This window comes from Aphidius gifuensis, linkage group LG6, assembly GCF_014905175.1.
Source record: "Aphidius gifuensis isolate YNYX2018 linkage group LG6, ASM1490517v1, whole genome shotgun sequence".
In the NCBI taxonomy this organism is placed as follows: domain Eukaryota; kingdom Metazoa; phylum Arthropoda; class Insecta; order Hymenoptera; family Braconidae; genus Aphidius; species Aphidius gifuensis.
Genome location: NC_057793.1, coordinates 1,410,209 through 1,648,963, shown reverse-complemented (window position 1 = coordinate 1,648,963; position 238,755 = coordinate 1,410,209). Strand labels below are relative to the sequence as shown.

Genomic DNA, 238,755 nt, shown 5'->3' with positions numbered 1-238,755 from the left:
AAATACAATATAGATAATAAATTGAGGGTAAAAAATTCCACTTGAAATGAATAATTGATAGTAATAATAAATCGATTTCACACCATCATGCTGAGTATAAATTAATAGACATATTGTCAAAAGAATAATATGTGTGCGGTGAATGTGGGATTCTGATGTGGACCCCAATAATATTGCATTGCGTGCATTTAGGGGGCTGAAAAATAAAAAGGGAATATGTATTTAATTATACACACACACAAATATAATATATAATATATAAAACTGTGTTTTTCTTTGATATAATATACTTGCAGTCTTGCACGAACGATAGACCAATAATACAAAAAAAAATATTAAAAAAAAAAAACTAAAAATATATAAAATACCAGGTGTTGAACATGCAATCCAACATAGATATACACCGGAAGGGGATGAACCGTGAAAATTGCATATTGGCCTTTTTGATATCACCTAAAATTCATACTAAATTATCATCAATTTTATTTTTTTTTTTATTTATAAATTTCTCACGAAATAATAAAATTTAAAAAAAAGTATTTTTAATCTTTTTTAAAATACATAACCCGAAATAATAATATCATTGTTTACATTGTTTTAATTATTTAATGCATATTTAAATATGCATATGAATAATTGTTAATTTAATTTTTTTTTAGATTGTTTTAACTTTTAAATAAACAATGTTATAAACTTGAGTAATTATTTTCACTTTGGATTAACTACTTTGCATTTTTTAATTTTTTTTTTTTTGTTTGTTTGAATGTATTTATTACAAAGAGATAAATATCAAGAGAAACTATGAAATTACCCATTCGTGAAATAATATCATTACGTGATTATCATCTTTGTTTTTTGGTTGAATTTATTTTTTTTTTTTTTTGTTTGAATTTAATATGGTGAATCGTTTGAACAATGGAAATAAATTCATGTGAAATTTAAAAATAATATATTGTAGAGGGGTTGAGATAAATGTTTATTGTAGATAGAAGTATATTAATCATTAATCATCATTTATCATCAAAGACAACAGGAACATTTATTTTTCGAGTAAAAAAAAATGTTCCCCTTGATTAACATCAGCAGATATTTCGAGGATGCTTTTGATGATTTTTTTTTTTTATTACTTTTTTGAATTAGGGGTTGTTTATTGGTGTGATAATGATTAAGTTTATATATATATTGGAGATTTTTATTTTTCAAAGCATCTGCTTTAATGTAGAAACAAAATGATGCTTTTAGAATTTTTATAAAAGCAAAAATGAATTTACTAGAATTTTTTCTAAATAAAATCGAAAACAAGTGTTTTAATTTTTTTTGTTTCTCGAGCTTTTTTTTTGCTTTAAAAATAAATTTTTGGCGTAAAATCTAAACACATAGAAATTAAGTGTATATTTATTTTGAAAAATATATAAATTAATTTATAAAAAAAACCTATTTTAATAATTTTAATAATAAAATTACGATTACAGGAATTTTATCAATGAAAAATCCTAAATGAACAAGTAGTTTAATTATTTTTTGTTTTGATACTTTTATCAGTGTACTGGTGGATTGCACGTGCATGACACGTGCATGTGTATATCGCGTAAAAACGTTGGCACTTATATTTCTTTTGGTATCGAATAAAAAAAAAAAAAATAGAAAACACCAGGTTTGTAGGTATATAAAATAACATAAAGGGTCGCCGACGGGGTTAACCGCACTGGTGACATTTGGCCGGTGAACTCAAACCTGTTATTATATTTTCATGTTTATAAATATTATTCCTAAAAATATGATTTTTAACATGTAATTATATCAATTATAATAAAATATTAAATCAAAAGATAGCTAAAATAAAAATTGGATAGTTCAAAAAACAAAAAAAAATTAAAACAAAAAACCAACTGTCAAATTTTAAAATTAAACTGTTTTTTTTTTAAATAAATTTATATAGAAATTAAATTTATACAGTTGTTTTTACATAAAAAAAAAAAATTATTGTTGCTCTTTGGAGTGTTGATTGTTGAAATATTTATTACATAAAAATTTCGATTGAAAAAATGAAATATTTATGTTTTTAAATGGTTTTTTTTCATCAGCTATAAAAAATTTTCTAGATGAAAAATAATGAAAAAAAAAAATGAAGGAAAATCGTGAATCAGTTTATATGGTTTTTCATGCCCAGGGTTAGCTTGTCTCTTATCAGATCGATGAATAGGCGTCGACATTTGAGAGTACATTTGTGCAGACCGCCTCTGTTTGAGTTTAGCAACCCCCGATTGGACGAATCAGCATTACTATACCACCACCGGTTACGACCCCGGGCATAGCTAGAATTTTCAAATAAATACAATTTTTTTTTTTATAATATATTTATTTTTCATCCCCTGAAATAATTTTTCATTCTCAACAAAACTATCCTCAATCAAACACATCAGCAATGCACCAAAATTGCCAAAATAAATTTATAAAATACTATTAAATTTTTTTATTATTTAAAATTAAAATATTTATTTAATTATTTATTATTACGTAAAAATTATTATTAATTAAAATTGTGATTAAAAAATGAATATAAAATTTATATAAAAATCTAAATTGTGAATATTGTAAAAAAAAAAATAGAAAAGATTAATTTATCAAGTGAATTTTAGTTTTTTTTTTTAAATAAAAAGATTTTTTAAATTTATTCATCAATCAATTGTGATATTTGTAAGTTAAATATTTGTCTGAGCTTTTAAATAAGCTTGTAAATAACAAGTGTAAGTGTTTTGTTAAATAAAAAAAAAATATTTAAGCACGTGTCGTTAACACACGACACGTGTGTATATTTTACAAATAAAATCATTGGAAACGCGTGTCGGTCTTATCACACTAATTTAATCGCAAATAAGAATAAATTCTTGATATGTGTTTAAGTGGTAAATTGAATGGATTAATAGTGTAACAAAAAAAAAGGATAATATTAATTAAAAATAACAATAAAAAAAAGAAGAATTGTTAAGAATTATTTTGTGAAAAATTCCAATTGGATTTTGATTATTTTCATTTTGTTTTTGTGTGTGTTTAATTAATTGATAATCAATATGATGTATTCAATGGATAATTTGGAGTTGGATATGATGAATCGTCATTATATTTATGATGCTCATAGTTTTTTGGGCAATCAAGTTATTCCAACACTTCAATCACATTGTGTTACACCGACGGCAACGTCTCTTCCACCTTTGATGACTGTGTCACAAATAACATCATCACATCCACCTGGTAGCACTGGTAGTTCAAATTGCAGTGAACATTATCCTTTTGATGATAATAGTAGTGATGATGAAAGTGTTTATAGTAGTGATAGAGATATTAGAACAAATCGAGATTCACATTCACAAAGAAAGTAAGAATTATTTTATTTTTTATTTTTTAATTATTTATCATTGTTATTATATTATTTATTTATTTATTTTATTTAACGTTTAAGAAAATATAATTATTTTTTAAGTATATGTTTATCTTGATTTAAATTATAATTACAAATTATATAATTTAAATTTAATTTTCATTTTTCATTTTGTCGAATTTTTTTATTTTTTTATTTTGATATTATATTATTTATTTATTAAATATTTATATTGATAATAAATATTTTGTTAATTTAAAAAGCTATTTTTCTAATGGCCATTGTATTTATAATTAAATTTTATTTTTTTTCATTGAATTAGTCATTTTTTTCAAAGGTTATTTAATTTAATTTAAAAAATTTTTATTCAAATTTTATTAAAATTTTTCTCGATATTAAAAAATATAATTTTAATGAAAATTTAATTAAGATTTTAACAGCTTATTATTTATTTATTATTTTGTATTTTTAAAATTAATTTTTTTAAAAAAAATATAAATAATTCATAGAAGAAGTCATGACTGTATGGTTGAAGATGAGGATGGTACATCAATGAAAAGACCACGTCAAGCAGTTCAACAACGTCAAGCAGCAAATTTACGTGAAAGACGTAGAATGCAAAATATAAATGATGCATTTGAAGGTTTACGTGCTCATTTACCAACATTACCATATGAAAAACGTTTATCAAAAGTTGACACTCTAAGATTAGCAATTGGCTATATAACATTTTTAACTGAACTTGTTAGAGCTGATAAAGGAAATGATACATTAAATTCAAATGGTACTGTATCAAGATGTTCTGGTCGTGAAAATGCTGAAAAAATTATTGTACATAGTAAGTATAATCATCATTATCCCTAACACTATTATAAATATACATTTATCATAATCAAAAATATTATTCAACTAGTGTCAAATTTGTATTATTTTTTTTTTTTCTTTGTCCATTATAATATCCTAATTTTATTTTTTTATCATTAGGTACTTATATTTTTTTTTTTTTTGTTAAATTTCCGGTTCTTTATATAAATAAAAAATTATTGTTTAATTTGACAACAAAAAAACCAGTGAGAATGGATAATTTCCAACGTCTTTGACTCGTTTATTTTATTTATAAAAAAAAATATTAATAAAATATTAATATCAATATGAAAAATTAATATTAAAAAAAAATAATAATTGCCAAAAAATCATGATCTAAATTCTTCATATCATGGCTTTGTTAATTTTAAATATTTTTAATTTCTTAATTATAAAAAGGCTTAAGTAAGAAAGTAAGTCTCATCTCAATTTGAGCTTTTTTTTCTAATTTTTTAATTTCATTTTTACGAGTTATTTAATAAATAAAAAAAAAAAAAATAATAACAAATTTGCATGTATGTAAAGATAAGCCCTTTTTCTATTGATAAACCATATTAATTTTCAAACAAAAAAATTAATTTATAATGAAAAAATATATTAATTTCAGGCTACGGTGGAAATCCATTTATATCACACTCATTATCATGGTCAAGAAAAAGTGATATATCATCAAACGGAATGATGTTTGCAAAGGTATGGACACCAGAAGATCCAAGAGTAACAAAGCTATTAACAAATAATATTGATAAACACATTGATACAATTGAATCAAATAGTAAAATACAAAATAATACATGGACATCAACAACAACATCAACAAATCAAATAAATGATACATTAAAAAGCAATGATAATAATTGTAATGATAAATATGATAATAATGATTTATCAATAAAATCATGGTCGTCAAATGATACCATTGAGAATGACAGTATTGATATTAGCAAAGTATGGTCACATGATAATAATAATGTTAAAATTGCTTTGACTAAATATGACATAGAAAAACATATGACAATTGATTGTGTTGCTGTACAATCATAAAAAATATTTATCAAAAATTGATTTGGATCATTTAAAATAAGGCAGAAATATTAATATTCCATGTGTTATTTAGTTTTTAAGTTTTTCTGCCTAAATTAATTTGAAAAACGCTCGTTTTTTTTAATACCAAAGAAATATAGGAATTAAATTTATTTATATTTTACATTTGATTAAATAAAAAATAAATTGTATAAATTAATCAATTGTTAGATGAATAATAAATTAAACAAGAAAATATTATAAATAATTAAATCCTATAAAATAACATGTAAATAAAAAAAAATCATGAGATTAAAACTAGTCATTTATTATAATCGTAATAATTAAAAAGTATTAAAATATTGCCATAAATTGATGCAATAAAAAAAATTGAAAATAAATAATAAATAATTTATTAATAATGTATTTTTTATTTTTCACAAATTTTTTTTTTTAAAAACAATAAAATAATAAATGAATTTACAAATTATTTTTTGACAGTATTTTTATTTTTTATTGTAAATTATAAATAAATTCAAAAATTAAATTGAAATAAATAATAGCATGTTTTTTCAATAATGTATTTTTAATTTTCCCCAAAAAAATTATTTTGTTATTTTTAAAACAACTTGACAATTATTTCTTCCTTCTAAATTATATAATAGAAAAAAAAAAAAAAATATTAGTCAATTTATTAGTAATGTATTTTTAATTTCCCCAAAACAATAATTATTAATATTTTTTTTAAAATCAATTTAAAATACATAAACAAATTGTTAAAAAATATTTTCATAATTTTTTTTTTGTATTTAAATTACATATATACCTATATAATATATAGACTATTTTTTTTAGGGGTAGTAAAATCAACTTGTTCGTCTCTGAAACACATATTGAGATTGCGCAATTCAAATAGTATATACATCTAAAAAATGGGCGTATACGTTCGATATAATTTTATCCACATACAATAAATTTGTGTGTTAGTATTTATGTATTAAATTAAAGTATATATGTAATAATATACAAAGAGTATATACATATGCATTTTGTGCTCATGAACACAGTGGATGATACAGAGGTATAGTCAGACATGTATATAATATTTTTAGCTAGAGGGCAAAATAAAAGAGCGTAATGGCGTCATAACGGCTGTCTTGTTTCCCACGAAAACAAATGTACAGACAGTACATATATACATGCTAAACCTTATATACACCCTCAGCTATAAATCCCACCCACAACCCATCAACTCAGGTCAAAGCCAAATGGATCTCTTCCTTGTATTATTTACTTTTTTTTTTTTTTTTCTTCATCATTTTTTATTTATAAAAAAATAAAAAAAAAAAAAAGTCGTTCATAAGTTCATTATGTTTGAAAATCTAGGTCTGTTTTTTCTTTTTTTTTTTTTCTTTCATATCAATATTATCACACCAAACATTATTTAAATTTTTTTATTAATATTTTAGTCTTGTCTGTATTAGTACTTTAAAATTTATTTTTATTAATTTTTAATAATTTATATTTTATTTAAATTTTCTTTGATTGGAAAATTTTAAAAAATGTTTTTTTATTTTTATTGTAAGGTTGTTATTAGAGAGTATGAAATTTTTTAAATTCTTTATATGATCATCCCCTTTTGTATTTATGTGTATCGAAATAAAAATTATGCCTAATTGTCCACAAATCGACGGTTCCACTCAAGGGAACCCTTGACAGTGGGACTGGTTCTACATGAAATTTTTTTTTTATTTTTTTTTCAATTTTTGGGGGTTGATATTCACTTTGTACATGTTGAAGTTGGAGTTGGATATATAGTTTTAGTAACACCCGGAATAGATAGAGACAGATACATCAAAAATGAAACAACAAAAAGTGCCAAAGTATTATAGAAATACAAATTTTTCCCCTCTCTCATGTGACGTATATGGATTCAATTACACTTCATTGTATGAGGATGTATATAAACAAGGGTGTTTTTACAGCTGATAATGGCCCACGCTTGATTCAATGTGTATTTACAATCCTATACAGTCTATTGGTTCTTGTACATTAAAAAAAGATGAAGAAATAATGACGGTTGGATATCAAAATAATAGGATAAATAAATAAATTATTTATTAATTTTATGATTTTTATTAAGAACAAATCGAGATCCACATCCACAAAGAAAGTAAGATTTATTTAATTTTATTTTTTATTCAAACTTTGTTTAAATTTTTCTCGATATTAAAAAATATAATTTTAATGAAAATATAATGAATAATTAATCACGATTTTATTAGCTTATCAATTATTAATTTTTTTATTTAATGATGAAAAAATTAAATTACAATTTGGAGTAAAAATTTAATGAAAAATTATTTTTTTTTCATTTAATTTATTATAATGAAAATACTTATAAAGTTGATAAATTTATAAAATTAAATTTTTAATTCTATGCAGTTAATGACATTTTGAAATGGAAAAATAAAAATTATATTAATTATATTTATATATATTATTGACAACTCACCTTTGTTGGGTTTGATGATGTTTTCAAAATGATGAGTTGAATATTTAGTAGATAATTAAATAAAGGAAGAGCCCAAACAATTTAATTATGTCGTGACATGCATTTATTTACTTGAAAAAATAAAAAGAACAATTATATATATACAAATGTACGTGTAATAATTTTTGTAAAATTAGGGAGGATGTTTATCGTGACAATCAGTCGTTAAAAACTGCAGGTGTTTATTTATTATATAATATATTTTTTTATTTTTTCAACGATGTATTTTATTTATATTATATTCAAACAACGCGTTTATAAAGTTTTAATAATAAATAGGTATAATTCAAAATTATTCTAATAAAAATTAAAATTCATTTTTTCGATAAAAAAAAATTGGTCATTGCCATTCCTCTTAGCCACTGAGAAAAATGCTAGAAAAAATTATTTTATAAAAAAATTTCAGTCGATTAAATATCATTAAAGACAGACAAAATAAAAAATTAAAAAAAAAAATAATGATACAATTTTTTTGCACTAAAATTTCAAGGGGAAGGTGTGAAGATTCGATTTGACGTATAGTGGGATTGAAAATAATCGGCTCGGACATTGCGGCTCGTATTGTATGGAAAAAAAAAAAATGAAAAAAAAATAATAGCGTGAAAATTAGTGAGTCGTATTGGAGAGCAATAAAGCATAAGTTGTATGTATCTACATAGGGGGAAATGAAATAAATAAAAAAAAAAATCCGTGAGATGTGGGTATGATCTGTTGTGAATAAAATCCATCGTCACTGTGGGGCCCATGTACAAACAGATACAAATTCAAAGGGATCATTTGAAGGGGCCAATCTAAAAAAAAAAAAACATTAGAAAAGAACTATAGAGACACTTGCATCGATCCTTCGCAGCTGGAGTTACACAAATAAAGTATTAATTCGAGTTTGATTATCAAAAAGAGTTGACAATTTATTTGTAACAGTTTTAAATCATATATATCATTTAAAAAATTTAAAAAATAAACAAAAAAACAACACTATCTTTTAAATCATATAACAATTTATCCAAAAAAAATTATTATTATTATTTAAAAAAATTATTATTATTGTTTAAAATAATTAAAAATGCATTAAATAAGATTTTTTTAATGTTGCCGCGATAGACGATAATCCAAATTTTTATCGTGACGATATGGCGAGACGATACGAGAATTTCCTCACGATAATTACGATAATGCGATAATAGCGTCAAAAATTTGAAATGAGCTATCCTCGTAATTTTTTTTTTATTAAATTGTGTAGAACCCCAGCAAGTCTAGAAAAAAAAATGGGAATTTTTGAAACCGTCAAAAGAGGGTAGGGAGTGGATTTTAAGGGTTTTTAATTTTTTTGTCAATGATTTTAAGTGTTTTTAATTTTTTTGTCTATGGCAGAGTTGAGCTATCCTCGTTATTTTTTTTTTATTAAATTGTGTAGGACCTAGACAAACTTAGAAAAAAAAATGAGAATTTTTGAAACCGTCAAATAAGGGTAGGGAGTGGATTTTAGCTGTTTTTCATTTTTCCGACTATGATGGAAATGAGCTATCCTCGTAATTTTTTTTTTATTAAATTGTGTAGGACCCCAGCAAGTCTAGAAAAAAAAATGGGAATTTTTGAAACCGTCAAAAGAGGGTAGGGAGTGGATTTTAAGGGTTTTTAATTTTTTTGTCAATGATTTTAAGTGTTTTTAATTTTTTTGTCTATGGCAGAGTTGAGCTATCCTCGTTATTTTTTTTTTATTAAATTGTGTAGGACCCCAGCAAGTCTAGAAAAAAAAATGGGAATTTTTGAAACCGTCAAAAGAGGGTAGGGAGTGGATTTTAAGGGTTTTTAATTTTTTTGTCGATAATGCATTCGACGATACGATAATTTCGTGAAAATTTCACGATACGATACGATAATGACTGGATTATCGTATCGTATCGTATCGCGGCAACACTAGATTTTTTAAATTATTGGAAAAATGTTTTTTTTTAATTTTATTTTTTGTAATATTTAAATAATAGCTATTATTAATAACTAAAATTTAAATGATAATTTTTTTTTTATGTTTATTTATAGCTTTATAAACTGGTACTAACACTGGGCCATATAAATAAATAAACAATTAAATAAATAAACAAAATGATTTTTAAATTGTGAAAAAAAAAAAATAGATAAAAACATAAATTATTCGTATTTAAAATAATTATGAATATTAAAATTTATACATAAAATAATATTTTAAAATTTATAAAACAATACTCTATTTATAAATTATTTAATAATTAATAAACAATAAAAATAATTATTTAAATAAATGTAATTTTCATTGAAAATATCAAAATTTGAAAATTAAATAATTTCGTCAATTTAACTCGATTGTTTTTTGATAACGTTGATAACAACGATGACCGCAATGATGATGATGATGATGAGTTTGAAAAAAAAAAAAAAATATATATAATAATAACAACATGTACGTTATAGGGGTGATACCAAAAGAGAGCATCGAACATTTCCCCCTCGAAAACAATAATACTACTTCAACAATTTCTTTCTCTCTCTCGCTCTCTTGAAGGCCCCCCATTAACCCAACGACTAAAAATTAGAGCAAATACCTAGACAGCTGCACCACAGGGATCCACATTCAATAAAAAAAAAAATTTTACAATATAAAATACGTAAAATAATAATAGTAAATACATAAGCCATCATTGAAATTTTATTATTTTTTCTTGGTTATTTAAAAACCACCCTCCACCCATTGAATAAATAAAAAAAAAAAAAAAATTAAATCTCAATGTATTATCCAATGTGCTATAATCACCATTATGCAACAATTATTATCTATCCAATCATAATTTTTTTTGTATTGAAAAACACATCAGTAAAGTCAAAATAAATAAATACAATTACAAAAAATTTTTTATGAATTATTATTAATATTTTTGAATAATAATATATAAATAATAATAGAAATTTTTATATTGTTATTATATAATGATAAATAAATGAATTATTTGATATTTTTTTTGATAAAAATCAAACGAGGGTGATTTCTTGAATTGTCAGTCATAATGCGAGATAAGATCGAGTTAAATCCAGCGTTAAAACTCTCGAGCGTTTTTCAAATCCTATTAACGTTTTATACGTATAGTGTATATCAAAATTTTATTTAAAGGGTATTATTATTATTTTGTAAAAGATTTAAATAAAATGATAATAATATTTTTATAATTGTTATTTAAAAATTAAGAATTGTTGAATGATATAATGCACGCGATAAATTGTTAACTATTATTTGTTAAATTGAGGTTTTATTGATTTAGGAGATAAGTAAAATTGCAGGTGATGAATTCTCACGTTTTATGTGTTAATGGATATATAAAAATACACACAAATGCAAAATCATTTGTTGCAAATGACTGTCAATATAGTTTCGAGGAAAAAAAAAAATCTAATTATTTTGTTAATGTATCATTCAAGCAGCGATAGAAATTAATTAAAAAGATCGAAAAAAATTATCGAAATAATTGATTGAAATTAAAGCTCATTTATCATTTACAAACTTATTTATTACAAATTAATTTATCCATATTTACATAATTAAATTGAATCACATTATGATTTTTTATAAATTCAATTTCAATTTTTTTTTGTTTACGTATCAAATTTTATATAAACTAGAAATTTATATTGATGACAATTTAATTTTTAAATATAATACATTTATCTTTTTCAAATTAAATTCTAAATGAAACATTTGTTTAATTTTTAGAAAAAAATAATAATGTAATTTTAAAGTGTATATAAATGCAGAATAATGACAAATTAGAATTTTTGTAAAAAAAAAACATTTTTTTTAAATTCAAACGACCTCAGTTATTTAAGTCTCTACATGACAGCGAAAAATTTGGCACAAGTTTCGAGTGAAAAAATATTTTTATTATATTTTATTTATTATTTTTTATATTGTATCTAAAATACAAAAATTTTATATCCAAATTTATTAAAAAATTGTAATATAAATGTTTATATTAATGTAAATTTATTACATTTAATTTTAATTAATTTTTATTAAACCTGAGTAATAATAAATTGTCGATTTATTAATCATCAACTTGGTGCTTTTTTTTCGCATGTTGTAAGCTCAATTATGAGGTCAACAATTATATTATCTAGGCCTTATCATTAACGACGAATTATTAATTTACACATGTTACTATTAAACCACAATTTTTCACTTGTTTTTCAGTTTTTTTTTTCTTCAAAAAAAATTATCTTTTATCCTCTTAAAACAAAAAACAAATTGACCAATTGTTTATATTATTATCATTATTTATTTTTGATTTTATCTCATTGATTAATTGTCTTGTCGAATTATCAACTTTTAAAAATATACATCAGCCAATTTGTTATTATGAATTTCGATATGTCGTCAATTATTTATTAACTTTATTTAAAAAAAAAACAATAGAAATTCTTTTTCTTTATCTTTGGTTAATTGTTAATTATTATTTTTGAAAGATGAACAATTGCGGGAAGAGTTAAGCACATTTTGCTCTTATTGTTATTATTTTTCTTTTTAAATATATATATTTTGTTTATATAAAATTATTGCTGCTTCAAGATATACACTAGTCTTATGATTAATTTTACAATTAATATTTCCATTGGATTTAATAATTAAAATGAAAATTATAATTATGATTGATGATGAATTTAATTCACAGCTCTTATTTGTGGAAGGCAGTGCTTGTCTTTTTAATGATTTTTTGTTGTCAATTAATTAAAAAAGAAATTAATAAAAATTGTGGTTGTGTAAAATATTTTTAAATTTACATTTAGATAATTATTGCTATTCGTCGTTGATAATAATTTACCATTAATTTATTTTATTTTCATAAATTTGTACACAATTAATCTGGCCTTTTTTTAATTATCAAAATTCAATGTCAATATTTAAAAAATAAAAAATAAACAACATTTTATTTTTCAATTTATTCTTAACGTTTAGTATTTATTTAATAATAATTTTATCTGATTGTAATTTATTTTTTTAATTTTTAATTTTTAAAATTGACATGAGTTTCAGGTTCCCAGGCTGATAATGATTGTTTTTTTTATAGAAAAAAATAATAATAAATAAACAAATTATGAAATAAGTAATTTATGCACCAAAAAATTATTTTCTAAAGACAAAAAAAATAATAAACATATTTTATATCAACAGGAAAAAAAAAAAAAAATAAACCAATAAACAATAACCAAATAATAAAAAAAAAAAAAGAACCCAATTGCATGTACAGCAATTTAACAAAAAATAATTGTTAAAAACAAAAATTATAAAATATATTTAAAAAAGAAAAATTAATAAATTTTAAATTGTTTTTTTTACTCTATTTTTACGTGCAGTTTTTAACGCGTGTGGTTTTTTATGTTATTAATTTTATGAATAAAAAATTATAATAATTAATAATATATATTTTTTAAAAATTCACCTTCAGCTTGGTTTACCACTTTGGCCATGATGGCTCGTCGTTGATGGACCATGTGGATTGTGTAGATTGTGTATTTGATTACTGGAAAGATTTGATGACATCACTTGTTGTTGTTGTTGCTGTTGTTGTTGTTGTTGTTGTTGTTGTGGATGATACATTGATGACATATAACTGCCTGACGACTGTGGCACCGACCTATCAATAAATCATTTTCGAATATTCGTTGTGACATTTTTTTTCTCATTTTTTCATAGCTCATTTACAATTAATTAAAATAGAAATTTAAACAATAAAATAAATTAGATGAAGAGTTGAAGAATAGATGATCGATGATGCTGTAGTTAAATTTATGAAGAAGATAATTTGCTGATGTGTTATCACCACCTTACCTAGGTACACCACGTAGTGGATCTGGTGTTGCTGATGAATTTCTATTTGCTGGTGATACAATATTACTTGATTGTCCTTGATGATAATTACTTGCTGCTGGACTATGCCTAATTGTCGTTGGACTTGGTTGTGGTGGTACAAGTGAACCTCTGTGTGAATATTGTGGAACAGATGAAGCAGCAGGTGGTGATGGATTTGGTGGTAAACCATTTTCCATTGGTGTTGTATGACCACCTGAGCTTGAATGTGGCATGTAGGTATTATTAACACGTGAATCACGATTAATACGTGATGAACCACCAGATTGACTGTCCGAATGACCACTGACATTTTGTGGTGGATGAAGATTACTCGGTACACCAGCATGTATATTATTTGCTATAAATTTAATTTACATAATTAATTTATAATTCAAATTTGTTATTATTTTTATTTTTGTCTTACGTGGATGACTGCTTGGCTGTGTTGTCAATGGTATTGCTAAACGCGCATTAACTGCCAATAAATGATCTCTTCTTTGTAAAAGACTATTAACATGTTCTTCAAGACGTAAATTTTCAGCTCGTAATTGATGTAAACAAGAAAGTAATGATGCAACTAAAATTATAAATAAATAATTTAGAAAAATAATACATATAATTTTTTAATAATAATCTTATGTATATTAAAATACTAACTATCAAAATGTTGAGCTTGTTCCATAAGAAATTGACTTCCTTGTTCCCATTGTCTTTCTAATAGTTGATCTAATGTTTGTGGTATTGCACCACCACCAAGTGCACCAGCTGCATTTGAATTTGTATTATTACTATTTGTTGAAAATACAGATGAAAATGACGTAGCTGGTGGTGCTGCTGGTTGACTTGATCTTATCTAAATAATATAAATAAAACAATTTAATAATTGAAAAAAAAAAAAATAAAACAAAAAAATAATCTTACCGATGCAATAACACGACTATGTAATTGTGGACCAATTAAATTTGATGAATTACTTGTTTCAGTAAATATTGAATGTGCTTCTAATTCTTGATTAAGTGTATCAGACATTTTTTGTGCCATTGTTGATGATGGATTTAATTGATTACCAAGCATATGTGGTGCACCAATACCATTTTGAAATAATTTAACATCTTTTTCATCTTTAGTATTATTTAATAATAATTGATTTGGTGTTGTTGATGCTGATGGTATTGGTGTTGTTGTACTCCCACCACCACCACCACCGCCACCACCTACTCCACCAACTCCACCACCAGTACTTTTACGCTTTCTTCTACCAGGACCAGTACTACTCATACTTTCAGAACCAGGTGAACTTGGTGGTGAATCTTTAACAACTGGACCCATTGTATTACCAGAACCAGTTCCCACGCTGCTAAAATGACCAGTACCCAGCGTGGGTCCTTGTATTATTGACGCAACAGGAGCCACTGTGCTTGTTGTTGTTGATGACGTTGTTGATGTTGTTATTGCTACTGCTGCTGTTGTTGTTGTTGTTGTTGTTGATGATGTTGTTAATGGTGGAGGAGGAAGAGGAGGAGGAAGTGGTGGAGGTGGTAATGATGGTGAAGATGGATTATTATTATTGTTGATATTATTATTATTATTACTATTATTATTGCTACTACTTCTTCCACTACGTTTTGTTGTTGTTACAACTACTCCAGAATTTGTTGTTGATGTTGTTATTGTTGATGGAGCTGTTGTTGATTGTGGAGATTGGGATATTGACAATGATGATTGACTATTTGATGATGAACCTCTTTTTGTTTTTCTTGGTTTATCTGATTTTTCAGATGATTGAGATCTATAATTTAAATAACAACAATCTATTATTGATTTGTAATTTTTTTTTTTTTTTTTTTCAAAGACTAAAATAATATCAACTATTTACTTGTTGTTTTGTTTTGTTTATAATTATAATTACTTAGTAAATCATCAAATAAACATAACCTTAAATTTTTTTACTCTTTTTTACTCCAAATTAAAAAATTTGTATTAATCAAAAAAATTATCAATAGTTTGATGAAAATATAAAATAATATGTACCGTTTGATAATATCAGTATGATAATATGTGAATTGGGTATAATCATAATAGATAGGAAATGACCTGGGTTGAACCAATGTACATTATAAATTTTTTTTATATACAGATCAAGCCAACTACTGTTATAAACACACACTCCATTTTTTTTTTTTTTTTCTAATTATTTTAGTTAAAAACACTTTTAAAACTTTTGAATAAAACACTTATACGATATATTAACAATTAACAATTGTTATATTATAACATTAAAATTATTTAAAACAATAGGCACTTTGTAAAATTAATAAAAACAATAATAATTTAGTTAAAATGTTGATTAAAAAAAAATGATATCGCGCGCAAAAGAGGTTAGACTTGCTTGTGTTTACCCCCCACGTCAGCCATTTTAAAGCAGCGAACAGTGCACTCTCGAATCGATGCGTTTTCTCTCTAATACAATTTTTTTTTTTTTTTTTTAAATATTTATTTAAATCGATGTATCGATATACTGCAAATGTCGATATATTTAGCGGGAAATAAAAATCGATTGTATCAATTAAATAACAATAAATGAATAAATAAATTAAAATAAAAAAAAATGATTACCTTGATCTTTTAGCTGGTACATTATCATTGTTAAATTGATTATCAGAATGAGCTGTTGTTGTAAATCTTGTATCATTATTAGCAGCTGTTGTAATCATACTTTGTTGTAATTGTTGATAAAGTGTTGGTGCACTTGTTACAGTACTTTGCATTGAACTTGTTAATGTTGTTGCAGCAAGTGGTACAGACACGACAATACTATTAGCTGGTGTTGTTGGTATTGCTGTTGTTGTTGTCGATGATGATGATGTTGTTGTTGTTGTTGTTGTATTAACTGGTGTTGATGTAACATCATTTGTTGTTGAAGTTGTTGTTGGTGGTGTTGATACTGTTGTTCCAACAACACTTGAATTACTTGTACTATCATTTTTTAATTTTTTATTTTTATCATTATCAGTTGTTGTTGTTGTTGTTGTTAAACTAGTTGCTTCATTAATTATTGAAGATATTGTATTTATTGGTAATTGTTGATTTGATGATGTACCAATAATATTTGTACCACTTGTTTCTGAACTTATTGAATTATTTGAATTGTCATTAATATGTACTGTTGGTGTACGTGCACCTGTTTTACGTTTTTTACTAGTATGATGATGATGATGATGTCCAGATGATGATTTTGAACTTGATGATGATGAACTTGATTTTTGTTGATTATTTGTATTTTTTTGTTGATTTGTAACTGATGTTTTTGATGATGATGATGATGATGATGTTGTTGTTGTTGTTATTTGTTGTTGTGTGGTACCAGTTGGTGTTTCATTACCAAATACACTCTCCGAATGTGTTACAGTTGTTTCAACAAAATTTGAACTTGTAAATTTGTTACTGCTACCTGTATTAATATCTTTATTATTTTCATTAGCATCATTGTTATTATTAGCACCACCACCACCACCACCACTACTACTTATTTTATCATCAATAATAACACCATTTATTTCATTATTAGGAGAAGGATTTAATTTATTTTTTGAACTTGTTGATTTTGAACTTGATCCCTTACGTTTTGTTGTATTTGTTGATGTTTTTAATGGTACATCTGCCTCTTTTTCTGGTGATGAATCAGATGATCCATTGTCAGCCTGTATTGGCTTGTATGGTGGTATTGTTTTAACATTACCTCCTTTTTTCTATTTATAATTAAAATATATAATTATTATTTATTAATTTTAATTAAATATTTATATTATTACTTACAAGTTTTGAATAATGATGCTGACAATATCCACAATATTTTACATTATCAAGATAATTACCAGCTTCTTCACAAAGTAAACCAAGTGCTTGTGCACATGTTACATGAAATTGTTGTTTACAACCAGTTTTATTACATTGCATACATGCACCAACTGTTGCTCTACTTCCTCGATTTTTTTCCTCACAAATATAACACGTCTAGAAAATGATTTATGATAAAAAAAAAAAAATAAGAAACATATTTCTTTTTCTTCTTTTTAAAAGAAATAATAATTATAATAAAATACCTTGTTGAAACGCTCTCCAGGTATTAATTGAAGTATAATTGGCTCCATTGTTGTGACATTACCAAAACGTACTTCTGGTATATACAAAGCACAAACAACATGGGCCCATCCCAGTTGATCTGTCTTTTTAAGTGCCCCATCTTTACTTGGACACAATTCACATCGCTAATAAAATTAAAAATCAATTAATTATCATCAAATATAAAAATCATTATTATTATCAAATTAAATTCAACTTACAACTCTTGCACTACGTTCTTGTGATTCACATTTTCGGCAAAACCATGGTCCAGTTGGTACTGTTACAATACCATAACACGCTTTAAAAAAAAATCAAATTAAAATTGTTAAAAAAATTATCATACATAATTAATACATGAAAATACACTACAAAACATAACCTATAAAAAAAGTAATTAAATAAAAAATTTATAAACAAAATTAATAATAAATAATCAATGAATAAAATAATAACAAAAATAAACATTAGAAATTAATTTGATAGAAAAAGTTGAATAACAAAAAAAAAGTTAAATCAAGTTATCATTGTAATTTTTGTGTGTAAAAAAAAAACAGCTTGATTCAGGTAATAAATTAAATTATATAAATTAATAAATAAAAATAAAATAAACCTTGATGTACAGCAACAGTGCAACCCTGTCCATCACAATAAACTAATGGGTTTTCAGTCCAACCCCTCTCATCAGAACACACACAGCACCCTCCAAGCATCTCCTTCATGCTGTGTTGTCCAGGCTATTCGGAAGACAAAACTAGCGTTTTTTATAAAAAAAAAAGCTAGATGACGATTATTGATAATTTTATGATGGCTAAACTAGACAAGCTAGACAACCATCCTGACCACCCGATTAAAGCATGGAGACGACACGCATCCCGCGCTACCCTTTCACACATTCTTACGTCAATTTTATCATTATATTTATGTAATTGTTTTTCAAATTTTATTATTATTAATTTTTTTTTTTTTAAAACTTTAAATCATCACAAAATAAATTATTTTATTATTTAATTATTAATCTAATCATTCATTAATTAATTTTATATTAAATAATTAAATTTTATTTTTATTTTTTTTTTTTTCTTTATTGTTTGTGCGTTGGTGTGTGCGATACATCCATGTAGATATTTAGAAAAAAAACAATGTTTGTTTTTGTCTATTTTTTTTTAAACAATCTATAAACAAATTTAAAAAAAAAACACACGCTCTCTTGAGAGAGAAAGAGAGATGACGAATATTAACCACCCCTTTTCTTCATACACTGATCCTTTTCAATAAAAAAAAAAATTTTATATCTCGCTACACACACTCGAAATTTTTTTTTTGATATAAATTATTGTTATTATTATTTTTCTAATTTGTTTATTTTTCTTTTTTTTTATTTTCTTTTCTTTTTCACAGTTTTTTGATGCGCGGTTTAATTTTTTTGTGTTTTTTTTTTTTAGTTTTTATTTATCGGTTTGATTTTGTCTTTGAATTTGTTTATAATATTTTGTTTTTTTGTTGTATATACAAAATATATGTAATTGTATGTAATGTACAATTTGGTAATTTACTATGACATCAGTCATCAGCCATTTTTATTGATACGCATGCGTAGTTGCGCTCGCGGGGGTCGCCATTGTTGTATGTTTGTATTTGAATATCGGTGTTACAAATAAATAGCGTTCGAATTATAATAATTGTTTATATTATTAAATTTTTTTAAGTAAAATTAAGAAATGTTATTTTTCTATTTGCAAAAAAAAAAATAATACAATCAAGTCAATAAAGCTTGGGATAAGCTCTCCTTGTCTCCAAAAATTTCTTGTCTTAAAAATAGTTTAAAAAATAAAAAAAAAAAACATGTCTATTGTTTTTTATTTAATAAACATTATAAATAATTTTAAAATATTATTTTTTATAGGCATATTTATTATTTTAATTAAATAATATTATTAATATTTAAATTGATATATGGAAATTTAAGTGTGTTACACAAATTTTCATCCTGTTTATTTTTATCAGTTAAATTTAACAATAATAATAACAAATTCATAATTAAACATCATTATTTGTTTAAATAATATTCCTAGTTTTTTTTTAATAGCTGTTGTGCAATTAACTAGCTACATATTTGTGTAGTAATTAGTATTCAATGGTATTTAAAATTGGTGGACTGGTTGAGACTGGTGGTGCACACCGACACACACATACACGCAAATTGTTACTCCAATAAAAACATTGTTGTTAATTTATTAATCCAAATTATTCATATAAAAAATAGTGTTTTGTTTTGATATCTAAATAGATAAAAGTTTTTTGATAATTGTTATAATTAATGTTACTGAATGATTGGTCTAAATTATGTCAACATGACTGTTGTGACTGTTTTTTATTTATTTTATATTTTTGTTCATCAACAAAAAAATTGAGCAGAGCAGAGCAGAGTGTTTTTCATTTTTGTACACGTGTAATTTTGTGATGACATTATATTTGTTTTGAAAAAATATTGTGTTTAATTACTCTTTGTAAATATGTTTAAATTAAAAATATTTACAAGCTTTGGAAAAATATTAATTTATTTTGTAAAAAGAAAAAAGAGGTTAGGGTGGATAATTATTAAAGAGACAAAAATTAAATGACATATTTTTGAGGTGTTTACTTATGATGCATATGATGTATTGAAAAATAATTATTAAATAATTATTATCAAATGGCTGTTATTTAATTAACAAAAAACAAAAAAAAAACAAAAATTAATTCAAGGAATTATAATCAGGTATTTTTTATTAAATTTAATTGTTAATAAATATATTAATTTTATTTTGGAGTATTTACAATATATTTTTTTAAATAAAATAAATTATTTTGCAATTAAAAAAAGAATACCTATATTAATTAATTTTTGAAAAAAAAAATTGACAGTATAGTGGTAAAACAAGTTTCCACAAAACCAACTACCGATAATCATAATTAATTACAATAAAAAAAAACAAAAAAAAACAATTAATTTTCACAGCCAATTTCCAAAATAAACTTCCCCACCCAAAAATTCAAGCTATTTGTGTTGACAATGAGATAAAATAAAAAAAAACAAACAAACAACATCACGATTAACAAAAATATTATTTGGATTTGACAGTTTCCCAAAGTAAGTCATTAAATTACTTTTTTTAAAAACAATTATTAAACTAATTTCTAATAAACATAAACAAAAAAAACTATTAATAATTATTTTTAAATAAATCTAGCTAAAAAATTACATAAAAAAAAATTTAAAATACTAAAAACTAGATATTTTTATTTAGCTCGTGACATATTTTTATTTTTTCGTTGAGAATATAAATATATTTTTTACTAATGACCTTGGGCATTGTCAGTTGGTTACCACTTACTGTCATAATAACAACATGCTTAAAAATAATAATAAAATAATAATCAAATAATTCCTCTTTATAATTTGATATTTTACAATACAAATATTCTCCCAGACTATATGATTGATGATAATTATTATTATTTATTAAACTTGTTAATCAAATTTTATCAGTATATTAATATTGTGATTTGTGTTGAACATTTTATTGTTATACTTGTATAAAAAATTACACACATACTTTCTCAAATGGCCCCTATATATTTTAAAAAATTAAAAACATCATTTAAATTGTTATCATTACTCCAACTGAAAGCATTCATTGAATACACATTCTTTTCTTTTTATTTTTATTAAAAATATTCAACAATTTTCTTTACAAAATGAGGTAGTTAATTTTTTTTCAACATGTAAATGACAAATAAAATTTATAAAACAATTAGTACATTTTCAAAATATATTATTTATTAAATAAATTGTTTTTTGACATTGAAATAATTGAATATTTATAATTGTTTTAGTAATCAAGAAAAAATGCCGTCATACAGACCATGGGGATCAACAGAAGATGGACAAATTGAATTTGAATCATTAACAAGTGATACTCTTGAAGGTGCACTGGATCTACTTCGTGATTCATTCTATCCAGATGAAAATATAGCTCGAGGTTCTGAAGTTGCACTGGATAATGATGCAGTTGAAGAATTAAATAAATTAGCAATTGATGCAGCACGTGATGGTGTTAGTGTTGTTGCTATTGATATATCAAGTGGTCAAGTTGTTGGAGTTGCCTTCAACAAAATTCAAGTATGTATTTATTAAAACACTGTGAATTAAAATTTAAAATACAATTTATTAATTTGTTTTTAATTTATTTATCAAGGTACAATCAAAACCAAATGAAAAATCAGCATTTGAAATATTTAGTGAAAATTGTAAATACAAATCATCAAAAGCTCTTGTTGATTTTATGTCTGAGGTTGATTCGAAAATTGATCTTTTCAAGCATTACAATGCAAATTGTTTACTTGAAATAATGTTTCTTGGTGTATTACGTTCACATCGTAGACGAAGAATTGCTGAACTTCTTGTCTCAGCATCAATTGAAATTGGAAAACAGTTGAAAAATGGACAATCAGTTAAAACACCAGTTGTTATTAATAATGATAGCTCAATTAGTAATTTTAATTCAATTCCAAATATTGTATCAGCTATAATGACCTCAAATTATTCACAAAAAATTGCTGAAAAACTTGGATTTGATTCGTTAGTTGAAGTTAAATATATTGATTATATTTATCATGATAAAACATATCAAGAACGTATTGGTGATACTCATCATACATCACGTCTTTTTGCCAAAAGATTATAACTTTTTATTTTTATCAAGAATAGAAAAATAAATATATTATTTTTTTTTTTTATATATCAGTTTAAAGATTGATTATATTTGAGATATTAATTTATCAAAATGTTGATGATATATTATATTTAATACCAGATAACATTTAAATATTGTTTTAAAATTAAATTATATATTTTCTTTTTAAATAAAAAATACTTTAATAATGTTTTTAATTTTTATTTTTATTTTTATCATTTTCGAGGATTTGTTTTTTTCGCAGATTTTTGTCTTGGAATTTATTATTAAGCCTGATAAAATTTATAAATATAAAAAATAACATTTTAATCATTTTAAAATTAAATTATAGAATTATTTTTAATTAAAAAAATTAATACAATTATTAAATTAATATTAGGAAAATTATTTTTCTACTAAAAAAAAAAAAACAAACAAATCTTAAATTAATTCTAAAATATCCAAGTGAATATTAAAATTTAAAATTAAATCTACAAAATAATATCAAAATTCAACTACCCCATGAAATTTTAAATTAAAAAAAAAATTTTTATCTATTTGTTTTTTTTTAAATCCAATACTTTTATGATTTCTTTTGTAATTACATTTATTTCGGGGTCAAAAGTTATCCAGCTGTTGTCTCACTAAACTCATTTATAAAAAAAAGAGATATGATTAGAAAAAAATAAAAATAAACTTTACCTTGAGACTAATAAATTAAATGGAAAAAAACTTGATTAAATTGTGTAGATTTTTCTCTTTTATCTTTTATTTGATTTAAAATATTCACCCCAAGTTGATTTAATATTTCTTTCGTATAAATTTATTTCAAGATAAGTGAATATATTCGAGAGAAAAAGAGAGAGAGAGAATATTTAATACGAATGAGTGTGAACAATATATACAATCAGTTGCTAGCTTAAACTTACAAACTCGTGTTCTTTTATGGATAAAGCCAATAAGAAAACTCGTTTAACAAAGTGTCTTGTTGCTTTCTGGCGCAGCCACCTCATATTCTAGAGCTTGCAAAGCATCCAAAGCATTTCAAAACGACAGATGAATATCGTCATTCATTCGAGACACTCCTAGTCTTACTAAATATTTTTTTAAAATGTTTAAAAGTGACACCAAAGATGCTCCATTTGGATCAATTGAATACTGTTTATTAACTGATGATAAAATACAACAAGCACTGGATATTCAACAACGCTCTATGGAAACAGAAAATGTTGCAATTGGTGTTGGATTATATGAAGAAAATGGTGCACCAGAAACAATGAAAATTATATTTGAACAAGTTATCAAGGATAAATGTACAATTGTTGCTGTTGATACGAAAATTGATAAAGTTGTTGCTGTTGCATTTAATAAAATTCATGTAAATTTTATTTTATTTTACTATTATTAATATTTTTATATAATTTAATATTGTATTTATTATTTTTTATTTATAGACAAATTTAATTGACAACAATGTGGATCCATTGAGTGATATTGTTAAAAATTATATCAAGCAAAGATCATGTCTGGCACTTATTGAGTTTCTCGATGAGGTAAGTCATTTAATTGACAATTTTTTTCATTGGCTCATTCATCATTTTAAATTTATATTTATGCTTCTATGCATATGTTAATTTTACTAAATAATAATTGGTTTTTTTTATTTTTCTTTTTTTATGTTTATTCAAGGTTGAGTCACATGTTGATTTGTTTAAAAAATACAATACACAAACGATAATGGAAATTTTTTATGTTGGTACTGATCCAAATTATCGAGGATTTCGAATTGGACAAGGTGTTGTTGAAGCATCATTGGAATTTGCTAAAAATATGGCTGTTAATGATAATGATAAATTTTATAAGTATATACCAGATGTTGCGTTTGGTGTTTTTACATCAAATTATAGTCAGAAGATTGCTAAAAATTTAAATTTCGATTTTATTTATGATGTTAATTATGGGGATTTTGAATATTGGGGTAAAACAATGGCTGATAGAATTGGTAATGAGCATAAAACAGCTAAACTTGCTGCAATTAATTTGAAAATATAATATGTTTTTTTCTTTAATTTAAATTAAATATTACAAAGTAATTAAATAATTTTTAGATAAAAATTATAAATTAAAATTAACAATAATATGAAAAAAAAATAATTAAATGTTTCTTAATTTACATGAAAATAAAATGTATTTATAAAAAGAGAATTTATTGAAATTAAAATAAAGTGATTTTCAATAATAACAAGATGAATTTCTACGAAAATAATTAACGTGAAGAAATATTTCTCCACGTGAGTATTTTTTCGAGAAAAAATTCGGAGATATTTTTTCGACAAGGGAAAAATATTTCTCCGCTCATTTCTCCACATGGGTTAAATCGTGGAGAAATATTTCCACCGTGGTTTTTTATTTTTTCTAAAAAGATATTTTAAAATTTTAATTGTATTTTTATTTTATTTTGTCAAAATTTTAAGTAACAAGTCAAGTGACACGCTGTATTATTTTATATTTTAATAATATTAGGTCTCGGGTAAATATTTTATAGATGACACTGTATCATCAATAATGGATCTACACAAGACGTATAGAAATAAATTGTGAAGATGTTTTATGGGAAAAATATAAATTTAGGTTCTACTTGGAATTTTTTTTTTGGTAGAATTTTTAATTAAGAATAATTGAATGACTATTTGTTTGTACTTTGAAACTAATTAAAAAAATAAAAAACTATTTAATTATGTTTTTGAATTCATTGCTAAACTTGCAGCAATTAATTCAAAAATATAGTTAAATAGTTTTTCATTTTTTCTATAATGTACCTTTATTTCAAAATATATTTAAAAGAAAAAACAATATAAAAAATCGAAATAAAGTTTGTTATTTCCAATTTAAAATACAATGAAATAATTTTTCATAATAAAATAAATAATAACATAAAAAAGTTATTTAAAAATTATTTCAAAAACATAAAATTAAACATTTTTTAATTTACATAAAAAACAAAATACATAATATAAAAATAAAATTAGCAATTTGCAATTTACAATAATAATAAAAATATAAATAAATTTAAGTATTGATTATAAGTGAAAGTTTAACCCCATTCAACCCTCAACCCCAGCGAACATTACCTCGCCAGGTGTTTAAACCCAACATAACATTTAAATTTTTATTATTTTGTAACTAAAATTCATAACATTTTATGAAAAAAAATTCAAATAATTTATAAAAAAAAATAACTCTTTTATTTTTCAATTAAATTAACTTGAACATCATGCAAACCCAATAAATATAAATTAAAAAAAATTAGTATAGAAAAAAGAAGTCATAGAAAAAAAAAAACAAGAATTTAGAACAATAAAAAGCCAGGTCAAAACATACATAAAAATAAATGTATTAAAAAAAAATGTATAACACGTTTTTAGTGGATATTATATATTTTTTCCCGCTGAGACGCAACAGCCTGAAAACCGAGGAGAGAATATCAGTCTCGCATGAGATTTAACGAAACTAAACGAACGAAACAGTTGTTCGACAGCAGTCGCGCAGTAAACATATAAAAAAATTAAAAATATTTATTTAAATTAATTATCTAATTAATTAATAATAATATGAATGTCATTTGTCAATATTTAAATTATTGTTTATTGTAAAATGTGACTTGAGTGTGCTCTAATAAAAATAATCAGGATATTTATAAAAAGGTTCGTATAAATATTTCGATTCATTTTTTTTTGTCATTGAAGGTGATAAATTGCCTGGAGGATTTATCAGGCATACCAGTGTCTCATCCCTTTAATATCCGGCCTGGCCAGCTGCTCCATAATTGCGAAATCATCAAAAAAAAAATACACTACATTTATGATGTATCAATTTTATTAAAAATTTTATTTGATAATTTCTACTGTCAATCGAAATAATTACTACAAGGTTAACAAGTTTCTAAGAGAAAAATTTCGATTAATTTTTTTTTTATTAAATATGTAATTAAGCTTTTTTTATTATTTTTTTTTTTTTAATTTTTCATTCATCTTTTTTTGATTTTTATTTTTAAAATTCATTGTTTTTTTAGATATTTTTTATAATTTAATTAGATACTTTTTAGAAATAAAATTATGAATATTATTTTATTTAATGATTTTAATTGATTTATAATTTTTTTGTTTATAATAAACCTTGGGGAATCATCAATCAATACTTGAAGAAGTTTTGGTATATACCTGATACACGAAATATAATTATTTTTCTTATTTTATATTCTTCAAAATTATAATGATACATCAAAAAAAAAAAGCCTAGAGCATTTCTAAATATACATCCTCTTTTTGTTATAGAAGATGTTCCTTTCTTTTTTTTTTTATTTTTGTCCGTTGCTATCATCTCAAGTTGGGAAGTATAAATTTCCAGGTGTCTTTCTCAATGCGATCACAATGTATTCAACATTTCTAATGTAATTTAAACATCTGCTGATTTGCAGTTATTTTTATTTGATCCAACTATTCATCTCTTTTAACAACAACATAAACAAGATATTATAATTTTTCATATTCATCATTGAAATATAAATTTTATAAATATCATTAACAACAAAAATAAACTCTAAATTTCTAAACAAAACTAAATTTGAATCATTTAAAAAAATTTAAAAATGAAATTAAAAAATAATTTTAGATATTTCTTGATAATGTAATTAATTGATTATTAGTTAAATATTTTTTTAGATAAATTAGTGTATATTTAATTAAATAATAGTAATGCTTATTTTATTTTTAAACCATTTATTTTATCAACATAGATTTATTTATTTTTTTTCAACGTCTTATTTTTTTTACGATCCCTATAATGTGTTCCGTTATACTTACATGGATAATCCTCTGTTATATACATATTTAAAAAAAAATTAAAAAAAAAAATATGTATAATAATACTGCTAAACTTATCCATGTCGTCATGTATTTTTTTTTGTACTCCTACTTGTTTGCGAACAAGTTTTGTCGTGCTTTTGAGCTCAAATAAAAAATTAACAAACTAGTGTATTTACATATTTTTTTTTTCTTATTTTTCTACTTTCTTTGTAATTGACTTGAATATGACACAATGAGTGTATTTTTTTTTTCATTCAATTAAATTTGATACATCTGTTTGTTGATGAATTAAAAAAAAAAATTCTATGACACATAAAAAAAAATCATAATAATGCTTTATTATTATTAATAGTCTAAAATAATTTTTGTCCCACATTATATGAGTGAATTAAAAATATAAAATTTCATCTTGAATATAAATTATATTTTTATTATGTTGATAATTTTTTTTTTCTAAGTAAATTGCAAATAATAAAATTCAAAAAATTACTTGGAATTTTTTATTTTTTTTAATTTTATTATTTAATAATATTTAAGGATTGTAAATATTATAAAATTTATTTGTATTTTTATTTCAATTATAAAAAGTAATTTTTTTAACTAGCATATTTTATTTTTAATTTTAAAAATGAATAGTCAAAAAAGTTAGCAAATAAATAAATGTGTAATTTTAATTTTCACACTATTTATTTATATTTATTATGTTTTTTTTTTTTGAATTTTAATTATTGTCTGTACATTACGATCATCAATGTACTCATTACCATATCGAGTATTAAAAATAATCAATTTTGGAGTGTTGAAACAAAAATGAAGCCAGGAGTATAGAAAAATTTGTTTTAAATGATCAGTAAAAATGAACAGGTTGTAAACCATATCGAAAATTATGTCAATGTATTAATTCATAGGACAATTGATTTTTAATTATATGAGTTTAGTGTTCGACATAAAAATCAGTGGTTAATTAATATTATAGATATTTCAGTTAATTAATTATCATAGAAACGAGAAAAAAACATCAAATACATATCAAATGATCATAGATTTATCATTGATATTATTGTTTTATGAGCATTTTATGTGCATTTGATAGTTTTTTTTCGTTTCTATGATAATTTTTGAGCTATTGAGCTACAAATAAAGTCAATCAGCTCACAGCAAAGAAATAAAAAAAAAGCCTTCATTGGTTATCTCAACGGGGGGATTTATATTTCCCGAGTTGCTGGTAGAATGAATGGAAATTAATAATACAACAATAATTGCATGCACGGCCAAGTGAAATTATTAAAAAAATTCGGCCATTATTTTTACAACAAATGTGAAAAAAAAATATGACCAAGCATATATGAATAAGACTAAATAAATATCTCACTAAAGTATTAATGAAAATTCAATTTAAATATTAAAAATTTTTTTTAGAAAAAATAAAAACCTCGCAATCATTTTTCTCCGTGATACTCCGTATTTCCTCAAAATTAACCATGTGGAGAATTTTCTCCGGCAAAGATTCACATCGAAAAATATTTTACCGGACATTTCTTCGCGTTAAATTTTTTCGAAGCAATTTTTCCACAATTTCTCCACGAATAAAAAAAAAACGACAATTTCATTAACCCAATTTGATTTGTTTATCGAACTGTATACAATGGAAATTAAATTACACACATATTTATACTCGACTTATTTAAAAGCCCCGAATGATTGGGAAAAAATAAAATAAATAAAAGACAAATTAATTAATTAAATTAGGTATATTCTTTCACACAAATACTTTGAGATAAAAAATAAATAAATAAATAAAACTCATGAATAATTTATTGAGCTATTTTTAAAATTGACATATAAAAAAAGGAAAAAAATACAAATTATTTCAAGTCAACAAGCAAAGGACAAATGTAAATATATTGTATCATCATCAAGTGATGGCATCAGTATAAAAATTCAATGACGTAATAAATAATAAAAAATTATTATAAATGTTCATAAAATATATTTACTTATTTATCAATAGTAAATTCATCGTGCATTTAATTTTTATTACAAATAAAATATTATTAATATCATTGTAAAACTGATTGAATAAAATTCTGAGAATATATATTATTTATTCACATGAATTTGACCCAGTTGAACTCTATATTTAGGAGAAAAAATACAAATATAAAATTTATAAATTATTTTGCGAAATATATATTTTAAAAATGTCTTTATTTTATTTTTTTTATTTATTTATTTTATTTATAACTTTATAATAAATAGATAAATAAATTTTAAAATAAAACCAGTTTTTTGTTCTTTGTTGTTTTTTTAGTTTTAAAAATTATTATTATTATTAACTTTTAAATTATTTATTTAAAAAATATATTTTTTTTTAATATAAAATTCTTGTCCAGTAAATTAATTCATTACTATTTTCTTTCTAAATTAACATAGTTATCTAAAAAAAAAAAAAATTAAAAATGAGTCATAAAATTAAAATATTTTTTTGTATTTTTATTGTTATTTTTTTTTATTTTCGTTTGAATGTTTGGCACACTCGTTGCCATGGTATAAGAAATAAAACTGAATTTTAATTTACGAGCAAGATGTTAATGCCCAACACACGAGGGGATTAAATGTCACGCAAAATACGAAAAAAAAAAAAAAGAATGAATAATTAAAATAAAAAAAAAATATATATGCCAACTCATTATCATTATGACCAAAATAAAAATGAACTAAAATATTTGTTATTAATTTAATTACATCCTGTCACTAAGCATAAAAAAAAAATTGTCAATTGAAAAAGTAAATATAACAAATTGTTCTCGATATCATCTCACGTTGAAAATAATTACCCACCAGTGAACATCATCAGTTTCATGAAGCGGATCGACAACTCCATAGAGGAAGCGATAAGTTCACTCATACGTTGTGAAAATAATAAAAAAAAAAAATTAAATAAATAATAAATAAATAGTAAAACAAGGGGTTAACGAACGCACACCTGATATTTTCAACCTGATCGTTTCATTGGTGTATGGAATTCATCATCCAGCATTCTCTCTACATTATAAATATATTTTTATTTTTTTTTTTTACTATTGAAAACTTACAGGTGTCTTAGATGCAACTAGCAAACGGGATATCAATTCAATAAAATTCATACCGGAAGTAACAATCATCGGAGAATAAAAATAAATCGATATAAATTATTTATAAAAAAAAAAACAAAAATTTATTTTATTTTACACTTGTAAATTAATGATTTTTCATGATAAAATATATTTCGAAATATTTCGAAATATTTCGATTTACAAAATGCATTAATTTTCTAAAAAAAAAAAACCGCTAGAAATTTGCTCTAAATAATTAAATAAACAATTCAAAAATATAAAATAAAAATTAATCAGTTTCGATTATTCTTTGTCCCAAAAATAAATATACAATTTTTTTTTTCAAAAAGATCATTGTGATACAGGACGCAATGATTATCAAACACAGCTATACATATTGTCTGATTAAATGAAATAAAAAGTAACGACATCCGTTGAAAGACCTTAATTTATCCTTTCCTTTTCACACACACACTCACTAGATTTTAAATTAAATAATTATTTTTATATTTTACAGAAAGATGTTGTCATTTCAAGAATAATAAAAAATTCACCATCATAATAATTAATTAAAACTCATCAACAATATACAAATAAATAAACAAACAAAAATGTCAATGGCATCAATCGAAACAATGGGTTCCATCAAGGATGAACCAGAAGAAAAATTCATCAACAGAAATTTAATATCATTAAAATTTCTTTTGTTTTTATTTTTTGGTGGTAAGTTATATGATTCATCAACAACATCATCATGTACATCATGTGTTAATAAATAATATTAAACAATTTTTAAAGGTATTGGTTGTATTTATCCATTTTTACCACTTCACATGACATCAGTTGGTCTTTCACTTGATGAAATACGCACAATATCAATAATCTCACCACTTGTCTCAATCATTGGACCTCTTCTAGCATCAACAATTGCTGATAAATTAGCAAGCTACAAATATAACAAATCAAAATCATCAACTGGACGTTATTTACGTATTATGATTGGCATAACTTGTCTATTATCTGGTCTATCTTATTTTCTATTAACACTTGTACCAGTTGTTGAAAGAATTGAACTACCAAAAGAATATAAACCAACATTAAAATTTTCATGTGATAATAATGGTGCAATGATTTATCAACAACGTATAAATATATTTTCAACATGTTACAATTGGACAAGTGACAGTAAAATATGCTCAGTATTATTAAATAATTGTCAATATAAATGTCATTCAATTAGTAACAATAATAATAATAAATTTTCATCATTAACATCGTCAAAGTTTGATATTGATGATGATGAATTTGGTGTTGTACCAATTGAAAATGAAATAAAACAAGAAGACATTGAGTGGCGAACAAAATCAACAGTAAATAATAAATCAAAAAGAAGTAATTTAAATGATAATTATGAACCACCACATTTGTGTTTTACAAATAATGATAATACACATTGTCAAGTATACACAATTGATTCTGGTAATATTAATATTAATGCAACATTTAAACAAGCAATTAATACAAAATATAAAAATGAAATGTGTAAATATCCAATTGATGAAAATATACATTGTCGTATACCAGAATTATTAAAAAATAGTAAAAAAAAATTAAATCAAACATGTAAAATTGAATGTGATATGTTTGATCCATTTATTGAGCCAAATAATTATTGGCTTAAGGAAAATCAATGTCATCAAATTGCTGGTGATCCAATAATGACATTTTGGATGTATGCAATAATACGTACAATATCTGATATATTTCCAATGACAATAATAACATTACTTGATTCAGCTGTTGTCATTGCAACACGTGAAACATCATGTGGTCGTGGTGACATTGGTAGACAATTTGTATTTGGTACAATTGGTTTTTCACTGTTTGGAAGTTTATCTGGTTACTTGAATCTCATATTGCCAACATCATATGATACAAATTATTTAATACCAATAATAATGCATAGTTTATTGATGATTATAGCATCAATTGTTGCATTAACATCAAATAACATGCCACTAAGTCCACCAGAATGGTGGTGGCATACAACATCTGGTATGCTTGCTGTACCAATGAGTGCTGTTAAACGTTATGGTACTGAAACATTTGCTCTATTTATTATCCTCATAATACTTGGTACATTTTGGAGTACAATGGACACATATTTACCAATTTATTTATCCTATATTGATGATAGCTCATTGACTATTGGTGTTGTATTGACAATTGGTACTTTACCATGTTTATTATTTCTATGGAAATCTGAAAATTTTGTTGATTATATTGGACACAGTAATTTATTTATCATTGCATTTACAATGTATATTATACGTTTTACTGGTTTGAGTATATTAAATGATCCTTGGTTGATTATTATTACTGAATTATTTGAACTTTTTACACTTGGTATCATGTGGATAACATCAATATTGTATTTACGACATCTTATACCAAGACAATTTACTGTAACAGCACAAGCAATACCAGTTGTTGCACATTTTTGTATTGGAAGATCAATTGGTGCATTTATTGGAGGATACTTGAAAAATTCAAACTATGATGATGTTGATAATGCTAAATTTGTTTATCAAATTATGGCTATTGCTGCTGCTATTATTGCTTGTATTTATTTTGTTATTTATCATTGTTTTCTTAAGCCAAAATGTCATGCACAAAATATTACACATTCAAGAACAACACCGTCAATTATACAAGGTATTTTTTTACTAATTAATTTTACTTTTTTTTCTTTTTTTTTTTTGTTAATTATAAATTTTTTATTTATTAAAGGTACAAATGGAAATGGCAGCTATACACCATTGAGAGTATATCACAATGGAATGGGAAAAAAAGGACAATTTAGATATTAAAAATAAAAAATTAAACTATTTTTTTGTTGTGGAAAAAAAATTTCTAATTTTTTCGTTGATTAGAAATAATTAATTTAACATTAAATAATATTTTTTTTTTATACATCAATTACTACAAAATGTCAATATAAGAAAAAAGAAAAAAAAAAAAAAAAAACAAATCCATTATATATTTTTTATTTATTTATTAATTACGATATTTATGTTTTTTTTTTGTGTTTTTTTTTTAAATAAAAATTTCTAAAAAACTATTTATTTAATTCTATGTTTTATTTTTTCTTAAATTTTAATTTATTCAACTCACAATTTAATTTAATTAATTGAAATTATTTATAATAACAAAATCAAGTTTTTATGAAAAATTATGACAACGATATTTATTAGCTTTGTTATCGATACTTTTTTTTTTTTTTTATTTTTAATCATTAGTACTCTACTTTATTAGAAAAAAAAAAAAAAAACAAAAAAAAAAAGATAATAATTCAAAGAGTTTTATAAAAAAATAGGCAAATATTTACAAAAGTATTTTTATCATTTGAAAAATAATAAAAGATGATTATTATCATATAAAAGTGAACAAAAAAAAGCAAAAAAAAGTGAGGTATTTTGTCTGATATGACACTGTTGTTAAAAATATGAAAACAAAAAATAAATGTAATACCGAAAAAATAAAAAACAAATAGTTGTAATATTGATGAGAAAAAAAAAGAAGAAAGAGCTAGATGTAATTTGTTTTTAATCAATAATGGTGCACTCATCGTCATCCTCGTTTGTTGATTTATTTGGTGGTGTATTATTATCCAGTGAATGATCATCAATAAGTGCTCGAACAGCTTTAGCAGCTTCTTCAGGTTCAATTGGACTTGAATTTTCATTGTTAGCTAAACCATTTTCAACAGTATTACTATGAACAATTGACGTAACACTTGATTTTCTTGGACTATCAAGTAATTCTGTTTCCAATTTTGAAAATTCAGATATTTCTTTTTCAATTGACGTCAATGCTTCTGAAATTTCATCAACGTTTTTGCCATTTTCAATCTCATCATCATCATCATCATCATCATCCTCGTCATTGTCATCAATTTGAATCTCAATATTATTATCGCTTTTTTTATTCTCAATATCTTTACCATAATTATGATCTACTATACTAATTGGCTCTTGTGTTTTATTATTACACAATATGCTTTCATTTTCTTCATCAATATCGTCATTTAAATCTTTACTATCTTGATTAATTTGTTGTTTTTTATTTTTAATATTAATTAATGATTCTTGCTCGTTTTCTATTTCCATTTTATCATTATCATCATTTGTATTATCTTGATCATCATCATTATTTGAATTTAAATTTTTATCAGTATTATTAGCTTCATCTGGTGTTAAATTATTATCATCAATAACATCAGTATTTTTATGACTATCAATGCTTTCTTCATCATGACAATTTGATATCTCATCAATAATTTGTATGTCATTTTGTTTTTTTAATATTGTAATATCATTATCAATAATATCAATTAGCGTTTTATCATTACAATTATAAGGACTAGTATTTTCTTTTTCATTATCATCATCACATGTATCACCAATACGATCCTCATAAGCTTGAAGATAAAATATAAACTGTTCTTCATATTTACCAAAATACTTATCATGTATAACAACTGGTTTGTATATTTCTTTTTTCTTTTTTTCATCATAATCAGCTCTCATTAATAATGAATAACCAATTGTCATATCATAATCTTTATTTATTGTTTCATAAACTTGTATACCTTTGTCTTGGGTTTTTATACAATCAGTATTACAACCTTGGCTAATTGTTTCTTTCTCATTGAATGTTGTTAATTTTCTTGTAAAATCAACAATACAATCAATATTTGTATCAACATCAGTACCAACATCACCATTATCTCTTTCTTCTACTACTTCTTCTACTTCTTCTATTTCTTCTTCTGAATCATCAACACATTCCATATCAAGTGGTAATATACATCCCTGATTTTTTTTATATAATATTATTTCAGTTGTACTATTATCTTGTAAATTTTTACCACTTATCACTGTTTGTTTCCATGGTTTATATCTTCTAATCATTTTATTATTAAATTCTGCCAATTCATTAACAACTTTATCAATATTTTTATTAATTAATTTTAATTTTTTTCTTGCATCATTAACATCATTACCACTTGGTGAATTTTCAAAATTATTCATATCAATTTTTAATCTACTACGTAATTTTTTAAGTATTATATCAATTGATTTTATTGGATTATTTATTTCACATTCAAATGTTTTAACAGTTAAACGTGGATAATTTTGTTTAGCATTATTATTATTTTGATTTGTATCATCAATTTCAATTATTTGATTATTATTTATTGTTGTATTTGTTGTATTTTCATTGTCATTGTCATTATCATCACTATCAAGGTCAATGACACTTGGTGTTGTTGTATTTTTATTATTAACATTTAAATTAATAGCTGCTTCTGTACCAGTTGATTGTTTTTTGGTGAATTTCGAATGATATTTATTTGGTGAATTTTTATTGAATTGTGATGTATTACCAGATGTTGATAAATCAATTGTACGTACTGTACGTAATGGTATCAAATGTGTTTGACCATTTCTAACAACTGGACGATATTGCATTGGTGATACACTGTAACTATTATTATTATTATTTATTATTGAATCTGTTAATTTTAAGTTTGATGAATCATATGGTGAATATGGTAAAATTGAATCAATGTCATCTTCAACAATCATTGATTGTTCACACTGTAATAGTGGTGCAATATCATCATGTTCATAATTAATATCATTATCATTGTATGTTGATGAATTTAATCTTTTCTTTTTAGTTTTTTTTTTCGATGAATGTGTGGTATTTACTGGTAAATATGTACCATCATCAGAATTATTTATATCATCATGTTTTATTTTTCGTTTTGCTGGTTTTGGTCGTTTATTAATACAACAAAGTGAATCATCTTGTTCCAATTTTGATTGTATTTCTTGTTGTGTCATTGAATTATCAGCTTGAAGTATTCTAATAGCATAATAAATATATTAATTAGTTAATTAATTATCATTTTATATAGATGAAATTTTTTTTATTTAATAATTATACCTTGAAAGAGTTTTAACATGTTGTAGCAATGCCCAACAAATTGCTCTAAGTGTATATAAATCTTCTGGATTACAAACAAAACATTTCCATTTTTCATCAGCTTCAATTCTGTTTCTAACGTGATCTTCAAAGTTACGTTTTATGCATTTCAAACAAAATGTATTACTGCAGTATGAACAACAATAAAGATTTCCACCATTGGCACACCAACGACAAAACATATCAGTAGCATCATCACCTGTTATTATATTGTAAAATTATTTATAAATAAATCAAGAATATTATTATTGTCATTGTCATTGTACCTTGTTCAAATAAACCGTCCCCATAAAAGTCTCTGCATGATGTACATAACAGAGTTTTTAATATTGGATGTGAATGCATGTTATGTGATTCTGATGGTGCTGAACCAATATGTACATCACAAGCTGTACAATGAATTTTTCTAAAACGTACTTTAGCCAAATCTAAAATTAAATAATTAACAATAAATTAATCATTATTATTATTTATTATTTATAATTAATTATTAGGCTTACCACAGCCAAACATGGCATCACAAAATGTCCTTTCTTGAGGAGTTATTATTTGAGATGGTCTCAGTGTTGTGATTGTGCCTAATGAATTTGTTGCTATTAGAAAAAAATATAATATAAAATTATTGTCAATGAAATTTAAATGATTAAGTTAGGTTAGAAATATAATTGATAAATAATAATTTATATTTTAATAAATATGTTAATATTCTAACCTATTGGTGAGTCGTCAAGCATTTCACCTTGTGTAACTTGAACTTCTAATATTTTTGACATATCAATTGTGTCAATTTTTGCCATTGTTAATGATTATTTATGAATTTTATTAAACAAGTTACAGACAGACGCCTTTATGTAGTCAATTTATCACACACTTTGTCCAACATTAGTCTCCATTTTATATCAATTTCATTTTTGATTTCCTAGATTTATTGGTTGACTTTGAGTTTCTTTATTTTACACCACAGTTTACTTGCTTTTTTATTAATTTATTTATTATTATTTAAACAAAGAAAAAAAAACGGTAATTTAAAACAAAAAATCAAAACCATTTAAACACTGTCCAATTAAACAGTCACATTCGAGAATTGATAAAAAAAAAAAGCCGGTTTTTTATTCAAATAAAAAATTGGATTTTTTTTTTCCACTGGGGAATATTATTGCATGACGAGTTCCTGAGCCATGTTCCTGGGAGCTTGGCAAACACTGGATATCAGGCCGCTTCCGTTTCAATGTATACTTTCTGCAATGTATTTTTTTTTTTTTTTTTTTTATCTCTCTTTCTTCGAGGTATCGAATTTACTTTTTTTTTTTTTTTTTTTGAATTATTTGGCGCGAAAACGAGGGCCCAAGATGGCTGACAATCTTTATCTTGATCAATTCACATAATTAATTTTATTTAAACAAAAAAAATAATGTTATTGTTGATATTATTGTTTATCTTTACCGTTTGTGATTTATAAATTTTGTTAGACAAGATTTGCCGGCTATTTCGACGACCTATCGAATTGACAATTTGTCGAGAAAATGGCGGCTAAATTTATTTAATAATTTTTTATAAACGCATGCGCGGATGTAATTACATAAACTATACACAATTTAGATTGAAAAGTGGGGATTGCTAATTTTTTATTTGCGTATCACGTGAATATATAATTTTTTTTTTGTTTCGCGGTTTCCCAGGTAAACCGGGAAACAATATTTGTTTATACAAATGGCGATCGCTCCAGTTGCTTTCCTCGATTGATAATATTTTTAAAAATAATAAAAAAATAAATTTGAGTAAAATGAATAATGAAGATAACAAATGGGATACGGAAAAATCAGCTAATAAATTAACCGAAGAAATTCAATGTATGACTAATTATAAAAATCTCTACAACGAAGTTCAGGTATTTTTAGTTTTAAAATACATCAAAAATTATATTTTAAAATTAAATAAAATATGTAATTTATTTTCAAGCATCTTGTTGCTTCATCGGCTGTTAAAAAAGACAATTTCAAGACAACACTTATTGATGCATTAAAAAATAATGGTCTTGAAACTGAAATAAGAAATACTGTTTTTCATTGGGCACGATCACAAGTAGATATATTTTTATTTTAATCTCCACACAATATCAGCTATGTTAGATCAATAAAAACATGCTTAATTTCACAGCCAAAAGATGAATTAAAATCACCAGATGCAGCTGATTTAAATTATCTTCGAAAAGCACAAATACAATGGGAAAGAAGAATTCAAAAATCATTAAATTCCATGTGTAATGAATTAAATGTTCCACTTGCCAGAATACGACCAAGCTCAGATAAAGATGAACTTGCTGAAAAATGGAATGAATTGAGTACCTATGATGTTGGTAAAAAATAAAAAAAATTTTTTTCTAAAACAATATGATCACCCTTTCAGTAAAATCATCAATTGTAATTTATTTTTAATTTTAAGATTTATCTCAGTACCGTCCTCTCTATGCACCAAAAGATTTTCTCGAAGTTTTATTCTCTATCAGAGATCCATTATTTAAAAAACAACAAAATCAGCCAAATTGGGAATTTAGTCATATTCAAATTCGTGTCAAGACACTTGAACAATTGGTAAAAAATTATATCTACATGTTACAGCCAATTAAAACTGGGTGAATATATAATTTTGTTTTAATTTTGCTTAATAACAGAGAATGACGTACAGTGAGTTGGCACAAGGTGCACCATTACTTGGGGTTGATAATGAAATGCCAGCTGTTGGAAATTATAAAAGCCTAGAAATAGAACGTACAGAACTTGGTGAAAAAGTATTAAATTCAAATCATTCACCAATTGCACAAGAATTTTTAAAACGTGGATCACCACGAGCACTCAGAGGTCAACTTTGGTCGCTTGTTCTTGGATCAGTTGTCAAGGAAATTGTAATTATTTTTGCCCATCAAAATAATTCATCATAAAATTTCTATTCTATTTTTTTTTATCAACAGGATGCTGATTACTATGAAGAGCTAAAATCTATGGTACTTCAGTATGACATAATGGTAGACAAGCTAATAATAAAAGACGTTCAATTAACAGCAAGTAATGATGATCAATATTTTGTATTTGAAGATGTATTATACAAAACAATGATTTGTTTTTCACGTGATTCAGAAATTTTAAGACCAGTTACAAGTGATAAAAGTGCTGGTGGACAAGTTATACATGCTGTATTACAAGGTAAACCAGCAGCACTTGAAAATACACTTGTATTTCCACCAAGTGGTGTTATTCCATTTCATGGTTTTACAATGTATGCAACACCATTTTGTTATTTATATGATGATCCTTGTGCAATGTATTATTCATTTAGAGCATTTTATTTACGTTATTGGTTTCGTCTTCATACTGTATCAAGTCATGAACAAGGTATTGTTGCTCTATGTTTATTATTTGAAAGATTACTACAGTGTCATGAACCACAACTTTGGACTCATTTTCGTAATTTACAAATACAACCGTATGTATATTTATATTTTTTTAATTAATTTATAATAATTGTTAGGAACAATAATAAATAAATAATATAATTTTTTTAGAGTTAGAGTTGTTTTTAAATGGCTCATGAGAGGTTTCAGTGGTCATTTACCACCAGAACAACTTTTATATCTTTGGGATTTAATTCTTGGCTATGATTCTCTTGAAATTGTTTCACTTCTTGCTGTGACAATACTAAGTTTTCGTAAAGATAATCTTTTGCAAGTTAATAATCTCCAAAATATCGAAGTAAATTAATTAACTCATTAACAGAATTATCATTTAAATTTAAAATATTAATTTTTGTGCATTTTTTTTAGGCTGTACTTGCTGATTTATCATCATTAAAAATTATGCCATTACTTCAGCTTGTACTTTTAAAAGAATAATAAAATAAAAATATATAATTAATGCAAAAAAAAAAAAAATATATAAATTTTTTTTAAATCTATTGATGCATGTATGCGAGTGTTTGATAATTCTGTCAGTATAAGTGACCGTGGTATGTGTCTGTCCTTGAGGGTGAGGCCCTTGACTGAGAGAGGTGATAGACAACCGAGAATGCTTTCTAGGTGATACCTGGATTAACTTCACTCAAAGTCTTATGAATTGAATTTTTAAGCCGGAGAAATTTCCCCGAACATTTCTTTACCCAAGTCTTTCGGAGGAAATTCGGAGAAATTTTTTCACACATATTTCTCCACTCATTTCTCCGCATGCATCAAGATTAATTGGAAAAAGAAAAATTTTGATAAATCATGACATTTTTCTCAAATTAAGACATTTTTTATGAAAAGGATCAGGATTGATCAGGACATTCGTTCCCGAATCAGGAACACCAAATTCTCGTCTCATTTCGTTTTTCTCATGTCTCGCGGCATCATTAGTGTCCTGATAGTATTTCGCATATGGTAACCCATGTTTTTGATTTTAATGTTTAAAGTTATTTTTTATGCTTATATTATATTATGAACTGAGTGGAGATTTTTTTATACAGCCTGATAAGTTTAACTTTTTTAGCAGATCTTTTAAAATCGAGACGAGACGAGGCAAGAGTCAAGCTCTCTCTTGTCTCGTCACGACTTTAAAAAATCTGTCTCTCACTTTGATTTTAGCGTCTTGACATCTCTCATCTATCGCAGATCACTATTTTAAATGTAAAATAAAAAATTACCCAGATTATAAACCCGCTAATCAATCACCCTGGTGTAAATGATTTCGCCAATTTTCTCAAAATAGTTTCACGTATTAACAAGTTAATAAATCTCTAAAATATCGAATTAAATTTTAATTAATTCATTAACAATATTTAAATTAAAAATACTCATTTTTAAAAAAAAATTTTTTTCAAGCTGTACTTGCTGATTTATCATCATTAAAAAATCATACCATAATTAATACAAAAAAAAAAAAAAAAATGAAAAATTGTATAAAATAATTTTTAAATTTCCTAATCGATTGATGCACGCATGCGTGTGTTTGATATCTCGGTCGGTAAGTGATCTGTACTTGAGGGTGGGGCCCTTGACTGAGAGAGGTGATAAAAAACAAAGACATATATACACATGTTCAATGCCACACAATGCCAGCAGGGACTCACACAAGCATACTTTTTAAACAATAACAAAAAATAACTAAAAAACAACAAGAGCAAGAGAGAAAGAGCGATATAAATACAACGAGAAGGGGAGCAAAGGGGAGCAAAGGGGAGGTTTCCCATTTCCGGCTGTCATCCTGACGCCCGTGCCCACCACAACCACCAACCAACATTGTGACATTGTGTATGTCTAGTCTCTTTTTTACTTGTTTTTACTACTTGTGTTTTTATTATCAATTAACGTGTGTATAATTAAACAACTTTTAATTATTATAAATAAATTAAAAATATCATATTATCAACAACGAATGACAAATTTCATTTTAAAATTTTAATCACGTAAGTTTTTATCAATCAATCATTAATTAATTTATTTTTGTTATTGTTATTGTTATTTAAAAATAATAATAATATTATTTATCTATGTAAATATTATTATTTATCAAAAAAAAAAAATTGTTTTTATTTATATTTTTTTGCTCCTTTTTTGTCTTCTATTCTTTCGGCGTAAATCAGGTTTTTTTTTGTTCCTTTTTTATTGTTACAACCCTTGTGTATTGGTGGTGGTTTATACTCAAGGGTGGGGATATTTCACCCCCTGGAATATTAGTCATACATACACAACAAAAAAAAAATTTACTCTTGACTGTTAAGCTGATTATTTTATTAAATAATAAAAATAAAAATACAATTTATAAAAATTTACTCACGTACTTTTTCTATTTATCACCAAGGTTAATTGAATTATTTAAATTTATAACTGTAAAATATATTTTAAATTTTGTTTATTTAAATAGCAAGTATTAAATTGTTGTTTTTTATTTTTTAGATTACATGATTAAAAATGGCTTGGCGTTTTAAAGCATCAAAATATAAAAATGCAACACCAATTGTACCAAAACCAGAAGCATGTATTCGTGATATTTGCGTTGGTTCATATCAAACTTATGGAAATAATATTGCAGCATCAGCAGCATTTATGGCATTCAATGTTGATCACAATGGTAAGTAAATAATAAAAAAATAATAACAGCTAAATAAATAAAATTAAATAAATAAATATTTTAGGATCAAGTTTGGCAGTGCTACCACTTGAAGATTGTGGAAGAAAAAGTAAAACAATGCCATTATTACATGCCCATACTGATACTGTAACAGACATGAGTTTTTCACCATTTCATGATGGTTTATTAGCAACTGGTTCACAAGATTGTCTTGTTAAATTATGGCATATACCAGATACAGGACTTGAAGAATCAATATGTAATCCAGAATGTACATTTTCACATCGTCAAAGAAGAGTTGAAGTTGTACAATGGCATCCAACTGCTGATAATTTATTAACAACAGTATCATATACAAATTTATCATTATGGGATGTTGTATCACAAAATGAATTATTTTCAAATAATGAACATAATGATGTTATACAATCTTTAAGTTGGAAATATGATGGTACACTAATAGCAACATCATCAAAAGATAAACAATTACGTATTATTGATCCACGTATTAATAAACCAATTGTTAATCATTGTTCAAGTCATCAAAGTATCAAAGATTCAAGAGTTGTATGGCTTGGTAATAGTGGAAGAATATTAACAACTGGTTTTGATGCAAGTAGATTACGTCAAGTTTATATACGTGATTTAAGAAATTTAACAATACCAGAAAAAACATTAGAACTTGATTGTAGTACTGGTATACTTATGCCAATATTTGATTCAGATACAAATATGTTATTTCTTGCTGGTAAAGGTGATACAACAATAATGTATATGGAAGTTACTGATAAAGATCCATATCTTGTTGAGGGTATACGTCACAGTGGTGAACAAACAAAAGGCATTTGTTCAGTACCCAAAAGAGCACTACATGTTATGCAAGCTGAAGTTAATAGAATTTTACAATTAACATCTTCAACTGTTATTCCAATCATGTATCAAGTACCAAGAAAGGTTATTTATTTATTTTTATTTTTTGCATTTACATTTGTTGTTTTTGAGTTGTACTAATTTTTTTTCTTCATTGTTTAGTCATACAGAGATTTTCACAGTGATCTTTATCCAGATACTGCTGGCTGTGTTGCACAAAATAATGCTGAGGCATGGATCAAAGGCCATGATGCACCAGTACCAAAAATATCACTTGATCCAGCTAAACGTGAAAAAGGCGAAGAATCAATAACAGTAAGTTTTATTTTTTTATATATCATTTTCAGCTGAGCTTTGTGTAGAATATTATTTAATTTTTATTATTATTTTTTATTTTTATTTTACAGCACGATTGTTATTATTATTATTATTATTATTATTTGAAAATTTTTATTATTTTTTTAGTTTTGATTTATGTATTATTTTGCTGTGTGTACGTAAATTTCAGAATGACACCGATGATTTTAGCTAATTTTTCTTTGAATGTGAAAAATAAAAATAAAAAAAAAAATGTGTGCGTAGCTTTGACTGTTTAATAAAAAAAAAAAAATAAAAATAAGTGTCATAATGAAGAAAAAAAAACAACTTGACCTTTAGATACACAAAGGAAACTTGGCAGCACTCAAGGAAAATCAGCAGATAATTAAAACTGAAAATGCAAAAGCAGCTAAAAGTCTACATGCAACACCAAAAGGTTTTGTACAAATTGCTAAAGTACAATCAATTGTACAAGAACATGAAGATAGAAATAATGATAAACAAAAAGATTTTAATAAAAATAATGACAAAGAAAATTATGATAATGAAGCTGATAAAATTGATGAAACAATGAAAATATTTGATAATAATAATGATGGTGGTGGTGATGATAAAAAAATACAAAATGGAGGAGGTGGAGTTGGAGGTGGTGGTGGTGGTGGTGGAGTAGGAGGACAAACAACAATACCACCAAAACCATTACCAAGATCATCACGTGCTAATAGTATATCTGATGAAGAACCAAAACCAGTTGCACGTCCAAGAACATCACCAAATTCAGCATCAGTTGTCACATCAGTCAGTCCAAATATTGTTGGTGGCTACAAGGTTGGAGGAGGATTAATAATATCATTACTTTTTTTATCTCATTTTTATTTTTTTTCTATAGATATTTTTAATAGTTTTCAAGTTGTTAATAATAATAATAATAATGATAATAATAATAATTTTAAAAAGATAATTTAACTGATAATAAAAATTGTATTTTTTGTTGTTTTGTTTGTTTTTCTACAGCCAAGACTTGGACCAAAACCATTTCAGGCAAAATCTGGAAATCAAGAATTTTCATTTGACAAAGTATTCTCGGTTCCAGTTGCGCCACCAAATAATGACAACAATAATAATAGTAATGGTTATCATTTACAAGATACAAATAATTCAACAATGACTGATGAACTTGTTGATGCTGATAAATCATCACCAATTGATGATAATGAACAAATAATAATAAATAAAGAAAATGATAATGGTAAAAGTGATACATCATCAATTGAAGAAGATGCAAATTCAAGTGATTCTGGTTACAAGCCAAAAACACCAAGTACTGCTGAAAGACGTAAATTATTTGAATCAAGTATTAAAATAAAAGATGATTCACCAGATAATGATGAACCAGGTAATTTAGAACGTGGTGGTTTAAATAGAAATTCAATTGCTGAAAGAAGAAGATTATATGAGAGTCGTTCAGTATCAGTAACTGATGGTAATTTAGCTGAAAAAGCTATGGGTGTTATTGGTTCACCAACATCATTAAGACGACGTGATTCATTTAAATCAAAAAATGATAATAAAGATGATGATAAAATAATAAAATTACCAGTAACAATGTTACGTCAACAAAGTATGGATCCACGTCTTGAAAAACAAGATATAATAACAGCAACAATAACAACACCAACACCAAAACGTACATCAACAGTATTTGGTAGAGTATCAAAATTTCGTCATTTAAAAGGTACACCTGGTCATAAATCAACTCATATTGAAAATATAAGAAATATTAGTAGACAAATATCTGGTGAATGTGATGGTTTTCATGCAAATTATGAACGTGTTGCTGTACCATTAAGTGGTCCTGGTGGTAAAATTGCTGTATTAGAATTAAATAAAACTGGTAGACTTGCTGATGGTGTTATACCAGCATTAGTACATGGTGCAAGTATTATGGATTTTCAATGGGATCCATTTAATAATCAAAGATTAGCTGTTGCATGTGATGATGGTATGATACGTTTATGGGAAATACCAAATGGTGGTCTTATTGAACCAACAAATGAACCAAAACATACTGTTGAAGCACATACTGATAAAATTTATATTATTAAATTTCATCCACTTGCTATTGATGTACTTGCATCAGCATCATATGATACAACAATTAAAATATGGGATTTAGAAGGTTTAAATAATAATAACAGCAATAATAAAGTAGCAATTGCTAAAATAATATTAACTGGACATAATGATCAAATATTTAGTATTGCATGGTCACCATGTGGACAATATTTAGCAACATCATGTAAAGATTGTAAATTACGTGTTTATAAACCAAGAACAAGCAATGTACCAATAAATGAAGGTAAAGGACCAATTGGTACACGTGGTGCTAGAGTTATATGGGCATTAGATGGAAGATATATTGTTGTTATGGGTTTTGATAAAGTATCTGAACGACAAATAATGGTATTTAAAGCTGATCAATTAAATACACCATTAAATACTGTTGGATTGGATGTATCACCAGCAATATTAATGCCATTTTATGATGAAGATAGCTCAACATTATTATTAACTGGACGTGGTGATTCAACAATATATGCATTTGAAGTTACTGAAGAAGCACCATATATATGTCCATTGAGTCATCATCGTGCTGCTAATTTACATCAAGGTTTATCATTTTTACCTAAAAATAAATGTGATGTTGCTAGTGTTGAATTTGCATCTGCATTAAGATTAACAAATAATAATATTGAACCATTAAGTTTTACTGTACCAAGAATTAAAAGTGATTTATTTCAAGATGATTTATTTCCACCAACAAGAGTTACATGGAAACCAACATTATCATCTGGTGAATGGTTCAGTGGAATTAATAAACATGCATCTAGAATTAATCTTCAACCACCTGGAATGGATTGTCGTAAGTTTAAAATTTAATTTATATAAACTCTAAAAGTTTTAAAATGTAGCTTCAATTATTTTATATTTTTTTTTTCATTTATTAGTTTCAGAAAATCAAGGACAAGGTATTGTTACAGCACCAGTATCAGCTAAACAATCTGGACAATATTCATCACAGTCATTTGGCAGTGGTGGTGGAGGTAGAATGGGATGGAATGCAGACACCATGAAAGCCAAGCAAGATGAGGTATAATTTTTAAGCTAATTAATAACAACAACAGTATTATTGAAAGCACGAATTTATTTTATTTTTACACATCAAAATGTTCTCATTTCCTTGAGATACTTATTATTTGTTTAATTTTTTATTTTATATTATTATTATTTTTTTTGTATTGGAGTGTGATTTATGTGTGTCTATGTTGTGTGTGGTAGATCCAAAAAAATATGAGCAACATTGTTGGCGATGTGATAGAGTGTTCTTTGGAACAAGACCATATGGAAGGCGTGGACGAACATGAATGGGTAATATTTTTAATTGTGCTTTGTTGTTTTATGATTATTAAATTGATAAATATTTTTTTATTCACATAAATATGATTTTATAAGCTTGAAATTGATTTTTTCAGGATGAATAAAAATGCTGAATTGAAACAACAAATAATACACAAGAAACAATAATCTCCAAGAACTTGCTGGTGCATTTTTTTAAATATTAAATGCATATATTTGCATAAGCCATATTTAAATTAATTATTCCATTAAAATTTGTGCTTCACATTTACATCATTAAATATTAATTTAATGCTTTTTATTGAGTATCACTATTAACTAAAATTAATGATACTTTTTTGAAGAAAATTATTTATCAAAAGAATAAGAAAAAAGTTTGTTTTTATTTTAAAATTTATATTTATTATAGATCCATGTAATGGGAGTTTTTTTTTTAAATATTGTCGTGTGATGATATAGCTCTAGTCTCGATTGGTTTTAACATAAATATCTAATTTGTTTTTTTTTTTTTTTATTGTCATTTTAAATACAAATATATAATTAAATAAAAAAAAATTAATCATAATTATTTATAGATTATTGATTGTAAAACTATATTAGAATAAATGGCAATTATTTAAATTATAATTCAATTTGCCTATTATAAAAGAAAAAAAAATCGTAAAACAGTAATAATAAGATTTTTTTTTTTAATTTTTCATAATCAATTAGTAATAAATAAAATCTTGAGATTTCTGGTTTTTTTTCTCTGAATAATGACAATTTGTAAGTCAAATAAAAGCATGTTAAAACAAAAAATTAATTACGTTTTAATACTCAAATAATAATGATAAATTATGGAAAGAAAAAATAATATAAAAATATATTTATTAGCCAATGAGATTAAGAATGGACCGAGGTTTAAACTTGAAGCATTAGTAGCCATCATAAAATTAATTTAAAAAATATTATTTGACTTTTTAAAAATGAAAGAATGTTTCTTTTTTTTTTTTTCTATGCGCACATAAATAAATTATTTGAATATCGATTTATATATTATAAAAAAAAAATAAATAAATAATCATATCAATCATAAAATTAATGATTGTTTAAAATAATTAATCAACAAATTGTTAATCGTAAATTAAAAAGTAAATTCTTCATTATAATACTCAAGTAAATGTCACTAAATCCATGACAAATAATAATTAAATTTCATAATATTTTCAATTTATATATAAAAAAATGAGAAAAAAATAAAAAAAACTTTTTACATTTATATACAATTTTTTAAATAACAAACCAACAATTTTTGCTACATATATATTTTTTAGTAACGAAAATGACTTTTTTAATTATTAATTTTTTTATATAAAAATATTGTTTATTTAAATTTTTTAAATGTCGTAAAATTTAGTGATTTTATTTATTAATATTAATGTTATTTCAATGTGGCGCTAATGATGTATAATCATCAATGATTAATGACCAACGAGGTGCCAAAAAATGAAAATTCTTTTTAAATTATTTATCTAGAAAAATAAATATAACTTGATCATTCCTTTTGAGCATTCCATACAAAAAAAATAACAAAATGTATTAAAAATAATGAAAATACTAATTAGAAAATTATTATCAAGCCAATTGAATAACTAAAAATAATTGCTGATTTTTTTTTCGTTTTAAATCACTGATATTATTTGTAAAAAAAATATGAACAAGGCATACAAAAGCCAATTAAGTACCTCGGAAAAATTATCCGCCAAGATGTAGTTTTGTCGTAGTAGTGACGTCTCTTTGTATCAACTTTATATCTACTATGTATTTCATCAATAAGATATTTCTACCAAATAAAAAAATTGTCTATTTATTTAAAACAATAATAATACAAAAAAACAAAAAACCCAGCAACTACAGCAAGTTGGTGAAAAGTCGGAATGAATTTTAAGTGGAGGAATTTGTCCACCATTTCTCCACCCATGGGTCAATGTTGGAAAAAAGTGGAGAAAAGACGGAGAAAAGTAGACGAAAGGCGGAGAAAAATTTCCTCCAGATCACCTAACATAATTGCTTCTATACCTTTATTAATTATTTTTTTACTAATAATACGATTTTTTTGGCATGTATTGAAAAATTTATTAATAATTTATCAGCTGTGCCTGTTGCAATGTTGAAACTAAATTTATCCATGGTTTTTATTTTCCCGATGCCATCTAAATTAACATATGCTCATATATAAACGTTATGATAATATTCTCAAATAAACTTTCTATCATGTTTCTTGAGAGTACTTCCACATAGGTGAATGAAAGATTTTTCGATATATTTTCGTAAATAATTTAAGTCTGTAAAATCGGAATCAATATACTATTTTGTGTAACAAGGGCACAATGTGAGAGCACTCGCATTGGGCCTTTTTTACACAATATAATATTTTTTTTCAATTTAATTTTCTACTAAATAGCCATTATTGATTTATAAATAATTTGATAATAATAATTTTTTTAAATATACCCACAAACAACAAAAAACGAAAAAAAGCAAAATAATTTTTTTATTTTTTAAAAAATTATCTAAAACTATAATTTACTATAGAAAAATTTAATTTAAAAAGTTAATGAATTTAAAATAACTTAAATTATCAAAAAATTATGTAAATTATTGTTTAATAATTTTTTAAATATTTGAAAATATTAAAAAACTATTTTTTTTTGTTTGTTTCTTTAATCCAAATATTCCACGAGAATTTATTTAAAAACTTCTTTCCCATTGTATTTGTGCTTTATGAGGATAATTTAAATCAGCTGCATCTGATACTTTTAATTCATCTGTTGGCTGTGAAAATAAGAATGTTTTTATTGATCTAACATATAGTTGATATTGTGTGGAGTATTTTTAATGCATCAATTAGTGTTGTCTTTGAAATGTTCCTTTATCCATTACATATTTTATTTAATTTTAAAATATAATTTTTGATGTTTAATATTTAAAAACAAAAAATACATGAACTTCGTTGGGTAGAGATTTTTATAATTAGTCATACATTGAATTTCTTCGGTTAATTTATTAGCTGATTTTTCAATTATTTCAGTAGCTCGCCAATATATACCCACTGTAACGAAACTAACGATTGACGAATCACAAGTCACAACCAGTCATAACGATTAAGAGATTAAGATTATCGAATCATCGAACTCTAATGTCATCACTTCATGCACGTTTACAGGGTAAAAGAATATTTATTGGTATTAAAAAATTATTGGGATTAATTAATATGGCAAGACAAGTTGAGGGTGGTTATCGTATTCCAAAATTCTTATCAAAACTTGAGGAAGAAGGTGGTCTTGAGTAACTGGTGTATTATATTATCAAAGACATCTGTACAATTTAAATGTCCAAGTTAAATATTTAATTGAAATAAAACAAAAAAATTTATAGTCAATTCTAAATTATGGAGTTATGTGGAGGATCCGACAGTACACAGGTGCTACAGAAAATAAAATTAATAATAATAATTATTGTAATTAATATTTATTAGTTGCAGATAAAAAAATTGCAATTTAATGAAAATAAATGAAAAACGCAAATGAAATAGAAATAATAATTTTATTAATTTTATCTGAGAAAAAATATAAAAATATATTTAAAGACATTAAAGATATATTATCAATGGGAGTGAAGTAATTAAATTGTGTTTAAATTGTGTCTAGTGTTATTGTCTCTATGAATAAATAAAAATTTATCTGGTTGGATTAAATTGTTTCATTTCGAAAGCATAATAATTAAAAAAGTCGAAATTATTTTCACATATTTTTTCATATATTTTTTCAAATTTTGTATCATCATCCACTACAGACTAATAATAAATATGTTTATGCTAAATTCATAAATCATATATTCACACAGGCTCCCACAAAATTTCAGGCCATTGTTTTTTTTTTTAATTTATTACGCTTTAGCTTCGTTTTCTCTTTTTTTTTATTTTCTACATTATTTTTTTTCTTATTAGTTTTTTCATTTTTTTATTTTTTAAAAATAATATTAATAATAAAATAAAAAATAATAGAGAGACAGGAATAGAGACAATGTAATTTCATTAATTATTGACTTCCATATAACTTATTATATATTTTCTTCACTAAAATCGTCATTTAAATTATTTATTAATTTAATCTAAAGGGGTATTTCTTTGCGGGTCTCAGCTTTCCAACTCTAGCTCCACTATTTCCTAATATAATTCTCATATGTGTATCTCTTGTAAAATGTGTATCAGCTAAATTTTTTTTATCATCACATGTACTTTTTTTTTTATCATTAATTTTTAAACCAAGCATTTCATTTGTTAATTCAAATGTTTTACCATTATTATTATTATCATTTCTATCAATTAATTCAGTTCTAATATCGCAATTGGTTCATAAATTGCTGTTGTATGATTAAAACTTCCAGTACTTATTATGCTGCTAATATTTTTATTTACTATACATATTTATATATTTTTTTTCATTTATAAAATTTTATATGAAAAAAGAAAATGCGAATATTTGAACTAAATCAATAGTAACATTCAACTATTGTAAAAATTAAAATATGAAAATTTAATTTTCATACAGTTTTAAATATTAAAGAACCTTATTTTTATAAAATTTAAAATTGAAAAAAAATAAATAAAAATAGCTATAACGCGGAAATTTTGTTTGTCATTTTAAATTTAACAAAAATAAAAATATTTAAACAAACAATTTAAATTAGAACCCTTGAAAATATATATTTAAAAAAGGTGTAATAGAATTTGTGTAAAGTCTTGAGATCAATGTTGTGGTAAAGGGAGGCAAAGATATATACAGGTAAAGATTGGACCAAAATAATGAAGGGAGAAACATGAGAGGAATGAGGTTTATAAGCGTTAGGAATATTATTTTCCGCACCCCAAAATAAGCGTCATCGCGTGAATATTAATTACTAAAATTATGTAATATAACCCAAGAACCCTTAAGCAAAATCGTATAGAAACTTTTTCAACTACAGAAGAAAATATGTGTTCAGTCCCTATACCTACGCGTTAAAGTTGTCAACTTTGACATTAATTATCTAAAAAAAACCACGGTACAAAATTCTGAAAAAAAATTAACAAAATAGATAATTATTCTGGCTTTTATATGGGACCAAAAATTCGAAAATCGTATAGTTGGAAATTCTATTTACTTTCAACCTTAATATCAGTCACTGATGAAAAAAAAAAAATAGAAAAAATATTAAATTGTACATCTGGGCCCTTTGGTAGTTGGTACGCTTGGTGATTTACGCATTTACACTTTAGTAGTGAATGATAGTGAACGACAACGTTGGACGACGTTACAACGTGCTTATTGTATCTATACGAGTTATATGTATAAAAAATATTGATAAATTATATGTTAAATATACGTTTATAGTTTATACAAGCTCCATTAAAATTCAGTTGTCAGTTCATGAAAATTAAATATAGCCAAAGGTTCAGTTAAATAGCAAAAGGCGACTCTTATTGAACCATTACACAATATAGTTTTTTCTATTTGAAAAGTTTGTGCAGAGGTTATAGACACTATTTTATCACGTGCATTGGGAAAAAGGTAAATACATAAAGTGCAATCAATTTATTAAATTTTCAGAATTTAAGATTTAAAGTTAGATAATTCATAGATTATTACTTTTTTTTTTTTTTAGATTAACCGCAAATAAAATATGCAAACCATGGAAGAAGATGAACTATTGCTTTTAATTAAAAATATAAAAGTAAGTTTCAAATTTATATTTTGCCATAATGTGCTCTAAATAAACATGTGTGTGTGTGTGTGTGTGTGTCAATGAGCGTATAATGCATCAGTGTTTTTTTTTATTTTAAACTATCTTATTGTCAAGTACGAGAGTCTCGAAGCCCTACATTAATTTTTAAATATGATAAAAACTTACTTTTTGTTTTCTCTTCTTTTATTAATCCTTTATTATTTGTTGATTGTTTATTGTTAATAAAATTGAATATAATATAATATTAATTTTTTTATAGCGTGAACCACTCAACGATAAATATCTACAAGATTGGGTACTGAGAACAGTGAAAAAAAATGACGATAATGAAGATTATGAAATAAATTTTCGATATACCTTCAGGCATGGTAAAAATAAAAAAGAAATAAAGAATCAGCATGCTGCGGAAATGAAGCGGTTGCGTATACTATTTTCTCAGCAAAGACATTTTAGACAAAGTAAGGAAATATAACATTATAATAATTGTTTAACTTTTTTGTATAATTACAAATATACTATAATGATAATATTTAATTATGTTTTTAGTATGTGAAGATATCTATAACAAATTTGTTATTTCAAGCTTTACAACATATATTGCTAATAACTGCGAACACATGGAGAATTATAATGATTCAGTCAATAAATGGCATGACAAACCGAATGATTTAAAATATATAATTGATCTATTTGGATCCAAATTAACTTGCCTATCTTTAGAAAGATACCAGTATTCTCATATAATGCCATTTATTAACAATAATTGTCCAAATCTTGAACAACTTCTGTTAAGATTCCAGGAAATAAAAAGTGAAGATTTTGAAAATGTTTTTTCTAATATGTCTAATCTCAAAAGGCTGGGAATTACATGGGCATGTGATAATTCAACTTTACCAGATACTTTAGTTAATTCATTAAAACAAGTTGGTGGAACCTTGAAATATTTAGATTTTCAATCTCACTTAGGTAAAAATAAGATTTTTTTACCAGATTCATTGGCTTTGGTAAGTTTAATTTTTTAATAAATGTTATTTAAAAAATATTTAAAACGCAATAAAAAATGATATTTAATTTTTAATAAAATTATTTATTTTTCAGGTATTTCCTCAATTAATTGCTTTGAAAGAATTACGTATTGCTGAATTTGGACTTAGACAACCATTACTCCACTCAATAGGTGAAATGAAGAATTTGGTTAAATTTGATTTAAATCTAGGCTCCCTAGATACTCATCCAGTGTTTGATGAAAATATAAATATGCATCCAATTGGCAATTTAAAAACTCTGAAGTCGTTAAATATTGAGTCAGAGTGTGGTGTTACAGATGAATTTTTAATTAATCTCTGTAATAATGCTAAGAAATTACGAAAAATATATGTGATTAGTACAAAGTTAACAGATAATGGTATGATGGCACTTAATAATTTGAAAAAATTAAAAACCTTCTATCTTCGTCCACCTATTTTTTTGGAAAATGATAAAATTTCACATTTTCAATTTATCACTGATGCATCAATCCAATATTTATATAATAAGAAATTGAAAACTTTGATGTTAACAAACTGCATTAATATCACTAACAAATCAGTCATTGAACTTGCTAAAAATTTACCAAATTTACAAGTATTGTGTGTTAAAAATACAAGTGTAACTTTTAACGTTGTTGAAGAAATATCTGGATCAACAAAATATCGTGTAAAACCATTAAATATATTTGCTTCCTTTAAAGATCATACAGGTGCAGTCGATCGATTGTTTGAATCGTTTAATATTCAATTTATTTGATTTAAAGATCAATCAATTATAATTAATATTATTATAATTGTATTACTTTATGGACATGTATTCTAGATACTTGTATGATTATATAAAATATTAATTATAAAACTACTTTAATTTTAATTGTTAAAAAAATAATTTATAATAATGATAAAAAAAAAATAAAAAATTTTTCAGTTTACATGTGAACAATTTATTTATATCCAGTTGTTATTTCTCGCTTTGAAAAATAATTTAAAATAAAGATAATATATATTTCATTTATTTATTATCCAATTAATATAATAAATAATTTTGAAATATTTTTATTTTTAATTTTGCACTTTTAATCAAATAAAATTATTAATATTTAAAATAATATTATTTTTAAATATATATTCCAAAGCACAATTTATCACTGTTAATTTTATTCATTAATATTCATTTGATTTTTTTTTTTTTTTGTTTTGTTTAACATTTTTCTTTAAAAAATATATGAAAGAAAAAAAAAAAAAAATTTATATTATAATTAAATTACATCATTGAGTTTTTTTTTTTGACTTGCATAAATTTATGATACACAATTATCTTCAATTTTATGCTTGAAAAAAAATTACATATTCTATTATTTAATTTTAATACTTTTACTTTTTGATATAGTTACAAACAAAAAATACCCGAACATAGTTTTAGAGATTTTTATGATTAGTCATACATTGAATTTCGTTGGTTAATTTATTAGCTATAATTTTTCAGTAGCTCGCCTGTATATACATATACCCACTCTAACGAAACTAACGAACCACAATAACTATTAAAATTATCAAACTCTAACGCTCTGGGCCCTTTGATAGTTGGTACGCTTGGTGATTTACGCATTTACACTTTAGTAGTAAATGATAGTGAACGACGTTACAACGTGCCAATTGTATCTATACGAGTTATATGTGTAAAAAATATTAATAAATTATACAATTAAAATATCAATAAATTATTATATTTATAGTTTATACACGCTCTGTTAAAACTCAGTTATCAGTTCATGAAAATTAAATAGCAATAAGCGATTCTTATTAAACCACTACACAATAGCTTTTTCTATTTGAAAAGTTTGTGCAGAGGTTAGACACTATTTTATTGATTATTTATACGTGCATTGGAAAAAAGGTAAATTCATAAAGTGCAATCAATTTATCAAATTTTTAGAATTTAATGTTTGAAGTTAGATAATTCATAGATTAATTTTTTTTTTTTTTTTAGATTAACCGAAAATAAAATATGCAGACCAGTGAAAAGGATATTTCAAACCCGAGTGATAGTGAACTCCTTTTAACTCAAAATATAAGAGTAAGTTTTAAATTTATATTTTTTGCCATGTGCTCTAAATATACAAGTGTGTGTGTGCCAAAACTAACTGATGAGCGTATGCATCAGTGTTTTTTTTTATTTTAATCTATCTTATTGTCAATTACGAAAGTCTCGGAGCTCTATTAATTTTTCAATCAAAAATTTCCTTTTTTTTTTTTCTTCTTTTATTAATCTTTTATTATTTGTTGATTGTTTATTGTTGATCAAATTGAATAATAAATTTATTTTTTTTATAGCTCGAACCACTCAACGAAAAATATCTACAAGATTGGGTAATGGGAAGAGTAAAAAAAAATAACGATGATAAAGATGAAATAAATTTTCGATATTCATTCAAAAGTTGTAAAAATAAGAAAAAAATGAAGAAGCATGCTATGCATATGGCCTGGTTAATGGACAATGAAGACTATGATGAAATAAAATTTCAAAATTCCTTCAAAAATTGTAAAAATAAAGAAAAATAAAGTTTATGCATATATTATTTATAGATTATTATTGTCAAAAACATTTTAAAAAAAGTAAGAAAATATAACATTATAATTATTGAAATTTTTTGCGTATAATTACAAATATACAAATGATAATATTTAATTATGTTTTCAGTATGCAAACGTATCGATAACAAATTTGTTACTTCAAGCTTCACAACATATATTGCTAATAATTGCGAATACTCGAAGAATTATAATGATTCAGCCAATGAATGGCATGACGAACCAGATGATTTAAAATATATAATTGATCTATGTGGACCTAAATTAACTTGCCTATGTGTAGAAGATTACCAGTTTTCTCATATAATGCCATTTATTAACAATAATTGTCCAAATCTTAGACAACTTCGGTTAAGATTCCAGGAAATAAAAAGTGAAGATTTTGAAAATGTTTTTTCTAATATGTCTAATCTCAAAGGGCTGAGAATTACATGGGCATGCGATAATTCAACTCTACCAGATACTTTGGTTAATTCATTAGAACAAGTTGGTGGAACCTTGAAATATTTATATTTTAATTCTTATTTTAGTACAAATATTTTTTTACCAGATTCATTGGCTTTGGTAAGTTTAATTTTTAAATAAATATTCAAAACGCAATAAAAATTTTATTTAGTTTTTAATAAAATTATTTATTTTTCAGGTATTTCCTCAATTAATTGCTTTGAAAGAATTATGTGTTGCTAAATTCGGACTTAGACAACCATTACTCCAGTCAATAGGTGAAATGAAGAATTTGGTTAAATTTTATTTTAATCCAGGCTCGCGAGTATCTAACGCGCTAGATACTCATCCAGTGTTTGCAGATAAAAATATAAATATGTATCCAATTGGCAATTTAAAAACTCTGAAGTTCTTACATATTGAGTCGGATTGTGGTGTGACAGATGAATTTTTAATCAATCTCTGTAATAATTCTGAGAAATTACGAGAAATTCATATAATTGGTACAAATTTAACAGATGACGGTATGATTGCACTTAATAATTTGAAACAATTAAAATACTTCTATCTTCGTTCAATTGACACTTTGGTAGATAATAAATTATCAACAAAAAATGAATTTATCACTGATGCATCAATCCAATATTTATATAATAAGAAATTAAAAACTTTGATGTTATTAGACTGCATTAATGTCACTAACAGATCAGTCATTAAACTTGTTGAAAATTTACCAAATTTAAAACATTTGTTTATTTCAAATACAAGTGTAACTTGTGAAGTTGTTGAAGAAATATCTGGATCGACAAAATATCGTGAAAAACCATTATATATATATGTTTCCTTTAAAGATTCTGCTGGTGCGTTCAAACGATTGTCTCAATCAGCTAACATCCGTTTTTTTGGATCGAGAGATTGATCAATTATAATTAATATTATTATAATTGTATTTTTTTCATGGACATGTGTTCTAGATACTTGTATGATTATATAAAATATTAATTATAAAACTACCTTAATTTTAATTGTTAAAAAAAAAATTTATAAAAATGATTAAAAAAAATAAAAAATTTTTCAGTTTACATGCGATCAATTTATTTTTATCCAGTTGTTATTTCTTGCTTTAAATAATAATTCAAAATAAAAATATTATATATTTCAATTACTTTTAATCTAATTAATATCATAAACAATTTTGAAATATTTTTATTTATACTTTTGCATTTTTAAAAAAACAAAATTATTAATATTTAAAATAATGTTATTTGTAACTATATATAATTCCAGGTGTGTCACACAAATTAAATTATATTTGCCTATTATAAAAAAATTAAAAAAATTCGTGAAACAGTAAGTAATAAGATTTTTTTTTTTTTTAATTTTTCATAATAAATAAAATCTTGAGATTTCTGGTTTTTTTTTTCTCTAAATAATGACAATTTGTAAGGTCAAATAAAAGCATGATAAAACAAAAAATTAATTACGTTTTAATACTCAAATAATAATAATAAATTATGGAAAGAAAAAAAAATATAAAAATATATTTATTAGCCAATGAGATTAAAATTTAAAAAATTTAAAAGATTTGTTTATTTCAAATACAAATGTTACTTTTGAAATTGTTGATGAAATATCTGGATCAACAAAATATCGTGTAAATCCATTAAATATATTTGTTTCTTTTAAAGATAGTACTGATGCTTTCAAACGATTGTCTCAATCAGCTAACATTCATTTTTTTTGATTCAAAGATTTCTCAATTATAATTAATAAGAATATAATTTTATTTTTTTCATGGACATGTTTTTGAGATATGTAAAATATCAATCATAAAATTAATTTAATTTTAATTGTTAAAAATTGTTAATTGGAATGTTTATTTTAACATAAAAATTTCTTTATTTTTTTTTTTACAATATAAATCAATATTTTTTCTTCATTTAATTTAGATAAAAAATATATTTTTAATTAATTTTTTCCACCAACACGATCTCTTGGAATGAGTCTAAGTTGTGATCCATGTTTTAAAAAAACTGTACCTAAAAATTTAACATTATAAATTAATTAAAAGAAATTAAAAAGAAAAACTTTTAGTTTTTTAGTTTAGGAATTTAGAAGGATATATTTACCAGCTGTTTGAGATGGATTAATACCAACACCATCATCAGTAATAATTGCTGATGTTTCAGCATTAACTCTAAATTCTTCAGCAGCAAATTTTAATACAGCAGTAAGTGGTGTTGTCTCTGGTACTTTAAGTCTAAATTAAAAAACAACATATATTTTTTTTGTTTGTTTCAACATTTTTATTTAACAAATAGATGAAAAAAAAAGAAAGAAATTTATTAAATTACATCATTGAGTTTTTTTGACTTGTATAAATTTATGATACACAATTATCTTCAATTTTATTCCATATAATATCATTTGTATGTACTTTAGCTAAATCTAATCTTCGCTTAACCAATTCAACAACAATATCATCAGATAAATTAAATAACTTTTTAAATATTTTAATAAGATAATCATAAGAAAAACCATGATCACATGTATAAATTTCACCATCCCAATTCATATTTCTTCCAAAATAAAATATAGCATCAATAAAACTAATTCTAAAGTCAAAATTATCAAGTATTATTGATAATAATTTATTTGATGAATCAGTTATTGCAATGCAAATATTTGAATTATTATCATCAGTTAAATTTTTTAAATATTTTATAATTGAATTTTTTAATTGTTTACTAATATTATTTAATTGTATGTAATTTATTATTTCATTTGTATAACCATCATTAAGCATTTCATCAAGACAATCATTAAATTCATCATGTTTACCAAGTGATATTAAATTTTCCCACTCAGCTAGTCTAATATCATCATCAAATTTATTTCTATCAATACCACAATTAATTAATGATTCAATTAGGCTGTTATTTAATAATGAATTTGTTAATATATTTATTAGAAAATTATTTAAACGTTGACTACTTAAATTATCAATGTATAAAGTTAAATATTTATCAATAGCACTTGTTGGTGTATTTGAATTTTTCATAAATACTTGTAATATATTATCACAGGCTAATTCAAGTTCATCACATGAATATAATTTTGTTCTATTTTTGCTTTTCCAATATTCATGTAAATGACTTATTAAGTTAATAATATTTCCTTGTTTTTTAGCAACTGATATTATATTTTCAACAAAATATGAACATTCAAATGCATTATTGATATTATTTATATTTATTTTTTCAAGTGCCAATGGACACTCTAGAATTATTAAATATTTATCAAATTTTTTAAAAATATGCTCCAATGTTTCTTCAGTCATTTTTATTTATTTATTAATTTATTGTTGTGTTAATATGATGATGAAAACCTTTCATCTTCTGGCAACCAGAATTTCACTGACTCATCTGTTTTGAAAAATAATATAATATGAGTATTTATTGGAAGCCAGAAGAGTCAAGGAAATAATATTATAAAAATTAATATTTAATTTTTACTTACACTTTGAATGGCAATTTTGGATCAGACGTCAGAGTTATTTTGAAAGTAACTTTTGATCTGAAATATTAAACATATGGTATTATTAATAATAAATTTATAAATGTCAATAATCTTCAATCATCAAAAGTAAAAAAAAAAAAAAAAGAGTAAGATTCATAAAATTAATTTAGAGAAAACAAGTAAATCTTTGAATAAAATAAAAAAAAATATAAAAATACTTGAATTGGAAACTCACGTCATGATTTATTCTTGTTTATTTACTTTTTTTTTATTAATAGAAATAACAACAAAAAAATGTTATTCTGTCTTGAGTTTCTTTTTGGCTTGAGAAAGTTAACCTCAATTTTGAGAGAAAAAAAAAAAGAGAGAAACACGTCAACAAAAATATATCGGCAAGGTAGATCTCATGCAGTTAAAAAATTATTAAAAGTATATTATTATTATTATTGTTATTTTTATTGTTAATAATATTATTTGTATTATTATAATATTATAATTGTTATATAGCATAGTATAATCCACCGATACAATACCTATTACTACATATTGTCTATTATTTCGAAAAAAAAAAATTATAATTCGGATGAATCTCGTCATTTATCATCTAAAAAATTTACCTGTTTTTTTTTTCATATTTATAATTAATTATAATTAATTATTTAAAAAATGATCTTGTGTGTAAAAACATCTATAAAAAAAAAACTATTTAATAAACTAATTATTTTTAATTTCAATTTGTATTGTTACGGTGAACTTTTTATTTTATTTTTATCTTTTTTCGACTGACGACCAGCGTCTTGTGCTAATTATCATTTTTTTTTTTCATTTTTTTTTAATAGTAATTATCCAATTAATTTATTTAAACCTCAATTAATTTTTATTGTAAAATTATTAGCAATTTTATGAAAACGTCAGCTATTTTAAGCTTAATTTTTATTACAATTATTATTGCAATTTATTTTAGTAATCAATGATGATTATTGATGATAATTATGACGAGATAATTTTTTTTTTTTTTTAAATCTTTAATACTCCAAATATATTTATATTTTTATTGTTTTTTAAACTCCAAAATTTAATGAAAAACTTGATAAATAAATTGCAAATTATAGTTTAATTTAATTTTGATGAATTGTATGTATTTTTTTTTCTTTTTTTAAATTTTATTTATAAAAACAAAAATCAAGAAAAATAATAATTAAATGAATATATTCATTTTTAATTTACATTGATGATTGTGGACGGGGATGAACCATACTCACTATATAAAGTGCTTTGTATTTTTTCAGTATACAATTTGTCATTTTTGTTATTTTTTTTTTTTTTCATTATAAATTAATAAAAGGTTGAGAGATGATGATAACATCGAATTATCCAACCTTGCTTGAATCGAAATTATAGACAATGATATAATGGTGCTTAGTAATTAATGATGAATTTTTTTTTAAAAACATTTTTTCTTATTTTGTTTATACGATTTAACGGTTAGATGATTTTAAATTGATTTACAATTTTTTTTTTTTTAAAATGATTATTATATCCTGCAGTGGGAGACAGTATTTGTTTGTTTGTTTTTTCTGAAATGAAATAAATAATAAAATAAAGATTGTAAATAATGATAATACAATTTGGGTAATTTTTTTTTTCATATAAAATAATCATTCATTATGAGAAGACGAGGCCGAAGAATTTTAAGCAGAAAAAATTGTCTCAATTATTTGCATCAATTTTTTCTGAAAAATTGTCTTAATTATTTGCATCAATTTTTTCTGATGACGATTATTGTTGTTGCTTTTTTTGTTTTTTTTTTTTTTTTCATATACAAAATATTTGGCATGAATAATTTATCAAAAACATTAATGTCAATTGCCAAAATTTATTAATTTTTAATGACTTTATCATTTGTTGTTTTTGAGATAATTTAATTTGTTAATCATTATCTTTGTTTAATATTTTTATAAATACCAAAATTGTTATAAATGAAAAAAAAAATCAAGCTTAAAATCATTGTTTTTATTTTTAACAAGATTTTATTTTCAAATGCGTAGGTGAGTTTATTTACCGAGGTCGAAATCACGCAACAATGACGCAATCGAAACTCGTTCCCATTTAGTAACGTCACGCAAATCACAAACGTCGCAAAATCGAAATAAATTTTGAGTAAAATTTATTTCCTCATTTTCAAGTAAACAAAAAATAAAAAAAAAAAAAAAGTTTGTACTTTTTAAATTAAAAACCTCAAATTACTTTTTATTACGATTTTTTTAGTAAATTAATTTCTAATTAATATTTGGATTCTAGATGTCAAAAATTAACGATAAATACAATTTTGTTTTTTTTTTTTTTTTCATTATTTATATCATTAAATTTTGACGATTTAAAATTGATGTTTATACAATCGTCTTTATACACACAAATTAATTACATGATTTTCATATTTCCTCTTTCAATTCTACAAATTATTTATTTTTTTTTTCTTAGTCCACTTAAAAATACATTTGAATAAATTTAATTTTAAAAAATTTTTCATTTTCAATTACGGGCTTTATTAACTGTTTTTTAAATATAATTTTTGTCAATTATTATTCAATCCTATTATTTTTGAAACATTATCAACAAAAAAAAAAGCGCCTCTAATTTCATCATTTTAAAAATCCAACAAATTTACTCTTAATAATAATAATATAAAAAAAAAAAAAACTAATAATAATAATAAACAAGATGTGCATTTATTTATCTTCGGATGTTTCATCTCGTCTTCGTCGTATGAATGTGCAAGTAACATATAAGAATCAAAAGAAGGAAATGAAAAACATGAACAAAAAAAAAAAAAAAAAAAAATTAAAATAAAAAATGTCCTCAGAGGTGAGATAATTATCTCACGTAATCCTCACCGAGAAGAGGGGAGTATAATGAATAAAAGTTGGATTTAAAACGTCATTTTAGTGTTTCATTTTTTTTTTTTTTTTTTTATCATTAATCTTTTACTATTTTTTTTTTTTTTTTTTTCATTTTCGTTTTTTATTTCTAGTCATTTCGATATTCAGAAAGGAAACAAAAGTGTGTATGTGTATGTATTGTTTGTTTGTTCATTATTAATTATTAATAAAAAGAAGTCCTAATATTTATATCGTCGAACCTCAAATAATTTTCAGTTGTTTGTTCACTTTTTTTTATTTTTGTTGTTGGGTCCACGTGGCGGCGTAACCGGCCTGCCGGAATTAAGTCCACCATATGTGAACTTTCGTTTATCAGCTGGTTTTAATATTTGAAAACTACACATAAGTGTATCATCAACAGACATCATGGCACCTGCATTGTCAAATTCACCACAATAATTTGGTGCTGAAAATAATGTTACCAATTGTCGTTTTGCAAAAAATTCATAGCCGTCCTCCACGACCTAATTAAATAACATAATAAAAAATATAATCAATAAAACAGCCAAATAAATCATGAAAAAAAAATACAATAAAAACAATTTAATTACCTGATGAGCACGACATATAAGATCAAAATCATGCTTATGTAAAAATTTAGCAACAACTTCAGCACCAAATGTAAATGATACACCACGATCATTTTCACCCCAGCCCATTGTATCTTTATCAGGATCAGACCATAAAAGATCACAAAGTAAACCTTGATCAGGCACATCTGTTGGTCTCATAATACGTCTTATTTGTTCCATACTTTGTAAATCTGGACTTAAACCACCATGACAACAGAAAATTTTTTCATCAACAATTGCAGCAACTGGTAGACAATTGAAACAATCAGTAAATGTTTTCCAAAGCTTGATGTTATAACGACGTTTACCTATATTTTAAAATAACAAAATAAAGATGAATAATAAATTATATTTTATTGTGGAAATAATTTAATTTAGCTATTACTTACATTCATCATAAAAACCATATATCCTGTTAATTGAGGCACACTCATGATTACCTCTTAGAAGAAAAAAATTTTCCGGATATTTAATTTTATATGCAAGCAATAAACATATTGTCTCTAATGATTGTTTTCCTCTGTCAACATAATCACCTAAAAAGAGGTAGTTACTCTCTGGTGGAAAACCACCATACTCAAAAAGTCGTAGAAGATCATAATATTGTCCATGAATATCACCTAAATTAAATTTGAAAAATAATATTATAATCTTTATGATAATGAGGAATCATTGTCATGCTAATTGCACTAGTTATTCCAGTTTATAATAATTATTCATAACGACAACAACAACGCAAAACAACATTATTATTATTATCATTTACTAACCGCATATTTTCAATGGAGCTTCCAACTCAAGAAGAATTGGTTGAGACAAAAATATTTCACGTGACTTTAAACAAAGTCCACGTATTTCAATTTCCGTAAGTTGTACATTTTTTCCAGGTCTTGATCCACGTACTGTAAATAAAAATAATATATTCAATAATTATTCAAAGGGCATTTAATGAGCCATCAAAATCAAGGACAATCGATTGACAAATCATACAACAAAATGCCAACAAAATAATATACATAACAAATGACAAATTGCCAAGGTCAACGAACTATTAATTTTACAATTAATAATAGCAATGAATAATCATTGTAATAAAAATATAAAAATATATTTTTGAACAATTCTAATCAATAAAATATATGTATATTATTTTTATTTTTTGTATAAATATGCCCCACCACGTGATAAAAATAAAAAATTCAATGACGAATTTTTGTATTAAATTAAAATATATATATGAATAATGGACCTCGCCCCAAAACATCTTGAACTTCCGTTATAAAAATTGTCAATAATGAAAATAATAAAAAAAATATACAAACAATTTGAATCATCAACAAAAATATCAATAAATAATAATAAAAAAATTAAATAAATAATAAAATCATAAATTGCATAATAATTTTAAAATAAAAACAAAAAAAAATTAAAAAAATTGTTAATAATAATGATGATGATGATGATGATGATGAAAATAAAAAATGGAAAATTAAAAAAATTAAATAAATTTGGAAATTGAACGTCACACCTATAAGATTGCAAGTAGTCTGGCGACGAGGGGAAAGAGGAAGAGCGGAGAGAGAAAGAGAGAGAGAGAAGAGAGAAAGAGGAGTATGAAAATTAAAAGAGGGGATAAAAGATGATGAACAAGGTGGAGTGTTAGCAAAACGCGTTTCTTTGGAGGACGAAGGGGAAAAAGTTAACTGTAGAGGGGAAAAATCGAGTTAAAATAAAAAATGAAAAAAAAAAAAAAAAAGAAATCATGTTAATATCCTAGATAAGACGATGATAATGTTTATTGTTATATTATTTTTTCACAGAGTTATTCAAGTGTTTAAATAAAATTTATAAAAAAAAAAAAAAAAAAAAAACGTGGTGAATTTTTACCTTCAAGAAGACGAGCAATGATGCTGTCAATGTTCAATTTGTCTGTTTCAGCCATCAGGCCGTTTTAATGTTCGCGTCCCGGGCTAAACACGTTCTAGCTTTGAAAAAATAATAACCTTTTTTTTTTTTTTTTTTATTTATTGTTTTCTTACTCCACTTTATTCAACAATAATAATTTATATTATCAAACTGTTGATATATTAAATTTAATTTTTTTTTTATTAAAAAAAAAAATATGTCACTAATTATTATTTATATTTTATTATAAATAATTATTTGGGTGTTGAGGAATGGAGTAACGCTAACACGAGTTTTTCTCTTTTTTTTTTTTTTAATAATTTTTTGTTGGGGGAATATGAACACGAAGTAACACGCAATGGCCGCCCAACACAAACCGTGCACTCCACACTCTTCCACACACTGACTTTGATCAAGTTGGCTGTGTTGAATACTCAATACACCACTACTACTCCAATGATGCCGACTTTACACACACACACACCTTTGTACTTGTCTGTACTTGTCCTTCTTGGATTATATTTTTTTCTCTCTCTCTCTCTCTTTCTCTTTATCACGTGTAATTTTATCTCGCTTTTTGTAATGTTTAATTTAATTTAATTTGTTTATTTCTTTTATTATTTTTGTAGCTTAAATATTGTAATTTTTTTTACTATATTATTTTTTTTGATTATTTTATTTTTTCTAGTCTGCGCAGTAATTACTTGTTCTTTTGTATTTTTTATCTCTCTCTTGGTTATAAATTACTCTTATCGTTTTGATATGTCTAACCTTGTCGTTTTTTTTTTCTTTTTTTTGCATTAAATGCATTTACAAAATGGCCAATACCAACCGTTGATTATTGAATGTTTATCAGTATAGCCAACTTGATAATTTTTTTTGCATTAAAATTGCATTAAATTATTATTTTGATTATTTTTTAATTTAAAATTCATACTTTTTTGTTATTTTATAATTATAATAAACTTTTAATTTTGTCTTTAAATAATTTTAGATTTTTAGAATTTATTTTTTGTCGTAAAATAAAATAATATTATTGGCGGATTTTTTTATTTTTTTTTTTTATTTTGATAAACGTTTTTTTATTGGCTAGTTTTGTTTTTTTGGTTATCCACTAAAAAGTTCTTTTTTATCGGTAATTTTATAATAATCATAATTTATTTATATTTTTTTTATGTTTTCATGATGGCGAGTATTGTTAGACCGGTTGTAAATATAAAAAATAATATGTCAATGTTTACACGCAATTCACAATTAATATTACGTCGTTTGACATTTAATCCATTGACTAGACAATGTAAATATAATTCTCAAAGCAGTGAAGCTGGTAAGTTGTATCAGTTATTTAAAAATATAAAATAACAAATTTTCTCTTCCAAAAAAATCAAGATTTTTAGGTTACTTTTTAAAGAGATAAAAAATTAATTTTATATTTATTTTAGCACAGAGTATTCAAGAACAAAATGACCCAGCTCCATATTTTTTCAACAATGAAATACAAAATATACTTAGGACAATAACAAGACCAGATCCAAAAAAAGTATTTAGAACTCGTAAAGATGGTACTAAAATATATGATCCAGAGTATAAATTTATGACTGACGAACAACTTGAAAAAGCAAGAAAAAAGTCAGCAGAAAAATGTTATGAAAAGTTACAAATGCCACCAGTTTTAAAGCAACGTCCTGATATTGATCGTGTATTTTCAAAAGATCCAGAATTACAGGGTCATGATGAGTGTCGTTATGTATTTACTGATATAACATTTGGTATTAATGATTCAGACAGACTCATTGTCGTTCGTGATACTGATGGTAAATTAAGAGAAGCTGATTGGAATGAAAGATTTCGAATGAATCAAATTTATTTTCCAACTGAAGGAAGAGAAATTGCAACACCAAAAATGTTCCAACAAGAAAACTTGGATGTATGTAAATTTTATAAATTATTTATTGTTGATTTATAATTAAAGGCTACAATTATTTATAATAAAATTAATTTTTCTAGGTAATAATTAAAAAAGAAGAATACGAATATATACTTGATCGTGCTTGTATTCAATTTGAGCCAAATGATCCGGAATATTTACGTGTTACAGGCTCAGTTTATGATGCTATTAATAATGAAAAACACTTTGATAAATTATTGTCAACAAGACACTATGGTCCACTTGTATTTAATTTAGTATGGAAAAAAAATATTGACTCGTTGTTGTATGATTATATACAAAAGGGTAACATTGATGATGCCAACTTACTTGTTAAATTGTATCATAGAGTTCATCCATCATCGAAATCAGCTGAAGTTGTTGGTAATAATGATGATCCACTTGGTGTTATACAATCATTTATTGAATTGGATTCATCAATGAGAGGAAAATTACAAGCTATACTTGAATCATACAAAGAAATTGTCATTTCTCAGAAGAAATTACAAGAAGGTATTGATAAAGCACATGGTAGAGAATGAATATCTTTTTTTTTTATAAATATTAATTAATAAATAATAATTAAAAATTAATTACAATTTATTTGGTTATTTATTAATCCTATTATTTTAATTTATCAAATGATTTTTCTTGTTGATTGATTAATTGATTAGGAAATAAAACGAGTTTTGGTTTTTTAAATTTTTTTTATTATTTATATATCACTTAATAAATTAATACTCGATTATTTTATCATGGTAATTATTACTTACAAACATTTACAAATTCAACAATTTATATTTAATAAATCGTAAATAATTTAACGACAAAAAAAAAAAAAATTAAATTATTGAAATTTATTTAAATTATATAATTCGAGTTTTATTCATTTTTTTTTTTTTCGTTTTTTTTTAAATAAAAAATATACTTCCATTCTTTTTTTTACAAAAAAAAAATTACATAATTTAATTATTATATGAATTTATAATTAGTGGTTAATTATTAGTGATGAAGCGACTTTTTTATTTATTTTAAACAGATTTTATCATCGTTTATAAAGATGATTTTTTTTCTGTTATTTTTTCTTTCTTTCTCGTTGATAGGATATTTTCTGTTTTGAGAAAAAAATTTATTTGATAAAATTATTTAGGCCATTTAAATAATAAAAATGAATTTATGAATGATTTATTTGATTGGGTAGAAAAACTGTCTAAAATTTGTATTTTTTAATTATTTTTTTTGTTCAAAGTGCCTTAATGTTTACTTTTATCTACAGTCATTTAAATTTTTCTTTTTTATTTCGTAAAATTCTACGATTGAAAAATGCTGTAAAACGATTAGACTATAAAATTTGAAAAATTTTCATTTTTTTAATATTGCGTGACAATTTCTTTTTTTACTTTTATTATTGAGCAATTATTTATTCATTGAAATTCTACTGAAAATTATTTTTGTTTGTTAAATTTTTTTAGAATAAAACGCTTTTTAAATTTTTTTTCATTTAAATAATCAATTGTTTAAATACATTTAAATTTTTCAGTATGTTATTTACCCCTTTTTATTGTTTTAAAAAATTTGGAAAATTTAGTCAAAGATATGCACGCAATTGGCGGTTTAATAAAAAAAAATTATTGTTCCCAATCCATAAATAAATAATAATAAAAATAATTGCTGTTTATCAATTGATTGGTCTTTAACAGCATAAATTAATAAATAAAAAATATATATACATTATTTAAATTAATTAAAAAATATAAATGAAAAATAAGTTAATAATATTGGCACATAATAATTATTCAGAATTTTCATTTACTTATCATTAGGAAAAAATTGATTGATTAAAATGTCGCATATAATATTAATGATGTTCTAAAATTTAGAACTTTTTTTATATTCATAATAAAATTATCAATTTATTTCTAATTGGATATAGCACTCAGTCGTGATTGTGATACGTAGTCACTTTTTTCTTTTTATATTTTGACATTATTTAATTGCATACATATTCATCCATAATATTTATTCATTTAATTACCATCTATTAAGATTTTAGACATTATATCTATTACATTAATTTTCATTTTTATTTATTATTATTTTTTTTTTTGTTAATGAAATTTTTTTGAATAAAATTATACTGCTTCATGAAAATTTAACTAAAAATTATAAATAATTAATTATTGGCACTGATTACTAATTAATTAAGTGTTTTTTTAAATTAAAATTAATTTTACAATGTTGTTTTTTAAATACGAAAAATTGTTAATAGTTTAGAAATTTTTTAATAATTATTTTCTCGATACAATTGGAATATTTTTTTATTTTTTTTTTTTTCTATTTTTATTATTATTTAAATAATTAATACTGCTGCAATAATTATTAAAGCATTCATCACAAAAAAAAGAAAGAATAGTTGAATTTATTTAATTATTTTTTTTTTTGTTAAACGAGATGAGAGAATTTTAGTTTAATGATGTTACTATTTATTCATTAATCTCTCATTAATTTTCTTTTTATATTTTATTTCTTTTCTTTCATTTCTAATAAGTGTAAATATTTTTCGAAATATTATTTAATTCCACCCAGCCTCGTTACAACTACAAATTACCATAGAGACTATTTCTGTGTTTAAAAAATTTCTGTGATTTCACATTTATATTATAATTCAAATTGTGATTAATATTCATTTTTTTTTTTTAAATATGAGTTAATTTATTATGGGTAAACAGTTAACTGCTTGCCTCGAGATGACATAAATATCTATATGATTTAACAGCCAAAACCGAGCAATCTTAAATATCTTATTAAAATTTATCAATTTTCTTTTAAATCCTTCATCAATTTTAAAATTCAACTAATAATAATTATCTATTAACGAAATTAATTAATCGTTAATCAAACATCATCAACCGACAATGTCAATTTTATTTAGAAAAAAAATCTAAATATTTTAATGTCTCTACTTTTAAATATACAATGGTAAAACAAATTATTACTATTTCTTTTTTCTAATGTCATAGATCTATCAACGAACATTATAATTTGTTATTAAAATTTTCATTAATTATCATTAATTAATAAATGACTGCACAATAATAATTGTGCATATTTTCTTTCAAAAAAAAAAAATCCAACACAATTTCTTTTTTTTCAAAATTATTGTAACGGAGATTAGTAACGGAAAAGAGTATTCAATTTATTTGAAAATAATAATATAATAATTCCAATAACATCACAATGAGACGTTAACTGACATTAATAAAATTACGATTATGAAATATGTCGATTATCGGTCACAGAATATCAGTTTCATAAACTTTACTTGTTGTTGTTTGTATTGCTGATGGTGTTGCTGGTGTTATAATAATTTCACTAACACCAATTGGCTGTTGTTCATTATTACTTTTAATACCATTATTAATTGTTAAACTTGTTAATGAGCCAGAACTTGCTGCAGACATACCAAGTCCCATTTTAGCTAATATATTACTTTCTGATCCAGTTTTTTTAAGTAAATCTGGTGGTGTTGGTGGTACTGTTGCTAAACCAGATGCATTTCTTTGTAATTGTTGTAATCTAGCATATTGTTCTTGTAATGCTTTTTGTTTTTTTAATAATTCTTGATGACGTTGTTCTAATTGTTCTTGTCTACCTTTTTTATTTTGCATACCTTCTTGTGAATTGATACTTTCACATGAGCTTGAATTTGATGTTGATAATATATTTGGTGTTTGTGGTGATTGTGATTGTTGTTGTTGATCATCAATACCAGATGGTAGAGCCATTGGTGGTTTACATATGTCTTTTGGTCTTCCACTACGTCTTAATGTATTACAATTATTTATATTTGGATTTCTTGGTGGTAATTGTGGACTTGTTGGACTTGCTAATGGTGATCTTGAACTTGTTCTTGGTGGTGGAGGTGGTGGTACACGTCTTGATGTTGCTAATTGTAATAATTCAGCATTTCTTTCTGGTACTGGTGGTTTTTGTTGTTGTATTATATTTGTATCATTTGTTATTTGTATTCTAGCAATTGGTGGTGATGTATCTGTATCTGAACTTGATGGATATGAATGTAATCTTCTTAATGTATTGTTATTACTATTTGTTGTTGTTATTATTGCCAAACTACTTGATGAATCAATACTTCCTTTTCTACCAATTTCAGATATATTTGGTGCTCTTCCACTTGGTAATATTTGACTTGCTGATCTACCAAGTTCAAGCATTGTTGGCATGTGATTTGATGTTGCTGTTGTTGTTGATGATGATGATAGTATTGTTGTTGTTTGATTGATACCAGATACTTGACTCAATTGTGATGATGGACGTGAAAATGTTTGTAATTCATCTAGCAAAGCGTCGAGTGCGTTCTCCGGACGCTGCTGATAGGCGGTGGATGAGTCACCAGGGTAGGACCCTCCCCCGATGAGGCCCGTTGACCCCATGATAGTGCGTTCCGCTGGCACAGGGGCAGTTGTCTGTTTACAAAATTATTTTACAATTTTAATATTATATTTTTTAAATTATCATTTTTTTTTTTTATTATTTCATTTTAATTATTTATTTATTTATTTATTTTTCATTTGTTAATTATATACATTAAAATCTTGAAGCTTTTTTTCTTTTCTTTTTTTATTCAAAACTACAAAACACAAATTATTTATATTTTTTTTTTTTTTTTATCATGCTGATAGTGTGTGCAATTATAATTTTTTCATGCAGAAAAAAAAAACTATATACTAATGTTAAAAAAAAATTAAAAAATAAATAATTTATTATAAATAAATAAATAAATATGGGATTTAAATTATAAAATTAAAATTTGTTAGATAGTTACCTGTGCTTGGGTTACTTAATCATTTTTTTTTTATAAATTTTAATTTAATATATATTTTTTTGAAATTTTTGTAGTGTGCGTTTTACAAGTCAGTACTCATTTTGGGCTCTTTAACAATTGGCACAGTTTGTTGTCCGGTATTAGTCAACTTAAAAGCAAAAGAAAACAAAAAAATCAAAATTATAAAAATGTGTCTTGTTGTTTTATTAATTTATCAATAATAATTATTAGTCAATTTAATTTCTTTTTTAATTTTTACTGGAACAGTTAGTCGGGATAATAAATAAAAATTAAAAATAATTATTAAAATAAACATTCATTCATTAATTAAATTAATTTTTTTAAATTATCAAACATGCATCTAAATTCATGCACAATATTCTAATTATTTATAATAAAATAACAATGTTAATATAATAAAAATTAAAAGTTGAAAATAAAAATTTCTATGAAAAAAAAAATTTTTTTTTTTCTCGAAATAATAATGATTGAAAAAATTAAATATAAAATTAAAAAAAAAATACACAGACAAAACCTTCAGTCCAATCCTTATAGTAAGGCAATATTAATGGAATTATATAGATAAAATATTTTTTTTTTTTTCGATGAATAAATAAATAAAATAGAAAAAAAAAATAGTTCAAAAAAATAATAAAAGAAATTTATGTGTACTCAGCACATGGGAATAAAAATTGAATTAAAAAAAAAAATATATAAAATACATTAAATAATAAATACATAAAAATTACTTGTGATATAATAATGTGATTAAAATACGTAATTACAAAATAAATAGTGACTTAAATAATTAATCAAAAGCTAAAATATAAAAAGAAGAAGAAAAAAAAAAATCAAAAGATTTTAAATATAAAAAGACAAATTTTTAAATTGAAAAACAAATAAAAAAAATTTTTAATTATCAATTGATAATTAATTTACAATAAATTTCACACAAATATACTACAAATATAATTGTTTTTTTTAAATAAATTAAATATAAATAATATAATGAGAATTTAACAAAAAGAAATATCACTGTTTTAATAAGTAAATCAAATTTAACAATTTATTAATTTATTAATTACAATTAATAAATTAACAGGTTTAAAATTTCAAACAATAAAATTTCTTTCAGTCACTCATTTACATGTTTTCCCAATTTTTTTTGTAATAATTAGACACAAAAATCGAAGGAGAAGAGAAGGAGAGTACATAGTTTTGGTTTGACAGATATTAACGCCACTGAGAATGAAATTTAATTAACAAATTTAATTACTTAATTATCATAATTCTTTTTTTTTTTTATTTTCATATTATCATCTATTTTTTTTTTATCAGAAAATCCAATGTAAACCTTAATCAACATCGGGACACCTTACTATAAGAAATGGATTGGATCGTGTTTCGATTTATAAAAAAAAAAAAAATTATTTAACCCGTTAATTGCTCATTAAAAATCACACGATATTATTTCTAAAAAATTTAAAGAAAAAATACAATTAGCGAATTATAATTTAGACAAGAAATTTTTTGCATTTCGCCGATAATTTTTTTAGAGTTAAAGCAGCGATAGAATTGACAATAATTTATAAAACAAATAAATATAAACATAGCAAAATAAAGTATAATTTTTAACATGAATTTTTTAATTTAAAAAAAGATATTTATAAAATAGATGGTGTGTTATTGGTTGCTATGCATTATTTAAAATGAATAAATATTTAACAACACCAAAGTAAAAAAATATATGAAAAAAATTAAATATCCGTGTTATAATTTTATGTAACACAATATAAATAATTATTATAATCAATAGCAGTGCGTAGAATATAAATAAATAATACTCGCAATAATAAATAACCGAAGAATAATTAAAAAATTGAAATAATTATCAACAAGCACGAATTAATAATAATGAAAAATATTTAAACGACTCGTAATATAAAATATAAATCGATGAATTTATCCCAAAATATTCTGCTGATAAATATTTCATTAAATAATTATAATCCTCTAATTAATAAATTAATTTTTCTAATTTTATTTTTTTATTTATTGCAGAATAGTTTGAGTCCTATGAAAGATGATTATAAAATGAAATGAAAAATATTTAAAAATAACGACGATATAAATAATAAAATATATTTAAAAAAAAAAAAAAAAAAATTTAGAAAATTAGAATAATTATTAATAATGAATTAATATATATGAGATTTAAAAATTACTCGTGACTGGTCTGTATGGCCTCCTTGAAGTTTGTACTCCACTTCCAGCCATACTATAAAAAGTTTCATATTTTTTTATATTTAATTTAATTAAAAATATCTATATATTTTTAATCGTCAAAATTATTTATTATATTTTAAATAAACCTTTAATAATTATTATCATCGATGTTGTGCTTGTGTAAATATCAAAAGTGTTTTTTAAAAAAAAATTCATGGGAATAATAATTGCTCAAGGCAACACTTATTTATTTAATTGTTTTTTTTTTTTTAAATGTTTTTTTTTTTTTAATTGTTGATAATAATAATAGCAATTATTATATAATATTGTGCTTATTTACAGCTAAGACACATAATGATTAATGATTTGACAAAACATTGTGCACGAGGGTCAATAATAAGGGTTAAATTAAAAAACTTAGGATCAATATTTATTAAAAAAAAAAAAAAAAGATTAGTATTTGAATGTTTTGTCACATCTTGGTTATTTTAATCTATTCTATATGAAAAAAAATACAGCAAACATTGAAGGGGTATGAGGGATCCATTGAGACAATGATAATGCAGGAAATAAAAAAATTTACCCTCGTTATTATTTGATGATTATGCTTTGATTAATTTGATGTGCTAAGAAGGGGTTTATAAATACTTTTTTAATTTTTATTTTAATTATTATTAGAATGTATTTTTAATGATTTATTTTTGTTGATAAATGTCATGATAATAAAGTGTTTTAAAGTTAAAAAAATCGCGAATGTTATTGTGAACAATATACGAGCAAAAGCATTTAACTAAAAAAATTTTTTAGCTATAATATTCCTAGATTATTGTTTGTGTTTATTAAAATAGATTAATAATTATATTTTTTAATTGAAATAAAAAGATAAATAAATAATTTTGTAGTAAAATTAAGTTGTTATTAATTTTATAAAAATAATCGCTTTAATTTTTACAAGGTTTACATTAGATTTCATTTTTTTGTATTTTTTTTTTCTAAAATTTTTCTAGTGATAATTAAATTGGAACTATAAGTACTATATTTTATAGATATTTAATTTTTTATATCAATAATTCATTTCACTCGGGATATGTATTATTTTTGTTCACATTTTTTTTTTTTTTTAAATATTTAAAACTGGCGCAAAACTGCGCGCCAGAACTATGACAATTTATTGTTTGTTTTTTTTAATTATAAAAAATTATTAAACCATCTTCTCTGCTCGTAATTGTTATTGTTACATGAATTGTGAAAACTTTATATTGTTACAAAAAATATTTTTATATTATTGGGAATTGTGCTGGTGACTGATATTAAAATATGGTCAATTTTAAATCGAAAAATTAACCAAGTTTTAATACTGTTATTGTGATAATGACAAAAAAAAATTAAAAAAATATATACAATCGTCTCTGCACATGCTGATTTTGTTTATTAATTAAATTATTCAAAATTATTAAGCATTTTTAATTTAAAAATACAAAAAATAAAAAAAATAAAATTTGTTATAGAAATTTTTAATTTTCTTTTTTTATTTTTTGAGTTTAAAAATTGATTTAAAAAAAAAAAAAAAAAAAAGTTTATAATTTCGATTGATTTAGAATGAAATATGTCTGTGAAATGCTGATGATGATGAATAATATAAATAACACAGGATATAGGAAAACTGATTTGCGTATTTAAATAAATTTCATTTTTTTTCTTTTTCTTAATCAAATAAAATAAAATATAAATAATAATTAAAGTGCACACACAATTTTCTCTTTTCACTCTTATTAATATAAAAAAAAAGAAAAAAAAAATTCTAAATTACCAACTCACACATACATAATTTTCAAGTGTTTCAATCAAGCAAATTAAATTTTTTTTAAAAATAAAATTTTCTTTAGTATTTTTATGTTGATATAATCATGCATGGAATTTTGATAGCTCAAATGGATAAATTGGTTAAAATAATAATCGATAATTAATAAAGCTATAAAATATTAAAATTTACCTTTGAATGTTGTGCTGAAGTTGGTGTTGGTGGTGTCTCTTCATTATCAATATTAACTGCATTTGGTAATCGCTGCTCTTGCACCGACGCCAAGCTATTTAATAATTAAATTTTTTTTTTGTTTTTTTATAATTTATATATTTTAAAATGATACTTGTTATAATTAAGTATGTAAATAAAAATTTTTTATATTAATTTAATGTCGTTACCGTTTTAAAGTGACGAGTGTTCCAGTTAATTTTTTACAACGTCGTAAAGCTGATTCAAGTCTTTCTGGTTCTTCCTTTAAAAATTTTTCTTCACGTACAACTTTTTCCATTTCAGAACTTAAAAGGCCTTTCATACCTTCTTGTAAATTTGGAAAACGTACTTTTAAATCAGCCACTGTTTTGCTATTGAAAATTAACAAAATTCAATTAAATTGGCTCAATTTTTATTTTAAAAATTTCAGCTAATAATTAATTTATTATTTAAATATTATCATTAACTTTACAATGAAGATAATTATTATAATAAATTTAGAAATGTAAAAAAATTTATTTACCTAGATTTACTTAATATCAAAGCCATATTTTCAACATCAGACATATTGACACGAGTTTTTCGATTGATAACATTTCCTCGTAATTCCTCCACTGTACTCTCTAGCTCGCTGTCAATAATAATTAATATTTTTCATTAATTCAATGATAAATTTCGAGCTATTTATTTGATTATTTAAAAAACTTACGTTAGATCATTTTCCAGCCTTATCATTTCCTGTTTGTAGAGGTCTTCTTCACGACTCAAACGTATTTTTTCAGTGTCACCAGCTGCCCATGCGGCGTCACCTCCAGTTAAAAGCATTGATCTAAACAAAAAAAAAAAGATTACAAATATTATTTAGATTATCAAAATGTTGTTACAATAATTATTATAAATTTAAAATTTAAAATTACCTAATTGTAATAAATGTATCTCTGATTGTTTCTCTAACAGTATGTGCTTGTGCTTGTGACATTCGTCGCAAATTTCTAACTTCTTGACGTAGATCTTTGGCTTTTTTTTGTAAACCACGTAATTGATTATACATTTCTGGTGTTAATGATAAATCACGATAAACATATGGACCAGTTGTTAGTGCAACTGGTTTTGGTGGTGGTGTTGGTTTATGTCTATCTCTTTCTGTAATTAAAATTAAATAAAATAGAATTAATAATTTATATTTTAAATTAAATTAACAATAGTAGATTTTTTTAATTAATATACAAGTTATCAAGGGTTACCTTGGGATGACATCCGAGGCAAAGTTGATGATTTTATTGCTGGTTTAGTTGGTTTTGTATCCGCTTTTATTTTTTAAATATTTTTAAGTTTGTTAGTTGAAAAATTAACAAGAAATTTGTTAGTTTAGTTGGTAAATTTATTTGTTTGTTAGTTGGAAATATCAAGTTATTATTTTAGAAATTTATATTGTTTTATTTTTACAAACCTGCATGTTGTGGTGAGTGTTGTTTTGGTGAATTCATGTCAGGTGGCTCATCACTGAATGATACTGATTTTTCAAAAGACACCGACTTGTCTGAAATATATATTGAACTATATTAATATTCGAAATGAAAATTTCGAAATGATTTAACTATTTGAATAATAAAAATTATAAAATATTAAAAATTATTTAAGAAATGTAGACTGGTAAAAGGATCTGTTGAATTTATAAAAAAAAAAAAAAATGTTAAACACCAAATGAATTAATTCTGTATGACCTTGATTGATAGAAAAAAAAAAAAATTATTTAAAAATAATCATGCTGATTTAAAAGTAAATTAATAAACTCAAAAAAATTTAATAATAAATGAAAAATATATATTTTTTTTTGATAAATAAATTATTAAATTTTTATGGAAAAAATAATTGACGTGCTTAGGACATTTTATTGTCGCACCTTTGCCTAGTTTTGGTGGTTTAACATCAGTCCTTAAATACGAGTCATCTGTAATGTTACATTTATTTTATTTTTTCATATATAATCAGTATATTTTTTTTTTTTTTTTGAATCAATTTTATATTTTTTCTTTCAAGAGTTAAAAAAAAAAATTATCTTAATGCTAATTAGAAATAATTAATAGTTAAAATTATTACAAAGTACTGAGAAAAATTTATTTGATAAAATAATGAAAAAACTTTTGACGGAGATAAAAATAATTACAGCGGAGAAAAAAATTTATAAATTATTTTTAATAAATAGAAATTGATTAAATTTAATATTAAATTATAAATTTATAATTGAAATAATTTTTTGAATTTTTAAAAATGAATTTTGATGAATTTAAAAATATCCAGTTTTTTTATAAAATAAAAAATATATTTTTCTCATTACTTTTAAATAATTTGTTTGAAAAAAAATAAGGAAAACACACCTGGCATTGAGACTGAGCTGGAACTAGAGTTTTTGTCAAACTCATTTCCTGCGCCTGTATGAATTTCAAGTATTTAACCAAGCAGTTGTACAGCAGGGCCCAGGATTAAACCCGACCAGGAGGTGAAGCATCGTTAAATAATTCATCAATTTTAATTATATATGCATTATAAATTATAACCAATATTATTAAATTCTACTTTGCCAATAATTGTTTTTTTTTTTTCTTATAAACTTTTAATAATTTTTATTTTCAATTTGACTTTTTTTTTTTCAGTGCTTATACCTCCTGGCCTTCATGATAATTAATTCAATTCTAATATACGCAACGAGCATTTTTTTTTCTCATTTATTATCAGCATAAAAAAAAATCTAATATTATATTATTATTATTTTTTTTAAAAGCTACATTAAATAGTTGATATATATACTAAAAAAAAAGTAAAAAAAAAAATTCTCTTTTTCATATATTTCATGGCAGTTTTACGTGCACTACATTTTTTTTTTTTTTGTTAATTTAGTTTTAATAATAATTAAAAGCAAAATGAGTTAATTTTTTTTGTATAAAATTAGCAACTAATTGTTAATATTATTATGTCAACATTAAATGCCAATCTAGCAGTTAAAAAAAAAATTAATCTAGAACATGTATTATTTATAAAATAGAAAAATAAAAAAATAAACAAATTATACCTGCACTTCTGGCGTATGGATCACGTCCAGCTGGAACTTGTAAATAGTCTCTTGGTGATGGACTCGGATGTGGAGCATGTGTCAATGCTTTTTGCACAAGACCAGTTAAATTTGCAAGTTGTCTCTCCATGTGTTCCACTCTAATCCTAATTAAATAAACAATAATATTAATATTTTTTAAAACAAGCAAACAATTTATTATAATTCTCAAAAAAAAAACAACATTTATTATTTATTTTTATTATTTACTATCACTACTGTACTATCACGTATAAAGCATGTGTTAATATTATTTATCATCATTAAAATTTTATTGATAAATTATTAATTCATTAATCATTCATTAGGATTTAATGCTCATTGTTTAAATTATTGGAGCATGCTGCATTCTCATTTCTGTATAACTCTTATTTTTTTTTTTTTCAATTATTTTTAGATCTTGTGGATTATCAGCATGCTTTTACAATAAAAAAAAAAAAATGTAAATATATTGTTGCCTTAGTAATAAATAAGCCCAATTGTGAATTTAAAATTTTTCTAAATTATTAATAAACAATTTTATTTAAACAAATTTAGAATATGAAAAAATTAGATATTAAAATTAAAAAAAGATAAATAATATTAGAAATTTTTATAACAAAGTCAACAATATTTTTAATAATTATTTTTTCTTAATAATAATCATTTTTGATATGTGTATGATAATTCAGGCAGGATCATTTTGACATTCAGTAACACCATCAACACTATTTTATTTTATTTTTAAAAATAATTATTTTTGATTTTTTGATGATTTGTTGGTACCGAGTAACATCGTAGGTTGGACCCGGAGGTAGAGCTGGTGCACCTGGAGGAAATGGGGATCTTGGGGGACCAGATGGTGGACGACCTGATGGTTTAACACCATACAAGCTGTATGATTCCTCCAACAGCTCAGTGTCACTGCATCATCCCCAACAAACACACATTTGTTTTTTTTTTCGTTTTTTTTTTTCATTGTTTATGTTATCATGACACAGTGTTATTGATAATTAATTAAATAAATATAATAAAAATAAAATTAATATTATTTTTTAAAAATTTAAATTACCTTGCTTCTTCGTCAATAACTGGTGTAACTGTTCCGGAATATTGTGAATAGTATGGCTCTTCATAACTGCTACCAGCACTGTACGGACCAATTGGATATCTTCCAATGCTGCTACCAACACCACCAGTTCTTTCTGGACTACTCATGTATCCACTCTCACCATGAATTCGATCTACGATTAAAATATCATATTACATTAATTAAGAATTTATATATTAAATACAAAAAATAACAAAAGCACCGTATTAAATAATGTAATTGTTGTTAAAAAAGTAATAAATCCTAAAAGCATAACTCCTTACATCATAAATTACATTAGCTGTTGGCAATTTTATTAGTCACTGTTAATTTTTTTTTTTTTTTTTACAAATAAAATTGAGAAAATTAAACAAAATAAAAAAACTTGTTTACATGTAATGACAATATTTTAGCCCTCAAGTGTTTACAGTCAACTTTCTACAAAATAAATTATAATAGAAAAAAAAAAAACTAATAGTTACACTTTTTAGTATAAATTATATTTTATTTTCTATTTTTTTTGAATTGGAAAAAAGAAAAAAATGAATAATTTATTGAAAAAGGTATTGCCTAAAGGTGATACTCGGAAGACATGTGTGTGTTTACGTATGCAAAGGGTAAATGTTAAAGATAGCTATAATAGTTTAGCATGCCTTTGGCAAATTTTTTTTTTTTAAGGATTCTACTGACCTGGTATACTATAGAGGGATACAGAGCTGTCTCTAGAGAAGCGTGCTGAGGCCCCCAGGCTTCCTAGGGGTGTCTTACCACATTGATATCCACGCAGGGGTTTTGCTGGTGCAACACCACCACTACTAACACCACCACCACCACCTACCATCAATCATTCAAACATAGTAACAAAAAAAAAAAAAAAAATAATAAGAAAAACAATTGCCAATTCACTCTTCAAGGGGTTTATTCTATTTTTAAATTTCAAGCAATTTCAATGACTCTAATTAATTTTTTTAAAATAATTTTATCAATTTTTTTTGTAAATTTTAAAGTCATTTTTGTACTGAAAAACCCCTCGATCCAGTCGAATAACATTCTCACTATTTTACATGAATTATTTGATTAAAAAAAATTTCTTTTTACTGGGTTTTTAAATTTTTTTTTAGTTGGATTTTAGTATTATTCAACAGGGGTCTATTTTTAAAAGTTAATTTTGTTATCATGCATTTTAAATATTTCTACAAATAATCCATCAACCAGGTAAAAATATAATTATACAAATAAGTTTGTTTTTTGAATTTTTAAATGTTTTTTTTTAGTTTCACTGGATTGTTTGATATTACCTGGTGTACCAAGTGTCTTTGGCTGTGTTGGAGTTGCATTTGGTCCAGCTAAAATTGACGATGCTGGACTGTAAGCTCTCATGATGGATCCACCTCTTGGCAGTGTGCTACTACCACCCATATAATAACCGCCTGAATTTGAATTTTTAGCTGTCTGTAAATATAATTACAAAAAAAAATTTTTTATTTATTTAAATTGTTTGATATTTATTATATAATCTTCAGTGTCCTTGAGACATGAATTGGCTTTTAATAAAAGAATGATTGATGATAAATAAATTTTATATTGAATTTTTTTTCATAATGAAAACGATTACCTAATTTTATTGATATTCAATAAATCAATTATCCAAAAATATCTACAGTATTATAAATGATTTTTCAATTAAAACATTCCTTGTTATAATTAAATTTTAAATATTAAAAAATTATAAATTACTTGGTAAATGAGATCAAGGTTGTGTTTTGAAATTAAAATAATTAAAAAAAAATATTATAACAGTCAATTGTGAATTGAAATAGTAGAGTGCAACATAATTTTATTAAATAAATATTGACCAAAGTTCATGCAAATAATTGATAAAATATTCAAAGTAAATTATTCAATTAATTGTTGATTTTTAAATAGCCATAATATTTTTTTTCCATCACAATAATAGATATTAAAAATAAAAACAATGTTTTTTCATGTAAATTTTGAATAACCATTTATAAAAATGTAGAACAAACGTGAAACTGAATAATCCAATATTAAAAATTCAGTAACAATGTAAACATGTTGTTAAAATCTCATTGAAATAAAAAAAAAAAACATGAACCAGTATCAAGTTAAATTTCCCATATTTAAATAATAAAAAAATAAAACAATAAATAATTTCAAAACACTCTCGTTATTATCCAAATAAAAATGTAAATTATTTCGAATGACATAATGTAACTTATGGTGTTGGAAAAAAAATTACTCGAAACAAAACTTTCATATGATGCACAAATTTGAAAAAAAAAAAAAAACCAACCACGCGTATCTCCCACCGGATAATTTGAGTTATTTAATTTGAATGCAAGTTGTAGCGTCACTGGCAAGTCACGTAAAGATAAAGAAAAAAAAAAAAAATTTTCTTATTTTTCTTGGAGAGTTTTTCAGAGTGACTGGTGTCGTTGGTAAAAAGTTGTTGTATCAAGTGGACGTTTGTTTTGTATGATGAAGAGGCGTGTGCTAAGTGAAATGTGCCATGCGTGTTGTATAAGTAGGCGGCAGTATTTGTTGGATCGATGATATACAAGAGATGCTCTCGTTTTTATAAATAAATAAAAAAAAATTCCCCATAAAAGTGAACAAAAAAAAAAAATACAAGAGTTTATTCATAGCGATGAAGGCCAGTGATTAGGGAAACTACAAAGTGATCGATAATAAAAAGGGCGTGAAATTATTTTTTTAAATTTTTTAACATTATTTATAATGGTAAACTATAAAAAATAACAATCACTTGTTGATTTATTATATTGAAAATCAATTGAGAAAAAAAAAAAAAAAAGTAGTGAAAGTAAAATTTTATAAATAATTAAATACAGTGTCAATGTTTAAATATAAAAATTTGTTATATTGTATAAATGACATTTAATCCCTGAAGGATAAATAATTATTAATTTGTTAATAAAATTGCCGTGGGATTAAACCTCCCACCCTTAATTTAAAACTACTTCCCCGATATGAAAAAAATCATGTATTTTGTTGGTTCTATATGAGTTTAATTCAATTTTAAAATTTATTTACATTTCACACGTGAGGAACAAAACAACCAGTCTTATTTTATAGAAATAAAATAAACATAAAGTTACAACAATAACAAAAATATTTAAATAATAGTAAAATAATAATAAATCATTATGAAAATAATTTTAATAAATATTGGTATATTAATATTTTTGTTAATTGGTATTTTTGCTGATAAAAAATATGATGGTAATCTTCAAAATTTTATTAACAATACACCATTGCATAAAGTATTGTTGACACAACGTGGATACATTCAAGTAAATATATTTTTTTAATTATAAATTAATTTGTAATTTAATTTTTTAAATTAACTAATTGAATTTTGAATTTAAATTTCTTTTATATTTTTAGTTGAATTGTTTATTAATTTTTAATTTTATTAATTATTTATTTTAGTTTCTCAGATGGCAATTACCAGTTCCTGACATTAATGAATTTACTTTTTGTGTCTGGGTCAAGTCCTCGAACTTGACATTTGCACATTCAATATTTTCATATTCAAGTAAGTCATATTTCATTTTTTTTATAATATATTATTTAAAATTTAATGATATATTATTATAAATAAATACTAGACTAACAAGTATTGCATATTTTTTTTATTTGCCGGATTACTTTTTTGTCGGATTATAAATTCGCTTATGATAAGTGGAAAGTGAGTAATTGTAAAAAAAAATTACGCCATGAATTTTTATTTCTTTTTTCTATTTTACAAAGAATTTAACGTTCATGTAAAAATAAATAATTACTTAAAAGCAAATACAATTTAACTCAATTAAATTAATTAATTGGCTTGTTTTTTTTTTTTACACTTTTATATTAGAGAAATAAAATTAAATATTAAAATAAATTATAAATTAAAAGACAATTTTAACTAATTGATTGTGTGATTTTATTTTTTTTTACTGAGTGAAATTTAATGCAACAATTTTACTGGAAATAAACTTGAATTATTATTATTATTTTTTTATGCAACACTATGAAAGTTGACCTAGTTATCATATCAGGCATCTTGTTGATCTCAATCTAAAAACTTGATATATTTTCATGTCATAAAAGTATGTTTTTAATAAAATTTAATTTTTTTTATTTAGAAAATGATACACAACGTATTGTCAGAGCTTGGATATCGCCATTTGGTCGTAGTATAAATTTGGAAATAAATAATACAATTTTATTTAACGAGCCAATATCAATACTTGAAAATCAATGGTATCATATTTGTCAAAGTTGGGATAATAGTAATGGTAGATATGGTCTTTGGATCGATGGGCAAAATAAACTTGATGCTTATTCATCAAAAGTAAGTTTTACTTGATCAAAAATTCTAATAAATTTATCACAAATTATCAAAATTAATTGTTAAAAAATTCAGCTAATCATCAACTAATTTAGGCATCATTTAAATTTAAATTTAAATTATTTTTATAATTTTTAATTTTCATTTAAAAGCCTGGTAAATTTTATAATTTAAATGGTCTTATTTTTTTTAAATTTAAATTTACAGATGGCAGGTTTTGTAATACCAAAAAATGGTGACATCGTCCTTGGTCAAGAATACACTGATTTTGATAAAGGACTTGAAGATGGTATTGAAGGTGCTGTATTGGGTTTTAATTTACTACTAAAATCATCATTTAAAAAATTAAATACCCTCAATAATAATAATTATCTGAATAATGATAGAAAAAAACCATTTGATTATTCAGAATTTGAAAGATTTAATATTGATAAACAAGAAAATTTATATTTATCATCATTAAATTCAAGATTACAAGAAGAATATAAAACAGGATCAATAATTTTTCCTGACATGCAATTTGGTTCAGTGATAGGAGCTAGAAAAACAACACAGTTATCTAAAAAACCAAGTGTAACACTTGATAAATTATTGGATGATATGCCAATGGGTTTAAAGCTCATAAAAATTTCATATAATGATTGCAATTGTGGAAGAGCAAGTCCCTTTTTTGATGCTAAATATTTATTGATATCTTGGAGTAGAACACCTGTTAGAATTTTTGGTGGAGCAATTATTAAAAATGTCAATAATCAGTGTGGTGTTTTCGATGCTTTGTTGTAATTACTTTGAATCTACATATTTTTTTTTTCATGTTTTTATCAGTTTAATAATTTTTTTTACTCTTTAAAATTGCCATATATGGGAACTAATTGATTGACGATATCAAGCCCAAAGCCATGTGTAATAAAATTATTAGAAAAAAATAAATAAAGTATATGTTATTATTGTAATGATAGGTTGCTGTCGTCATTGACTTCCTTGATATTTATTTTCTCTGTATGCTAAGCTGATTTTGTTGCATTTATTTGATGCATAATGAGCTCATTCAAGACCAGGGTGACAAGCATTATTTCACTCTTAAATATCATATCATAAGAGAAATTATTATAGACATTTTGATATTTTAAATAAATAATTTGAAATTGTTTTTTATTTTTAATACAATTTTTTATCTTTAAAATTAATATTTGTCGTGGTTTTTTTGTTTATTTTCTTTTCAAGGTCAATGCTACTTTCGAAACACACTCAAAAGAAATAGGTATATAATTTTACTCTTTTTTTTTCAGCATAAAAATTTAAAAAACAGCAAAAGTTTTTGAGTATAGAGTAAGGTGTTGTAGACGATACTTAAATTGTTGAATAAAAAATTGATAATACATAATTAAGGATCAATAATGGTATAGTTAAATTAAGAAAAAAACAAAAATGGATTTTTAATGGGGTTTTTTTTTATATCACTTTCGCCAAGTACTTTCAAGTTTAAATTACAATAAATGAATTTAAAAAATTTTTTTTATACAATTTTTATGATGAACATAATAAACATTCAATAAAAATTATTAATTATTGAATTTCAATTTGTAATTTATCTATTTGTTTAAAAAAAATTTTGTTTTTTATTTTCAAAAATATTTTACAGTTATTATAATCAATTTTTTAAATACCAATTGATTAATAAATTTGAAATAAAATTTATCAAGAATGATGTAACGAAAAAAATACAATAAAAAAAAAAAAAATGAATAATTTCACTTGAATTTTGACCGGTAACTTTCACCAAAAAAAAAAGATTATTTATTGAATTGCCAGTTACATATACGTGATTTTAATAACCAAAAAAAAAAAATTTCTTATATCTTTTGAAAGTAATATTTACCTGTATCCTATTGTTATTTATAAAATTTTTTATTTCATTCTTGATATAGATTACAGATAATGATACATATTGCAAAAGGAATTTGTTCTATTTATGAACAATTAGAACTAAATAAAAACAATAGTTGCTTGATAAACCAAGTCACTTATGTTTGAATAAATATACAGGTAAATAGGTAATTATTGATCAATCTTTGTTGTTAAATATTGAGGTCAATTTACCAGGAACTTGCATTCCACCAGCATCAATATTATCAACCATATTTTTTATCATTTAAAATTAATATTTCATCCCCAAAAAAATAACTAAAATATACTTTTTTCATTTTATTATTCATAAAGAATACATTTTAAAATTTAATTATAATTATTATTTATTAATTTTTTGCTGAATTTAAATCTTCATTATTTCATCTTGAATATATTTTTTTAATTAAACACTTGTAATTTATATAAAAAATTTTTTTACACAATGAAACATATGTCTTTCAACTTTTGAAATACAAAATTCAAATTTCGGCCAATTAACAGACTTTTCTTTTAAATTTTTACTAACGCATTTGTGTAATGCCTTTGTCGGTTTCTTTGGCAAGTCAATCCAGTCAAATAACAAACGTAATTTATTAACAATAAATTCATGTTTCATATCAGTTGATTTAATAGTTTTAACAATTACTATCCAATTCAAAGATTTTTTAAAATTTACTTTCTCAAATTTATTACCTTTGTATTTCCAATCAATGAGTCGATCAATTTTATTATATTTATCACCATTTATAATAAAATAAGTACAAATTTCTTCAAGTGAAATTTCATCTAAAAATAAATATCTTTGCTGTTGATTTTTCATAATTTTATCAGCCACTTCGTACAATAAATTATACTGTTGATTTCTATAAAAAATATAAGCAAAAGTTATAAATTTATTAAGAATTTTAATTCTAATTGTTGTTGGTTTAATCAATTTAACATTCCAATTTGATACGATAGCAGAGACAACTTGAAGTTTAGGTTTTATCTCAAAATATGATGACCAACATTCTTCGATAAGATCCCTCTTAAAATGTTCTTTATAATCAGACCAAAATTTTCCAAGCATCCATAAACTTGTTTGTTGATAACCACCAAATTCATTGTACTCAATATCAATCATTTCGATAATTTGCAATAATGGCTTTTCATAATCACGTGGTGTCATGGAACTTTCGTTGATTGCACTTGCTTTAAATGCTTCGAAGTACAAATATCTCCATGGCCATGAATCAATCAAATGATTCAACGAAAAATCACGATTATTTCGAAGATAAATTTGTCTCTCCTCTTCACTCAATTGTTGCATTAAAAATACAAAATTATCATTTGTTATTTTTATCATATTATTATGACGTAATAATAAATCATCAATGATAAATCTATCAATTGCTGATTGATCCATATTTAATTGGAGAAAAAAATATTGGAATTTTTCAGTGTTTGTTACTAGAAATTGTCTCTTGTAATTTTGAAACATTTCTTGGATTTCGACAAGAGGATTATTTGAATATCTATGTGGAATGTTTGGTTCCACAAGTGTGTGGATCCAGTATGATACAGTTGCTGTGCATAAACCATTTGAAAAAATGTAATTATTACATTGACGTGAATTGGTTGATGATGATTTAATATCATCTTTTTCTGCAGCTGATAAATTCTCCCATAATTCTTGGATGATTTCTATCGCACAATATTTACTGGCTTCCAAAAACATAAATTTATAATCAATTATTAAAAGAGATGTTGTTTTATTGTTGACATGATTAAAGACAGATTTTAAAGTATTTATTTTGTCAATTTTTCCATACTCTGTCCATTGGATATTGTCAACGTAGTCGGTAAATAGAGGACGTCGATTTTCTATGGGTTGCAATAGATAGCTTATTTCAAATAAAAAATTGAATAATTCTTTTCCAATTGGATGACTGACGTATAATAGATCATCTTTAGCTTTGGTTGGTAATTCTAAAGATTCAATATTTTGATATATAACATCCAGAAAGGTTTTTGATACAACTATTTCTGAATGGAAACCTCGAAAAAATTCTGATGATGATGATGTTTCTTTAATTTTTGATTTCATCGCTTGACTGTTCCACAAATTAATTGCTGTTGTGTATAGAGATCTTTGTTCAAGTGTTAGACAAAAATTAAAGCTTGATCTAAAATATATTTAAGGGGAAATTTGTAAATATATATATGATTTTTTTATTAAGAAATAAGGGGTTCATATTTAAACGGATATTGTACTTACATATCTTCGGGGGGATTACGTCTCTCTCGATTTTTAATAGCCATTGATATTTCAGATGGATTAAATTGACTTTGTGCATTATCAAAAATTATACTTGAAAAAGCAGTAATAATTGTTATTATATGCATTTTTATTTTTAAACTTGATTTTTAATGTGTTGTTTCGAAAAAAAACGTTGTGATACTGAAGTAAAATATTTTTTCTATCGGAAAAATATAAAAAACTTATCGAAGATATTAAAAATTTATTTTTTTGTTTTTCAACAATATTGAAATATTTGAAGGCTAAATAAATAACATGTAAATTTATGTTAGTTTTTATTGTTTCATTTGCGGTAAATAATATTAGTTTTATGACTTGTCAGTCGTACTTTTTATATTTTCATTTATTTATTAATTTTTTATATATTTTATTATTTTAACTAAAATGTTTTTCTCACTAAAATTATAAAGTTATATTTTATTTTTAATAATCATTTCTTGCATTGAATGGTCTTGATTATAAAATTATGTGTGAAAAATAATTAATTAAAACGCCATAAAATGTTGCGTAATAAGGGTTTTTTTTCGAGAGATTTTTGTTTTAATTATCAAATAAAAACGACTCGTACGAATTAAAAAAGAAAAATAGTCCAAAAAAATTAATTTAAAGAAAGAAAAAAATGTTTATAAATATTATTATTACAATGAGGATATATTCAATTTATTTTTCCGCATTCTTTTCTATATCGATAAGCATTATTTTTTAGTGAACAAAAAATAAATAATAAATTTTTATTTGTTTTTTTATTACCGTGTAGCCTTCAGGCAGTGACAAATATTTTTTATCATAAAAAAAATTCACAATATATATTATATTTATTTAAATAACAAAAAAATAATATTATAATATTTGTTTTATAATAAAAAAAAAAAATAATATTCTAAAGAATGTTATTTTGAAAAATTTAATTGCATCGATGTCCAACAGCAAACAAATAACTCGAGCTATTTTCAATAGAATAAAATGTGATTATTAATTTTGCCACTGTTTGAAGTCCAGAATGATAAAAAACAAATAAAAATTCCAACTATATGATTTTTTTTTATTATTATTTTCGTTTAAATTTACATATCATCATTAACACATGCAGTACAGCATTATTATTATTATATTATTTTATCATTTTCAAAATTCATATTTTTCGAAAGAAATTTCATTTATGACTGAATTTTATTGATTTATTTTTTTTTTTAATTTAAAGTTTTATTATTTCATCTCGAATGTCTTACATATGTTATTCATTTAAATTTTATTATGGACATTTATAATTTGGTTTTACTTTTTCAATACAAATATAAAATTTATCCCAATTGACAGGTTTATTATTTTTATTTTCTAAATATTTATTAATGCATTTATGTAATGCATTAACTGTTTTTGTTGAAAAAGGAATCCAATCAATTAGTAATAATATCTCGTCAACAATAAGACTATGGATAACATCAGTTGATTGAATAGCTTCAACAATTGAAATCCACTTGATTGATTTTTGAAATTTTATTATCTCATCACTTTTACCATTATATTTCCAGTTAACAAGACGATTTAATTTCTCATATCTTCCACCGTTAATTATAAAATAATTGCAAATATTTTCCAGTTGAATATCAGCCAAAAATAATCTTCTTTGCTCTTGATTTTTCATAATTTTTTTAGCTATATTGTACAGTAGATTGTAATGTTGTGGTACATTAAATTCCTGAGCTAAGTCTATGTAACTTTTTACAAGTTCTATTCGAAGTGCTGACGGTCCAGTTGATATTATATTCCACTTTGATATAATATTTGCAACAATTCCAAGTTTAAATTTTATATCAAAAGAAAATGACCAAAATGTTTCGATGATTTTTTTATCAAAATGACCCTTGTAATGATACCAAAATTCCTCAAAAATCCATGTACTTATTTGTTGATAATTACCAAATTCATCATACTCATCATGAAATCTTTCAAATATGGTCCTCAATATATTTTCATAATCAACAGGAGGGATTATTTTTCGAACAGTGTTACTTGTTTCCAATGCTTCGAAATATAAATATCGCCATGGCCATGATTTAATTACATGCTCCAATAACAAAATACGATTATTTTGGAAATATTCAATTCTTTTTTCTTTTGTTAATTGTTGCATTAAAAATACAAAATTATCATCTGATATTTCTACATTATTTTGATTATTAATTAATAAAAAAGTTGTAATGTAATCATCTTTTTGAGTCTCATTAAAATTTAATTGTAAAAAAAAATATTTTAACCTTTCAATATTTTTTTGTAAAATTAAAGATTTATGTGTTTGAAAAATTTGTTCTATTCTCTCGATACGACTGGTTGGAACTTCATCAGCTGGTCTGTTGAATCCAAAATGTGTATCTATCCAGTACAATACAGTTGCCACGTTAGATAGATCATAAAAATTATTATAATTTTGAAAAAGTGAATTGACAGCAAAATGTTGAACGTATAGTTTTTCATTATCTGAAAATATTTGCCATATTCTTTCAATAGTTTCTACATGACAATAGTTACAAGCTTCAAAAAACATAAATATATAATTAATTATTTCAGGTGATGTATTTTCATTTTCAAAATTATTTAAAATTGATACCAAGGTCTTTATTTTATCAATTGTTCCATACACTGTCCATTGAATATTGTTAACGTAATCATCCAAAAATGGGCGTAGATTTCGTGATAGTCTTAATGGAATAAGTATGCTTCGTATGAAATCAAATAATTCTTTTCCGATACATCCATTAATATATAATAGATTTTCCTTAAAATAAGACGGTATCTCTAAACGTTGAATACTTTGCGATATAGTTGCAATAAAATCTATCATCATTGTTGGCTCAACATCGAGAGATACAGGAATTTTTTCAATTATTTTTGATTTTACTGCTTGATTATTCCAAAAATCAATGACTATTTTGTATGCAGATTGTTGAAAAAGTTTTGGGAAAAATTCAAAGCCTGGTCTAGAATATAGTTGATTACAATTGGTAAATTGTTTTTTCTTTTAAATATTTAATTAAATATTGTACTTACGAAACATCGAGGATATTACGTTGCTCTCGACTTTTAACAGGATTTGATATTTCAGATTGACTTTGTGCATTATCAAAAAATATACTTGAAAAAGCAATAATAATAATTATTATTATATGCATTTTCATTTTTAAACTTGATATTTTTAATGTGTTGTTTCGAAAAAAACTTTGCGATACTGAAGGAAAAATATTTTTTCCACTGAAAAAGTACAAAAACTTATCGATGATATTAAAAATTTATTTTTTTATTTTTCAATGATATTGAAATATTTGAAGGCTAAACAAATAACATGTAAATTTATGTTGGTTTTTATTGTTTCATTTGCGGTATATAATATTAATGTTTTATGACTTGTGAGTCGTACTTTTTATATTTTCATTTATTTATTAATTTTTTATATATTTTATTATTTTAACTAAAATGTTTTTCTCACTAAAATTATAAAGTTATATTTTATTTTTAATAATCATTCCTTGCATTGAATGGTCTTGATTATAAAATCATGTGTCAAATATAATTGATTAAAACGCCATAAAATGTTGCGTAATAAGGGTTTTTTTGAGAGATTTTTTTCTTAATTCTCAAATAAAAACAGCTTGTACGGATTAAAAAAGAAAAATAGTCCAGAAAAATTAATATTTTTTAGATAATTTTAAAGAAAAAAATGTTTATAAATATTATTATTACAATGAGAATATACATTCAATTTATTTTTCCTCATTCTTTCCTATTATTTTTCAGTGAACAAAGGATAAAAAATAAATTTTTATTTTTTTTTTATCACCGTAGCCTTCAGACAGTGACAAATATTTTTTATCATAAAAAATTCACAATATATAATATATTTATTTAAATAACAAAAAATAATATTTGAGCCACATATTATTATATTCATTTTACAATAAAAAAAAAATATTTTAAAGAATGTTATTTTTGAAAAGAATTAATTGCATCGATGTCCAACAGCAAACAAATCACTCGAGCTATTTTCAATAGAAAAAAATAATATTGTTAATTTTGCCACTGCTTGAAGGCCAGAGTAATAAAAAACAAATAAAAATTTCAACTATATTTTTTATTATTATTTTCGTTTAAATATACATATCATCATTAACACACGCAGTACAGCATTATTATTATTATATTATTTTATATTTTTTAAAATTCATATTTTTCAAAAGAAATTTCATTTATGATTGAAATTTATTTATTTATTTATTTTTTTAATTTAAAGTTTTATTATTTTATCTCGAATGTCTTATATATGTTATTCATTTAAATTTTATTATGGACATTTATAATTTGGTTTTACTTTTTTAATACAAATATAAAATTTATCCCATTTGACAGGTTTATTATTTTTATTTTTTAAATATTTATTAATGCATTTATGTAATGCATTAATTGTTTTTGTTGAAAAAGGAATCCAATCAATTAGTAATAATATCTCGTCAACAATAAGACTATGGATAACATCAGTTGATTGAATAGCTTCAACAATTGTAATCCACTTGATTGATTTTTGAAATTTTATTATCTCATCACTTTTACCATTATATTTCCAGTTAACAAGACGATTTATTTCCTCATATTTTTCACCGTTAATTATAAAATAATTGCAAATATTTTCCAGTTGAATATCAGCCAAAAATAATCTTCTTTGCTCTCGATTTTTCATAATTTTTTTAGCTATATTGTACAGTAGATTGTAATGTTGTGGTACATTAAATTCCCGAGCTAAGTCAGTGAAATTTTTTATAATTTCTATTCGAAGTGTTGAAGGTTCAATTGTATTTATATTCCATTTTGATATAATATTTGCAACAATTCCAAGTTTAAATTTTATATGAAAAGAAAATGACCAAAATGTTTCGATGATTTCTTTATCAAAATAACGGTTGTAATCAATCCAAAATTTCTCAAACATCCATAAACTTGTTTGTTGATAATCACCAAATTCAACATATTCATCCCTTATTCTTTTAAGTATCTTATTCAATAAACTTGTATACCCAATAGAAGTTATTTTATCTGGAACTTCTTTACTTGTTTCGAATACTTCAAAATATAAAATACGTGATGGCCATGCTTTGATAAAATGATCCAATGAAAAAACACGATTATTTTGAAAATATTCAATTCTTTTTTTTTCTGTCAATTGTTGCATTAAAAATACAAAATTATCATCTGATATTTCCAAAACACGGGGAATATTATTTAATAAAAAACTTGTAATATAATCATCTTTTTGAGTTTCATTAAAATTCAATTGTAAAAAAAAATATTTTAATCTTTCATTATTATTTTTTAAAATTAAAGATTTATGTGTTTGAAAAATTCGTTCTATTCTTTCGATACGACTGGTTGGAACTTCATCAGCTGGTCTGTTGAATTCAAAATGTGTATTTATCCAGTACAAGATAGTTGCCACATTAGATGGATCATAAAAAGTATTATGATTTTGCAAAAATGAGTTGACAACTGTATGTTGAACGTATTGTTTTTCATTATCTGAAAATATTTGCCATATTCTTTCGATAGTTTCTACATGACAATAGTTACAAGCCTCAAAAAACATATATTTATAATTAATTTTTTCAGGTGATAAATTTTTACTTTCAAAATTATTTAAAATTGATACCAAGGTATTTATTTTATCAATTGTTCCATACACTGTCCATTGGATATTGTCAATATAATCAGAAAATGATGGGCGTAGATTTTGTGATGGTCTTAATGAAATAAGTATGCTTCGTAGGAAATTGAATAATTCTTTTCCAATTGATCCAGCAATATATGATAGATCGTTCTTAATAATAGGAGGTAACTCTAAACGTTCAATACTTTGGGATATAGTTGCAATAAGATCTATCATTATTGTTAGGTTAATATTTCGAGGAGCAGACATTTTTTCAATTATTTTTGATTTTATTGCTTGATTATTCCAAAAATCAATGACTATCTTGTATGAAGATTGTCGAGAAAGTTTTGGATGAATTTGAAAGCTAGAATATAATAATTAGTAAATTTTTTTTTAGTGAAAAATAATATTTAATATTTAATAAAATATTGTACTTACATATCTTCGGGGGAATTGCGTCTTTCTCGACTTTTAACAACAATTGATTTTTCAGATTGATCAAATTGACTTTGTGCATTATCAAAAAATATATTTGAAAAAGCAATAATAATTATTATTATTGTATTCATTTTTATTTTTAAACTTGATATTTTTAATGTGTTGTTTCAAAACAAACTTTGCGATACTAAATGAAAAATATTTTTTCTATCGAAAAAATACAAAAACTTATCGATGATATTAAAAATTTATTTATTAAATATTTTTTTATTTTTCAATGATATTGAAATATTTGAAGGCTAAACAAATAACATATAAATTTATGTTAGTTTCCATTGGTGCATTTGCGGTATATAAAATTTTATGACTTGTCAGTCATCCTTTAAATATTTTTTCAAATCGTTAAACATTGCATTGACTTTTTCACCTATGTATTAAATTACAATGACCAATGTCAATTCAAATATAAAAAACAAATAATTTTTTTTTTATCTTCAACAATTGAATGAATTGTCGAAGATAATAGAAATATTTATATTTTATTTTTCACTATGATACCGAAATATTTATAAAAAATAAATTTTTACATTTTTTTTGTTTTGTTATTATTGCACGAGTTTGAAATTAATATTTTATGACTTGATTTATTTTATAAAATGTATAAAATTTTATAAAAAACAAGGATACATCAGAGAAAAATAAAATTCATATAATATAATTTTTAATAACTCCCTGACAAAATAATCCAATAATTTCAATAAAATTTTTGTTGGATTTACCAACTGTATTTTTTACGCAGTACAGTATTAAATTGAAAATATTATTTCCATAATATATTTAAAACATATAATATAATTAAGTAAATTTTAATATATTATATTTCAATTCAATGTATAATTTTGTTTATAAAAAAAAACAATTCCTATTCCCAGTCATTCATAGTTGAAACAACAATTGATCAAAGAGATTTGACTCTTGGGGACATGAAGTACATGTGAAACGCATAGACAAACCTCAAGAGAGAAAGACAGACAAACAGAGAGAGAAAGTGATTAAATCTGAGTTGGTTGTATTGAACAACCAATTGATTGAACAATGTGACAAGTAGTCCCATTGCGTACAAAGCCCACCCAATAACTCCTTCAGCCAATATTACATAATTCAAAATAAATTACTTTCTGGTATATAAATATAATACCTCACATATCAAAAATAAATAAATAAATAAATAAATAAATTTTAACCACAGGCAAAATCATTTAATTTCGACAATTAAAGACCAATTATTTTGTCTGCCAAAAGGTCAATATAAATTTTATCAAATAATTATTAAAAAAAAACCTTGAGGCAATTTATTTATAAATTTATTAATTTTATCATTTTAAATTGATATTACTCAATGGAAAAAAATTATTAAAAATATATTCGTTTTTTTTTTTGTCAAAATACTCAGCTGTGATTGACATGATTGAATTTTTGCAAATTAATATCCGGGTTTTTTTTTGTCATTAGTCATTAGGCCCTGTTGGCTTTTCTCATTTCAACATTGCCAACAGCAGTTAATTTCTTATGTAAGTTTAGTTTGCCTGGGGGTACAATTCGCCCTCGTTAGCTATAAACTAATTGATTAGCTAAAAGATATTGTCTCTCTCTCTTTCACACTAAAATATCATTGATGGACCTTCTGGCTTAATTACATTTCATGTTATTAAACTTTGAACATTTTGATTTTTAAATTTACTCTTTTTTTCATTCATCAGGTAAAATTATTTTTGTAAAATGTTTTTTTTTTTTAATTTTTTAAACTTTCAATCAATCATGAGTTATCATCTCTGTTGGATATTTAAAAATTTTTAATTTGAAAAAAAAAAGCGGGTATATAAAAAAAAAAAAAAATAGTAAATTGGCGAATTTTGATAACAATATTTTGAATGATTATAAATTGTTAAATTTTTTTCCAGTGAAATAATTAATTATTATAGTTTTAAGAAATATAAATTGAATTTAATTAATTAATTATTTTTATATTTTTCTAGTTACGAGAAAGTGCATTGATATTTTTGTTTTACATTTTAAATTTATCGGAAAAAAAAAAATCACGTAATTTGGTGGCTAATTGGATGTTAATTTCATTGCTGATTATTTAATTGAGAAAATATGAAAATAATATAAGAAAAGTTATAATTTTAATTAGATAATTTTAATAAATACGCTTACCATTAATTAAGATGATTTTTTTTAGAATAAAATAACTCAATAATTGGTTGATTATCTTACCTGAAACAAAGTAATAAAAAAAAAATTATTAGATTATTAAACAGGTCATTTTTATATATTTTTATTTATTAATTTTGCAATTTTGTATAAAATATGTATTTCAGAAAATTAATTTTTTTATTTCTCAAACTATTACATTATCTTTTCCGCTATAATTTACTCAATAATAATTTTCCGGAAAAATAATATGCATATTCTATTGTCTTATGCATAAAAATTCACAAATAATTTTCATTTCTCCGTAAATTTTAAAAATGCGTATTGTCATTTTATGAGTGTAATAATTTTACACAATTTACTGTGTAACAAAAAAAAAATAATACATTATATGCCGCATTGCAAAAAAAAAAAAAAAAATATAAATAACAATAAAGAAAACATAAAAAAGAAAAAAATATGATGATAAATTTTTTTCAATTTAAATAAAATTAAGAAATACATTTAAATTAATTGTATAATTATTTAAACATTTTATATATTTTTTTAATGATAATTTGCATGATATATTTAACAAGCGTTTAAAATTATAACATAAAAAAAAAAACGTCACATTTTGATGCACAAGAAAATAAGATGAGTTTATTTATATTTAATTTTTTTTATTTTCATTCTGTAATGTTAGAGAGTAAGTTAAAATTGGAGCATGCGTGTGAGAGATTGTTGTTGATATATTTTATGCAATGGAAGGTCGGGTTTTTTTTTTTTTTTTTCATATATACATATGTATCCGGATGATTGTTAAAAGCGAAAGGAAGCAACATCAGAATCTTCATCAAGGACTTCCACTTGTCTTGACTTAAAAAAAAGTTATAAAAATAAAAAAAAAAATACTAAAAGCATAAAAAAAATTATTTAAATTTTTTGATTTATTAATTTTTGTAATGTTGTTAATTGTTATAAATATTTTATAAATAATCAATTGAAAAATTGAATTTAAACAAACGAAAAAACAAAATTAAAAAAATCTAGTTAAATTTTTTAGTCAATTTTTTTTGTTTTTAAAATAAAAACAATCATTTTTCTGTATAATAAATTATCTAAATTTTTTTAACAATAAATATTAATAAATAAATAATAATTATAACAAAAAATTGATTATAAAAATAATTGATTTACCTATTGTTGATTTTTAGATTTATTTTTTAAATTAATCAATTATTATTGATATTTCATAAATCATATTAAATACTCCAAGAAGATAAAAAAAAAAAAATTAATAAATAAACAAGATGAAGAAATGTTTAAGGCGTGACGACGAAGGAGTAAAATAATTCACAATATTATATTTCAAGGCGAGTGCAAGTATATCAAAACAATTAAATTCACTGAGATATTATTGGGTCAATTATTTAAAGGGACCATGAAGTATAGAAAGAATATTTTCAAAATAACCTTCACCAATACATCCAAAAAAAAACATGTAAAATTATTATTAAAATTTTATTAATTATCATCATAAAAATCTCCAATCAATTAGTTACACCTGAACTATATTTTCTTTTTATTATTTTTAAATTTATTTATTCGTTTTTAATTTATTTTCATAAAAAAAAAAATATTTAACACTTTCATTCTCATTCATTGTGACTAATTGACGTCTTCCTTGTCAACTTGAATTTTTTATTTATTTTTTTAATGATTAAATAGTATTCTTTAATGTCTATCAAATTGAATCTCAAATATTTATTTTCATTGTACTCAAGCCAATTTTATTTTTCACTTTTTGGCTTATGGAAGGTTCTACGCTCCAGTTAATATTCATCCTCACATATAGATCCTCTCTTTATACATAAACATTTCATTTTTTTTTTTTTTTTTTATTTATATCTTCAGCAACATTGAGAGTTTGGTGAAAGTTTTTTTTTTTTTTTTTTTTTTTAATATATGCATATGTAGACTTTGAAGCATTACTACTTGATTTTATTGTTCAATATTTTTTTTTTAAATTCAAGTAAGTATTTAACTGTATTTTTAAAAATAAATTGTATTTTTTTTTTTTTTATTTTAATGAATATTATTAGCTTGAATCTTGAAATAAATAATAATAAAAATTTACAGGCCGTGGCATTGTGGAATACATGAATTTTTACATAATAAATTGGGAAAATTTTAAAAAATCATTGGCGCAGGATATATAGAAATATATCGGTGAAAAGTATGTTTAAGTGAGTAACAAGAGGCAATAGTAAGTGGCATAGTAAATGACGACATATGTTTTTTCACACGTAATACTACCACCCTGTTTTTATTCCAATTCTCACGAGATTAAAAAATTAAAAATATTATTTTACTATAATTTTATTCAGTGATCCGATTAATGTTTAAAAAAATTTTTTATTTTTATAAATTTAAATCAACTTAAAGCTCCAAAAAAACAACTATTTTAATTATTATTTATTACTATTATTTTTTCATGTTGCTTTAATTTTTATACAACGATTTTGTATTTTAATTTTTGATTTTTTTTATATTTTGTTTCGATTATTTATTGATACTTTACTATCAATCTTTTAATGATTATTATTAATTTAGATTAAGTGTATGATTGATATGTTCAAGTTTTGCATATCCTCCTTCCATAAATACATATATTTACAGGTATTTGTTCATTAAGATGAGAGGGAGAGAGGCAAAAGCTTACGATTTTAACAAGAGAATATGTTAACCGACAGTTACCTTTCTGTTTCAAGACAGCAAGGATCAAAATAAACTCTCTGCAAAAATTAAGTTTTATTATAAACAATCAATAGTTTATTTTTTATTTATTATAATTTGGTTATTATTATTTTTTTTTTTTGGAAATTGTAAAACAAGTAACAATTAAACATTGGTAAGTTTTTTTTCAAGCAAATTAATTTGTGATTTTTTATTTTACATTTAAATCAATTGTTGTTATTTTATTTATTATTAATTTTTTTTTTTTTTAATTTATATCAATGGAGGATTGATTTAATTAATTAGATAAATTTTCAATTAGCCAGAAATAAATAATTGATGAAACAATTGATAAATATAATTGAAAACTCTTTCAATTGATTTTTTTTTTTTTTTGTTTTTTTTGTTTTTGGATTATTTCTTCGTCAATTGAAAAAGTTTTATTATCGTGTTGGATATTGTAAGGGGTGTCTCAGTGAGAGTATAAAATCTTATCATTGTTTTGTCAAAGGTTAAAACGGAAGTTGAATTAGAAGTGAGTCAGCTAAATAATGAGATTTAACAAAACTTTCAAATTGATCGATTGGAGTTCCAAACTCACTTCCTACTTGAATATAAATTTTTTAAATAATTTTTTAAATCAATGCAAAATTTAATATTGATTATGTAAAATAAAAAATTTTATTTATACAAATATCCATGTGAATTTGAAACAACAAAATAAAAGAAAAATAAATTTTTAAAAAATTTAAAAGTAAATAGTAGTGAAATTAAAACAATAAATGCTGAATTTAAATAATTGCAATTTTCATCATCAACATGTCTTCATATTGATATAAATTTACAATAAAATTTATATGCTTTGATGTTAACACCGGTTTTATGCTCCAATTATTAGCCACTTGAATTTGCAACAACAACAAGGATTGACTAATGTTTTCTTCATGTAAAATACCTTGAATTGTATTAAATTTAAACTATTTACCCACAAAAAACACACATTCTCTTACATTTATTGTAATTTTTCTCTTCATTCTTTCAATAAAAATAGCAAAAAATAAAAATGAGCAAAAAAAAACCCGATGAAAGTATAAATAAATTTGTTTACAACAAAGTTAAATTACTAATAAAATTTTCAAATAAAAAAAAAGAAAAATATACAAAAACAAAGTATATCAATCAACAAATTGATGGAAAAAAATTTCCCATCAATCGAAGTAATCCAAGTTATTTAATAATAATGATAAAAAAAAAAAATTATGCAATGAAAATAAGTTGTAGATTTTATACGAACTAGTTAACTAATCATTTATTTGCCAACATTGCAATAATCAAATTCAAGGACATTGTATTGAATAAATTCAGAAATCTCGATTATTATATAAAAAAAAAAAAAATTATTATTGAGAAAGAAAATTTTTTGAATATAAAAAATAATTAATTACATGATCTAGAAAAAAAAATAAAGATCTTTTATTTATTTTTCAATTTTCATCTTAAAAATATTGAGAAATTGAAGCTGATTTATTTATTTAAAAAACAGGAGTAAATAATATTGATATAATTAAATAAAATTAAATAAAAAAATTGAAGAATAATTATGTTGCAATAGATTAAAATGATTGATATAGAAAAAAAGAAAAAGAAAATATTAATTGGTTAAATTTGATAATAATAAAATTGTCCAATTAATTTATGAGTTAGAAAATTTAAAAAAATTGAAAACTTATTAAAGAATATATAAGTTAAAATGATACTAGTCACTCAGCCTTAATTGGACAGTGTAACAAGTTATACGACAAAATCAGTTGGACAACTTGGTTGCACACACAAATCAATTACATCCTCAGGCAATCGTCTCACACAAAAAAAAAAAAAAAACCGACAAATAAAAATATATATAAATAAATAAAATAAGTATTACATAGAGAGTTTAAAAAAGTATTAAACTTACTAAGTATTTCAATATTTACCAACAACTGAAAAGCACGTGTCATTACGTGATTGAAGAAAAAATAAATAAGTAAATTGAACTCTCAAATTACTTTCAGTATATAGACTGATAATTATACTAAGGCGAGAGTTAATTTCATGATTCGTTAATTGTATTAAATAAAATTCCTTTCATTATTACAATATTTAAAAATTATTATTCATTGTTTTACTTTTTTTTTAATTATAATTAACTTTCATTGTGCTTTGAATATTTGTTATTTAATTTAGATTTTTTTTTATAGAAGAGTTATGATGGATTATAGAATGATGTTTCGAATATTAATATTTGTGATAATGGGGAAAATGAGTGTGGCTGTATCAACAGCATGGAGACCAATTCCAAGTGGACAACTTGATTCAAGTATACTTCATCAAGAAGCAGCTGTTTTTGGCGGTCAATCAAATTTTGGTAATTATGATGAGTCGGCATTGTCACAACAGATACTTCAAGAACAAGATCAGTGTGCATTGTATAAAGTTGGAATGGTTCAACAATTATATTTTGAGGTGAGATAAATTTTTTTTTTAATTATGTAAATAATAGTTTCACTAGCAAGTGAAAAATAAATAAATTACGAATTTATCAATGATTTATAATGATAAATTTGTAAAAAAAAAATTAATAAAAAATATAAAGATTTTGGAGAATATTTGAAATTTAAATATTAAAAAAATTAAATTAAAAATAATAATAACATCAAGTCATTACAATACAATGACTGATAAATTAATTTTAAATGTATCCAAGATATATGACAAAAGTAAATTTAAAAAAAATAAATAAATTATTAAATGCAATATTTATTTATTTATCATAATTTTTTCAACATTTTAAATCGTCATTATCATGATTTTGTTTATATTTTACTATGCTTGGATTATTTTTATAATGATTAATTTTCATTTCAAAATATCTCGTGGTTTTTTTTTTCATACTGACACACAAGCTACACGATGTTTATTTATTTATTTCAAAAATTATTAACTAGGATATTTTATTTTTGGAATAATTTAACCGGGAAATATCTAATATTTTTTATTCTAATTTACATTACAAGATGTTCGTTTTGTTCATGATATTTGTTATGTTTATATATTAAATATATTAAGATTTAAATTATTTCTAAATTATCTTAATATTATTTTATTGTTATTTATTTAAAAAACTATCAACCAGGATATTGTATTTTTTGGGATAAATAGAAATTGTTTATTCAGAATATTTTCACCATGATAATTTAAGATCAATTCATATAGATAATAATTTTTATCGGTGAAATTAATTATTTATTCATTCATGTATTTTATATATAATGCGGAACTAATATTAAATTTCCAAGGCACGTATTTTAACTTGGCACAAATTCAATATTGACTCAAAAATAAATAACAATACAAAAAAAAAAAAAATTTCATCCAACGCTTGAATTTCATTTTTTTTATTACCATACTACATATAATTTATTGTATTTATTAAAAATTATTATTTATATTTTTATTCTCCAATTTTTTTTATTCTCATGTTGATAAAAAAACATAAAATAATATCAAGTTTATTTGTTTAGAGTTTCTTAAATAATGAAAGTGAAAATAAAAAGAAATAAAAGAAAAAAAAAAAACATTTATTTTTTTAAATACACGGTTAGCATGTTACACGTATATAATGGACATTTAAAATTGTAATTGAAAATTGCGGTATGTCGCTTGTATCTCATACATACAAATTATTTAAAACACAAGAAAAAAAAAAAGTTAAATAAAAAAGTATACTCATAAACTCCTGAGATATCATGTGAAACTAAATAAATATATTTTTTTTTTGTTTCTATTATTTGTATATTATAAACTGTCAAGTGGCTCCTAATGATGAAAATGCATTATCTTTATACATTATTAAAATATAATATCGTATAATAAAGATTAATAATAAAATAAAATAAAATGAAAATATAAATCGCAGCTATAAGGAAAGTGCATGGTCACTATTTTCACTTTCAAAACAACGGTTTATCTTGTGGTATTGAGAAAATGTTAGAGGCCATTGACACATTATTTTATCTTCATGTTGTACCATCTGATATATAAATTATTATTTTACAAACCGGAAGTTTACTATACTCAACTTTCCGTCAAAAATTATTACACTATAACAACCTGTCTGTGTTAATCAATTTTTTTTTTTTTTCTTGTTTTCTTTATTTACCCTTGAAGATGAAACTTTCTATGGATTTTAAAACGGGATATCCTTTTTTTTCAAATGACCTACATTTTTTAAATCATTACTAATCATTTGTTTAACTAATTAATTTTACAAAAAATTATTTATCAACTCAATGGTAATGTAAAAAAAAATTTTTTTTTTTAAATAAAAACATGAAGTATTATTAGCAAGAAGCCAAGAATTACGAGAAGAATTTTTTTTCCATTTCCTTGTTGTAAAACGAGTGTGTCTACAGTTTCGCAATTGACCACATAGATACTTTTTTTTTATTTTTATTATCTAAAAAATTTAATACCCAATATATTATGAAAATTTTTTTTTTATCATTATTTGTAACTTGTAAATTTTATATTTATTTTTATATCAAGGTTGTAGCCACAATTGAATAACAATTGTTTTAATTTTTTTTCCAAGATGGAAAGTTTTTTAAAAAAATGACATGATTAAAAAATAAATCTTTCAACACGTTGTAATTCAAGTTGATGATTAAAAATTGTAAATAAAATTCAACGACATTTTAAATATATTATTTCGATGATTCGCGTCACATATTTTACACTTTCACTGATTGAATAATACAAAAAATACTAATTTAATTTAATAAAAAATTTCAGTATATTCATTATAAAATAAACATGCCGGATATCAAAGAATTTACACTATGTGCATGGACAAAATTTATAAATCATACAAATGATCATCCATTATTTTCTTACGCAGGTATTTAATTTCAAAAAAAAAATTAATTATAAATATTTAATCATCAAATAAATCAAATAAATTAAATGATAAATTTTTTAAAATAATAATTAAGTTGGTGATCAACCACGTGGAATTTTATCATGGATATCAAATACTCAACGTAGTTCATATTACATGATGAACATTGATGGTCACAATCTTTATCGTTTGAATTATCCATTACGTCTTAACAAGTGGTACCACTCATGTCAAAGCTGGAACGGAAGAACTGGTGAATGGCAAGTTTGGGTTAATGACGAACGTGTTGGACGTGGTTTTAATAATCGAGTAAGTTTGAGAATAAAATTATTAACAAAATTTAAATTGAATCAAGTTAAATAAATCCTAATTTCTTTGAATTAATTTTAGTTAGTTGGACATGTTATAAAAGGAGGTGGAGTTGCAATATCTGGTCAAGAACAGCGACAACTTGGTGGTGGATTTTTAGAGGGACCTGATGCACCAATTGGTAATATAATATTTAATAATGAAAAAAAATTAAATCAATTAACATTGTTTTTTTTTTAATTTAAAATAGGATCTGGTGGTATGCTTGGAGAATTGACAATGTTACAATTGTACAGTGTTGCATTGACCGCAGGAAAAGCACATAAAGACCACAAACATCATCATGCTCATCATTTTGAACATGATACCAGTAATAGAGCACCTTTATCAACAACAAAACCACCAATAACTGGACCACCATTACCTATGCATCCATTTATAACTGCAGGACAAATTAATCATCAGGTTAATTAATTATTTTTATCAAATATTAATGAGAATTAACAAATTAGTTATCATCCAGATTATTACAATTTAATTTAGATGATAATTATTTTGTCTCTTCCTCAACTTTCACTTAACAATAATCTATAATTTGAATGATAAATTAACTTTCTTTTTTGTTTTTTAAAATTTACAATAAAAGGTCAAATTAAATCCAGGAACAAATATACAAATTCTTCAGAATGGTGTTACACTACGTCATCCAAGTGTGCCAATACCAAAAATACAAATGCCATATCCACCAATAAATCCAACAACTGAATTACCACCATTATCACAATCAACAATACAGCCATTATTATACACACCAACAAATAATATATACGGCAAAAGATTTCCATCATTAATTAGTTTATCAACAACTGAATCAACAAATGATTATGGCTATATTGATGGACAATATCATAATTTATATAAACGTGATAAAAATTTGATAAAACGTATGAGTAATGATGAAGAAATTACAGATACTGTTGATAAATTTGAATCGACCAAGAGGATCATCAAAAGAAATGTAGATAATTCAAAATTGATAAAATTAAATGAAAATAATAATAAGACACTTGTTAAACGTGATTCAGATAAAATAAAACGTGGATTACTACAATTATCAGATGGATCTGTTATTGATGATACGTATATTGTATCACAAAATTTAAATAATGATTATTTTAGTGGATTAAAAAATTTTGGTATTGAAACAATGAATAATAAAAATAGCAATAAAAAAGATGAACGTGAACCAGCTGAGGCTGAGGTTAAAGCTGTTATGGATGTTTGTGATGGTTGTATACCAGATCCATTTGAAAAAGCATTAATTATGGATTGGCGAACAGTACCAAAAAAAATATACTCTGGTGCATTATGGATACCAGCAAATCCAACATGTAAATCATTTTAAAAATTTATATTTTTTTTCATTTCGAAATACTCAATCAAACTGATAATATAATATATTTTTTTGTTATTTTTTTATTTTATTTTATATAAATAATTTATGAAGCTACATCTTCAATTTTCATAGTGCCGATGACAATTTATTATTTTTTATTTTAAATAATTTAATCATGCCATTATAAGTGTGCAAAATTATGTGAATTTTTTTTTCTTGTTTTTCGATTTTATATGAAAAAAATTATGACGAATTTGTAAGACAATATAATGATAAGTTAGATTTGTATAATGAAAATAAAATATTTTTTTTTTGATAAAAACTGACCTTGCTTTTGTGAATATGTTGATGTTGAAATTCACTGTCGAATTCTGGTTCACTGAAATAACTTGGATCTTCCCAGTGTGGTGGAAGACCTTGTCCACCAACTGGTATACCAACTGGACCACCAGGCATACCAACAAGTGTATCTGTTTTTTCGATCAAACGTAGTACACTTCTATCTCTTATGTCACGTAAATGTGATCTGAAATTAAAATAGTATTTTTAGTATTTAATAATTGTTGTTGTAGCTTTTTTATTTATCAAATTTATTTACCTGTGATCTTCAAGTTCGTAAAACATGTCTTTGTTGCTATCGTGTATGTAAATTTTAACATCAGGCATGTCAAGATATTCCATTGTTAATTGTTTTGGAAAACTTCGTACAAAAAGTGCTTTGACTGTATCAATACTGGTTATTTCGTTGGGTAATAAAGCTCTTTTTGTTTCTTTTCTGTACTGGAGAAATACTAGACCTGTATTAACATCAACAGAAATTCATTGCTTTGTTAGAAATATTTTTAAATAATTTATATTTTTTTTAATAATAGTTTATAATTTTAAATTAGTCAATGATAAATTTTATCAAGTCGAATTAATAATTGCTAATGTATGAGTAGTTTGTCAGTGGAGTATCATGAATAGTATTATTAATTTATATAGTTGTTGAACAAAAGGAAACAAGGGTGGGTAAAATATAAATAGATTGAAAATTTGAAATTAATATGAGTTACCTAGTGGTCGCTCCAAAGTTTTGCTTGGTGTTCGTACGACTGGTAGACTGCTTCTTTGTTTACCACCACGTCGAAATCCAGTACTTGAGGTTTCGACCTCTGACATAATACCTGGGTCGTCATCGAAAAGCATTGCTGTGGACGGGGGTGGATATCCCCTCGGCAAAGGCGACTAGAATAACAACAATATCAAATTTTATAATAAATTCATTTACAAAAACAAAAAAAGCTTCTTAATATTTAAAATTAATTTTTAGACAGTGGATTTATCTTTGTATAGATTGAATCTCCATTTCAGGCTTGAATAATTTTAATCTATAATATTATTTCCATTGTCTCATAAATCATAATAAATTTAAAAAAAAAAGATTTAATAATTTTTTTTATTTTTAATCAAAAAAAGTAAATTTTATATAGAGAAAAATTAATTTTTTTATCAAGTATTTTTACATTGATATTTCAAAAAGTTTTTATGACATAAAGAAAGTAAAAAAAAAAAAAAAAATTAATTATAATAAAATAAAAAAACTTGTTTAAAGTTTGGAATGTAAATTTGTTTTTTTTTGTTTCTTTTATATTTTTAAATGCAATGTTAATAGAAAAAATAATAATTAATGTTGCAAATGATATTTTTAATTTTAGTGATAAACATAATAAATATTATTGCAAATAAAATATTAATATTAAATTAGCATTCAATGGAAAAAAACCAAAAAAAAAAAAAAAAAAACAAATAACATGCTAAAATTGATTAGAATAAAAAGCTTACCTTTCTCTGGCGAGACTTGGTCCCCATCTGATGATTTTTCAATTATGAAATAACGAAAAATATACATTTAAATGTTAGAAAGCACACTCAGATTAAATTTCATTAAACAATAAAACAAATATATATTTACAAATGTCATTAGATTGTTTAGAATATCAAGTGCATTATGTTAATAAATAAATATCAAAAGTGTTTCTATAGAAATCAATCAATATTTTAAATTTAAAAATTAGTACAACACGATAAAATTAGAAAAAACAATGTCTAATAAAATATGACAAAAAAAAGGTGCATTTAACGTGATCGATTATCGACATTATATAAGCTTAAATTATCGAGCAAACTGTCAGCTGAATTATTGATAAAGTGATACTAGAAAACTCCACTATTGGCTGTCTATAAAATACACATAGAAATTCAATAAAAATCCAAATATTCACCAATAATTAAAAAGAAAAAAAAAAAAATTATATTCTCTCCTCATTTTTTAAAATATCGACACATAATTTCTTCAATTATTAAAAAAAACTCTGACATTAAAATTAAAATTCCATCATCAAAGAGCTATAATAATAAATTGAATAAAAAATAAGAGAAAATGAGAAATAAAATTTTAATATAATTCATGGAAATATTAATTAATGTCAAAGCCAGTTGAGAAAAAAGAAAAAGAAAATAAAAAAAAGACTATATTAAATTTTCATACAGAAATTAAAATTTACATTTGACGTTATGAAGAATATCAAGACAAAAATATTACCTCAACGAGTAAAAAAAAAAATTATATAATAATAAAATATTCAACATCCTCAAAACGTGTGTATAAATAATTATATATAAAAATTGTCATATAATAAAAATAAATTATGAGGAATATAAATAGAATAGTAAAAAAAAAAAAAAAAGTAGAAAAAGAAATAAATAAATTGAAATGGTATCTATATTATTAAGAATGAAAATAGATGTTGTTGTTATTGTTGTTGTTTTTGTTGTTGAATGAGGATATTTACATGTTATGAAGTCTAGAATTCACCTCGAGATCCATGGTTGTATGTCTGTTGGGTAATGTACCGTATTGACCGTGTGGAGGTGGCAAATGATGAGGATGCAGTGGATGAAGTTGCTGAGCGTTAAATTGTTGATGATGAAGGGAGGGCGCGTGATCACCACTAAGGGTGTGCCGTCTTGGCTCGTCCCTTGAACGACCACCGCCACCCCCTGAACCACCTGATCTTCCACCACTAATGTTACCCAATATTCTTCTACCACTTGGAATATCGTTTGATCCACCCTCACCCTCCACTCTGCCTGTACCACCTGAAAAATATTTTTTTTATTTATTAATATTGTTTATTTCATTATTTATTCATTTAATTTATTATTTATTTATTTTTTATATATTAAAAGAATAATTTTTTTTTTTGAAATATTATATTATCTAGGTCATTTTGACGAACATCACGTGACAAGTTTTGTCCAGTCTTTGAAAATAAATATTTTTCAAATTTTTTTTTTTCATTAGGTCAATTAAAATACTAACTTATTTTTGTAATTAATTTTGATAATTAAAATTGAAAAAAAAATATTTTAAAAAATTAACAAACTGAATAAAAAATGTACGTTTGTAAAAGCAGGAAAACTCAAGTTTGGGTGTATTTATTATTGATGTATAAAAAATTTTTTAGACGAGAAAAATTGATTTTTGTTGTCAAGAATCATCAGAGTAGAAAGTACAGCAAGTACTCAAGTACAAATAATAATAATAATAATGATTAAAATTAAAAATAGAATCAATTAAAAAAAATGTTTTTTATTTTTATTTTTTAATTTTGCTATCACGGAGTCATTGACCTGCTATATAATAACTATGTGTTAAATGTTTTTTGTTAGCCACTTGAGTCGCATTAACGATTCTCCTTCCAGCAAAAAAAAAAAAAAAATACTAACATGCGTAGATTAAGTGGATACATGAGTTATTTTTATAAAATATTTATCGAAAAAAAAAAATTAAAAACCACATTAAAAATACAATTTATTTCGAGTAATTAAAAAATATAAAACAATCAATTTTTTTTTAAACTTGGAATAATATTTTAAATCATTAAAATTGAATTAAAAAAAAAGCTCTAAGCTTCTTACAATGAATGAGAAAAAAAATAATAGAAAAATAACAAAAAAATTTTGATATGAAATATTTTTAAATTTAAAATTTTTTTTTTCATATTAAAAAATTTTAATACATCTTATCATTTAGATTTAAAAAAAAATACGGAATATGATAAGATATATAACAAGTTTATCATCAAAATTTTTGAATTTATTCAAGTATAAAAAACAAAGTTAAAAAATAGATGAATCTTGTGACAAGAATTATCTTGAAGTTAAATATTATTACAAAAGTTTTTTACTTTATTAATCTTTCATGTTGAATTTTGATTGTGTGTACTCTGACTCAACATAAAGTCATCAAGTTTGCAATAATATAAAGTTAAAAACATAAAGAATAAAAAATTAAATAACAACAATTAGTAAAACTTCATTAAAAAATTAAAGCTCCAAATTATTCAAATCTTTCTAAGAAATTTAAACAAAAAAAAAAAAGGACAAATAAATTTTATTACAAGCAAATATTTAAAAATTTTATAACAATTAATTCAAGCTGGTTAAAAATATTTTAATAAATTTGATATTATAAACAATAACAATATTTATTAATTTATTTAATTATCATTATTATTTTACTTGTTGTTTTTTTTTTATAAAAAAATAACAAAACAAACTTTAAAAAAATCGTTAGAAAAAGGATTGAATTTTTAATAAAAAAATAAAATTGAATTTATTATTATTAAAAATAATATAATTAATTTGTTTATTTAATTATCATCATTGTTAAATTCTCAATTTTATTATTAATAAAAATTCAGGATGAGCCAAATTAAAATTGTGACTGTTTGAGTTAATTAATTTTTGTTGTTAATTTATCCTCTCATTTGTATGTTGAATCTAATAAAATTATGTATTGTATTAATGCATCATGCGACATATAATTTTATGCAATAATTATTATAGTCTTAATCAAATCAGTGACTGCCTTGATCTTGGTTTTATCTTGTTGAAAATTGTATAACGACTTGTGTAGGCTTGTTTATATGCACAGCTGCTTTTCAACGACAACATTTCAAACTCAATAATTAACGCTTCACTTGTATACACGAATTCATAACACATACAAATATTTTCACATATATCTTCACATACAAATCAACTAATTAACTCTAATTTTGAGTTTAAAAAATTTTTTTTTCTGTCTGTTTATTCAATTTAAATTTATTTTTTTTTAACGTCATTGTTGGTGTATTTTTATTTTCAATTTATTTACAAGAAATATTATGAAAAAATTTTTTTCACCTACATTATATATGCATTATTAAAAACTTTAAAGTTTTTTAGTCTTGTTTTATTTATAAATTTTTTTTAGAATATATATTAAACCAAAAATATTTGAAAACTTTTGAGGTTCACTTTCTTCGCCGTGAAAGAGATTAAAAACTTTTTTTTTATATAAAAATTTACAAGAGGCTAATGGTCATGACTGCAGTCTGTGTGACTTTATTTTCAAGTATCGTTTACGAGAATATAAATATAAATGAGATCAAATGGTCAGTTTAAATAATTTTACACTATTTTTAATTTATCTGTTGGAAATACTGAATAGATAATTCAGGTCAAATTTAAATATTTAAATGGTATAAATGGAATGTCACATTGAAGCAGTGAAAATCAATAAAAAATACACATAAAAAAAAAAATCAAAATAAAAATGACAAATGACATTTCAACCCTCAGTATGTTTATATGAATTTTTTTCATTGAAATTCAGTTGGACAAATGATGCCTATATTATAATTTTGGCATGAAAAATTTCCGGTTATTTATAAAAAAAATAAAATATTTCTTTAAAGTAGATAGAGCTATTATTATTATGATTTTAAATGATTTTTTTTTTTTTTTGATATTAGAAACGTGAGAATTAATCTGTCAAAGCCGGATGTAATATTAAATTGAAGAAATTGTATCACAATAGAGAGACGTACGCCAATTGTTCAGAGACAACTTTGAGCATACGAAGAAGCTGACAAGTTTATATTTATATATTATATATTATATAAATATATTCATGCTGGTACTTGTGCCTTTGTTGGTGATTATGCTCGTGGTGACAGGAGGAATGTACGTGGCATATGGTCTACTTGGAGAATTTATTATTCAATCTCAATAAAAATATGCAGAAAAAAATATACAAATTTAAATATACAAAGGAACAAAAAAATATTTAATGCATGAAATATTCTAAACGAATATGAATTATTTGAATTAATATTTTTAATATCTTGTTGAAATTAATTTGAGGTGATTTTTAATTTATAAATATAAATTTGTTTGTTGTATTTTATTAGACATTGTTTTTTCTAATTTTATCGTGTTGTACTAATTTTTAAATTTAAAATATTGATTGATTTCTATAGAAACACTTTTGATATTTATTTATTAACATAATGCACTTGATATTCTAAACAATCTAATGACATTTGTAAATATATTTTTGTTTTATTGTTTAATGAAATTTAATCTGAGTGTGCTTTCTAACATTTAAATGTATATTTTTCGTTATTTCATAATTGAAAAATCATCAGATGGGGACCAAGTCTCGCCAGAGAAAGGTAAGCTTTTTATTCTAATCAATTTTAGCATGTTATTTGTTTTTTTTTTTTTTTTGGTTTTTTTTCATTGAATGCTAATTTAATATTAATATTTTATTTGCAATATCATTTGCAACATTAATTATTATTTTTTCTATTAACATTGCATTTAAAAATATAAAAGAAACAAAAAAAACAAATTTACATTCCAAACTTTAAACAAGTTTTTTTATTTTATTATAATTAATTTTTTTTTTTTTTTTTACTTTCTTTATGTCATAAAAACTTTTTGAAATATCAATGTAAAAATACTTGATAAAAAAAATTAATTTTTCCCTACATAATTTTACTTTTTTAGATTAAAAATAAAAAAAATTGTTAAATCCTTTTTTTTTTTTTTTAAATTTATTATGATTTATGAGACAATGGAAATAATATAGATTATATAATTATTGAACCCGGAAATAAAGGTTGAATCGATCCGAGGATGAATCGATTGCCCAACAATTGAGTGACCGATAAGCACGTGTCAGCCGCGACTCACAATGTAATGTACAATTTTAGGTATGATTCACTTGGAGGGTTCAAAAGGTCATTTCCGTATAACTGACAATATAAAATTCAATAACTATTTATACACATGTAAGAATAATTTTCCAGTATATATATTATTTCTATACAAGTTATAAAGTACCAATATAAATATTCAATCGATAATTTTCAAGTAAAAAATAATATCTATATAGTTTGGCTAGACGGAAGGTCAAACAACGATTTTATATATATTTTTTTTTTATTTATCTAGATTCCCAAACAGCAAATATCAATCTCAGACTCTTTCATCTCTTTTTTATTCAACTGGATATATATGGATAAGGGTTGTGTGTGTGTCATCCGGCGTCTCCAGACATCTACTTGAAAATAAAAAAAAAAAAATCTATAACACTTTTTTATTTCTAAATTTTTAATATTAAAAAATTCTTGTATAATAATTTTGTTTTTTCCTCTGTTAATATAACAACTGTTAAAATATTTAGTGATAAAAATTTTCCGCCATTTCAAGGACATGAAAAAAAGGATATTGAAATAAAAAAAAAAAAATAATTTCCGAGTTCACTGCTCTCTACTGTTGTGGGTAATGTTTTATCCAACACTCTCTTTGATAGCAAAAATGTCTATACATTTTGTGTCTTTTATTTATTTTTTTATTATTTATTTTTTTACAACAACTACCCTTGGTTTTCAGGGGGTAATGGTACATAGGGCTTATTCACAAAGCCATTCATACTGTCAGCGGTTTTTACATTCTACTTGATAAACGAAAAATAAAAGAAATGAAAAAAAAAAATTAATTAAAAAAAACCCAAGAGACATCAAAAATGATAACAGTTCAGTGGAAAATAAAAAAAATACTTGTAAAAATAAATATTGTACAATTACATTCATATTTACTTACATGTTTAATTTTTTTTTCTAAAAAGTATCAATTTAATTATCAACTCCAATTTTTTTTTAAAACTTGTATTGAGTAACTATATTTTTATCGATATAAAAAATATGAAATAAATTTTTTTAATATAAAATATAAACAGTGTAAATAATACTGTTGAAAGTTAATCCTATTTGTAATATCTCAACACATCAAAGTACATACAAGACAATCACGAGTTTTGCACTCCCGAAAAATAAAAAAATAAAAAATCAACAAATCCTCTCAATTTGCTTTTATAATCAATATTGGTTTACAACTCGTCCGATATGTGTCGCAAGAGTTCGATAAACTTGATGATAATCCATTAAACTTGTAGTATCAAAAAAAAAAAATTAAATAAATAACTAAACAATCGAAACAACAATGATAAAAAAACTACAAAAAAAAAAATTCAAAACTCTATACAAAACTAAGTTAATAATATAGTTAAAAAAAAAAAATTTCACAGTTTTTTAACAAGACACATTGTCACATGAAATAATTAATAAAAAGTATAAAATATTTGAAGATAAATAACGATTATAGATAAAGACAAATGACCACCCTGACAACAGTGCCAGTAGTAAAAATGGCAAGACAGACGCGTCAGACATCAACCCTCGTGTCTGCTCGTACTTGCTCGTATTGTAAAACTTCCCCTAGGCTATATATATGTACACGAAAATAATACATATATATAAGGATATACGAGGATTCGAAACAACGCGTATATACCAGGGTGTGGCGAGCGAGAATCAAGCAATATCGTTTTAAAAAATAAAAAAAAAAAATACTATTGTTTCAACCGGCATCCACCAGATGGATTGTGCGCACGCATTCTCCGTTTACCACCGTCCGCTACCGTCTGCCACCGTCAAAATTATTTGCTATTTTTTTTTATATTTTTAACAACGCCGTCTGATATATGACGGACTAAACTACTTGCTAAATATATATATGCAAAAATCTCTGACTGAAATATCTGTTTTATCGGCGATTTTCATGTTGCTCAGTTGCTATTTTATCACTTGAGATGTTTATGGTAAATGAGCTTTTTTCTGGGTAAAAAATAAAAAAGCTTCTTGCTTTGTAAAATAGAAAATTTATGTTATGGTAATTACATGGTAATTTGAGATATTTTTTTTTGATAAATTATAATGTTATATGATATTTTAATAATTAAAAATTAAAGGTATATAATCCAAGTTGTGAAAAAAAAATTTAAAAGCTTTGAGAAAGTTTTTTAATATCTAAATAATGACTATGACTTTTTAGATTGTTTTTTTTACTTTTTAATGAAAATATTGTGGAATAAATTTAATGTTTTATATATAGTATTATTTTTTAATCAATATTATTTATTGTAAAATTAATAATAATTTTATTATAAAGTTATATTTATAATGTAACACGTGATTTTATATATAATTCATAATTTATAACAAAACACATATTGTACTGATTTTTATTAAAGAAATAATATATAAAAAATGTAATTCTTGCATGACCAGGTGTTGTATCGATTTCATGAACGAATAAAGTAAAAAAAAAAAGTAATAATACAAGAGAAAGAGAGAGGAAAAAAAATAGTAACATAATCCTGGAAACCCAGCAAAGGCCACACACCAATTCTGAAAGAGGATTTATGTAAAAAATGATAAAAAAAAGTATAGCTGGGTTAAGTTAAAGCTCGGAGAAAAAAAAAATACGTCAAACATGAAAGTTTATGTAATAATATACATGTATTATGTGCATAATATACATATATAAAATACATGAATTAAAATTATGAATGGAAATGATATATATATGCTGGTATTGTAAAAAAAAAAAATATAAAATATAAAATAATAAGATAATTCAAGGTCAATATATGGTCAGACAGAAATGTTGAATGGTAAATAAAAAGATAAAAAAAAAAAAGATAAGAATAAGAAGAACGAAAAAAAGAGAAGGGAAAATAAATAAATAAGCAAGGAATATATACAACAAGTCTGTAAGCTGGATAATAAGCTAATAGTTGGTTTTATAATAAAAGTTGAAAGCTTGAATAAAAAATTTTTTATCATTACTATTATTGTTGTTGTTGTTGTTATATTGTCATTGCTGTAATTATAGTGTGATAATTGAGATCATGATTGACGGTAGGATTATAGGACTAAATAACCTGAATAAAAAGTTCACGAACAAAATGTTTTGTAAAATAATATTTGCTAAAATTATAAAAAGTATCGTAAAAAAAGCTTGATAAAAAATATTTCACGATGTTTAAATATCCACTATCAAGTGAAAAATAAATAAATTACAAATTCATCAATGATTTATAATGATAAATTTGTAAAAAAAAAATTAATAAAAAATATAAAGATTTTGGAGAATATTTGAAATTTAAATATTAAAAAAATTAAATTAAAAATAATAATAACATCAAGTCATTACAATACAATGACTGATAAATTAATTTTGAAATTAATTAATTTTAAATGTATCCAAGATATATGATAAAAGTAAATTTAAAAAAAATAAATAAATTATTAAATGCAATATTTATTTATTTATCATAATTTTTTCAACATTTTAAATCGTCATTATCATGATTTTGTTTATATTTTACTATGCTTGGATTATTTTTATAATGATTAATTTTCATTTCAAAATATCTCGTGGTTTTTTTTTTCATACTGACACACAAGCTACACGATGTTTATTTATTTATTTCAAAAATTATTAACTAGGATATTTTATTTTTGGAATAATTTAACCGGGAAATATCTAATATTTTTTATTCTAATTTACATTACAAGATGTTCGTTTTTGTTCATGATATTATGTAAATTTTTAATTATAAGTAAACAAATAATATTACGATTCGAAATTATTTCTAAAAGCTTATTTAAAAAAATCATCGATAATTGAAATTTAAAATCAATATTCAACTCAATTTCCTCACTGATTATATTTTTTTTATCACACGTTTTCATGATGAAAAATCAAAGTGGAAAAAAAGCACAGTAATAATAAAAAAAAACTCACCCGTGTCATTTGATTGACGACCTTTACCACCAGGGTTCCACTCCTCATCTGTAACAAGATTTAAAAATCAAATTTAAAAAAATGAAATATAAAATTAATTATCTATTTTTAATAAAATTATCATCCACCAAAATAATCTAATACATTTTATTTTATGAAATTCAAATAAACAAAATCCTATTATATAACTAATTTTTATTTATATATTTTTCCACTATATTTCCACTGATAAAAAAAATTGCGAATTATATATAAATATATTATTCCGGTCACCAAGTTGCAATGTTGAAAAAAAATATTTTAATATTCCAGATTACGACTTTTTCTTTCCTCTTGAAATTTAAAAATATTTTATAATCTCATAAATACTTAATATTTAACAAAAAAAAATTTACATTTTTTTTTCTTCATTATATAAATAAATAATTAATTTTAAAAATAGAAAAAAAAAAAAATATACCAACAAAAAAAAATTAAATATAATTATTATTTAAATAATTAATTTTTATTTTTCTTTAAAAATCACCTGAAACTTCTGATTCAGGTGTAGGACTTGTATTAACACTGTGCCTAGAACCTTGACAACATTCACTGCACTTACTACACATTTTCAAATAATTCTCCAACAAAATAAATATTTAAAAAAATTCTAAAATAAATTAACATCATTAATAAATATCATTCCATCATTTAAAATATTCAACCAAGTAATTTATAATATATATACCACTCTCGAGTAACCCTTTAGAGAAAAAAAAAACTAAAAACAAAAAAAAACTTGCAAAAAATATTAAAACAATGTTGAAAGAGATGCAAATAGATTTTGTTAAGAGTACTAGAGTATATCCACTACATAAATAATCCATGTTACTTATGATGCTACATAGTACAAAATATGTTGGTATATATACAAAATGAAAAAGTAGACATTGTTATAGCCATCATCATCCAAGCATCATGACTGTATAGATATATGAACTACAAGGATTAAACAGGGTGGAAAGGAAGTCAAGAAATATACCCAAAGGCATTGCACTTTGTATTTTCATGCACATTACATTGCACATCAGGTCAAAGAAGGTAAACTTTTATTATCCCTTTTTTTTTTCTTAACCTATATTGCATTATTATCATCATCATCATCATCATCATCATCATCATCAACCTACATTATTGATAAACTTTATAATAACTTATAATTCTAAATGAATTATCATTTTATTTGCATTTTTTTTCGATTAAAAAATTTAACTTATTATTCACTTGATGACACGTTATACAAAATGTATAATCGATATCAATTTAATGACATTGTTGGTCAATCAAATGGGGTATTTAATGATTCATTATTATTTGCATTCTATACTAACCAAATATCCAATTTGGTATGTACGCATTCATTAGATTATCAACATTTTTTTTTTTTTTTATTTATTTGTAATCTGTTATTATTTTTTCGAGGTAAATAGAACAATAATTGATTTTAAATTCATTTTATTTATTTAGATTATTTTTATATTTATATAATCATTGAAAATATAATTATAAATTTTAACTATATTTTCTTTTTTTTTTTTTTAATTTTATTATTCAATTTTTGTAGATAAATGTATTTTTTTTTTTTTTTTAAATTCGATTATCTTGTTAAGTTTAATTGATTTTATCGAAAGATTAAAAGACAATTACACTGTATCATACTTTCAATACTTTATTTGAAAAAAAATATAAAAAAATGTTGGTGACTAGCTGATGATGAACTGATCGATTATTCATTTACTATTAAATTGACCTAATCTAATAAAAAAAATCAATTTAAAAAATTATAAAAATAATTATAATCTAGTTTAAATATATTTCTGCAATAATTTTCAACTATCAGATTAAATAAATAAATAGATAAATAAATAAATAAATAAATAAATCAGTAAAATATATAAAAATAAATTTAAAAAAATTAGAATTACATGGATGATTTATTTTGATGACTTGAATAATTATCAGAGCTTTAAAATAAATTGAAGCTGTAAATGACAAATGTCAAGAATCAAGATAAAATAAGGATGTAGAAATGGGATATAGTAATTTTGGTTTAATATTTCTATCAAGAGGAAGTTATTCACACGAAATATCGTAAATCGAAAGGTAAAATTATTACTCTAACGATGCGCATACTGATGTATATTGCTGTATATATTTATTTATAAATATTTACTCTGGAATATTGGATATGTCGATGAAGAGTTTGTGTGAGTCGTGAGAGGACAGTTGGTTTTACCGGATGTATCCTATATAAAATATAAATATACACACCGGAATTGACGCTCAACAATTCCAGGATTATATTTCATATGAGAAAAGTGACAATCAATCTCTCGACAAAATTATAAATTGATATATTATTATATAAATTCTGTACAACAAATATGTCAATTATTATTCATTTATTATTTAACAATATTGAATATTTTTAAATTAAATTTATCATTATTTAATTTTTAAATAAATACATTGTATACACAATGCCTGAAGGTAATTTTTTATTATTTTTTTTTTTAAATAGAAATTATAAAAATACATTAAATAAATATAAATTCGTAAAATAAATTTAAATTCTGATAGATAAATAATTGAAAAACTTGATATATATATTTTTTTAATTTATTTTTTGAATAATAAATTTAGTAATATCCGATAAAGTTATTTTTTTTTTTTATTAGAAAATATCTATTTCCTTTTTTTGTCTGTTGTGTGTCTAAAGCAGTTTTATATCAACTATGGCTGATCAATCATCTACTAAACTACTTGAAAAAAAAAAAAATAAATATATTTTATAATTAAAATAAACTGCAGTCATAAATTTTTAATAAACAATAAAAATTTAATAGAAAAAATATAAACTAGAAATTGAATCAAAAAGAAAATTAATAGTATTTTTTTTTTTTTTTTGATAATTAAAAGAAATTGGATATATAAAATTTAGTTTTATTTTAAAGCTGATTGAAGCTTGTAATTTCCGACAAATGAGATTGAAAATAAAAATAAAAAAAAAAATTACATGGGTAATAAAAAGAAAAAAAACAAGAAAAAAAAAAGCTCAAAGATTGCGTGTTATGTAGTTTTTTTTTATCATTTTAAATTGAATTGAATAAAGGGAAAATGACAAAATTTTATGTGATTTTCTGGTTATTTGTATAAAACACAAAAGATGAATGTTATCATCAAGTTTCTGGTTTCAAAGTCTCTCTCAATGAGGGAGAGACAGGGAGAGAACACAGAAGCCAAGCGGTTAAATAAGTTTAGTTTAAGCCTGTCACCGACAGGTCAGTGTCAATTCTTCATATAAATTCATAAAATAAATATCAAAACAACCAGAAGCAGTCATTAAATCCATAAACTAATTAATAATTAAATCAAACATCAACTGATAATAATACCGGCAAAATTAATTATTCAAATTTCAATTATACAAATTATTTTTTTATTCAATTAAAAAATTCAAAGATACTTTCAAAATCCAATTTTACTTTTCATTTCTTTTTTCTTTTTATATTTATTCATCTTTTATATACACCTATGTTTTTTTTAACGACAATATATGTACTTTATTATTGCACCCAGTAGCTTTTATCAATTTTCATTTTAAAACAGTATGCATGGAATATTAATATGATCCACGACACAATTTCTCATGGGATTTAACGTGACCTGTTTTTATTATTAATTACAAATATTTTAAACTTAAATATACACAAAAAACAACAACAACAAATCTCGAGAGTGATATAAATATTAGCACATTAATTTTATATTAACCAAAAAAAAAATATAAATAAATTTTATTTACTCAATTTTATAAAAATATTTTGATAACAAAAAACAACAATATTTTTAATACAATAAAATGATAATAAATTTGTGAGAGATTTAAATTTAAATAGAGTAATATATCTGTTGAATAATAGTAAATTAATTTAACAATAAATAATAATAAATAATATTTTTATTTATTTTTAAAGAACCGAATGATTCGATGTCAACGCGAATACTGCTCGTGGTTGCCCACACCCTGATGTTATTATCCCTACAAAATGCGCAAGCTCAAATGCAAGATGCACCAATCAACGATATTTTAAACTCCCTCTTATTTTTTTTTTTTTTTGTCTCATAATTCTTTCTTACTCTCACTGTTAAAAATTTAACCGTGCCCTTTCTCGCAAACTCTGTATACCACTTGGTTACCCGGTCAAGCTCTTGTCTATACAGTTTTCTCATTATAAAAGCAACATGAATGAAATATTTTTTTTTGTTTATTTCATTTTTTACAAAAAAAAATATAATGCTTTTTTTATAATTCACAGCTTTAGGCTTGCATTTTTTTTTTTTGTTTTATTTTTATGAAATGTAAACGTAAAATTTTTTGGGTCAACTTTCTGTGTGTGTTCATTCACTTTGTTAATTTTTAGAAAACAAAAAAAAATAAATAAAAAAATGTACTTTACAAAGTTACTGAATAGCTTTTCAAATTTACTCAATAGTAACATCATTTTTTCATTTTTTCTTTTAATTATTTTCATTTAAAAAATTGATTATTTTTGTTTTAAAAATTTTGTTTTTTTTTTTTTTAATAATATTAATTGGTTAATGTTTATTTTGAAAAATGGTTGATGAATGATCATGACCTGGGATGTACTCGTGGTTGAGTGTTATCTTTAAAATAAAATTTTAAAATATATGAGGTAAGTGATGCAAGCACCTGGGTATATATAAGCTTGCGTGAACTTGGAGCGTATTAATACAAGATAAAGTGCTTTTACCGGATGCAAAGTCAAAAGGTGAAAGTAGAAAAATTTTTTTAAGGTAGAAAAAAGAAGCTAGCAACAGAATAAAGAAGAAGAAAAAAATTACAAAGCAAAATATGTATACAAACATTTTATACAAAGATATTATTTGAGCTTTTTTATTTTGTTTTTTAAATTTGTTTTTTCTTTTTTTTTTTATCAAGTTATTTTTGTATTTTTGGATGAAAATTGTTGATACTTTTGGTTAAACTACATGAGATTAAAAAAGTAAATGTGGATTAAATTTAAATAATGAAAAAAAAGGTAATTCTTAATCGATTTTAAATGAATAAAAGTTGCTGTGTACAGCAAAGTTTTTGTAACCACTGTGTGTGCGGTTAAAATGTTTCTGGTTACTGACCATAAGCATTGAATTTTATCTCTCGAGACTCATTTTAACTCATGAAATATTCCACAGTATTAATACAACTTGATGAAAATTGAATTGTCATTTACAGACTAAGCAAAAAAAAATAAAATAAATATTTCAAAAAGTTATTTAACTATTAAATTCTTTATGTCAAAAAATAAAAATTATTAAACAAATATATTTTTTTTCACCACAATTGACAAAACAAACAAGTTTTTCAAAAAAAAGAATAAACTTTTTATAACATTTCATATATAATACTATCATAAAATCTCATTACAAAAGTTTCAAAAAAAAAAAAAAACTACATAAAAAATTAAAACAAAATAAAAATTAACATTTTTAAAAATATTTTTTCATGAATTTAAATTTAAAATAAAATATATTTAACAATAATTATATAATGAAAATTCATTCAAGAATAATTAAATTTAAAAATTACACAAAAATAAAAAAAAAATGAATATTTAACTTTGAATGATAGCAAAAAACAAAAATAATTATAGAATTTAAATTTGAATAGTAAATTTTCAATATCGTCAAAATATTTAATGGTAAAAAAATTTCCAAACAGAAAATCAAATACGTGACTTAAACGTTTTAAGTGAGTAAGTCTTAAAAGAACGTGACATGATTTTGTCATTATACAAGATGCCATTGATTTTTCAACTTGAATTGTTCCCGCGAGTAAAATCACTGATACGAGTCAAGATGAACTTGTGGACGCTCCCCAGAGATTGAAAGGAAAAAAATAAATATATCTATTAAATGTAAGTTGAAAAGATATTATTAACGTCAATTGGAACAGTTGTCAATTTGGATAACGAGTACAAGTTAATGATAGTTGTGGGTTTCATATTTTAGAAGGTCATGTTGAAGTTTAAATAGAATAGAAAGATGGTTTATATAATATACCAAGTATAACATTGTTATTCTCAACAGAGTGCTTTACCTAGGGGAATGTATAATAAGCAAATATTTGTGAATATATGTATATACATTTTTGGTGCATCAAAACGTTTAAACTTTGGACTCGGTTAACTGAAGCATATGGAAATTTTATAATGTCGTCTCCAGGAAAACCTCCCTCAACTTCCAAAAAATTATATTTATTTATTTTTTTTTTATCTTGATTTTTTACTGTCATTGTTAATATATTTATTTTTTATTTTATTGGTGAATGTTTTTTTTTATTGTCACGTGTTACACGTTTAGTTGCATTTCTTCAGTGGTAAAGGAAAAGACAAGAGACTCGTCTTTTCAAAATAAATACATCTGTCAAAAATATTAGCCATAAATTGGCAATGCTCCAATAAATGCCAAAAAGTATTATCACGTTTGTTGAATAAAATTTTGCTTTTCTCGCATTTATACAAAGAGCCACAAAGAATACACTTAAATTGTCTGAAAAAAAAAAAAAAATACATTCATTCTAAGGGTATAAACTAAAAAAGAAAATATGATGAAATAAAAAGGTCATTTTTTTGAAACCCTTTTTTTTGGACATTTCTAACTTTCAACTGACATTTTCTTCAATGTTTTTTATTAAACATTTTTCATACTGAGTGAAAAATAAAATTGCCACTTGAATTGAATCTAACAATACATTATTTTCCAGCTACGAAAAAATTCAAATACATAATAAAAAAAAAGAAATATAATAACCGAAAATTCATGTATAAAATTTTCATACAATTACAAAAAAAAAAAAAATTGATAAAGCAAATAAAATGGCAAGTTTATATTGTCGAAGAATAAAATTACTAAAGATAAAAAATAGTACAAAAAAGAGTTTAAAAAAAAAAGAAGAGTTTATTTCTTCTCAAGTACTGTAAGGTCTGTAAGAGAGTTTATCTTGTGCATCAGAGGTAAATACTGCATCTTAAAGTTGTTTTTTATTTTTCATTTATTTTTTTCTTGAGACAGTATTCTCAACTGGGATTAGAAAATTGGACAAGTAACATTTTTTTACTCTAAACAATCAAACAATAAATTGAACTTTTTAATATTATTTTTAAGTTCAATAAAAAGTTTTATTTATTCAAAAATAAATTGACATTAATACCAAAAAAAAAAAAAAAATTACATAATAAAGTCAAAAACAATTTCAAATATTTGAACAGATTATTATTGTTCTACTTTCCACAAAAAAAAAAAAATACAATATAACTGAACATTAAAAATCCACGATATGAATTTTGGTTTTTTTTTTTTTTTATTTTGCTGATACAGCAATTCATAAATCTACCAATTGACCTGGTGAAAAAAAAAAATATTCAATTTATTTGATTGTAATATTTATACAGTTAAAATAATATTTAACAATTCATTATAATTCCAGGTAAGTATAATGATTATTTAAAAAAGTGGCAAATTGAATTATTGAAATTTTTATGAAAAATAAATTTTCAAAGGAGTAAAATTCAAGGCGCAACGAGAATAAGCGTACAGTGTTTGGGTCGATAACTGGGGTGGGTGCGGTCCTCTCTCATTGCTCTCTTTATATTTTCTCTTCTGCCAACTCCCAACGAAATCCTTTTACTATTTTTTTTATTTTTTCTATTTTCCAATTGCTATTACTATATAACTATGTTTGTTTTCTCTTGCATCTCACAATGTTATTTCCATGAGGTCAAAAAGAAAAAGAAAATTTTATAACCACTGATGAGTGATAACTACTTCATCTTACATCAAGTTACAAAACATTTCAATTTTATATTATATAAATTTACTAATCCTCGATTCTTTTTATTAATTTTTTCTTTTATTTTTTGATGTTGAGATTATTTTATTGTCAATTTTATATCGTTGAAATAATAAAATTATTATGTAATAATAAAGTAGATTGCGTAGAGTCAATCAACCCTCTTCAATGACCCAGTTTTACTAATTATTTTTTTTTATTCAATATCGATAAGTATAGAAGCAGAAAAATTAAATGCAATGGTCATTCTGGCTGATCTACATGATCTACTTTTTATCGGATAAATAAATACATATATTTATGGTTCAACGATGAAAAAAAATTATTTATAAATTTTTTATTTATATATTTATAATAATTAGAATTTAAAAACAATAAAATAATGATTAATTAACAAATATAAATTTAGAAAAAATAGTATTTTAAATTTTTACAGTTTTATTTTTGCCGATTAGTGGTAGAGGTCAGAGTTTCATCAGACGGATTAAAATATTTTCAATCGGTATAGAAGATAACGTCTTTAATTTATCGACAATTTTAATTTTTTAAATTTTAATTAATAAATTTTGCTGTCTTTTAAATACTAGTTATTATAAAAAATAAATTAATAAATTATAAAAATTAATTTATATGAAAATTTGAAAATTGATTAAATTTTTTTTCATGATTTTATTTAGATTATATTGAACATCGATAAAAATAATAATAAATAAATAAAAAAAAAAAAAATAGTAAGATCCATTAGTAGAGAGTATTTAGCTATTATATGTCTATTAAAAAAATAAGAAAAGAAAAAAGTAGATAAAAAAAAAAAATTGTTGAATCTTAAAAAAGACAAGAGTATTGTTTCTTGATGGTTCTTGTTCTTTTGTTTTTATTGGCCATTGGTTATAGACATGTTATTTGTAAGTATAAGTGAACAAAGTGTCTACAGTACTATAACAATTGAGATCAAAACACTTTACACACATTAAGATGAATATTATTATTATTTATAAAAGCTTTCTTACAATGTAAATAATGAAAATCACTGATTTTAGATGAATGAAAAGTCTTCAAAGTTTGAAGAGTATCAGTATGACTATTATCCCATGATGTATTATACATGTACATGTTTAAGCTCATTAATAAATATATGATTAATTCAGTTAAATAAATACCGACTTGAATTATTTAACGAATAAATTATAAACAATTTTAAACACAATATGTGCAGCTTTAGACTTTTATAAAATTATTCATCGGGGTATTGTTTGTAAATAAATTATATATTCAATAATAATTTAATAGTGTCAATTATATTTTTTATTATTAATTTTTATTGTTATTTATTAAACAAATATTCAATTTTATTATTTGATATATTATTTATGATTTAATTAACGTGTAAATATTTTTTTAAATTTATTTTTTAAATTTGTATGATAATCAAGCTTTTAATATTTTTTTTTTTTTGAATTTCTATTCAATTATTTTTAGATTCTTTATTATGCTAATTTTTAGAATAATTTTTTTGTTTGTTTATTGTTTTTTTTTGTTGTAAAACATATTTTAGTTTAGTGGAATTTTTAGTTTTATTTTTTGGATTACAATACATGAAGCTTTTATGAATTTGATTTTTGATACTGTGTTAAACACTGTCTGTGTATTTTTGGTTTTATACTTTTATTGTAAATATTGACTGTTAAAAATAGAAAAAAAAGTGATGATTTAACTGAATAGAAAAGTGTGGATTTAAAATAAAATTTACATAGATATTGTTGCCTGGTGATTCAAAAAATTATTCATGTTAATTTAAAATTGGGTCAATTTTTTCAAAAATAAAAAACAAGTAGTTAATTTAGGCTAAAGTAAATATTTATATGAAATTAATATATAAAAAATATTGTATTTTTGATAAGAATGTCTTTCCATATATAGACAATGAAAAGATAAAATGAAACAAAATAAATTCAGGCCACAAGAGGTAAAAAAAAAAAGTGTAAATAAATTATTAATTGAAACTTTGTCTTTCCCCAGAGTTTTGATATGGATCCAGGGACTTTATAAGGTCAAAAGTTGAAAGATAAAATGAAATAATTATCAAGATAAATTATACAATTTACGATTAACTTGATTGGCGGAATTTAGTTTTCAATGATTATCTTTATGAAGACTTTCAAGTGAAAGAAAAGGTATTTTTTTTTTAATTGCTATTTGATCCTCTTGAAAATAGTTATTTTCAAAGATTGGGTTTCGAATGATAAAAAGAACATTTCTATTTTGCAAATGGTTCGTTCGATAAATAATTGATGGTTCATTTGAAATAAAAAAAAATAAAAAATAAATAATTGATAAATAATAATACATTTTTTATTTATAACATGAACTTTGAGTTAATTTAAAAATAATGTTCAAAAGAAAAGAAAAATATATAGATCAAGATAAAAGAAAAATTCAAACGTAACAATATTTTAATAATATAAAAAAATATAAAAATATACACGTTAACATCAACGAGAAATTCTAAATGTAAAAGTTAACAAACCATCAATAATAAAAAACTTTGAAGCAACTGTTTCAATAAGAAAAGAAATCCATTAAAAAAAAGCTAATAAAAAAATTACTTCAAGTATATAAAGAATAAATTATTATCATTAAATTTTAATGCAAATATTTAATATATAATTTTGTTAATTTACTGTAATTTTCAAATCACATAATTATTCAAAGATAAACAGAGTAACTTGTACAAGACAAACTGAACAAACTTTGCAAAAAAAGAAAAACCACAAAAAAAGTAGATAAAGCACACAAAAAAAATTCTCCTGGGGTGTAAAAGACAGTCAAAAAATTATCACCCTCTTATATTTATTCTGTGTTATTAGTTGAACTTTAAAAGACTAATAAATTTTAAAATTTTAAAAATTATTTAACAATAAAAAAATGACAAAAATACACTCATTTTTATATTTTTTTATTCTTGAAATTTTATAGTAAAAAATTGATAAAGAAAATAAATATTAACCCATGAAATAGATGGAAATTTTGAATGATAAATTTGATCAAAAATCAAAGTGTTTTGTTTTTTTTTTTTATATATATCCCAAGGGTTTGTTTTGAGCTTTTTTCACTTGAAAAAATCTACAAAACAATCGACACATTTCAAGTGGAAAAAAAACGAATTCTACCAAGATAAAAAAATTAATATAAAACAATTAATTCAATAAAATAATTATTAATTAAATTTTTTAAATATATTAAACATCAATAATTAATAATTATAATAAATATTAATACAAATGTTTGTATATTTTGCTTACCATCCAATGAAACACAATGTTTGAAGACAAATACTCTCATATTTGTTGACAAATATTAATCAAATAAATTCATATAAAATTGATTAAACAATTAATTATCATTCAATTTTACAATAAATAAACAATATTTTTCAACAATAAAAACTCTAAGCTCCATGAATTTATCAAGCCAAATAATTTCTGTAATTGTTTATTAAACAAAAAAAACAAAAAAAATTTTTAAAAAACACTAATTCACTTTGAGCAATTATTCAGGTATATATTTTAAAATAATAATTAAAATATTTAATTAAAAATATATAATTTATACAATTGACTTTAAATAGTTACTTCATGAAAATTATTTATCAAGATGATTTATTATTGCAATGGAATTTCGCAAAACACTGAATTTTATTTATCAAAAAAAAATATACAGCTATTTTAAAATTCATGATAAAAAATAATTATTAAATAATTATTTTATTTAATCACTTATTCAACACAAATAATAATAATTTGATAATGATGTAACGCGTTTGAGTGGTTTGTTGGTACTGTGTAGTTGGGGTGGTGATGGACCGTTATCTAGCCGGTTCGTTGGTTGGTTCACAGAGGTATGCATGTCGTCCTCTTCAACGAGAGGAAAAAAAAAATAAAAATATATATAGAAAAGGGAGTAGTTTTCAGGAGTGTGTAGAATTATAACCTGTACGCATGCGCAAAATAAACGTGACAGGGTGTTGCCACCTTTTTTGCAAAGTTTTATCAAAAAAAGCTTCTACATCACAATAAATTTTTTTTTCTAATCTGTATATCTTCTCACAGCTCAAAGATACTTTCATCAAAATAAATTATATATAAAAAAAAATATAAATAAATTACTAAAAAAAATTTAAATAAATTTCTTATAGCTACTCTTCTTTACTTTTAATCTCTTTTTTATTTTACTTCTTTATACTTTTATTCTGTTATATTTTAAATTTATTTTTATTTATTTTTTTTGAATTTTATTTTTCATCTTTTGAGCTTGTATCTTTGGTACTTTTGATAAGTCGTTAGTGATGGTAAGCTATAATTTTTTTGATGTTTTGAAGTGAAAATAAAAATGCTTAATCAACTGTGTTTTAATATTTTTTTTTGATCAAATTTTCTTTAATACAAATAGAAATGAAAAATAAAGAAAAATTTCACCACGCCCATCAAGTACATCTCAAGATGAAAGAAAGAAAAAATAGGATATATAAAAAATATTTACAATAAAAAAAAAGTAACTCTATTCAAGTATCGAAGCAGAGAAAATATTCGAAATTGACTTGAAGTTTGGAGCTTTTTTTTTTTGTTTGTATTGTTTATTTTTATTTATATCCAAATGTACGATATATATTATCTTTACTTTTCAAAAGAAAAGTAGCTAAATTTTATACACAAAAATAATATAAAAATATTGAAAAACTTTTCTTTTTTATCCAGTAAAGCGATATATCTAACGCAAAATATTTTTATCATTTTTATTTTTCATGTTATTATGTTATTTATAAAACATCAAAAATATCATTTTTCCATATTATTTAATAAACAAAAGAAGAAAAAAAATCGTAATAATATTTATTACAGTAATTTGATATTTTAAAAAATATTTTAAAAATAAATCGATGAGTATTTCGTTATTTTTGATTGATAAAACATAAAAATATCAATGTTAACATCGTTTGACATCAAATAGAAATAATAAAAATAAAAAAAATAAAAAAATTGAAAATTAAAAAGAACAATGGATCATACCTTCTTTTCCAAATTTTCGTTTTTTCTTGCTGCCACCTCCGCTGGATGAGCTTTTTGAGGAGCTCTTGTCCTTGCTCTTCCAGCGTGTCAGCATGATGCTTTTTTTTTTTTTTTTTCTATCAGCACTACTGACCCTTTTTTAAAGCCCTTAAGGCATTCAATTCATCACGTTTTTTTCCTCCATACACATCCATTTATGTATTTTAATTTTTTGTAAAAAGTCTTACTTCACAAACGATTGAAAATATTTTTTAAACATCACACAACGAACCGATATAATATTTTATTCTTCATTTTTTTTCAATCATTTGATTGATCTATAAATTAATATAAATAATTTTGATGTTGGATAATTTTTTTAAATATTATTGCTCATTGAAATAATAATTGGAAGACGAGAATGACAAAGTTGGCTCAACCAACCGGAAAAGGGAATATAAAGGGTAGGTCAGTTGTTGGTAGATAGAAGCAAATAATGACCATAAAATACCCTAATTACAAATATTATTCTCTTGTCCAAATTTATATATAATGAGCTTAATAAAATAACCAATTATAATTTAAATTTTTTAATCATTTAAATTAATATTTGTATTTAAAAAAAAAAAAATTATTTTTTAGAAAAAAAATTGTTTATTTATTTTTTGTTAATTGTTTATAATAATTATTAATTATTTATGATAATTTTTAATTATTTATAACATTTATTAATTATTTGCATGTTTTTTTTTTTTTTTATAATTCTAGATATTATTGTAATTTTAATGTAAAAAAAATTAATAAAATTTTAAGAAGAAAATAAAAAAATTTATAATTGAGTTTTTAAATTATTAATAAACTAAATAATATGTTTTGTTGTACTGCAGTGATTGCATTGCCATCTGACGGATTTAATACGATAAAAAAAAATTAAATTTATAGGTCAAAAGATAGTTTGAATTATTAACTTTTAAATTTAATAAAATATATTTTTTAATAAATAAAATTTATTATCTGTTTTATTATTGTAAGCAAAAATATATAAATAAATATCCTTTCATTTTTTGTCGAGTAAATAAAATTTTATTGAAAAATGCGCAAACGCCTACTGTGCAAGCTGAATATGTGTTTTATTTATTTATATTTTTTTTATCCATCAAAAAGCAAATAATTCAAAAGCACGAGTTGATGAAAATTTCTCGTTGAGGTCACAAATTTGTATAAAACAAAAAAACACGAATTTTTAATCGAAATTTTTTTACGTCTCGGTGATTAAGTTATGTATTTTTTTTTTTTATGTCAAGACAAATAAAAAAAATTAAATATCAGACTCTAATTAAATATGTATTATTGAAAAATAAAAAAAATAAAAAAAATCATATGACAAGTGACAGAGAAAATTTCTCATTAACGTTAATTAAATCCGAGCTATTCCATCATTTTCATGTTCTCAAATGATAAATTTTTTTTTTTAAATATTAATATAAATTGTTTTCTTCTTAAAAACATTCATTATAAATTTTTTTATCAAAAGAAAAACCAATTATCTCGATGACAGTATAAAAGTTTGAATCTGACATTTATGAATTTCAACAAAAAAAAAAATACTAATAGTTTTATAAATAAATTTTTTTCAATCATTATTTATAAACAATTTAATTTTTTATTTAATTTTATATAAATCAATAATTATAATGAAATTATTGTATAAAGATTTTACTTGGAATTGTTGGATTTGAATTAAACCAAAGCCATAAAATAGATTGGAAATAATTTTTTTTTTTCAAGCGTTAAATAATTCTCCTGACAATTGACTCGATTCGATGAATATCAACCCTATTTAGAGGACTTATAAAATGAATCAAAGTGAAGGCTAACATTTATAGAGGGTAGATTTTTTGATAGCAAAAAAAAAAACAAATTTTATCCCACTTTTTATATATAAATAAATAAAAATAAAAAAAAATTGTAGCTTAATAAATTTAACAGTACTTTAATTACAACATAATTATATAATTAATTTTTAAATTTAAATCTCCAGTATGTAATATATGCTTGAGTGTGAAAAAAACTAATTGGATTGACTTTTTTTTTTTTGTTTATTCTGCATTTTTTTTGTTCAGACGCGGCAAAAAGTTAAGAGGTCAAAAAGGGAAGAAAAAAAAAGTTTAGCCCTTGGGCATAATGAGGGCCGTGTATAAGCACACGTTGTAGCTTTGATATGACAATATTTGTTTGTTGATATACGAGAAATAAGGGAGGTAAAATAATATATATATACAAAAACAAGACACCGGAAAACGATCGAAGCTCTATCCACACAATTTATGTTTAATATTATTCCAATGTAATTGAACATAAATTTGTTAAATGTCCAAGGTCTTTTAACCCTCATATAAATTATTTAAATATTATAAAAGTTTTTTTATATATAAAAAAAACAAAAAAAATAATAATTTATATATTTTTTTTATTTTAGTCTACTAAATTTATTTGCAATAAAAATTGTAAAATTATTTCACTATTTAACCACGAATATAAAATGATTTATAAATGATTTATTTATTTAAAAAAAAAAAACTTGTTAATTAAAATTAAAGAATAGATAATTTTTAAAATAAAAAATATATTTTTTTATATATTAATAAATTATTAATTGTTGATAATGATAATTAGTTTACAAGCCCGGGCAAGTAGTATATATCGGTGAACGGTCAGACATGTCTCAACAAGGTGTAATAATTTTTTATTATTATTTTTTCCATCACATATTTTAAATATTATAATAAGTCTGTTAAATTCTGACAATAAAAAAAATACAATGTACGTATAAACGTCACTCTTGAGACTGAAATATATATGTAAGTTTTTGAGTCAAGAGATTTGCACACAATTCACACTAGAAAATAAAAAAAAAAAAAAAGTAAATAAATTATTCAAAATGAAAAAAGGAGTAAAAAAATGTATAATAAAAAAAAAACTAGAAATCACAAACTCTAAGATTTTTAACAACACACAAAAAGCACCTCAGCCTATGATAAAGGCCTGGAAAATTCTGACCCTTGGTCCAGAAAGAGAGGCGTAAGTACGGTGAACTCACGAATTGCCATTTGCCGGCGTGGATTTTATGCCGGGTAGAGAGAATCCCCGGCTTGTGACGTCACAGGAGAGCGGGGATCGATGCTCGAACTCAACGTCCTCTGTATTCAACTTTACTATTTTCTCTTCAACCCTCTCTTAATAATTATATATTTTTTTCTCTTTTTAACACAAATACTTATACCCCTGATAATACAACTAAAACCGTTCCAAAAACATTTTCTAGCATCAGTTCATTGTTCGTATTTGTTGGTTTATTTATTTTTATTTTTTTTATTTTTTTTTATTCTATTTTTCTAGTTCAATAAGGGTGTTTTATTTTTTTTTTTTTATATTGGAGGATGATAAGAGATATATAGTTTTTTTTCTCGCCATTTTAACAAATTTATCCAACTGTTTTTTTGATAGAGAAGAATTTTTATATTTTTTTTGTAATTTTTATATTTTATTTATACTATTTTTTTTTTTTTTTTTGAATATTTACATGAATTTATTTTGTAAATTATATACACATTTCATGTGTTTGTAAATCATTAAAATAATTTGCATTTTAAATTTGAAAATGAACAAACAAAAATGTGTAAATATTTAAAAATTACATTGAGATAATTAAATTTATTAGTTTGAATATTTCAACTTTGAATTGAAATTATTCTCACGCTTGTTTTTTATCTAATCTGCATACATATTGGTTGTACATCAAAGTTCGTGAAAATCACATTAACTTTGTGTTTCTATGTTTTTTTTTTTAACTATAATTCTACAAGTAATTAAAAAAAAATAATAGTCATTTTCAAAATGAAAAAAATATTTAAATATTATATTTGAAAATAAATCAAGTGTTTTTTTTTTTTTGGCAGATGATTTTTTTGCTATTTCATGTACCTTAGATTTCAGGGTTTAATTCTGTTATTGAAATGTACATTTTGTGAACAGTGTCTCCACCTTTCTGGAGTTTGAGAAAGTTGAAAATAATATACACTCACGAGATACATACATCGACTGAAAAATTTAAAGTAAACTGTAATAATTTCGAAATAAAAAATTAATAAATTATACTCCAGAAGAAATAAAAAATCATTACAGAATTAATTGATAATAGAATTTAATAATGTATTTAAATCATAGCAAATAATTTTCTTTTTTATAGATTTATAATATTTCGAAACAAAGAGTTTTGTTGCTGTGCATAGTGATTTAACTTTAGAGTATACATCGAGAGTCGAGACATCATTATATTCAAAGGTTACGGAAGTGCGTGGGTGCGTACACATTGTTGTGGTATTCCAAAGCGAAACATATACAAAACTATGAATAAGATCAGTGACCGGAGAGACCGTCTCAATCAATGTTAAAAATATTTTTTTCTATTCATAAAAAAGGAGACAAAAAAAAATGTAACAAGTTATTGAAAAATAATAATTCTATCTTCTTGTTATGTGACTCAAACCATTACTTGTTCAAATAAAATATACACAGTAAAAAATAATAAACAACATCTTGAAGATTTATAAACTTTGAAAAAAATTAAATAAAAAATAATACTTTTTTCAAAGAATATAAAAAACGAATTAAAAAATATATTAAAATAATTAAAAAACTCACCAGAATGATGCTGTGAAGTTCTGGAAATTTCACCAGCTTCACTACCACTTTCACTCTCACATACACCAGGTCTTTTTTGTGAATTGACTGGTGATTTAGAGATTGGCTGTTGAATAATGTCTGTGTTTCTTCTTGAATCTCTCATACTATTGCTACGTTTCATTGTCCAAGCACCTCTTGGTGTTGGTGGCAATGGTTTAGCATCATATTCAGTTTGTTGATAAATAACTTGTTGTTGTTGTTGATGATGTTGTTGTTGTTGTTGTTGTTGTTGCTGTTGCTGTTGGTGTTGTTGTTGGTTTAAATATGTTGTATTCCCATAAATATTATTTGTATTATTTTGATTCTCTTCTTGAACACGTGAAGTATAAGATAAATTTATCGAGTCAGATGTTTTATCTTCTTCACGATGTTTACGAGTTGGTGGTTCTGGTGCCATGCCATGTTTTGTTGGCCAATGTCCTGAACCAATTTCTGGTGAATTTGCTTGATTTGAAAAGCTCACACGTTTTGTTCCCAGTGTACCATAATCAACTGAATTACTTGAATTACTAATAAGACTACCACGCTTAAAAATCGGAGGTGGATTATTTTTTTTTTCATCATTGTCTTCGTAATTTGTTATTTGAATATTTTTTTTTGGTATCATTGTTCCCATTTTAGATTCATTAAAACCACCATCGTCATGTTCCATTGTAACTTTACGACGTGGCAATTGTAGACTACGACGTTCATCACCTCTTATAAAATTAGGTGACACATTTTGTGTTATCAATTGATCATTAATTTGATTTTGATTTAAATCTCTGACTGGTGCTTGTTGTGGTCTTACAATTAGTACAGGTTGATTTTGTCCTTTTTGACCAGCAATTGGTGGCTTAGCTGCCATATTAATTGGCTTTGGTTGCATTTTATTCATCCAATAAATTTGTTCACTATTATTTGCATCATTAATTGATGAAGGACTTTGTATATTTTTTTTTAATAATTCATTTCTTTCTTCAAATTGATTTCTTTCATATATTTTACGCTGTTGTTCTTCATCAAGTTTTTTTAACTGTTGCCAATAAATTGCCTCTCGCACTTCAGGCGGTCCACCACCCCCTGAGGTATTTGTTTCTGTCGATCGATTGGAGGTAGTTGGTGAATTTGTTGAGGACCGTGATGTCTCAAGAGCTTTTTGTTGCCAATAATATGCCTCTAAATTTTGCAATGTCTGCTTTTTTGATGGAGATAATTGACGATTGGGATTTTGACTGTAGATTGGATCTTGTTTTTGATTTTTTTGGGCGTATATTGGTTCTCTAACAACTTGCCATCCATAAATTTGTTCAGGACTTTTATTTAAAACCACTGCCTGTTTTGGTGAAGAGCAAGCTACTTGTGGTGATAGCTGATGTGGTGGTGGAGTCTTTTTTTGCTGATGCACTTGAGCTTCGTGTCTCTGGGGAGTTTGTTGAGGCAATTGTAGTTGTCTTGGTCTAATTCCATAAATTTGTTCATTCGAGGCACTTCTATTTTGAGGAAGCATTCGTTGATCCCCATAGATACCTTGAGGTCTCTCGTGAGATGGGCTAGTATCTTTTCTACGGAGATGAAGAGTATCAGGCCGTTCTGGAGACAAGCTAGGCTCTTTTCGAATTTCCGGAATTGGTAAACGAGAAGCTACAATTTGTGTATTATTTTTCGGTGAAGTTTTTGTATTTTGTTGATGATTAGGTGACTTTACTTCTTGTCGAATATTTGATTTAATTTTTTTATCATCTTCAGTACAAGTTTTAATGAGAAGCATACTTGTTTGTTCTTCATAAACTTGAGGAATATTTTTTTCAACATTCGTATTGACGATTACAGGTGATACTGTTCTTTGGGCAGCTTCTTGCCTTTGAACATATTTTGGTTGTGGTCGTTGTATTTCATTTTGAGGCAAATCAGATGTTGGTTTATCTTGAAAAGCTTGTGGTGGTGGTTGATTACAAATTTCAACATCTGTTGGTGAATTATTTGAGTTATTTTTTTTATCAATTGTATGTGTATTATGACGACCTTCTTGTAGACTTGACACTTGACCAGGAGATTCAGCCAGTCTTTCAGTATCATAAACAAGTTCTCTCTTGGGAGAGGCTATTAAAATTTGATCACTTGGCTGAGATTTTCGTGGTTGGAAAGTTGACATAACTCCATAGCCAGAAGATCGTGTATTCCACATTGTTGGTGATGATATTGGCTTTTGATTTGGTCCTTGATTTGTTTGAATAGAAAGCCTATTTGGTGAAACTGGACCATGAATTTTTGGTGTTCCAGATCGACTTGGAATTTTTTCACAAGATGATACAGTTGTATTTGAGCAAGGTGATGCTGAGGAAGGTGGTGGAGGAACAATTGTCAGAGGTGAAGTGACTCGAGGTGAATTTGGTATTGGTGATTTAATTGTTGATCGTTTTTCTATTGACTCATTCAATCTTGGTGATGGACTTGATGAAGTTATATGGGTATGTTGATTATCTGGACTTCGTGGAGATTCAGGTCGAGTATGTTCCATATTTGCTCTAAGTTTTGCAAGGTTTGAAGATAAAGGAATGTTGGGTGATGCTTTCTGGACATATGGCACTTCAGGATTAGTATTTTGGGCATCATGACGTGGACTTGCTGATAATTCTTCAGGTTCATAAGGTGAGGCACGAGGAGCTTCATCATAAAGCTGTTCATCTTGACTATGAACTCGAATATTTGATGGAACTTGATAAGACGTAGGTTCTCCATCTCTTCGATCATTAAAACTACTGTCTGGTGATGTTCGACAGCTATTTCTCGGTGAATTTAAATAATATTCACCAGACTTTGAACTACCAGGTGAAAATTCACTTTTTTGACTTGAATTTGGAGTGTAACTTGAGTCTGCATAATCACCAGATTTCTGACTAGAACTTGGTGAATACTTAGGACTTCTTGCAAGATGAACAGGCATTTTTTGATTGATTTGTTGATTAGCTATTAATTGTTTATTAATTTTTGCCTGTCCTGATACTGGTGTCGAATTAAAACCAGAATCTATACTTTGATTTCTATTAAAATCTGGCTTGTCAATATGACGTCCATTTTCATATAACTGGGCATCGTAAACATAATTTTCTTTAGCACAATAATATGGTGTTTCTTGATGATTCATAGCTGCTTGTTGTTGTTGTTGAACCCTTTCATGGTTTTCATAATTTGAAAATTCAATTTTTTGTGGAATTGCTGGCAATGGTCGGTCTACTGGATGAACTGCTCGAGGTCGAATGAGATACCTCTCAGATGGTGGTGCTGATATTCTTCCAGATGGACCATGATTTCTGAAGAATCGTGGCTGTGCATCTTGAAAGCTATGTTTACGCTCCAAGGCAGTTCTATGATGTCCCTCATTATTATTATTATTATTAGCTGGTATCAAAATATTTTGTTTTATTTGTCTCATATCAGGAGAACCAGATATTATATTTTGATCAATCCATTTATCTTCAACAGCAATTGAACTTAATGATGAATTTGTTGTATAAATTCTGGGAGTTCGTCTGCCATGAATAACATTATGATCAGGTTGTAAAAAATGATCTGGTGTACTTGTTGTCATACCTTGTTCAGGAAAAAGTTCTTGTTTTATTTCATTGAGTCTTTCTTCAATTATTGAACCATTTAAACTAGTATCTAAATTGACATTTCGTTTAATATCTTCATTGAGATTCATTGTATCTGGTGATCTTGTGTATACTCCATTTTGCTGATGCTGACTAAAGTGTCTTTCATCACGTTTTTTTCGTTCTTTATGCTCTTTTTTATAATCTTTTCGAGGATCTTTTGGTGAAAAAATTCCAGGCAAAAGTCGCCTAAATCCACTTTTCTTTTTTTTCTCATCTTTATTATTACCTCTTGATGAACCAGCTTCCATTGTTATTTCTTGAATTAAATTTGCGTAACCGTCTTTTTGATTGTTATTATTGTCAAAATAATTTTTAGTTTCTTGATTTATTTCTAAGCTTTCATTATTTTCTAATTCTGTAGGATTTTGAAAAGTTTTCGTTGAAGATGACTCATTCAGAGTACTACTCACAGACTCATTGCCATTTTCATCTTCAAGATATTTATCAATTGCTATAATACGCTCTTCAAAACAAGAATTTGTATCAACAGTACTAACAGTATTTTCGTGGCTTTCTTTTTGAAACGATAATTGTGAATTTTCTTTGAAAGATTTAACTGAAATATCTTCTAGTACACTATCATGTGATGATATACTACCAAGTTCTTCAATGTAAGATGATTTCGATGATTCTGAAGAATTTTTATCAAGCACGTGATCCAAATATTCTCCGGACCAACGTTTTTCTACTTCAGAAACAGCCTTACTGTATCTTGGCTTAACAGGCAATATATTTTCACTCTCAGAAATATTATCTTCTATCTTGGATGTATCAGCAAGAAAATCTCGGTCAAATAAATTATCAGTTACATTTTCGTTAATATCAAGATCAACAATTGGAGAAAATTTTAAAATATGTTGATTTAAATTTGGTAATTTTTGCTTGTAAGCTTCAGCAGTTGACGAATCAATTTTAACTAAATTTTTTTGAAGTCTTTCTATCTCTTCAACTGATGCAATTAATTTATTAGTTTGATCTTTAATATTATTATTTTCATTGTCTTGTTTTTTAGCTTTTATTTTATCTGGCTTGGGTGGAACTTTTGGAGGATTTTTACAAATTTTTAATAAATCAGAATTTTTTTTAGAATTTTCTAATACAATCAAACTTCCAATTGATGAACTTTTTGATAATTTTATCGGTATTATTTTGTTGACATTTGGAGTATTAATAGCCTTGTGAACTCGACCAGTTGACAATTTAGAAATTTCTTTTGTACCAAATTTTCCTACAATTTTTTTTGTCGTTAATTCTGATGATTTTTTTATCTTTTCAAATTTTCTCAAATGTCCTTCACGATCTCTTTCTTCTTTTACTATTTTTTCGACAGTAATTTTATCAACTGAGAGAAGCTGTATATTATTTTTCTCATCAGTTACATTTACCGCATTGTCACTGTCATTTTTTAAATTTTCTTTCTCATGGTTACCTGGAAAAGCTGCTGGCTCTTCCATCGCACCTTACTTTTTTTCCTCGGGACTCCTGCAAAAACATACAATAAAAAACATAAAAATCAAACTAATAATAAATTTTTTAAATTATTATTTTTAAATGAATTACTATTTTAAAATTTCTATATTATATTTTTTAAATTTTTTAATATATTGGCAAGTTGAAAAGCCTTGAAATTATAGAATTTATTATATTCAAAACTAGAAAATATAAATACGAATAACCCAAACAATTTTACAGTAAAATTTACGTCTACAACCTTGACTTTAATTCAAATGCAATAAAGAAAAATAAAATAAATAAAAAAAACTTCTAACGCTCTTAAAAAGTGTATATACAATCGCCACGATTACTTAACAACTACTTTGTCTTTTCTTTTCCGACACGCAAACATTTATCGGCTTACGCAACCACGATACTATATATATTCTTACATATTGATGTTGAATCATTCATTGATGATATTACAATCAAAAACAACAAAATAATTGAACCTTATATTATGTTTAAAGATAATTTTCTTCAATACTCTTTGTATTGTTTTATGATATAATAAATTATTATTTTTATCATAATAAATTCATGTAACCTCGATCCTCTCTGATTTAATCAAAATTATAATTTATAATCATCTTCATTTATGAGGATAAAATTAATAGCATTTTTAAAAAACTAAAACTATTTTATTATTATTTTTAGTAATAAATCTTTTCTATCGAATTTTAATTGCAGAAATATTTTTTTTATTGTCATATTGATGTCGACATTGACACAATAAATGAACACAATAATTATCACTTAATTTATGCGTATTAATTTTAATTCGTCACTCTCATTCTCAGTCGTATGTATACCAAGTTCATTTACAAATACAATCAAGGACAAATAAATATTTACAATCATAACATCTCAATTTTATCAGTCAAATTAATTTACATCTTCACGAAAATTAAATGTCAGTCGTAAAATTGTAAAACAAAAATTATTTTAAAAATTATTTTAGTCTAGATAAAATTTAAATTACAAATTTTTATTTTAAAAATTTAATTTTTGAAATCAAATTTAGTTAACCAATGACCTGAAAAAAAAAAGCAATTTAACGTAATATTCTATGAAAGCTATAAAATATAAATTAGTTTATTTTTTTATTTTTTTTTTCCATTGTCTTTCATTCATCACACACCACAGTATTTTTTTGGCTGACATATATATATTTTTATTTATTTTTTTGGCTAGATATCAAACTTTATCGACGCGATAAAATTACGTGATATTTTTTATTATTCTTCTTTCATATAAATATATTTTTTTTGTTGTCGCAAAAAAAAAAAACCAGCCAGTGCACTCACTTGAATTTTTTATTTACAATAAATTGACTAGTAGTTAAAAATAAAAAATATTGTTAAATCTTGGACCTGTATTTTGAATAAAAATATTTATGCTTAGGTAAAAAAAAAAAAAAATATGTGCGAGTGTGCTCAATATTTATTGACATCTATCAAGCCATGCGAAACGGCTATCTGTACAGCTGAATTCGTTGGTTCACTAGAAATGCAATATTTACCTGAGTAACTGATACCAGAGTATTATTTTTCAAATGATATTAAATTTTTTTAAGAATCCATATTACACAAAATTAGCAATATATTACAAAATACTATAATTAACCAATAAAAACATATCAATTTTATTTTTTTATCTATAAAATATTTTGTCATTTTATGAGCAACTAAATAATAATTAGGGTTCAAACATGAGGTCAATATTGACAAATTGATTTGATTATACTAGGTACACATTCTCCAATAATTTATTATCATGCTACAAGGCTTTTAGCCAAGAAAAAAATAAAAAAATAAATAAAATTACATTATCAAAAAAAATTATAATTATACTTGTAAAAAAATAAAATAATAAGTGCAAAAATTACCAAACGAAAAAAATCCTAGTAATAACACTTTACCATTGAAAATTATTCAAAAAAAAATATTTAAAAAACCAATTTCCACAAATGACAAATTTAAAATTTTTTTCACATTATTGTTATAATTTTTTAATTAACAAAACAACACTTGTTTTAATTCAAAAAATAATATAGATATTCTGATATTTTTTTAATTAAAAATTAATTAATGATAGTGTTATTTTTTTTTAAATATATTTGATAGATATACAATAATAAATACCAGCTAATTATAAAAAAAAAAAAAATTGGTTTAATAATTAGCCGGTGTCAACAGACAAAGGTATAAAAAAAACACGTGTTGCGATCGAAGTCTGTGTAGTTACTGAGAGCTAAAATGTACTGTTGGCATTATGCTATAGTCTTCTACGCGAGTGCAAGAAGGAAAACAATAATTGACAGTAAAAGTGGGGATATAAATTGTCGTTACACGATGTACACATGGTAAATAAAACGAGTTGTAAAAAAATTAAAAAATAATAATATTTCTATACAAAAAAAAAAGTAATATTTAAATGATTGTTGAAAAACAATAAAAAAAAAAAAAAATTACGAGTTTGCATTACTGATAACAAATATAATAGGTAGATTGATAAAAAAAAAATTTTTTTTTTTTTTTTATGAACAAATAAAGCTTGTATTTTAATTATTTAAAACAACAAATATTATGCTCGCAATTGTAAAAAAAATGTTAATTTTAATTAACAAAAAAGTTTTCATAATTATGATGATAATTCAATTGACAATAACAACTTGAGATAAATATTTGTAATTAATATAAAATATAATTTTAATTGAAATACTATTTTTTGTAATATTAAATGATCAATATATTCAATTATTATTATTTTTTTTTTATGAAGGACGTATTCATATCATGAGGACACATGAGCACACAATAACAAGTCAAACATGCAACTGTGTATTTTATTTTTTTGCACTGACATAATCTTGCAAAAAAAAAATGAAAAAAATATTTTAGAGAACAAAAAAGTATATTCAAGATGCGTGTTTAATCGTCTATATATATATTTTTTTTTCTTTTTAATCTAAAGTATATATACAACATAAAGATATGATATGTGATAACGTTATCGTTGAAAAAATAAAAAGTTTATTCGTCAATGCGTTTATATTTTTCTAGGTAACATAAAAAAAAATTCAATGAATATATATAATAAAAAATACTTGACACAGACATTAATTCATCAGCATAAAAAATACAGTAGTTAATGTAAAATTTAATAACAATAATAATGAAAATAATAATGAAGAAAAGAACAATGAAAATTGGAGCACAGATGAGTTTTATTCTGAAGCTTGTGAATGGTATTCTAATAACTGGACATTAAAAAAAAATAATCATTGTTGGAAAAAAAAAAAATTAATCTTAACATTGAAAAAAAAAATATAAAAACTAAAATGAGAACACTACTTGTTTATATCGATTTGAAATATGAAAAAGGATTTTTTATTTTTTATTTTTTATAAATTTAAATCGATAGCTAAATTTATAATTTTTATACTTTTACATACAAATAGATAAATAAACACCTTGTATTTTTTTTTTCGTTGATCTTTTTTACTACTTAACTCTTTTGGTTATTGTCCAAGTCACGTACAAAAAAAAATTAAAAAATATATTTAAAAAAAGGAAAGGATGAAGGGCAACAGCCTACACAAAAGCCAACATAAATTTGCTGACTTTATACTTTGTTAAGGGTCAATGTCTTTTTTTTTTATTAAATTTTTTAAAATAATTTTCAGTAAATTTAAATTTTAAAAAAATATAATTGCTTTATTGGGTTTTTTTATTTTTTTTTTAAATCTATGTATTGTTATTTATTCAAATATCAATTTACTTGATTGTTATATTTTTTTTTTTAATTACAATATTAAATTTTAAAATTGTATAACAATTTATGTCACGATAATCCAGGTGGCGATACATATTGCGTTATTTAAACTCGTCGATATTATGGCACCCTGTTTTTGCTGATAATTTTTTTTTATTAATAAAACAATCAATAAACAAATTAACAATAAAATTTTTCATTTATATTTATCATCAATCTACTGTAAATTTTTGTGTATATATTTTTTAAAAAATATTTAAGCCGAGTCATGCTGCATTATATTTTTCACAACACCAAAAAGTGACTTGCAAAAACCACTGACGATTTTTTTTTTAAATACCGTTTTAAAAATATTGATAATTTTAGCAATACCACATGCTAGAAATTATTATCTTCATAAAGAAAATTAATTTTAAATTGAAAAAAATTTGAAAAATGAATAGTTTAAATTGATAAAAATTGATATTAAAAATAATAATAATTAAGACTCGTTAGGGGGGTTAAATATGCAGTTGCTTTCACTTCATTTGAGTCGAAAAGAAACGGGATCATTTAGATCTAAGAATTATGCTACATCATGCAGGCAGCTGGACAATCTTCATCGTCCAAGAAATTATTTCTTCAACTCAGCAATTACTCATTTTTTTTTTGCACTTTTTTATCGCTCTCTTATTTTTTTTTTGCTTTGAGAAATTTATCAAATTAATAATAATTACATTTAACAAAATAAGTAAATAAATAAACTACTGAAATTATTATTATGAATTTAGTGAACAAAAAATATATAAGTCATTGTATTTTAGACATGAGAAAAGGCGTCGGCGACAAATACGACAAAGACCTTTTCAATCTTTACAAGACTGGCAATGCGGAAATTCTAGGAACATTGGTCTTATCTTTCATTTCGCATTTTCAAATAAATACAGTAAATATGTTTTAGTTAACATATATTCACGTATATGAATCATGTGTAGGTTTCGAAATTTTACTTGTCCATTTGTAACTATTTGTATAACTATCTAAAGTTATGATAATATAAAAAAAAATGTTTTTTTAAATTTGTAAAGAATAAAAAAAATAAAATTTAAAAGCAAATAAAGGAACTGACTACTTGAGGTCTTTTAGTGTTCATAAATTTTTAACCCAGGCTTTTTTTTTTTATAATAATAGTAATCACACGAAAAAAAAATAATTTCTCTGTTTGCTGAATATTCTTGTTCTATATTTTTTAATTTAAAAAAAAAATTATATTGACAATAATTTTGGTAATTAAAAATTAATGTTACACTTGTTTTAATAAATATTTAGAAAAATAAAATTATATTTTTATAATTTATATTGTTAGAGTAAATGTAATTACTAATTATTATTGTCGAAACTTTTTTGTAGTAAAAAAATTTCGAAACTCTTTTTTATTTTTGGAGCAAGCCTTTTTTTTTTCCTACGAATATACATTTTTAAAAAGTCAATAATAATATCATCAACAATTCAATACAACAACAATAATAAAAAAAAAAAAAAAGTTAAGTTAACATAAATAATCATGTCACATACGCAATGTCTATTCACAACATTACTATTGTCTTTTTTCTCCACATTTTTTTTTTCATATCAAATTTTTCATCTGACATTTTACCGATATAACATTATAAAAAATAAACAACAACAATCTATTTTTAAACTACATTAATTTAACAAAAAAAAAGCTCAAAAAGATTTAATTAAAAATGTACTAATTTAATTTGTTTTTTTATTATTAATTTTTGTATAAATAATTAGAAGGGTAAATTGGCGCAAATGCCGACCGGATAAGAGTATTTTCACTGTGATAAAATAAATGATTTAATTGGTATGTAATGAGTAATTAAAGTTGACGAAATAAAAAAAAAATTATTAATAAAATAGCCAGTTGATTTTTCTAGTTTTATTTTTATAAAAAGAAAAAAGAAAATTAGTAAACAAGTTTTTAAAATTACTATAATTATTTAACTATTTGTATTTTTTTTTAAAGAGAAATATTTGTATTTTTTTTTTAATATTTAAATTTATAAAGAAAGTGATATATACTGTAAATTTAATAGCGAATTATCATGGATGAATGATTTAATTTACCGAACCTTAGTCAATGTATATAATAACTATTCATGCAAAATAATGTTTGGGCACGGCTGTCTAGACGATGGACCTGTCTCTCCTTTTTCTTAACAACAATATTTTCTAAAAGAAAATTTAAAAATATTTAAATTAATAATAAACTTGAATTATTATTATTTTAAAATAATTTTGATGAAATTATGACTGTATTAAATCTTTTCAACAACAGGTATATAAAAAAAACTAATTTATTTTTAAAAAATATTTTCAAGCTGTTGAAAGTGAGAGAAATAAGGAGAAGTTGTCAGGTAAAATACAAAATATAACTTGACCTCCCACGCTAATAATAATTTTTAAAAAAAAATATTATATTTATTTGAAAGTGACCACGTGGTTTGTCGTTTGTGAAAGAATGTCAGCAAAATTCAACACCAATAAAAAAAAAAAATTCATACAGTCTTCTTTGTCTCGGTTAGTATATTCAAAAAATATATAAAATTTTTTATTTTTTTCATGGTTTTTTTAATTCTTCGTTTCGTTTTTTTATTTTTTTTTATTTTTGTTCATCATTTTAGTTGAGTACCATCTGTTCAAAATGATTTTTCATTCTTGGGCATTATATGAGGCCTTTGAAGTATCTATGGGACAAGAAAAAAAAGGAAAAAAAAAAAAAATTCGAAAAGAAAATTACGACCTTTTGCCTGTCCGCCTCACTGATCGAATTTGACCTGAAATTCTCAGATTTGCTGGATATACAAAACTTTCCTTTTTTGGGTCCTTTGAATTTTTTTTTTTTTTTTGACCTAAAGTAGAGGATATGAGAAAAAATAAAAATAAACTATTCTTTGTATTTTCCCCACCCACTTTGATTTTCTAATAAATGAATGTAAAATTTTTTACGAAATTTTTGTAATACTGTTTGATGAGCAGCTCGTAGTTTTTCATTTAGAATTTTATTTTTTTATAATTTACTGTGGATTATAGACGACTCTTGTGGAGCTAAGAAAATAAAATAAATAAACATACTTTTAAAATAATAAATCTCAATGACATGTTACGAAAAAAAAAATAAATAAAATAGTCAAAAATAAAATTGACAAGTCGGTAATGATCAAACTACTTGAAACACATATACACATCCGATTTTTATAATCGACATCCGCCGACACTTGAAAAATTTCAAACTTGTCAAATATATTATTTTTGATAATGCAAATATCTCGCAAATTTAATTACTACTTGGCTAAATATCCTTAAAAAATTATTAAGCTATCGGTACAACAATCAACTGGCAAGTGAAAAATAAATCAATGATTTATAATGATAAATTTGTAAAAAAAAAATTAATAAAAAATATAAAGATTTTGGAGAATATTTGAAATTTAAATATTAAAAAAATTAAATTAAAAATAATAATAACATCAAGTCATTACAATACAATGACTGATAAATTAATTTTGAAATTAATTAATTTTAAATGTATCCAAGATATATGATAAAAGTAAATTTAAAAAAAATAAATAAATTATTAAATGCAATATTTATTTATTTATCATAATTTTTTCAACATTTTAAATCGTCATTATCATGATTTTGTTTATATTTTACTATGCTTGGATTATTTTTATAATGATTAATTTTCATTTCAAAATATCTCGTGGTTTTTTTTTCCATACTGACACACAAGCTACACGATGTTTATTTATTTATTTCAAAAATTATTAACTAGGATATTTTATTTTTGGAATAATTTAACAAGGAATTTTTTGTTTTATAAAATTATATTCATTTTTGTTTTATTTGTTGATAAAAATAGATTTTGTCACTTGCAATTTTCCTGGTCTTGAAAATGAAATTGTTTTTCGTATAATTATGAATCTTCCTAATATCACTATCATTCACAGCAAAAACATGAATTAAAATATCCATTTAACAGGTGAGAAAAAATGTATAAAAAAAAAATCATACCAAATGCCAATTTCCACAGAAAATTTTACACAATCAATCAGTTTTCATTTTCGTAATTTGACCTTGAAAATATGCTCATGATATTTTAACAATATTTTATTAAAACCATCAATTATCTTTTGTATTTTTTTTAATTAAAAATAAACATTATTATAATTTACAATTCATGCAGCTATGAAAATTAAATTATAAAAAAAAAAATCCAATAAAGCTTAAAGATAAAAAAATAAAAATCGCGACTAGTGTTTTTTCAAGCTCATAAATATTAAACTATTATAACTCATGGAAAATGAAAAATAAATTAAAACATTTTTCTTCCTCTCTATATAAATTTCCATGAATTCTTTATCATTCAATTATTATTTCATTCAATCATTAAAATTATTTATATATTTATTAAAATATAAAATTGTTCTTGACATTCATATCCGAATAACTCATCTCCCAAATTAAATTTACAAAATACACACCAAGAATAATTACAAAGGAAGTATATCAAATAAAGAAAATAAAATCCATAAAAAAAAAAAAAACCAATAATGTATATAAGGAAGAAGAAAACTTCCGTCCTTATTTCTCTCTCTATATAAAATCACGATATTTATTTTCGTCAAGATACGGATGTCTTTCTCAGCAAAAAGGGGGAGAAAATTATTTTTGGTAACACATGAAGGTTTTTCACAAACTTACATACAAAATCTACCATAAAAATACCATATACACAATAAAAATAAAATAAAAAAAAAAAAACGTTGACGTGCATTAAAATGAAACCCCTGTTATATTCAAACATCCGAAGTTTACATTACGATATTTATAGACAAATATCTTTTTTTAATTTAACTCTTTCTGTGGTTTAACAAAAATATAATTTTCAAATTAACTTTTCAGTTTTAATTTGTACGTATAAATAAAAATAATTAAAATAAAAAAGCTCAGTAGCAATATTGTCAATGAAAATAATAAAAAAGTGGTAAAAAAAAAAAAAAAATTAAATGCATTTGCAAACGAAAGCCAGCATGTTTAATGCTGACAGTGCAAAGAACTGGTTTTATACTTTTATGCCTAGTGAGACACACCAGGCGTAAAGTAAGAAAGGCCCCAGAGAATCAGGATGAAAAAAAAAATTAAAATATATATTTTTAAATTGAAAAAAAAAATCATAAAAATATAAGGATAATGCTTGTTGCGTGTTAAATCGACTGGATCTTCTGGATCTTTTTTTTCATATGAAAAAAAATGAAAAATCATTCAATACTTGGTGAGATATAAAATATCTAAATTATTATTTTATATTACAGCACAATCACACTGTTACTCAAGTTATAATAAAATAAAATTTAAAAAGTTGTCTTACAAGTATGTGTGTTTAAATATGTATATAAATAATCATACTACTAAGAAAAGAATAAAAGAAAAAATATAAGAACGGATGTGTTGTGTTAATACGAAGGATAAACCTAGACATTCTTCTTATATTTATCGTTTTTTTCATCATCATCATCATGATCATCATCGTCGTCAACATCATCTCAGGTAGATTTTAATATTTACTCTGATTTTCATCTTGAAAATATGTACACAATTTGCATTTAAATATTCAACATTGATAGTTGTTTTTTAATTTTAAAAAAATCAATTGAAATTTTTAAAAATAAGAGTATTTGTTGAATTTTTTTGTCTAATGAAATTTATATACCTGAGTATTTTTATATAATGGAAAAACAGATTTTTTATTTTGTTTTTTTTTTTCAAGGCTTGAAATTATGATTTAGAGTATTTGTATATTTATTTATTGTTAATTTATAATAATTTATGGTTGTTATTTACCTGCTAAACGAAAAAATATATAAAATTTATTTAGACTTTAATTTTTTGTTTTTTTATGAAATTTAATTTTGCATTTGTAGATGTATTATTAATTTTTAAATAAATAAATAAATTTTTTTAAACTATTTATTTATTTTTTATAAATAAATAAATAATATATGTAGTTTTTTTTTTACCAGCTAGGATAAAATTTATATACCTGAGAGTATTTTCATTAAATGGAAAACCCTCTTCAAGAATTGTTGTTATAATTTAGAGTATTTTTATATTTATTTATTATTAATTTACAACAATTTATGATCCTTATTTACTTGCTAAAAAATATATATAAAAATTTAGACTATATTTTTGTTGTAAAATATAATTTTGTATATCTCTATTATTATTTTTCAAACGTTTATGCAAATTTTGAATAAATAAACTATTTTTAAATAAAATAAAATAAATTATATATCTCTATTAATTTATTTATTTACTGAATAAATAAATAAACAAATAAATTTTGTTTAAAAGCATTTATTTACTTTATAAATAAATAATCCATGTATCTATATTTTTTTACCTGCTAGAAAATAATATACCTGAGTATCTTTATAAAATGGAAAACTGATTTTTATATATATATTTTTTCTTCAAGGCTTGTATGCTGAAAGGACAAAAGATTTTGTTATATATATATGCATTGGTTGTACCTCTAGTCTGGTCAGATTTATACATAATATACCTATACAGTTCAAACCGCTATATTATATGTATTCAGGAGCAAGGAACAATTTCACCTTGGGACTTGTTCCTTGCTGATCCTGTGTCTGTGATACATAATGCCCAACCAACAAAAGTACCAACTCTCTCTCTCTCTCCATATCTCCTTCAAGTTTTTCACAATAAAAGAAAGAAAAACCCAAAAAAAAAAATAGTGTAGGTAGTTCAAAGCATAAATTTTTATTTTCTCAAACATTTCAAATAAAAAGCCACATTTTTTTATTAAACAACTTTGTAATATCCTGAATATTCATTGTCTCATGTCAAACATCCTCACCACAATTTCCTCAATAATCTTAAAGTAATAAAATTTTTATTTTTAACGACTTCCTAAAATAATAATATTTAAATCAAATTTACCATTTTTTTTTTCGATGTTTTGCAAATCAAGAAGATAAAATTGGAGTTTAAAATTTAATAAATCCTTTGACACTATTCACAAAACACAAACACATTATTACACATTTATCAAAATAATTAATAATTATGATAACAACAATAACAACAAATTCACTATTCACTTGTTTACATATTGCACATGTCAAATTAATTTTTTTTTCAAATTAAAAATGCAGATATCATGGTTGTTTTTTAAATTTTTTTTAATATAGTTTAAATGGTTTTATGGTTTAATTGCAAATAAATAACTGTGTGATAATTTTTTTGTGATCCATAAGCGTTGTGGATGTGAGTCGTTGTTTTTTGCCTATTACCGCGGCTAAAAATTTCTGCCGGGCGTCAGAACGGCGACGGCGCAACAAGTGATCTTGGGATTAAATTTCATTGGTCCATATTGAAAATTAAAATTCGCGGTTGAGTGGGGGGAAGAACACCAATAATCTGCAATACCATGTGTTGATAAAAATGTATTTTAACTTGAACAACATCTCTCTCTCTCTTTTTCTGTCATTTTCTTTGTTTGTAAATAAAAAAAAAAAAACACAGCTGATTTGGCTGATTGTTATTTGTGAGTTATTTTTTTGGTTGGGCAACAAAATTAATTGATTAAATATGTTGATGATTAGAAAACTATGTACATGTATATTTTTAATTTTAGAATTGATTAGTTTATGCTATTCAGAGTGTGTTAAGACATCAAAATGTGAGTGTGTTAAAGATGATGGCTGGGGTTTTGATTTGTCAACATTGACAGTAAATGGGTATGTCAAAACAATAAAAATTTACTGAGAATATGATAACAGTATTTTTTATCAATTGTTTACTTTGTTTGATTAGTTTTTTTTATTTGTAGACCAGTGACAAGTAAAGATGGCAATTTTGTATTTAATCCATGTCAAGATGTTGACTTGAATTTTATTGATACATCTGAAAAAGGATGCAATTCTACAGTGGTAATTAAAACATAAATTATTTAATTGTACTATTGATGAGGGTGTTAATAGTGCTTTTATTTTTTGTTATAGCTTTGTTGGAAAAATGGTAATACTTCATTGAGCCTTGGAACATATGATAAGGCACACTGGGAATTAATTCAGGGACGTACAAATTTACGTTTAACATTGATTAATAATTTTGGAAAAGGTACATTTGTTGATTTAGATTGTTGTCAAGATTCTTGTGAAACAACACTAGATGCATCACAATTTAAAACACAAAAAAAAGTATTTAATAAATTTTTTTATTATTTACAAATTAATAAATTCATTTAAATTATTTATTTTACTGTAATTAAATATTAAAAATATGTTTTTTATTTTTTTAGATCAAGATAACATCGCCAGTTAATTGTCAAAAAAATATACAATATAAAAATGAATTATCAACTGGTTCAATATTGTTAATACTTTTAATAGTATTTATGGGATTGTACTTGATAATTGGAGTACTTGCATTGAAATATTTTCAAGGTGCTGTTGGCTGGGAATTAATTCCAAATCATGATTTTTGGACAAATCTTCCTGGTCTTGTTCGAGTAACTAGAAATATTATATTTTAAAACAAAAATTATTTTGTAAAATTAATATTATAATATTATTATTATTAAATTTATATAATGATAATTTTTTAAGGATGGATATATCTTTACAATGAGTCGCTGGTCAGCAAACAGTTATGAAAGTATTTGAATTCTCTCTGATGACATATCCAGCAACGTGAGTGAGTCCTGTAAGCCCAGAGTTTGTCAATTATTTATTTTTGTTTTTGTTTTTTAAATTTATCATTCAATACATTAGATTCACTGATGATCATTTAAAAACAGTGGTCTATTTATATATTTTTTTTTTCTTCTTTTCATTTATTATATATTTTTTAAAATATGAAAAATACAAATTAGACTCTCGTGTGTTTTTTTTTTTTTTTTCATTTCATATATTCAATTGTTAAATTTTGATAACTTTAAAAAAAATTAATATTAAGTATACAGTTTAATTAGCTGACAATGTGATTGACAATAAATTTTGTATCAATAAAAATTATGATATATTTAATAATTAAATTTTACTGAGAAATTATATATCAATTTATCATGAAAATTTAGCTCAAGATCTTGCAACAATTGTCGATGAATTTACAGCTTAAAATATTAACGTTAATATTATTTCAATGACAGTGGTAATTGGCTTGCAATTAGAACAAATCAAAATGTTACTATTAATTGTCGGTTTTCTACGATTAAAATATGTTATATATTTTTTAAACAGAAATATTATACATTTAATTAAAAAACAAAAAATCATCTGTTATAACTTAATTTTATTTCATCTTGTTATAATTTACAATATATTTTTTTTCTTACTTATTTTCATTATACATTTTTTATTGATATTATTTCAAATTAAAATATAAAAAATTATCTCAAAAGCGTGAAACAATTTATTAATATTAAACATAATTGAAGGAGAAAAATAATTATGAACTTGTACTTGTACCTGCTTTTGGAGTACATTTAGGTTTCCTGCTCAAAGTTAATCCTGGTTTTTTAATACAAATATAAAAATTAACCCAATCAACATGATTGAAATCATTAATAAAAAATTGATTAATGCATTTTTTCAATCTAATTCTCTGTTTATCTGTAAAGTTCAACCAATCAACGAGTAAATGTAATTTACGATTAATAGAATTACAATTTTCTTCAGTTGTTTGAATTTTTTTAATAATCGAAATCCATTTCATTGAAGTTTTATACTTTGTTTTTTTATTATCATCACCTCCGAATTTCCAATCAATAACTTGATCAATTTCATCATATTTATCACCATTGATAATGAAATATGTGCACATTCGTGTTATAACAACAGGCTTCATCAGCTTGTATCTCTGTGCAGGAGTTTTCAATATATATTCCCCAATATCATACAATGAATCATAGTATTGTGTATGATCAATCCTGAATCCCTGGGCAGTGATTTCGTTAATTATTTTTTCATCAATATGTTTAATTCTCCAAGCTCTAATAATATCAGTCAGTACTCGATATTTGGATAATTGCTTGTTGGTCCATGGCCAGCATGTGTCAATGAGACCTTGAGAAAAATGATCCCTATAATTAAACCAAAATTTTCCCAACATCCATAAACTCGTTTGCTTTGAATTTCTAAATACAGCATACTCTGCTTCAATTCTATCAAGAATTTTTGTTAGTAAATTTTGATAATCAATAATAGTTGCATTTTTATTTATCAAACTTTCTTCAAATATATCAAAATAAATGTATCTCCATGGCCATGAATCAATCAATTTTGTCAATGAATATTCTTGATTAACATTTAAAAAATTCAATCTCCATTCTCTTGTCAATCGTTGAAGTAAAAATACAAAATTATTACTTGTCATTATATCACTGTTTCTAGGTAGATAAATATTCAGTATGTAATTATCTTCTGCGTCTTCGTAATTCAACCTTGATTGTATTAGAAAAAACTTGAAGCTTTCATCATCTCTAGATAAATAATCTCTATTATGAACTTCAAGCATTCCACGTGTAAAGGCCAGAGCAGTGAATGGGTCAAGAGGGATGTGATCAGGACCTCCAAAACCTGTTGATATCCAATAACGAATAGTGGCTCTTGTAAACCATTCCAAAGGATATTTACCACCAATGTTCACTGACTCCATATTGTTCAATGCAGAGATTATATCCTCCCTATCTCTTACAAGTATTTTATTCCATATCTCTATTATTTCATGTAAATGAGAATATTTACATGCTTCAACAAACATAAATATATTATTGATTTCTTCATGAGGTAAATTTTTGTTGACGTTGCTGTTAAATACAGCCAATAATGTTTTTGCATGATTAATTTGTCCATCGATTGTCCATTGAATATTATCAATATAGTCATTTAATGTTGGATTATCTTCATCAAAGTCACCCAATTTTTTATATATATCTGATAAAAAATCAAACAGCTTTATTCCAATTGGTTCAATAATATAAATCAGTTCATCTGTTTTTCTAATCGTCAATTCTAGTTTTTCAATAATTTGAAATACATCAGTTTTTAATCTTCGAGGTATCTTTGGTGATGGTGATAAATCATAATCTTGAAAAAAGCTGGCAGTTAATAGATTTTGGTCTTTCATTTTTAATTTTATCAATGGATTATTCCAAACGTTTATTGCAACTTGAATTAATGATTTTTTTTCCAGTGAAAGAGAAAATGTAAAGTCAGATCTAAAATTTATTTAAATTTCATCAAATTGATATTTATAAAATTTGTAAATATTTATATTTTATTATTTTTGAATTTATACTTACGCAGTGATGATATTTTTTGAAATAAAAATTGACAAAGCAAGAATAATTATTATTGTCTTCATGATTATTATTATTGTCAATTGCTTGATTTTTTTTTTTTTAATTTAGTGTGTTCTGTTTAAAAGTTTTCACGATTATGAAGAAATAGATTTTATTTTCCTGAATGAATGCTGAAAATATATATATTTTTTTTTATAATATTGAAATATTCGAAGGCTAAACAGATAACATGTTTCCATTCATTGTTATATTATTTTATTGTCAAGTACATAAAATATTGTAATATGCCTTGAAATAATTATCAATTGATTTTAAAATTTTTTTTTAAATTTAAAAATTTAATTAAAAAAAAAAAATAATATATTTTATAAACAAAAATATTTGATTTTACATTTTTCGAATTGATTAAATTACAACGACAATATTTATTTAAAAAGAATATAGATTGTCCATTTTTTTAAAATTTATATCGAATGGGAATTTCGAATATTCAAAACGAAAAAAATAAGAATTTTAAAAATATTTACAAAGAATAAAAGAAATATAAAATTAATAGAATTTAATTATGAATTATGGATTTGATTGTAAATACTATTTTTAAATAATTTTTTTAGGTATCAGAGATTGTTGAGTTTTTTGTTTATTGAATTCTCTGCTCGTTTGCTTGGAGCCATTAAATTTTACTATCGCAAATTCCTCATTTTTAATATGATTGTTAACTTTGGTTTGAAAATGTCAATGTAAAATTTATTTCATTGAAATTTTTTTATTTTCTTTTATGCATTTAAATATTATTCATGTGTACTAATTTGTTTGGATAAAAAATTATTTATCAAGTTATGCAGAAACTAAAAAATATTTTATATTAAAAAAAATTCTAAATCAACAATTTTGAACCAAGTAATGAAATTGAAAAAAAAAAAAAAATATATATATATATATAGTAGAATGTTAAAAAAATTGAATTCTATTTATTTTTATTTGGAATGTACAAACATTAAAAATATTAAAGAAAATTATTCGATGCAAAAAATATTTGATATTTTTTTTTTTTTTTTTCAGGAAAATATTTAAAACATATAAAAAACAAAATATCATGTGTTATAACTCAATTTTATTTCATCTTGTTATAATTTACAATACATATATTTTTTTTCTTAGTTATTATCATTATACATTTTTTATTAATATTATTTTAAATTCAAATATAAAAAATTATCTCAAAAGCATGAAACAATTTATTAATATTAAACATAATTGAAAGGGAAAAAAATAGATATTAAGCAGTACTTGTACTTGTACCAGCTTTTGGAGTACATTTACGTTTTCTGCTCAAAGTTAATCCTGGTTTTTTAATACAAATATAAAAATTAACCCAATCAACGTGATTAGAATCAATAACGAAAAATTGATTAATACATTTTTTCAATTCACTTCTCTGTTTATCTGTAAAGTTTAACCAACCAACAAGTAAATGTAATTTACGATTAATAGAATTACAATTTTCTTCAGTTGCTTGAATTTTTTCAACAATTAAAATCCATTTAATTGATATTTTATAATTTGTTTTTCTATTATTATCACCTCCAAATTTCCAATCAATAACTCGATCAATTTCATCATATCTATCATCATTGATAATGAAATATGTGCACATTCGTGTTAATTCCACAGGCTTCATCAACTTGTATCTCTGTGCTGGAGTTTTCAATATATATTCCCCAATATCATACAATGAATCATAGTATTGTGTATGATCAATCCTAAATCCCTGGGCAGTGATTTCGTTAATTATTTTTTCATCAATATGTTTAATTCTCCAAGCTCTAATAATATCAGTCAGTACTCGATATTTGGATAATTGCTTGTTGGTCCATGGCCAGCATGTGTCAATGAGACCTTGAGAAAAATGATCTCTATAATCAGACCAAAATTTTCCCAACATCCATAAACTCGTTTGCTTTGAATTTCTAAATACTGCATACTCTGCTTCAATTCTATCAAGAATTTTTGTTAGTAAATTTTGATAATCAATAATAGTTGCATTTTGATTTATCAAACTTTCTTCAAATATATCAAAAAAAATGTATCTCCATGGCCATGAATCAATCAAAATTGTCGATGAATATTCTTGATTAGCATTTAAAAAATTCAATCTCCATTCTCTTGACAATCGTTGCATTAAAAAAACAAAATTATTGCTTGTCATTATATCACTGTTTCTAGGTATAAAATTATTTAGTATGTAACTATCTTCTGCGTTTTCGTCATTCAACCTTGATTGTATTAGAAAAAACTTGAAGCTTTCATCATCTCTAGATAAATAATCTCTATTATGAACTTCAAGCATTCCACGTGTAAAAGCCAGAGCAGTGTATGGGTCAACAGGCATGTAATCAGGATTTCTAAAATGTATTGATAACCAATAGTGAGTAGTGGCTCTTGTAAACCAGTCTAAAGGATATTTACCACCAATGTTTACTGATTCTATACTGTTTATTGCAAAGATTATATCTTGCCTATCTCTTTGAAATATTTTATTCCATATCTCCATTATTTCATATAAATGAGAATATTTACATGCTTCAACAAACATAAATATATTATTGATTTCTTCATGAGTTAAATTTTTGTTAACGTTGGTGTTAAATACAGCCAATAATGTTTTTGCATGATCAATTTGTCCATCAATTGTCCATTGAATATTATCAATATAGTCATTTAATGTTGGATTATCTTCATCAAAGTCACCCAATTTTTTATGTATATCTGATAGAAAATCAAACATTTTTTTTCCAATTGGTTCAATAATATAAATCAGCTCATCTATTTTTCTAATCGGCAATTCTAGTTTTTCAATAATTTGAAATACCTCAGTTTTCAATCTTCGAGGTATCGTTGGTGATGGTGATAAATCATAATCTTGAAAGAAGCTGGCAGTTAATAGATTTTGGTCTTTCATTTTTAATTTTATCAATGGATTATTCCAAACGTTTATTGCAACTTGAATTAATGATTTTTTTTCCAGTGAAAGAGAAAATGTAAAGTCAGATCTAAAATTTATTTAAATTTCATCAAGTTGATATTTATAAAATTTTTGAATATTTATTTTTTATTATTTTTAAATTAATACTTACGCAGTTGTGATATTTTTTAAAATAAAAATTGACAAAGCAAGAATAATTATTATTATCTTCATGATTATTATTATTGCTAATTGTTTGATTTTTTTTTTAAATTTAGTGTGTTCTGTTTAAAAGTTTTCACGATTATGAAGAAATAGATTTTATTTTCCTGAATGAATATTGAAAATATATATATATTTTTTTTTTTATATTGAAATATTCGAAGGCTAAACAGATAACATGTTTCCATTCATTGTTATATTATTTTATTGTCGAGTCCATAAAATATTGTATTATGCCTTGAAATATTTATCAATTGCTTTTTAAATTTTTTTTAAAATTTTTAGATTCAATTTTTAAAATAATAATATATTTTGTATACAAAAATATTTGAATGTATATTTTCTAAATTGATTAAATTACAATGACAATATTTATTTTTTAAAAATATTATTCGTCAATTTTCTTTATCAATATGAAATAGGAATTTCGAATATTCAAAACGTTAAACGAAAGAAATATGAATTTTAAAAATATTTACGAGGAAATATAAAATTAATGAGGTTTAACTATGAAATATGGATTTGATTGTGAATATATTTTTCAATATTTTTTAGGTATCAGAGATTGTTCAGTTTTTTGTTTAGAAAATATTATTTTAATTTTTTTTTTCTGTTGAATTGTCTACCTGTTTGCTGAAAGCCATCAATTTTACTATCTCAAATTCCTTATTATGATTATTAACTTTAATTTGAAAATGTCAATGTAAAATTTATTTCATTGAAATGTTTTTTTTTATGTATTTAAATAAAATTTATGTGCACTAGTTTGTTTGGAAAAAAAATTATTTATCAAGTTATGCGGAAACTAAAAAATATTTTATTTAAAAAACAATTCTACATCAACACTTTTAAACCAAGTAATAAAATTCAAAAAAAATTTATAAATGCTAAAAAAATTAAATTTTCTTTATTTTTATTTTGAATGTACAAAAATTAAAAATAATACAGAAAATTATTTGATATTTTTTTACCAGGAAAATATTTAAAATAAATAAAAATTTTTTTATAAATTTAATATAAGCTATATTTCATTCAGTAAATATATTTTTTTTTTTTTCATTCTGTTTAGCTGCTTCAGTTTTTTTTTATGCTTATTATATATTTTTTTTTTTTAAAACAACAATTAAATTGTCGTCAACGTTTGACCATGTTTCAAGAAAATTTCTGGAATTATCATTTTAATTTTAACGATTACAAATATAGTATACAATAATAATGTTTATAACATTTTATTAAAATTAATTATCCACTTGCATTGAACGCATAATAAACTCGATATTAATCAATCATAAATATCAATCGTAAATCGTTCGAATCATTAATCAAAAAATCAAGACACTTGTTTTATATATTTAAAAAAAAATCTAATTATATTTTTACATTTATTATTAATTAGTACACATTATTATTGCTCACTTAAATACCTACACGAATTTCTAAACGTGGTGATGTAATGTGGTGATAAATATTTTAAATATAATTAACCAATAATAATGAAATTCAAAAATACATTTTAAAAAACCCAACAATGCCAACTCAAAAACAATTGTACAAATAATTTTTTTTTCACAAATATATCCTTTAAATTGAAAAATTAATTATCAAAAATTTTTAATAATTGCTGAATGTTAATTAACATTCAAAAAGTAAAAATATTTTTTCGAAAAATTTATCACCTTTTAATTACTCTAATTATAATTATTAATTTTTTTCATTTTAAATAACATAAATAATGATAATACCAAATGTAATGTTACTTGTTGCATTTTACAAATAATGAAATAAATATTTAAATATTTAAAATTGCCTTAGAAATTATTAGCTGCCATTGGGCAAATTATTTTAATTAATATCCTGGATTCTGGAAGACTGGGTCCACTAAGTAGACCCAAAGCTACTTTACATTTATTATTATTTTTTAATTAAACAATTAGTTTTTTTTTTTTTTAATAAAGCCGATCAATAAACTTGGAATGATAAATGTTGAATAAAATTTTGAATACTGTCATACAACGATGAGCGATTTTTAATTAAATTTACAATTTTTTTTAAATTTTTTTTTTTTTTTTTGAGCTTTTAATTTGAGCAATTTAAAATAATTTTGATTCACTGAAATTGAGCACATATTGTTTCATATTATTGTTATTTTTTCAATCAATTATTTCATTCCAATATTTATTTATTGATCGAGCAATTATTGTTATTTAAATCTAGAAGGCTTTTCATGGACGGAATGCCTGATAAGGAGCTTGATTTAAAATCCTTGTTTAACTCAAATACCCTAAAGTTAACTTAACAATTACTTAATTAACTAATAACTATTAAAATTATAAATTAGATTATATATAAATTGTAAAAAAAAAAAAATTTATTTTTTAATTTAATACGGTTTTAAGTCACACAGCCGCATGTGTGACGTGTTATTGCTGATGTAAATCGTCACACTGTCATCGAATTTTTTAATAATAAATATATTTAAAAAAAAATAATAATAATAATTTTATATTTGAACAAATAATATCAACAGTTAGTAATTTTGTTAATTAATTAATTGTAAATTATTGAGATTCAAAAAATGATATATAATATTTGTAAAATAATTTTTTAAAAATTATCAATTTTTTTTAAAATGAGCTTTCTCTTTTGGATCGCGATTGTACAGTTTCTGGACTTGGTGTCATTGCTGGATTGTCATATGCATAATCAAGTGTGGTGTCTTCACTTGGATGACGTTTTGATAATGGTGTACTTGTTGTGTTTGGTGTACCATTTGATGAATTTGTTTCTTGCGATGATGATGATGATGTTGTTAAAACTGTTGGTGATGTTATTGACGCACTTATTGTTGGCATTGATAATTTTAATGTTTTTTGTTGTTGTTGTTGCTGTTGTTGTTGTTTTGATGATCCAGTTTCTACATCATCATGGATTTTATTATTTTTCAATGTTTTCTATAAATAAAAAGGTAATTAATTTGATTAAAATATTATCGCGAATTAATTTTAATTGATGTCTTACCTTTTTCCAAGTTTTACCAAATATTTTTCCGAATTTACCACGAAATCTTTTGAATTGTACATAGTCTCTTATTATAAAAAATAAAACAATTATGAATAGTAATGCTGTTACTGTTGATATTATTTTAATAATTGTCCAGAGTGATTGAATTTGTGGATCTTCTAAATAAAAAATAAAAATTATATTACTTATTTTTCAGTTGAGAATTTTATCGTTTTTTAAATTTGTGAATATTCACCTCGTAGAATTCCATTTTGTCCAAGCTCTGAACGTAATACGTATCTTTGATCGTGAAGATATACTGTAAATAAATTTTAAAAAACAAAATTTTAGTTAACAAATTTAAATATCAACTTAATAACAAAGAAATTATCCATAAATTGATAATAAATTTCGTACAAAATTCAAACTACGAAATTATAAATTTATTTTCAACAATAAACATACTAAATAATAAAATTAATATAAACAATAATTAATAATATTATAAGCAATTTATTAATAATAAAATTAATAAATTATCTCAAAAATAAAATGATAGTTTCTATAAAAAATTATAAAACCATTTACAATGAAAATTAAAAAATAATTTTACAGAATAATAAAATTAATTTAAAAAAAAATTATTAATATTATCAATTAATTAGCAATATATTATCTTGACAAATAAACAAATAAATAAATAAATATATAAATCATTTAAATTTAAATAAATATTTAAAAAGTTTTTTAAATTTATTTTGAATATGCGAAGAATAAATTTGACGACACGTTTAATTACATATCGAATATATATTTTTTTTTCTTTTTTAATATTCCGGAATTATAATTTATTCATATTTATTATTATTGTCATTATTATTATTAAGAGAGAGTTGCGATGTTACGTCTTGGCTACGAATGAAAAAAATCAACATACCAGTTGCCAAGTGTATGAGTCATCAAAGGGCCATTGCGGTCGACCTGATGCTTTGAGAATGGTCAATACAGGTGTGAAAATAGAACAGGTGTTTTTATTTTAATTTAGAGCAAAGATAATATATACTAATCATGGAATTTTCAATCGTTTTTTAGATATATATTTATTGAAATTTTCCATGTCGATAAAAGAGTGACAACAAAATATCAAAAATAAATTTATAAAAAATTTTTAAAATAATATAAAATAATCTTTTTCTATTTTTTAAAATGATTTTATTAGTTTGTTGCTTAAATATAATTCTTTTTAAATAAATATCTATTTTTTTTCACAACAGTACACTTGTGTTATTAATTTTTTTTATGTCAAATTTTTTTTTTCGTATGACTATTTAATTTTTGTAGATTCAGGTGAATAAATTGCTTTTAATTTTTATTTGTATATGTAATTTTTTTATGATGTATGTTTTTTTTTAAATTACAAAATCGTATGAAATAAATTATAACTTGTAGATAAATATTTTAACAAAATAAGTTTGAAAAGTATTTTTAAAATAACCAAGATAAATTAGCTTGTAATATTTTAATTTTATATTTTACAAAATGTAAATTTATGTTGTTAATAAAAATTAAAAATTACAAATTAATTAATTAAAATTAACATTGATTGTTTTAATTTTTGAAACGAGAATAAATTAGCTTGTATTTTTAATTTTTAAATTTGTAATTTAATTTAAAAAATACTCGTGAATGTTTGATGTTAAAATTAAAATAAATTAAGCTTTGTAATTTTTTGTCTTTAAAGTTTAATATAAAATAGAAATTAATTAATTTACCTTGACAATCTTTAGCACAAAGATCAGCCTGATGATTATGATCCTCCGTATCACAAATATTTGAACATGGTCTACACTGTTGATCATAAGGACTGCAATATTCCATTATTGTGCATTTTTTTTGACCACACTTAACACCCTCAGGATCATCCAAAGTTGCCCCGACCAACCCCACTAAAAACAACCCCACTAATAATTTATAAAACATTTTTTTATATTCAATTTTTCCCATTCAAAAAAATTTTTATTCCTCTCTCTCTAAATAGTTCTCTCGATTAAACGAAAAATCACATTTTTTCATTTTGTTTTTTCGTTTTTTTTAAAAAACTGTTTAACAATATTCATTAAAAATTTTTTTAAAAAAATTCTCCGACGATCTGAAACATAAAAATAAATATTTAATTAAAAAAAAATGTTAAATGACGTTTGTAATAAAAATTAAAATAAATATTTTAATGAAAATTCTGCGAAAATGTTTTTACAAAAAAAAATGAATAATTTAAATTTATAAGAAAAATTATAATTATGCAATTTTAATTTTTAATTTATATTATTTTTTTTTTGTAATTCATAAGGAAGTAATTGATTGATAATTTTAATGTAATTATCATTAATTATTAATTTGTAATTTTTATACGCTCAAGTATGTAAACGAGACGTTTTTATTTCAAGGATAAGAAAACGTAACGGTTTTTATAGATTGGTGAATCATCGTTGTCAACTATAAAAAAAAAAAAAATTACCTTTCACTTATTTTCAAGCTACTTGATGCGAATATAATAAAAAAAATTAAAATAAATAAATAATGTAAAAAGAAGAGAACAAACAAATCAATGTTTCTTGTTGAAAAAAAAAAAGGATTATTTTTTTTCTTTCAATCAGCCATCAGGAAATATAAAAGTAGCAACTCGTGAATTTTTAATTCAAAATTTATTGATCATTATTTTCAATAGTATTCATTTTTATTTACTTTGATGTTTATTTTTTTTTTTTTTATAATGATTTTAATATATTTTATAAACCTTATAATATTTTTTTTCATCGTGAAAATTTTTTTAAAATTTTCTACCTTGTTTTTATTTTAAATTTTTATTTTCTGTTGGATGCAATTTTTTAATTTACGTCTTCCTTTATTTGACGAGGAAAAAATAATAAATTAACAGACCGTAAATATGCGAGTGTATTATTTATTTATTTTTCCTGTTTTAAAATACAAGAAATTTTTTTTAAATATTTGATTAAATCTTTTAAATGATATTTGAATAATATTAACAATCATTTTAACATTGACATATTAACTATAAATAATGACAATTTTATATTTCTAGAAAAACAATAAAAAAAAAATAAATGCTTACATAAATAGTAATTACATCATTTTTAAAATGGCAAAAATTTATATCAATGTGATAAGAAAAACGTGTGTTTTTTTTCAAATAAACTTTTCTTTTTTTTTTTTTTTATTTTTTAATATACGATATATTAGCCAGCTCACGTATCACGTATATGATAATTTAAAATAAAAAAAAAAAATAACAACTATTCATTTAAACTGCGTAGATACCTATGTTATTTTATAAATTGATAAAAAAATTATTTTCCATATTAGTAATACAAAAAAAAGCCCATAGTAATTTTCGAACTCAAATTTCGATTCGATTTCGAATATCGAAATGATTTTTGAAACTTTAATGTAAATTTATAGTTTGAAAATAAACAATGTAATTTTAAATTAACAATAAATTACTAAACAATCGAAAAACAAAATTACAAATTTTTTTTTATAATTCAATTTGATAATTAGATAATTCAAATCGAAACAAACAAAAATTCCATAATTGAATTTCGAATGATTTTTAATGCTGAATTGTATTTGTTTTGTTTATGTTTTTTAATAAATTTTATACAATTTAGCTTGACAATTTAAATGTTTAAATATTTTTCTATCAAAATATTGGCTTGGTGATTTTATTGATGGACCATGTTTATTCAAAAGTATATAAAAAAGGAATGTTGTTTGACTGGTTCCCGGTCTATCGAATCGAAACATGGTTGCTACAGGAAAAACAATTTACACATATACACAATACAAATACACTATCTATAAAATTGTATAGGTTTTTATACAGTATATACAATAATTTGTTTCCATCCACCAATTGGAGGAGGAATGACCTCCTTTATATAGCAAAATATAAAAATGAATAAAAAAAACTGAAAGCATTCGAACAATACCATCAAACTTTTACCATAAAAAAATATTAAATTAACTTTATTGTTAGTTAATTTTTTTTAAATCTTTCAACGTTAGCAATTAAACACTTTAATCACAAAAAAAAAAATAATTTACCTACATACAACAGCAAAATGAAAAAAAAACTACTCGAAACTGCAAAAACATTTCGAAACGAAAAAAAAGAAAAAAAAACGTTCATTTCGAAATTAAAAAAAAAAAAAAATAAATTTAAATTTATTAATAATTGTTTTATAAATTAAATTAAATTATTTTTATTAATTTCAATATGAATATATTGTAATTTAATATTAAAAAAAAGCTTTTACTTTTTTTTTTTTTTTCGTTATTTCTACTTGCATTGTAGAAAAATAATTGCATATGGAAAAAAAAATGAAAATTTCTTTAAAATTATTTTACAAGATTTAAATTTAATATAATGAAAAATAATAATAATTAATAGATGAATTAATAAACTTACTTCATGATTTCGAAATATATAATAAAACGATGAAGTTTTGTTTTTTTTTTTTAAATTTAATATTATAATATCACCTGAATGTATCGAGTTTTAGAATGAGACTGTCGATCTTGGTGAGCGTTGAGTACATTTGTGTATATTACCTGCAGGTCAGGTTTTACATTGACTCCCACCCTGGTGAAGTCAACCTCCCCCTTTACAGCACCTGCAACCTGCTGTCTCACCTTTCACGTCAGCTCTAACTATACCTACATTTTTTTTATATATTTATATTTTGTTTGTTTTTTTTTTTTATATTAAACATTGCTATATACTTTTATGCCACTGTTTTCTCTCTTTTTTTTACCTGTTATTATTTTTTGAATTATTTTTTTACCTGTTGCCATTGTGCGCACGCAATGTTCATTGTTGTATCATCATCAATATTATCACCATTATCACAATAGTCGACATACTCGTACGAAATATATTGTCCTTGTATTATTTGAATATTACAATTTATTTATTATGAATTTATATGCAATATTATTATTGCATCTCTGATGAATACTCAGTGCTAATTACGATTTAAAATAATTTTTCTGCTTTAAAAAATAATATATAAAGGATTGATAAAAAATTAAGAGTATAAATTTATTTATTTTATTGAATTTTGAGTTATAAATTTTGGTATTTAAATATTACAAGGTAGATTTATTTACAAAACAAATTAATTGATAATTTTTTTTAAATTTATTAATTTTGATTTTTGAATTTTGAATGGTAATTTACCAATTGTTGGCAAGTTGAAATTAAATTTATGGATAAATGGAAAGGAGGCAAATTCAAAGGAGAATCAACATGTTGATTTTTATTTGAAAAATCCATGTACTATTATTTAATTGCAATTAAATATTATCATGAAATTTTTGATTACATATCTTTAAAAAAATTTTTAATAAGATTTGAATTATAATTTTATAAGTAGTTTTACAGATTTAATTTAAGTTTTTTTTTTTACAGTTTTAATTGAATTTTATTGTTTGACATATTTAATACGCATTTATTTATAGACAAATATTAATATATTTTTTTCTTATGTAAAATGATTGTATAACAAATATTTTATTTTTAACGAGAAGTATATGCGTAATGTAATACACTAAAAATTGATAATAGAATTGTAAAAATCCAAGTTGGTGATGATGTTAATGTTGATGCCGATTTTGATTTTTTGTTTTGATTTGTGTTTCCATTTTTATTTTTATTTTTCTCATCCTTTTCCTTTTTCTCTTTCTTTTCCCTCTTCTCTTTCTCTTCCTTTTCTTTTTTTTCTTTCTCTTTATTTTTCTTTTTTTCTTCTTTTTCTTTTTTTTCTTTTTCTTCTTCCTTTTCTTTTTTTTCTTTCTCTTCTTTTTTCTTTTTTTCTTCCTTTTCTTTTTTATCTTTCTCTTCTTTTTTTTTTTTCTTTTTCTCTTCATTTTCATCTTCATCTTCATCTTCATTTTCCAGTTGAGGTTTTCTTATTGTTGCAGAGTTTTGTGTTGTTGATAATGAATAAGTAATAGATGCAGTATCATTATATTCATCACCAAAATCATTTTTCAATTTAGCATTACAGGTCCACTTGCCCCCATAAGATTTCTTCGAGTCTTGAAAATAAATTATAAATTAATGCTTAAATTTTTACGTTATAATTTTTAAAAAATAACTTATTATTATTACCTTTAAATGTAAGATTACAACTTGTATCATTTTTTGAGCGTGTGATATTTGGAAAATTGTTTTCAGAAACACTGATATTATTGGGAGACTTCCATTCGCATTCGACAATTTTTGATGAAAGGACTGGAATTGCAGTACAACTAATCGTTTTCGTTGACTTGTCTTCGGTAGATCTTGCCACGAGATATGAGTCTGTAATTTAGAATTAAAAAATAAAATATAAATTTAAATAATTTAATATGTTAAGAATATATTGTAAAAAACAAACCTTTAACAGCTACTGTAAAATTTTTAGAAACTTCTGTTTTAGATTTATTCAGTTGAACTTTACAAGTCCACTGTCCAGCATGCAGATTTTGATCAGCTTTTGATACAATAGCGAAGCAATCACCCATTGAAAAACTACTGTTATATACCAGTGTTCGTATTGGATTCATTGATATCACATTTTTTCCTTTATTAGATTTATATTCGTCATGTGTAATAATTCTTCTTGTATCATTTAAAACAGTAAAATTATTTCCATGTGGACTGTGAAAAGAACAATTAACTATTGGCTCCATAACTTGACATCCAATCTAAAATCAGATTTTAATTTATTAAAAATTAATCAATATTTAAATTATATAAAAAATAATATGTATTTACCAGGAAATTATCACCACGTTTAACATGTACTGCATTTGATGTTATGTTAACTTGTGGTAAATTGGATGGTGCTGGTTGTACTTCCTTCAACTGCTTTTCAACAATTGTACCAAATGTTTGATTAACAGTTATAATCCAACACTTCCATGCCTTTCTCCATCTCAAATCATTAAATGGTGGATAAACTTTAATCTTGCAAACTTTTTTACTAATGTCCGATGAAGGATGGATTATTCTATATCTAAAATTAAAAATAAATTTTTACAATTCAATTTGATCAATTGCTTGGTCAATTATTTGACCAAAAATAAATTCATATGTACTTACTTTACTGGTCCAGTAATATTTTGCTCTTTATTACCAATTGCAGATTTATATCTGATGAAAGTACCATTACTCAATTGGAATCTACATAAAAAGTCTTTGGCCACTTCAATTGTTCGAGAACATTCAATGGATAAATTACCTGAGGCATCATCAGTCACGTTCATATGAAAGTCTCCAACTAAACATTCATAAAAAATCATATCAAAATGTATACAAAATATAAAATACTTTACTTTATAAATAAACTCTTTTACTTTACAAATAAAATAAAGAAAACCTTCCATGACATAATTTTTTTAAATATAAAAAATAAGCATATACCTTCTGTAGATGTTGATGATTTTTCTGTTGATGAAAAGTTTGGTGGTGTTGATGATGAATAAATAATAGATGCAGTGTCATTATATTCATCACCAAAATCATTTTTAAATTTAGCATTACAGGTCCAATTGCCCTCGTAAGATTTCTTCGAGTCTTAAAAATAAATTATGTATAAATTAATGCTTGAATTTTTACATATTAATTTTTAATAAATAAATTATTATTATTAGTAATAAATTATTACCTTTAAATGTGAGATTACAGCTTGTATCATTCTTAGAACGTGTGATGTTTGGAAAATTATTTTCAGAAACACTGACATTATCGGAAAACGTCCATCCACATTCGACAATTTTTGATAAAAGTTCTGGAATTAGAGTACAACTAATAGTTTTTGGTGACTTGTCTTCAGTAGAACTTGCCACGAGATATGAAACTGTAATTTAAAATTAAAAAATAATATATAAATTTTAATAATTTAATATGTTAAAAATATATTGTAATAAACAAACCATTAACAGGTACTGTAAAATTTTGAGAAACTTCTGTTTTAGTATTATTTAGTTGAATTTTACAAGTCCACTGTCCAGCATGAATTGGTTCAGCTCTGGATACAATAGCAAAGCAATCGCCCATTGAAAAATCACTGTTATATAACAGTGTTCGTATTGGATGAGTGGTAGAATTCTTTAATTTCATGTAGTTTCCATCATTAGATTTATATTCTTCAGATGTAATAATTCTCCTTGTCCCATTTAAAACAGTAAAATTCTTGCCATTTGGACTGTGAAAAGTACAATTAACTATTGGCTCCATAACTTGGCATCCAATCTAAAAATGATTTATAATATAATATTAATCGATATTTAAATTATGAAAAAAAAATTATTTTATAAAATAATATATATTTACCATGAAATCATCACCACGTTTAACATGTACTGCATTTGATGTTATGTTAACTTGTGGTAAATTGGATGGTGCTGATTGTACTTCCTTCAACTGCTTTTCAACAATTGTACCAAATGTTTGATTAACAGTTATAATCCAACATTTCCATGCCTTTCTCCATCTCAAATCATTAAATGGTGGATAAACTTTAATCTTGCAAACTTTTTTACTGACGTCCGATGAAGGATGGATTATTCCATATCTAAAATTAAAAATATATTTTTACAATTCAATTTGATCAATTAGTTTGTCAATTAATTAATAAAGAATTTATATAATATATTTTTAATTGAATCAAAATATTTATGAATAATACAAATTTATATGTACTCACTTTACTGGTCCAGTAACATTTTGCTCTTCATGACCAATTACAGATTTATATCTGATCAACGTACCATTACTCAATTGAAAACTGCATAAAAAGTCTTTGGCCACTTCAATTGTTCGAGAACATTCAATGGATAAATTACCTGAAGTATCATCAGTCACGTTCATATAAAAATCTCCAACTATAAATTCATAAAAAAGACATTGAAATATATATAACAAATAAAAGACAATAAATATTTATTTATTTTATTTATCGAATTAATAACACAACAATAATCTATAAAATAATTATTTCAAATTGTACAATAAATTTTTTTTAAATATTAAAAATAGAAAATTACCTTCAGCACAAGATACGTGGAAAAATTGAAGCGCAATGACGATGGATCCGAAGAATAACCAGGCAGTTTTAAGTGCCATGGTGTGTTCCTTTGGACAATCCAACACAGTGTCGACTTGTTAAAAGTTTGTACCCCTTTATATAGTCAGCTCTTTCACAATATGTTGAAACATGTCATCATTTTAGAAATATCTGTAATTATTTAATTGATAATATACTAATGATGTGGCATTGTGAGTCACTTGTTTTTTTGTTTTTTACCTATACCTATTTTTATTGATGCTATTAACAAATTCATTATCAGTAACTTTGGTGATTAGTTGAGCTGAACAAACAACAGCCAGAATAGATAGATTTTAAAAATAAATTAAATAAAAAATTAATATTTCAACAATCAAAACTTTCTCTACAATGTAATCGAAAAAAAAAAAAATAATTCACCAAAATTTGTTGTAAAATAATTTTCATTAATTTATAAAAGGAAGGAAAAATCATAAATTTCTAATTATTTGAATTGATACAAAATGAATCAATTTTAAATTTATTTATTTTTAATATTTTTTTTATGTAACTGTTTTTGTGTCGATTTTTTAAAATATTCGTCATCAGCTAGTTTGGTCATTAGTTGACACGAGTCAATGTCAATTTAATGACAAATATATTAAATATCGAAATTTTATTTTTTATTTTTATCTACATATTTTTGTCGATGTTTTCAAGAAATCCATTATCAGTAGGCTTTGGTGATTAGTTAAAACAAAAAAACATCGGTCGAATGACTATTATATATTAAAAATAAATAAAAAATCATTACGTTAAAATTTAATCTTCTTCACAATGTACACGTGGATATTTTTTTATATGTAAAAACAAGGTTTCATAATAATTTTTCCAGGAAAAAGATCAGGTGTTTATCAAAACTGGCCAATGAGTGGATCGTTCAAAAAAATCTATAATTTCTTCAATTGTGCTTGTATTCATATGAATCAAATGCATTTAAAAATAAAATCGTTAATGGCATCATTACAGAAAAATGTGCGGGACATACGGGGACATCTGTGTATTGTTTCACTCACAATCTGTATAAATGTTCCCGTAAATTTCGCCGTATACGTTGCCAATAGCGTTACCGTTTCAAAAATTACATCGACAATGAATAATTATAATGATAAAATAAATATTCATATTATTTCAAGACAAATTATTATTATTATAAAATACTTCCTTTTATTTATTGAACGAAAAATTGACAATTAATTAACCCAGACAAAGCAAGTCTAAATTTATTTCAACTGAGCACATAAATGGCACCGTAAAAATCTGAAAAATTGAATTTTTCATTGAGAAAATAATTAATCAATCAAAAGCCTTGATTTTTGCAATATTTTGCTTATTTTATACCTATCTCTTATCATCAAAAAAAAACAAAAATGAGTTTGATTTTTTTTTCAGTAAAATTTATACATCAACCCTTGAATTACCATTATTGTATTATGTTTATTTTTCTCGATCCTTTTTTGTAAAGCATGGTGGTCTTTGTCCAAGTATTATTAATTTTCTCAATTTTATTTTTTTTTTTTTTCTCGTACATATTTGAGGAGTGAAAATATTTATACAAAAGTTAATAAAAATAATATCTAAACGGAAATTTAGTGTTATCATTTAAATATAAAAGTAAAAAATAAATTTATTCACAAAGTATTATCACAAAAATTATACTCTCTCTCTCTCTCTCTCTCTCTCTCTCTTTTCTTTTCTCTATTTATAAATGCTCTTCACTAACAAGTGTTTTTTTGGAACAATAAAAATAAATAAATAAAAATACCGTCAACAGAAAGGTTCATCACCTACTCAGTTCATTTAATGAATTCATTGTCAATAAATAAAAAATGAAATATTAATTTTCGAATTTATTCTTGTGTGTGAGTTCAATGTACATGAGAGTTTAATAATGAAAACATTATTATTCCATCTCTAATGAATACTCAATGCTGATTACGATTGAAAATAACTTTTCTGCTTTGAAAAATAATATATAATTGATTGATAAAAACTCAAGGGTATAAATTTATTTATTTTATTAAATTTTGAATTTCAATTTCAATATTTAAATATTTCATGGTAGGTTTATTTACAAAACAGATTGATTGATGATTTTTTTAAAATTTATTAATTCTGTTTTTTGAATTTTAAATGGTAATTTACCAATTGTTGGCAAGTTGAAATTAAATTTATGAATAAATGGAAAGGAGGCAAATTCATAGGGGAATCAACATGTTGATTTTACTTGAAAAATCCATGTACTATTATTTAATTACAATTATATATTATCATGAAATTTTTAATAAGATATCATCAATTAAATTTTTAATAAGATTTGAATTTTAATTTTATTGTTTTACAGATTTAATTTAAGTTAATTGTTTTACAGTTTTAAATGAATTTTATTGTTTGACAAGTTTAATATGCATTCAACTAAACAAATATTAATATTTTTTGTTATGTGAAATAATTGTATAACAAATATTTTATTTTTAACGAGAAGTATATGCGTAGTGTAATACACTAAAAATTGATAATAGACTTGTAATAATCCAAGTTGGTGATGATGATATTGTTGATGCTGATTTTGATTTTTTGTTTTGATTTGTTTTTCGATTTATCTCTTCATTTCTCTCTTTCTCTTCCATTTCCTGTTTATCTTTCTCTTCCTTTCTCTTTGTCTCTTCCTTTTCCTGTTTATCTTTTTCGTCTTTTCTCTTTTTCTCTTCCCTTTCCTTTTTTTCTTCTATTCTCTTTTTCTCTTTTTTTTCTTGTTTATCTTTTTCTTCCATTCTCTTTTTCTCTCTCTTTTCTTGTTTATCTTTTTCTTCTATTCTCTTTCTCTCTTTCTTTTCTTGTTTATCTTTCTCTTCTTTTCTCTTTTGCTCTTCCTCTTCCTGTTTATCTTTCTCTTCTTTTCTCTTTTGCTCTTCCTCTTCCTGTTTATCTTTCTCTTCTTTTCTTTTTTTCTCTTCCTTTACCTGTTTATCGTTCTCTTCTTTTCTCTTTTTCTCTTCCTTTTCCTTTTTATTTTTTTCTTCTTTTCTATTTTTCTCTTCCTCGTCCTCGTCCTCTTCCTCTTCATTTTCATTTTCATTTTTATTTTCAGTTTCATTTTCATTTTCATTTTCAGTTTCATTTTCATTTTCATTTGTAGTTTCATTTTCATTTATAGTTTCATTTTCATTTTCAGTTTCATTTTCATTATCATTTTCCAGTTGTGGTTCCTTTGAGTTATTTGGTGTTATTAATAATGAATAAATAATAGATGCAGTGTCATTATATTCATCACCAAAATCATTTCTAAATTTAGCATTACAGGTCCACTTGCCCGCGTAAAATTCCTTCGGGTCTTAAAAATAAATTATAAAAATTAATGCTTGCAAATTACTTAAATTAATAAATTAATTTTTATATATTCATTTAAAAAAACTAAATTATTATTATTACCTTTAAATGTGAGATTACAGCTAGTATCATTTTTAGAATGTGTGATATTTGGATAATTATTTTCAGAAATACGGATACCATTAGAAAACTTCCATTCGCATTCGACAATTTTTGATGAAAGTCCTGGAATTGCAGTACAACTAATCGTTTTTGGCAACTTGTTTTCGGTGAAACTTGCCACAAGATATGAATCTATAATTTAAAATTCAAGAATAATATATATATTTTATATTTTAATAATTTAATATGTTAGAAATATTTTTTAATAAACAAACCATTAACAGCTACTGTAAAAACTTCAGAAACTATTTTTTTAGTATTTTTTAGTTGAAGTTTACAAGCCCACTGTCCAGCATGCAGAATTTGATCAGCTTTTGATACAATAGCAAAGCAATCGCCCATTGAAAAACTACTGTTATATACCAGTGTTCGTATTGGATTCATTGATATCTTGTTTTTTCCTTTATTAGATTTATACTCGCCATATGTAATAATTCTCCTTGACTCATTTGGAACAGTAAAAATTTTGCGATTCGGACTCTGAAAAGAACAACTAACAATTGGCTCCATAACTTGGCATCCAACCTGAAATCGTTTTTTAATTTATTCAATATTAATCATTGTTTGAATTATAAAGAATAATTATTTTTTATGGATAATTATTTATATTTACCATGAAATCATCACCATGTTTAACATGTACTGGATTTGCTGTTATAACTGGTTTTAAATTTGTTGCTGATAATGAATTAGTAGGTGCTGGTTGTACTTCCTTCAACTGCTTTTTAACAAGTGTACCAAATGTTTGATTGACAGTTATAATCCAACACTTCCATGCTTTTCTTAAACTCAAATCATTGAATGGTGGATAAACTTGAATCTTACAAACTTTTTTACTGACGTCCGATGAAGGATAGATTATTTTATATCTAAAATTAAAAATATATTTTTACAATTAAATTTGATCAAAATATCCATTGAAAATATATATTTATATGTACTCACTTTACTGGTCCAGTAACGTTTTCCTCTTTATTACCAATGACAGATTTATATGTAATTAAAGTACCATTACTCAATTGAAAACTGCATAAAAAGTCTTTAGCCACTTCAATTGTTCGAGAACATTCAATCGATAAATTACCTGAGGCATCATCAGTCACGTTCATATAAAAATCTCCAACTACAAGTTCATATAAAATATATATTAAAATGTATACAAACAAAAATATTTTACAAATAAAATACAAAAAACTTTCCATGACATAATTTGTTAAAATATAAAAAATAAGCAAATACCTTCTGTTAATGCTGATGGTTTTTCTGTTAATGAAGAGTTTGGTGTTATTGATGATGAAAAAGTAATAAATGCGGTATCATTATATTTATCACCGAAATAATTTTCAAATGTAGCATAACAGGTCCATATGCCCACGTAAGATTTCTTCGGTTCTGAAAAATAAATTATTTATAAATTAATGCATCAATTTTTACATATTTATTTAGAAAAACTAAATTATTATTACCTGTAAATCTGAGCTTACAGCTAGTATCAGTGGTAGGGGAGACCTTTGGAATATTTCGTTCAGTAACATTGACCCTATTGGTAAACTTCCATCCACATTCGACAATTTTTGATGCAAGTTCTGGAATTGCAGTACAACTAATCGTTTTTGGCAACTTGTTTTCGGTGAAACTTGCCACAAGATATGAATCTGTGATTGAAACATTACATAATAATATTTATATATACATATTTATATTTTAATAATTTAATATGTTAAGAATATATGTATTGTAATAAACAAACCTTTTACAGCTACTGTAAAATTTGTAGAAACATCTGCTTCAGTATTATTTAGTTGAATTTTACAAATCCACTGTCCAGCATGAATTTCTTCAGCTTTTGATACAATAGCAAAGCAATCACCCATTGAAAAATTACTGTTATATACCAGTGTTCGTATTGGATTCATTGATATCTCGTTTTTTCCTTTATTAGATTTATATTCGTCATGTGTAATAATTCTCCTTGACTCATTTAAAACAGTAAAATTATTACCATGTGGACTGTGAAAAGAACAATTAACTATTGGCTCCATAACTTGGCATCCAATCTAAAATTAATTTTCAATTGATCAAATATTAATCGATATTTAAATTATGAAAAAATAATTATTTTATAAATATAATTATATAAAATAATATATATATTTACCAGAAAATCATCACCACTTTTAACATGTACTGCATTTGATATTATGTTAACTTGTGGTAAATTGGATGGTGCTGGTTGTACTTCCTTCAACTGCTTTTCAACAATTGTACCAAATGTTTGATTAACAGTTATAATCCAACACTTCCATGCCTTTCTCCATCTCAAATCATTAAATGGTGGATAAACTTTAATCTTGCAAACTTTTTTACTGACGTCTGATGAAGGATGGATTATTCCATATCTAAGATTAAAACAAAAATTTTACAATTAAATTTGATCAACTACTTTGTCAATTATTCAATCAAAAATATATCTAATGGGATTTTAATTAAATCAAAACATTCACTGCAAATATGAATTTATATGTACTTACTTTACTGGTCCAGTAACATTTTTCTCTTTTTGACCGATTACAGATTTATATGTGATAAAAATTCCATTACTCAATTGAAAACTGCATGAAAAGTCTTTGGCCACTTCAATTGTTCGAGAACATTCAATGGATAAATTAGCTGAAGTATCATCAGTCACGTTCATATAAAAATCTCCAACTAAAGATTCATAAAAAATATATTAAAATGTATATAAAAAATTAAATGTATACAGTAAACTTTTAATGGCATCATTTAATCAATATAACTTCAAATATAAAACATAAGACAAGACCTTTTTCTGTTGATGTTGATAATGTTTCGTTTGATAAAGAGTTTGGTGTTGTTGATAATGAATAAGTAATAGAGGCAGTGTCATTATATTCATCACCAAAATTATTTTTAAATTTAGCATTACAGGTCCAATTGCCCTCGTAAGATTTCTTCGAGTCTTAAAAATAAATTATATATAAATTGATGTTTAAATCTTTACAAATTATTTAAAAAAAAAAAAGTTATTATTATTACCTTTAAAATTAAGATCACAGCTTGTATCATTCTTTAAACGTGTGATGTTTGGAAAATAATTTTCAGAAATGCTGATATTATTAGAAAACTTCCATTCACATTCGACAATTTTTGATGAAAGTCCTGGAATTGCAGTACAACTAATAGTTTTTGGTGACTTGTCCTCAGTAGAGCTCGCCACGAGATATGAATCTGTATTTTAAAATTAAAAAATAATATATAAATTTTAATAATTTAATATGTTAAAAATATATTATAAAAAACAAACCTTGAACAGCTACTGTAAAATTTATAGAAACATCTGCTTCAGTATTATTCAGTTGCATTTTACAAGTCCACTGTCCAGCATGAATTAGAACAGCTTTTGATACAATAGCGAAGCAATCACCCATCGAAAAATTACTGTTATATACCAGTGTTCGTATTGGATTCATTGTTATCTCGTGTTTTCCTTTAGATTTATATTCGTCAGGTGTAATAATTCTCCTTGACTCATTTAAAACAGTAAAATTATTACCATGTGGACTGTGAAAAGAACAATTAACTATTGGCTCCATAACTTGGCATCCAATCTAAAAATGATTTTTAATTGATTGAATATTAATCGATATTTAAATTATAAAAAAAAAAAAAAAATTTATAAATATAATTGTATAAAATAATATATATTTACTATGAAATCATCACCACGTTTAACATGTACATTTGATGTTACAACTGGTGGTAAACCAATTACTGCTGACTGTGATCTTCTCATCAACTGCTTTTCAACAAGAGTACCAATTGTTTGATTACCAGTTATGATCCAACACTTCCATGTCTTTCTTGATTCCAATTCAATAAATGGTGAATAAACTTGAATCTTACAAACTTTTTTATTGACGTTCGATGAAGGATGGATTATTCCATATCTCAAATTAAAAATAAATTTTTAAAATCAAATTTGACTAATTACTTTGTCAATTATTTAATAAACAATTATTTAATAAAAAATTTCTATAATATATTTTTAATTAAATCAAAATATTCATTGGAAATATAAATTTATATGTACTCACCTTACTGGTCCAGTAACATTTTCCTCTTTATTACCAATGACAGATTTATATGTAATTAAAGTACCATTACTCAATTGAAAACTGCATAAAAAGTCTGTGGCCACCTCAATCGTTCGAGAACATTCAATGGATAAATTACCTGAGGCATCATCAGTCACGTTCATATGAAAATCTCCAACTAAAAATTCATAAAAAATCATATCAAAATATATATATAAAATAACATATTTTACAAATAAAATACAATAAATAGTTATTCACGTTGGGCAATGAATCACATAACAATAATCTATAAAATAATTATTTTAAATTGTACAACAAAATTTTTTTAAATATTAAAAATAAAAAATTACCTTCTGCACAAGATACGTGGAATAATTGAATCGCAATGAAGATGGTCCCGAAGAATAACCAGGCAGTTTTAAGTGCCATGTTGTGTTCCTTTGGACAATCCAACACAGTGTCGACTTGTTAAAAATTTGTACCCCTTTATATAGTCAGCTCTTTCACAATATGTTGAAACATGTCATTATTTTAGAAATATATGGATATTTCTAGTATTGATAATATACTAATGATGTGGCATTGTGAGTCACTTGGTTTTTTTGTTTTTTATCTATACCTATTTTCGTCGATGCTAGTAACAAATTCATTATCAGTAAGTTTAATGATTAGATGAGCTGACCAAACAACAGCTAGAATGAATAATATATTTTAAAAATAAATAAAATAAAAAAATAATGTTTCAATAATCAAAACTTTTTTTACTATGTAATAGAAAAAAAAATAATAATCTAGCAAAATTCATTGTAAAATATTATTTATTAATTTATGAAAAAAGAAAAAATCATGAATTTCTAATTATTTAATACTAACTGAATCAATTTTAAATTTATTTATTTTTAATATTTTTTTTTATGTAACTATTTTTGTCGATATTTTTAAAATATTTGTCATCAATTGGTTTAATAATTAGTTGTGATGGATCAATGTCGATTCAATGACAAATATATTAAATATCAAAATTTTATTTTTTATTTTTATCTATATATTTTTGTCGATGTTTTTAAGAAATCCATTATCAGTAGGCTTTGGTGATTAGTTAAAATGAAAAAACACCGGTCGAATGACTATTATATATTAAAAATAAATAAAAAACCATTATGTTAAATATTTAATCTTCTTCACAATGTACACGTGGATAATTTTTTATATAAAAACAAGGTTCACCCTGGTGAAAATATTTCTCCGTGATTTCTCCTGAATTTCTCCGCGATTACTCCCATTTCTCCGAAATTGACCCATGCGGAGAAATAAGTGGAAAAATTTTCTCCTCGCGTTGACTTCGGAAGAATTTGAGGAGAAATTGAGGAGAAAATAACTGATTTTTTTTTTCGGTAAAATTTATAAAGCAACCCTTGAATTACCATTATTCTTATTTTTTTTTCGACGTCTTTTTGTAATGCATGGGGGTTGTTATCCAAGTATTATTAATTTTCTCAATTTTTTTTGTTTTTTTTTTTCTCATACATATTTCATAAAAGTCTATAAAAAAAATTATTTTCAAGATTGAGGGGTAAAAATATTTTTATATTGAATTTACCAAAAAAAAAAATTTGACAAGATGATAAATTTTATGCCTTCATATACTTTATAATAAATAATAATAATAAATATATATATATTTTTTTAAATACAATATCTTGCCATTATTTCCACAATTTTCATTGAAAAAAATATATCAATTTTTTTTTTTATTTTAAATATATAATTACAAAAACTATTATTAAAAATAAAATATTATTACAAATTAATAATTGATTTTTTTTTCTGTAAATATCATTTAGACAAAAATAAATAAAAATAATAATTAAACGGAAATATATATATAGTTATCATTTAAATATAAAAATAAAAAATAAATTTATTCACAAAGTATTATCACAAAAGTTATATACTCTCTCTCTCTCTCTCTCTCTTGTCTTTTTTTCTCTCTATTTATAAATGCTAATCACAAACAAGTGTTTTTTTAAAACAATAAAAATAAATAAATAAAAATACCATTAACAGGAAGCTTCATCACCTACTCGTTTTATTTGATAAATATTTATTCATTAAAAATAAATAAAAAATGAAATATTAATTTTTCTATTTATTCTTGTGTGTCAGTTTAATGTCCATGACAATTAATCAATATAATTATACATTACCTATAATAAATGTAACATTAAATAAAATAATTTTTCAAAAAATGAAATACATATATATTTTTGTAGTTGTCGTATTATTTTGATGACGACTTTAGTGAAGGTATTGATTTGTTTTTGTAAAAGTATGAAAATTTCAAATTGCGCAAGTCTCAAAATTGAATGTCGGGATGAATGACGTTCTTATTAGACATTAAAAAAAAAAAAAAACTAAACTTTGTGATAACACGTAAAATTTATCAACCAGCTGTAGATTCAATTGTGGAATTATAAATTATATATTTTAACAATGAAAATTATACATTTGACATATCGTTTTACAGTGATTTTAGTTTTTTTAATTTATAATTATTGTGTTGATGGATTAGAATTATATCAATGTGAGTATATTTAATCAAAACTATTATAAATAACATTTTATTATTTTATTTTCATCAACAGATGTCAATATGTAATTTTTTTTTTTTAATGATACAATGTAGTTTGTCCTTTTTTTAAATAAAATGTCTACATTTTATTTTACAGTCAAACGTTGCATTAGATAACAGACATGTTCAATATTTTCTCTATCAAAAGATCAACAGATTCACTGATAAATTTTTTTCTATTTTTTTTTGTTAAATATTTTCATAAAATTTGTTAATTAATTTTTGTTCCATTCATTTTTAAACCTGTGCTTTTTAAATTATCAAAATATCGAAAAATAATATTTTTTTTTTATTAATAATCATAATAACTTTTGGTGTTTTTTTATTTATTTTTTTTTTCGACGAACCATAATCCCTTGTGACATTTATACGTCGCAGTATTATTATTTTACAATAAAATAATAATAAAAAAAATAAAATAAAAACTTTAATTTCTAAGAGAAAAAAACATCTTTACATTGAAAAAATTTTGATGATATATAATTTAAATTTGTATTAAAAAATTATAAACATTTATTTATAATAAATTGAATATTGTTATTAAATTATTTAAATATTTTTATTGTCAATTAAATTCCAGCTGTTGAATCAGACGAACCACCCGATCAAAATTTACGTTTAAAACAGCTGGAAGATTATCTCGAATCACAGGATCAACGTATTAAAAATTATCCAGTTAATTCTCACAAACATTCTTCAATATACAATAATGAAATGCTTGATTACCGTCGTGATGAAGAAAAAAATATACTTGATTTATTGCTTGAAAATTCAAAAATCCTAAATATTCTTAATAATGAAAAATTAAAAAATTACAATAGACAGGAAAAAAATTATAAATTTAATAATCCACATTTATTTAAAAATTTCGATAATTATTATCAAGATAATTATGATGAACAACAACAAAAACAACAAGAAAATATAAATAATTATGAAAACCAAAAAATTCCATTTGCTGAAAGTCAATTTAATGAAAAAATGTTTATTGAAAATTACCAACATTATCCAGTAAGATTAAATTTACAAGAATGGAATAATATCTACAATGAAAATAATCCAATAAATAAATTAAAAAATAAAATATTAGAAATAAATTCACCACGTTTTAATAAATTAATAAATAAAATAAGTGTACCTGAAAATGTGCCGGAATTTACTTATAAATTTGATAATATTATTGATGAAAATAGTGAAAATAATTTTGCTTTTAAACCAAATGACATACGTTATTACAAAAATGATAATATCAATGAAAAAATAATTACTCCAACAATGAAAATTGATACTAAAATAATTGATAATAATGACATTGAAAAAAAAAATATAATTACTAAAAAAATTATAAAACCAAGTACTGAAAATATAACAGTTATTGAGGCAAAAAAAATATTTAAAAATATGATTGATATTTATGGGGTTAATAATTTAATACCAGAACCACAAAGACGTGCTTCTATTTCACAATCAGACATTGGTGGATTATTAGATCCAAAACCAAGTTTTTATATAATCGGTGAGTATTTTTTATTTTACAATTATGTAATTTATTTTACAATTATTTTAATTATTTGTTTCTCTTTTTTTTCAGCATTTTTTGTGGGTTGTTGTGCTATAATGATGTTTCTTTTGGTTCTGATAAGTTTGACCTGGTGCAGGTAAAGTTAAAAAAATAATTTTAATAATTTAAAATACAAAAAAGTGTAGGATAAAATTGACTTGAAAATTTAAAAAAAAAAAGAATTTTGTTTTATTTAATTGTTTAAATAAGTACTGATAAAAATAAAAGTATAAATTTAGTAAAAAAAAATTCAATGAAAAGTTAAAGAAAAGATTGTTTTATTAAAAAAATTTTAATCAATGAAAATTGAAAATTATAAAGAATGTTTTTTGTCAAAAGTTGGAGTTGTTTTTAGAAGTGTTAGATTAATTTCTTGTCGAGAAGTCAAGTCCAAGTTAATATGTTATGATAAAATTAATTTGTATATTTATTTAAAGACTTGAACGTGGTGCAAAAGCAGCAGCAGATATTGAATATCCAGCTTATGGTGTGACTGGTCCAAATAAAGACATATCACCATCTGGTGATCAAAGACTGGCTCATTCAGCTCAAATGTATCATTTTCAACATCAAAAACAGCAAATAATTGCTATGGAAAAGTAAATTAACAAATACAACAAGTAAACTAAGTAACTGTTTAATTAAATATTTTTTTTCTTTGATAATTAGATCAGTAGCACGTGATCCAGGCTCAGTATCAGAAGCTGAGAGTGATGAAGAAAACGAAGAAGGAGATTATACAGTATACGAGTGTCCAGGCTTGGCACCAGTATGTATTAAATTAATTAAAATTTTATCCTGTTTAAAAATATATTTAATAACAATTATTATTATTTTTCATTTGAAAAAAAAAGGCTGGTGAAATGGAAGTTAAAAATCCACTTTTTCATGATGATCCAACACCAGCAACACCACTACAAAAATTCCATGATGATGATCATCAACATCACTAAATTTTTGTTAATGAAAAAAACAATAAAAGGTGAGAAATCCAAAAAATATGGTCATAATTTATCCATAAATACTTCCTCAGGTGCTTCGAACACTTTTAAAACATTTCATATCTATATAATTGTTTATATAAAAATATTCCATATAAATAACAAAAAAATATATTTAAAAAAATCATAGCATTGAAAATAAACAATATTTAATTTTAATATTTATACAATATAAATAAATTTTATTCTGTTGATTATACAGAAATTTAAGACAAAAAAAAAATTGAAAGGTCAATATTTTTTTTTGCACCAATTTTTAATTATTGCATTGATCAATTTATGTAAATTGATAATTAGACGAGACATACACGTCATCAATTATCAATTTAAATTTAATTACAATTATTGGATTTAAAAATTAGAGCTCAAAAAAATATCACAGAAAGTCTGCACAGTAAAACAGTCTGAGTAGAAAAAAAAAAAATATTATTCAATTGAATATTTCATAGATTTAGCCTCATTTCGACGTTAGAAAAAATTGTAATTAAATAATTCTTATCACGATGTCTCTTAAAAATGCACAAAAAAAAAACACCTAAAAAATTTCCATTAGCCTAAAGGTAAAGCGTTAGAAAAACATAATAAAAACACAAATAAAAATGCCAAGATTATTGAAAAAATAAAAAGAAATATATATAAAAAAATTATAAAAAATATGTGAAGATTACCAATACCTCAATAATAATTATTATGAAAATTTTAAACCCAAAAAAAAAATTACAAATGTGTTTCGAAGTAATGAAAAAAAAAAAATCAAAATACATGTATACATTTAAAATTGATATGAAAAAAATTAAGCATTTGTTGAATAATTTTTGCAATAATTAATTGCATTATAAATTATAATATTCCATAATCACTCATATATATATTATCCACAAATATAAACATTCCAATGAAAATTGTATTAAATATTTATGTGACATTTCAGATCTGCCAAGTTTATTTTTAAAATAATTTTCACTCTGTTAATGACATTGTTTTTTCAAAAACCAAAAAGAAATTAATAATCTTCTTGGATTTTTTTATTCTAGCTATTGTTTTAATTAAAAAAAAAAATTGTTAAATTAATTTTTATTGATTGATTAATTTATGATGATCTGAAAATGTCACAATAAAATTTATCTAATAAAAAAGAATGAATGAGTTTAAAAAAATTATGTCAACTGAAAGAAAAATAATAATTAAAATTACATAATATTTTTTCATAGAAATAATCTCACAATAATTAAAATTTTTTGTTAAAAAAAAAAGTAAAAGTGAATGTTTATTTGGAAAAAAATAATATTCAGACCAATTAATTGAAAAAACAATCGAAAAATTAATTTATAATTATCAGCTTTTGAATTATTTCCAAGAAAAATAAATAAAAGCTATGATAATTATAATAATTTATTAGTGTATAATATAATTTATAAATAATTGTCAATTGTGTGTCTATAAAAAATCAATGTACTATTAAAATGAATGAAACTTTCATTTTATTAATTCATTATTATTTTTTTAATACAAATAACAAACAAAAAATATATACTGGAGTTTTATGAAAGTGTGATTGCTGGCCAAAGACAAACATAAAATATATTTTATCTGAAATATTATAATGCGAATAACTATTATTTATAAAAAGAATTTTAAAAAAATAAATGTCTATAATGGAAAAATACATAATTTTCTTTTTTTGTAGATATCTAATTTTTTTGCAAATAAATATTGGAAATAAAAAAAAATATATATCATTGTTTGAATGAAAATAAATAATTTAAAATTATTAATTAATTATTATGTTTATAATAATGTGTAATTATTAATTTGAATATTTTAAAATAGTAAAAAATAATTAATTTAAAGTGTATTAAAAATATATTATTTGTGAAAGTTAAATTTCTTTTTTATTATTTTAATATAATTTATAAAATTGTTTAAATAATTGTGAAAAAAAATAAATATATTATTAATTTATTTTAAATATTATTGTTGATTTACTGAAATTGATTTTTGTGGTTGATTTTATTTATAATTTAAATTATTATATTTTATTTGAAATTGAAAAAAAATGTCAACTCAATGACAGCTGTAAATTAACATGTTAATTGTGTAGGTATTTTATTTTAAATAAATAGATTTTTTTTTTTTTTGAAAGAATAAATTCAAATATTTTATTTATGAATAACACAAGATTTTATTCAATGTTTTTATGACATATTCAAGTGCTGTTGCACGTTTTATAAACAAGAAAAAAAATTAGTAACTTAAAGAAAATAAAAATGAGGTACAAAAAAAAATTAAATATTTATTTACTTGTAGTGATATTTGCAGCTTCTTTAATTTTCTTGAGTAAATGCTTATTGTAAGCCTTGTAATCAACTGGGGTAACAGCAGAAATAGATGTATTCATTTTTGGTTGATCCTAAAAACCAATAAAAAAACAAAAAATTAATAAATAAATTCAATTAATTCAACTATCTAAATAACAACTTACATTATACATTCCCATCTTCATTCTGAGTTTAAATAAAAATGGCTGGAATGCAAGACTTGTAATTTTTTTATTAAATTCATCAGAATTAACTTGTTGTAATTCTTGAAGTTCTTGTGCTGATAATCCAACCATTCGTTCAACATCATCATGAAATGCTGTTGCCCAAACAGATGATGACCAGTCAGAAATAGCCATCTGTAAATATTAAAAAATTATCTCAAACAAATTCAATCATTTAAAACAAAAAATAGTAACAAACAAATAAACATACATTAGCCAACAAACGTGGTTTATAATTTTGATAATCTTGATTACATTTTTCACATCTGTACACACCATCATTGTCAATAACCTTAAAAAAACATCAAATAAACATATTAAAAATATAATTAAACATAATTCAAACACAAAAAATAATTAAACTTACTTTTTTGTTACAATTATCACTTGGACAAGCTTTGTACATAATATTGTCTGTACGAACCATATTAATCATTGCTTTACAAATAAATGTTTCAGGCATATCACGAGCTTGCATACCTCTAGCTGTAGCCTCTCTTATCATTGACCAATTACCACTCATTCCACCAGCAGAATTTGTTTTTGACAATGATTGAATTTCCTCAGAATTAGCATCAATACTTGCAAACCATCCACGAAGACTATTTAATAAAAAAATTAATTAATTAGTATACAATAAATATAATTTAAATAAATAAATACTAACGCATGAGCTTGTGGTATATCTGGATCAATTTGAAGTACAGATGACATTTGTGCTGATAATGTTTTACCACCATTAAATTCACCAATTTTTGCTGATTTAATAGCAATAACTGGATTACTATTTGATTGAAAATTTTCAGCTTGATTACCCCATAATGTTAATGAAATTAATACTTTACTTTCATCAATTAAATGTATGTCTCTTTTTTTAAATTCTTTTCCAGCTTTTGATGTTAACTCAACAAGATTATCAGCACTTTTAACAATTCCCAAAATATCAACCATTGTATCTTTTTCCATATTTTCAATTTCTTTAATTGGTACAAATTCATATGTCATTAATGGAATTGCATCACTTTCTTCATTACATGCTATAATTTCTGAATCACCAGTTAATGACATTTCATAATCATTTTTCAATGAATTGTATTGTTTGTTTGCCATTTTTATTGATGCACGTGATATATAATATAATTTTTGTATTTCAATCATATCAAAAAATTTATCAACTTGTTCTTGAAATACTGTACAACGTATTTCTCCACTTTCATCAATGAGTTCCATGTTAAATAGCTTACCACTACTACGTGAATTATTCCATATTTTAATATCAGATTTATTGCTAACACGTGCTTTGATGACCCATTTGTTTTGATATGGACTTAATGCAGCAATTGGTGTTGTTTGTATTTCCATTCCAGCATTTAATGAATCATTTAAACGATTTGCTGGTGGAACCACACGATTGTTTAGTTGTAGTGTTGATGAATTTCCATTAATAGAAGCTGCAGCTGGTGCAGCTGGTGCAGCTGATGCTGCTGATGCTGCTGATGATGAATTTGTATCAGATGAACCAACTGTTAATTCATAATTAACTGGATCACCAATTTTACATTTAACAACATCACCCTTGACTTTAACTTCAATACCAAGTACTATCATTATTGTTTTAGCGTGTCCACCACCAGTATTTGCTTTACTCATGGCATAACGTGATATTTCAATAATAGCATATATATCAATTGTATTTTCTGTTACCATGGAGTTCAATTGAGTTGCCAACATTGTGAATGAACTCAAAACATCACCATCAGATATTAACAAACGATAACGATCAGCACCGGCACTTCCACCAGATGCCAATTTTTTGATACTCTAATTAATAAAAAATAATAAACATTGTGTTAATTATACTGTTGTTATACTTGAACCTTGTTGTTCATTAATTATTTATTTAAATTATTTTGGCTTACCAATATTTGGACAATTGGCTTGTCTACTTCATCTCCTTTCATAATTCGCTAAAAATAATAATAAAAACCATTTATTAAACATTTTAAAAATTTATATTTTAATTTAAACAAATTGTTGATGATCTCTTGGGATCATGGTGAAGAAAATATAATAATAATCATCACAAAAAGATGAAGGTTTAACCGGTAAATTAATGACAATAAAATTTGAGAATTTAACAACAAAATACTTACGGTTATGGCTCCTTTTGATAATGGAATCATCTTGAATTTTGTTTATTGATAATTTATCAGTTAAATTGCGTATTATTTAAAGATTAATTGGTTTTGGGGAATAATTTAGATAACGACAACCTCAAACAATAGCTGTGCAAGCAATGAAACAAAACGGATGAATCAATGAATTGCAATGAATGAAAATTTATGAAAATTTTACAACAAGTTGACAAAAGCTAACACAAAAAACACGATCAGACTTGTTTAATGTTTATACGCTTGCGCACTAAAATAATTTACTATTTTATGTTGGTAATATGTTAAAATTAGCGGCAAACGCCATTAAAATAATAACAATATCACATTATTATTTTTATTATTATTTATAATAATAATGCAACAAAAAATAATAATTTAAATTAAAAAAAAAAGTTTGAAAATTTATCAACAAAAATAATGTATTTTAAACTATTTTAAATGTTGTTGGTTGGCTAAAAAAAATGAATATAAATAATGCAAAAAAAAAAACATTTTATCAAGATAAAAAAAATAATTTATTTATCCTTGATTGTTTACAAGGTATGAAGAAAGAAAAAAAAAAAAAAAAACCATGAAAGTACTTTTAAAAAACTAATTAATTACAAATTATCAAAGGCATCATCATCTTCATTCAACAAGTCTTCAATTTCCATTGGTTTAACTTGAACATCTTTTTTACGTGATAAAAATACTGATGTTCTAACAGGTGTGTATTTTGGTGTTGAAATTTTTCTTGCTGGTGATGATTCACTTGGTGTATCTATTAACAAAAATTAAATTATTGTTAGACAGTAAATTATTGTTGTTTTTTGTTGAAATTTACCATTGTTGTTGGTGGCGGTGGTGGTGGCTTTGGTGATGACACTACGACTGTCTTTGAAGTAACCATTTGGATGCATAATTGGACGTTCAGGTGGAACTCTATGTGTCAATTCGAAATACTTGGCACATGCTATTTGTGGATGTCCAGTTTTAGCCAGTTCAGATATTTCAGAAACAACTAAAATAATATCAATAAATAAATATCCCATTTATCAAAAAGTACCATATAAATAAAGCTGTTAACTTGTAATGACAAATATCAAATACCTGAACTTGATAATCCATAACTTGTCAATTTTTTCTTCAACATTTCATTGTCCATGTGTTTATATGGACATCCATTACAATCACCAGCACCAGGACCATTGCTTATTATTTTTGAACAACCCAATGGTGTATAATTCTTCATACCACCAGCTTTGCCATACATGAATTTAATTTGATACAAATATTCCTTTTCAAATTTATTTAGATCCATTAATTTTGTAAATTCATTTTGCCAAAATTGAATTGAACTTTCAAGTTTAACACCAATTCCTTTGAGAAATAGTATATACTGTACACGTCCATGATTTTTTAAATGATGATCAGTTTTTAAGGCTTCATGAAGAGTTCTCATACAAAGTGGATATGATGTTTTTGACAACTAAAATCAAACAATCATGTTAATTATATTTTTAATTTGAAAGATAATTTTTTTAATATTAATTTACCTCATCAAGTGCTTCAATTGGTACATCTTCAGCATTGTCCCATGATACATTATCTTTGGAAAATACAATTGGCAATTTTTTGATAAATCCATATATTCTTTCATCTGTTTGAAGAGCATAAAAATCTTGCAATGCACTTTCAAATGAATCTGTTAAATGTTCCTTGAAATGATTGATGAATAAATATGACAATTCAGTTTGTGGTATCCATGCCATTCCTTTTTTAATAAATACTTTTCTTGATTTAACAAGATCAGTTACTTTTTTAAATGACACTTTATAAAAATCAATCCCATCAATGTTTTGTATTTTAGCTGTTGATTTATAAAGTACATCACGATGTTGATCCTTTTCTTCTTCAGTAACCTATCGAATTAATTTAATTATTAATAGTAATATTATTTGTTTGAATATCATTTAAATTAAATGTACCATTTCATAATTAAATCCATTTATTTTAAATAATTCAGTTGTGCCTTCTTTTGTCAATGTTAGAAATCTCATTTTCATGTATTCAACTTCCATCGTTGTCATCCATTTTCTAAGCTCTGGATTTTGTGAGTATGCAAGTCTTATTGCAAAATGTGACAATGCATCACGACGTCTTGCTTCAAGTTCAAATTCAGTATTTGCAACACAGCCAAGACCTTGTAATAATTTAGCAGCATGATTGTATGAATCTTTTCTCATTGAGCTTAACAATGCAGTTTTTCTTTCTTCCAGAGTCTTCAAGTCAGATCTATTCATCAGCAATTCAATCATTTTTAAAACTGAAAATAATAATGGTTAATTTATTTTATAAATTATATATTTATTAATTTATTTTAGTTATTACTTTCTCGTCTCTCCATGGCTAATTGTTTGAACTCTTGGAGATCCAATACGTCTGTTGGTACCTGGATGTACATCTGGATGTCATGAGGAAAATCTTTTTTTAATTTATTGCATCTCTCCTCCACTGACATTTTTACTGTTTTCTTATGTGAAAACATTTTTGTATTGAACTTTATATCTAAACCCAAAAAAGACAATTAATGACGAATTAATTATTTATTGTTTATTATTGTTTATTGTCAATGAAATTTTATACTCACAATAACAATTAATACCAGTTATTTTTATTTCACATCAACAAAATTGTATTGTTTTGAAGATTATAATTAATTTGATTGAACAATTGAACTATAGAAAATGCTAAATTTTTTATTAATAAATCCAGTTGTTGTTGTGAATTTATTTAGTTTGTCAACAAAACAATAAACAACAACTGTTGCACACTTGTACAGCCACTCACATGGACAAGGAAAAAAGCGCGGAAATATAAATAATACAGGTAAGGATAGGTTTTTTTTTCAATCGGTAAAAAAGGAATCATGAAAAAGCGCGAGTTTTTTTAAAATATATTAATAGAAAAAGAATAAAATTAACAAATTTATATTTTTAAATTGAATATTTATTATATTTTTATTAACATTTAGATTTATTGAATTTGTAAATTTTACTTTATATTTTTAAATTAAAATTTTTATTATATTTTATTTCTTTAACATTTCGAATTATTAAATTACAATTTTTTCATCTTAAATTCACCATAGATTTAATATTTATTTTTTTATTTTTTTTTTTTAAATATAAATAATTTATTAAAATGCCAGACTACCAATCATATATTTAAATTTACGCAGATATGAATTGACACTTTTAATACATTTATAAAATTTATCCCAATTAACAGGTTTAGATTTATTATCTAAATATTTATCAATGCATTTATCTAATACCTCTGTCGACTGCTCTGAAAAATCAAGCCAATAAAATAGTAAGCGTAATTTATCAACAACAATACTATGTGAAAATCCAGTCGCCTCAATATTTTCAACAATCGAAATCCAATTAATAGATTTTTTAAATTTTGCTTTAAGATGATTAACACCACTGTATTTCCATTCAATAAGACTGTCAATGTCATCATACCTATCACCATTGATAATTAAATAATTGCAAATATCATCAAGTGGAATTTCCTCCAAAAAAAGACGTTTTTGCTCTCGAGTTTTCATAATTTTTTCACTGATTTCATACATCAAATTAAATTCCTCAAATACCAAAAATAAATGAGCCCAATCAATTAGTCCTTTGAGAATTTCAACTCGAGTTGTTAATGGTCTAATTAATTTTACATCCCAATTTGCAACGATAATCGAAACAGTTCGAAATTTAAATATTTTATCAAAAGACAATGTCCAGCATGTTTTGATAAGTCCTGCCTTAAAATGATCTTTATAATCAGACCAAAATTTTCCAAGCATCCATAAACTTCCTTGTTTACAATTACCAAATGCATTATATTCATTGTCAATTGTTTCAAATATTTGTTTCAGTATATTTTCATAGTCAATAGTTGTTGCTTGTGAATTTTTTAGACTTGTTTCTAACACTTCAAAATATAAATATCTCCATGGCCATGAATCAATCAAATGTTCCAATGAAAAATCACGATTATTTTGTAAATAATTAACTCTTTTTTCTTGGCTTAATTGTTGCATTAAAAATACAAAATTTTCATCTGATATTAGTATAACACTTTCAGTCTGATGTAATAAAAAATTTATAATACAATCATCTTTTTCATTTTGATCCATATTTAATTGTAGAAAAAAATATTGTAATCTTTCAATATTTGTTACTAAAAAAGCAGTTTTAAGTATTTGAAACATATGTCGTATCATTTGCATACGATAATTTATATTTCTACCCATTGGATTGATGAATTCTAAGTGTGTCTCAATCCAGTATAATATAATTGCCTTATCAAATATATTTAAAGAATAAATATCATAATACATGTATACACGTGGATTACGTATCATATATATAAAATCTTGCTTGTCTGTATTTGTAAATGTTTCCCATATTTTTTCAATAATTTCTAGTGCACAATATTTGCAGGCTTCAAAAAATATAAATTTGTAATCAATATTTTGAGATGATACATTTTTATTATTGATACTTGTGAAAACAGCTCTTAGGGTATTTATTTTATCAATTTTTCCAGCATCTGTCCATTGAATATTGTCAACATAAACATCAAATAATTCATGGTGATTTGATGCCTCTAATAAAGAACGTATTTCTGATAAAAAATCAAATAATTCTTTTCCAATTGCACCACTAACATAAAAGAGATCATCTTTGAGAGTTGATGGTAATTCTAAATTTTCAATATTTTGATAAATATTATACATAAGTTTTTTGGGTTTTGTTATTGGTAGTTGAAAAATTTTTAGAGAAAATTTTATACTTTTTATTTTTGATTTTATAAATTTATCATCCCAAAAAGTTATTGCTGTTGTAAATAAAGATCTTTGTTTAAGTGTTGGATTGAATACAAAGTTTGATCTGGAATTTATATTTAAATACAATTGGTTAATAATATGTATATTTAAATTTTTATATTGAAAAATATTTTTCATGTGAAAATGGAAATTGGATTATTTTTGAAAAATACATCAGTTTAATAAAATATTATATTGTACTTACACAATATCAGGGGGATTATGTTTTTCACAATTTTGATTAGCAACTGGTATTTCAAGTTGATCAAATTGACTTTTTGCATTTTCAATAATTATACTTGAAAAAGCAATAATAATTATTATTATATTCATTTTTATTTTTCAACATGTATTGTGTTCTTTCGAAAAAACGTTACAATAGTGAACAAAAATATTTTTTTCATCGAAAATATATAACAACTTGTTGGTAACTTTACAAGGAAGATAACAGATAACATTTTTTTATGTGAATTTTTATTGTTGCATGCAGAGTATATAAAAAATTAATGTTTTTCCGCATTTTTTCTATATTATATTTTTTTTTTCCAGTGAAAAAAATAATATAATAATATAATTTTTTATCACTGCATTCTTCAGGCAGTGATAATAATTTTTATCATAAAAAATTGACAATATATTGTCATTGTATTATACAACCTTGGTTTAAAATTGTCGATGTAGAATTTTATTTCACTGAAATAATTATTTTTTATGATTTAAAATATTTAAAAAATTATCAATACTATTATTTTTAAAATTTATTTATTTTAATTTAAATGAGCATTAAACAAAAAAATAATGAGCAAATAATTTTAAGTTAATAATTAAGAAACTGATCTTGATAACTGAAAAAATAATAAAAAATTTAAAAATATAACTTGGTTAAAAAAAAAAAAAAGGGATTCTAAATAAAAAATTCATGATTACTTTGTTAACTATGTTGTTTATATATTTATTTTTTAATTTTCTATAATTTTAGTTTTTGAAAAAAACATGTGCAATTTTTCTGGGTATTCTTTTGGTTTTATATAAACAGTATAATCTCTATATTTTCTTTCACACCCCATTTCATAAGGTTCCTTATTTTTACACTCTGCAGGTAAATACCATTCTCGGATTGTCCATTTTTTATTTAAAACTTTATCATCAACAAAATCTTTTTTGCGATTAATAAATACTTTAAATGAGCAGCTATTATCTTGATCACCATCAAATTTAATCCAGTCGTCAATTTTCAAATCAATTGACTTGTCATAAGCAATATATGTTCTTTCATTGTCTCCAATTGTAATATCACAACCCCTCACATTTTCAGGATTATTTTGAAGAAGTACTTTTATCCATTTTTCATCATACAGTCCTCAAAAATTATTTAAATTTAAATTATTAAATTAAACGACAACATTTATGAATTTAATTTGCAATTTAATTGTAATAATTAAAATTTTTTTATTTATTTACATTTTAATTTACACAATTTTTAATCAACATTGTTAAATAATTTTTTAAACTTACCAACAATACAGCTTACTTTAATTATTAATAAAAAAAATATAACACTTGAAAATTGATTCATTTTCAAGATGATATTAATTCAGTAAAAGTAATATGACCTAGAGCTTATTAAAGACTGAAATTCAATAATAAAATAAATTAAATTCCTGAATATTTATAGAACAAATATTAATTCAAGTGTTAAATATGTGAAATTAAAATTTAAATATCAATTTCTTATCTCATTGAGACCCGAGCACAAATTTAATTTAATTTGTCAAGTACAAAAGTCTCAAAGCCCTATATTTATTTTTAAATCAAAAATTTATTTTTTTCTTCTTCTTCTTCTTCTTCTTTTATTAATCTTTTATTTATTTTTGTTGATTGTTTATTGTTAATCAAATTGAATAATAAATTTCTTTATGTCACAAGGGCAGTGGGAATAATGTGTGAATTTCCAAAGCGTCGGAGGGGTAGTGCGTTTTTTGGAAATTTACATATGATTACTACTGTCCCTAGTGACAAAAAATATAGTTCGTTACATGAGCCCAATCAGAGGATATTTAGCTTATCTGTATCTCTGCCTGGACACTTGTAACGAAATATACTATTTTTTTATAGCACAGAAACGAGGAAAAAAGAAAAAAATTAATATATGCGCTTATGGACCAGATTCAGGCGCGTAGAATGTTCATTTGTATGAGACGTTTTCAAAATAGTAAGAAAATATACTTATACCATTATATAATTATTAAAATTTTTTGTATAATTACCAAAATACTAATGATAATATTTAACTATGTTTTCAGTATGTGAAGATATCGATAACAAATTTGTTATTTCAAATTATTCAAATTTGTTACAACATATATTGCTAATAATTGCAATTACATGGAGCGTTTTAGAAAAAGTAAGAAAATATAACATTATATAATTATTAAAATTTTTTGTATAATTACAAATATACGAATGATAATATTTAACGGTAACGCTATTGGCACTCAATACGGGGGAATTTACGGGGACGTTTATACGGGTTAAGGGAAAAACGGTAAACATAGCCACCATTGTATGTGTAGGACTGATTACATAGTGTGTGAAACCCGTAAATGTCCCCGTATTTCTCGTAAATTTCCCCGTATCGGTGCCAATAACGATTTCGACAAATTATTGGAGCTTAAATAAATTTGCTGTTTTAATTTAAAGAACAAATATTAATTCAAGTGTTACACATGTAAAATTAAAATTTAAATATCAATTTCTTATCTCATTGAGACCCGAGCACAAATTTTATTTGATGACTTAAATATAAATTAATCAAAAATTCATAAAATAAAATATCTAAAAATAGAAATTTCAATAATTTTATAACGTAATTTGTTTTTTTTTTTTTTAATTTTTAAACAATTTTATTTTTTCTTTTTTACAATTATTTTTGTCATTTATTAATCGTTTACTCAAAAAAATTTTAAAAGAAGAAAATTATAAAATAGTAAATTTTTTTGAAAAAGAATTTATATTTTTTCAAATGAATATATCAATTAACACTAACAATTTTTTAATAAAAAAAAAACATCTGTTATATTCTTTATATAAATTTAAAAACAACTAAAATCATCAACCAAAATTAAAAAGATATTAAAATTTATTTATTTTTTTTATTTGTTAGAAAAAAAAAAAATAATTCTTTCAAAAAAAAAATTAAAACTAGTAGCCGGACTGCTCAAAATTATTTGCATATAAAAAGTCAGTGGAATGACTTCCTTTTTATAATGAAAATAATCAAATTTTTTTTTATCAATAGTATACAACCAAACTGATAGCAAAAAGTCATTTTAAATCTGGAAAAGCATACAATTTCCATTCAACGAAGCCAGCGAACCCAAACGAACTCTAACGTTTTGGGCCCCTGCTTCATTGGGCACCAGCTGGTATTCCGTATGCCCCGTATACCAATACGCTTGCTGATTTTACAATTTACACATTTACACCTGTTTACACCTTAGTAGATAAATTGCAATAAATTGATGTAAATTGTAAATAGTGAACGACAACGTTGGACGACGTTACAACGTGCCTATCGTGCTACTGTACGCGTTATATAAAAATCATATATTAATAAATTATACGTTAAATATACGTTTATATACGCCCTGGCAAAATTTAATTATCAGTTTATAAAGATTCATGTACATGGTTTAATTAGATAGCAATAAGCAATTTTCATTAAACTACTACACAATAAATAGCTTTTTACTACACAATAAATAGGTTTTTCTATTTGAAAAATTTGTGCAGAGGTTAGACACTATTTTATCACGCGCATTGAAAAAAAAGGTAAATACATTAAGTACAATCAATTTATCAAATTTTCAGAATTTAATTATTGTAGTTAGATAATTCATAGATTAATTTTTTTTTTTTTTTAGATTAACCGAAAATAAAATATGCAGGCCTGTAAAAAGAATATTTTAAACCCGAGTGAAAGGACTAAACAGTTCGTTTCAATTCGGAATGAACAAGTAAGTTTTAAATTGTGCCATGTGCTCCAAATAAACGTGTGTGTGTGTATCAAAACTAACATCAGTGTTTATTTTATTTCATACTATTATTGTCAAGTACAAAAGTCTCACCTATATTAATTTTTAAATCAAAAATTTTTTTTTTTTCTCTTCTTTAATTATTAATCTTTTATTATTTGTTGATTGTTTATTGTTAATCAAATTGAATAAAAAATTTATTTTTTTTATAGCACGATTCAGTTCGCGAACAATATCTACGTAAGTCAATATTGTGTACAATGAAAGAAAATGATAATGATGAAGACGAACAAAAATTTCAACGTTCCATCTATTCCATGATACATGATGAGGAAAAAGAAAAATTGATTGCACAGCATAAAATGCTTATGGACCAGATCCGGGCGCGTGGTATGTTTATTTCTGCGACGCGTTTTAAAAAAAGTAAGGAAATATAACATTATAATAATTATTAAACTTTTTTGTATACTAAATGATAATATTTAATTATGTTTTCAGTATGTGAAGATATCCATAACAAATTTGTTATTTCAAGCTTTACAACATATATTGCTAATAATTGCGAACAAAATGATTTAAAATATATAATTGATCTATGTGGACCCAAACTAACTTGCCTATGTGTAGAAAGATACCAGGTTTCTCATATAATGCCATTGATTAACAATAATTGTCCAAATCTTAGACAACTTCGGTTAAGCTTCAAAGAAATAAAAAGTGAAGATTTCGAAAATGTTTTTTCTAATATGTCTAATCTCGAAGGGCTGGGAATTAGATGGGCATGTGATAATTCAACTCTACCAGATACTTTGGTTAATTCATTAGAACAAGTTGGTGAAACCTTGAAATATTTATGTGTCGAATCTCGTTTAGATACAAATGAGATTTTTTTACCAGATTCATTGGCTTTGGTAAGTTTAATTTTTTAATAAATATTATTTAAAAAATACTTAAAACGCAATAAAAAATTTTATTTAATTTTTAATAAAATTATTTATTTTTCAGGTATTTCCTCAATTAATTGTTTTAGAAAATCTAGAAATATATAAATTTAAACTTACACAACCAGTACTCAAGTCGATAGGTGAAATGAAGAATCTGATCAAACTACATCTACATCCAGACTGGCTAGATAGTATTTCAGTGTATCATGACAACATGAATATGTATCCAATTGGCAATTCAAAAACTCTGGAAACCTTAATTATTGATTGGGATTGTGATATTACGGATGAATTTTTAATTAATCTCTGTAATAATGCTAAGAATTTACAAGAGTTACGTATAGCTGGTACAAAGTTAACAGATCGTGGTATAATTGCAGTTAATAATTTGGAACAATTAAAAGACTTCCAGCTCTTTTTAAATAATAATTTGATAGATGGTAAATTTACAAAACGAAATGAATTTATCACTGATGAATCAATCCGAAATTTACATAATAACCAATTAGAAAGTTTGACGTTATCAAACTGCTCAAAAATCACTGATAGATCAGTGACTGAACTTGTTAAAAATTTACCAAATTTAAGGCGTTTGTATCTTGTAAATACAGATGTAAGTTTTGAACTTGCAAAAGAAATATCTGAATTAACAAAACATCGTAAAAATCCAATATCAGTGTATGCTTCCGATAAAAATCGTCCTGGTTCGTTTGAATCATTGTCGCCATCAGTTCAATTCTATTATTAGAATGATTTAAAGATAAATTAATTATAATTAATATTATATTTATAATTGTATTTTATTCATGGACATGTATTTTAGATATATAAAATATTAATCATAAAACTACTTTAATAACTCAGCTGGCAAATTTATTTACATTTCTCGTACATTTTTTTTTTGTTGAAAAAAATTTATAAAAATGATAAAAAAAAAAAAAAATAATAATTTCTTCAGGTTGAATATTTACATGTGATCAATTTATTTTTATTCAGTTGTTATTTCTTGCCTTAAAAATAATTTAAAATAAAAATAATATATATTTCTATTATTTTTTGTCTGTATAATATAATAATTTTAAAATATTTTTATTTTTATCTTCATATTTTATTTTATATATCTTAATATTTTTTAACATTTAGCCTTCAACTTTATCAAGATAGGCATACTGATTAAATAAAAAAAAAAAAAAAAAAAAACTACTGATAAAAGTTTTAACTACGTCACATTAATTTTTTTATTCTTTTTTTATTTTAAAATTATTAAATAATTATTGATTGTTAAACGTTTGATTTATTTTTTTTCCACAATTCTAATTCACATAATAAACCACATCTTGTAATAATTGGCCACGAAGAAAACACATTTTGCATTGAATACCACCAAGATGGAGAATTTATATAAAAAGAATATTCTTTGATACATTTTTCCGGATCATCCAAATAATTTTTGCAATTTGAATGTACAACTCGAAATTTTTTATTCAAAAAATTATCAGGATAGCCTTCTTTTCTCAAAATATTTGAATTTATTTGGAAAGAACAACTGTTGTCAGTGTTTCCAGTATACTCCAGGCCTGAATAATAATTTCTGATAAAATTAATTTCTCTATCATAGAGAGGTTCAACCTGGACATCCTCATCATTGTCCCCACCAAATATAAATAAATGACATCTGGTAACTGGTTCATATTCACTTGGTAAACGTACATGAATTATTGGCCCTTTTATTTTATTATTAAGAATTTGTAATGTAATTACCATCAAATCAATCTCACTATCGTTTAGATCTATTAAAAAAAATTTAATTATTATTATTAATATTAAGTATAAAATTAATTAATGTTTAAACAAAATTTACCTTTTTTAACGCATATAATTTGACTAATTAAATTTAGCAATATGAAAAAATAAAATTTCTTCATATTGAATAATTATTTTATTCACTTTTTATTGTGTAAATTTTTATTCTTTTCAATGTTAACGATTGAATTTTGACACCTGTCTTCAATAACGACTGTTGTCTAAATATTTTTTTATAATAAAATTCTCCTTGATAAATGTTTTGGTGGTTATTATTTTTATAGCCTCAAGTCAAAGATAAAAATGTCATTATAATAATTCTTGGTAAAACAAAAAAATAAAATAAATATTCAAGCTACTGTATAAATTAAAAAAAAAAAAAAAAGATTACTAATCGAGACGAAAAAAAAAAAAAAAATTTTAATATTATTTTATTATCAATATTTAAAAAAATATTTTATTTTATAAATTTTTTTTTTTTTATTATTTATTATATTAACAAATATATTTACAAAAAAAATTATTAATTTGAACTTTTGTTAAAAAATTATCACGTGATACAGTAACATGTGTAATATGTTCAATAAATTCTGGTTCATCTGTTCATAGTGTAATTTTTTTTGGCTTGTCATTAATATATCACTATCAAATTTATTTACGGAGAACCGCGGAATACGACGGTGTTATGAATTACCAAGTTATAGAGTGGGTATAAATATTTATACCGGTGATAATATAAGAATAGTCTGGAGATTACTCCGTAAATATCTCCGGAAGTCTCAATAGAGTAGAAATTCGGAGCAATTCCGGAGATATTAAAAAAAGAATCAATTAAACATCTTTTTCTTACTGGACAATCTTTTTAAAATCCTTTGTTTTTCGTTTTCACAGTATTCTGCAGTTTTATAATTTATCATTGATTTGACTTTATAATTTATCATATGGATTTGACTGAAATAAAAAACCACGAATATCAAATATGTTGTACTGTATGATTGGAGTGTTGGAAATTTTTAAAAGACGACCGTTAATTCATTTTTTTAATAAATATTTTTTATACTTATAGAATATCCGGTTCTTGTCTGAATATATTTTCTAATTGACAATTTGTCAAGATTCTTTTGATTTGTAAATTTATAAACAGTGGGGATTGATATTTTTTCATTTAATAAATAACAGAAATTAATAAAAGTAAAATTTAATAAAATAATTAAATAAAAAATTATCAATCCCCAGTTTTTATAAATTTATTTGGAGGATATTCTGATATCCCAGACAATATATTTTTTTGTTGGTTTCTTACAGAAAATTTCTTCACGGCAAAAATATATAAAAAAAAAATTCCTACGAATGCGAAAAGTAGTTTTCCCGTGTTGTCTGGGATATCGGAATCTTGCCCTTATTTGCATTGATAACGTAGAGCCATCAGTTAAATTACCAGCAAAATACGATCATCTGATGAGCCTCCAACAAAAAAAAGTATTTATTATATTTAATCTTAAATTATATACAACTGTTGATTATAAACATTATATTAATTAATAAATAAAATTATATTTAACCAGGTAATATTATTTGAAGGAAGACGTAAACGTGATCTTTATGCTTGGTTTTCAAATAGTCCAGTTGGTCCATCAGCAAAATTTATGGTTGAAAATGGCAAGTATTTATTGATCAACAAAAAAAAAAAAATAAATAAATAAACTACATAACAAAACAATAATTAATTATTAATATATATTTAAATTGTTACAGTTTATACAATGGGTGAATTAAAATTAACTGGTAATTGTTTAAAAGGATCAAGACCAATATTATCATTTGATGAAAATTTCAGTCGTCTACCACATTATGCATTGTTGAAAGAGTTGTTGACTCAAATATTTGGTGTACCAAATAAACATCCAAAAAGTAAACCATTTTTTGATCATGTTTATACATTTAGTGTTCTTGATAACAGAATTTGGTTTAGAAATTATCAAATTTTAACTGAAGATGGTGGTCTTGCTGAAATTGGACTAAAATTTCGGAGGTAAAACAATTTGGGATAATCTTCATTACACCAGCAAAATATCGTCAAATTATATTTTCTAACATTTAGCCTCCGACTTTATCAAGATAAAAAAATTTCAATAAAAAAAAAACTACTGATAAATAATTTAAACACGTCCCATTAATTTTTTTTGTTTTTTCATTTTAATATTGTTCAATAATTAAATAAAAAAATAGGTCATATATATAAATTTTTTTTTTCATTATTTATTATAATTAACAAATATATTTACAAAAAAAATTATAAAAAAAAAAATTTACAAAACAGCTTTTTTCTTTTTAGCATTTAAATCAGTTGATTGAAAAAATATTTTTCCATCAAAACCTGGTAATTTTTCATAACGAAAACCATCAATAGTTCTGTTTTTAATTTTATCACAAAATTCTGGTGTTTCTGTTGCCATTTTAGCAACATCATCAGCACTCAATGTCTCCAATATTTTCCTTGGTATTTTTAACGTTGCAATTTGATTACCACTTATCTATATTAATAAAACAAAAAAATAATTAAATAAATATATATACAGAATAATTAATTTAATAAAAAGATAAAAATAATTACCATTATATCGACATTCATTTTATAATCCATATCAAGTGCTGGCCATGATTGTTCAAGTACATCTTTATCAAGTTGAATAAAGGGATCATCATTAGCAAGATGATAAGGTGCTGAACAAAAACCAGCCCATAATTCTGATGCAAATTGTGGTGCTATTGGAGCTAACATAATTATTTGTGTTGCTAATGCTCTTTCTAAATCACGACTATGTGTTAGTAATAATTTATTTTTTCTTCTAATTGCATTTGTAAAGCCTTGCATTTTTGATATTGCTGCATTAAATTGTTGTGACATTGTCAAGTGTGATGTTACCCCCTTTATATAATAATTTCTACTTTCAAATAAATATTCATTATCTTCCTTCAATTCATCTTGCCTCAATGATATATTATCAATATCTTGTTTAGTCATTTTATTTCTCAATGTTAAAAATGTACCAATAGTCATCCATAAACGATTTTGCCAATTAAATACTCCAGGAAATGTTTCATTTGACCAATTTCTACTTGATGTTGGTGCAACATCAGCCAACATAATTAATCTAGTTGTATCAGCACCATATTCATCAAACATTTCCATTGGATCAACACCATTATATTTCGATTTCGACATTTTTTCCCAATTTGTTAATACTGGCATACCAGTATTTTTATTAACATATTTATTATCATCTGTTAATTCAACTTCATCTTGTTTAAGATATTTACCACTTTCTTTATCACAATATGATTTTCCCATAACCATACCTTGAACAAGCAATTGTCTAAATGGTTCACGTGTTGGTAATAAATTTTCTGAATGTAAAAAATGATTAATAAATCTAGCATAATATAAATGTAATGCTGCATGTTCTTTACCACCAATATAAAGATCAACTGGTAAATATTTAAATGATTTATCAACTGAAAACATTTCATTGTCATTATTTGAATCAATATAACGCATAAAATACCATGAACTATCAACAAATGTATCCATTGTATCAGCTTCTCTTGTAGCATCATTACCACATTCAGGACATTTTGTTTTAAGCCAATCAGTTGCTTCACGTAAATTTGGTATTTTATTATTTGACGATGACATTACTGGTAATTCAACTGGTAATTGATCACTTGGTACTGGTACAGCACCACAATTATCACAATGTATTATTGGTATTGGTGTACCCCAGTATCTTTGTCTTGATATTAACCAATCACGTAGCCTTGAACTAACTAAATGACCACCAATATTTTTCATTTTAGCTTCTTCCATAACTTCATGACGTTGTTTAACTGTTTCTTCTTGTGTTAACTCATCCAGCTTGTCATATTTAATACCAACTAAATCACAAAATTCAGCATCACTCTCATTAACACCAGGTATACCCAAATAATTATCTCTCATTTTTGGATATTTAATATTTTTTGAATAATAAATTGGTATAACATCACCAGTAAATGGATTAATAACATTTGCATCTAAATATTTTTCTTGTATATTTGTAAAATCATTAATTTTAACTTTTGATAAAAAATTATCACGTGATACAGCAAGAAATTTAATATGTTCAATAAATTCTGGTTTATCTGTCCATAGTGTTAGTTTTTTTGGTTTTTCATTAATATCACATATTAATTCAAAATCAATTGTGGTACCATCACATTTACCAATCCAATTTTTTTGTATTTTAATAATATCACGCCAATTTTTTAATATTGGATCATCAAGACCATCATACAATGATTTTGCATATAATGTTGTTTTAATAAACCATTGTTTTAATAATTTTTTTTCAACTTTAGCACCTGATCTCCATGATCTACCATTTGTATCAACTTGTTCATCAGCAAGTACAGTTTTATCAATTGGATCCCAATTTACATAAGACTCATTTTGATATGTTAAATTTTTTTTATATAATTTTAAAAATAATTCTTGTGTCCATTTGTAGTAATTTTTATCACATGTTGTTAATTCACGTTGCCAATCAAAATCACAACCCATACGTTTCAATTGTTCTTTCATATTTGTTATATTTTTTTGAGTCCATTCTGATGGATCAATGTTTCTTTCAATTGCAGCATTTTCAGCTGGTAAACCAAATGCATCCCAGCCCATTGGATGAATGACATTTTTACCATTCATTCTATGAAATCTTGATATTGCATCACTAATTGCATAAACTCGTACATGTCCCATGTGAAGTGATCCTGATGGATATGGAAACATTGATAATACATAATATTTTTCATTATTTTCATTTTGTTTTGGTCTTTTTAAAATTTTTTCTTTCCAACTTTCTTCAATTTTATGACGTACATCATTGTCAATAAATTTATCCTGTAATTAAAAAATTAATTTTTAATATTATTATTTTTATTAATGTATTTTGTTGTTAGAATTATTAATTTACCCATAAATTTAAACTACTTGAGGCATGCCTGATGATGACATTATTGATTAAATTATTGACCCTTTTTATTTGGTATTTTAAAGAATTATTTATTATTAGATAGGTCATGTTTTTTGTTTTTGTTTATAATTTGTGTATAACAATATTTGGTGTGTAATATACACACCGCTAGTTGTCACTACTACTAGTATAAATAATATTTCCTGAAACCGCCACGCGTGACTGAAGCGCTTCTAAACATACGGTGCAATATACGGTGGAAATTTAAATTCAAATTCATTTACGGAGAACTGCGGAGAACGACGGTGCTATAAATATTACAAAGTTAGTTAGTGGATATAAATATTTATACCTGGCGATATTATGATAATAGTCTGGAGATTATTCTGTAAATATCTCCGGAAGTCTCAATTCGGAGCAATTCCGGAAAAATCCGCACAAAATCCGAAGAAATTTTTTCCAGAAAATTTTGATATGCTGTCATAACGACTTTTAAATCGGTTAGCTCCTTGGCATTTTCACGAAGATCTTGTAGTAAGCCGTTTACATTACTGTTACTCACAATTCGTAAATTTTTTAAGTTTCCAATATCTTTAAAAATTATTGCATCCTGAGGCTTCGAAACTTAGATTCAGGATTGCCAATTTTTTTAATTTGCGATTGCATTGATTATTGGTTGATTGATTCATTTTCTTATTACACATTTTTGAGTTTCATCTACACTTTATCTTCTTTTTGCAATGGATATTTGAATAAACAAAAGCACAATATTTTGAGTTCTTCTAATTTTTTCATTGCAAATCATCATCATTGATAAATGTACCAATGATATTTAATTCGTGTAGTTTTTTTGGCATTTTCACTGAGTTTTGTGAAGAGATTGGTCATACCAACCTCGGTGAAAATATATAAACTCTCTAAATTTTTTAATTCTCCAATTTTTTCGAAAGTTACTCCCTTCGGAGGCTCTTGAAAATTCAAGTAGAGGTAGGTTAAATTATGGAGAGTCGAAATTGAATTTATTATTTTTTGATTTATAATAAATCGTAAAATGTTTAATTCTTTTAAGTTGGTTGTTTCAAGAAAAACCTATAAAATATAACGTATTTCTTTACATAAATTTATAAAAAGTGGGGATTGATAATTTTTTATTCAATAAATAAAATTAAATAAAAATTTTAAAATCAAATTAATTAAAATAAAAATATTAAATAAATATCTGATTAATTTATTCAATATAAATTATAAATTAAAATTCAAAAATAAAATTAAATAAAAAAAATTAATTAAAAATCATCAATCCCCGCTTTTTATAAATTTATTCGGAGGATATTCCGATATCCTAGACAACATATTTTTTTGATGGTTTCTTACAGAAAATTTCCTCACGGGAAAAACATGGAGAAAAAATTTTTACGAATGGAGTAGTTTTCTCCGTGTTTTCTGGGATATCGAAAAATCTGATTCAGAATTTTGCCTTTACTTGCATTGGTAAGGTAGAAAATAATATTATCAATCATAACTAAGGCTTCCATGTTTTTTTTTTTTTTGTCAGTGTCAACTGTCAACTGTCAAGAAGATTAGAGTGAGAGGGTGAGAATATGTGTGTGTATTTATTTACTGTGTACATATATGTACTGTATTTAAAGTGTGTGTCGTTGACTGTTGCATGTATTTGCCACTAAAATTCAATAAACTAAATTACATAGTTTCCACGTGGTTAATAATTTTTTAAAATTGTATAATAATTAATACTATATTTAATAACAAAAATGAAAAATAAATCATTAAAAAGAAGTGCTCCACCAACAAAAGAGGTAGAGCCATCAGTTGAATTACCAGCAAAACGATCATCTGATGAGCCTCCAACAAAAAAAGTATTTATTATATTTAACCTAAAATTATGTACAACTGTTGATTTTAAAAATATTAATTAATCAATAAAATTATATTTAACCAGGTCAAATGGATAAATCGACAACGAGTATTAATGCTTGCATCACGTGGAATAAATCATCGTGATCGTCATTTAATGGAAGACATAAAAAATCTAATGCCTCATCATCGTACTGAAGCCAAGATGGAGAGACAAAAAAATCTTCAAATTATCAATGAAATATGTGAATCTAAAAATTGTAACAAAGCAATATTATTTGAAGGAAGACGTAAACGTGATCTTTATGCTTGGTTTTCCAATAGTCCAGTTGGTCCATCAGTAAAATTTATGGTTGAAAATGGCAAGTATTTATTGATCAACAAAAAAAATAAATAAAATAAATACTACATAACAAAACAATAATAAATTATTAATATATATTTAAATTGTTACAGTTTATACAATGGGTGAATTAAAATTAACTGGTAATTGTTTAAAAGGATCAAGACCAATATTATCATTTGATGAAAATTTCAGTCGTCTACCACATTATGCATTGTTGAAAGAGTTGTTGACTCAAATATTTGGTGTACCAAATAAACATCCAAAAAGTAAACCATTTTTCGATCATGTTTATACATTTAGTGTTCTTGATAACAGAATTTGGTTTAGAAATTATCAAATTTTAACTGAAGATGGTGGTCTTGCTGAAATTGGACCAAGATTTGTATTGAATCCAGTTAAAATATTTGCTGGTAGTTTTGGAGGTGAAACAATTTGGGATAATCCACATTACATATCACCAGCAAAATACCGTCAAAGCATTAACAAACAGGCTTGCAGTAAATACATTAATCGAGTGGAGCAAAAAATGACCCAAGAGGCTAACAAGCCATCAAAGTCATATGATTTGAATCCACTCGATGAAGTGTTTAAAGAGTCTTATAAAAAATAAATTGAATAATTTTGTATAAGTACATGAGAGTTTTTTTTTCTTCTTTTTTATTTAATAAAAAAAAAAACAAAATTACAAATTATTATTTATTTATTTTATAAATTTTGTGCGTATATTAATTATTTGTTAATTTCTTCTCGTTAGTCTAATGTTGTTAATTTACCATTGGTGTCATTTCATGACCATTTGTACTTGTATCATTATTTCCAATTTGTGCTAGACCAAATTGTCGCCATTTTCCATTATCACCATTTAAATTTTTATCCTCACAAACACATAAAAATAATGTATCAATAATTGTTTCATACAATGATATAACACAGTGTGATATAAAAAATGATATAACACATACAACAAATATTGGTACAGCATAAAAATGTAATTTTGGATCTTGTCTCATGAATAATAATGCAATACTACCAGTTGCTGCTGTTACAAAACATTTACCAAGAAATAAAATAAAATCACCAACACCATTAACAACAGCAAGTTGTAATGCATTACTAACAAGTGTTGAAAATGCAATTCTTGCTGATTTACAAAAACTAGTACCTTCAATAGCAACAACAGTATATGCATTTTGATTCATAAAACGTATAAATTTTTCTAAACAATAAAAACAACAAATACAACATTTTAAACCACACTGTGAACATGGTGATGTATCTTTTGTTTTTTCAAATTTTTCATGTAAATATGTCATAATTAAACGTGGAATTTTAAATATTGTTATTAACAATGAACCACAAGCAACTGAACCAAGATGATAACTAAATAATTTACCAATTGCTGAACATACTGGTGATTTACCATCTTCTTTACCACGAAAATACCATTGTGCAACAGCACCAGCAATTATTAAATTTTGACAACCAATTATAAATTCAGATACCCAAATAAAACCAATAAAATAAACCCACCACATATATTTAACCCATGTTGGATCAACATATTCAACAACAGTTAAATCATTAAATTGTCCAATTGGTACATTTAATTTTTTTGGCTCAACAAATGGTGTATATACTTCTGTTGCTACATTTAACATTTGAAAATGACCAGATGAATTTAATTTTGATATACTTTTTGTTGTTGGATTATTTGCTGTTGCCAAACATAAAAATACAATTATCCAAAATGTATAAAATAATAGCAATGCAATAAATGTTAATATTGGCTGAATAAATAAACCAGGTAATTCAGCAAGACATTTTGCACTTTCACGAAATAAAATATTCATAAATTCAATACGTGAACGTAAAAAACATATTAGCAATAGTAATATTACTGTTATAACTGTTGCTATTATTGAAAATATTAAAAAAAAACGTTCATTTCTTACTGATTCATCAAGCAGTTGACTTTCATCAGTCATGTCAAGTGTGAATTTAATTCTAAAATATGTCATCCAAAGAAGTGATGTACCACCTGTTAATAATTAATTAAAAATTAGCTAATTGATGAAAAAGATTAATTGATAATTGTTATTAATAAACATACCAATTGATGCAATGCTGACTAAAAGTATAACAACCCATGTTACAATTGATGCCATTAAATGAAATATTGCAATCATAAATAGAGAAAATATAAATGCCAATATTGACAGTGCAAGTATTTCTCTCCATGTTTTGTAAAGATCACCCAAAAATTGTTCAATGATTGGCCATGAATTTAACACATCACCATAAATATTTGATACTAGTTTTTTGGTGGTATCTGTGATGACTCTTGGTACACAACGATTTAATATTGGTCGACTATCATAAACTGGCATTTTTGGACAATAATAAGTTTCATTTTTATTCCATTTGTCAGCTGGAGTATCACAAGGACTAAAGCCTGGCTCAACACGATAATGACATAGCTTTGAGCCAGTGTCTTGATAAAATTTACATACATCAGCCATACTGTTCATTGTACGATCTGGACATTTTTTAACACATATTGTTCTTGATTGTTTAAAGTCTTTGATGTCAAGATGAAAAAGATACCTTGAAAATAAAAAAATAGCTATTGTTTATATTTTAAATATGAATTATTAATTTAAAAAAAAAATAACTTACGGTTTATCACTTGTATCCTGACCATATAAATCAGTTTGACCAAGTTTTTGATTATTTTTCATTCCACAAGTATTACCAAAACTATCAGAGCCATTTATCAATCTCAATGGATTTCCATAAACAATTGCAAATGCAGCAATCATAATCTAAATAAATAATTTTTTAATAAATAAATATTATAAAAAATATTTAATTTATAATAGTTACCATTAAAAACCAAAATGCAATAAATAAACAAAGCCAAAAAACATCAGTGCATCCACGAACTCTTGGTGATGGCTGTGGTTGCTCTTCATCATCTTCACCATCACAACACGACATTTTTTATTAGCCAAATAAAACAATCAACACTTGTTTAGGATTTATCTAATTAAATAAAAAATTGGAGTAATATTTTGGAGTAAAAAAAAAATGGAACACAACAATTACTACTAGAGGATTATTTAAAAAAAAATAATCAATGTTTTGGAATGAAGGCGTCGATTTAGATGATTCTGGACGCGATTCGAGAAATCGAAGCGCTGTTTTTTTTATTTCTTTTTGATACATTATTATTCTGGGGATATTGTATTATTTATCTCTCTCTTCTCTTCATCATCATCATCATCTAGGGGGAACACTCCCTTTCTTTCTCCAGCAACCAATCGAAAAATTTCGAAATAATTTAGTCCAGCTTCTCACTGGTTGTTGTTGTTATCTCAACTTGTCATCTCTCAACACACTATATTTTTTTTTTTTAACTCCTGACCCCCCTACTTGATGCCCAAAAGAGTGATAATATTTTGTTGTTGTTTTTTTTTTTTTCCTATGAAAGCATAAACAAATGGCTCTAGCACCTGCGAAAATAATAAAAACAGTATAATATTTAATAGAATTTAAACAATAATATTATAGTGAATAAATTGTACAATATTTGGAGCAATTTGGAGGGAAAATTATAATAATAATATGTTCAATAGAGAGTCATTGAGTGTTGATGGTGTTGGTGAATCTATAATTATGTCTGGATGATGCTACAGTGTCATATAAAAACATAACCTTATTTAATGATAATATTTGTATATATAAAAGTGTAATAATTAGTTTATAAATAATTGTTGTATTTATAATATATTAATAATAATTAATTAAAATGGATGAAGATAGTGGTAAAAAAATGAGAGGTAGAGCAAGAGGAAGAGGTCGTGGAAGAGCTAGAGGACGTGTTAGAGGACGTACAAAAAAACCAATGAAGGTATCATCATAATAAAAATAAATGTTAAAATATACCTATATAATAGTTAATTGTTATTAATAAAATTTTATTTATTTGTTGTTGATAAATAATTAATTAGGTAATTGAAAGTGATGATGAAGAAACATCACCATTAATAAATACTGAAGAAACACCAATGGAAATTGATAAAAAATTAGAACAAGATGATAAAAAAAATATAACAACACAATTACCATTATCAACAACATCAACAACAACAATAACAACAATAACAACAACACCAATAGCAACAGAATTTGATTTAGAAGCTGATATATCACAATTAGAAGCACCAACATTTACAACATTAAATAGAGGTCCACCAGAACCAATGTTAAGATTACGTTGGGATCATCGTGTTAATTTAATTGGTGAAAAAGTATTAAATCCAATGATACATTGTTGTGATAAATGTTTAAAACCAATACTCATTTATGGACGTATGATACCATGTAAACATGTTTTTTGTTTATCATGTGGTAAACGTGAAGATAAAGTATGTCCACGTTGTATGGATAAAGTATCAAGAGTTGAACAAACTGGTTTAGGTACTGTATTTATGTGTACACATGGTGGTACTAGATATGGTAATGCTGGATGTCGAAGAACGTACCTGAGTCAACGTGATTTACAAGTAATTATTACAATATCTTTTTTTTTTTAAGTTATTAAATGTCAATTAATATTATTGTTTTTGATATATTTTTTAGGCTCATATAAATCATCGACATATATTAGTACCTCCAACAACATTATCAACAAATCAGACTGATCAAACATCATTATTTACTCATACTAAAACAGATATTGATACGTCAATTATAAATAAAGTAACACCTGGAATGATGAATCCAATTAGAATCAAACAAATACAATCACATATGGTATCACAACAACCACAATTAGGTAATGATCCAAGAGTTAATTCATCAACAAATCAAACGTCTGTTGATCATCGACAACAACAACAACAGCAACAGCAACAACAACATAGACCACAACAAATAATGACAATGCAAAATTATACTCAAAATAGCTCAAGTACAACAAGTACAACAATGAGAACAAATTTAATAACTGTTCCAATACAAGATAATTCAATTAATCATGATATTCATCCACAACAACAACAGCAACAACAACAACAGAGTCATCATTATTATCAACAAGCACAAGTTGGTTATGGATATAGTGTACCTCCTCCAACAGTATCACAAAATCAAAATTATTATTCTGGACAAGTTGGTTATCCATCACAACAACAACAGCAACAACAACAGCAACAACAAGGACAAGGACAATATGTTGCAACGAGTGGAAATATTCGTCCATCACCAAATGGATATATACAAGATGGACAGTATGCACAGCAACAAGTGCCATCTCAAACTCAGTGGAATCAACATCAACAACAACAATTTTACAGATGAACCTGGGATTATTTGTCATTAATTATTATTACTATTATATATTGTTGCAATGATAAATTATCGACAAAGTTTAATATACATAATAATAATCTTTTATTTGATTTATTTCTTTTTTTTTTTGGCATTATACCGATAAACAATTTGTTTTACGAACAATAAACGTCTTCATTTTTTTAAAAATGTTTTTTTTTATTTTTTTAATTTAATTTAGAGAATTTTTAATTATTTAATTGGTTTTTTTATTTTTATTATTCTCTAGAAAATTTGATATTTTAGAAGAAGTTATTATTTATTGTTTCAATGTGTCGATTCTTTTTTTGTTTTGTGATTATTAATTTTTTTATTTTTCATTCAGCCACAGAAAAAAACATGTCAGTCGTTAACCTCTATTAAATTAATATTTATCAACATTTATACAATTTTTTTGTTTTTGAAATGATCAGTTGAATGTTATTTAGCGGAAGACAAAATATATTTAATGAAAAAGTGAGAAGAAAATTTCTACGACACTCAGAAATTACATGTTTCTTTAACAATAAAATCACGAGATAATTTTTTTTTTTTTTATTTACATTTCAACGTGTAGAAAATAATATTATTTTTTTTTCAAAAATCAACTATAATTTTTATACATAAAAAAAGAAATAAATATTAATTTTGTGTATTTTTTTTTTTTTTTGTTAAATAAACAATACACAAAAAAAAAAAAAAAAACGAGGAATAGTGAAAAAGAAAATTTCGAAATATTTTTGTTATTAATATCCACATGTATTTATAAAAAAAAAAAAAAAAAAAAAAAATTATTAAATCTCAATATTATGAAGAATTATTTATTTAAAATATAATAAATGAGATAACCACGTTAAGTCATATGCAAAAAAATTCAAAAACAATTAGTTTTTGTTTAATGTACTATTGACTTGAAGATTGATCAAAAATTATGATCGAAAAATTTAATTTAAAATTAATTAACTTGATCACGTATTTGATGTCATGTGACTGTGAATATTTGCATTCATTTGTGGAATAAGTGGAGAAACAAGTGGCTTGGGTATTGGTGATTCTGGTATAGCAATTGATACAGCATTTGACAAGTGTTTTTTATTTCTATCTTGTTGCCAGGGTTTTGAATGATCCTTGCTCAATCGTTCACTCAATGCTTTCAATGCAATTTGTCTATAAACAACAAAGCATAAAATAAATAAATAAACAAATTAAATCAAGTCTAATAAAATAATAAAACAATCATAATAACCTTCTTCGTTCACTGTCTTGTGGATCAATACCAGGTAAATAAACAACAAGACCAGGTGGTGCATTTGACATGTCAAAACGTCTAACAACTTTTCTGCATAATCCAACTCTAACAAAAAAACTGTGAACAGTATTGCTCACAACAGCAATTGGTGGCTGTAATACATTTGGAAAGAAGCTAAAAAATAACAAAAAAACATATGCTCAATGTCCATTTATTAAATTGAATAAATATAAAAAAATATAAATGAAAATTCACCTTGCAAAAGTAAAATTATCAGCCATATCACCTCTTGTTCCATTGGTATGTTTTTGATAAAATCTCAGATAAATCCATGATACAATAATACCACTTAAAAACATTGTTGGATGTGTACCTTCAAGTGCACCAACAATCCAAAATAGTAAACTAAAAAACCATACAGTTAATGGTATGTTTCTATTTGTTATTTTTCCCATAGGTGTTTTAACTAATATTGTATCAGGCATTATTTGTTTGACAGCAACTGTTACACCTAAAAATTGCAATTAACATAATATTAATGATAAAGTTGATGATGATTTATTGTTAATTACAATTGATAATTACCAGCAAGATAACCAGCCAATCCATGTATATGAGTACCAAATAATAAATCAGTATCACTTGTACACATGTATAAAAATAGATAAAATAATGATGATATTATTGCAACACCAAAATTAACAATTGCAAAAAATAACATCATTTCAAATGCACCCCATAATGGCTCAATTAATTTACCACATAAACCAACAGTTACAATGTCAATACATACTTCCCATAAATGAATTTCCAAAAAACAAAATGTAAATGCTGTCCATATCCAAAATGCTGGTGGTTTTAAATAACCTGGTGTTACACTTAATGCAATTATCATTTGTTCAATGTATGATAAACAATATGATATTAAAACAACAATACATATAAATTTGACACTTGCACTTGTGTTGCCTAATAATGCTGCAAATTGTTGTTGAAAATATGGCATATTTCTACTCAGGCCTTTCATCGTTGACATATTTTTTTTTTTATTTATTTATAATATTAATTATAATAACAAATGTTTTTTTTTAATATTTAATATCCTCTTTGGTTTAGTCACTTTTATTCTCGTCATTTGACACAAAATAATACATATTTTTATTTTTTTCTCTGTTAGAAATGGGATGATGTCAAAAGTTTTTTTTTTTTTTTTCTTTTTTATTTGTTTTGTTGGACTAACCTAACTTGAATGTTGATAATGTAGGTTTCTTTTTATTTTGTTGATGATGATGATATAAATTTAAATAAATAAATTTATTTCTAAATTTAACATTTCTAAATTTATTAGAAAAAAAAATAAATTACACCTGTATCGAATGATAAAAATATTTAAGAAAAATTAATTTTCTTATTGTTTTTTTATTGACAATATTATATATATAAACAAAATATTATAATTGAATGAAAAAATATATTGATTAGTATAAATTAAAATCTACTTCTCTCTGAAAATTGTAACTAATAAATTAAATCATTTTTTTGTATCATATTTTTATCATCAATTAACTTGAATAAAATATTTATTATATTTAAAACAATTTGTGTAATTGTATATTATTGTAAATTTAATACGCAAATTATAAATAAAATTTTTTTCTTACGAAGGTGGGATAAACGCTAAGCGTCTTACCATAGTATTTTATTTTTTTATTTATAAAATATTGTGTATTAGTCATTTGACCAACTAATCATCGAATTTGCTTATAACAAATCTCCTAAACACATGACAAAAATAGAATAGAAGAAAAAAAAAAAAAACTCATAATGCCACATCAGTAGGACGTTTTTAGAATGACAAAATATTTTAACATAATGTGAACTAGTTGCCTATATAAAGGTGTACAATTTTTGGACTAAACCACAGTCTTTTTTAATCAGTTAAATTAAGCACAGCCATGGCTCCCAAGAATGTTTTTTTATTCTTTGGAATAATCTTCATTGCACTTCAATTTTGCCACGTATCTTGTCAAACAGGTAATTGTTTATTTTAATATTTGTTAAAAAAAAAATTATTTTTTAATTTTATTGTTTATTGTAATAAATATTAATTCATTGAATAATTTCCCAAATTTATCGTCCATGTGGTGGACCTCACGGTGATGGTCGTGGTGGTGGTCGTGAAGGCTATGACAAAACGTATGTTTATTTTGCTTATTTATTTTTAGTTTTTTTTTTTTTTTTTTTTTATAATTACCAGTTGGTTTTTGATAAATTCAATGTTGATTTTATATTATTATTATTATTTTTTTCTTCAATGAATTTTAAATACTAAAACTTTAATTATTTATTATTTTGTTAACTAATAATCCTTATTAATTTTTTATTTTCTTCTAAATTTGAGAAAAAATGTGTCAAAATGTTAATGAATTATTATTTTAATTTTTAATCAGAGAAAGCATGAATCCTGGAAACCAAGACTCTTGGGGAGCCGATAAACCAGAGGGTGAAGTTAAAGCTGCATCAACTGAAGTCAAAGAAAGTGAAACACCAATCGAAGATGCACCAATTGATGAAGAAGCCAAGAAATTAACTTTGGATGAATACAAAGCATTACGTAGACAACGTGCCAAGCCAGCTTTCAATTTATCGAAATTTCACACAATGATACTAGCTGTGTAATAAAATTAAATGGTAAATTTTAATTTATTTAATTTAAGTTCATACTATAGGTATATACTGTATATTGATTTAATTATTAATTAATATAATTTTATTTTTTAGACTGGAATAATGTTTTGCTACATTTGAGAATGATTTTGGAGACAAATTTCATACTAGCAATATTTCGATTTGAATATCAATTTGAAAAAATATTAATTAACATCGTTTAATTAAATTCATACAATATATTTATAAAACAATAAAATTATAATTTGAATCTTATTGAAAATGTGTTTGATGATTTAATTAATGCGATATGATGTAATGTATAATTGTAATTAAATTAATTTATGGCATGGGTATTCAATTTGCCGCTTTTCTACTTTGCCTATAAATTTAATTTCAACTTGCCAACATTTGGTAGTTTACCATTCAAGATTTAAAAATATGTATATAAAAATTGTTTTTTTTTTTGTTTTTTATTTTGTTTTATTTTTGAAAAAAAAAAAAAAAAAATGCCACTGACTGAAAAAAATAAAATAAGAGTTAAATTATAATTTTATAAATGCCTGGTGTTTGTCCACGTTGTTTACGTAATGTTTATTTTGCTGAAGAAAAACTTGCACTTGGAAAAGTTTGGCATAATCTCTGTTTTTCTTGTCGTCAGTGTTAATCATATGTTTTTTTTTTAATTTAAAAACAAAACAAAAATTATATTAAAAATGTATTTGACTTTTTCATATTTTTAATTTTTAAAATTTATTTTTTTAGGCAATTGTAGAAAATTATTGGATAGTTGTACTGTAATAACGTATGAAGGTGATTTATTTTGTAGAAAGTGTTGTCCGCGACCAACAACATCAAAACGACCAGAAATAATACAAGAAAAAAAAGATATAACCTGTTGTTGTTGTTGCTGTTTAGCTGAAACTTTCACTGACAATAATTCTGAATGGACATCAAAATTTAAAGATGCTGCCAACGAATCATCTGATGATGATGATGAAGAAACAAATTCCAGTAGTGAATGTTCAATAACATCTTTACAAAATCACTCGGACCACAAATCCCAAAAGTAAGCTATAAAAATCAACAAAAAAAAAATAAAAATAAATAACACTAATTTAAGCTTTATTTTTAAAAGTTTAAACAATCATCATCTTGATGCATCACCGCCATCACCAGTCAGCCAAGACAAACCAGAAAATTCAAAAAAAATAGAAAACATGTCTCTGAATCTTGAATCGTAATTACCTTTTAAAAAAAAAAACAAAATTAAATTAAAAAAAAAACAAACAAATCAATTTTAAGTATTGATTTTTAGATTAGATTCTCCAAGATTACTTGCAGATATACAATACGAGGATTCATCAGTTCCAATGTGTTTAAAAAATCTCTCAAATTGTCGTCGAGTGTCATTTAAATACAAAGAAGAAGATAAATTAAATGAAATAATGAAAAAAGACAATGACAATGAAAATTCAATTGATTTAATTGATAAATCAATTGAAATAAATGAAAAAAGATTACGTGGAGGTTCTGGATGTTGTTGTAATCGTGATAATACATCAACAAATAATAAAGACAATGGTTGTTGTTTAAAAACACATCATAATTATGAATCAGGTGATAAAATTGCGACACATGAAGGAACATCATGTGGATCAGGATCACAAAGATGTGGTAGTGGTGGTTCATGTGGTGGTGGTTGTCGTGGTAGTTGTGGTAAACCAGGTCAATCATGTTTACCAGCTAGAACATGTACAACTCCAATTGCATCAAATCGTCGTGTTCATTATTATCCTCCAGTTATTGATACAAATAGGTAATGCTATTTATTAAAAAAATAAATATTTAAAATTCATTTTGTATTTAATTTAACAGATGTCATAGGCAAAATAATAATTCTTCAATAAATTCTTGTGCATCAAAAAAACATCGTCAAACACCAGACAATGAACAGGTATGTAATGAATGTCAGCCAAAAACTCCCGTCGGATGTGAGTGCCTTGGTGGAGGTGGTCTCGATTGCCAAAGATGCGGTAAAAAAGTTTATCATGCTGAGATGCATGTAAGTTTGAAAATAAAAATAACAATTATATAAATTATTTATACTAATTAATAACAGAACAATTTATCATCGGTTTTTTTATTTTTTTTTTTAGTTTGCATCAGGAGTACCCTATCACAGCATCTGTTTCAGCTGCCACTGCTGTCGAAAACCTCTGGAGACACTAACATATCATGAAAATTGTGGTGAAATTTATTGCAAACGTGAGTTTAAATAATTATTTTTATTTTACAATGAGTTACTGATATAAATTATAAAATATTAATATGATTTTTTCATTTTAAATAGAATGCTATGTACGAAATTTTGGACCACAAGGATATGGTTATTCAGGTGTATTACAAACACCCATGTAAAGAGAAAAAAAAAATAATGGAAATTTTTTTCATGTAAAATTAATTAAAATTTAATATTTTTTTTTTAAACAAATTTATTCTTTATTCATTTGAATATGTCTTATTTTTTTTTTTCATGAAAATATATGGCAATTAAATGGCGTGGAAATAATTTGTTATTGAATGAAAAAAATTAAATTTATATAAAATAATATTCAAAATGGATTTTTATTTTTGGTAACAATTGAATATTATTTTTTTATTTAATCTATTTATTATTTTTTTTTTTTATCGTCGATGAAGTATCGACTTATTTTCTTATTGTGAGATAAATCTATGGGTATAAGGACATGTATGTTTAAATGAAGGTCGGAGAATACAAATAGCTAGACCCCAAACACCCCTGAATACTGTCACAACAATTTCCAGATGTAACTATGGGGGGATCATTCAATTCATCGAAAATATGTAGCATTATTAATAGCATGTTTATGGATTACAATATTTTTTTTTTTTTTTATTTTTTAATACGACAGGTAGTCAAATAAATGTAAAACCCATATACAGAGGGCAACAAAATAAATTCTTTTTTCTTTATTTATTTGTAACAAAAAAAGTCAACTCGATATGGAAAAAAAAAGAAAAAATTTATTCATTTATTACTATTACTTTTAGAAAATTAAATACTTTTTTTTTTCTTTTTTTTTTTTCAATAAAATAATCACTTGAAAATCAAATTTAAAATTAATTGTTTTTTTTTTTTTTTTAAATAAATTTATGGAAAAAAATTAATTTAATTTTTAATTATTATTTTTTATTTAAAAAAAAAATTATTTAAAAGTTTAATTGTATTTTTTTAAATTATTTAAAAATAGTTGAGATTTTTTTAAAAATAATTTTTCATTTAAAAAAATAAATAATGACTGTTAAATATTTTTTTATTTATACAAATTTTTAAATTGAATTTAAAAAAAATAAAATTTTTGTATTTATAAATATATGCATGTGTGTGTGTGAATTAACTTTTGCACATTTAATAAATTTGCATGGTACAAATTGTGTTAACGGTTGAGCACGCAAGACAAACATATATACGTTTGTTTTGAAAATTCTTGTTTGATATGGACATAATATATACAGGATGTTATTCGGACGCTTCGTTAATTTATTACTCGATATATATAAATCAATGTTTTGGTTATTCTACATATACCATACTGTTATATGTCCAACAAAGCGGTTTATTGTTTTAGTTAAATTTTCATACAATTGCATACTTAAACTACACATGTATGCACAAATTATTATAAAAAAAAATTATTTATTATTTTTTCTAAATACTACATTAAATATTAAAATGTATTCAATAGCTATAATTAATTGATGAATAATTAATCATTTTAAATTGATTAAAAAATAGAAACAATAACATTTTTTATTAGTACTAGTTTTTATGATTGTTTGATTATCGAGTTAGTTGACGGTTAAGTCAGCAAGAGCCCTGCCTATTGTGCTTGTGGTCTCGAGTTCAAAACCTAGTTGATAATGTTATCATTCTTTTATTGAAGAAAAACTGCAGAATTTGTGGTGATTTCCAGTCGTGTTTGGGGCCAATATAATCTAGCATAGACCACGTGAACAACGCACTTGGTCTATGCCAGGAAATATTTGCCTCAAATTCCTGATACCTTTTTTTTATTTTTTTTGAAAAAAAAATAATCTAACACACTTACACATATTCTATCTATCTCTCTCTCTCATAATTATCGATGACAACTGTTCTTTTCATAATAGAGAATATATTGTTAATTAAAAAAACAATAAGAAAGTTAAATTTTTTAAAATTATTTTAGTATTTTTTTCATGTCAAAAAGATATAAATAATTAGTGATTATTTGAAATGAAAATAACGAGGTATTTAGTCAAACATGTAGGCATTTAAATTGCATACGTTTGACTAGGCAATATTGAGAATATTTTAGGAATGGGGAAAATTAATTAGCGCATCTGGTGTGGAACGACGTTTAAACTTAAGCCAATAAGCCATTGAGAAGTTGTTCATTTTGGTATATCTCAATCTTTATTAACCTCTCAATGAATTTTTTATATTATCTTAAATATATTTTACATAATTATTATTGTAAATTTATTTAAAAAAAATTAATTAATTAATTAATTAAAATTGTAAAAAATCGTGTTATTAATTTTTTATTCTTTTAAATAATTTAAAATAAATAATTACATAATATAAATAATAATTATCTCGTTTAAATTAAAATATCAATTATTCATTTTATTTTTAAATTTAAAAACAATGAATAATAAAATTTCATAATTTAATTTCCATGAAAAAAAAAAATTGACAATGTATAATGAATGATTGATATTGTAAAATGTATTTTGGCATGTTGCTATATGACTTTTGTTAATATATATATGAAAAAAAATATATATGTAGAATGCAGGTGATGTGAAATGTGGGAAATATATATATTTTATTTTTTAAATATTGTGTGTGTATAGACATATACATACATGAGAAATAGAAAAAGATATATATAAAGATAGAGCTATGTAATATGTATATATATATTAACGGGGTAAAATAAAATCAGAATGGTGTCATATGCGCCTGCTTGCATGATAAATGTAGCGATTTAAAATCGAAAATTTCTCTTTCGTGTGCAACGATGAGAATACCGTGCCGACGGTTTGACTAATGGTTTTGCATTAACTATTAGAGCATTATAGAATAGTCGTTCAGTTATATAAAAAAATAATAAAAATAAAAAATTACTGACAATATTAAAATTAAATATATTATTTAAATAATAATAATAAAAAATTTTTTATAAATTTATTTTACAATTTGTAAATACTTGTAGTTATGTATTTTTTATTTTTGTATTTGTAAAAAAAATATAAAGATCTAAAATCTGTTGAAGAAATAAGACATTTTTTAAATGATTATTTATATAATAAACATAACAAAGGGATGAAAATAATAATAAAATAAAAAATAAAGAACGTCGAGATGATGATGCCCAGTCGAACGTAATGAAACGCAGATAAAGAAGAGGATTGGACATGTCCCAAGGGGCAAAATGTGTAAAAGGGATGAGGAAAGTGTCAAAAAAAAAAAAAATATATTTATAAAATAGAGGATAAAATAATAAAAAAAAACTGGTTGACACTCTTTTTAGCTTGGCCTGATTTTCTGTGCCTCTGGGGCCATTGTCAACGATGTTTTGCCGAGTGTAAAACGTATATATTATATTATTTTAAACATATATATATTATATAGAGTAACCCTTTTCAACAAGCCATGAAAACCCAAAAATAAAATCATCTATATAGTGCTTTTAAATAATAATACTAACAATTTTTTATGCTCATTAATCCAAATGATAATTTAAAAAAATTTATAAACATTTATATAAAGAATTATATTTTTCAAACTATAAATATATATTTAATATTTATTTATATGAAATATTGTATTAATTTATAACGAGATCATGAAAATAAAAAAAAGGGTAATTCGATATGTAGACGAGATTTAAAAAATCCGTGACTAAACTATATAATTTTATTTTTTAAAATCTTTTATATAAATTTTTTATTATTTTATATTGTTTTCTTTTTTTTTTTTTCTTTAATTCTTTTTTAGTTTTATTTTAACTCTCTTATTTTCTCCATTGAACTGGAACTCTATTATCATATTATTAAAAAAATCTCCGTGAAATTAAATGAAAATCGGCTAAATGCCGCGTGGCCAAACTGGGGCTTACTATTGTCCTCCAATTTAATAATATTAAGCGAGATATTTTAAATTCGAGAATAAGAGAAAAAGAGAAAGTTATATTTATACCGGGTGGTATAGAATATAAACCCCTTGACTCCAATTCTCACCCCCAATATATATTATTTTATTAAGTCAATTTTTTTTAATCTAATATTTTATATATTCATATTTTATGTGCATCAATTTTATAAAGTTAAATTGATTTATTTTATAAATAATTTAAAAATTAAAATGATAACATTTTAAAATTATTTTATTAATAATAAATTTTAATTTTAATTAATTTTTAAAACAACAATATCATTAATAATATTTTGAAAATTACAAAAAAAAAAAAAATACAAATTCTTCTCTCTTTTTTTAAATAATTGATTATTAATTAATAATAATTATAATATAAATAAATAGTTTTTCGTATTATTTTATAAATAATTTAAAGATTAAAATAATATTATTTTAAAATTATTTTATTAGTAAATTTTTAAACAAAATAATTTCATTAACATTTTAAAAATTACAAAATTTAGAAAATAAAAAAAATATTAATCTGTTTATTTTTTAAACAATTAGTTATTAATTAATAATAATTATAATATAAACAAATAATTTTCTAGCATTATTTTATAAATAATTAAAAGATTAAAATAGTATTTTTTAAATTTAAATTAATTTAAATTAATTTTCAAAATACCAATATCATTTGCAATTTTTAAAAAATTAAAAAACATACAAAAAACCAAAAAAAAAATATAAATAAATTTTTTAAAATAATTAATAATAATTAAAATACAAATTAACAATTTTCAAAATTAAAATAAACAATTACTTTTATCATTTTTAATATCACCAAAAAAATAGAAAAATAAATTATTTAAAAAAAAAATAAATTATTATAAATTAAGATATAAAATCCAAATTTTTTTTTTTTCAATATATTTATATTCTCGTCTTTTGAATATCTATGCAACGAAAAAATTTTGATGACAGATCATATGCAGACACAATAAAGAAAAAAAAAAATTATTTCAAAATATATATAACCATACGATGATGGATTGTTTGAAGCACGCGTTTATAAAAAAAAAAAAAAAATAATAAAATAAATAAATAAAAATAATAATAAAATAAAATAATAATACGTCTCTTGCATATAAGCGTTCTTGGCACCTTTTATATTCGTAGTCTTTTTATGTCATTCCAATGCGACCACGCAACGTAGAAAATCGACACGAAATTTCTCTGGGTATTGTCCCCCATTGTCAACTCGGTATATAATTCGCCAATTTTATGGGAATCGTCAACGGATGCTGGCACTTTGATTTTCTCATTTTATTTTATTATTTTTTTTTCAACATGTCCTTTTTTTTTCTCACTCACTCATTCACTTTTCCATCATTATTTTATGATTTTTTTTTTTTTTTTTTTTTCGTAGGTGATTGAAGAGTGATGGTATGAATGTGTAGATAATTTAAAAAATAAAATTTTTGTAAAGAACAACATTAACAAGGCATGAAGGCACTAATTGTCATACAGTTCGGTTACGTTGTATCATGAATTGATGAAATTGATGAGTCACTACTGATTCTTGTCATCATGCCAATGATGATGCTTTCATTTATATATATTTTTTTATCTGCACAATGGGGATGTATTTGTCCCTTTCAATAAATAGCCTCTCAAACCCAACAATTAGTACAATATGATTAATGGAATTTTATATTTCATACTTAAAAATATTAAAAAATATATATATTTATGAAGAAAAAAAGGTTGAAACACATTTCAACTACTGTCAACTTGAAAAATGATTATGAAATATATATATTTCAAAAACTCAACGAGTTATTTGTTGAATAAAAATATTAATCATTAATACCAAAATAAAAAAAAATGATAAAAAAAATTTGTAAATATTAATTAACATTTTAACAATACTGTCAATATAAATTTAAAAATATTTATTTCAAATTTTTATATTAAATCTTTATTAACCTTTCAATGAATTTTTTATATTATCTTAAATATATTTTACATAATTATTATTGTAAATTTATTTTAAAAAAATTAATCAACAAAATAAAATGATTAATTAATTAATTAAAATTGTAAAAAATCGTGTAATTAATGTTATTTGTTGAATAAAAATATTAATCATTAATACCAAAAAAAAATGATAAAAATGTTTTAAAAAATTTGTAAATATTAACTAACATTTTAACAATACTGTCAATATAAATTTAAAAATATTTATTTCAATTTTTTATATTAAACAAAAAAATCATTTTATAAAAATAAAAAAACGTTGTGTAGATAAATAAATAAATAAAAAAATTAATAAGCTGGAAATATAAAAAGCAGCTGAAATAAGTAAAAAAAAATTAAATCCAAGTGTAACACAGGATCAGCAAGATAAATGAATATTTATTGTCAAACATTTATGACAGTCGACAGATAAACTAACTCGAGTGGATACAGAGTTAACTCGTGGTCACATTATTTGACCAGATTAGTATCCCCATCACTAAGTATCATTTAATCCAGTTAAAATGTTTGCCAACAGTGAAGCTTCATCAATGCATACATATCATACTCCATGATACACAAACATTTTCAATACAAAAATATTTTTTCTATATACATCAAAATGCATTTTATATTCTTTAAAAAAAAAAAAAAAATTTATATAAATTTGTATAGACGTGTGTACATGTAGGTAAATCGTTACCCTGTTTATATTTGCACAGCTTGGTCAAATATCAGAGTGTGCCTTTTCGTTGTTGGCACTGCCTTCTAGGCAAATAGAAAAAAAAAAAAAAAAAAATCCTGCTGCACATGAAAAGCAACGGGATTATATTTATACTTCCTTACATTACATACACAAATATAAAATATGTATATACATTATACAGGCTTCAATCCCCTCACTAAATTCCCTGCATTAAAAAAAAAAAAAAATGAGAAATAAAAATGTACAAATGTGGAGACCCGTTTACCCAAAATTTCATTCACAATAGGAATATACATTTTTCGATCATTCCATGTCGATTATCAATGTCACTAACAATTGTGCTTTCAACAAAAATTGACTGATCGATTTGAATCAATTGAATTACCCAAAAATTTTGAAAAAAAAAAAGTGGGCGGAATAATATACCCGTTTACCCCAAAATTAGGAAAAAAATATAAATTTTTTTTAAATAACGAACACGTATTACTAAACCCTATATTTTTTTTTTTATTTTTTTTTTATCTAGCTAATTTTTTTAGTGCAGTTTTTTATTTATTTTTCTTTCAATAAAATAAATATACTGATGATGGAAATGACCTAGACTCCAGGTCGTTCTCATTGTCGGTTTTTTTTTTTTTTTCTTTTTTTTTTTCGCGGGATAACACGCCCTATTATTGATGATTTATTATGTCGTATAGCTATAGCTACTAGTTTTGTGAGTTGTAATGTTTTTTGAATCTGGTAAAAATGTAGTTAAAAAAAAAAATATAAATTTTAATAATAAATATATGAAATAATATGAAAATTATAAAGATGATTGAAAGATGAATATAAAAAATATAATAATAATAAATAAATATGTTGTCAAGAAGGCGTCAGTCCCTTTTTTTCACTTCGTCGCTTTTAATTTCACGTTACAATTAATATATAAAGATATATATAACAGCCAAGTGTTAACCGACGCCTTAAAAGCCCCGGGTAAATTTGTGCTTCATACTATACAGTCACATTTTCCTCTTTTACTGTGTTCGCAACTAACATCTATATGTATATTTATATATAAACTAAAATCACCTATATTATTATTATTACAACTATAGTCACGCTTTCAGTAAATTTAAAACTTTATATGCACTTGGTGAGGACATTTTGTGTTTGCCGCATAAACGAGCTAAATTTTTATTTTTATTTATTTTATATTCAAAAAAAAGTGAGAAAATAATTTAATAAATTTTATTTTTAAAATATGAAAAATATAAGAGACAAAAAATAAAATATAATTTACAAAAATTTCATACTACTTTTGCGGATAAAAATTTACAAGAAAATTAAAAAAAAAAATTTTAAATAGAGATGGCACGCGTTGGCTGTTTTTTAAAAAAAATATATCAAACAAATATTTATAAATATATTTATATCATGTAGATATGATAAAGGTATGAATGTATGAAAAAAGAGATGGAAAATTATTAGAAATAAATATTTTCTGTTTACTTTGAAGCAACCCCTTTTAGCAAAACCTGCACCTATAACATATAGCATATCCCACACTAAACAAACTCTCAGTTGCCCTTGTTTTTATATAATAATAATGATAATAATAATAATATAAACACACACGTATTATTTTGCATCTCACCAATATCAATAACAACAACAGACAAGAACAAACACGCCGTAAGCGAGATAGAGAATTTAGAGGTGTGTCTCAACGCCTGGCCGCGACATGAGCAATTAGTTAGCGACGCTTAAAAACAGCGGGAAACCCCCCAAGGCATTACATCCCACTCTTCAAATTTATACTCATTTACTATATATATGTGTGTGTGTATTTATAAATCGAATCAACAAACCTTTATTAAGCTCTTTTTTTTTTTTTTATTTACTACTTTATGTTGCTGTATACGAGAAAATAAAAGAAAAAATTTTTTAATTAATTTTACAAGAATTTTCACATGTTATTTATATACCTATCTCTATTGTTGTTGTTGCTTTTATTATTATTGTTATTATTATTATTATATTTAAACTTTGATAATTGAATTTTATATATTTTTTAAATTATTGTTTTTTGTTGGATAATTTTAAAGCTTTTTTATTCTTTGATGGCGTTTTTTTTTATATGAAAATAATGATGGAAAAAATTAGAAAAGATGCAATATAAAATTTAGATATTAGTTAGAAATGAAAATTAATTTTTTTATAGAAAAAATTTGTGGAGAAAAAAGTGGAAGAGTTATGGAAATTTATCGTTTAAAAAAAAAAAATATAATTATATATTTATATGATGTTATATAGAATAATACAAAGATGATTTTTTTATAGCTAAAAATTTTATATGGCTTTTGAGTTACATGAAAAAAAAAAAAGGTAGAATGAAAAAAAAAAAAAAAATATTACGAGTTGAGATAAGGGCAAACGATATAGGGCTTTAGAAATTCAGCGAGCACCTGATATTGACACCTCGATACACACACTGAACTCAAATGGAACGCGATCTTTTTATAAAAAGAATATAAAAAACATAAATAAATATATAAAAATATTATTATTATTATTATTTATTCAGTAAAATGGAGTTGAATTTACTTGCTTAATCATTTCAGATATATAAACCTCGAGGACATGTATTTATATAAATGAAAATAAAAAAAATATATTGAACATGATGTGAGTGAGTATACAAATATCAACTAAATATCTCAAGGGGATGTAGATATTATATAATTATTATACAAGCTAACATGGTAACTTTGAGAATACAAATTGAAGCCATTCGCTGATTTTCATTCATGTATTTATTTTATTACTGTATATTAAATTCATCTGAAACTTTTTGTTTTTATATATACATAATACATAGTACATATATATATAATTTATGTATATGTTTTTTCATTATTATTAATAAATAAATTTAATAATCTTTTTTATTATCATTAATTTGAAAAAAAAAACAACAAAATTATTTTATTTTATTTTTTTGAGACTGTAAATTAATTAATTAATTCATTATATTATTATTATTGTTATTATTGATTTTAATGACATTATTATTATTAACAATAATATTTTATTTAAAAAAAAAAATTGTTAAAACATATGGAGTTTTATAAAAACAAATATTATTTTTTTTTCATATGGAAATTTTTATTTTTTTATTGTTAATATTTTCCAATTGTTATTTCTATTATTAATAATTAATGAATATTAAATTTATAATATTATTATATTATTATTATTATTTTGAAAAAAAATTTAAAAATATATTTTTAGTGTATATTTTTAGTGTAAAATAATAACTAATCTATTAAAATTTTTTTTAAGAAATTTGTAAATTTTTAATTTTTATTAATAATTTTTATAATAGTTAATAATAAATTAATATTATTATTTGAATTATTATGTTAAATGACGTATAATGCAGCATAAAATTTTCTCAAAACTAACACTATTAAAATAAGGGTGGTTTATAGGTGTTTGCATATTTCATAATTTCATTTGTGCTAATTTAACGTGTGTCTTTAACACACACCAGATGTGAATAACTTTTTTTTTTTTTAATTTTATTTTTTTCAATCTCAAATGGGTCTCACAATCACAAGGGTTATATTAACGAGCAATTATACTTGGGTGCTTAACATTAATTATAACAAATAAATAATACTTCAAAAAAAATTAAAAAATAATAATTTTTTTTTAATGGTATTTTAAGTTTTTTTTTTTTTTATTTGTACTTGTATTATAATTTTTCTGTCGGATTCACTCGATTTAACGATTAAGTTATTCTCTTTCGTTTTTTTTTTTTGTGTACCCCATAGACAAATATGAATATAAACTGGGGGCTTGTACATAATGTTTTACACAATGATATATAAATCTTAAAATACAAAGTCAACGGTCACTGAATAATTGTATCATAACTTTTAATAAAATTATTATTATTTTTTTTAAATAATATGCATAATGTATAACAATTATTTATGCAATTTAATTTTACAAATGTTTATAATAATTATCAAAAAATAAAATGAATTCTCCTTTTTTTAATACAATTATTTCTTTTTATTTTTTTTATTTTATTTTTAATTTGTTACAGAGAGATTTGGGATTTTTTTTTTTGTGGTTATTATGAACCTGGTCATTAATCATTAATTTGTAAATTTATTATTTTGTTCATAATTATTTTTCTGTATTATTATTTCATTAATCACAAAAATAAAATTGTACAACTGTTGGTTCTAACGTTCACTCAGAGGTTTCCTTTTTTTTTTCGTAAAAAAAAATTTACACCGTGTAATTCTTGGAAAAATATTTATTAAAAATAATCAATTAATTCCTTGAATATTATAGATACTGATTAAACCTAAAAATTAAAATTATCGAGAAAATAAAATAATAAATTTGATAAAAATCTTAGAATAAAAAAAGTGAAAAAAAAAATGAATTATACTAATTTTTTTTTAATTAAAAAAATAATATAATAATTTAATATTATTTTAATTAATACTACTAATTAAGGGATGAATAATAATAGAAAAAAATAATTTTATTTATTTATGAAAAAATGACAATTTAATTGATTGATAATTTTTGAATTTTAAAATTTCTAATTTCGATAAATACATAAAAATATAATAACTTATTAAACAAATAAAAATAAAATTAAAGTGTGTGGATAATGTGGGTATTAGAGATTATATCTTGAAAATAAATATAAAAAAAAATAAAAAAGGAGAAAGAACGATGAAGAGAGTCGTGAAATCCGATGGCCGATTCATGGCGCACGCGACATATCACCCCTCGTCTACAATAATACTCGGTACACATATATTTTCTATATATATATATATATTATGTACATATAACAGTATATATATCTATAAGTTTTGTGCATGTCACTGACATGTGAGACGAGTGTTTCTGATTGTCGAGCGACGTTTTGTACTCAAAGACAGATACCAACTCAGCAGTCGCATTTATCCATATAATGCGTTGAATCAAATGATTCCATACAAGAAAAATAATAAAATAAATTCAATGTCACATATTACACAAGTATTCTATCCATTGATATATCTAAAATATCATCGTCATTGCTATCATTAGTTTTGTAGATAAATAAATAATACTATTGTCATGATAATTGATTTTATTTTACAAAAATTATTATTTATAAAAACCAATTGATTTTTTTATGTGGCTTAGTGTTAATATTCATCTAAATTTCTTTGAGTTATTTTAGAAATCGTCCCATTTGGAGAAATAAGTACGAAAATTATTCGAAATTTTTTTCTTAATATTTTTTTCCAGCAGAGAAATGACGGAGAAAAATTCGGAGAAATTATTTTCACCAAAAAGAGTTTTACAAATTAATTTTAATGTTCATTAAAATTACTGAAAAAAAAAAAATTAATATGATTTGAAAAAGTCTTTATATGAAAATTATCTGACTTTAGTAAAATGAATTTAGAAAAAAAAAAAAAATTAAAAAAAAATTTTTTGTCATGATCTTGAGTCTGATTTTAAGTTATTTTCATAAATAAATATCCAATCAGTCATTATAAAATAATAATTGAAATAATAATAGTAATACAAAAAATTATTTGTTTTTTATTTTGTTTAAATAAATTGAAAAACACAACAATCAATGCTTGGACATCGAACTCAATTATTTTGCAGAAATCAAAAGTCAGCCCAAGGCTAAAACCTGCCTGAAACGACTGATGGAATATATTCCATATGTACACAATATATTCTAGTTATAAATAATTTTTAATTTAAATTGTTTGATGGATATTTACAATTATAAAATTAAATTGAAATAAAAAAAAAAAAAAAATTGTTATTTTGATTGAAATATTAAAATAAATATGTAAATAAAGGAAAAAAAAAATTTATTAATAACAAAATAAAATTGCAATAATTAATTTGAAATATTTCATTAATTTTTTAATTTAAATTTATGAAAAAAAATTATTTATAGATTTAGATCATGATTTTAAAACGTTTGAATATATCATTTAATAATTGGGGAATAATAGTTGTGATGATAATAAAATATTTACTTGAATGTATAATATTAAATACAGAGTGTGGCAAGGGTATGGTCTATCGATTAATTAGTGCCATGTTTGTTCACAAGAATTACACGGTTCAACAGTTGATAATCCTGTGGGGTATACTTGTGGGTCACGTGGCGCAATATCAAACACGAGGATCATTCTTCATGATTATTTATTTATTTTGATTTTATATATTTTATTTCTCTCGATGTTTTTGAGTGTCATTGACTACAAGATGATTAAGTATACAACAATAGAAAAATAGAATATTATTATTTTTTAAAATAATTTATTATTATTATTTTTTTCTATTTTTCTATTATTGTATACTTAATCATCTCGTAGTAAATAAAACTATGATTACATGTGTTAAGTCACAGTTGTTGTAAACGTGTGAAAAAAAGATATAATTATGGTAATTGAAATTTTCTTATTATTTGATCCCATATTTTCTAAATTAAAAAAATTTGAAAACTAAAGAATACATTAAAATTTTTTAATTTGTTTTTTATTATTTTTGCCTTGAAGCGACGACGATAAATTTGCTACATGTAAAATTATCAATATTTGTTAAGTTTGAATATTCAAAGAAAATATAATTTAATAAAAAAAAATAATACCATGATTGTGAAGAATTAAATTTGTGATAAATAAAATTTTAAAAATTGATAGATAATTTTAATTATATTTCGCTGATTTTAAAGTAGAAAATAATATACGGTAGCGCTATTGGCACCATATACGGAGGAATTTACGGGGAAATTTATAAAAGTTACGGAAAAACTTACGGTGAAATAGCCACAGTTGTGTGTATGAAACCCGTAAATATCTCCGTGTTTCCCGTATCGGTGCCAATAATGATTTCGTATTAAAAAACTATCATTTTTTTTTGCTATTTAAACAATTGTAATGTACCTATATAAATTGTGAATTTTTCATGATGATAAATTTTATTACTGCCTGAAGAATGTGTAGTGATAAAAAATAAACATAAATTCCAAGTTCATTTTACATATTGTTTTAACTGCAAAAACAAATAAAATATATGTCGATATAAAAAAAATGCGGAAAAAAACAAATTTTATTTGTTTAGCCTTGCAATATTACTGATAATTTTCTATTTTTTTTCAGCATCGTAACGTTTTTTCCAAAGAACAGACTACATGTTACAAAATGAATATAATAATAATTATTATTGCATTTTTAAATATAATTATTAAAAATGCACAAAGTCAATTAAATCAATCTGAAATATCAGTTGATCGTCAAAAACGTGATCTCCCTGACGTTGAGTAAGTATACAATATCAATTTTTATTAAATTTATATGATTTTTAAAAATAATACAATTTTATTTTTCAATGTGAACCGAAGTTCCAGATCGAACTTTGCACTTGATCCAACACTTGAACATAAATCTTCCTTCAAAACGATAATATCTCTGTGGAATGATCCAGCTGTAAAATTGAGAATTAAAAATATACAATCTTCTTTGAAGCCACAACAAGTACCAATAACAGGACCAAAAAAACTTATAGCTAATATATATGAAACAATTGACCATTTCGAATTACCAATTCCTATTAAAGATAATTTGTTATATGCCAATAGACTCATTAGTATAGAATTATTTGATTTCCTGTGGGAAATTCGCGAGTCATTGAGAGCATCAAATAGTCGACGTCAATTATTTGATGATTATGTTGACAATATTCAATGGACAGATGTTGGAAAAATTGATAGAATAAATACCTTGAAAGCTGTTTTCTCAAGTATCAAAAATAAACCCAGTCAAAAAACTGATTTAAAATTTTTATTTTTGGAAGCTTGTAAATATTGTCATGCAGAAATTATTACAGAAGTATGGAGAAAATTACAAAATACAGATAAACAAGATTTTCTATCAATACGTAATCCAAATGATAATAGTAATCTACGATTATTGAACGAATTTGATAAGGAAATTATATTGTACTGGATTGAGACACATTTAGAATTGAACGATCCAATAGATGCTGACCATCGTCAAGACAGAATCCGAAATATTTTTGAAACACATCAAGATTCTTTTTTGTCAACAAATGTCGAAAGATTGAGATATTTTTTTATCCAATTTAAACCGAATCAAAACGATAAAGATAATTATATTTTAAATGAATTATTACCTCCAACTGATGACTTTATATTAATATTAGATGAAAATTTTGTATTTTTAATGCAACAATTGAGCAAAGAAAAAAGAGATTTTTATTTACAAAATAATCGTGATTTTGCATTGGAACATTTGATTGATTCATGGCCATGGAAATATTTATACTTTAAAGCATTAGAAATAAGTCTAAAAAATCCAGGAGCAATTGCTAATGTTGATTGGGAAAATATATTGAAAGAGATAGTTGAAAAAATTAATGTTGAATATGCTGTTTTTGGAAATTATAAACAAACAAGTTTATGGATGCTTGAAAAATTTTGGACTGATTATAGAGAACATTTTACTGAAGGATTGATAAATACATGCTGGTCATTGCCAATTGTTGAATCAAGTAAACTTCGAGTTATCTCAATTATAATTCAACATTGGAATATCAAATCAATTCAACGGTTAAATATTTATCTAGAAATTATCAGCGGATTTTCAACTTCAGCTCCTGAATTTTATCGAAATAAAGAATACAATTTATTGTACATTGTTGCTGAAAAAATTATGATTGATCCATGGCACAGATATTTGTTTTTTCAAAAAATTGACGTATTTGGAATTTACAATCATTTTATTATCAACGGTGATAGATACAATGAAATTGAACGACTTTTTGACTGGAAATTTGGAGCTTCCAGTTTTATAAAAAAAAATTCGAAAAAAAATCTCGATTGGATTCCAATTGTTAAAAATATTCAATCAATTATTAATACCCAAACTTTTATCAACAATAAATTACGTCGATTATTTCAATGGCTTGATTATCCAGAAAATGCAAAAGTTGCATTGAAAAAATGCATTGATAATTGGTTAGAAATTGAGCCAGTTAATTTACGTAAATTTTATAGTTGTATTAAAAAAATACGGAAACATGTACGTGCATGTGAACGAAAAAAATATGCCAATTAAATTATAAAATTAAATTTTAATTATATTATAAATATTTCAATAAAAAGTATTTTAATTATTTATTAGTAATATATTTTAATAATAAATTATTACATAAATGACCAAGTTGTTTATTTCAAATATTAATGTAAAATTATGTTTAAAAAAAAAAATATATATTAATCATATTGTAAAATTTAAAATAAATATTAAAAATGTATAAAACTTTTTTTATTTATTATTTTTAAAATTATAATTATGTGGATTATAATTTTTTTTTAACTGATAAAAGCTTTCTTTCTTAAAATTTTTTTTTATCAATTTTTAATCTGCGTTATTGTTAGCTTTAAAATCATAATGAAAAATTATTTTAAAGAATTTTTTTTGTTTATTATTTTTAAAATGATAATTATATAGATTATAATTAGCGTTCAATGTATACAATTTTGGCTTGATAATGTTAAATTGTGGTCGCCACTGAAATATCCAAAGTGATGGTATAAATAATGTAGCTGTCTTGGTGTATCGTTTGTAAGCCACTTTCTCATCTCTGATGATGCTGTATAATTTTACCAACTTGTATATGTATACATGTATTTTAATGTATTTTAATGTATTTGTTAATGTGTGTGTGTTTGTATTTAAGAGTGTGTGGTACACGCGGCTGGTGCGTTTGACGTTGATACCACGATAAGATGAAAGAGCTACCCAAAGCTCTCTTATATATCCAATTCTATACACTGGATAAGTATATATAATATAACCATACTATAACTTGGTGCATTGTTGCGCACGTTCAACCATCGTTGTAATATACCATTTTAATATATAATATACATAAAGATATCCACATCAAAAATAATCTTCAACTCTATAAAGAAATTAAATTAAATATTTTTTTTTCTTTTTTTTTTTTACTGATAAAAATTTTCTTTCTTAAAAATTTATCAATTTTTAATCTGCCTTATTGTTAGCTTTAAAGTTATAATGTAAAAATTATTTAAAAAAAATTTTTTAAACAAAAAAAAAATATAAATAAATGAAAAAATAAAAAAAAATAAAAATTTTTTAATTTTTATATTTTTTTTTATTTATACCTATGATGTTTGATATTATTGTTGTTAAATTGTATTTATTTTTTTTTGAAAATGTACAAGTTTTATTGTGATGAAAAAAAAATGTTATATTTTTTTTTTTTTAATTTAGTTTTTACATATTTAAATTTAGTTATTTTATGAATTTTAAAAAAATAAAAATATGTGATTTATTTATTTTCTTTTTGATATATAAATATATATTTTTTTTACAGATGATAAAATGTTAGTGAAGGGCCACACACGAAGTTAGCTGAGATTTTGTGGATTCCCACCCTTTTTAGTTGAGCTCCAACTCGACTTGCGATTATTCAATTCATCGGCCTGTCAAAAACACCAGTGCGCGCAGGATTCCCTGGTCGTTTTCCTGTCTTTGTCGAGGTCCTCACCCCTTGAACCTCCCTTTTTTCTACTAATACTTTACCGCCCTCTCAAATATATATATATGTATATACAGATTGTTTTAATATATATGTTGAGTTGAACGCGTTATAATCTCCACCCTCGTTTTATCATTTTGTCTTTGTCTTGTTTTTTTTATTTTTTTCAATTTCAATATATATATATATTTTCTGCGGGCATATATATAATTGTTTTTCCCATATTTTCATGGCAATGATATAATATGTGTTCTAATTAACCCCGATATTTAGTAATTTGTTGTGATAAATTTTCTCCATTAATTTTTATCCATCAAAAAAAAAAAAAAGAAAAAACATTTACTAATTTATTTTACAAATGAAAAATTATAAAATTACAATTTATTTTTTTTTCTTTTAATACTATTAAACAAAGCCTAAAATATAATTATCAAATAAATTATTAAATATTTATTTCACAACCGAAAAAAAATATAAAAAATCATTTCGAAAAAAAAAAAATTCTAATTTAATTTATTCTTCGTTCATTAAATAGTACTCAAAATATTTCATTAAAATATTCAATACTATTATTATTATAAAATATGATAATCATTATTAATAAATTAATATCCCAATGCATAAAAATAGCGAAACAAATTATATATGAGGACCATCGTCGGACACGTGCGGTAATGTAATGAGAATGAAATTTAACGGTCAACAGTTGAACAATTGATTTGACAAAAAAAAAAAAATACAATAATAATAATAACAATAGCAATAATAATAAAAATTGATATCTGGCTGTGACGTTATTCGACACGGTGTTACATATTATATGTGGCTACATTGTAAGGGTAGACAACTGCCGATTTTAGTATAGAAAAGTAGGCGATATAAGGCAGGCGTCACGTGCTCATAACTGTCCCCTTCCACTCGCCACCTTTTTCTAAACGGAATATTGCTATAATATTATTATTGCCACCCTCTATTTTTTTTTTTTTCTTTTTTCTTTTTTTTCTCTTTCTTTTTTATATTTTTCCATAAAACCATTTTACGCAATATTGGCTTCAATTATTGCGATGTTCTGTCCAACACATATTTACCCCTCAACTCAATTTACAAAATCACATATATACATATCAAATAAAATAAATATCTATTTTTATCATATAATTTATTACGGTGTTTTATATATAACATTATAAACACTGTTGTGAAAAATAATATTTTCACTACTGGATTTTATGGCTGACCAATTGATGACCATTACTACTTGTTATTTGAGCTTTATTTATTTATTTATTGTTCAACAAGTCTACTAATATTTTTTAATTTATTTAAATTAGTAATTTTTCATGTAAAATTAATGCATAAAATAATAATAATAATAATTAATAACAAGTTCTTCAAGTAAATCATGGTTATCGAAGCAATGCTTGACTTGTCTGACCATTGATAATTTTTTTCCCTTGTAAAAATTAATATTTATTATTAATATAAACATAAATGAAGATAATTTTTTTTTTTGGCCATGAATAAAAATCTGTTATATTAAATTTATTTATTTTGTTGAAGATTATTTTTTTCGAGTTATTAAAAATAATTAGGACATTGAAGAAAAAATTTACTTAGCAGAAATATGAAAATAAATTGAATTGAT

At 23.6% G+C, this 238,755-nt stretch overlaps 26 protein-coding genes and 1 long non-coding RNA gene across 54 annotated transcripts; 15 read left to right on the top strand and 12 right to left on the bottom strand.

Annotated features, from left to right (window-relative positions):
• Window positions 1–2,387: 2,387 nt before the first annotated feature.
• LOC122858702 lies at window positions 2,388–5,753 on the top strand. The gene is made up of 3 exons (XM_044161796.1): window positions 2,388–3,376; window positions 3,889–4,217; window positions 4,851–5,753. Exons 1-3 carry the CDS (start codon window positions 3,072–3,074, stop codon window positions 5,285–5,287), a joined length of 1,071 nt encoding a protein of 356 aa, XP_044017731.1. The 5' UTR covers window positions 2,388–3,071; the 3' UTR covers window positions 5,288–5,753.
• Window positions 5,754–11,872: 6,119 nt separating this feature from the next.
• Window positions 11,873–19,182, bottom strand: LOC122858660 (protein AF-10). Of its 2 annotated transcripts, XM_044161708.1 has the most exons (11): window positions 18,428–18,808; window positions 18,036–18,115; window positions 17,796–17,960; window positions 17,509–17,706; window positions 17,315–17,441; window positions 16,309–17,143; window positions 14,614–15,481; window positions 14,350–14,545; window positions 14,117–14,269; window positions 13,672–14,050; window positions 13,186–13,477 (listed from the first exon to the last, which is right to left on the bottom strand). In XM_044161708.1, the coding sequence occupies exons 1-11, from the start codon at window positions 18,534–18,536 to the stop codon at window positions 13,285–13,287; spliced, it is 3,303 nt and encodes a 1,100-aa protein (XP_044017643.1). In that variant the 5' UTR covers window positions 18,537–18,808; the 3' UTR covers window positions 13,186–13,284. The 2 variants fall into 2 exon arrangements, with proteins under 2 accessions (XP_044017642.1, XP_044017643.1); XM_044161707.1 differs by having other exon boundaries at window positions 11,873–13,477; window positions 16,309–17,441; window positions 18,428–19,182.
• A 1,584-nt stretch (window positions 19,183–20,766) lies between these two features.
• Window positions 20,767–23,031, top strand: LOC122858719. 2 transcript variants are annotated; one of them, XM_044161826.1, is made up of 3 exons: window positions 20,767–20,947; window positions 21,694–21,979; window positions 22,056–22,669. In XM_044161826.1, exons 2-3 carry the CDS (start codon window positions 21,707–21,709, stop codon window positions 22,542–22,544), a joined length of 762 nt encoding a protein of 253 aa, XP_044017761.1. In that variant the 5' UTR covers window positions 20,767–20,947; window positions 21,694–21,706; the 3' UTR covers window positions 22,545–22,669. The 2 variants fall into 2 exon arrangements, with proteins under 2 accessions (XP_044017761.1, XP_044017760.1); XM_044161825.1 differs by lacking the exon at window positions 20,767–20,947 and adding an exon at window positions 21,175–21,560 and having other exon boundaries at window positions 22,056–23,031.
• Window positions 23,032–23,441: 410 nt separating this feature from the next.
• LOC122858724 lies at window positions 23,442–25,419 on the top strand. Its single transcript, XM_044161831.1, has 3 exons — window positions 23,442–23,910; window positions 23,987–24,085; window positions 24,222–25,419. The coding sequence occupies exons 1-3, from the start codon at window positions 23,644–23,646 to the stop codon at window positions 24,582–24,584; spliced, it is 729 nt and encodes a 242-aa protein (XP_044017766.1). The 5' UTR covers window positions 23,442–23,643; the 3' UTR covers window positions 24,585–25,419.
• A 5,417-nt stretch (window positions 25,420–30,836) lies between these two features.
• LOC122858671 lies at window positions 30,837–34,089 on the top strand. Of its 2 annotated transcripts, XM_044161730.1 has the most exons (3): window positions 30,844–31,215; window positions 31,291–33,207; window positions 33,283–34,089. In XM_044161730.1, the coding sequence occupies exons 1-3, from the start codon at window positions 31,104–31,106 to the stop codon at window positions 33,360–33,362; spliced, it is 2,109 nt and encodes a 702-aa protein (XP_044017665.1). In that variant the 5' UTR covers window positions 30,844–31,103; the 3' UTR covers window positions 33,363–34,089. The 2 variants fall into 2 exon arrangements, with proteins under 2 accessions (XP_044017664.1, XP_044017665.1); XM_044161729.1 differs by having other exon boundaries at window positions 30,837–31,215; window positions 31,291–33,431.
• A 5-nt stretch (window positions 34,090–34,094) lies between these two features.
• On the bottom strand, window positions 34,095–37,768 carry LOC122858664 (uncharacterized protein DDB_G0283697). The gene is made up of 5 exons (XM_044161718.1): window positions 37,259–37,768; window positions 37,047–37,139; window positions 36,813–36,974; window positions 36,508–36,745; window positions 34,095–36,426 (listed from the first exon to the last, which is right to left on the bottom strand). Exons 1-5 carry the CDS (start codon window positions 37,341–37,343, stop codon window positions 34,098–34,100), a joined length of 2,907 nt encoding a protein of 968 aa, XP_044017653.1. The 5' UTR covers window positions 37,344–37,768; the 3' UTR covers window positions 34,095–34,097.
• A 469-nt stretch (window positions 37,769–38,237) lies between these two features.
• Window positions 38,238–40,471, top strand: LOC122858686 (TBC1 domain family member 19). Its single transcript, XM_044161767.1, has 8 exons — window positions 38,238–38,434; window positions 38,506–38,628; window positions 38,704–38,902; window positions 38,989–39,137; window positions 39,218–39,448; window positions 39,515–40,026; window positions 40,106–40,292; window positions 40,364–40,471. Exons 1-8 carry the CDS (start codon window positions 38,330–38,332, stop codon window positions 40,430–40,432), a joined length of 1,575 nt encoding a protein of 524 aa, XP_044017702.1. The 5' UTR covers window positions 38,238–38,329; the 3' UTR covers window positions 40,433–40,471.
• Window positions 40,472–41,929: 1,458 nt separating this feature from the next.
• Window positions 41,930–48,742, top strand: LOC122858659 (coronin-7). Of its 4 annotated transcripts, none has more exons than XM_044161702.1 (9): window positions 41,930–41,979; window positions 42,470–42,644; window positions 42,709–43,598; window positions 43,677–43,829; window positions 44,172–44,660; window positions 44,847–46,755; window positions 46,841–46,983; window positions 47,172–47,261; window positions 47,366–48,742. In XM_044161702.1, the coding sequence occupies exons 2-9, from the start codon at window positions 42,485–42,487 to the stop codon at window positions 47,372–47,374; spliced, it is 3,843 nt and encodes a 1,280-aa protein (XP_044017637.1). In that variant the 5' UTR covers window positions 41,930–41,979; window positions 42,470–42,484; the 3' UTR covers window positions 47,375–48,742. The 4 variants fall into 4 exon arrangements, with proteins under 4 accessions (XP_044017637.1, XP_044017641.1, XP_044017639.1 ...); XM_044161703.1 differs by lacking the exon at window positions 41,930–41,979 and adding an exon at window positions 42,349–42,374; XM_044161706.1 differs by lacking the exon at window positions 44,172–44,660.
• Window positions 48,743–58,984: 10,242 nt separating this feature from the next.
• Window positions 58,985–60,966, bottom strand: LOC122858733 (ubiquitin-fold modifier 1). Its single transcript, XM_044161841.1, has 4 exons — window positions 60,834–60,966; window positions 60,599–60,655; window positions 59,209–59,339; window positions 58,985–59,118 (listed from the first exon to the last, which is right to left on the bottom strand). The coding sequence occupies exons 1-4, from the start codon at window positions 60,836–60,838 to the stop codon at window positions 59,048–59,050; spliced, it is 264 nt and encodes an 87-aa protein (XP_044017776.1). The 5' UTR covers window positions 60,839–60,966; the 3' UTR covers window positions 58,985–59,047.
• A 2,359-nt stretch (window positions 60,967–63,325) lies between these two features.
• Window positions 63,326–66,787, bottom strand: LOC122858709 (serine/threonine-protein phosphatase alpha-2 isoform). Its single transcript, XM_044161807.1, has 5 exons — window positions 65,997–66,787; window positions 64,880–65,011; window positions 64,499–64,729; window positions 64,089–64,417; window positions 63,326–64,001 (listed from the first exon to the last, which is right to left on the bottom strand). Exons 1-5 carry the CDS (start codon window positions 66,049–66,051, stop codon window positions 63,762–63,764), a joined length of 987 nt encoding a protein of 328 aa, XP_044017742.1. The 5' UTR covers window positions 66,052–66,787; the 3' UTR covers window positions 63,326–63,761.
• A 380-nt stretch (window positions 66,788–67,167) lies between these two features.
• LOC122858701 (28S ribosomal protein S22, mitochondrial) lies at window positions 67,168–68,483 on the top strand. The gene is made up of 3 exons (XM_044161794.1): window positions 67,168–67,341; window positions 67,457–67,941; window positions 68,022–68,483. Exons 1-3 carry the CDS (start codon window positions 67,197–67,199, stop codon window positions 68,481–68,483), a joined length of 1,092 nt encoding a protein of 363 aa, XP_044017729.1. The 5' UTR covers window positions 67,168–67,196.
• A 2,144-nt stretch (window positions 68,484–70,627) lies between these two features.
• LOC122858652 lies at window positions 70,628–152,533 on the bottom strand. 18 transcript variants are annotated; one of them, XM_044161681.1, is made up of 24 exons: window positions 152,142–152,527; window positions 136,177–141,338; window positions 118,516–118,563; window positions 110,345–110,628; window positions 109,312–109,338; window positions 108,543–108,714; window positions 108,086–108,284; window positions 107,815–108,013; window positions 82,501–82,654; window positions 81,893–82,036; window positions 81,185–81,356; window positions 80,899–81,036; window positions 80,095–80,240; window positions 79,403–79,456; window positions 78,928–78,975; window positions 78,475–78,564; window positions 78,269–78,331; window positions 77,942–78,167; window positions 77,734–77,853; window positions 77,548–77,655; window positions 77,213–77,395; window positions 77,004–77,097; window positions 75,010–75,062; window positions 72,189–72,425 (listed from the first exon to the last, which is right to left on the bottom strand). In XM_044161681.1, exons 2-24 carry the CDS (start codon window positions 141,308–141,310, stop codon window positions 72,296–72,298), a joined length of 7,986 nt encoding a protein of 2,661 aa, XP_044017616.1. In that variant the 5' UTR covers window positions 141,311–141,338; window positions 152,142–152,527; the 3' UTR covers window positions 72,189–72,295. The 18 variants fall into 18 exon arrangements, 17 of the variants coding, with proteins under 17 accessions (XP_044017601.1, XP_044017617.1, XP_044017602.1 ...); XR_006374314.1 differs by lacking the exon at window positions 75,010–75,062 and adding an exon at window positions 72,785–72,932 and having other exon boundaries at window positions 72,311–72,425; XM_044161666.1 differs by lacking the exon at window positions 75,010–75,062 and having other exon boundaries at window positions 70,628–72,425; window positions 152,142–152,533.
• On the top strand, window positions 83,523–87,016 carry LOC122858708. The gene is made up of 4 exons (XM_044161806.1): window positions 83,523–84,534; window positions 84,674–84,779; window positions 85,372–85,580; window positions 85,785–87,016. Exons 1-4 carry the CDS (start codon window positions 84,388–84,390, stop codon window positions 86,358–86,360), a joined length of 1,038 nt encoding a protein of 345 aa, XP_044017741.1. The 5' UTR covers window positions 83,523–84,387; the 3' UTR covers window positions 86,361–87,016.
• On the top strand, window positions 100,841–107,803 carry LOC122858679. 3 transcript variants are annotated; one of them, XM_044161741.1, is made up of 7 exons: window positions 100,841–101,021; window positions 103,084–103,348; window positions 105,677–105,782; window positions 105,877–106,091; window positions 106,173–106,272; window positions 106,342–106,556; window positions 106,738–107,803. In XM_044161741.1, exons 2-7 carry the CDS (start codon window positions 103,091–103,093, stop codon window positions 107,494–107,496), a joined length of 1,653 nt encoding a protein of 550 aa, XP_044017676.1. In that variant the 5' UTR covers window positions 100,841–101,021; window positions 103,084–103,090; the 3' UTR covers window positions 107,497–107,803. The 3 variants fall into 3 exon arrangements, with proteins under 3 accessions (XP_044017676.1, XP_044017674.1, XP_044017673.1); XM_044161739.1 differs by having other exon boundaries at window positions 103,087–103,348; window positions 106,738–107,725; XM_044161738.1 differs by having other exon boundaries at window positions 103,070–103,348; window positions 106,738–107,725.
• Window positions 152,534–152,716: 183 nt separating the features above from the next.
• LOC122858725 lies at window positions 152,717–154,647 on the top strand. Of its 2 annotated transcripts, none has more exons than XM_044161832.1 (5): window positions 152,717–152,941; window positions 153,034–153,133; window positions 153,206–153,403; window positions 153,505–153,714; window positions 153,812–154,646. In XM_044161832.1, the coding sequence occupies exons 1-5, from the start codon at window positions 152,793–152,795 to the stop codon at window positions 153,866–153,868; spliced, it is 714 nt and encodes a 237-aa protein (XP_044017767.1). In that variant the 5' UTR covers window positions 152,717–152,792; the 3' UTR covers window positions 153,869–154,646. The 2 variants fall into 2 exon arrangements, with proteins under 2 accessions (XP_044017767.1, XP_044017768.1); XM_044161833.1 differs by having other exon boundaries at window positions 152,839–152,941; window positions 153,018–153,133; window positions 153,812–154,647.
• Window positions 154,648–161,597: 6,950 nt separating this feature from the next.
• LOC122858718 (protein grindelwald) lies at window positions 161,598–167,416 on the bottom strand. 2 transcript variants are annotated; one of them, XM_044161824.1, is made up of 5 exons: window positions 167,181–167,416; window positions 164,467–164,843; window positions 162,951–163,013; window positions 162,713–162,873; window positions 161,598–162,645 (listed from the first exon to the last, which is right to left on the bottom strand). In XM_044161824.1, exons 2-5 carry the CDS (start codon window positions 164,696–164,698, stop codon window positions 162,319–162,321), a joined length of 783 nt encoding a protein of 260 aa, XP_044017759.1. In that variant the 5' UTR covers window positions 164,699–164,843; window positions 167,181–167,416; the 3' UTR covers window positions 161,598–162,318. The 2 variants fall into 2 exon arrangements, with proteins under 2 accessions (XP_044017759.1, XP_044017758.1); XM_044161823.1 differs by having other exon boundaries at window positions 162,713–162,870; window positions 167,181–167,415.
• A 14,292-nt stretch (window positions 167,417–181,708) lies between these two features.
• Window positions 181,709–185,220, top strand: LOC122858691. The gene is made up of 6 exons (XM_044161778.1): window positions 181,709–182,058; window positions 182,687–183,622; window positions 183,698–183,764; window positions 184,105–184,266; window positions 184,337–184,436; window positions 184,522–185,220. Exons 1-6 carry the CDS (start codon window positions 181,968–181,970, stop codon window positions 184,618–184,620), a joined length of 1,455 nt encoding a protein of 484 aa, XP_044017713.1. The 5' UTR covers window positions 181,709–181,967; the 3' UTR covers window positions 184,621–185,220.
• A 1,577-nt stretch (window positions 185,221–186,797) lies between these two features.
• Window positions 186,798–189,606, bottom strand: LOC122858675 (replication protein A 70 kDa DNA-binding subunit). Its single transcript, XM_044161735.1, has 7 exons — window positions 189,364–189,606; window positions 189,130–189,177; window positions 187,878–189,031; window positions 187,578–187,812; window positions 187,422–187,502; window positions 187,151–187,345; window positions 186,798–187,078 (listed from the first exon to the last, which is right to left on the bottom strand). Exons 1-7 carry the CDS (start codon window positions 189,391–189,393, stop codon window positions 186,962–186,964), a joined length of 1,860 nt encoding a protein of 619 aa, XP_044017670.1. The 5' UTR covers window positions 189,394–189,606; the 3' UTR covers window positions 186,798–186,961.
• A 335-nt stretch (window positions 189,607–189,941) lies between these two features.
• On the bottom strand, window positions 189,942–192,175 carry LOC122858685 (DNA primase large subunit-like). The gene is made up of 7 exons (XM_044161766.1): window positions 192,014–192,175; window positions 191,755–191,931; window positions 191,352–191,689; window positions 190,920–191,285; window positions 190,474–190,852; window positions 190,208–190,384; window positions 189,942–190,144 (listed from the first exon to the last, which is right to left on the bottom strand). Exons 2-7 carry the CDS (start codon window positions 191,909–191,911, stop codon window positions 189,984–189,986), a joined length of 1,578 nt encoding a protein of 525 aa, XP_044017701.1. The 5' UTR covers window positions 191,912–191,931; window positions 192,014–192,175; the 3' UTR covers window positions 189,942–189,983.
• Window positions 192,176–194,455: 2,280 nt separating this feature from the next.
• On the bottom strand, window positions 194,456–195,874 carry LOC122859657. The gene is made up of 3 exons (XM_044163341.1): window positions 195,770–195,874; window positions 195,248–195,614; window positions 194,456–194,552 (listed from the first exon to the last, which is right to left on the bottom strand). The coding sequence occupies exons 1-3, from the start codon at window positions 195,828–195,830 to the stop codon at window positions 194,456–194,458; spliced, it is 525 nt and encodes a 174-aa protein (XP_044019276.1). The 5' UTR covers window positions 195,831–195,874.
• Window positions 195,875–203,211: 7,337 nt separating this feature from the next.
• On the bottom strand, window positions 203,212–206,210 carry LOC122858666 (probable leucine--tRNA ligase, mitochondrial). The gene is made up of 3 exons (XM_044161720.1): window positions 206,045–206,210; window positions 203,650–205,971; window positions 203,212–203,569 (listed from the first exon to the last, which is right to left on the bottom strand). The coding sequence occupies exons 1-3, from the start codon at window positions 206,150–206,152 to the stop codon at window positions 203,345–203,347; spliced, it is 2,655 nt and encodes an 884-aa protein (XP_044017655.1). The 5' UTR covers window positions 206,153–206,210; the 3' UTR covers window positions 203,212–203,344.
• Window positions 206,211–207,662: 1,452 nt separating this feature from the next.
• On the top strand, window positions 207,663–208,875 carry LOC122858715 (ribosome biogenesis protein BRX1 homolog). The gene is made up of 3 exons (XM_044161820.1): window positions 207,663–207,921; window positions 208,005–208,281; window positions 208,376–208,875. Exons 1-3 carry the CDS (start codon window positions 207,817–207,819, stop codon window positions 208,873–208,875), a joined length of 882 nt encoding a protein of 293 aa, XP_044017755.1. The 5' UTR covers window positions 207,663–207,816.
• A 30-nt stretch (window positions 208,876–208,905) lies between these two features.
• On the bottom strand, window positions 208,906–211,866 carry LOC122858673 (choline transporter-like 1). Its single transcript, XM_044161732.1, has 4 exons — window positions 211,149–211,866; window positions 210,942–211,087; window positions 210,376–210,869; window positions 208,906–210,303 (listed from the first exon to the last, which is right to left on the bottom strand). Exons 1-4 carry the CDS (start codon window positions 211,260–211,262, stop codon window positions 209,030–209,032), a joined length of 2,028 nt encoding a protein of 675 aa, XP_044017667.1. The 5' UTR covers window positions 211,263–211,866; the 3' UTR covers window positions 208,906–209,029.
• A 199-nt stretch (window positions 211,867–212,065) lies between these two features.
• Window positions 212,066–213,720, top strand: LOC122858693 (E3 ubiquitin-protein ligase Hakai). The gene is made up of 3 exons (XM_044161780.1): window positions 212,066–212,175; window positions 212,276–212,830; window positions 212,907–213,720. The coding sequence occupies exons 1-3, from the start codon at window positions 212,074–212,076 to the stop codon at window positions 213,624–213,626; spliced, it is 1,377 nt and encodes a 458-aa protein (XP_044017715.1). The 5' UTR covers window positions 212,066–212,073; the 3' UTR covers window positions 213,627–213,720.
• Window positions 213,701–216,075, bottom strand: LOC122858707 (transmembrane protein 115). Its single transcript, XM_044161805.1, has 4 exons — window positions 215,470–216,075; window positions 215,140–215,395; window positions 214,882–215,058; window positions 213,701–214,802 (listed from the first exon to the last, which is right to left on the bottom strand). The coding sequence occupies exons 1-4, from the start codon at window positions 215,918–215,920 to the stop codon at window positions 214,604–214,606; spliced, it is 1,083 nt and encodes a 360-aa protein (XP_044017740.1). The 5' UTR covers window positions 215,921–216,075; the 3' UTR covers window positions 213,701–214,603.
• A 737-nt stretch (window positions 216,076–216,812) lies between these two features.
• LOC122858734 lies at window positions 216,813–217,720 on the top strand. Its single transcript, XR_006374315.1, has 4 exons — window positions 216,813–216,918; window positions 217,068–217,080; window positions 217,335–217,575; window positions 217,666–217,720. It is a non-coding gene; the product is annotated as an uncharacterized LOC122858734 (long non-coding RNA).
• Window positions 217,721–218,110: 390 nt separating this feature from the next.
• LOC122859656 lies at window positions 218,111–219,987 on the top strand. The gene is made up of 7 exons (XM_044163340.1): window positions 218,111–218,207; window positions 218,317–218,620; window positions 218,690–218,791; window positions 218,870–219,370; window positions 219,430–219,616; window positions 219,711–219,819; window positions 219,905–219,987. The coding sequence occupies exons 1-7, from the start codon at window positions 218,111–218,113 to the stop codon at window positions 219,970–219,972; spliced, it is 1,368 nt and encodes a 455-aa protein (XP_044019275.1). The 3' UTR covers window positions 219,973–219,987.
• The last annotated feature ends 18,768 nt before the right edge of the window (window positions 219,988–238,755 follow it).

What these genes read in the sequence shown, in the direction of transcription:
- LOC122858733 (XM_044161841.1), bottom strand. An exon ending in CCAAAATTGCCATTCAAAGT is followed by an intron (nt 59,340 to 60,598) that starts GTAAGTAAAAAT and finishes TTTTTAATTTAG; the next exon opens with ACTTAAAGTACCAGAGACAA. An exon ending in TAATCCATCTCAAACAGCTG is followed by an intron (nt 59,119 to 59,208) that starts GTAAATATATCC and finishes TTAAATTTTTAG; the next exon opens with GTACAGTTTTTTTAAAACAT.
- LOC122858660 (XM_044161707.1), bottom strand. Translation starts at nt 18,536, where the DNA reads ATGAAGGAGATGCTTGGAGGGTGCTGTGTGTGTTCTGATGAGAGGGGT. An exon ending in CTGGAGAGCGTTTCAACAAG is followed by an intron (nt 17,707 to 17,795) that starts GTATTTTATTAT and finishes ATCATTTTCTAG; the next exon opens with ACGTGTTATATTTGTGAGGA. An exon ending in CCACTACGTGGTGTACCTAG is followed by an intron (nt 13,478 to 13,671) that starts GTAAGGTGGTGA and finishes ATTTATTGATAG; the next exon opens with GTCGGTGCCACAGTCGTCAG.
- LOC122858715 (XM_044161820.1), top strand. Translation starts at nt 207,817, where the DNA reads ATGAAAAATAAATCATTAAAAAGAAGTGCTCCACCAACAAAAGAGGTA. An exon ending in ATGAGCCTCCAACAAAAAAA is followed by an intron (nt 207,922 to 208,004) that starts GTATTTATTATA and finishes ATATTTAACCAG; the next exon opens with GTCAAATGGATAAATCGACA. An exon ending in AAAATTTATGGTTGAAAATG is followed by an intron (nt 208,282 to 208,375) that starts GCAAGTATTTAT and finishes AAATTGTTACAG; the next exon opens with TTTATACAATGGGTGAATTA.
- LOC122858709 (XM_044161807.1), bottom strand. Translation starts at nt 66,051, where the DNA reads ATGGCTGAAACAGACAAATTGAACATTGACAGCATCATTGCTCGTCTT. An exon ending in CATTGCTCGTCTTCTTGAAG is followed by an intron (nt 65,012 to 65,996) that starts GTAAAAATTCAC and finishes TTTTATTTACAG; the next exon opens with TACGTGGATCAAGACCTGGA. An exon ending in AGCTCCATTGAAAATATGCG is followed by an intron (nt 64,730 to 64,879) that starts GTTAGTAAATGA and finishes AATTTAATTTAG; the next exon opens with GTGATATTCATGGACAATAT.
- LOC122859656 (XM_044163340.1), top strand. Translation starts at nt 218,111, where the DNA reads ATGCCTGGTGTTTGTCCACGTTGTTTACGTAATGTTTATTTTGCTGAA. An exon ending in TCGGACCACAAATCCCAAAA is followed by an intron (nt 218,621 to 218,689) that starts GTAAGCTATAAA and finishes TATTTTTAAAAG; the next exon opens with TTTAAACAATCATCATCTTG. An exon ending in TGGTGAAATTTATTGCAAAC is followed by an intron (nt 219,820 to 219,904) that starts GTGAGTTTAAAT and finishes CATTTTAAATAG; the next exon opens with AATGCTATGTACGAAATTTT.
- LOC122858708 (XM_044161806.1), top strand. Translation starts at nt 84,388, where the DNA reads ATGAAAATAATTTTAATAAATATTGGTATATTAATATTTTTGTTAATT. An exon ending in CACAACGTGGATACATTCAA is followed by an intron (nt 84,535 to 84,673) that starts GTAAATATATTT and finishes TATTTATTTTAG; the next exon opens with TTTCTCAGATGGCAATTACC. An exon ending in TTGATGCTTATTCATCAAAA is followed by an intron (nt 85,581 to 85,784) that starts GTAAGTTTTACT and finishes TTAAATTTACAG; the next exon opens with ATGGCAGGTTTTGTAATACC.
- LOC122858724 (XM_044161831.1), top strand. Translation starts at nt 23,644, where the DNA reads ATGTTTAAAAGTGACACCAAAGATGCTCCATTTGGATCAATTGAATAC. An exon ending in TTGCATTTAATAAAATTCAT is followed by an intron (nt 23,911 to 23,986) that starts GTAAATTTTATT and finishes TTTTATTTATAG; the next exon opens with ACAAATTTAATTGACAACAA. An exon ending in TTATTGAGTTTCTCGATGAG is followed by an intron (nt 24,086 to 24,221) that starts GTAAGTCATTTA and finishes TGTTTATTCAAG; the next exon opens with GTTGAGTCACATGTTGATTT.
- LOC122858666 (XM_044161720.1), bottom strand. Translation starts at nt 206,152, where the DNA reads ATGACCTATCTAATAATAAATAATTCTTTAAAATACCAAATAAAAAGG. An exon ending in CAAGTAGTTTAAATTTATGG is followed by an intron (nt 205,972 to 206,044) that starts GTAAATTAATAA and finishes TTTTAATTACAG; the next exon opens with GATAAATTTATTGACAATGA. An exon ending in AAATGAATGTCGATATAATG is followed by an intron (nt 203,570 to 203,649) that starts GTAATTATTTTT and finishes TTATTAATATAG; the next exon opens with ATAAGTGGTAATCAAATTGC.
- LOC122858673 (XM_044161732.1), bottom strand. Translation starts at nt 211,262, where the DNA reads ATGTCGTGTTGTGATGGTGAAGATGATGAAGAGCAACCACAGCCATCA. An exon ending in TTGCATTTTGGTTTTTAATG is followed by an intron (nt 211,088 to 211,148) that starts GTAACTATTATA and finishes TTATTTATTTAG; the next exon opens with ATTATGATTGCTGCATTTGC. An exon ending in AGTCAGCATTGCATCAATTG is followed by an intron (nt 210,304 to 210,375) that starts GTATGTTTATTA and finishes AATTATTAACAG; the next exon opens with GTGGTACATCACTTCTTTGG.
- LOC122858725 (XM_044161832.1), top strand. Translation starts at nt 152,793, where the DNA reads ATGTTGATGATTAGAAAACTATGTACATGTATATTTTTAATTTTAGAA. An exon ending in AATTTAAAACACAAAAAAAA is followed by an intron (nt 153,404 to 153,504) that starts GTATTTAATAAA and finishes TTATTTTTTTAG; the next exon opens with ATCAAGATAACATCGCCAGT. An exon ending in ATCTTCCTGGTCTTGTTCGA is followed by an intron (nt 153,715 to 153,811) that starts GTAACTAGAAAT and finishes TAATTTTTTAAG; the next exon opens with GATGGATATATCTTTACAAT.
- LOC122858718 (XM_044161824.1), bottom strand. Translation starts at nt 164,698, where the DNA reads ATGGGAAAAATTGAATATAAAAAAATGTTTTATAAATTATTAGTGGGG. An exon ending in TTGTGCTAAAGATTGTCAAG is followed by an intron (nt 163,014 to 164,466) that starts GTAAATTAATTA and finishes ATTTATTTACAG; the next exon opens with TATATCTTCACGATCAAAGA. An exon ending in ACAAAATGGAATTCTACGAG is followed by an intron (nt 162,874 to 162,950) that starts GTGAATATTCAC and finishes TTTTTTATTTAG; the next exon opens with AAGATCCACAAATTCAATCA.
- LOC122858679 (XM_044161741.1), top strand. Translation starts at nt 103,091, where the DNA reads ATGATGGATTATAGAATGATGTTTCGAATATTAATATTTGTGATAATG. An exon ending in TTCAACAATTATATTTTGAG is followed by an intron (nt 103,349 to 105,676) that starts GTGAGATAAATT and finishes AAAAAATTTCAG; the next exon opens with TATATTCATTATAAAATAAA. An exon ending in CAGGACAAATTAATCATCAG is followed by an intron (nt 106,557 to 106,737) that starts GTTAATTAATTA and finishes TTACAATAAAAG; the next exon opens with GTCAAATTAAATCCAGGAAC.
- LOC122858719 (XM_044161825.1), top strand. An exon ending in TTGCCTTCAACAAAATTCAA is followed by an intron (nt 21,980 to 22,055) that starts GTATGTATTTAT and finishes TTATTTATCAAG; the next exon opens with GTACAATCAAAACCAAATGA.
- LOC122858659 (XM_044161702.1), top strand. Translation starts at nt 42,485, where the DNA reads ATGGCTTGGCGTTTTAAAGCATCAAAATATAAAAATGCAACACCAATT. An exon ending in ATTCAATGTTGATCACAATG is followed by an intron (nt 42,645 to 42,708) that starts GTAAGTAAATAA and finishes TAAATATTTTAG; the next exon opens with GATCAAGTTTGGCAGTGCTA. An exon ending in TGTATCAAGTACCAAGAAAG is followed by an intron (nt 43,599 to 43,676) that starts GTTATTTATTTA and finishes TTCATTGTTTAG; the next exon opens with TCATACAGAGATTTTCACAG.
- LOC122858652 (XM_044161666.1), bottom strand. Translation starts at nt 141,310, where the DNA reads ATGGAAGAGCCAGCAGCTTTTCCAGGTAACCATGAGAAAGAAAATTTA. An exon ending in TCGTCAATCAAATGACACGG is followed by an intron (nt 110,629 to 118,515) that starts GTGAGTTTTTTT and finishes AATATTTTTCAG; the next exon opens with GTGGTACAGGCAGAGTGGAG. An exon ending in ATACAACCATGGATCTCGAG is followed by an intron (nt 109,339 to 110,344) that starts GTGAATTCTAGA and finishes AAAAATCATCAG; the next exon opens with ATGGGGACCAAGTCTCGCCA.
- LOC122858685 (XM_044161766.1), bottom strand. Translation starts at nt 191,911, where the DNA reads ATGTTTTCACATAAGAAAACAGTAAAAATGTCAGTGGAGGAGAGATGC. An exon ending in ATGGATTTAATTATGAAATG is followed by an intron (nt 191,286 to 191,351) that starts GTACATTTAATT and finishes TTAATTCGATAG; the next exon opens with GTTACTGAAGAAGAAAAGGA. An exon ending in CACCGCCACCAACAACAATG is followed by an intron (nt 190,145 to 190,207) that starts GTAAATTTCAAC and finishes TTTTGTTAATAG; the next exon opens with ATACACCAAGTGAATCATCA.
- LOC122858702 (XM_044161796.1), top strand. Translation starts at nt 3,072, where the DNA reads ATGATGTATTCAATGGATAATTTGGAGTTGGATATGATGAATCGTCAT. An exon ending in GATTCACATTCACAAAGAAA is followed by an intron (nt 3,377 to 3,888) that starts GTAAGAATTATT and finishes AATAATTCATAG; the next exon opens with AAGAAGTCATGACTGTATGG. An exon ending in TGAAAAAATTATTGTACATA is followed by an intron (nt 4,218 to 4,850) that starts GTAAGTATAATC and finishes TATTAATTTCAG; the next exon opens with GCTACGGTGGAAATCCATTT.
- LOC122858671 (XM_044161729.1), top strand. Translation starts at nt 31,104, where the DNA reads ATGTCAATGGCATCAATCGAAACAATGGGTTCCATCAAGGATGAACCA. An exon ending in TTTGTTTTTATTTTTTGGTG is followed by an intron (nt 31,216 to 31,290) that starts GTAAGTTATATG and finishes CAATTTTTAAAG; the next exon opens with GTATTGGTTGTATTTATCCA.
- LOC122858701 (XM_044161794.1), top strand. Translation starts at nt 67,197, where the DNA reads ATGATGGCGAGTATTGTTAGACCGGTTGTAAATATAAAAAATAATATG. An exon ending in TTCTCAAAGCAGTGAAGCTG is followed by an intron (nt 67,342 to 67,456) that starts GTAAGTTGTATC and finishes TATTTATTTTAG; the next exon opens with CACAGAGTATTCAAGAACAA. An exon ending in TCCAACAAGAAAACTTGGAT is followed by an intron (nt 67,942 to 68,021) that starts GTATGTAAATTT and finishes TAATTTTTCTAG; the next exon opens with GTAATAATTAAAAAAGAAGA.
- LOC122858675 (XM_044161735.1), bottom strand. Translation starts at nt 189,393, where the DNA reads ATGATTCCATTATCAAAAGGAGCCATAACC. An exon ending in GATATACCACAAGCTCATGC is followed by an intron (nt 187,813 to 187,877) that starts GTTAGTATTTAT and finishes TTTATTAAATAG; the next exon opens with TCTTCGTGGATGGTTTGCAA. An exon ending in TGAAGATGGGAATGTATAAT is followed by an intron (nt 187,079 to 187,150) that starts GTAAGTTGTTAT and finishes ATTGGTTTTTAG; the next exon opens with GATCAACCAAAAATGAATAC.
- LOC122858691 (XM_044161778.1), top strand. Translation starts at nt 181,968, where the DNA reads ATGAAAATTATACATTTGACATATCGTTTTACAGTGATTTTAGTTTTT. An exon ending in ACCAAGTTTTTATATAATCG is followed by an intron (nt 183,623 to 183,697) that starts GTGAGTATTTTT and finishes CTTTTTTTTCAG; the next exon opens with CATTTTTTGTGGGTTGTTGT. An exon ending in ATAAGTTTGACCTGGTGCAG is followed by an intron (nt 183,765 to 184,104) that starts GTAAAGTTAAAA and finishes ATTTATTTAAAG; the next exon opens with ACTTGAACGTGGTGCAAAAG.
- LOC122858693 (XM_044161780.1), top strand. Translation starts at nt 212,074, where the DNA reads ATGGATGAAGATAGTGGTAAAAAAATGAGAGGTAGAGCAAGAGGAAGA. An exon ending in GTACAAAAAAACCAATGAAG is followed by an intron (nt 212,176 to 212,275) that starts GTATCATCATAA and finishes ATAATTAATTAG; the next exon opens with GTAATTGAAAGTGATGATGA. An exon ending in TGAGTCAACGTGATTTACAA is followed by an intron (nt 212,831 to 212,906) that starts GTAATTATTACA and finishes TATATTTTTTAG; the next exon opens with GCTCATATAAATCATCGACA.
- LOC122858664 (XM_044161718.1), bottom strand. Translation starts at nt 37,343, where the DNA reads ATGGCAAAAATTGACACAATTGATATGTCAAAAATATTAGAAGTTCAA. An exon ending in TGATGCCATGTTTGGCTGTG is followed by an intron (nt 36,975 to 37,046) that starts GTAAGCCTAATA and finishes ATTTAATTTTAG; the next exon opens with ATTTGGCTAAAGTACGTTTT. An exon ending in GGACGGTTTATTTGAACAAG is followed by an intron (nt 36,746 to 36,812) that starts GTACAATGACAA and finishes ATATAATAACAG; the next exon opens with GTGATGATGCTACTGATATG.
- LOC122858707 (XM_044161805.1), bottom strand. Translation starts at nt 215,920, where the DNA reads ATGTCAACGATGAAAGGCCTGAGTAGAAATATGCCATATTTTCAACAA. An exon ending in ATTGGCTGGTTATCTTGCTG is followed by an intron (nt 215,396 to 215,469) that starts GTAATTATCAAT and finishes TGCAATTTTTAG; the next exon opens with GTGTAACAGTTGCTGTCAAA. An exon ending in GATAATTTTACTTTTGCAAG is followed by an intron (nt 215,059 to 215,139) that starts GTGAATTTTCAT and finishes GTTATTTTTTAG; the next exon opens with CTTCTTTCCAAATGTATTAC.
- LOC122858686 (XM_044161767.1), top strand. Translation starts at nt 38,330, where the DNA reads ATGAATAATGAAGATAACAAATGGGATACGGAAAAATCAGCTAATAAA. An exon ending in ATTGAGTACCTATGATGTTG is followed by an intron (nt 38,903 to 38,988) that starts GTAAAAAATAAA and finishes TTTAATTTTAAG; the next exon opens with ATTTATCTCAGTACCGTCCT. An exon ending in TCAAGACACTTGAACAATTG is followed by an intron (nt 39,138 to 39,217) that starts GTAAAAAATTAT and finishes GCTTAATAACAG; the next exon opens with AGAATGACGTACAGTGAGTT.
- LOC122859657 (XM_044163341.1), bottom strand. Translation starts at nt 195,830, where the DNA reads ATGAATCAATTTTCAAGTGTTATATTTTTTTTATTAATAATTAAAGTA. An exon ending in TAAAGTAAGCTGTATTGTTG is followed by an intron (nt 195,615 to 195,769) that starts GTAAGTTTAAAA and finishes ATAATTTTTGAG; the next exon opens with GACTGTATGATGAAAAATGG. An exon ending in TACCCAGAAAAATTGCACAT is followed by an intron (nt 194,553 to 195,247) that starts GTTTTTTTCAAA and finishes TGCTTTTTCAAG; the next exon opens with TATAATTATTGAAAATGCAA.